This window comes from Elephas maximus, chromosome 12 (assembly GCF_024166365.1).
Source record: "Elephas maximus indicus isolate mEleMax1 chromosome 12, mEleMax1 primary haplotype, whole genome shotgun sequence".
NCBI lineage: Eukaryota > Metazoa > Chordata > Mammalia > Proboscidea > Elephantidae > Elephas > Elephas maximus.
The window spans coordinates 18,192,655-18,479,557 of record NC_064830.1 but is presented as its reverse complement, the minus strand read 5'-3'; the positions used below and the strand labels follow the sequence as shown (position 1 = coordinate 18,479,557).

Here is a 286,903-nt window from a genome sequence, read left to right as displayed (position 1 = left end):
TTTTTTTTTTTTTTGGGCATTGGAGCCAGGGAGTTGAACTTCAGAGCTCAGGCTCTTTCTGAAGGGCAGCAGAAGGGGTGCACACAAAGGTTCTCAAAACAGGAGGTTCAGGTTTTGCCACTTGGCTTTGTCTGCTTAGACATCATCTTTATTGTGACCCTGGCTTCTCTATCATTCTTAAGTCAGATGTCTAGACTCTCACTAATCCTTTGTGTCTGCCCTTTGCTCCTGAAACCTTATCCACAGTTTCAATGAAAGAAGTGGATTTTGGAACGGATACCTGAATTAATCCTCTATGTCTACAAAATAATCAGACTTTAAAGTAATACCTCATACTTTAAAGCAATATCTGGAAAGTAAAATGATAGGGTCACATTAGGGTTTAAGAAGCCTCATTTGAACTGCAGGGTGGAGAAAGGACTGGGGCAAGGAGCCTGGACTTCAGGAGACCCATTTGGTGGCTATTGCAGTGGTCTTGGCCAGAGACGATGGGGCCGGAAAAGAGGACAAACTGGACAGACTGGCGGACTCGGTAACAGGAGGGGTGCAGGGTGAGGGAGAAGAAGGAGCTGAGGATGACTCCTGGTTTCTGGCCTGCAGTTCCCAGGAGAACACTGAAACCCTGGAGGAGGAGCTGGCTGAGGGCTTGGTGAAGTGGCGGAGGGTGATGAGGTGTGTTTGGGCCATGCTAGTTGGAGGAACCCGGGGGAAATCTGAACTGGAGAAGGTAGTTGTGTATATGTAACTAGAGCTCAGGACAGAGGTGTGGAGGCTTTGATGGAGTTGCGTGAGTCATCTGTGGAGTTGGATGGTTTCCCAGGAGAGGGTGCAGAGGGGTGAAGGGAGGCCTGGGGTAGAATACAGACAGAAGGAGAGGGGTCTGGGAATGCCAGGCTTTGCTCTGGCCCTTGGCAGCCTTAGTGGAAGAGAAGGGTCTGTCAGAGGAGCAGGCGCCCGAAAAAAAAAATCACACCATGTTGTCTGGACCTGCCCTGCCTGAGTCTCTGGAGGCCGTTGAATCCGGCTTTCCAGACAGGCTGACTTCTAATACTCCCACTCATGGGCCCCCTAAGTCATCAGCCAGAGATGCCAATATATTAGTGCTTAAACTACACATCCCAGAGAGCAGTTTGCATCCGGAATGCTTTGTTAGGTCATGTGTACGAAATCTAGGTTTGGAAAATACGGTTTTTATACTGTATCAATAGTATTTAATACCTGTAATTAAGGGGCCCTGAAATTCCTGCTGTGAGGCTAGATACTAGGGTTTTACACCTCCCTGCACGCCTCCCCTCCCCACCCTCAGCACATGGCCTGGTACACAGGAGACTCCATTGTACTGCTCAGCTGTTTGTGGTTAAATTCTACTTTTTTCACATGATTTTTTTCCAACAAGAAACTACTGCCGTGCTATGTGTTCAGAGAACTTTACCAAAACCAAACCCACTGCTGTCAAGTCGACTCCAAGTCATAGCGACCCTATAGGACAGAGTAGAACTGCCCTATAGGGTTTATGAGGAGCAACCTTTTGGTTAGCAGCTGTAGCTCGTAACCACTACACTACCAGGGTTTCCCAGAGAAGTTTAGCAGGTTAATATTCCCGTAAACTAGGGGGAATATTTTTTGCCCAAGGATGAAGGGAGGTGTCCTATTTCCTTAGTAACAATCCCAAGCTCGATATATTTTTATTCAGTCATTTTCACATTCTTTCTTCCGCAAAGCCTGGAGTTTCAGGATTCTTAAAATCATAGCTTCCCATAGGCACCAGAAGGAAAATACCCCAGGCTTTGGTGGCGTAGTGGTTAAGTGTTACGGCTGCTAACCAAAGGGTCTGCAGTTCAAATCCGCCAGGCGCTCCTTGGAAACTCTGTGGGGCAGTTCTACTCTATCTAATAGGGTCGCTATGAGTCGGAATCGACTCGACGACACCGGGTTGGCTGGGTTTGTCATTGCTGCGGAGGCATTGCCTGAAGTGATGCATCAGCGCCATCTGGCGGTGTATACAAGCGCTGCCGCGTCCGGATTAATGCAGTCTTTATAAGACCATGCAGCCTATTTACAAGATATGCTTGGATACTCTATTTTCAGTCCAGGTCAACCTCCCAAAAGGCACGTAGCTTAACAAGCCTCAGATGCTTCTAGCTCTACCCTCTCACCCAGCCCAAAGAAAGCATGTGACAGGAGATAGGGAGCAATGTTTATGGATCCCTACTGCTTGTATAACTCAAATTATACAAATGATTTGTATTTTGAATCATGGAGTTAGGGAAGAATATTGACTGTACTATGGATTGCCAGAAGAACAAACACACCTGTCTTGGAAGAAGTAGAGCCAGAATGCTCCTTTGAATGGAGGATGGTGAGACTTTGCCTCATGTACCTTCGACATGTTATCAGGAGCGACCAGTCCCTGGAGAAGGGCATCATGCTCCGTAAAGCAGAGGGTCAGTGAAAAAGAGGAAGACTCTTCACAAGATGGATTGGCACAGTGGCTGCAACAATGGGCTCGACGTTTACGGCAATAATTGTCAGGATGGCACAAGACAGTGCAGCGTTTCGTTCTGTCGTACATAGGGTCACTACGGGTCAGAACTGACTTGACAGCACTTAAGAACAACACAACAACTGTTTGTATAAGGTGTCCTGGTGACACAATGATTAAGCTTTCAGCTGCTATCTGAAAGGTAGGCTGTTTTAATGCACCATCTGCTCCATACCTGGCAATCTGCTCCCCTAAAGATTACAGCCTAGGAAACCCTATGGGGCAGCTCTACTCTGTCCTATAGGGTTGCTGTGAGTTGGAATCGACTTGATGGGCACACAACAACAACAACTGATTGTGTTTTAGGTACTTTTCTGGGTGTTGAAGACCCAGAGATATATGGGTCATGGTCCCTGACATCCAAGATCTCATAACCTATTGAAGGAGACAGAATCTAGGTAACACATGAAAAGGGCTAGAGGCTCTAGGCTCTGGATCGGGCTGGCTGGGGATTGAGACCTGGCTCTTTCCCCTACCAGATGTGGGACCTTGAGCAAGCTAATTGAGCAATTAGAGGTTCAGCTTTTTCGTGGCAAAGCAGGAACACATGATGATAGTTAATCCTTGCACAGTTGTTGTTAAAAGACATAAGTTATGTGAAATATGAGGCACATAACAGATTTACTACATGGAAGGTAATACTTCTTACTGATGTAGTAACAAATAGACAAAGAAAGGAGTACTTCAAAGTGGTGCCAGGAAAGCCTTCATGATGAAGAGGCATGTTGGCTGGGTTGTGAAGGACGAGTAAAAGTTTTCCAACCCAAGACAAAGGACGGAAGCACAATATGTACAAAGGTATGGGAGTAAGAAGTAGTAAGGTGCATTTGGGAAACTGTCAATAGATTGGTTTGGTCTAAGCCTAAGGTGGGAGAGGCGAAGCATGTGGAACTGCAGCTGGACCGGTGAACTGCAATTGGACAGGTGTGGTGCCTTGCAGGAATCTGTGTTTGATAAAAGCTTCCCGGAGGATTCTGAGGCTGACTGTTCAAGAAATCTTTGGTGTAATAGGCATTCTGCATAATTCTGTCCAGTTCCCCCCACAACCTGGCAAGGTAGATATTGTTGTTTTTATTTTATATATCACAAAGTTGAGGCTCAGAGAGGCTAAGTGATTTATCCAAGTTCACACAGCTGATGTGAGCCAAGATTCAATCCCTGGTCTAATAGATTCCAAACCCCATATACAGTCCGTGAGCCAGATTCTTATTCTGGGTACACACAGTTGAGAAAGGTTTTCCTGGTTAGAATTCCTGGTTGAAATGAAGTGAGCCTGGTTCTTTTCTGAAAATTTCCAGAGACAGTTCTCTCTCTCTTATTTTTTGATTTGAAACAATCTCACATGTACAGAGAACCTTCAACTGCAGTATAAATAACATATTTCTTCCTGAAACACGTGAGGGTAAATTGCCGATATGACGCTCCATCACCCCTGAATACGTCAGGGTATTTAATACAATAAAGGACCTTCTCTATCTCCATCACAACACGGCCATCACTCGCAATCAGGAAGCTAACACTAAGGTGTCACTGTCATTCAAGTCCCACCAGTTGCCCCCACAATTCCCTCAGAGTAAACAGACCCAGCTCAGGGTCACATGCAGCATTTGGCTGCCATGTCTCTTCAGAACCCTTCAGTCTGAAGCACTTCCTCAATCTCACTTGACTGTCTTGACCTTGACACTTTCAAAGATTACGGGCCAGTTATTTTGTAGAACGGCCCTCAAGTTGGGCTTGTCTACCATTCCCTCATGATTAGGTGAAGGCTATTTATTTTGGCAGAAATATTCCAGAAGCGATGGTCACGCGCCAGCTGATTTCAACGTGTCCCATTAATGGTGATATTCATTTTGATCGTTTCATTGAAGTGGTGTCTACAGGCTTCTCTGCTGTAAAGTTACTATTTTCCCCTTTGCAATTAATAAGTATTTTGTAGGGTGGTGTGTTGAAACTGGAGCCCTGGTGGCGCAGTGGTTAACAGCTCTGCTGCTAACCAAATCCACCAGCCTCCTTGGAAACACTACAGGGCAGTTCTACTATGTCCTATAGGGTCGCTATGACTCGGACTCCACTTGATGGCAAAGGGTTTTTTTGTTTGTTTGTTTTTAATGTTGAAACTGAAAATACCCCATTCCTCATGGAACTTCCAATCTATCAGTATGGACTCATGGTTCCCTGTTATAGGTTGAATTGTGTCCTTCAAAAAGATGTGTTGAAGTCCTAACGCCTGTTCCTGTGAATGTAACCTTATTTGAAAATAGGGTCTTTGTAGATGCAATCAGCTAACATGAGCTCATACAGCAGTGGGATGGGCTCCAATGCAAAATGACTGGGGTCCTTATAAAAGAAAAGAGATACAGACACAGAAGGAAGATGGCCATGTGACCGAGGGAGGCAGAGACTAGAGTCACCCAGCTACAAGTCAAGCAATGCCCGGGGCTGCCAGAACCTGGAAGAGACAAGGAAGTGTCTTCCCCTTGAAGCTTTGGAGAGAACATGGATCTGCCAACACCCTGAATTCGAACTTCTATCCTCCAGAACTGCGAGACAATACATTTCTGTTTTAAACCTCGGAATTTGTGGTAATTTGTTACAGCAGCCGTAGGTAACTAACTAATACATTTCCTATGAATTTAGTGGAATCCAATTCATTCTTAACCTCATTTGTTTTGATGATCAATTTGTCTCATATTTGGCCCTTGAAGCTGGCTTTTCTGCCCTTTTGACATTTCCACCTTATTCTTGGAGCAGCTCTTTGCTTTCTGGCACCATGTGATATTCCAATTTTATCTTGTGCTTTCCCTCCTCCAGCCCTGGATCAGCCATTTCTCCAAGAAGTCCCAGATCCTTTTAGTGAGAGCAGTATGTAAAAGCCCATTTCTGGGTGGTGGTGTTGTTAGGTGTCATCAAGTCACCTCTGATTCATAGAGACCCTACATACAACAAAATGAAATACTGCCCAGTCCTGTGCCATCCTCACAATCATTGCTGTGTTTGAGCCCATTATTGCAGTCACTGTGTCAATCCATCTCGTTAAGGGTCTTCCTCTCTTTCGCTGACCCTCTACCTCATGAAGCATGATGACCTTCTCCAGGGACTGGTCCCTCCTGATAACATGTCCAAAGTATGTGAGACGAAGTCTCGCCATCCTTCTTCTTCTGACAGTCTATGGCATATTCAATATTCTTCACCAACACCATAATTCAAAGACATCAATTCTTCTTCGGTCTTCCTTATTCATTGTCCAGTTTTCGTATGCATATGAGGTGATTGAAAACTCCACGGCTTGGGTCAGGCGCACCTTAGTCCTCAAAGTGACATCTTTGTTTTCTTAACACTTCAAAGTCTTTTTTAGCAGATTTGCCCAATGCAATATCTGGGTGCTAGATGTATTCATTGCTATTGGGGAGTCGCTACTCCCAGGACCTCTCTATAATCCCTAGGGAATATAAGTATGTATACAAGCATATGCATCAACATCTATATTTATTTCTATGTATATATACATTTAGGAAACCCTGGTGGTGTAGTGGTTAAGTGCTACAGCTGCTCACTGAAAGGGTGGCAGTTCAAATACACCGGGTGCTCCTTGGAAACCCTACGGGGCAGTTCTATTCTGTCCTTTAGGGTCACTATGAGTCAGAACCGACTTGAAGGTAATGAGTTTTTTGAGAGAGTGAGATATATATATTTATATATTTAGATCAAATACTTATTTGATCATCCTCCTTTATGTTACCAATCTCGTAGCTAAATTGCTTTTGAGCTTCCAGAGAATTTCAAAACTTTTAAAAACCATCCAGTCTAACCTCTTCATTTGAAGAGGAGAAATTTGAGGCCCAGAGCAGGGGAGTGACTGAGACCCATGTCTCTGGACTCCCAGAGGCCTGGCTGGGAAGAGGCTGGGAGAACACACAGTTGCATTGGCCTTCAAGGAAATGTAGGCTGTGCTCATGTAGCCGTGGCTTTGTCTTCTGGGAGAGGAGTGGCCTTTCTCTGGAATGTTCCAAAGGAAGGACATTACAAGAAAGCACAAGGAAGGACTTGATGCATGGGGGGACATTCTCACAGAGCTGTACAAATTGGAAACCAGGTGCCTGGTGAGGTAGTGAGCCTCCTGTTCCTGGAAATGGTCAACAGAGCCTGACAGATCACCTGCCTGGGGCTCCTGCTATGGGAACCTGTTGGAACCAGAGGTGCTCTGACTCCCTCCCAGCTTTGGACCTCGTGATTCTCCCATGCCCAGCTCCACATTCCAAGGATCCTGTGGTTCCTTACACAGGTCTGGCCAGCTGGTTTGATTTTCTAAAACTCTGGTCCACTCCAGGTTGCTGCCATTCCTGGGGAGCAGGGCCAGCTATGCCCCTGAGCCCTGAGCACCCCATCCCTCAGCCTTTCAGAACTTCTATTCTCCCAAGGTGAACAGCTGCCACCTCTCTTTCTCTCTCCACCCTGCAAGTGAATCTCTCTCATGCTGGGTTATCACCCAGACAGCTAAGTCCAAGGATAGCCACCCAGCAGATTCTTATCCCATCATCTCTAGTGTAGGTTCTTCTGCCCCTGACTTGTACCCTTTCAGGCTCAGCCTTCCCCACTCACCTGGACTCAGTGACTTCTTATGGACTCCAGTCCCTGGAGTCCACCTCTAGCGTTATACATGGACTCCTGGGGCCATCTTAGCATCCTGTGACCCTGGGGCTTCATTCAGAGTACCCCACTCCCTTGGGCAACCCCTCGGATTTGTTCCCTCCCACCCCCCCAGCGCTGCTGGCCAATCAGTTTCTTCTAGAAACACTGAGCTGACCAGGAGGTAGTGCTGCTGGGTCAGAACCCTGTGACCTTACATGCAAATTAAATTCTGAGAAGGAATGAGTGCATGCATCTGGGAACTACAGATGTGTGATTCACCTAAAAGTGTGCTCTGTGTGTGTATGTATACCAGTAAGTACGTGCCTAGTATCACTGTCAATTCCTGCTCATGGAGACCCCATGTGCGTAGAGTAGAATTGCTCCATAGGGTTTTCACGGCTGTGACCTTTCAGAAGCAGATTGCCAGGCCTGTCTTCCAGGGCACTTCTGGGTGGATTCTAACCGCCAACCTTTCGGCCAGTGGTCAAGTGTTTAACCATCTGCACCACCCAGGGACTCCATACATATACAACAAAAACAAAAAAACAAACCAATTGAATGGAGTTGATAATGACTCATGGTGACCCCATGTATTTCAAAGTACAACTGTACTCCATGCAGTTTTCAATGGCTGATTTTTCTGAAGTAGATTGCCAACCTTTCTTCCAAGGTGCCTTTGGCTGGACTCGAACTGTCAACCTTTCAGTTAGTAGTGGAATGCTTAACCATTTGGACCACCCAGGGACTCCTCATATATACACACATGTATACCAGTAAATACCTACACACATATATATGTATAGACACACATACATACCAGTAGACACACACACCCATATAGACAGAGATACACTGGTATGTATGTAGGCGTGTGCGTGTGTGTGTGTGTGTGAATACATCCTGGCACAGTAATTCTCATTATTTGAAACTCCAAAATCAACACTCACAGGGGGTAAATACAGGTTAGGAGTAAGAAAGGAAAACAGAGAGAGAGAGAGAGAGAACCTTCATTCTTCCTGTTGAAAAAAAGAAGAGATCCTCCTCCCTTTTGTCAGAGGTTTACCTTTGAAAACTAGTCATCTTAAGCTCTTTCTCTGCCTCTTTGAAATGTATGCAACTTTCTTTAAAGGCTAAACAAGCTCTTGCTAATTTTACAACCCAGGAAGTTTCCTCAAGGACCTGGGAGCCATCTCTCTGAAATGTTATCAGTCAAGGAAGATAGTACCCTTATCTCCCAGGTTCCTGGAGCCTAACTTCAGCAGGTGCTGGGCTCCAGTTGCCAACCTACCTCCGGTCATAAAGATATGAGAAATTAATTTTTTTCTTTGGAAAAAGGCAATCAGCAAACACAGGTGGCTATCCCAATTACCAGGTGACTATAGGATGAATTACGTATGATAAATAGAGCTGGCAAGGCCTCTTATTTGAGGACGAGTTATCATTTATCTCGTGAACATGCATGAAATGGATTGCATCTGCATGGCTATATAAAAGATAAAATTCCTTTCTGTTTTTGCAATCCCTGTAGCAAATTATCTGTGATGTGCATCACATTCTGGTTTAATGCTTGCTCAATAATAAAACAGTTTTCTTTTTTACTTTTGTGGAGAGTTTGTCTGGGTTGGCAGGAGATACTGTTTTTAATTAAACTTTCTCAGCAATGCAGAGTGGTGAAAAATTTGAGTTGCCCAACACACACGTTCCCACCTGGGGTGGGACAAGGTGACCCTCTGCTTTCTTGTTTTAACTCTCACATGTAAACCGGTGTCCTTTTCTGGCCTATTTAGTGCCATGTTTTTCACATTTTTTGTGTGTTTTTTGTTGGTAATTTCACTGTTTAAAATGACCCCTAAGCATCGTGCTGAAGTGCTGTCTCGTATTCCTGAGCGCGAGAAGGCTGTGATGGGCTTTATGGAGAAAACACATCTGTTCAATAAGCTTCATTTGGTCATGAGTTATAGTGCTGTTGACCCTGAATTCACTGTTAACGAGCAATGTACATCAAATAAGGCATCTTTAAACAGAAACACACATAAAACTAAGTTATTGTATTGATCAGTTGACGAAAATGTTGTGAACAGAGGCTCACAGGAACCTAACCCTGTATTTCCTCAAGGAGTATAATGGTTCAGTATTCACTAATTCAACATTCACAGTGACTTTATAGAACATAAATACCATTGTAAAAACAGTTTGGGGGCAGTGTCTGGCCTCCTCTATCTTCTCAAGGGAGAAGGAGAATCAAGATCAACAGCTCAAGGCTGATTCCCATGAGGCAGGGGTCAGATAGCCCTCCTCTCTCCGCCGTCTTTGACAACTCTGACGCCAACTGTCCCTCCCATGGCACTCTCTACTTCTCTGCTGGGTTTGATAATTCATTGCAATGGCCACAGAGAACTCTCAGACAATACTCATGATTATGGGGTTTATCTGGGAAGTAACAACTCAGGCTCAGGAACACTCAAGGAAACAGCTCTTCCATCAGAACAACCTCTTCTCAGCTGTGCTTGAAAGCCCGGCTCTCCCTGGCCCGAGGCCTCTCCCTGGCCCGAGGCCTCTCCCTGGCCCGAGGCCTCTCCCTGGCCCGAGGCCTCTCCCAAAGGCACTCAGCTTTCTCTCCCCGTGGGCTGGGAAGCCCACCAGGCTGTCTCCTGCTGCCAGGTCTCTGCTGCCTTCAGTGTTACAGCTCTCTTTCTCTCTGTCTCTTGGGTCCAGGAGCTTCTCAGTACAGGGATTTCAGGTCCCAAGGACGTGCAGGCTCCTGGCTGTTCTTCCTTGGCGGTGGGGTCTTCTCTTCCCCACCTCTGGAGTGGCTCATTTCAAACCCACCAGGATGGCAAACCTGACCATTCCCACAATTACCCTATCACACAGTCCCGCCCAATCACTTGGGTGGGAGTTACAAGATCATGGCTAGAAAGGGCACATGAAAATGATCCATCAAACCACAACCGTGATGACGAGAATTGACTGTAGGTATGTGTCTTAGTGGAAACCCTGCTGGCATAGTGGTTAAGCACTACGGCTGCTAACCAAAAGCTCAGCAGTTCGAATCTGCCAGGCGCTCCTTGGAAACTCTATGGAGCAGTTCTACTCTGTCCTACAGGATCGCTATGAGTTGGAATCGACTCAACGGCAGTGGGTTTTTTTTGGTATGTGTCTTAGTTATCTAGTGCTGCTATAACAGAAATACCACAAGTGGATGGCTTTAACCAAGAGAAATTTATTCTCTTACAGTTTAGGAGGCTGGAAGTCCAAATTCAGGGTGCCAGCTCCAGGGCAAGCCTTTCTTTCTCTGTCGGCTCTGGGGAAAGGTCCTTGTCATCAATCTTTCCTGGTCTAGGAGCTTCTCAGTGCAGGGACCCTGGGTCCAAAGGACATGCTCTACTCCTGATACTTCTTTCTTGGTGGTATGAGGTCCCTCTCCTCTCTGGTCACTTTGCTCTTTTATATATATCTCAAAAGAGATTGACTCAAGATACAACCTAATCCTGTAGCTTGTGTCCTGCCTCATTAATGTAACTGCCTCTAACCCTGCCTCATTAACATCACGTAGGTTAGGATTTATAACATATGGGTAATTACATCGGATCACAACATGGAGGACTGGGAATCATGGCCTAGCCAAATAGAGACAAGAGACACACATTTTGGGGGAATACGATTCAATCCATAACAGTATATATGTGTGTGGGAGGGATGGATGGATGGATGGATGGATACCAGGAAATAGGCAGTACCAGTCTGTGACTCTATCTTCTGACCTCTGAGGCTCAGGGAAGAGAAGCAGCTTTTCCCCAGATCATTCAGCCAGACTCCAGATCTCCATCCTCCCAGAATTTTTTAATCATGTTTGGTCAAGATCTCAGTCCTTACTTGATGGGATGTCCCTGCTACGAGGTGTTAAGAGTCCAGCTGGGGTACAAGTTCTTAGAGCAATTACAAAGATTCATCATAAAATATGCTCTCAAACGTCACCAAATCTGTTGCTAACAAGGACAGAGTAGAACTACCCCATAGGGTTTCCAAGGAGCGGCTGGTAGATTCAAACGGCTGACCTTTTGGTTAGCAGCTGGGCTCTTAACCACTGTACCACCAGAGCTCCTCAAACTAAAAATCCCACAGGTCCTGTGGGTGCTTTGGGAAAGTGGCCAGCATGTAGCATTACGTAACCAAAGGCTTGACATTGAGAATCCAGGCCTGTGGTAGAGAGGAGCACAGAGAGCGGAGAAACCGGGGGGGGGGGGGGGGGGAGGTGCTCAGCACTACCAGGGTAAGAGTGGACTGGACACCACTTTTCTCAAAAGCAACATCCTGTGGCACTGGGACCACAACAGCAGATCGTCAGATGACTGGTCTCTGGTTTCTCTCCTTGAATGTATATAACCAGCACTTAAACCCTCAGACAGAGCCCCTGGTGGTGCAGTGGTTAAGAGCTCGACTGCTAACCAAGAGGTCAACAGTTCAAATCCACTGGCTGCTCCTTGGAAATCCTATGGGGAAGTTCTACATCCTATAGGTCACTATGTGTGGATAATGGTTTTTTTTTTTTTTTTTAAACCCCTTGGACTGAGAAAGTATCTGTGGTTGGGGGAAGGGGAAGTCCTGGAGTTATTTCGGGAGGCCCCTGAGATGGTCTCGACAGAGATTGTCTAATTTGAAAAGAGGAAAATATGTCCTTGTTTTATACCCCAAGTAAGTGAAGTCCGAATCTGGGCAACCAGTATAAATAACTCCAAAAACAGAGGCATAGGGTCTGATGGAGGCTGCAGGACCAGGCAGCCTTTCATTCTGTTGTGCACAGAGTTGCCATGAGTCAGGGACTACTCTGCTGCAGCTAACAACACATGTATTCAGGCCTTCCTGGAAAGAGCAGGCTTTGTTTCCCAGGTTCTGAGAAAGAGAGAGAGAATTGGGGTGGGGGGGGCAGGTATAAACTGCAAAATGTTACAGCCCACTGGCCCAGATACTTAAACCAAACAAAAATCAAACCCATTGCCTTCGGTTCGATTCCGACTCATAGTGACCCTTTAGGACAGAGTAGAACTGACCCACAGGGTTTCCAAGGCTGTCATCTTTATGGAAGCAGACTGCCACGTCTTCCTCCCACAGGGATGCTGGTGGGTTTGAATTGCTGACTTTTCGGTTTGCAGCTGAGTGCTTTAACCACTGCACCACCAGGGTTCCCCCAGATGCTTAAATGCCCTTAAATGCTCAGGTCTCTGAAGCTACCCTGTGAAATTCCAGAAGAGCCGACTTGTTTCCCAAAGGCCATGTGTGGTCATCTCTCGACTGACCAGCCCATCTAGCTTTTAAAGCCCTGCAGGACAAACAGCTGTGGATGATGGTATCTAACTGGCTTGCTTCAGGTAGAGCTTTGTTTGTATAAGGTTTGGGACGCTCTCAGGCAAAATTGAGCAGCTGTTATGCCTTTTAAATGTTAACAGTGAGGCGAATACATGGGGAAGGGCTGTTACTCCCCTTTGCAAACAGAGGTCCTGGGCATGGTCAGGCTGAGAAGTTTATGGCCTGAAAGTTGAAGGAGGCCATGAGTGTGGGGAGTCCAGGCATATTTTAATAGTACGAGTGACCGGCTGCCACAGAATCAATGTTAAACATTTAAAACAACTTGCACATGGGCTGCTTTCCACTTCACAGGCTTCTAACTTATGATCAAACTAAAGAAAGGCTGATAATATCCTGCTAAAAACAAGTTAATGTTTTGGCTGTGCTATGACATTTCCCGGAACTCTGGTGGCGTAGTGGTTAAGAGCCATGGCTGCTAACCAAAAGGTCAGCAATTCGAATCCACCAGGTGCTCTTTGGAAGCCCTATGGGGCAGGTCTACTCTGTCCTATAGGGTCACTATGAGTTGGAATCGATTCCACCGCAACGGGTTACAGGAGCACAGTCCTCAACCTTGTGGGTTGTAGTTTTTAAAGATTCATTGCCAAAGGAGGCTTGTCCTTTCTGTTTAAAGAAGAAACACGTGTCAGTACCAGAGGCCAGCTCACCTGAGGCAGGTGCTGTTTAGCTCACCTGGGTTTTCTGCACCTTTTCCTCTTGCAGCAGAGCAAGCCCGTGTAGCCTTTGCCCCTGGACACCTGGCCTTGTGTCTGACATCAGGGGTGTTTACCCAGTGCTTGGTGAAGGAGTTTGCACAAGACAGATGGAAGATGGGCCAAAGACAGACAGGAGCACTGGTTTCTACGCCCATCTCTTCTGTTCATGCGCTGTATGTCTTTGGGCAAGCACTGGACGTCTCTCAGCCTCATTTTCCAACTCTGTCAAATGGGATTTAATAATATCTGCCCTTTGTTCCCACAGGACTGCTGAGAGGTGCATTGTGTGTGGAAGGGCTCGGTCAACAGCAAACTAACACCTGGCGTGGGTCATTATGCTCAGGGCGCTGAGTACACGGTCTGAGGGGTGTGCATGGTGCTGGGGCCCGTGGGCTGGAGCTGTTACACACATGGCCTTGCTGTAGTCGCCACGCTGGCTGTGAAGCCTGGCTGTACCTGGCCCCTCCTGCCCGAGAGGCGAGGTTGACCACACCCACACTAATGTCCAATCAGGGGCTGCGGGCGCGGAGGAGGTGCCAAGTCCCTGCAGGCTGCCCCGCCCTCTGCAATGTTCCCCTTCCCCAGATAGGTCTGGGAACGCACGCTCCAGGGATGTATCCCATTCAGTTCTGCTGTAATGCTTATTTTGAAAATGTGAATTTGTTCCAACGCAATTGATAGATTGGGGAACAATGTGAGCATAACACGAATTTCGCTTTTGCTTATGCACAATTTTGCTCCGAGAAACACTAGGTGAATGCAGAAACCTGCACCTGGCTGAACCAAGCCGCGTAGAAGTACACAAACTGCACACACCTCAGACACCTACCAGCTACCTCAGATTGCTGTGTCACAGTGGCGAAGAGCTCAGCTGCTAACCAAAAGGTCCGCAGTTCGAATTCACCAGCCACTCGGAAACCCTATGGGTTAGTTCTACTCTGTCCTGTAGGGTCGCTATCAGTCGGAATTGTCTGCACTCAACGGCATTGGGTTTGGGTTTTCGATCATGAACCGCATCCATCCATATCTGGTGTCACAGCTTTCCCTCTGATTCCAGATCACCCTCCTTCCTCCCCTTCTCAGAAACGCACAAGCTGCAGTCCTCGGATGCCCAGTTCCACAAGCAAACTTCAGGTGTTTTCCAAGGTGGTGGTTGTAGTTAGGTGCCAAGGAGTGATTCACACTCACAGCGACCCCATATGAAGGAGTAGAATTGCCCAATAGGGTTTTCTTTGCTGTAGTCCTTAGAGGAACAGATCACCAGGTCCTTCTCCTAGGGAGCCGCTGAGTGGGTGTGAACTGCCAACCTTTCGGTTAGCAGCCAAGTGCGTAACCATTTGTGCCTCCAGGGCTCTTTTTTTCTAAGGTAAAGAGCCATCTTTATTGTACTATTTATGTTTTGTTTTTTCTTAACCACATAATGTGGAAAACTGTGCTATCATTTTTATCAGGTTCTTATCTTTTTTTATGTGTCACTGATGAAATTTAGAATGACTCTAATGCCATTTCGGAGTCTCTGGGTAGTACATGCAGTTAACACTTTTGGTGGCTAACAGGAAGGCTGGAGGTTCAAGTCCACCCAGAGGAACCTCAAAAGAAAGACCTGGTGATCTACTTCTGAAAAATCAGCCCCTGAAAATCCTATGTAGCACGGTTCCATCCGACACACATGCGGTGGCCCTGAATCAGAGTCAAGTTGACAGCACCTGGTTTTTTAACTCTATTTTCCTCATAAGTTCTGTGGCTTTCTCACATGATTTTGCATAGCATGGGGGTTGTTAAGAAGCATATGTGGTGGTATAGCAGAACTGATTGTCCATGAGCCCTGGATCAGTCCTGGGACCCCTGCTGTGGCCAGAGCTGTGGGTGGGAACAACCCACTGCCTCAGTTAGCACTAGTTGTGCTGGATTTTTGTGTGGTTTGTGCATATAACCATTTCTTTTATTGGGTGATGTCCATGCTCTTCCAGCTGATTTATACTTGTTCACTCACTGGATGTTCACAACTACCCTATGAAGCTGGTACTAACAGTGTCTTTATTTTACAGATGAGAAATAGTAACTGCCTAAGCATAGACTAGGGGTTGGCAAAATTTTTCTGTAAAGGACTAGACAGTAAATACTTTTGGCTTTGTGGGCCATATAGTCTCTGTCATAGCTATTCAGTTCTCATTAGAGCAAAAGCTGCCATAGACAATATGCAAACAAATGGGCAAGGCCGAGTTACATTGAAATTGTGTTTATGGCCAATGACATGTGAATAATTTTCACATGTCACAAATGTTATTCTTCTTTTGACTTTTTCCCCACACTTTAAAAACGTTAACACCATTCTTAGTCCAAGGACTGCAGGCAATAGGTTGAATTTGGCCCATGGGTTGCAGTTTGCCAACCCTCGCTCTAGAGTAAGAACATTGGGTGAAAAGATAGGAATATTTTAATGCCTCTTGAAATGTTTTGTAAATGAAACTATGAGGCTTGCAGGAATTTACATTGTTAGCAAGATTTTGAAAATGTACTTAAAAAAAATTTTCCACTGTCTTTTCTAGAACTTTCTCTGACTCTGCCCTTCTCCATTTGCTCTGTACCCTAGGAATCTGATCCCTTTGAATGCATTATCTGGGTAGTTTTGCATCCTGGCTTCTTGTTAGAGCAGCTAATGGAAAGCAATGGTAGGAGACTGGAGGGGAAAGAGTGAGACATTGGGGTGTTTATTTCCCTGTCTACCTCCCTGTCCTGCTGTGGTTTGGCAATGGGTGAGTTCTTAAGGCCATGCCTCCTATAGAGCAGTCTTGCCTATATCCTCAGGTCTTACTAGGTTTCAGTAACCACTCTCTCTCCGTCAGGCCTCAAGATGGGAATGGCTTCCTGCCGCTGGTGGTCCTGGGGTGATATTTCTCTTTTCTTTATTGATTTCCTTTAACTCTTCCCAAAGCTTTGTAAATAGATCCTTAATTAAACTCTCTGCAATCAACTCACTTGAGTCTGCCATCTGTTTCTTGCCTTGACCTTGAATAACACACACATGCTAGAATAACCCTCTAGTTTACTTCTCCTATTTTCCATCTACTTGTCTATTTTTCTTCTTTCTGAAAGGTTTCCTCCACTTCTTTTTTAAATGTTTTTGTTCCATACATGTAATATTTTTTCTTATTTCTCTGGATATACTGTTTTCTTTTTTTTTTCTTGAAGTTTTTTTTTTCCCCCAGATTTTCTCCATTTCCTCTATTATTTTCCTCCTTGCATTTTGAAGACAATGTCTGATGGTCCTTGACTATCCAGTCATATTCACAAGTGGGGCAATAAAAAACTGATTGAGCACTGACTAAGGAATCACATTTTTAGGTCAAATACATGTATTGTTATATCGAAAAATAATCCTCTTTTAGAAAAGTGGGTTATTTAGAATGAAATAATGTGATGACTTGGATCTACTTAAAATAGTAGAGGGGGACCAGGAAAATGAATAGGAGTAGAAAAGAAACAAGATTGGCCTGTAGTTGATAATTATTTAAGCTGGACGATGAGTTCACGACAATTTATTATACCATTCTCTTTATTTTCATATCTATCTGAAATTTTCCATGGTAAAATTTTTTTTAAACAAAGGAGTTCTGCTTCTAACAATAGCAGACCAGGTTGTTTTAGATCAAACTTCCCACTATGAACAAAAAAATGACTGAATACACACACACACAAGCAAGATCCAAGAAAAGAAGAAAATCCAGAGAAGTGAGCCCAGCATCTTTCCTCCATTTACTTTGAGGTGATTCCAATTTCAAAAGCAGCAACAAAGTGAGTAAGAAGCTGAGAGGGGCTTTTGACAGATATTTGGGGCTGGGAAGAAAAAAACAGTGGATTTTAAGGCCCATCAAAGAGGAGGGGCCTGGTAAACATCCCAGGCCTTCAGTTAGAATCTCTAAAGAACTCTAGCAGTAAGACTGAACAGAAATAAACCAGCCCTTACAAAGAATGATGCACACCTTCAAATCAACTCAATCCTTGATTGGGCTATGATCTCATTTCCTAGCTGTGCTCTGAAGCACCATGGAACATCACAGTGAGCTTACAGAGGCACTGTGGGGTATTTTAAAATTTTAAGGGAAGCACAGCAGTATCTGTCAGATACAGCATGAACTATTAGCTTCAGATAGTTTACAGTTTCAACATTAGATTGTGATACATTCCTTTTGATGATGTCATCTTTGTAGGGCTGAGTTTTCAGCAGTCGCTGTGATAAAGAGCACGTACTGTGTGAAAATGAACGTAGAACAAGAAATGAGGGTCACGGTGTTCAATCTAATTCCAAAGTTTAAATATTTGTGCAGTGCCTGGTAAGCACATATGATCTTTTAGCAAATATTGATGGTTATTTAAGAATGAAATAAAAATATTAGTTTTCTTTCACTTTATGTGATTATTTTTCAATTGTCTACTAAGTTGCTATGTATAAATACTTACTAAGTTTTTTGGACCTAATTACCTAATAAATGGAATTGCTGGGTATTTCTTTTGGCCTAGGAATGCCATGAAAAAATTAGTAAGACACTAAAGTTGCTGTGAACAGAGAAAGTTTGGGAAACCTTAAATTTTGGTAATCTGGAATTGCTTGCTGTTTCCCATAAGCAAAAGGAAATCCTTTCTGGATGAAGATAACATCATTTGGAGACTCAATATTTGGCACTCAGTCAAAGGAATCTGGCATAAGTAAAGTCAAGACATGAGTGAAACTTGGAAAAAAATCAGAAATTAAAACAGAACCACAAAAAACTTGATAATAGAGTTATTCATGATAAGTATATTAAAGAAATTAAAAGGCAAGATTAGGAAATTTTGGCAGAGAGCCAAAGTTTATTTTAAAAATAAAAACAAACAAAATAGAAACTCTAGAACTTAAAGGTACAATAACTGAAATTAAAACTCAGTGGATGGGTATAACAGCAGAAAATATGTAACTGGAAGATACATAAGAAGAAAATATCCAGACTCAGCATAGAGAGACAAAAAGATTGAAAATGCAGAAAAGATTTGAGAGAATTATCAAACATAATGAAAAAAGCTAACAGATATGTAACTGGGATCCCAAAAGGAGAAGAGAAAAATGAGGCAGAAGCAATATTTAAAGAGTTAATACCTGAGAATTGATCAAAACTGACAAGACATTCAGCCATAGATAATGACCATGAACTCCAACAGGATAAATACAAAGACACTGACACCCATGCACATGATAGTAAAACTGCTAAAAACTAAAATTAAAGAGATAAAGACAATTAACCTTCAAATAAATAACGTGGAAACTTAAGCTGACTTCTCAACAGAAACAGCGGAAGCTAGAAGACAATGGAATGGTATTTTCACATTGCTGAAAGTCATGGCCAACCTGGAATTTTACATCTAGATGAAATATTTTTCAAAGATGAAGGCAAAGACATTTCCAAACTTATTAAAACTGAGAGTATTCATTGCCAGCAGACCTGCCCTAAAAGAAATTCTAGAGATATTCTTCAGTTAGAAGAAAACAATTTCAAATGGAAGCTCAGAGACACAGGAAGGAATATAGGTAAATTCAATTTAATATTAATTTATAAAATGCTCATAATATTGTGAGGTTTAAAATACATTTAAAAATTTAAAAATATGATGGCAATAACACTTATTTGGGGGGACTGTATTAGTTTTCTAGGAATGCTGAAAAAATCACAAACTAGGTAGCTTATAAGAACAGATACTTATTTTCTTATAGTTCTGGAGGCTAGGAGTCCAAATTCAGGGTTTCTATAGTGCCATATTCTATCCAAAGGTTCTAGAGGAAGGACCTTTCCTATCCAGCTCAGTTTCTGGTAGCCCAAGGCATTCTTTGGATTTCTGCTGCAGCATAAATCCATTGTCCCATGGCCACCTTCCCTCTGTCTGTCTCTGTCTCTTTCCTCTTTTATAGGACACCACTCAGATTGGACTAGGACATATCCTACTCTGGTAAGAACTCACGTTAACTGATAACATCTTCAAAGATGCTATTTTCTAACAAGGTCACGTTTAAAGGTACCAGGGGTTAGAAGTTCAATATAAATTTTGGGGGGAGGCAATTCAATCCATAACAGGGAGTAAATGAATTTAAAGTGCTCTAAAGTCCTTGCATTGCTTGGAACGTGGTGAAGGTACTAAAAGCTCTAATTATATTAGACCTTTTAGAGCACTGTCCTTTTTAGGGTAACCACTAAAGAATAGTAAAATAATATACAAGTAAAAGGGTATATAACTAACAAGCTAATGGGGAAATGGAATATTAAAAAATATCAATACAAAACGAGTTAAGAAAAGAGAGAAAATAAATATAGAATAGGTAGAATAAACAAGAAGCAAATAGTAAAATGTTAGATTTAAATCCAAACAAATCAGCAATCGCATCATGTTGAGACGGACTAAATGCTCCGTTTGAAAAACAAAAGCTGTCAGACTGAATAAAAAAAATCCAATTACATGCTGCTTCCAAGAGAGTCACATTAAATATAAGAAAATGGAAAAGGTAAAAGTAAAAGGATGGAAAATTATATGTCATGCAAGCACTAATGAAAGAAAACTGCGTATCTATGTTAATGTCAAAGTTGATTCTAAAGCACGAAGCATAATTAGTGATAAAGAGAATCATTTTATAATGATAAAAAGGCTTAATCCACTGGAAAGATAAAATATGTGTAAATTTGTATGTATCTCAAAATACATAAAACAAAATTTGACAGAACAGGAAGAAGAAATAAAATATTCATTTTTGTACTGGGAGACTTTTACACACCTCTCTCAGTATTGGATAGAACAAGCAGGCAAAAAAAAAAAAAAAAAAATAGAAGATTATAGAGGGTTTAACCAATACAATGAAAAAACTTGCCCTAAAAAAAATATATATGAAAGCGCACCAAGTAACAACAGAATACACTCTTTTTTTTTCCAATTGACCATATGCTGGGCCAAAAAGCAAGCCACCCCAAATTTCAAAGAATAGAAATCTTACAGATTATGTTTTGTGACCTCAGTGGAATTAAGGTAGAAATTAATAATAAAAAGGTAAATAGAAAATTCCTGCATGTTTGGAAATTAAACTATTTCCAGTTCAGATAACTCTATGTGTCTGGACCCCCCAGGAATCTGTCAGTTTGTCCTGCTATGGGGACTTGTGTGTTGCTGTGATGCTGGAAGCTATGCCATTGGTATTCAAATACCAGCAGGGGCACGCATGGCAAATAGGTTTCAGCTGAGCTTCCAGACTAAAACAGACTAGAAAAAAGGACCTGGTGGTCTACTTCTGAAAAGAATTAGCCAGTGAAAACCTAATAAATAGCTGTGGAACATTGTCTGATATAGTGCCAGAAGATGAGTCCCCCCAGGTTGGAAGGCACTCAAAAGATGACTGGGGAAGAGCTGCCTCCTTAAAATAGAGTCGACCTTAATGACATGGACAGAGTCAAGCTTTCAGGACCTTTATTTGCTGATGTGGCAAGACTCAAATGAGCAGAAATAGCTGCAAACATCCATTAATAAATTGGAACCTGGAATGTACAAAGTATGAATCTAGGAAAATTGGAAATCATCAAAAATGAAATGGGATGCATAAACATCAATATCCTAGGCATTAGTGAGCTGAAATGGACTGGTACTGGCCATTTTGAATTAGAGAATCATATGGTCTGCTACACCAGAAATGAAAACTTGAAGAGGAATGGCTTTGCATTCAGTGTCAAAAAGAACATTTCGAGATCTATCCTGAAGTACAATGCTGTCAGTAATAGGATAATATCCATATATCTACAAGGAAGACCAGTTAATACAACTATTATTCTAATTTATACACCAACCGCTAAGGACAAGGATGAAGAAATTGAAGATTTTTATCAGCTTCAGAAGTCTGAATTTGATTGAACATGCAGTCAGGATGCGTTGATAATTACTGGTGATTGGAATGCAAAAGTTGGAAACAAAGAAGAAAGATTAGTAGTTAGAAAATATGCCTTGGTGATAGAAACGATACCAGAGGTTGCATGATAGAATTTTGCAAGGCCAACAACTTCTTCACAGCAAATACTTTTTCAACAACATAAATGGTGACTATACACGTGCACCTCGCCAGATGAAATACACAGGAATCAAATCGAATACATCTGTGGAAAGAGGCATTGAAAAAGCTCAATACCAACAGTCAGAACAAGGCCAGGAACTGACTGTGGAACAGACCATCAATTACTCATATCCAAGTTCAAGTTGAAACTGAAGAAAATTAGAATAAGTCCACAAGAGCCAAAGTATGACCCTGAGTATATCCCACCTGAATTTAGAGACCATCTCAAGAATAGATTTGACACATTGAACACTAATGACTGAAGACTAGACGAGTTGTAGAATGACACCAAAGACATCATACGTGAAAAAAGCAAAGAGTCATTAAAAAGGCAGGAAAGAAAGAAAAGACCAAAGTGGATGTCAGAAGACACTCTGAAACTTGCTCTTGAAAGTCGAGTAACTAAACCAAAAGGAAGAAATGATGAAGTAAAAGAGCTGAACAGAAGATTTCAAAGGGTGTCTCAAGAAGCCAAAATATTATAATGACATGTGCAAAGACGTGGAGATAGAAAACCAAGAGGGAAGAACATGCTCAGGATTTCTCGAGCTGAAAGAACTGAAGAAAAAATCAAGTCTCGAATAACAGTATTGAAGGATCCTATGGGGAAAACATTGAACAACATAGGAAAGCATCAAAAGATGGAAGGAATACACAGAATATACAAAAAAAGAATTGGTCGATGTTCAACCACTTCAGGAGGTAGCATATGATCAGGAACCCACTGTACTGAAGGAAGAAGTACAAGCTGCACTGAAAGCATTAGTGAAAAACAAGGCTTCAGGAACTGACAGAATACCAATTGAGATGTTTCAACAAACAGAGGCAGTGCTAGAAGTGCTCACTCTTCCATGCCAAGAAATTTGGAAAACAGCCACCTGGCCAACTGACTGGAAGAGATCCATATATATGCCTATTCCCAAGAAAGGTAATCCAACTGAACATGGAAATTATCCAACAATATTGTTAATATCACACACAAGTAAAATTTTGCTGAAGATCATTCAAAAGCGGCTGCAGCAGTATATCGACAGGAAACTGTCAGAAATTCAAGCTGAATTCAGAAGAGGATGTGGAACCAGGGACATCTTTGCTAATGTCAGATGGATCCTGGATACTAGCTGAAAGCAGAGAATACCAGAAAGATGTTTACCTGTGTTACTGACTATGCAAAGGCATTCCATGTGTGGATCATAACAAACTATGGATAACCTTACAAAGAATGGAAATTCCAGAACACTCAATTGTGCTTATGAGGAACTGTATATAGATCAAGAGACAGGTATTCAGACAGAGCAAGGGGACATTGCATGGTTTAAAGTCAGGAAAGGTTTGCATCAGGGTTGCATCATTTCACCATATTTATTCAATCTGTATGCTGAGAAATAATCCAACAAACTGGACTATATGAAGAAGAACAGGGCATCAGGATTGGAGGAAGAGTCATTAACAACCTTCATTATGCAGATGACACAACCTTGCTTGCTGAAAGTGAAGAGGACTTGAAGCACTTGCTGATGAAGATCAAAGATCACAGCCTTCAAAATGGATTATACCTCAACGTAAAGAAAACAAAAACATTCACAACTGGACCGATAAGCAACATCACCACAAAAGGAGAAAAGATTGAAGTTGTCAAGGATTTCATTTTACTTGGATCCACAATCAACACCCATGGAAACAGCAGTCGAGAAATCAGAAGATACATTGCATTGAGCAAATCTGCTGCAGAAGACCTCTTAAAAGTGATAAAAAGCAAAGATATCACCTTGAAGACTAAGGTGCGCCTGACCCAAGCCATGGTGTTTTCAATCACCTCGCATGCACGTAAAAGCTAGAGGATGAATAAGAAAGACCAAAGAAGAATTGATGCCTTTGAATTGTGGTGTTGGCAAAGAATACTGAACATACCATGGACAGTCAAAAGAACAAACAAATCTGTCTTGGAAGAGGTAAAACCAGAACGCTCCTTGGAAGCAAGGATGGCGAGACTTTGCCTCACATAATTTGGACATGTTATCAGGAGGGATCAGTCCCTGGAGAAGGACATCATGCTTGGTAAAGTAGAAGGTCAGCGATAAAGAGGAAGGCCCTTAATGAGATGGACTGACCCAGTGGCTGCACCAATGGGCTCAAGCATAAGAATGATTGTGAGCACGGCACAGGAGTGGACAGTGTTTTGTTCTGCTATACATAGGGTTGCTATGAGTCAGAACTGACTCGATGGTACCTAACAACAGCAACGACATGTGTTTGGAATATAAGGGTCAAAATAACTGTCAGGAAATGAATGTTTTATGTTTCTTCATAATTAGGGCTTTCTGGACAATTTTTATTTGAACCTGAGTTAAAGAACAAGCTTTGAAACTTAAAAGATAACTACATAGCCAGTAGGAATTTTATTGCCCCTCCAGGTATGTGTTGATATTTCAGAAGGAGGATGAAACTATGGACCACAGAGACATTCCAGAGGTTTTAAATCCTAAGAGGTTTGTCTGATCTCTCCCTGAAGGCATTTGTTCCAAAGGGCAAGTATCCAAGATCCTTCTCCTCTTCCCAAGGAGAATTTATTTATACAAGCAGACAAAGGTTTTTGCCCCTCTCTCAGGAGGTGAGGGGACAATGTGTATATAAGGTCCCAGGTTCATAATTTTGGGGTTCCTCTCCCATGGCATGTTCTCCTGTACTTGTAGGGTGACATCTGGCTCTCATCACATCACCCCAGGAGGAAGAATTGGGGCAAAGGAGACTTAATTAACGTCATAATTGCTGGAGTGATAATAATCTCCTCCGCCTCAGAAACCTGCCTACTTTAATAAGAATACAAAAAAAAATTAGATTTAAAACTTATCAATAATCCTTTGTACAATGAAGAAATTACACTATAAATTAGAACATTCTGAACTGGGTGATAATGAAAATATTATAAACCAAAACTTGTGAGATGCAGCTAAAGCCATGCTTAGAAGGAAGTTTGTAGCACTAATTCATGAATATAAGTGACCTAAGTATTCATCTCAAGATTAGAAAAGGAATGACAAAATACAACAAATTTTAAAGTAGAATGAAGGAAATAATAAAGATAGGAACAGAAATCAATGAAATAGAAAGCAAATGTACAATAAAAAAGGATTACAAAATCCAAGGTTGTTTATTTCAAAAGACTATTAAAATTGACAATTCCCTGCCAAGACTAATCATATAAAGAAGAGTAAAACACAAATAAGCAATATTAGAAATGTCAATATTAGACACTTAATATCACAGATATTAAAAAGTCAAGAAGACATTTTAAAAACTTTTGCTAATAAAATCTAAAATTTAAATGAAATAAACAAATTCCTAGAAAAATACAATTTGCCAAAAATTGAACCCAGAAGAAATATTCTTTAGGAAGTTTTTTAAACCATTGAAAAATGTAAAAACTAACAAAAAAATGTAAAAACCATCATTTGCCTGTGGACAGTACAAAAACAGGCAGCAGACTGGAGTCGCCCCTGCACTAGATTTGGTCCCCTTGTTCTAAGCCACGAGATATTTCCCCCAGAACTAAAGACCCTATAAGGCTGCCATTTCTATGGGACATGTTCTTCACCTCCCAGAAGTCATGCAGGAAATTTTTTGGCTCAAAAAAAAAAACTTGGCTTTACTTTCTCCCATTTCTGGGCCTTTTACTTGGGTTCCCTTTTCCCCACTCTTTGCCTGAACAGCACCTTCAAGTCCCAACTTAGATAGATGTCCTTTTCTAACACAGATTCTTCCTGGCCACCCCCTCCCCAATTTAAATTTAATTAACCCTTGAATTTTTTTTTTTTTTTGGTTCTTAATATTTTTTGTCCTCATATGTTCTTTGGTGAGTGTATTAGTTATCAAATGCTATGCAAAAAATCGAGGCCCTGCTGGCACAGTGTTTAAGAACTCAGCTGCTAACCATGAAGTCGGCAATGGGACTCCACCAGCTGCTCAGTTCTACTCTGTCCTGTAGGTTTGCTATGAGTCAGAATCAACTTTACGGCAACAGGTTTGGTCTGGTTTTTGTTTATGTGTAAAAAATCACCCCAAAAGTTAGTGGCTTAAAACCTGGATAACATTTATTAGCTCTCATGGTATCTGTGGGTCAGGAATTCAGGAGGAGCTTAGCTTGGCACTTCTATCTGGGAGTCATTCATGAAATGTCATTCAGATGTCAGCTTGGAATAGTCATCTGAAGCTTCACTGGGGCTGGTGTGTCTTCTTCAAGGTGACTCCCTCAAGGTGGCAGGTTGTTGCTAGCTATTGACAGAAGACTTTAGATTTTCTTCATGTGGGCCTCTCTATAGGACTGCTTAAGCACCCTCAAGATACAGCAGCTGGCTTCCCCCAGAGCAAGTGAGCCCAGAGACCAAGGGGAAGCTACAAAGCCTAGAAGTGAGAGTGTGTGGCCTGCTTGAAGGTCACACACTGAAACTTCTACTGTATTCCTTTGGTCACACGGGCTAGCTCTGCTTCCCCCACACCCCCCTTTTTTTTTCTAAATTTTATTTAGTTTGTTGTTGAGAATACACACAGCAAAACATACAATTCAACAGTTTTGACATGTACAAATTAGTGACATTGATTATATTCTTCAAGTTGTAGAACCATTTCACCCTTTTTTCTGAGTTTGAGTTGTTCCTCCCTTATTAACATAAACTCACTGGCCTCCAAGTCTCCTATCTAATCTTTTGAGTTGCTGTTGTTAATTTGATCCCATATAGATAGTTCTTAAAAGAGTATAATGCTCAAGGCAGACATTTTTTTAACCTGTTAAGCTAAATAAACTATGGCTCAATTTTACAATGACTTCAGGGGATATTTCTGGTTTAAGGGTTTAAAGATTAGTTTAAGGCAGTAGTTTCAGGGATTCATCAACTCTCCATGGCTCCAGAAAGTCTAGAGTCCATGAGAATTTGAAATTTTGTCTGCATTTTCCCCATTTTGATCAGGATTCTTCTATGGAATCTTTGATCGAAATGTTCAGTAATGGTAGCCAGGCACCATCCAGTTCTGGTCTCACGGCAAAGGAGGCAGTTGTTCATGGAGGCTATTAGCCACACATTCCATATCCTCCTCCTATTCCTCTCCTTCTTCCTCTGTTGCTCCAGGTGAGTACAGACCAGTTGTTGAGCCTTGGAAGGCCACATACACAGGCCAACCCAGTTTTAATGACGGAGGAAATTACACGAAGGAATGAATATCAAGATATAAGGATCCTTGGGGCCATCCTGGACAATGACTACTGCAGTGAAATTACTTATTTCAGAGTCAGTCTCCTACTAGAATTCAGTCTTCCCAAGGGTAGGAACCCTGTCTATATTTGCTCACCATTATAGCCCCATTTCCAAACACAGGGCCTGGAACAAAGGAGGTGCTCAGTAAAAGTTGGTTGAATGACTGAAAGGATATTTAAGATGACTCAGCTGCTGACTGAAGGGTTGGCACTTCAAATTCACCAGCTGCTCCTTGGAAACCCTGTGGGGCAATTCTACTCTGCCCTATAGGGTCGCTATGAGTCAGAATCGACTCGACGGCAATAGGTTTGGTTTTGGTTATTGAAAAACTGGAGACCTTTCAGAGACTGTTGTCCCAGACTGCTGGCCTCCAGAAATCTCTGAATAAAGGAACAATAGAAAAAAAAAAAAAAAGGTAAATTTGACCAAAGTGTAAGATTTGACTTCTGGGGTCAAGGTGAGAATGTGATCGAGGTCAGTAAAACGAAAATGTAGAGGTGGAAGGGCCCTCAGAGACCACCCGGTTCAACACCTATGTTATATTTCAAATAAAGTGGGGTGTGACCTTCTCAAGTCTCACAGCCAATTCACTGAGTTTTCAAAAGGCCTGAGTCTTCCAAAAACTCACTTCTGTCTGCTCTAATTACCGTAATACCAAGTTATCTTTTTGACTCTTGAAATGCTAGAAGCCTCTGGCTTGTCTGCCTTTCCTGTGTACGTATTGTTCAGAAAAAAGAAATAAGACTTGCACGATAGACGGAAGGACAGATTAACTAATAGTCAGCAGAATGTCTTATTTTCTGCAAGACAGTTACAGGCACTACAAACAAAGGGAGAAAACAGTTGCAGAAGAAAAATGAAGCTCTCTGACACTCCTGCCAAGGAGTCCTTCGGCTTTAAGCAGATATTTCCATTTCTCAGCGCTCTAGGGGAGTGTTAATTGATCTGCGTGTCACTGCAGTTGAACCTTGGCAAAGGAGTCTGGGTTTCTCATGCAAAGAAGGCAGCTGCAGTGTCAGCCAAGAGATTGCAAATCTGCAAAGTAGGAAGAGCTGGAGGATGCTGGGTCAGTCAGCCCGAGAGACACATGTTCACAGGGCAGACAGCTGGATGTTGGGGTCAGGGCAAGCACACAGCCTGGCCAGAATTCACATCTAGCTGGAGCCAGGGAGCTGAGTTGCTTGGGGATACACCTGCTCCATGTGAGAGGGACAAAGGGCAGGGCTGGCTTTACGGGTGTGAGGCTTGTGTAGTCACATGGGTTACTGCACTTAGAAGACCTCTCAGCTTGGTTTAATGCCCTGCTGTCGCCATCTTGATATACCTAATAAATTTGAACTAGGGGCCCCAATTCTTATTTTGTACTGGGCCCTGAAAATTACGTAGCCAGTTCTGACAATGAGCTTGTCTTAGTTTGCTGTGTCCTCATTGTTTGATTATTTGTGAGGCAAATGGTGCCACTGACAGTCTTAAACCCACGCTCTGATGTCTTAAAGAGAGAAACTATAGCCACTGGAAGAAAACATGAGGCTGGAGTTCAGGACCCCTTAGGTGTTAGTCTCAACATCATTAGCAACTATAATATCTATGAGACCTTAGCCAGGTCATTTAATTTCTCCTGGACTCAGTTTCTTCATCTGTAAAATGGACATGCTGATAACAGCCCTAACCACCTCACAGAATTGCTATAAGCTCCTTGAGGGTAGGGACTCAGTTTCTCCCTTTTGTACTCTGTGTGGAATCCAGCCCAACACCACGCATTTAGTAGACAGTCAGTGCATAGGTCTTGATGATTTTAAACATGAGGTAATGGGATGAAAGTCACTTCGAAAAGGCCACCTAAATGATAGATTGCCATTATGCTTCATCACAAAACACTGTCTGATCTCAGGACTTTTGTGCAAATCTGCCATCTGGAATCTGCTGCTCTGAGGTTTCATACCAGAGGGAGCTAAAGCCTGCTCACTTCGAGGACATACACTTAAAAACCTCCCTCTATGGATGCTTGGAACACTGAAAGGAATGTCTTAAAGTAATACAAGGGCACTGTCCTCTTGCCAGTCAGGTTTTGACTATCTGGGTTTTCCTTTTAGATGGTATAATAATAATCATAGTAACCCCAGTGCCGTCGAGTCGATTCCGACTCATAGCGACCCTATAGGACAGAGTAGAACTGCCCCATAGAGTTTCCAAGGAGCGCCTGGCAGATTCGAACTGCCGACCCTTTGGTTAGCAGCCGTAGCACTTAACCACTATGCCACCATAATCATAGTAGCAGCCACCTTTTTGAATGCATACTATGTGCAAGGCATTTGTGTGTGCATACTGTGTGCAAGGAGTTAATTTAATTCTCATCACAACCCAATTATTATTACCTTTATTTTACAGACAACATTTCAACTTAAGGAACTCGCCCATGCCTCATAGCTAGTAAGTGGTAGAGGCAGGGGTTGGAGCCAGATCTGTCTAATTGAACCACTTTGTATACTTTTTGTTTTGTGTGTACCCTGTTTTTTTTGATGTAAGCTTTCTGTGGATTGTCCCTGGGCAATGCAAGCGGTTTGCATTCAACTACTAAGGGAAATGTTGGCAGTTTGAACACACCCAGCGGTGCTGCGGGAGAAAGCTGGGCAATCTGCTTCTGTAAAGATAATGGCTAAGAAAATCCTATGGAGCAGTTCTACTCTGTAACACATGGGGTGGTCATGAGTCAGAACTGACCTGATGGCAGGGGGTTGGTTTTTTCATTCAGTAAGATTCTGTAAAGATAGCCAGTTTCAGGTATGCTAGCCTCACACGTTTCTTGAGGCTTCTTAAAGTGATATGTACTTGAGAGACTAAGGTAGTTGTGCATGCTTCTTAGAAAGTCTAGAAAACTTTTATTTATTTGTATAACAGCTTTATTGAGATATAATTCATCTACTATACAATTCACCCACTTAAAGTATACAATTCAATGGCTTTTACTATATTCACAGCGTTGTACAACTACCATAATTTTAGAATGTTTTCATCACCTCAAAAATAAACCGTGTAACTTTTAACAGTCATCCGCCCACTCACTAGGCAACCACTAATCTACTTTCTGTCTTTATGTATTTACCTATTCTAGGTATTTCATATAAATGGAAATACGCATGTCATGTAAACTGGACCAATAAGCAACATCATGATAAACAAAGAAAATACTGAAGTTGTCAAGGATTTCGTTTTACTTGGATCCATGATCAACAGCCATGGAAGCAGCGGTCAAGGAATCAAATGACATATTGCATTGGGCAAATCTGCTGCAAAAGACCTCTTTAAAGCGTTGAAAAGTAAAGATGTCACATTGAGGACTAAGGTGCACCTGACCCAATCCATGGTATATTCAATAATCTCATATGCATGTGAAAGCTGGACAATGAATAAGGAAGATGAAAGAAGAATTGATGCCTTTGAATTATGGTGTTGGTGAAGAATATTGAATACACCACAGACTGCCAGAAGAATGAAAAAAATCTGTCTGGGAAGAAGTACAACCAGAATGCTCCTTAAAAGCAAGAATGGTGAAACTTCGTCTCACATACTTTGGACATTTATCAGGAGGAACCAGCCCCTGAAGAAGGACATCATGCTTGATAAAGTAGAGGATCAATGAAAAAAAGGAAGACCCTCAATGAGTTGGATTGACACGGCGGCTGCAGCAATGGGCTCAAACATAGCAAAGATTATGAGGATGGTGTAATAAGACCAGGTAGTGTTTCGTTCTATTGTTCTTAGAACAACATACAATATATGGCCTTTTGTGACTGGCTTCTTTCACTCAGCATAATGTTTTTAAGGCTCATCCACGTCGTAGCATGTATCAGAACTTCATTCCTTTTTATGACCAAATAATATCTCATTGTATGAATATAACACATTTTGTAGTCTGTTCATCAGTTGATGGACTTTTGGGTTGTTTCGACTTTTTGACTATTATGGATAATGCCACTATGAATATTCATGTACAACTTTTAATTAAATTTACCATTTATTTTTTATGTGATTCTTTTCAAAGAGCCAAATACGGTCCCTGGAGGAGCTTCATGGACGACACTAAGTAAACAACCGAATTTTTACTCAAATAATGCATAGCTTCTATGTTTGTCTGCCAATCACATTCTCCCCCCATAAGGTATTTTTGTAAGCAGTGGTATGCCAATTTTTTTTTCACATGTCGCCGTAAAAAAAAAAAACAGTGTACTTGCAAAAATACCTCATTGGGGAGACAGTGGTTGGCAAACAAACATAGATGGTTATTTGAGTAAAAATGTGGTATTAATCTGCTTGGACTCAGTGTTCCCATCTGTAAACAGATTTGGTAAGAGTGGGAGCGTGTGTGTGTGTGTGTGTGTGTGTCTGTCTGGCTGGAATGAGGGTGGAAAGGGGTCCTAAGCACGAAACAGATCAGAAGGAGAGCTGGAGAGGCTCTTACAACAGTAAAACTTTTGGAGAAAAAAGTTAGAGATTGTGAATCTCTTCCTCCCTCCTCCTCTCTGAATTCCTCTTTGCTGAGCTGGCAAAAGATACAGGTGAGAAGAGTTTAAGGCAATTTGAGCTCAGGGCTCACACTGGCACACTTTGACTTTTTAACGGAACATGGGAACCTGCCAGTGAGTGAGTCAGCCAGCAGGCATTGCCTTCCTACTGCCCCCGTGGCCCTGTTCCAACCGGATCCTGGAGTGGCTCCTAAATCTGCCATGTGGAACTGACCGTAGGACCTTACCTGGACAGCCCAGAAGATGTACCATTCCAAGTTCCACTGTCCATTGTGCTGTTTCAGGATGGCCAACAGCTCTGGGCTCCTTTAGGAGTGATCCTAATTTGGTGCAAATGATTTGGATTCTTCAAATGCAGTTTGGCAGAGTGTAAAGAGCATAAGATTTAAAGCAAGACGAATCAAATCCTAGATCTGTCACTTACTAGGTACTTGACCCTAGGTAGGTCATGGAGCCCCTCTGAGTCTCATTCTCTTTATCTGTCAGACGAGGATAGTGATTCTTCATTTGTAGGATTGTAGAGAGCAGAAGATAATAAACACTAAGTGCTTGTATAGAGTAGACAGTGAATAAATGGGAACTGTTTATCAGAGAACAATGTTGAATAATCTACTTAAAACACAACTGTCTCTTCTCTGCCAGTCTCATCAGGGCCTGTAGGCAGAAGGTAAAAAGTCAGGAGGCTTATACTGCTTTCCAACTGGATGCATCTTTTCCAAAAATGATCCTTCTACTATATCTCCATAAATTTGTGGGTTTCCGGTGGGGGAGGGGAGGCGGGACTCTGAATTTTAATTTAATAAATTGTAGTATATTTAATTGCATGTCTGAGCCACACTCAATCATTTTACAAATATTTACCCACCTAACCAGACCATGGAGCCCTGGCGGGACAGTGGTTAAGAGCTACAGCTGCTAACCCAAAGGTTGGGAGTTTGAATCCATCAGCCGCTCCTTGAAAACCCTATGGGGCATTCTGCTCTGTGCTATAGGGTTGCTCTGAGTCAGAATCAACTCAACAGCAATGGGTTTGGTTAACCAGTGCTTATTGGTGCATCTTCTAGGCCCACTTCTCTGTTTGATGTAGAGGAGGGAAAGTACTTGAAAGATGTGTAAGACACACTCTACACAAACAGATCTTAAGACTTGGGGGTGGTGGGGGAGGAACTGGCTCAGGGTCCCTAGATGTGGGTTTTAGCTCAGGTGTTGCTGCTGCTATTTCACTGCGTAAACTAAGCCTTTGAGTCTTAGTTTTCTTTCATTGGTAAAATAAAGAGATCAAATCAAGTGGTTTTAAAGACCCCTTTCTAGCCCTAACACTCTAGACTTCCACAAAAATGAAATGTTTGGTAATAGTATTCTTGACCAACCCCTCCCCCCCAGTAAATATTTGTCTTCATTCCTTAAAGGATGGGGACACACACAGCCTGGTATCTGGGACAAGTTACTCCGACTGGTCTTCCTGGTTTCAGGTCTTAATCATTGAACACCTAAAACTTACTTACACTTACGGCTTTCTCTAAATGTGCTACAAGAGCCTTCATAGTCAGGACCTGGAATGGTGAGATGTATGACGTCGGGACCTGAGCTATAAGGGTGGGGTAATCTCAAAGGAAATGAGAAACATGTTCCTACTTACCCAGAGCTATATCACTTCCTTGGTTTTTTGTTTTTACTAAGGTAATTTTCCAACCCACACAAAGGTGGAATGGTATAATGAATATCTATGTATTCAGGCCAACATCAACAGTTACTGACATTTTTCTGTCTTGTTCCATCTGTCCTACTCCTCTAACACACATTGTTGTTAATATTATTATTTTGTTATAGTAGTTTAAAGTGAATCTCAGACATCTTATCATTTCACTTGTAAATAATTCAGGATGTCTCTTTCACAAAGATACATTAACTATAGATTACATCATCACAATGCTGCTATCACACCTAACACATTTAACAATCTTATCCACTATCCAGTCCATAGTCAAATTTCATTGTGCATTTTTTTTTTTTAGGATTTTTAATAGGCTTTATTTTTTAGAGCAGTTATAGGTTTATAGAAAAATTGTGCAGGAAATAGAGTTCTCGTATATCCTCCTCCCCCTACACACACGGTTTTCTCTATTATTAACATCTTCTGGTACATTGTTACAATTGAAGAACCAATATGAATACATTTTTATTAACTAAAGCCCATAAACCAAAAATCAAACCTGTTGCTGAGTCGTTTCTGACTCATAGTAACCCTATAGGACAGAGTAGGACTGCCCCATAGGGTTTCCAAGGAGCGCCTGGTGGATTTGAACTGCCGACCTGTTGGTTAGCAGCCATAGCATTTAACCACTACGCCACCAGCGTTACCATAGTTTACATTAGGGTTCACACTTTGTGTTCTATGGATTTTGACAAATGCATAATGTGATGTGCCCACCACTACAGCATCATACAGAGTAGTTTCACTGCCCTAAAAATGTCCTGTGCTCCATCTAGTCATCCCTCCCGACTCCAGACCCCTGGAGACTACTGATCTTTTTGCTATCTCTATAGTTGTGCCTTTTCCAGAATGCCATGTAGTTGGAATTATATAGCATGTAGCTTTTTCAGACTGGCTTCTTTCACTTAGCAATAAGCATTTAAGGTTCCTCCATGTCTTTTTGTGGCTTGATAGTTTATTGCTTTTTATCACTGAATAATATACTCACTCTATTGTATGGATTTTTTTTTTTTTACCACAGTTTACATATCCATTCGCCTATTGAAAGGACATCATAGTTGCTTGCAATTTTTGCCAATTATGAATAAAGCTGTTATAAACATTTGTGTGCAGGTTTTCATGCAGACATACGCTTTCATTTCATTTGGGTAAATATCTAAGAGCATGGTTGCTACATTGCGTGGTAAACCTACATGGAACTTGGTAAGAAACTGCCCGACTGTCTTCCCAAGTGGCTGTGTCGTTCTGCATTTCCACTAGCGATGAATGGGAGCTCCTGTTACTCCAAATCCTCACCAGCATTTGGGATTATCAGTGTTTTGGATTTCAGTTATTCTAATAGATGTATAGTGGTGTCTTATCATTGTCTTAGTTTTTAATTCCTTGATGACATATGACATTGAACATCTTGTCATATGCTGACTTGCGATCTATGTATCTTCTCTGGTAAGTCATTGGGAATTTTTTAGACTCTAAATTGTGAAGGACATCCAAGTATTCATTTATTCGTGCAAGTAACATTTATGAAGTCTTTAATAGGGCGCAGTCTTATAGGCGCTCATGATTCCATAGGAAAGACAAATTCACAATTGCAAAATAATGAGATAAATGTGTAGTAGATATTGGAACAAGATATGATTGTATCACAAAGAAGGGTATCATTAGTTTGCTGGGAGGGTTAGAGAGGACTTCATAAAGGGTGGGAATCATGGGCTGAGCTCTGAAGGTTGAATACGCTGCTGGCAGGCAGGCAGGGGGAAAGGATGCATCGGGCAAAGACAACGGGGTGAGAAAAGGCCGCTAGGCAGGAAACAGCAGAGTTTATTCCAGTAGAATGTTCCACGGTATGAAGGGGAGGAGAGCCAGAGAAGATGAAGAGACTTGTTTTTTGGGCAAAGCTTTTAGACTCTATCTGCTGGCCAGTGGGCTTCAAATGTTTGAAAATACAATTGAGCCTCTTAAAAAATTTTATACAGAATATATAGTGAACATTTTCATATTTGGAGCTACCATCTAACTCCCTTCTTAAAAAAAATTCTCTATCTTGTAAATTGTGGTGGAAGTCAAACCATAGCCTCTTCCCTCCACTAAAGAAGCTGAAGGCTGTGCTCCAGAGAGGCAGTGTGGCTGAGCCGCAGGAGGGGGGGCCCTGGACGCTGTGCTCCAGAGTGGCTGAGCCGCAGGAGGGGGGGCCCTGGACGCTGTGCTCCAGAGAGGCAGTGCGGCTGAGCCGCAGGAGGGGGGGGCCCTGGACGCTGTGCTCCAGAGAGGCAGTGCGGCTGAGCCGCAGGAGGGGGGGCCCTGGACGCTGTGCTCCAGAGTGGCTGAGCCGCAGGAGGGGGGGCCCTGGACGCTGTGCTCCAGAGAGGCAGTGTGGCTGAGCCGCAGGAGGGGGGGGCCCTGGACGCTGTGCTCCAGAGTGGCTGAGCCGCAGGAGGGGGGGCCCTGGACGCTGTGCTCCAGAGAGGCAGTGCGGCTAAGCCGCAGGAGGGGGGGGGCCCTGGACGCTGTGCTCCAGAGAGGCAGTGCGGCTGAGCCGCAGGAGGGGGGGCCCTGGACGCTGTGCTCCAGAGAGGCAGTGTGGCTGAGCCGCAGGACGGGGGGCCCTGGACGCTGTGCTCCAGAGTGGCTGAGCCGCAGGAGGGGGGGCCCTGGACGCTGTGCTCCAGAGAGGCAGTGTGGCTGAGCCGCAGGAGGGGGGGCCCTGGACGCTGTGCTCCAGAGTGGCTGAGCCGCAGGAGGGGGGGCCCTGGACGCTGTGCTCCAGAGAGGCAGTGTGGCTGAGCCGCAGGAGGGGGGGCCCTGGACGCTGTGCTCCAGAGTGGCTGAGCCGCAGGAGGGGGGGCCCTGGACGCTGTGCTCCAGAGTGGCTGAGCCGCAGGAGGGGGGGCCCTGGACACTGTGCTCCAGAGAGGCAGTGCGGCTGAGCCGCAGGAGGGGGGGCCCTGGACGCTGTGCTCCAGAGGGGCAGTGCGGCTGAGCCGCAGGAGGGGGGGCCCTGGACGCTGTGCTCCAGAGGGGCAGTGCGGCTGAGCCGCAGGAGGGGGGGCCCTGGACGCTGTGCTCCAGAGGGGCAGTGCGGCTGAGCCGCAGGAGGGGGGGCCCTGGACGCTGTGCTCCAGAGGGGCAGTGCGGCTGAGCCGCAGGAGGGGGGGCCCTGGACGCTGTGCTCCAGAGGGGCAGTGCGGCTGAGCCGCAGGAGGGGGGGCCCTGGACGCTGTGCTCCAGAGGGGCAGTGCGGCTGAGCCGCAGGAGGGGGGGCCCTGGACGCTGTGCTCCAGAGGGGCAGTGCGGCTGAGCCGCAGGAGGGGGGGCCCTGGACGCTGTGCTCCAGAGGGGCAGTGCGGCTGAGCCGCAGGAGGGGGGGCCCTGGACGCTGTGCTCCAGAGTGGCTGAGCCGCAGGAGGGGGGGGCCCTGGACGCTGTGCTCCAGAGGGGCAGTGCGGCTGAGCCGCAGGGGGGGGGCCCTGGACGCTGTGCTCCAGAGGGGCAGTGCGGCTGAGCCGCAGGGGGGTGCCCTGGACGCTGTGCTCCAGAGGGGCAGTGCGGCTGAGCCCCGGGGGGGGGGCCCTGGACGCTTTGCTCCAGAGGGGCAGTGCGGCTGAGCCGCGGGGGGGGGGGCCCTGGACGCTGTGCTCCAGAGGGGCAGTGCCGCTGAGCCGCGGAGGGGGGGCCCTGGACGCTGTGCTCCAGAGGGGCAGTGCCGCTGAGCCGCGGGGGGGGTCCCTGGACGCTGTGCTCCAGAGGGGCAGTGCGGCTGAGCCGCAGGGGGGGGGGCCCCTGGACGCTGTGCTCCAGAGGGGCAGTGCGGCTGAGCCGCAGGGGGGGGGGGGCCTGGACGCTGTGCTCCAGAGGGGCAGTGCGGCTGAGCCGCAGGGGGGGGGGGGCCCTGGACGCTGTGCTCCAGAGGGGCAGTGCGGCTGAGCCGCAGGAGGGGGGGGGCCCTGGACGCTGTGCTCCAGAGGGGCAGTGCGGCTGAGCCGCAGGAGGGCGGGGCCCTGGACGCTGTGCTCCAGAGGGGCAGTGCGGCTGAGCCGCAGGAGGGGGGGGCCCTGGACGCTGTGCTCCAGAGGGGCAGTGCGGCTGAGCCGCAGGAGGGGGGGGCCCTGGACGCTGTGCTCCAGAGGGGCAGTGCGGCTGAGCCGCAGGAGGGGGGGCCCTGGACGCTGTGCTCCAGAGAGGCAGTGCGGCTGAGCCGCAGGACGGGGGGCCCTGGACGCTGTGCTCCAGAGAGGCAGTGCGGCTGAGCCGCAGGAGGGGGGGCCCTGGAGTTCTCACTGCTTGGGATTAGATCCCGGCTCTGCCTGTTCCCAGCAAGTTCCCTTTCATCCTGTACTGCAGTTCCTCACCCGTCCTAGTTCACAGCGTTGTGAGAATTAAAGGAGGTACTGTTGGTAAAGCACTTGGAACAGAGCCTGGGGCTAAGTAAGCTCTCAGTAAATATCCATTCCCCAAATACACTGCCAGGTGCTCTTCTATGCTGTGGACAAAGCAGAGGAAAATCCCTAACCTTGTGCAGCTTACATTCTTCTGGGGGAGGACTGACAATAACATAACAAACACATAGAAAGGAAGGAAGTTAAAATATAAGCTCTATAGGGGAAAAACACAGAACAAGGTGGAAGGGATTAGAAACACTGGGGTTGGAAGGATTGCAACTTAAAATAGGATGTGTGTCAGGGTAGGGGTGGCAGCCAGCCGGATGTTCACAATTCCCCTTTCCCTTCCTTTGCATATGAGAAAACTATATTTTCCAGCCTTTTTCGCGGTTCGATTGGATCAATCTTCCTGGGTTCTGGTCAAGACTAAGAGAATATAGCTGGAAGTGATATGCCATTTCCAGGCCTGGCTATTAGACCCACTGAGTGACCTTCTGTGTTCTTTGCTTCACCCTCCCCTCCAAGTGACGTGAATCCAGTCCAGATTCACTGACTGGAAATGGCAGCATCAGTGGACTGAAAGAGCTGGATCCTTGAATCACCAGCTTGGAGCTATATTTAAAAGCCGTAATTGTGAAACTAATTTACACATTTATGTTGCTGTCTACTTTCCTAACAATATCCTGTCACTCAGTGACCCTCTTGCTGCCCTTGTCTCTAGGGTTTTTTGTGTCTTTTTCACAATGCCAGAAAAGCAGCTGCCGGGGGCAGTGAGGACAGGCCACAGACCCGCATGATGCCGGCTCTCCTATGCTAGTCAGAGCAACCCAGGACATCCACTTTTACTGGGAGTGATGGTCGGCTTCAGCCTGGTCTCGTCAGTCAACAAGTCATTTCTTATTTAACAAACCTGGCCCCAAGGATTTTGCACCAAACCTCAGTTCTTCAGGAAGCCACAAAAAATAAATCCAAGCCACTGCTAATGTTATTTACAAACTACGGGATTAGGACAGAACAAAAATCTAAGCATAACTCTATATCCAGACTTCAAGTGCCTTGCTTCCTCAGAATCTAGAACAACTAGGTGACTGATTCTTCTCTCATTGAATAAGTTGGCCATTTTTACTGTAATAAAAAGTTTTCTTTTAAAAAATGCGATTGGTTCGAAATAGTTTTAGGCTAAAAGATAAAACTTAGAAGAATGCAGTTTATTCTTTAAGAAAGCTTATCTCTTGTTAGTTATGTCACACTGGCCAAGCTGTTTAGCAATCTGGGTCTCAGTTTCCACATTTATAAAATGAGAAAAATAATACAGTATGTCCTTCACAGGTTTGTTGTGAAGATAAAATGAGATAATACATTAAAAAAAAAAAAGTGCTTAATGCAGTGCTTTGGGGCACTGTGAGTACTTAGCGAATATTCCTTTCCTTCCTTAGGGCAGGAGTCCCTGTGTGGTGCAGTTTAAAGTTCCCAGCTGCTAACTGAAAGGTTGGAAGTTCAAGTCCACTGGCAGTGCCTCAGAAGAAAGATCTGGCAACCTACTTCCAAAAAATCATCTCTGAAAACCCTCTGGAGCACAGTTCTACTCTGACACACATGGGGTCGCCATGAGTTGGAATTGGCTTGACAGCAACTGGTTTGTTTTTTGTGTTTTTCTTGATTATTTAGTGCTGCTAAAACAGAAATACCTCAAGTGGTTGGAAGTTTATTCCCTCACAGTCCATTAGTCTAGAAGTCCAATTCAGGGCACTGGCTCCAGGTAAAGGCTTTCTCTCTCTCTGTCAGCTGGGGAAAGGTCCTTGTCATCAGTCTTCCCTTGGTCTGGGAGCATCTCAGTGCAGGAACTTCAGGTCCAAAGGACGCACTCTGCTCCTGGTGCTGCTCTCTTGGTGGTATAAGGTCCCCTCTCTCTGCTCGCTTCCCTTTCCTTTTTATCTCTTGAGAGACAAAAGGTGGTGCAGGCGGCACCCCGGAGAAACTCTTTACATTGGATGAGGGATGTGACCTCATAAGGGTGTTACAATCCCACCCTCATCCTCTTTAACATAAAATTGCGATCAGACAATGGAGGACAACCACACAAGACTGGGAACCAGGGCCCAACCACGTTGGCACATATTTTGGGGGGACTCAATTTCAATCCAGGACAGTGGTCCTTTAGGTAAGGCAATAATATGAGGGTACAGAAAGAAGTGTTGAAGGTGGGAAGAAAAAAATTAAGATCTTGATGCAGACACAAAAACAGAGTTCCAAAGCAATAACTAAAAAGAATTAGGGTATGTTTTACAGAACTTTATAAAGAGGAATGTATGCAGAGTCTTATATAGCTATATTTGTGTACATATATGCTTATGTAGGAGCCCTGGTGGTACAGTGGTTAAGAGCTACGGCTGCTAACCAAAAGGTCGGCAGTTCGAATCCACCAAGTGCTCCTTGGAAACCCTATGCAGCAGTTCTACTCTGTTCTATAGGGTCGCTGTGAGTCAGAATCAACTCGATGGCAATGGGTTTGGCTTTCTGTTTTTTTTGTTGTTGTTGTTTCGTATGATTATGTAAGAGATACATACCTGAATTTGGAATCAGAATTCCTAGGCTCCAGGCCCTTGTTGTCCTTTACCATGATCCTTGTTTTTTTCAAATACAAAATGAAGTTAGTAAATATCTACTTCACCCAGCCACTGCTGGGGTGGAATGAGAAAACACATGTGAGAGCAGTTTGATGAGGGCAAATACACTTCCCAAATAACTAAAAAAAACCAAACCTGTTGCCACCAAGTTGATTCTGACTCATAGGGACCCCATGTGTTTCGGAGTAGAACTGCTCCATCCCTGTGTAGATGATGGTACATTTATATTCTTGGCTGTAGTCTTTATGAAAGCAGACCACCAAGTCTTTCTTCCGAGGCACCAATGGATGGGCTTGAACCTCCAACCTTTAGGTTAGTAGATGAGCCCGAATCCTTTACACCACCCAGCAACCTTTTCACAACAAACCCAAACCAAACGCATTGCCATCGAGTCGATTCTGACTCATAAGGACCCTATAGGACAGAGTAAAACTGCCCCATAGAGTTTCCAAGGAGAAGCTGGTAGATTCGAACTGCCAACCTTTTGGTTGGCAGCCGTAGCACTTACCCACTAAGCAGGTTTCTCTTTTCTCACAGGAGGTACTTAATATTCTGTAGGTGGTTTGAAAGTTGTCCAGAACAGAATGATTACATCCTATGAGATATGCATTAGAGGTTCTTAATAATTACAACATCGCACTAACCTGGGGAGGAATGCTAGCCAGGGTTCTCTTTCTAAGAATTATAGAAACTTATTGGGAGCTTTGCCCTTTTGTCCTTTTCCAGGCAGAAATAATACTGCCATGACTGCTACTTGATGCCAATGTTAAGTGCCCTATTCACCCAGAGGGAGCCAGGAATGACTCATATCATATTCCCATTTGTGAAACCTCACCAATCTTTCAAGGAAATAAAAAGGGGAACCTTCTTAAATCAATGAACTTGAGAGGCATGGAAAAGAAAGAAGCCTAAAGAAAACTGAACTCAATTCATATCACTTAAGTGTCTTCCGAAAATTAAATAACGAGTATGGATAACGCCCCCTTTCTGCCTTTATTACTGGGACTTCCTCACTATTTCTAATTGTCTATTTATAAGTCCATACCCCTCTCACAAGGCTGTGAGATCTCCAGGGGCCGCACTGAATCCTTCCCCATGGCCTGTGGCAGGGAAGAACTTCACATACGTTGGTTGAAAATGAATGAGAACCCACATGCAATGTTAATCAGTGTAGACACATCAATTTGGATTCTACTAGTTTTGCTTGCCATTTATCACAGAGTTCTTACATGGAAATAGTCCATTGGGTTGACAATTGTCTTTATTTTGTTCCAGCTAGATCTGCCATCATATACTTTGCCATTCTCCTACTATTGGGCATGTGTGATATTCCCAGCTTTTCACTATTCTAAGTAGTTGTAAAGAGAACTTCCCCTCTTCCCCCCATATTCCTTTTTCCAACTTTAGGGTCATTTCTTTGGAGTTATATTACTCAGAGTGGAATTATGTACCAATTGCTGTAGGGTTTTCAATGGCCGATTTTCTAGAAGTAGATTGCTAGGTCTTTCTTCCAGGTGCCTCTGGGTGAACTCAAGCCACCAACTTTTGGGTTAGCAGCCCAGTATGCTTACTGTTTGCATCACCCAGGGACAGAGTGGAATTACTGGGTCAAAATATGTATATATTGCTAGAACATTCCACAGAAAGATCAATACAATATTTTCAGGGCCGCCAGCATAGAATGAATTCAGCATTCCACCAATGTCCTACAAATGTTCATTCTTTTTTTTTGTCCCAATATTTTTTATGAAAAATTTCAAACATACAGCAAATTTGAAATAATTTTACAGTGAACACCCATACATCCACCACCTGGATTCTACCCTTCATATTTCACTATATTTGCTTTATCACATAGCCATCCATCTAGTCCATCTAGCCACCCATTTAGTTTGTCTTAATTTTATGTTTCATAGTTAATTGCAAACATCAATATTGTTGTTGTTGTTGTGTGTCATGGAGTCGATTCAGACTCATAGTGATCCTATGTGTCCGAATAGAACTGCCATGTAGAGTTTCTTAGGCTATAATCTTTATGGGAGCAGGTCAGCCAGGTCCATTCTCCCACTGAGCAGCTGCGGGGTTCAAACCACTGACCTTTCTGTTAGCAGCCACTTCCGTCCAAAAGTGGCCCTGGTGGTGCAGTGGTTAAGAGCTCAGCTGCTAGCCAAAAGGTTGGCAGTTTGAATTCACCAGCTGCTCCTTGGAAACCCTATGGGGCAGCACTACTTTGTCCTATAGGGTCACTGTGAGTCGGAATTCACTCGAGGGCAACGGGTTTGGTTTTGGTGGTTTCCGTCCAAATACTTCAGCATACACGTTGTTAACCAGAGTGTAACATTTATTCATAGTTTTTTTGTTTGTTTGTTTGAGGTAAAATTCATATACAACGAGATGAACGAATCTTAAGTGTACCTTCCCTGAATTTTGACAAATGCAAACTCTTGTGTATTCCAAATCCCTGTCGTGATATAGTATATTCCTATCATTCCAGAAAATTCCACCATGTCCTTTCCCAGTCAGTCCCTGCTTTCAATCCCCAGAGGCAAAAACTGTCTTAATTTTTTCTACGATGGATTAGTTTCTCTGCTCCAGAATTCCATATAAACGGAATTCTACCGTATGAAATCTCCCGTGCGAGGCTTCTTTCTCTCAGCATGACGCTTCTGCAAATCATCCATGTTGCTGCATTTATCAGGAAGCCATTCTTTTCATTGCTGAGAAGTATTCCAAGGTGTGACTACACCACGTTTTTATCCATTCTGCTGATGGACACCTGGACTGTTTCCAGCATTAGGAAATTACGGATAAAGCTGCTATGAATATTCTTGTTCACCTTTTGAGTGTGTGTGTGTGTGAATTTTTAATATTTCTTTGCTCCTTTATAAAAGAGATACACCCTGTTACCTTTAAATTGTCCTAACTTCCATATTTTTAATTGCCAGTGATGTCATGCAGTTTTCCCCACTGATAATAACTCCTATTTCTTGAGTGCTTGCTCTAGTGACAAGCCCTCTAATTTACCCCTGTAAGGATCCTGAAAGGGGATGTAATTATATCCATTCTACATATGAAGGGACAAGTGTAGACTCAGACTCTCTCTCCAGATCCCACTGTGACTAACCAGGGTAATAGAAATCACTCCTGAGTAAACCACCCGGACACAGGTTGATTCATCTTGTGCTCACTTCCTAAAGTGGCATCTCCATCTATATATTATACAGTTGTATCAATTTCAATCGTTTTGGTAGTAAAATCTTTGTAGTTACAGTGGTGCCATATTTTCCCCATTCTGTTGTTTCCTTTTACTATGGATTTTGCAGTATTTTATTGTACAAAGGTCTATTTATTTAAACCCGACTAGCTTGTCTGATGGAAACCCTGGTGGCGCAGTGGTTAAGAGCTACGGCTGCTAGCCAAAAGGTCAGCAGGCTGAATCCACCAGGCTTTCCTTGGAAACCCTATGGGGTAGTTCTGACAGACTCAGTTTTTCAAAAGCCAGAAATTTATCTTTTCTCCACTGCCAGTATAAATATAATGTTCTATTTCCTCCTTTCTTTTATATGTCTTTTGTCTTTTGCATTCTGACCTATTTGAAACATATTGTCATATGTGGTGTGAGATATGGAGTCACAAAAATATGGGAAATGCCTGGCTCACTAAATAAACCACTAAGTGGAAATGCTATTTCCATTTTATATGTGGGATATATAGGCCAAAAGAACTGAAACCTGCTTCCTAAAATTGTATGGGAGGGAGTAGCTGAACTTGATTCTTCCTGCGCTGTTTTTACCTCTGAATAAAGAACTAATTCACCCCGTTTCCCACCCTTGAAGGAAGAGCACCTTGTAAACCACCCACCCCTTAGAATGGAAGGGCCTTTCCAGCAGTGCTGTGAATTACAGAACCTGGATTCTTGTTTAGGCTTCCTCCCTCCACCTTTTTTTTTTTTTTACCTCCCTCCTGCTTCCTTTGAGGTTCAAAGTTTAGCAATTTATAAAGTCAACAAACAAACAAAAACCCTCAGAGCTGGAAGGGGTATCACAAGAGTTATTTACCCATTTATCCAGCAAACACTGACTGAGCCAGGTCTTGCACTATGGAAAGATGAATAAGGCCTCCAAAAAACCCCATTGCCATTGAGTCGATTTTGCCTCATAGCAACCCTATAGGACAGAGTGGAATTGATCCACAGGGTTCCTAAGGCTGTGAATCCTTAAGGAAGCAGACTGCCACATTTTTCTCCAGCAGAGTGGCTGGTAGGTTCGAACCACCAATCTTTCAGTTAGCAGCTGAACTAACCATTTGACTATCAGGGTTCCTTGAATAAAGCCTAGCCCTGACCAAATTTGTTGAGGGAAATAGACACATAGACAGGTGTCATAGATTGAATTGTGCTCCCTAAAAATATGTGTCCATTTGGTTAGGCCATGATTCCCAGTATTGTGCAGTTGTCCTCCATTTTGTGATTGTAATTTTATGTTAAAGAGGATTAGGGTGGAATTGTAACACCCTTAGTAAGGCCACATCCCTGATCCAATGTAAAAGGAGTTTCCCTGGAGTGTGGCCTATACCACCTTTTATCTTACAAGACATAAAAGGAAAGAGAGTTGAGGAGCTCATACCACTAAGAAAGCAATCCTGGGAGCAGAGCATGTCTTTTGGACCCAGGGTTCCTCCTGCATAGAGAAGCTTCTAGTTCAGGGGAAGATTAATGACAAGGACCTTCCTCCAGAGACGAAAGAGAGAAAGCCTTCCCCTGGAGCTGATGTCCTGAATTTGGATTTGTAGCCTACTAGACTGTGAGAAAATAATTTTCCCTTTGTTAAAGCCATCCACTTGTGATGTTTCTGTTATAGCAGCACTAGGTAACTAAGACAATGGGCAACTATAACATAATATGACAAGTGTGGTGATGGAGATCCATCCAGGGGTTAGAGTTGGGACCTACCCCATCTGGAGGGGCCGTGAACTGCTCCTGGAGGAGGTGAACCCCGAGTTGAGGCCTAGAGGATGAGTAGCAGCTATCTTGGTTGTGACGGGTGAGCAGGGAGAGGGAAGCGCTCCAGGTGGGAACACAGCCCCAGTAAATGTAAGGAAATGAGAAATGTTGTGAAGCTTATGAGGTAGTCATCCTTCCAACTGCCGTCGAGTCGATTCTGATTCATAACAACCCTACAAGATAGAGTAGAACTGCCCCATAGGGTTTCCAAGGAGTAGTTGGGGGATTCAAACAGCTGACCTTTTGGTTAGCAGCCTGAGTTCTTAACCACTGCAGCACCAGGGCTCCAAATTCTACTTTGGTGGAAGGTAGGATAGGAAGAAGGGAACAGTGGGAAAATGGGAAAACCACTGAGGACTTTATGTGTCCTGTGAAGATCTTGCACTTTCTCCTTGGGGCAAGTGGGGGCCAGGTATTCAAGAGATTTAGGCAGGAGAGTGGTACTGTCAGAGCCTGGGCTGCAGAAAGAGCACTCTGGCTACAGAGGAGAGGATGAATTTAAGTAGGATACAGGGATAAGGGGGCAGTGGTTGCTCAGTGGAAGAATTCTCGCCTTCCATGAGGGAGACCCAGATTCAACTGCAGGCCAATGCACCTTGTGTGCAGCCACTCCCTGTCTGTCAGTGGAGGCCTGTGTGACGTTATAATGCTGAACAGGTTTTAGTAGAGCTTCCAGACTAAGACATACTAGGAAGAAAGGCCTGGCAACCTACCTCCATAAATCAGCCAATGAAGACTGTATGGATCACAACAGTTCAATTCCATTGTGTGTGGGATTGTCATGAGTTGGGGGCTGACTTGATAGCAGCTAACAACGGAGATAAGGAAACTTTTTCAACAGAATAGCTAGAGATGTTAAGGCCCAAATTAGAGGAATGGAGAGAAGAAATATTTAGGAAGTCAGATCAGCAGGAGAGGTAAGAAGGTGGAAGAAATCAAGAGCGAATTCCAGATTGACCACTGGGAGGATGGTGGTGCCTACTTCTTGAGGAAATAGAGAAGGAAACCCATGTTTTGGGGGAAGATGATGAGTTGTATTTGCGATATTTGAGCTTAAGGTGCTTGTAGGTCATGCAGGGTGTCAGATGGTAGAAGGAGCATGTTATCCATAAATACAGATTTGGGAGTGATCAGCAAATATTTGGGAGTTGAATAAATTGCCAACTGATGAATTATCCTAAAACAGTGAGTAGACTGAAAGAAGTGGACAGATCCCTTCAACATTTAAAAGGGAAACAAAAGAAGAAACAGCCCAAGAGGTAAGAGAAAAGCCAAAAGAAACCACGGAAACCAACAGAATGGTGAGTTTCAAAGGATGGAATTGTCAAGAGAGCTGTACATAGTACAGACATCTGGAAAGAAAGCGGCTGGAAAAATTTTCTATTATATTTGGCAATTAAGAGGACCTCTGGAAAACTTAGTAAGAACTATTTTGGGGGAGTTGGGGGTGGGTGGATGGAGTAAAATTCAGATCACAAGTTGCTGAATGATGAATAAGAGAGAATTGGAGACAGTGAGTTTAGACTTTAAAGGCTTTGAATGAAAAGGGAAGGAAAGATTGAATGATAACTATGGAGGATTAAGGGAAGCTTTTTTTTTTTTCTTTCTTTTTAAGGTTGGTTGAATGGCTGAGGGAAAAGAGTCTGTAGAGAGAGAAGTTGAAGAGATTGAGGAGGTGGAAGAAAGAGGAAACGGCTGGTGGAGCAAGATCCTGAGAGAGGGTGTGGTTAAGGGCACACTCAAGGGCTAGGCCCAGGAGCTGAGAGGGACACCACCCCTGGTGAAAGTGCAGGTGAGGCTGGGTGGAGATGTTTATATGTTTGTAGGAAGAAGAGATAATGCTTAGTGACTCAAGTGTTCTCAGTTGAGCGGAAGACAGTGCCTTCAGGAGTGAGGGAGGTGGGGATTGAGTGTGTGTTGAGAGGAAGGCGGAGGATGAGATGTTTCCTGGCATGAATGGGAGAGGCAGCTGGCCTGGGAAGAAGACAAGCCAGCAGTGCTGAGAATGGCAACAATGAATTTCAAGGGGCAGCAGTCTTCACGGTGGTATGAATTTCTTTAGTAGTACTCAGCCTACTGGGCATAAAGGCAAAGAAGGTAGATGATAGTGTTAAAAAAAAAAAAAAAAAAAAAAAACACCTGATTTCAACTCATAGTGATCCTATAGGACAGAGTGGAACTGCTCTGTTGAGTTTTCAAGGAGCGCCTGGCAGATTCAAACTGCTGACCCTTTGGTTAGCAGCCATAGCACTCAGCCACAACACCACCAGGGTTTCTAGATGATAGGGTAGTTGATGCAAATCTCTGTGCTCAAACTCTGATAAGCACGAAATAATAATTACGCAGATAAAAATAATAGTACTAAATTTATTGAGTACTCACCATGTTCCAAGGTCCCTGGGTGACACAAACAATTTGTGTTTGACTAAACGTTGGACCCTGCTAACTCAGAACTGAAGCCACTTCCGAAGCCCACTTTTCAGCCAAGATTAGATGGGCCTATAAAACAAACGGGTAACACACATGAGGAACGTGCTTCTTAGTTCAACCAAGTACATGAGACCAAATGGGCAACTCCCACCCCAAGCCAAGACAAGAAGGCAGGAAGGGACAGGAAAACTAGACAATTAGACATGGGGAACCTGGAGTGGAAAGGGAAAGGGGGAGAACGCTGAGACATTGCAGGGATTGCAACCAATCTCACAAACCAATTTGTGTATACATTTTTGAATGAGAAATTAATTTGCACTGTAAGCTTTCACCTAAAGCACAATAAAATTAAAAATAAAAAATAAAGGTTGGGTGTTCAAACCCACCCAACAGTGGCATGGAAGAAAGGCCTGGCAGTTTGTTCATAACGATTACAGCCCAAAAAACCCAGAGTAGTTCTACTCTGTAACACATGGGGTTGCTGTGACTTGGAATCAATTTGATAGCAATGAGTTGGTTGTATGGTGCCATGTTCCAGGCAGTATTCTAAGTCTTTTGCATAAATTATCTCATTTGATCTATGATGTTGGTACTATTAGGGCCCTGGGTGGTGTAAACGGTTTGCACTCGACTACTAATCTAAAGGTTGGTGGTTCGAATCCACTCAATGGCACTGTGGAAGAAAGACCTGGTGAACTGCTTCCATAAGGATTATAGCCCAAAAAATCCTATGGAGCAATTCTACTCTGTAACACATGGGGTTGCCATGAGTCAGAATCAATCCAATGGCAACCAGTTTGGTTTTTGGTTTTGATACTACTGTTATATCCATTTTATAGGATGAAGAAATCGACACAGAAAATTAAGGAGCTTTACAAAGGTCACCCAGGTAGTAAGTGGAAGAGCCACATACAAGCTCAGGTTGTCTAGCCACCACTCTTAAACCTCATGCTAACTTTCTTCATTTTCCTTTAACTCATCTAAATATCTACTTTGATCCCCATTCCATCCGGTGGAAGAAACTTGATCTGAACAATTCAGAGTTTCCTTCCTGACCCCCACAACTACCTTTAGCCCTTCTTTCCTAAAGTTATGTCCAAGTTCCAGGAAACTTAACAAGTGCAAGGTCTGCTGGGGTAAGGGTGTGCATTTAGGGTGAGGGGAGATGTCTATGTGTGTGGGGTGGGGGGGTCCAGGGTATGCCGAGGTGTTCTCTGTCTCATGTGGTCCTCAGTCATGGGTCCATAGCTGCAGTCTTCTCACCCTTGACTGCAAGGTGTCTGTGTTCTAATGAAACATTGGAGCTCCTCTGCACCCATCTTGGAGCCCTGGTGGCGCAGTGGTTAAGAGCTACGGCTGTGAACCAAAAGGTCAGCAGTTTGAATCCACCAGCCAATCCTTGGAAACCCTATGTTCCAGTTCTACTCTGTCCTATAGGATCACTGTAAGTCGGAATCAGCTTGACAGGCAATGGGTTTGGTTTTTGGTTTACACCTGTCTTAAGATGCTCTGTAAACGTTTCCTCTGCTTCTGTTCTCCCTGAATGTCTGGGGGCTCTACAGTCATTTCTACTGTCCTGCCCAGTCGTCATGCTGGGCAAGGGGGACACTGTCTTTCTACCTCCCTGGGCTTTACCTGGGGACAGGCCTCAGTTCACCTCTGCTGTTGGATTCTTTAAACATATCTGGGATTTCTAGTGTGCCTCTCTCCCTGAATACTCTCAAATTCTAAGCAAAGAAAATGGAAGTTTGTGATCTCTCAGGCCTGCCATCTGCCTAAACAGACTGGAAGAAAACTGGTTCGGCAGAGCGGTCTGCTGGTTTTCTCAAGCTGGTGTCTTCCTTGGCTCCTTGGGGGGGTGGGGAGATGGGACTGTCTTAAAGTCCTGGAACACTCTGAGAAAGAGTGCTCTGAGGAAGGTAGCTCAGGTGACTGGCTGCAGAGCTAGCCAGAGGCTTGTGGAGCTGAAGGCCTGGGCTGGACCCTCACTGGAGTTATAGCCAGACCTCAGGAGACCCCCGGGAAAATGCACTGAGCAGGCCACTACCTCTGCAGGCACAGAGTCGAGCCCCAGAGGCCAGGAGAACAAGGACCAGAGGACAGAGCAACACCTAGTGATTTGTAAATCTGAGGCCCACTTGCTTCAATGCCACCAACCAAAAAAACCAAACCCATTGCTGCCGAGTGGATTCCAACTCACAGTGACCCTACAGGACCGAGTAGAACTATCCCATATGGTTTCCAAAGAGTGGCTGGTGGATTTGAACTGCCAGCCTTTTGGTTAGCAGCCAAGTGAGTCTCAGCCTTAAACTGTTCTAGTGAAATGTATGCCAATATGGAGATACCTATTAGGTTTTGGGGTAAATCACTACAATGGGAAGCAAACTCCTTTCTTCACATCCTGTATAGTGAGTGGAAGCTGGTTTATTGTCACTGATCCCAGCCCTTCCACTCACACCCAGCTGACACTGCATTTGTTCTCTTCTCAGGGATGAAGCTGTAGAAAGCTCTAATTCTGGAAGGCAAGGGCAAGGTTACCAAGACCACAGATCCGCGCCCTTGGTTCTCTGTGTGTGGTTCAAGTGGTTGCAAGCATTTACACCTGACCTGCTGACCACAAAGAGCAAGAACCTCCTTGGCTCTCAGATTAGTCCCAGGTGAACCCTCTGCATCAGGAAGGCTAGTTCCTTCATTTTCCCCTACACACAACAGGTTCACTCCCTCTGCTCGTGTTGTTCCCCTTTCTCAAATGCCCTGCCACTTAAAAAAAAAAAATTCTATTGGATCTCAGATGCACTTCACTGGCTAAATCGTAATCCTTAATTCATAATGTGTTCTCAATATTGGCCCATCTACCTCCCTCCCTCCCTAACTTTTGTATCAAATTTTAAAGTAATGTAAAAAACACCCATGAAGCCACCACCCAACCTGAAAGCTAGGACATTACCAATGGCTGACACCCAGCTGTGTGATCCTCCCCATTCCATCTCCCACCATGCCTCCTCCAAGATAGCTCCCATCCTGCATCCCATGTGTATTCTTACCTTACTCTCCTTACACGTCTTATCTCACCTATATGTCTTCATAAAATATATCTATTAAATTTTTATTCTTTTTACCTTCTTTAAGAGGGTGTCATGCTGTATGCAATCTTTAGTTTTTTGGCTTTAACAAACAGAAATTTATTCTCTCACAGTCTAGGAGGCTAGAAGTCTGAATTCAGGGCGCCAGCTCCAGGAGAAGGCTTTCCCTCTATGTTGGCTCTGGGGGAAGGTCCTTGTCATCAATATTCCCCAGGTCTGGGAGCTTCTCAGCGCAGGAACCCTGGGTCGGAAGGACACACTCCGTTCCTTGCTCTCGTTTCTTGGGGTAGGAGATCCCCCTGGCTCTCTGCTAGAGTCTCTCTTTTATATCTCAAAAGAGGTTGACTCAAAATACAACCTAATCCTATAGATTGAGTCCTGCCTCATTAACATAACTGCCTCTAATCCTGTCTCATTAACATCATAAAAGTTAAGATTTTTTTAAAATTATGCTTTAGGTGAAAATATGTAGATAATCTTTTAAGACTTTTTTTAAATCACTTAATATTGAGTTGCTAAGCACCATCTACGTTGTTATATGTCAGTTTTTCATTTATTTTGGCAGCTGAATGATACCCATTGTTTGAGTACAGGTGTTTATCTATTCTTCTGTCAATGGGCATTTGTACAGTGCTGCTATGAACATTTTTGTACATGTATAAAAGTTTTTCTGGGGTAAATACCTAGAAATGGAACTGCTAGATCGTGGGGTATGTGAATGTTTTTCTGGGGGCTGCTGAACTTCTTTCAGAGTACTGACAATTTATATTCCCACAACCAACCTGTGGATCCAAATCTTCTCCGGCACTTGGTATCATCAGACTTTCTAATATGTGGCACTTGAATGGGGGTAATATGGTACCTGCCAAAAGAACAAACAAATCTGTCCTGGAAGAAGTACAACCAGAATGCTCCTTAGAAACAAGGATGGCAAGACTGCATCTCACATACTTTGGACATGTTGTCAGGAGGGATCAGTCCCTGGAGAAGGACATCGTGCTTGGTAAAGTACAGGATCAGCAGAAAAGAGGAAGACCTCAAGGAGATGGATTGACACAGTGGCTGCAACAACCCACTCAATCATAACAACGATTGTGAGGATGGTGCAGGACCGAGCAGTGTTTTGTTCTGTGGTATGTAGGGTCGCTCTGAGTCAGAATAGACTTGACGGCACCTAACAACAATAAAAACAACGATATGGTATCTCACTGTGTCCTGTTCCCTGTTCACCTTCCCTCTAAAGCCCAGTTCATGAACAACTTCACCCAGGAGGCCCTCCTCGACCAGCACGCATGCCTGGATTGCTGACTTGATTGCTACTTACCTGTTTCATGTCTTAACGCCAAATCCCCACTAGATTCTTCACTCCTTAACACCAGGGCAGTCACCTTATCTTTTCTACCTCCACCATCATGAGGAAACACAGTGTACAGAGCATAGAAGATCCTTCAACGAATTACTGCTGTTTGAATAAAAGTGAATTCTTGTTTATGAAGGGCAGGGAAGTCAAATGTCATTGACTTTTGAGTCAGCAGAGTCCCAAAGGGGCTGGGAGTAGGCAGCTCGTGATCACAGGTTGAAGGTGGGCCAAGTGAGACCCTAATTAGCCACTCTCTGAAGGCCCTGCAGCAGCACTTGTTTGGAGGAGTGCGACTTCTCCCAGGAGGCTCAGGGCACCAAGGCCTGTGGGGGTTGAGCCGTGTCACAGGTCGGGGACCTGATGTTCTGCGCGGGAGGCACAGGCCTTGCCTTCTGCTGGAGGGGGGTGAAATCAATAGATGGTGATTAGGTTTGCCGTGAGTCAGAATCCACCAATGGCAGTAGGTTTTTGATCTGGGAACAAGGAGCATTAGGGTCAGCCTGCCTGCCTAGTGCAAGCTCTTGGCCTGGGGGGGTATGGGGGTGCTTCTGGTTGAATTCCAATCTAAATTACAGGTAGGCAGGTACTGCCCCATGTGCCAAGCCAGACAGGCTGGGCTGAGGTGGGTTTGGGAGCTTGGGTAAGGGTGGAGGGGGCACTCAAGCTGTTAAAGCCTGCTGGTGAAGGCTTTGTTGCTCAGAAGAACGATAGTGGCTCATGGGCAGCGTGGGCTAGGCTAGGCACCCCTGCCATACACACCCCTGTTTAACTAGAAGATTTTCTGTCAAGTGTCTGTGTTCCTCTGGGGGCTGCTTCTCTTGTCCTAGGAAGCTGAGACTCTGCATGGAAAGCAGCTGGTCGGGGGGTGGAGGAAGAGACAGTGTTTCAGTTTTTGTTCTTCTAAACCCACCCTCCTACATGCATATCATTAATAGGTACTCTATCTTGGGCTTTGTTTTTCCTATCTTTTCCTTACAAGCCAGGGAAGCCTAAACAAGAACCTCACAAACTATTGCCCCAGGATTCTGTGATTGATATCAGTAATGATATCTTTCCATTTTCATGGGCTTTATCAGTGTCAAAGCACTCTCCCGTCCATTACCCGATTTGATCTTCCTAATATTTTATTGTCACAAGTTTCCTTATAGGTCCCAGGTTGTTCCTATTTCTGTTTGAGTTACTTTCTGTTACCTTTGGCAGAATTCTCTTCCACAGGCCTCAACCCTTTTCCTATAATGAAGAAAAGCATCATGGCACGTCAGCCTTAAAGTGTTCAAACTGCTTCAACTGCCGAGTGAGGGAACCTCATGTCCCAGTGACGTGGAATATGTTCAACTTAACAGCCACGCCATGGATGCCTGCTATGCAATTACCTGACTCAACTCTATCGCACTATTCTAAGTTCTCCTTATTTCTTTCACTCATTTAATAAACATTTCTGAAACGCTTTGATATACAGTAACCAAAAGGTTGGAAGTTCGAATCCACCAGCCGCTCCTTGGAAATCCTATGGGGTAGTTCTACTCTGTCCTATAGGGTCGCCAAGAGTCGGAATCAATTCAACAGTAACAGGTTTTTGGTACGTGAGAAAATGCTGAGAATACAAAAATATAATGCCTGATCATACTCTCAAGGAGTTTACAAACGCTGGAGGTAAGATTTATATCAAGCAGTTGTGAATAGATGCCATGAAGGGGATGAATTAAATTGCCTAAGGGTGATTAGCTTGCCCTTTGGAGATGTACAGACCTAGCTCGGCTGTTAACCAGCAATGTGACATCAGCCAAGCTTCTTAATCTTCTTGCTTTTCAGCATCCTTATCTGAGGGAGATAATAGAGCTACCATTTATCAAATGCTTCTGTGTGTCAGGTGCTTCGCAATCATTACTACAGTGAATTCTCACAATACCCTTTAAGGCTGCCATTAGCCTCTCCATTTAACAAACGAGAAAATTAAAACTCAGACAAGCAAGTAGCTTTCCTCGTTCACACAATGCATGGCGGAGTTGGGAATCAAATCTATTCATGTTTGGCTTCAATGTCCATTCCTGGATGCTGCCTGTTAGGGGTGATTCCCATTCCCCCAAAAGGTATACTCAAGTTCTAAGCCTCAGTATTTAAGCCCCAGTTTTTTTTATTCCTTGGTGGTGCAGTGGCTAAGTGCTTGGCTGCTGACCAAAAGGTCGGCAGTTTGAATTCACTAGCCACTCCTTGGAAACTCTATGGGGCAGTTCTATTCTGTCCTATAGGGTCACTATGAGTCAGAATCAACTCCAGGGCAACAGGTCTGGTTTTGTTCTTGTTGTTGTTGGTATTCCCTTACATGGTAATAGCATCTTTGCTGATGTAGTTAGTTAACATGAGGTCATACTGGAGTAGGGTGAGCCCTAATCCAATATATTGTTGTCAGTTGCTGTTGAGCTGGCCCCCAACTCATGGCAACCCCATGCACAACAAGATCAGACTGTTACGATCCGTAGGGTTTTCACCGGCTGATTTTTGGAAGTGGATTGCCAGGTCGCCTTCTTCTTTGTCCACCTTAGTCTGGAAGCCCTGCCGAAACCTGTTCAGCATCACAGCAACACACAAGCCTCCACTGACGGACTGGTGGTGGCTGTGTTTAAGGTGCATTGGTTGGGAATCGAATCCAAGACTTCCGCACGGAAGTTGAGAATTCTACCATGGAAACACCACTGCCTTCAATCCAATATATATATAATCCAATACAACTGGTATCCTTATAAGAAGAGGAGAGATACAGAGACACAGAGAGACACAGAGGGAAGAATGCTGAGTGATGATAGAGGCAGAGGTTGGAGTTAAGGTTGCCATAAGCCAAGGAACGAACGAACGCCTGGGGCTAGCAGAAGCTGGAAGAGACAAGGAAGCATCTTCCCCAGAGGCTTCTGAGAGCTTGCCCCTGCAACACCCTGAATTCAGCCTCCAGAATTGTGAGAGAATAACTTCTGTTGTTTTAAGCCACCCGGTTTGTGGTACTTTGTTACGACAGCTCTAGAAAACTAATATACTGCCTCATGGGGCTGTTGGGAGGATTAAATGAGATTCTTCTTCAGAGCAAAATGCCTAGAACAGAGCCTGGCTCCCAGCAGGTTTCCAAGAAAAAGCAGCTCTTGCAGTCTCATCGCCCAGCCATCTTCTCTCCCTGCCCAAAGCCCTCTCCACTATGGGATGCTGCCTCCCAGATGAAACATATGGGTACATTTTTTTCCCTCATAATAATTCATACATGTGCCAACATGTTTATGGAAAATAGCTTAAATGGTGTCTTTTATCTCTAAGGACCCAATCACGTTTGGCAATCATGCTCCCAGAAGCGGAGGCCAGGTTCTTTCATCCACACAAAGGGGAGGAAATTATCCAGGAAATTCTGACAAAGAAAGCAATTACAGCAGCCTGACTCATATGGGCTGCTTGTGCCAAGACTGGGCCTTTTTGCCTGGATTACCTGAGTGATGACGTGCCTGCATGGACCCAGATACGTTAGGTTATTTTTCTTATTGGGTCTTTAACAGTATATCTTTTACCTTCACTCCTCACCCTGCACATCCTGGGCAAGAGAAAAGCAGTGTCCAGGCTGGACTAGGGGGTAGGACAGCACCAGACACCCCTACAGGTCTGCCAAATTGTGCGGGAAGTGGGGGAAAGTCCCATGTCCCTCCCACCCCAAAGCTTTAGTAGCCATGCCAGCGGTAGAGGTCTCTCCCTTTTCCTTTGCCGGTGTCTCTCTGTCTGCTGTGGTCTCCCCGGCTTCTCTGTTCTGCCCACCTCAGGTGCCTGCTTGGGCTTGGTGAGCCTTCAACTAATCACTACAGGGGATTATCCAGCCTGGACCGACTAGCATTTTGGTAATAATAATGCTTCTTACATTTCTGCAACACTTGGCTTTCACATCCATTATCTCCTTTGATCCTCACAGCCACGCTACAAGACAGCATCGACGTCGCCATTTTAGATGGAAAAAAAAAAAAGAAGAAAGAGCAGAGGTTTTTCCCAGGTCACCAGGCTAGTAAAGGGCAGAGCCAGCCCCCATAAAGGCGAGGAAGCCCAAGACCAAGGTTTTCTGACTCCTGGTATTGTTCTCACTCCATCACAACATATAGGGCTCTTGGAAAAACATCCAAAGCCCAGGGGAATGTTATTTTTTTAGTTTTCTTTTTTTAATTGTGGTGAAAATATACACACTAAACCATTTGCCAGCACTACTTGTAAATTTGCAATTCAATGGCATTGATTACGTTTTTAATGCTGCGCTACCGTCATGGCTCACTTTTTCCAAGATATTCTACCACCATTAACACAAACTCAATGCCCCCCAAACAAAATTCCCTCTCTTCCCCTCCCTCCCACCCTTAGTAACCATTAATAATCTTTGGTTGATTAATATTTGCTTATCTCACATAAGTGAGATCATACAGTATTTGTCCTTTTTTGGCTGACTTCTTTCACTCAGCATAACGTTTTCAAGATTCATCCAGCTGTGGCCCACATTCTGATGAACTTCATTTCTCTTGAAGGCAGCATAATATTCCATTGTCCGCATATACCACATTTTGTTTATCCATTCACCTGTCGATGGACATTTTGGTTGTTTCCACTTTTGACTATTGGGAAAAGTGCTGCAACGAACATTGATGTAGAGGTATCTGTTTGCATCCCTGCCTTCACTTCTTCTGGGTATAGACCTAGGATTGGAATTGCTAAGTCATGTGGTAGGGAGTGCATTTTTAATGGAAGAATTTCTGGCCCACACGAAAAGGGAGGGAGGGGTAGTTTTGGTGTGTGTAGGGCCTGTCAAGAGCTTGTCAAATCATCCCCACAGGGAGCTGCTTCCTTGTGGGTTGTGGATTAAAGTAGGAGAAGTGGAGTACAGGTCTAATGTTACAACCTCCTAAAAGAAGATACGACCTCCCTGCAGGGTTTTGGATCCTAGGCAGTCAATTGGAGATACAGATAGAAAACCACACAAACCGGATGCTCTGTGATGATGGCTAATCCCGATAACAGCCGAGCAAGCAATCTGGTCTGACGTCTCTTTGGCAGACATGCTATATGAGACAGAGGTGAGTAGCAGCTGACACCCTGGATAATTAGAGCTTGTGCAGCGCCTTTCATCAAGGAGCATAAAGCATTAATTAATTCTCCCCACCCTGTGAAGAAAGAGAAACTGTTTTCCAGATGGACAAACCGAAGGCCCAGACGATCAGGCCATTGCCTCTCAAGCCACTCCACCCATGCCACACCTCCCCACCCAGTCACCAGCCAAGATGGAACCCAATTACCAAATCGAGTATCTCGTCCTCGAGGGTGCACTTGTCTGGCTGCAGCCCTGATCAAATTCTTCTGTACTCAGGAGTTTTTAGTCCCACCTCTCCTCTTTTTGGAGCCCTGGTAACGCAGTGGTTGAGCATTTGTCTGTTAACCAGGAGGTCGGCAGTTCGAATCCACGAACTGCTCTTGGGAAACCCTGTGCAGCAGTTCAACTCTGTCCTATAGGGTTGCTATGAGTTGGAATCCACTTGATGGCAACAGGTTTTGGCTTTTGGCCTCCTTTTTTTAAAGAGCTGCTTTAAAAACACAAATGTTTAGGGGTTAGCTACTTCTTCCCCTACTCTTCTCCTTTTATTTTATTTTTTCTTCTGCAGTCCTTGCTGGAGAAGCTACATCATCCACTGACCTGGATTGGAAACCTCAGGATGCTGGAAAGGGCAAGGGGCGGGCAAAGTAAAAGACTTTGCCTCCAGCTTGTGTGGTCTTATGTCTAAATTAATTTCTCATGCTCATTTCTGGACTACCTTCTTTTCCGTGTCCCTCAGCTCAGTCTCTTCCAAAGCAGAAAGCACTGGAATTACAATAAAAGTGTTTAGGGCAATGGTGCTTCAACGGTAGAACTCTCATCTTCCCTATAGGAGACCCAGGTTTGATTCCTGGACAACGTACTTCACGTGCAGCCACCAACCGTCTCTCATTTGGAGGCTTGCATGTTGCTATGATGCTGAACAGGTTTCAACTGAGCTTCTAGACTAAGACAGATTAGGGAGAAAGGCCTGGTGATCGACTTCTGAAAATCAGCCAGTGAAAACCCTATAGGTCACAACAATCTGGAGAGTTTTGTTCTGTTGTGTATGGGGCCGTGAGTTGGGGGCTGACTCAGTGGCAGCTAGAAATAAAGTATAAAGTGTCATGCATGTGTTAGTTCTTATTAGTATCTTTCCGCATGTTATTAGAATTATTTTTTAATTCTTTGTGCAGCATATCCATAGAATTTTGCATATGGCTAAGACACTATAAAACAGTGAACTATAGTGAAAGAAAGAAGAAAAAACACTAAGGCACAATGCTAAAATTAAAATATTTTAGAAAATTGATAACTGTGTAGTACTGATGACTGACTGAGTACGGAGTTCTTGTGACATTCATGTCTTTAGGCTCTAGGGACTTGTCATAAATTCATTCATTGGGCAAGTAATTGTTGAGTGTTCTGAATGGGCCAGGCCTGGGTCAGCCCTCAGGGTACAGAGGTTAGAGCAGAGAAAAGGCTCGTTGTCCTGACGCTTCCAGTCCACCAAACCCAAAACCAAACCCACTGCCATCCAGTCGATTCCAACTCACAAAAACCCTATAGGACACAGTAGAACTGCTTTGTAGGGTTTCCAAGGAGTGGCTAGTGGATTTGACCTTTTGGCTAGCGGCCGAGTTCTTAACCACTTCTCCACCGGGGCTCCGCTTCCAGTCCAGTGGGGAAGAAAGACAGTCAAGGATTACCAGTCAAGGTTTATCAGTTATCACAACAGGGAAGGTCAAAGAGGAGGTCAAAGATACAATATTTCTCTAACAGAACTTTTCTTCGCTCTTGCTGTTTTCTAAATTAACTGATTTGCCTACAATGATTTCCTTAACATCGCTCCAGTGAGTTTTAAATTTGCTGAAATCTCAGTCTTGTTCTCTTGCCTTTATAGTCTTGATTATTTTCAACAAATAAGCCGAGATGCTCTTTCAGTTTCCAAGTTTTTAGGGGGAAGAAAGCCGAATCCAAACAAATCCTAACACCTACAACTAATCCTACTTAATCCCCAAAGGGGTCTACTCGCTTCAGTTCACTTTTCCTGCCAAACATCCAGTCCTGATCCTGATGTAGTCCTGAGCACCACCGCCTGGCTCCTTCAGTCCCTGTGCTCATCCTGATACCACACATAAAACCAGGTCTTCACCATTTATGCACAGGTCCCATTCATAGTTCAGAACCACTTGCCCAGCTCCCCTTTCTGCCCTGTTCCAAAGCTTCCTGCTGTCCGATAGCTTGGTTCCTTTTCTGTAGCATCCTCACTCCTCAGCCCCATGTTGAGGACTACCCTGGCTTTGACCTTCACATCCCTCCTTACCCACAATCCCTATCTCCATCTGGCCCCAATGCCCCTTTCGGCTGCACTGGATAAATACCCTGCCCAGACCCGCCCAGCTCTCCCTGCCTGGCAAGTGGTACCTGAACAAACTAACCTGTCAGGTGTTTCTCACAGATGGTGTCCTCCTCTCCATTACATACTACACTACTTCTAAGTGACAGTATCACTGTCCTTCATTAGCTCCAATTCTCTTTGATCTCTTCTCATTGGAAAATGGACTATTGTCTTCTGCCCAGGACCACTGAACGGTTCCTCATCCATTTCCATCTAGCCATGCTGGGTTACTCCTAGGGCGTTCCAAAATGAGCATCACATCAAAGAGGACTTACAAAACTGGGTTATTGTCTTGCTGAGGTGCTAACGACACACCGGTGAAGTATTAGTGTTTGCGTAGTTTACAACTTCCTTTCAATATTATTAACTAGCGTTTATTGAATGCTTGCTCTGCAGCAGGCACTGGGTTAAATATTTTACTTGCATTAACTCATTTAATCCTCACAATAAATCTTTTGAGGTGGAGTCTATTAAGTTCACTTAAAAAAAAAAAAAAAAAACCTGTTGCTGTTGAGTCGATTCTGACTCATAGTGACCCTATAGGGCAGAGAAGAACTGCCCCACAGAGTTTCCAAGAGCGCCTGGTGGATTCGAACTGCCAGCCTTTTGGTTAGCCGCTGTAGCACTTAACCACTAAGCCACCAGGATTCCCATGTTCACTTTACGTATGGGAAAAACCTAGGTGTAAAGAGGTTGGATAGATTGCCCAGAATCACACAGCTTGTAAGTGAGGAAGACTGGGTTTGGCCCAGAGAATAAGGCTCCAGATCCTGGGCTCTGGACCACTGGCTCACGTTGCCTCAGTTTCAGCATTCCCCTCCTCCTTGAAGTAAATTTGCCAACCTCTGTCTTCATGGCATCCCTGGTAGCATAGTGGCTAAGTGCTATGGCTGCTAAACAAAAGGTTGGCAGTTCAAATCCACCATGAGCTCCTCGGGAACTCTATGGGGTAGTTCTACTCTGTCCTATAGGGTCACTATGAGTCAGAATTGACTTGATGGCAATGGGTTTGGTTCTGGGTCTTCATCGCATACTCTGCAGGGGCAACCCTCCTAGGCCTTTAATGCCCGAACCCACAGGAATACCTAATGGAGGGTAAAAGGAGGACACCCAGTCTAGAGAACTTGAGAGGGGATTTGGGTAAGAGGAAGGGTCAGGTTTGGGAGCCCTTCAGATTCTTCTAAATCAGTGATTGCCTTTCTAGTCTCTACTCTGAGAGCTAGTGACAATTAGCCTCCCTGGAAACAGAATTGTAGTGGAATGAACCTGAGTCCTAGTCGCTTCTGCCACTTACCAGCTGTAAGGCATTAGGTAAGGATCACATCTTCACTCTGGAGCTCAGTTTTCTCTTCTGTAAAATGGGCGTAATTCCTGCCCTACCTGACTTATAAAGACATTGTAAAAGTAAATGAGACAAAGAGTGCGAAAGCACTTGGTAAACTATAATGTACTGCGTAAGTGTAATGAGGATAATTCTTTGTTATTGGATCATTAATGAGGATAATTCTTTGTTATTAGATGATTAATATAGCGTATAAAAAACCAAACCAAACCTGATTCTGACTCATAGCGATCCTATAGGACAGGGTAGAACTCCCATGGGGTTTTCAAGGAGTGGCTGGTGGAATCAAACTGCCAACCTTTTGGTTAGAAGCCATAGCCCTTAAATATGGAGTATAATATTTTGAAAATATTATCTTATGTGTTGTGTGTGTGTGTTTTTTTCTACCTGGTGTTTCTTCATATACCTTGGCCCTTTTAGGTAGCAGCAACTAGGCCAGAGTGTGCTTATTACCTCAGCAAAGGGAAGTAACAGCAGAATAAGAGAGAGAAAAGTAAAAGGGAGATCTTCTTGGTTTTTGTGTTACAAAATCTAGGCCCTTTCTTGGGGCAAACGTCTGGGGCTGATGAAAATGTTTTATCTTGTTCAAACTGAGTACTTAAGATCTGTGCATTGCATTGTTTATAAATGATACCTAAGAGCCAAACCAAAGCAAAACAAAACCTGGCTTCTTAGAGGAAGAGAAAAGACTTGGGGCATGGGCAATATATTTCGTAGAAAAAAAAATAACTTTTTTTCTTTTTTTTATGGTAAGAGAAAATAGGGGGGCATGGCTTCCTGTCCTCCTACCTCCCTCCCTGGCCCCTGTCCCAAGACTCAGAAAGCGTTCCCTTGGTTAAGAGTCAGAAAGCAAGTATGGGTACTTAGATTGACAGAAAAGAGGGTGACTGACCTGATCCCCAGCCTATGAGCCTCAAGGAGGCATTAAAATCCCAAGTAAGCTTGTAGGCTGTGAAACGTAGAGGTAACGGCTTCTAGGAGAAGCAATGGCATGATCTGCTCAGGTGGACAGGACCTTTGACCATCTCCCAGAGTTTTCTGCCCTAGCACAGGACAGAAGCTGCTGAAGAGTGTCCATGTGCCCGTGAGTAACATGAAAAAAAACTGAGAGAAGAGACAGACCAGGAGTCAGCCTTGTGTCCTAATTGTATGGATGTTTGACCAATGCTCAGATGGGGCAGTGGATATTTCCGTTGATGCCAGTGTAAGAAGATGACATTGAAGACCAGATGGCCCCTTTCCCAAAGCCTCAGCAGTATGCAATTCCCACCACCATCTCCCTGCCTCCAGAACACAGATGGAATCCCAGGGAAAACAGGGTAAGGGAACTCCAAAATGACTGAGATGAACTGTTATCACTGCAGAAGAATGGGGGCTAGAAATATAAAAATTCGGTTATATTTTTTGCGTGTCCAAGTTTGATTTTTGAGAGTCATGCTCACTTCACTGAGTTTTCTCAGCTGTAATTCCAAATCACGTAATATACAATGTACAATGGGCCAAAAGCTCTCTCAATGCACTTCATGGCTTAATTCATTTAAAGGAGTTGCCTAAGCTGCTACACAAAGCTTTCTCAGGCTTAAAAAGGAGGTGCTTCCATTAAGTATGGAAGCAACGACATTGACATTATTTGTATATTTCGTAAACCAGCCTAACACAATGGCTTTATAATCTAGGACTGTGGAGACTGGGACAATGTGTATTACCCCCTCAGTTTCTCTGGATGATGCAAATGGTTAAGCTCTCAGCTACTAGCCTAAAGGTTGGCAGTTCGAACCCACCCAGAGGCACCTCAGGAGACAGGCCTGGTGATCTGCTTCTGAAAGGTCACAGCCTTGAAAATCCTATGGAGCAGATCTATTCCACATACTGGGGGTGGAACAACAACAGCTTTTCTTAATTAATGGAGGCATCTTGGAACATTTGTTTCCTTTACAGAAACGTCCTTTATTTTCCTATCCCAAGTCTTTTCCAAGGATCATTGCTGAGCTTGCCTTCTCTGATGGGGGTCCGATGACAAAGGATGCCTGCTGGTTGCCCACTACAATGCCTGGGAAGGTTTCCAGCTGCAGAATCCCCTTCCTGAGAATATGATTTTGCTGATGTCAATGTCAGAAGAATTGGGCACATCACAGGAGACTAATAGGGGGCAGTCAGAGCCCTGGATATAGTTAGTGAATCCCACAAAGATCAAAACACACACACACACACACACAAAAGGAGCCAAGTTGTCTAATAGCCTTAGCCACGCAAACAAAATGAACCAACACCAAACTCCAGTGGCTAAAAGCATGGCTTGCTGTATAAAGCAGCTGCAAGTAGATTAATCTGAGTTCTGCCACTCACACAAGGGCTGTGTGCCCTTGAGTAAATCACTCAACTTCTCTGAATCTTGGTTTTCTTTCCCTGAAAATGGACACAAATGACACCTACCCTGTAGCATTATTATAAAGGTTAAATGAGGAAAGGACTTTGTGTCTAGAACTATCTAAGCATATAATATGAATATCAAGAGATAGACCAAATTTGTTTTCTGTGATTGTAGGTCTAAAACGCAAAACCCATTTAGATGTATGTGTGTGTGTGTGTGTGTGTGTTAAACATTTGGAAACCACTCTGGAAGAAGATATTTGAGGGGTAGCCATTACCATTTTCACTGGAAATTCTGGTCTTCTTCAAGTGTTTCATTTATATAGAAAAGAGCATCTTGGTTCCAAATATTTTCATCCCTCTGGGCTTTTTTTTTTTTTTTTATTCATTCATTTATTCAACACATATTTGCTGACCGCACTGGGACCACTGAACCTCCACCTTGAAGATTACCCCTCTCCCAGACTCGGAAACCCGCAGTCACTAACAAAAGGCTGATAAGGAGGCCCTAGGTCAGCAGCAGCTCACTGCTCAAGCTCCTTCTAGGAGGGCCAGAGAGGTGGCTGGTGCACTGATCCAGGAGGCCAGCACTGCAGTGGGAGCTGAGAACAGGGCCCAGAGCAGTTATAAGGTGACTCAGTATAAGTTATGACCTTGAACACCATGCAGGTTCAAAGTCAAGGAACCAAATGCAGTTTTGGAGTCCTCAGGTTGAGTTTGAGACCAGAGATAAGACACAGAATGGCATGATGAGGAAAGGGAAAGTGACAGTGGCTGAGCACCAGGCTTGCATGACCACAGCTTTTATTAGCCACCAGCTGCACTGTGTGGGAGGGTCTGCCTGGCTTAATCACTGAGGTTCAGGGCCATCACTTCCTGTCTCAGTCTTGCAGCTGGTCCTCCTTTGACCTTGGTACCCTAGTTCTCCAGGAACTGGATTTCTGATGGTCCTACTGCTCCCCCCAAAGACTACATGTCCTGCCTGTAAGCCTTGCTTTTTCCCTGTGCCTTTCCTGACACTGGTCTGTACACTCCAGAACCCATCTGGTAAACTCTGTCCCACCCTTGTTTGGGCAAATCCCCAGGCTCTTGGTCTTGATCTTGGCTAATAAGACTTAACCTCTTGTCTAGAATTATCTTAGGTGAAGGGAAGGACAACACTCAATACAGGGGAAGTCAGCACAATGGACTAAACCATAAAGCTAAGAAGTTTCCTGAGCACAATCGAACACTTTGAGGGACAGAGTAGCAGGTGCAGGAGTCTGGGCACCATGGTTTCAGGGGCCATCTAGGTCAATTGGCCTAACAAAGTTTATTAAGAAAATGTTCTTCATCCCACTTTGGTGAGCGGCATCTGAGGTCTTAAAAGCTTGAGAGCAGCCATCTAAGATCCATCATTTAGTTTCAACCCACCTGGAGCAAAGGAGAATGAAGAACACCAAAGACACAAGGAAAATATTAGCCCAAGAGACAAAAGGGCCACATAAACCAGAAACTCCATCAGCCTGAGACCAGAAGAACTAGATGGTGCCCAGCTACCACCAGTGACCGCCCTGACAGGGAATACAACACAGAGTCCCTGATGGAGCAGGAGAAAAGTGGGGTGCAGAACTCAAATTCCTGCAAAAAGACCAGACTTAATGGTCTGACTGAAACTAGAGGAATCCCAGAAGATCTGGTCCCCAGACTTTCTGTTAACCCAGAACTAAAACCATTCCTGAAGCCAACTCTTCAGGCAAAGATTAGACTGGACTATAAAACATAATACTTGTGAAGAGTATGCTACTTAGTTCAAGTTCAAGTAGAATACACGAGACTAAATAGGCAGCTCCTGTCTGAAGGTGGGACGAGAAGGCAGAAAGGGATAGGAGCTGGGTGAATGGATACGAGAAACCCAGGGTGGAAAGGGGGAGAGTGCTGTCACGTTATAGGGATTGCAACTAGGGTCACATAACAATATGTGTATAAATTTTTGTATGAGAAATTAACTTGAGCTGTAAACTTTCACTTAAAGCACAATTTAAAAAATGCCAAAAAAAGACTTGTGTCTTGTCCCCTGTGGACAGATTTCCGGGCTTCAGATCCCCCTAATGGGCCTGTGGCTCCCTTAGCCAGATGTGACTGGCTCTTACCCACCTCTGGGACTGTCCTGGGCTCATGCTTTTGGCCCATCCCACCGCCATTCGGGTGTTTGTGATTTATTCTTTATAAGTACACCTTTTTTTTTTTTTTAAGTCCTTCTCATAGAGCTCTAGTCTTGTTCCTTATGACACCAAACACAATTTTTTCTTTCGTGCTTATTCTTGATGTCTGCCTTTCCTACTAAATTGTAAACTTCCTGAGAACAAGGGCAACATCTATTCTCTTTTCTTCACTGCTGATTTCTTAGTACCTCACACAAGGAATGCTTATTGAATGAATGCATGAATAATAATAAATCAATATATATACCCTAATTCATTCCAAAATGTAATTTTTAGGCAATTATTATTTTCTTTGATTCTTAAATAACCTCTAAAGAGTCATTAAGAAAAAAAATGTTGCCCTTGAGTCGATTCAGACTCATGGTGACCCCATGTGTGCAGAATAGAACTGCTCCATAGGGTTTTCAATGGTGGTGACCTTTTGGAAGCAGATCGCCAGCCCTCTCTTCTGAGGCACCTCTGGATGAGTTCAAAACACCAACCTGTCGGTTAGCAGCGTAACCTGTTTGGGCCACCCAGGGACTCCCTGAAGAGTCATAATCCTTTTTAAAGAGGAGAAAAGACAGGGCCAGAGAGTGTTAATGACCTAACTCGCCTGAGGCCACACAGCAAGGTTGGGTACAGCTGGGACTAGAACCCGGGTCCTGAGACTGGTCATTCTAACCCCTACTGAAAAGTCTTGGGGATGAATGCACACACACACACACACACACACACACAATAACTAGAAGACAGTGAAAAGGGGCCCAAGCGTAAGTGCCAGATAAATCCATAAACCAAACCAAACCCGTTGCCATTAAGTCGATTCCAACTCATAGCGACCCTATAGGACAGAGTAGAACTGCCACATCGTCTCCAAGAAGCGCCTGGTGGACTTGAACTGCCGACCTTTGGGTTAGTCCCCCGTAGCATCACCAGCGTTTCCAAGTGCAGGATAACGTAGTACATACAATATAAACAGTGACATTCCTTTTAAACTACTCCCCCCCTCTCACTGGGGAAGATGCCTGCAGAGCAGGAAGCCTTGAGTTTGACATTCCTGACATTTCAGTGACATTTCCATGGCAACGTCATCACAGTCCCAGAACAGTCCCTCGGGGCTGCCGGGCAGGCTGAAGTCTTGGGGCAGGAAGTGCCTGAGCAGCTGCGGAGGAGTCCGTTACAACACTCAGATCCTTCCTGCCCCCTTAGAGCCGGCTCTCGTCATGTCTGGCAGGGCTTTTCACCTCCACACACCCCAATGGCCACGTTCTACATGTCTACATCTCAAACAGCTGCCTAAGTAATTGTGTTTCACGCCACTCTCACAGGCCCTTCCCTCCTGTTCTAAATGAAGAGGTTTCCGGGTGGCATTTACCTCCTGGCTTCATAGACCCTGCTGAGCCTCCCACACGCCACGCCCTGCCCGCACATGAAAGCCAGCCTCAAACAGCAGCACCTGTTCTGGGCAGCACCGACCCCTTCTGCGTCCACCCAGAACCTGCTTGCTCCAGCTTTCATCAACCTGCACCTCAGATCTCTGGGTCCACACCCGGCTTCAGAACCTGCACTGGCGCTTCCGGTTTAGTGACTTTCCTTCTGGCTTCTTGAACTTCAGGCGCCCATCCCAGCCAGCCCCTTGGGTTTTGCCCACGCCCTACTGCACTCCTGGAAGGAGCACCAACAGTGAGACGAGCTGCCGAGGGCCTCTATCCCAAAGGGGAGGGGTCCACACTCCAGGGAGGCACCTGCTCATTTACCTGCTCTAGCACTTTCTAGGCAGACCAGAGCCACATCAGCGCATTCAGCGCTCATATGGCCGAGTCACAGGTCTTTTTTAAGTTTCTAACTTTAGCTGAAGGGCTGGTGATGTTTCATGGCGCTTCTGAAAGCATCTGATTGCACTCCTTGTTGACCTAGAAGAAACTGTGAGAAGCCAGCTGCCCAGGTTGTGGTCCTGGCTGTCCTGCTGGGGCCACCCCCTTCTCTGAGGCCCAGGCTTCCCAGAACTGAGTCTGGTGGCCATGCAGGGAATGCCAGGCCCACTGGAGCAGGTTCACTGAGCAGACCTAGGAGAGAAGTAAACCCAGGAGGGGAGAACAGCTCTGATAAGACATCCTCAGTGGAGGAGACTGCCACAGGGCTGGGGTAAGTCCTGTGCTTGCCACTTAAATAAGCCATGTCTTTTTACCAGACCCCAGATTATTCATTTCTGTTGGGAGGCAATGAACAATACCTCTATCAGACCCATGTTTGCTTAATAGGATTTAAATGTTTCCTGTGATTCTAGACTCCCAGGAAATTTGTAAAATCGGCAGTTTTTCTCCCACACTCCCCACATCCATGTCTTTATTTCTCCATCTCTTTTCCACATTTCTTCTCTTCCCCTTCCCTCACTTCAGAATTCTCCTCAGGTTACTCTCTGGGAATCTGACACTGACTGGTGAGCAACCTCTTCTGCCATCATCACACAGACTTATTTGCACCTTAGATGAATTATGTGTGGGCAATGCTTAACCCAAAGAGTGAGTCACTGATGGTGGTATTTTGGGTACCTGGCAGGGAAGGAGTGGGGCTTGCTGAATTCTCCATATCCCTCTATATCGGCCTACTTAGAAGATGAATTCCAGAGCCCAGCAGCTGCTTCCTCCTCCTTCTTGCCCCCAGAGCTTCTCCACAGGGTGGGGGCAGCAAAGGGCCATCGCATTTCCCAGGCTCCCTTGCATTGTGGGCTTTTGGAGAATGTGTTTCTTATTTGACTTCCTGGTCATGCTGCCAAAGGGCCTCCAGTCAACAGAGCAGCCAGGCAAGTTCAGCTAAGGATTCTGACCACTGCTGCTTTCCTCCCCAGAATATCAAATAGGCTTGGGCTGCCATGATCAGTGCTTCCTGTTCTCTCAGCTGTCACCTCTGATGGGGCTGGTGATATGTGTGTGTGGGGGGGCGGTGGAGTGGGAAGGGCAGGAGATTGGCTTTTTCCAAACCCAGAGCATTTTAGGGTAGCATTAGGGATACTAGAGTGGATACTAGAACCACTTGTATGGTTTCAGCCTGTAGAGCTTAAGATTGCATGAAGGACAAGAATAACAATGCTGGAAGTACTCATTCTAGAAATGTGCAGTCACACCAGTGTGTTTACCTGTTTTTCATGGAGCTTTGATCACTCCATGGCACCTTATCACTATAAACGGTACCCCTCAAACCTTTTCACTTAAACTCTCCTAACTTCAAAGAAGAGCAAATATTTGTTCAAGAGGAGTCCAGGAATCCAAAGAAATCGCGTTTCTATGAAGTTTCCCATCTTAGTTTTATAATTTGTGCAAAGTTAACATCCTACTCCTTAATATGCCTGTGTTTGCTTTGATATAAAGATGTCTTAAATCACTGACCAGTTAATTTACTGCTTTTACCCCAAATCTCTGAGTAAAAGTGACATGTCAGGAAGATGCCCTGTGGTCTCTCTCTAGTCTAAATCCACAAACCCTCAGGGAGTGCCAGGACCCCAGTTTGAGAAGCAAGGAAGGGAAATATTACTATAAAATAATATTATTTTATTTGGGAATAGACTCAATAATCACTATATTCCATCGACTTCTGCAGGTATTATTAAGCATAACCACTTATTACACAATTTTATACACATAGCCAAAACTCAAATTTGCCCTGCTACCCCTCCCCATCTTGTCAGCAGCTGGACACGACCATTTGCTTTTACATCTAAAGGTTCAGAGCTCAACAAGGGTCCTGCTTTCAGCAAATATTAGCTATATATGCACTGGAGTGGGAATGAGAGATTTTAAGGAGATAGTTTAAAGGGCCTTGGCTAGATGCCCCTTAGGGTGTCCTTTGACTCAAACAAAGGAGAGTTTCACTAAGACCACAGAGTAACTAACAAAAGAACTGGCAGAACTGGAACGCTGGCCTGCTGTAAAAAAATGTACTCATTCTCGGGCTCCACATCTTGATAATCAGAGTGATATTAATATCAGACAATGTAGACTGTAAATCAAGAAGCATTACTAAAGATAAAAAGGGACATTTCATAATTGCAAAATATTCAATTCACCAGGAAGATGTAACCAAAAAAAAAAAAAAAACTGTACTAGAGCTCAGTAAAGCATTGGTTGCTTGACCTGTTCCATTTCTGAGAACTCTGCTATGTTACCGTGCAGGTTAGAATGTGACCAATCTACTCGTGTGTATGAAGGCTCCTAGCATGGGAACTAATGCTCAATAAATATTTGGTAAACTTGAATTTGAACCCAGTAGTCAAGTGAACCTCTTAGGCGTCTGTGTGCCTTGAAGGACTTGTTTTCTTTGAATGACTGTCCAGGTTGTGGCTGCACCAGTCACTGCTAGAAAGTGAGGCAGACAGAAATGGAATGACGGGAACATCATGGTATATGCAAACACAGAGGCATGAGGCACAGGCACATTGATTAACATGGCTGGGTGCAGATGGCAGAGCAGACTAATAGGAGAGGAGGCTGGGTAGGCAGGCAGGACAAGGTTGTTGGAGGCCTTGTGTTTATCATACCTGGAGTTTGGGTCTCATTCTGAAGGTTATGAGAAGCCAATGGAAATATTTAAGCAGAGAAGTTTCATGCCTAGGTTTTTAGTTCAGGAAGATCCTTCTGGCTCAGCTTAGAGAGACTAGAAAGAAACAGTAGGGGCAGAAGATCAACTATGAAGCTGTTGCAGCAACTCAGGGAAGAGATAGCGGGGGCTTTAATTAATACAAAAGAAGGCAAGAAAGGAGAGATAAAGGAATATAAAAGAGGTGGGACAAACAGTAAGATGGTAGATTTAAAGAGAAATGTAACAATAATTACACTAAATGTAAATGAACTAAATATTTTAATTAATATTAAAATTTTGATAGAATAGATTTTTAAAAATCCAACTATATGTTGCTTACAGGAGATAAATCTTAAATGTAAGAATATGGAAAGGTGAAAAACAAAAGTTTTAAAAAAGTAACTCCATGTAAATAAACAAACAAAAATAAAACAGCAAAAAGCTAGTTTAGCTATACTAATATCGGACAAAGTAGACCGTAAATCACAGAAGCATTACTAGAGATAAAAAGGGACATTTCATAATTCTGAAATGTTCAATTCACCAGCAGGATGTAACAATTCAAAATTTGAATACATCTGATAATATAACTTCAATTATATAAAGGAAAAGTGCTCAGACTATAAAGGGAAGTAAACAAATTCATAATCATAGTAGATGAATTTAACATACTTCTTTCAATAACTGATAGACTAGTCAAAAATCGGGACAAATACAGATGATTTGAACAACTTATGTAATAAACTTGACCTAAATGGCATAGAAGAACATTGCACCTCAATAACTGAAGAATACATATTCATTTCAAGAACACACAGAACTTTTTATAAAACTGACCATATGCTGGGGAAGTAAACAAGTCTTAAAAAGTGTCAAAGGACATATAGTGTATGTTCCTTTATTATTAACTTAGAAATCAACAATAAAAAGGTAATTAGAAAATCTGGATGTGTTCGAAAATAAGAAATAAATTCTAAATAAACTACAAGTTAAGGTTAAAATTATAACAGAAATTAGAGCATATTTTGAACTGAATTATAAATCAGAATTTGTGGGACGTAATTTTTTTTTTTTATTTAACTAGAGTTATGCTTAAGAGATTTATTGAAAAGAGACTGAAATTTTTACCGAAGAATTTAGAAAAAGAACTGCAAACTAAACTCAAAGGAAGTAAATAATAAAGATATAAGTAGAAATTAATGAAATGCAAAACAAGTTTACAATAGAGGATCAACAAAACCAAAGTTAGCTCTTTGAAAAGTCCAATAAAATTGACAAATCCCTGGTAGACTAATCAAGAAAAAAGAGAGGAGGCAAAAATAACAGAATCAACAGTGATAAAGGAGACTTGCTGTGAATTCTACAGACACTTAAAAAAAAAGAAGAGGACAATATTAACAAATTTATACGATAAATTAGAAAGTTTTGATAAAACGTATAAATTCTTAGGAAACCACAACTTATCAAAATAGACACAATAATAATTAGAAAACATAAATAACTGAATATGTTATTAAAAAATCTTCCCATAAAGAATACTTCAGGCCCAGATGGCTTCCTAAATGAATGCTATCAAGTATTTAAGGAAGAGATATCATCAATCTTACAGAACGCTTCCAGAAAATAGAAAAAGAAGAAATATTTCTTAAGACTTTTTTTGAGACCAGCAAACCTTGCTACCAAACTCTTGTAAGGACATTAAAACAAAGGAAAATTATAGACCTATCCCGTTAAAGAAGATAAATGTAAAAATCCTAAATATTAGCAAACTAAATCCAGCATTATGTAAAAGGATAATATATCACAACCAAATTGAATTTATTACGGGGAAGCAAAGCTGGTTAGTCATTCAAAAACTGATCAATGTTCTTTACCACATTGATTGATTAAGAGAGAAAAATTATATTATTCAATAAATGTAAAAACAGCATTTGCTAAAATTCAGCATGCATCCATAAAATTTTTTTTAACATACTAGGAATATAAGGGAGCCCTGGTGGCGCAGTGGTTGAGAGCTTGGCTGCTAACCAAAATGTCAACAGTTTAAATCCATCAGCTGCTCCTTGGAAACCCTATAGGGCAGTTCTACTCTGTCCTATAGGGTTACTATGAGACAAAATCGACTCAATGGCAACAGGTTTGTTTTTGGTTTTTTTGTAGGAATAGAAGGAATCTTCTTAATCTATTAGAAAGATGCTTATTTATTTTTAAATCTATAGCAAATACATAAAGATGAAATTTTGTAAATTTTCCTTCTGAAAATATCTTCCTGCTAGTCAACATTTTACTTCGGATCATAGCCAGAGCAAGAAGACAAGAAAAAGAAATAAAAGGTATAGGAATTAGAAAGGAAGAAATGAAGCTGCCATTACTTGCATATTACATAATTTTCTAGTTGGAAAATTCCAAAGAATCCACAGATAAACTATTAGATTTAATAAGTGAATTTAGCAAGGTTGTTGGAAGCAAGGTCAATTTGTAAATATCAGTTGTATACAAATACAATAGTAAATTGTATTTAAAGATAATATTTACAAATTTAATAACTAGAAATAAATCTAACAAAACACATGTTCAAGTCTTCTGTGCTGGAAACAACAAAATATTATTACAAAATTTTAAAGATGACCTAATAAATGGAGAAATGTTCATAGATTGAAAACCCAATAATGTAAAGATGTTAGTTTTCAAATTGACCTGTAGGTCTAATGCAATCCCAATAAAAATTCCAAAAGGCATTTTGGGAAAATTAATAAGCTTATTCTAAAAGTTGTATAATAATGCAAAAAAAAAAAAAAAAAACCTCATTGCCATTGAGTCAATTCTGACTCATAGTGACCCTACAGAACTGCCCCATAGGGTTTCCAAGGAGCGGATGGTGAATTTGAATTGCTGACCTCTTGGTTAGCAGTCAAACTTTTAACCACTGTGCCAATGAAAAGGGACTAGAATAACCAAGTAATTCTGAAGAACAACAGGAGAGGAATTTCTCAACTGGAAATGAAGACTTCAGATATTAGTACATTGTGGTATTGACACATGGATAGACAAATAGATGACAGAAACAGCAAGTCTAGAAGGAGACTCACGCATATAGAGATACTTGATTTTTGTCAAAAGAGTCACTGTAGAGCAGTGGGGGGAAGAAAACTGAACCCATCGCTGTTGAGTCAATTCTGACTCATAGTGATCTTATGACCCAGTGGGAGAAGGAAAGTCTTTTCAATAAATAGTGATGGATGGAAAACAACGAAACTTGGCCACTACCTACTACCACATGTAATCAATTTATATGGATCAAAGATCTCATATGAAAAGTGAAACAAAAGCTTCTAGGACTACATTGTCCAAACTAATAAACCAGTAGCCACATGTTCTATTTAGACTTAAACATTAATTAATGAACTAAATGAAATAAAAAATTCAGTCCCTCAGCCATGCCAACCACGTTTGAAGTGTTCAGTAGTCGCACGTGGTTAGTAGCTATCTATTGCACACACAGATGTGAAACATTGCCACAGGAAATGCTACAGAACAGTACTGTTCTAGAAGATAACATTGGAGAATACCTTCATGATCTTGAGATAGAAATTTCTTAAGCAGAGCATCAAAAGCACTAACTAAGAAGAAAGACTGCTAAATTGGGATACCTTAAAATTAAGACCTCAGTTCATCGAAAAAGTAGGAGAAAATGTCTGCAACACATATAACCAATAAAAGGTTTCCATTCAGAATACACAAAGAAAGCCTTTAAAACAGCAAGAAAAAGGCAAGATTTTTGTGATAATTCATCAAATTACACACTTAAAGTATGTGCACTTTTCTGTATACATGTTGTATTTCAATTTAAAGTTTAAACATTTTGGCTATACACTTTATAGTTTCTAATCTTGGACAAATTATATAATCTCTCTAAGCCTCCATTTAAAAAATTTGTAGAGTGGGGATAGTGATAGTTGCTGCCGTGTAGATTGTAGGGCTGGCAACCAATGTCACAAAACAATTTGTGCATTGTCTAGTGAGACACTAATTTGCTCTGTAAACTTTCACCTAAAGCACACACACACACACACACACAAAGTTCATGCTTTCTCCAATATGCTGCCTATTCAAGTAGATCACAAAACAAACCTACCCTGAATAGTTCCAGTGAACCGTTGATTAAAAATAACTTCAACACTCTTTGTAAATATGAAATCACGTATAGATTCTTGGTAACAGAGCTAATGTATTTTTCGATGATGACTTTTGTAGAAGATGAGGCCCTTACCATCTCCAACTCAGACACTGGATTCCAAAAAACTTGAGGCTATGAGATAGGGGCCCACATTCCTGGCAGGGTGGGGCCCTATCTTTACTGTCACTCAGGAACCAGCTGTAGTTAACTATGGCTGACAGGTTTAATTAAGTTTCTAGAACCACTGATTCACATCCAAAAATGCATCTACTATGATAAAATCTGCTGGACAGAAGTCTGTTGATGTGCTAATCAATAAAACATGGGGTTGTTTTTTGATTTGCCTCATATTTGAGTACTTTTCCAAACATTCCTTAGAGGAGCTATTGTGTCTTTTAATTTTCTTTTTCTTTATGCCACCTAATGAGGTCTTGGTTATCATATGATTCAAGGGAGCCATGCTAACCAATGTTGTTCTATTTAACACATGTAATTTGATAATTAGTGGCTGGGTTGCGTTGATTAAAAAAAAATTTATGTTCACTGCCATGTTTTCTAATAAAGCCAAAGCTCTATGTCACTAAAATACCCAGCCACAAGGAAATATCTAAAAAATTATGATTCATCAACATGCAGCCTTAAAAATTATAATTTTTGTGAATATCGAAATATTTTATGATAGAAATTTTTAAAGCAGAGTACCGAAGTATGTGTATAATATGATTGCAAAAACATGGAAATGGTCATACATGGCCAAAGAATGGGCAAAATATATAAAAGTGAAAATAGTTTTGGTATTAGAATGGTGAGATTATGATAATTTCCTCAAAATTTTACTTTAATGTTGTTTTTAAATGAAAACAGTCTTGGGAGCTATGATTCCCTGTTTGTCTACCTTTGATGTATATCCCACTGTCCTGTAATAATAATAGCAAAATTCACTGAAACAACGCTTAACTCAATATGATTAGTTGATTATATAATACAGCTAATACTTAGGCATTGTGGCTAAAGTATGAGGTCATAAGTTGAAAAGCAAATCTTTTGGATAAATTGTTCCTATTTTTCTTTTTATTGTAATTTAGATAAAGGTTTGTTCCTATTTTTTATGTGTATTTATTTACACTCCACCTTGATCCTAAGAACAGAGTCCTGGTGGTACAGTGGTTAAGCACTGGGCTGCTAACCGAAAGGTCAGCGGCTCGAATCCACCAGCTGCTCCTCGGGAGAAAGATATGGCAGTCTGCTTCCATAAAGATTTACAGCCTTGGAAACCCTATGGGGGCAGTTCTACTCTGCCCTGTAGGGTCACTATGAGTCAGAACCGATTCAACAGCAAACGGTTTGGTTTGGTTTTGGTTTGATCCTAAGAGGACTTAAACCAAAAAAACCAAACCGGAACCGGTTGCCCTTGAGCCGATTCTGGCTCATAATGACCCCACAGGATAGAGTAGAACTGCCCCATAGGGTTTCCAAGGAGTGGCTGGAAGAATTGAACTGCAGACCTTTTGGCTACCAGCCTGAGCTCTTAGCCACTGCACCACCAGGGCTCCAAGGAGGACTTAAAGGCTACAGAATTTACCAGTATGGATAGTTAACTCTGTCACTGCTAACACTAACTGTGTGCATCTGACTTTAAGTACATCCACAGTTGGAAGTCTACTCTATTTAACCTGGTATTGTTATTTTTACAGGACGTGAGGCCTTTAACATGGATATACTGCAACGTAGCCAAAAGTAGAACTAAAATTAGATTCCCTTGGTAGACAACCCAATTGTTTTAAAAAAAAAGGTGTATACATCCTTCCAAACACATCATTATCCAGAAGGAGCTTTGAAATTCCATCTGATTTATCCTAAGGTGCAAAACATTTGAACTTTTGTGACACCATGGTTAAAGTGTTCAGCTGCTAACTGAAAGGTTGGCCATTGGAACCCATCAGCTGCTCCAAAGATGTGGCAGTCTGCTTCCATAAAGATTTACAGTCTTGGAAACCCTACAGGGCAGTTCTGCTCTGTTCTATAGTGTCACTCTGAGTCGGTGTTGACTCACCAGCAGTGGGACTGGTTTTCAGCTTCGGTATTTCATAACAAAATGCTGAGTTTAATTTTGTTTTTCTTCTCATATCCTAGTGTGATTTAGTTCTGAGATTTTTCCCTCAACATATTTAAAGAAATATATTTATCATGTTACTGTTGTTCACCCTTAAATATAAATATGTGAAGTATATTCATTCCCTTAGCTGGCAAACAAATCCCAGGGACTTAATTATATAATGCCACGGCTATATTTTCATCATCATTACCCACTTATTATGCTGGAATCTCTTGCTGGTCAGGAAGAAGAAAAGGATATAGCTACAGCTTGGTCAGTAAATTTCAGTGTATTTTGTCTCAGCCATGGTGGTTCCTCAATCTTTGCTCTGGAGGAATCCCGCTCAGTTTCCATCACCAGCTATGCACTGTTGGCCTATATCTCTTTCTCTTCATACCCAAGTTTCATAGTACAAGCCACTTTTCTGCTGGACTTCTTCCAGAAGCCCCATGGCCAGTGACAACCTTATGAATAGCAGTGGAACATTGTCTGATATAGTGCCAGAAAATAAGCCCCTCAGGTTGGAAGGCACTTGAAAGACAATTGGGAAAGAGCTGCCTTCTCAAAGTAAAGTCAACCTTAATGACATGGATGGAGCAAAGCTTTTTGGACCTCCATTTGCTGATGTGCCATGACTCAAAATGAGAAGAAACAGCTGCAGATGTCCATTAATAATTGGAACATGGAATGTGCCAAGTATGAGTCTAGGAAAATTGGAAATCGTAAAAATAAAATGCAACATATAAACATGGATATCCTAGGCATTAGTGAGCTGAAATGGACTGGTATTGGCCATTTTGGATCAGACAATCATATGGTTTACTATGCCAGGAATGACAATTTGAAGAGGAATGGTGTCGCATTCATCATTAGAAAGAACAAGATTTATCCTGAAGAGTGACTCTATCAGTGATAGGATACTATCCATATACCTACCTACAAGGAAGAGCAGTTAATCCAAGTATTATTCAAATTTGCACATCAACCACTAATGCCAAAGATGAGGAAATTGAAGATTTTTACCATCTTTTCTATAGTCTGAAATTGATCAAACACGCAATCAAATGCACTGATAATTACTGGTACTTGGAGTGGGAGTTGTAAACAAAGGTGCACCTACATCAATTTATTGGAAGCCCCTAAGTCCAGCACCCTCATTCTGCAGATGAATGTGAGACCCAGAGAGAGGACATGGCTTAGCTATACTCAGCTGATGATAGAGCCATGAGAAGACTCTCTGAGATATTAAACATTAAGCATCGTTGAAAAAAAATTCTAGTACCTTCTCATTTGAAGAAAGTGTCTGAGGAATTCTCTAACATAACTGAATTTGATAAATTTTAAAAAAAGAAAGAAAAGAATTATCTCCTTGGAAGCCGGGGAAACTATGTGTGGTAGAAGGAACATGGGCTTCTGGAGTGAGTTCTGCTCAAACTTGGGTGGACGGCTTAACCTTTCTGAGACTCACGTTTAAATTGGGGTGGTGATCTCCCTAAACAGGTTTGTTTGTTAGGTTGAAATAAGACAACACATAAGGTCCGGAATAGAGTAGGTAACCAATAAATGGTTTTTTCTATCCTCTTTACCCATGAGACACACTTTCGTTAAGAATGAGACAAAAACAAAAACCCATGTGACTTAGAGTCCTAAGTAAGCAACTGGGGAGTTCAAACTATCTGTTTTGAAAGTCTACTAAATGGCTTATCAATTTTTTATTTCTGCCGTTTATTTTCCAATTATGTTATTTTAAAGAACCATAATTATGATTTTAGTCTTATATTAGTCTTCCATATAGACAGACATTAAAAATAATAGAAATCCATGAAAAAATTGGTCACAAATCTTTATACAGTGAACACAAAATTCATTGTCACGAAACTCAAGTGTGTAGAATTGAGCTTTCTTTTTTTACCTATGTAGGTATCTGAATTAAACTTAGCTTTTTTTTTTTTAATCAAAGCCCCATTTCCACTTGATAATGAAATATTAATTTTATCAATTCAGGGTGAACTCAAGTCACTTCCAAATTAAAATTCAAGTACATTATTTGGTCATTTATGATCCTCCCTCCTTATTCCCTGACTAGTTCCAGAGAGCCAAATGTATACTGTATCATCTGGTCCTTGTGGTTGGTGATGGGCAACCACTGCCAATGCCTATGGTCTTACGGTGTTGTCAGGTGCCAGGTCCATGCATTCTACATTATCCTCACCAGTCACAGTGTCCCGCTGGGTCTCTTGGCCCATTCACAACCCACTCATGGGAGTTGAGGATTTTGGTGGTTTTCCTCACATAATGCTGGGTTGCACAGGATTCTTTCTAGAAGGCTTCCATAGGCCCCCTTAGATTCTGTTTCTTCTCCTCTTTATCTTTTCCTATCTTAATTCTTAAACAGGTACATAGGTGATTGTTGCACTACCACAGACTTCCTTAGCAAACGCTCTACTCATCTTTATGCATATTTTCTTTATAATAAATGCTAGAAAGCTAAAAACTACATTTCTCAGTTTTTATGCAGCTAGAGATTTCTATTGCTACATAACAAATTACATATATAATAAACGAGTATTGAGACAATACTCATTTATTATCTCACAGTTTCAGAAGTCTGAGTGGGCTTGGCTGCAGAGGTGGCTGTACAAGGAGGAAATGATGTTGCAGAGTCACAACTTGCTTGAGGTGTAGCGTCCCAGGCCGCCCAGAATTCTCATGGACTGTACAGTGCTGAAGACACCACTCTTTCGGAGTTGCAGTCCACCAGGCATAAGACGCACACTTGCCATTCTCAGGTTTTTTAAATACCCTTCTGGCCCCTCCTGACTGTTCTGGAGGTCTGCCTATGCACTCTAAGGGCCAATGACAGGTACAGACAATACCAGCACATTCCTGAGTATTCACCGTGTGATTGTGTGAATCAAAAACCAAGTTTCCAGGCATTTATTCATTGAAGCCATCTCTGGTGAGGATTACTGCTCTCTGGAACACAGGAATTTTATGAGAATATGTTCAGATGTGTCTCTTTTCTTCCATCTTTCCTAATTTGGGAAAACTCTTTTAATTTGTAGATTTATCTTTCTTCAGATGAAATCTTTTTTTTTTTCTATCATTTCATTTATTACGCTTTTCATCTCTTATGTTTTTACTATCTGGAATCCCTATTTTTCCTTGATAAGTCTCTGATATCTCTCTTCCAGGAGTCTTATCTTTTCCATTATGATTTCCAAGTCTTCGTGTGTTTGCTCAGTACTTACAGAAGCCTTTCATTTGCCTTATCAACCAGACCGTGATTCCAGGCCATACTGAGCATTCTCTTTGGTCTGACTATTGAATTTTTTAATTTGAAAATTATTTCAGTTTTATTCTTTCAATCCCTTCTTATGATTTAACTTAATCTCTGTATGTGCTCTTTTGTTAAGTTGTTATCGACTGTTCAAGAATTCAGTTTCAATGGGAATTGCCTGCTTTAAGTGGGCTTGGGGATAATTCCCTTGGGAATGTTTCTGCCTTCACATTCCTCCATCTTTGACTTTGCTTGAGTTTCATCATTTCCTTTTCTCTAGCTCCCGTCTGAACTCCGTTTTCATTATATATGTTTAATAAACCCTGCCTTAATTCTTAGTCAGGTCAATCTTTTGCTTTTTTAAAGGGGGAAGGAGGTAAAGCCCCAGCAATATTCTACCAGCAATTCAATGACATATAAGACCCATCCAACTTCAGGTACTTCTTACACCCCCCACAGATCAACTGAATCACGTAAATAAGTCTCTCTCAGAGTGTGAGTCTTTATGAAGACTGGCTATTTCATTTTCAATCCTCTTTGTGTCCTAATTAATAGTGGCTGAGCTATCTGGATGCTTATATACCACTCCTAGCTGAATCATATCCGTATTTTCCCAAGATGGCCATTTATTTAGTGTTTGACAGTTTATAGATTCAGCTTCAATGTCTAGTACCTTTAGAGTCCAAGTAGTAGGCTGTTAGAGTCTGATGTGGTTTCAAGGGAAAGGGATAGCTTTTGAATTACTCTCGTGGATTTGAAGTCTCCATGCGTGTGGAAAACTGTTCCACAGAATCATTTCCTGAAATACTGTGGTAGAAATGAGTTGGATACTGTATGAATCAAGATAACTGGGGTCACATTGCCAGTAGTACAAGTTCCATACAACCCAGGTTGGGAGGAATTTATAAGTCCCCCCCCACACACAGATAAAATTCAGGCTTTTCAATGTTATAAGAGCAATTTTATCCAAGTCACAGGAGATTGCGTTGGCATAAGACCCAAAACTATCCGTGGAACAATTTTCAGTATTACCCATGATGATTTTTAACATGTCAAGGTGGAAAATTGGATTCACGGCCTTTGGAAAACCTTCAAGTTGAGAGATAATTTTTGAAAGCAGTGCTGGTATGAGGTAACTGTAATACTATATTTAATTTTAAACCCTTCCAACCATCTTCTGAACTTGCTGATCGCATGAACTAACTTATTCTGTGAATTTCATTTTGTGGTGCCACCGAGGTTAATAGATTTAGGGTTGGAGGAGCCAGCTGACTTGTTCAGTAAATATCTGCCTTTCTTAAAGGAAAAAAGCGAAAGGGTCTATTCCTTGTTTGTTTGTTGCAGCGTGTATCTCTAATGATATAAGCAATCATTTACAGCCAAGCCTAACAGAGTGGGAACGAAGGGAATTCTTTTGCAAGGATTTCTGGTCTAAGATCAAACAGACTGAAACAGTTGAGTCTTTCCTTAACTCTGGTCTCAATCTCATTACATGGATATCCCAAAGGGTCAGTGATGTGATGGGTGGGAAGATAGCATAGGTTATAAAGTTAATTTAATAAATAAAGGATAAAAAATTGTGTAGAGATTGTGATAGAAGGCAGTAGACCACCCAGGTGTAAGTGTGGGTTTTCTAGAACCCAACTCCCCACAGTGTTAACCAGCTGATAACATTACTGCCCAGGGTGAGACTTCCACCCGGGGAAAGTAGATTGGTTTACTTTCTCATCTACCCCACCCCTGCCCCGTACCTGATTTTTCAGACTCTGTCTACATGCCTACCTCCTCACCACATGCAAGTAATTGGTGCAAAACACCTCCAGACATTACAGAAGGTTTACTATGATTCTGGTTTAAATGCCAGAAAGTCAATGCCCTAGACATCATATCACTAAGCAGACCCAGGCTTCAGATGATACCAGGTCCATTCTTTCATGTAAGTAGACACCACGTTCCTTTAAAATCCCTTTTAGGCAGCAGAGCAGTTGTAGCCCAAAGAACCCCAATATTTCTGAACTGAGGGATGGGGGAAATGTATTTTTGCTTTGTCCCTTTAAAGTATAGTCGAAGGAAACTTAAGTGTTTGAGCCTCTAGTTTCTGTCCTTAAGATAGCACTTTCCTCATCACTTTTTCAGGCCACTGCTCAACCACATTTGATAATAGCACAGGACAAAGACAGCCATCCAGACATCAAACAGCTACACTGTTAAGTCTGCCAACCAGTAAATAAGCATGAATAAGAAGATGACATCCACAGAGTTTAAGTCCTTAAGGGCATCAAACTCTCCTTTTTGGCAGAGGTGTTACTAACATCGTCTTTCTGTCTCTAGAGCTGTGCTCATCACACTCAGTTTTCCAGGCAGCTAGAGCTGAATCTGGTCTGTATGGACAACTGCTGCACACCAGGTGAACTGAGAAATTACTCATCTAGAAAAGGAATTTTCACTTATGTAGGAGAGCTAATCCTGTTGCCAGCCTTAAAAGGTCCTGTGAATCAGAGGGGAAATCTAACAAGTGTCTGGTTGCCTTCATGAACAACTGCCTCCTTTGCCACGAGACCAGAAGAGCTAGATATTTTTACTGAATGTTTTGATACAAAATTCTATAGAAGAATCCTCCTTGAAATAGAGGAAAATGTGGAGCAGAATTTAAAATTTTTCATGGAACCCAAATTTTCTGGAGCCATTCAGGCTGGATGAACCACCAAAACTATAGTCCTGAGATAATTCTTAAACTTTAAACCTTAAACCAAAACTATCACCTGAAGTCTTCTTTGAACCAAAAAATATCTTATCATGACTAGTAAAGTACATCTGCTTTGAGCATTTTGCTCTTTTAAAGAATGATCTATGTGAGATCAAATTGACAATGGTAACTTGAAAGGTTGGATGGGAAGCCTAGGGTGCAGTGAGTTGAAGATAATGGTGATGCAATAATTTGGCAAAGGATAGTGAGAATAACAGCACAACTGGAAGAATGTAATCAATGTCACTGAATTGTACATGTAGAAATTGTTGAAATGGTATATCTTTGGCTGTGATACATTCACCAAAAAAAAAAAAAAAGTCATATGTATTCTCGATCTGGTGAATGTCCAAGTTCTAATAGTGGGCTCAGATATGGTGGGCCAGCGGCTTCTTTTCCAGGCTCGAGCTTATTCAGAAATGTAAGGTTTGCCAGTGATTGATGGTGGCAAGAAGGGCAACCAGTATCACAATTCCTTTGTCTACCAGGGGTCACCATAAAACACATGGAAAGTTATTAGGCACATGAAGAAAAATACCTATTTACAGTAGGAAGTTTGAATCTAGGATTGAAGACCTCAACATTTTACCATGTTGGTGGTGGTGAATTTCACTTGGTATGGTTATTTCCAATGCGGTTTAAGTGATGACTTTCTTTGATGAACCTGGATATGATTTGGAACTTGGGACTGTTAATCATGGTCCAGCTTATCAGGGTCTTAGCGCATTTCATTAGTATTTTGTAATTGTTTAACAGAGCATCATCTAATATATGAATGGCTTATTAGTGGGTGGCCAATGGGAATGTAGCAAGAATCCCATGGCTTTCCTATTAATATTTCATAGGAGAAAAGTCCCATTTTCCTGCTGGCCATTGATCTTATACTTGTAAAGCCCAATGACAAAGCATCTAGCTATTTGAGCTCAGTTTCTGTACAAATTTTGGCCAATTTAATTTTCAATTACCCATTTTGATATTTTATTGCCCTTCTGGTTCTGAATAATATGGGCAGTGAAAATATTAACGAATCTGCAAAGCTGATCGGACTTCCTTATTAATGGATAAAGGTGTCCCAAATCTGTTAGGATGAAATCTTTTAATCCTTTCTTGTGACAGAAGTTACATCAGGTTAGTGCATGCATATGACTCTACTTGTCCTGATTGCATACATAAAATTTCCAAAACATACTTACATGAAGCACACAACTCATCATTTGGATAAAATAACCTCAGTATCTACCAATAGTCCAAATGAGGAAGGATAAGCTGTCTCTTTTGTTTTTATAGACTGGTCTAGATTACAAACTTTTCAAGAAGACTAAATGTGACGGCAGTACCAGGCAACTATAACCAAAAAAAAAAACTATAAAGCAGGTGGGAAATACTAGTTGCTTCTAAACATTTCTATCATCTCCTGTTTGCTCACATGTGCGATTTTATGGGTCACATGAACAAGCTGTAGGAAAAGGTTAGCAGCCGTAGCTCTTAACCACTGTGCCACCAGGCTCGAGTTACCACGTGACTCAGTAATTCCATTTCTAGGTATATATCCAAGAGAAATGAAAAAATATGTCCACACAAAAACTGTACGAGAATCTTCATGACAGCTTTAATCATAATAGTCAGAAAGTAGAAACAACCCAAATGGCCATCAACTGATGAATGGGTGAATAAAATGTGGTATATCCATACAATGGAATATTATTCAGCCTTAAAAGGGAATGAAACAGATACATGTTACAGCGTGGATGAACTTTGATAATATTTTGCTAAGTGAAAGAAGCCAGTCACAGAAGACTACATATTATATCAATAAGAAATATCCAGAATAGGCAACCCCATAGAGGTATAAGGTTTAAAGATTATCTCAGGGCAATAGTTTCAAGGGTTCACCTAGTCTCCGTGGCTCCAGGAAATCTGGATTCCATGAGAACGTGGAATTTTGTTCTGCATTTTTCCAACATGGGGATTCTTTCCGGAGTGATGAAAATGTTCTAAAATTAGATAGTGGTAATAGCTGCATGATTCAGTAAATATGCTAAAAACCGTGTAGTTCTTTTGGTGTAGAGTGTACCTCCTCATGGGAAACACTTTGTACCTTACGCTTACTTTAAAAGGGTGTATTTTCTGGTATGTGAATAACATCTTTAAAAAGCTGTTATTCTTAAAAAGACTGGAAAATATTGAAGATGGGGCATACCAAAAAAATGTAGTTGGAGGACAGAAACCACCCCTTTAGGTGTGGAATGTGAATTTAGGCAGCTTTGGTGATCAGGAGGAAGAGTGTTTCTTTAAAACAGTGGTGAAAGACTCTTACTGGCTCAGCTTAGATTCTCTGCCCATTCCTGGATCACTCAGGAGAGCCAAAAGATGGGGTGCAATGATTCACCAAGCATGGTCACATGTCCAACCACTGTAATGGGGGTGAGGGGGTGGAATCTGTTAACACAGAAGGTAAGAGAGATATTACAGGCAGAGAGTAGCTACCACAGATGGAATGAAAAGCCTGTGTTTTCTGCCTGTAAAGACAGCAGGTATCCATTCCAAGTACGCCATGTTAATTCATGAAGGCAACCTACCAACTCATGTTGTATACCCTCATTACCTGAGCAATCATTATCCAAGTATCCATAGTTTAGTAAGGACTGTATGGGGAAGACTATTTTGCTATATGAGAAAATATTTATTAAAGAACAGATCACTTGGAAATCAGTCCCCATTTCAAATATCACTCTCACTTAATGTTAACATCTATCCCTGACAACTCGAGCGACATCTTAATCAATCTCTCACAAATTGTAATTATATGGAAATATAATGCAAATACATGCAAATTGCTTGTGAAGTGATATTGTAAAAATTTCAAAAGATGAAGGGTTTTCATGATGTTGATGAAGTAAGATTGGAGAACTGCTGGCACCAAATGAAAATCCCTTAACAAGCAAAGGAGAGGACAAGAATGCTGCTTGAAGAGAGAAAGATTTGTATAACAAAGGATTAATATAAGCCCTTGGCAAATTCATGAAACTCTGGAATGTTTTTGCAGATGCACTTCTCTTTAAGATAATTTCTTGAAAGTCAAATGAGAAGTGAAGGATGTGGCTGGTTGTTATGGGGAAAATATGGCCAATAAAACAATCAACAGTTTCCTCTTTGTTCATTCTAAGAGATAGTTCATAGCAACTATAACATAAGCTTTGTTAAATATAAGGTATATTTTCATTTTTCAAGATAAAGTCCCAGTCAGCCTCTTTCACTATTTTCTATACAATATTAGATCCTGTTTTATTCACTTGTAGTGACTCTACCCAGTATCAATTATCTTCAGATAATGACATTATAATAATACATGTTTGATATGATATATATACTACATGGCACTATAACGATAAACATTTAGAAACTTTTAAACACAAGCACTGAAATTTTTTTTCCCCCAATTACCTTATTCAACTTGCACATTCTTTAAGTCAGCACATTCAAATCCAGAGTGAACTGCGATGAACACTAGTCAAAGTTTCTTGTTTTCTAAAACCATAAGTGAACATGTGTGGCAACTGAGGTTACCAAGTAAGGTTAAGTAAGCCTCTTAAAACCTGCAATACATAACGCCAGTTTTATTTTTGGCTTTTTTCATGAATTATTTTTTGACCTTTCACAAGTTACTCTGGTCCTCAGTTTCCTCATCTATAAAGTGAGGAGATTGGAACAGATCAATGATTCTCAACCCTGGTTAGAGAGTAAACTAATCTGGGAGGATTTTTAAATATGTGCTTTGTTTGTATAGTTTTCTTTTTATTGTGATAAATATGTATGCAAGAAAATATTTGACATTTCAACAATCTTTACATGGACAGCTCAGTGACAAAAATTATGTTCGTCATGTGGCTCAATCGTCACCCTTATGCTTTCCCAAATTATGTCATCAACCTTCACAGAAGCTCAGAGTCCCCTAATGGAGTCTCTATTTCCCCTACGTGTAACCACTAGTAAACTTTGGTCTCTATACACTTGCCTATTCTAGGTATTTCATATAAGTGGGATCATACAATATTTATCCTTTTGCAACTGACTTATTTCACTCAGCATAATGTTTTCATGGTTCATCCATGTTGAAGCATGTTAAATATGTGGTTTTTTAAAAGCTCAGAGGGCCCCCCCATCTTCTACCCCTCCCCAGATCAACTGAATCAGAATCTTAGTTGGTGGGACCCTGGCATGGATTTGTCTTGGTCATCTAGTGCTGCTATAATAGAAATACCACAAGTGGATGGCTTTAACTAAGAGTTTATTCTCTCACAGTCCAGTAGGCTAGAAGTCAGAATTCAGGACACCAGCTCCAGGAGAAGGCTTTCTCTCTCTGTCGGCTCTGGAGGAAGGTCCTTGTCATCAGTCTTCCCTTGGTTTGGGAGCATATCAGCACAGGAACCTCAGGTCCAAAGGACACAATCTGCTCCTGGTGCTGCTTTCTTGGTGGTATGAGGTTCCCATGTCTCTCTGCTCACTTCTGTCTTTTATATCTCAAAAGAGATTGGCTTAAGACACTATCTAATCTTGTAGACCTCATCAGTATAACTGCCGCTAATCCATCTTATTACATCATAGTGATAGGATTTACAACACATAGGGAAATCACGTAAAATGGTAGGCAATCACACAATACTGGGACTCATGGCCCAGCTAAGTTGACAGGTAGTTTGGAGGGACACAATTCAATCCATGACAGATGTATTTTAAACAACCCCCAGATGATCCTAATCAATCTAGAATCAGGCACTGCTGAGACAGGTGGTTCTTAACAGTCATTAGATCTTTATAATTATTTAATTCTTTTATATTTTAGTTTTAGTCTTAAGGATATATACAGGTCCAAAGGAAGTATTTATATAATCCCATTCCATTCAGTCAGGGTTTTAAGCCATTGTTGAAAATAGCTCCCTGATAAACAGTGAAGTTTTTCTTTTTTTCTGGAAGAGAGGGCATACAACACGATTTTTGCCACATTTTACGTGAACACCACATTCTCACTCTCACACAAATCCACGTTCCAATTAAACAGGATGCTGCTGCTTTAACATGGAAATGTCCTACAGCTTCTGTGAGTAAAAATGAAGTGGCAGACAGAAAATGAAGCCGATGTGGTGACACTTGGGATTGAAATAGTCTTCAGAGTCTTCTTGGCCGCAGTCGGCCCCTGGGGCTTCCATCTCATCTAACTCCTCTGGATTTTCAGGAGCTGCCTGACCAGTTTCTGACCAGGGACGGAGCCTCCAGCACTGTCAGGCGTAGGACAAGTACTGCTCGGTCAGTACAATCAGGACTATCCTCTGCAATAACTAACTTTGACCATGTTTTTCACAGTAGGTCATATACTTGAATTAGATTGAAACCAACACAACTAAAATCCCATTGTTCAATTCCCATCTTTTGTCCCTTTCTGAAAATGAGAATATTTTGAGATTATTTATGAAGGAATTTGTAATGGGGGGGTGTCTTAGTTTCAAAGGGAAGAATGCTCCCGCCAGGAGACACAACACTGATTTCATTGAACTGGAATTTAAGAATGCCACCCAGCCACTGTGGGCTCCTCATGCCTTGGATCAACAGGCAAAGAAAGGGGTTATCGTACTGGCTAGTGTTGTGGATCCTGACTGTTGTTGTTGTTGTCCCTAGGTGCCGTTGAGTTGGCTTTGACTCATAGCAACCCTATGGGCAACAGAACGAAACACTGCCCGGTCCTGAGCCATCCTCACAATCGTTATGCTTGAGCTCATTGTTGCAGCCACTGTGTCAATCCACCTCGTTGAGGGTCTTCCTCTTTCCCACTGACCCTGTATTCTGCCAAGCATGATGTCCTTCTCCAGGGACTGATCCCTCCTGGCAACATGTCTAAAGTATGTAAGACTCAGTCTCGTCATCCTTGCTTCTAAGGAGCATACTGGTTGTACTTCTTCTAAGACAGATTTGTTCGTTCTTTTGGCAGTCCATGGTATATTCAATATTCTTCACCAACACCACAATTCAAAGGCTTCAATTCTTCTTCGGTCTTCCTTATTCATTGTCCAGCTTTCACATGCATATGATGTGATTGAAAATACCATGGCTTGGGTCAGGCACACCTTAGTCTTCAGGGTGACATCTTTGCTCTTCAACACTTTGAAGAGGACCTTTGCAGCAGATTTACCCAATGCAATGCGTCTTTTTATTTCTTGACTGCTGCTTCCATGGCTGTTGATTGTGGATCCAAGTAAAATGAAACCCTTGACAACTTCAATCTTTTCTCTGTTTATCATGATGTTGCTCATTGGTCCAGTTGTGAGGATTTCTGTTTTCTTTTTGTTGAGGTCCAATCCAAACTGAGGGCTGTGGTCTTTGATCTTCATTAGTAAGTGCTTCAAGTCCTCTTCACTTTCAGCAAGCAAGGTTGTGTCATCTGCATAATGCCTGTTGTTAATAAGTCTTCCTCCAATCCTGATGCCCCGTTCTTCTTCATATAGTCCAGCTTCTCGTATTATTTGTTCAGCATACAGATTAAATAGGCATGGTGAAAGAATACAACCCTGATGCACACCTTTCCTGACTTTAAACCAATCAGTATCCCCTTGTTCTGTCTGAACAACTGCCTCTTAATCTATGTAAAGGTTCCTCATGAGCACAATTAAGTGTTCTGGAATTCCTATTCGTCACAGTGTTATCCATAGTTTGTTATGATCCACACAGTCAAATGCCTTTGCATAGTCAATAAAACACAGGTAAACATCCTTCTGGTATTCTCTGCTTTCAGCCAGGATCCATCCATCTGACATCAGCAATGATATCCCCGGTTCCACGCCCACTTATGAAACCGGCCTGAATTTCTGGCAGTTCCCTGTCAATATACTGCAGCAGCCTTTTTTGAATGATCTTCAGCAAAATTTTGCTTGCGTGTGATATTAGTGATGTCGTTCTATGATTTCCACATTTGGTTGGATTGCCTTTCTTGGGAATATCGGATTGATATTACATAATAGAGGTAAAGACGAGTATGTCTGGAATACAGGAGATCCCTTAGGACATCTCTTAGTATTACCATGCCCTATGATTAAAGTCAATGGAAAACTACAGCAATCCAATTCCAACATGACTACTAATCGCCCAGACCCTTCAGGAATGAAGATTTGGGTCACCCCACCAGGCAAAGAACCACATCCAGCTGAGGTACTTGCTGAGACCAAAGGGAAGTTGGAATGAGTGGTGGAAGAAGGTAGTTCTAAACACCAGCTTCAACCACACGACCAGTTGCAGAAACGAGGACTGTGATTGTTTTTAGTATTTCTTCCTTATTTTGTTATACGTGTATGTGTATAAATGTTCTGGCAAAGCTCGCCCTCTCTTGATCCTACATCTGATTCATCACTCTGACTTCTGGTTGTTGGAACATGAGGCAGCAACCTTCTCTCTGACCTGCTGATTTTGGGTTTGCCAACCCATGCAACCACATGAGTCAGGAGAAGCCTCCACCCTGATGCCTGACCCACAGATTTGGGGATTGCCAGCCTCCACAACTGCGTGAGCCATTTCCTTGAAATAAATCCATCTCTATACATATTTATATATATATATGCTTTATGGGTTTTGCTCCTCTAGAGAACCCAGCCTAAGACAGAACTAAAAGAAGGTTGACTTATAAAGATTTCATGGTAGCTTCTTGTTAAGATTAATTATGAGAGACACCTAGAAAATGGCAGCACAGACCAGCATTGTCCAAACAAGTTCTATGGGATATTAACTCTTCAGGATATTTATAAATGTTATACTTGTTATACCTGTTGCCGATGAGTCGATTTCGACTCATAGCAATCCTATAGGGCAGAGTAGAACTGCCCCACAGGGTTTCCAAGGAGTCACTGGTGGATTCAAACTGCCAACCTTTTGGGTAGCAGCCTGAGCTCTTAACCACTTCACAACGACGGGTCAGGGAAAAGGATCCTGGGCTCCAGTAAGCTTAGGAAATGCTTGGTTAAACCAACTGTGTTCTTTCCTGTAGGACTTTTCAGATCTTTTAAAATGCCAGTGGGCCTTAAGTCTTTCCAAAGGTGGGATATAGAATATAGCTTCTCAAAATTATTTATTTGACTCCTTTTTGTGGGCACGCCCATTATCTTTAAGTTCCAGTGTTGTACAAACAGTTTGTAGAAGCTGGGTTACAGAGTTACTCAGTTGGGGGTTTCTAATAACCAAGTATGAAATCAGAAATCGAGAGCTCAAAGACCACCGACAAAACCTTTTGTTATGTAAATAAGGAACCCAGGGTCCAGAGAAATTACATGGAAAATACCAGGCCAGGTAGATAGTAAGCACTGGATCTGAATTAAAATTCAGGAGTCCAGACCCTTGGTCCCTACTCTTTGAGCTAAATCCCACTGTTACTAGACTATGATTATAAATCAGAAGTATTTGCAAAGTTCCTAATACAAGATTGCATTATGCTCAGAAATCATGTGTGGCACAGAGATTTATTTATAATTTAATCTAGGATGGAGATCTATTGATATTTGCCCAATTTGTTTTTCGTGCTGTAGACCCATCTGGCAGAAAGGATAGTAAAAAAAATTTCCCATCCTTCTGGAAGCCTGAGCTCTCCTTTCTCTCAAAGGGAGAGTAACTTGTTTGTTTGCTTTTAATGTTTGGAAGGACAGAAGAGATAATTCCAGGCCAGAGTAGGGCACCCTGGAGACAATCCATCCCAGACTTTCTTGTTTGGAAAGTGTAGGTAGGCCCTAAAAGGAATTAGTTCTATTGTCCAAGAAAGATAGGGACTCAAAGTTTTGGGATTTAAGGAGGAAGTGGTCTTATCCCTGCATGTGAAATTGGATTCTTTGAGACTAGGAACGGCAGGTAAGAAACAGGGACATGTGGAAGGTGAACTTGTATACAGACAGTTATACATATACCTGGAACAACTGAAAATGAAGAGTTTTCACCACAGGAGTCTCTGCTGTGGAGACTGATAATAGATCCCTTGCCAAACTCAGTATAGCTGAGGCTGCTCATTGATTCCCAGCACCCGTCCTCCCCTTCTGCCTTTAGTGACAGAACCTCCTGTGTTAGCAGGGCACATAGTCACCCAATTAGATCCTACAGTCGCAGTCTCTTTGCAGCTTGATATGGCCATGTGACTAAGTCCGAGCCAAAGATGTATGAGCAAGAGTGATCTGTACAACATCAGTAACCCCTTAAGAGATAAAACAGATGGACCTGGAGTTTCTTTCTTCCTTCTGTGGGCCAGAACATGGAATGGATGCAATGAGTCAGCTTTGACCACGCAATGAGCTTAGCACCCTTGCAGGTGGTAGAGACCCAAGAGGAATGGAACCTAAGTCACTGAATGGCCTCAATGACCTCACTGACCCTGGACTGCTCACCTCTGGACCGATACTAAAAAAGAAATAATCTTTTAATTTTTTTAAGTCTCCCTGTTTTAGAATCATTTTGTTACACCTGCTAGCTTAGACCTATATTTTATATCTAGCAAATGAGGGCTTGAGTCAAACTTTACATCATGGAGAAATTCAAACCAATTATATATGCTGATAAAGCATTCTAAAACTGCTTCCCCATTAAAAAAAATGTTATAGTTGATTTTTTTAAATACCTATGAGGATTTTAAGTGTTATATTTCAGTGAGGATGGCACTTTCCTTTGGACTACTGTATGAAAATCTTTTTGGCGGAGGGAGAAGAACACTTTTTGCTGATTATTAAAGAAAAAATTTTAATACATTATAGAAAACTTGAGCATTAAAACATGATTTAGAAGAAAAGTAAAAACAACACAGGGGAACCCAGTGTGTTATTTCTTCCTGGCTTTATTCAACGCATACATAGGATTTTATTTTTAAAATTGAGATTATCTGTATATACAGAATTGCATCCTGCTTTTTCCTTTTAACATCATAGCATGGGTATACAATATTCCAATATTACTAAAAATTCTTGGAGAGCATACTTTTTAATGGCCACATGATGTTTCATCTTGTGGTTGGTGTCTATTTTACTTAATCTCTGCTCTTTTATTGAACACTTATGAATTGAATTGCATCCCCCCAAAATGTGTGTCAACTTGGCTAGGTCATGATTCCCAGTATTGTGTGGTTGTTCACTATTTTGTGGTACTTATCCTATGTCATGTAAATCTTAATCTCTATGATGTTAATGAGGTAAGATTAGAGGCAGTTATATTAATAAGGCAGGACTCAATCTATGGGATTAGGTTGTATCTTGAGTCAATCTTTTTTGATATACAAGAGAGAAGCGAGCATAAGGGAGAGGACTGTCATGCCACCAAGAAGCACTAGGAGTGGAGCAAGTCCTTTGGACCAAGGGTCCCTGTGCTGAGAAGCTCCTATACCGGGGAAGGTAGATTACAAGGATCTTCCCCCAGAACTGACAGAGAGAGAAAGCTGGCACCCTGAATTTGGACTTCCAGTCTCCTAAACTGTGAAAGAATAAAGTTCTCTTTGTTCAAATCATCCACTTCTGGTATTTTTATTAGAGCAGCACTAGATAACTAAGACAGGTTGTTTCTCACTGTCTTTGTTATTATAAATTGCAGTGACAGTCTATACTGGGCATGTGTCATATTTAGCTGTGAAACATCTTTGAATACCCTCCCTACATTTTGATAATTCAGCAAATTCTCACTTTCTGAGCCCTGCCTTGACGAGGCAGAAGCCAGAAGGCTCTCATTTGCAGACTTCTTTGGGCTAGGGTTGCGGGCCTTTGACATAGATTGAGATACACCCAATGAACTTAGACTCAGAGATGAATGATGTGAGGAGGCCATCACACCTTGCGATACGGATTGTATGGCAAGGGTGGTGGGGACTACACATGGGTTTTTAGAGCTGCAGTGGAAGAGCATCTGGTATCCAGCCTTCGTGCTGAGCAGCAGCCGCCATAGTGTTTTACTGGAGCTGCTTGGGGAGCACAAGTGGGCCTTATTCCTGTCAGTGAGCTACAGAGTCCTGAACTTGGCCTTCCAGAAGTTAATTCCCTGAGCATTCTACTATCCTTTAATAAAATTATGCTTGACTTAAATAGACAGTGAACTTTGCTGTTTGCATCTAATAACCTCTATTAATACATAATCTTTGTTCTGGTTACATACTTGTAATAGCTTTCTAGAAGTGGAATTCCTGAGCTTTAAGGATTTAAACCCTTTTTTAAAAGCATTAACAAGCATTCCAAAATTGTTTTTCAGAAAAGTTTTGGGGAATATTTATTCAGGAAAACTTTCAAAATTATTTTCCATCAGGACAAGTCAGTGATAAAGAACCACATTTTCTCACTTCCATATTTTTTTACTTTCAACATTTTAAAAATTGAGTAAGCCTTATAATTGATACTGTCTTACAGTCACTCTTGGCCAGATGGCAGTCCTGACAGAGTTGTCTTTACCTGCACATGCACCTGCACCAGAAGCATCTGCATCAAAACTTGTTAAATGAGTGTCACGGCTTGGCAGAATACCATCGAGGCACTCTTTTAACTCCTAGGAACCAAAGAGATATGAGGATGGGATGGAAGAGGCAGTGAATCAGATGTATTTAGCAACATTCCTAAAAAAACCAAACCCGTTGCCGTCGAGTCGATTCCAACTCATAGAGGCCCTATAGCACAGGGTAGAACTGCCCCATAGGGTTTCCAAGGTGAGCCTGATGGATTTGAACTGCCGACCTTTTAGTTAGCAGTGGTAGCTCTTAAACACTATGCCACCAGGGTTTCCTAACATTCCCCCCCCCCAAAAAAAACAAAGCAGGAGTTAATAGTAGGATCGCTCTGCATAACTAAAAAACCAGTAAATGCAATAAATGGCTCAACAGCTTTTCCATCTGTTGGATATACATATCTTTAAATAATACTTAGTTGATCTGTACGAGAAAGAGCAGGAGCGGAATCTACAGACAAACTGAACTCTCAAGCTATACTTATTTCACTGAAAATAGTTGATCAAACTTTATCACTTACTAAGTTTATTAATTCTTCACACATTGTTTTAGACATATATGATGGCTTGCTCTTTCCTGTGTTACCATATTTTGAGATGTGACTTGCTAAAATGGATCAAACTGAACAACAAATTCAAGTAAACCCCTCTATAGGGTCGTTATGAGCCAGAACGGACCCAATGGCAATGAGTTTTGGGTTTTGCTTGTTGTTGTGTGCCATCAATTCCATTCCAACTCATAATGACCCTATATGACAGAGTAGAATTGCCCCATAGGGTTTTCTAGGCTGCAATCTTTACAGTAGCAGATCACCGGGTCTTTCTCCCTTGGAGCAGCTAGTGGGTTGAAACTGCTGACCTTTCCAATAAGCTTAACTATTGCACAACCAGGGCTCATTAAACCTGATATAGAGAAGCCATTAAAACAACTTGAGCACTGAGATATACACATTACATACTATTCAGCTAAGGTTCTGAGGTATTTTGAGGCACTAGATGGCAGGTGCTACACAAGTTGAATTTTGAAGATTAGAATTATTTCCATTACATAGTTGGCCCAGAGAAAAATGGTGTTTCAAAAAACATGTAATCAAAAAGAGCTTATCCCATTATTTTAATTGTACTCTGAAGACTGTATCAGATGCCTTTGGGTGATGTTTTTCTGTATTTCCACATATTCTATAATATCTGTGTATTTCTTTAATGGCTGCATCAAGAATAATAATTCTAGTTTGAATCATCTATAATCCAAAATATGTAAATTAGTTTATGAAAAATTATGACTAAATATTTCTAATACACTCACGGATGGTAAAACAAATTATTATCATGTAGTTTAATAAGATCAAATAATTTTTCTGACATTAGCCTGGATCATTCCACCTTTTTACGTAATGACCTCCTAAAGGTAAATATTAGAAATTGTATCTCTCCAGACACCTACTAGAGAGAAGATATGTATGCTCACTGAAAGATATAATGAGATTCTGCCCCAGTCTCAAAAGAAGTGGAATGTTCTCCTCTTAACCATATATTTTTTATAACCCAGATCTTATTTTGAGGGTCAAATTATGACCCGTATCTTGGAACTTCCCCCATCTATTTTCTTGATGCAATTCCAAATTGGCAGAAAGATTGTGCTTGTTAATTGACAAGTAACTATTTCATCATAAGGCTCGGGAGAGAAAAACTATTACTTCTGCTTTTGGAGGATGAATCTTCCACAAAGATTCATACCCGCCCCCAAAGCCTGGAAAAATCCAGGTATATATAACTTGAATTGGGCAGGAGCACAAATGCATTTGAGATATCAGATTTGCCAGTTGCATTGCCTAGCAGAGAGAGATTTACTAAATTTAGAGAGACCTGCATACTTCCAGTAAACATAAATAGTGTTCCATTCACAGGATTAACAAAGCGCAGGGAAGTCCTATGCTGTAGTCAGGAGAGTATCTTGTAAGAAACTTAGGTCTTGGACCAACCCAGCTGCAGATTATCTATATTGTCTTGGATACAGTCTCTAAATGTCTCTGTACTTCAGTTTTCTTTAACATGAGTATATCAAAGTCTGATACTCTGATATCTCTTATTAGATATCATAAGAAAGAACACTGAATTTAAAGTCAGACTCTTAGGCCTTGGTCCATCCTTTGTCCCTTATGATGTGAGTAAGATCCTCAACGAGATGGATTGACACAGTGGCTGCAACAATGGGCTCAAGTACAACAATGATCATAAGGATGGCGCAGGACAGAACAGTGTTTCCTTCTGTTGTACATAGGGTCACTATGAGTTGGAACTGACTCAACGGCACCCAACAACAACAACAACACGTGGCAAACATTTAAACTTCTTTGAAATTCAGTTTCTTCACCTATAAAATAGGGATAATAATCCTTGGCAACTAAATAAGTTAACTTTAATAATCATAAGGTGATATATGAAAAATTACCGTACAAATTATAAGATATTAAAAACATGTAAGGTATTATTTTTAATAAACATAATATATGTAAAGGACTTTTTCAGTTGTGTGAATAGGTTATACAAATACCATTATCATGCCCTTTACTAGTTATGCTATAAAATCTTAAGATTCCAGAGAGTTTTTTATACTGTTCTATCTACTAAACCCAAAGCAATGAACTCTGGAAAAAGTGTGGTCCTTGGGGACTTGTACCCATGCTGGTTATATCAACAGGGAGTGCCTCATGGTATAATGGAAAGAACACCTGGCTGGGGATCAGGAGACCTCAGGTTACATCTTAGTTTTGTTGCTGACAGTTTATAAAGCTTTCAGGTAGCCTCTGAGCCTCAAGTTCTTTGTAAAATGAGGGGTTGAACTAGATAACCTCTAAAGTTCTATCCAGTTATAAAATTTTATTATTGTCTTAAAGTCTCAATTGCATTTAAAGGATTCACTACAGTGATTTAAAGTCTCTGTGTCACATATTATACGAGGGATTGCAAGTGTAATTGTAAAGGAAGCACTGCACTTCTTAAACGTAGGATTGCCCATTGCCATCAAGTTGATTCCAACTCATAGCGATCCTATAGGACAGAGTAGAACTGCCCAACAGGGCTTCCAAGGAGTGGCTTGTGGATTCGAACTGCCAACCTTTTGGTTAGCAGCCAAGCTCTTAACCACTGCGTCACCAGGGCTCCAAATGTAGCACTGGGGAGAGAGATTTTTGTTTTACTGTCTGGAGTTGACACTGCACATCGAGGTGCCCACCAACTGTAATATTAAACAACCCAGGAGCCATCATGGGATTAATAATCACTAGTGATCCAGCCTGCAGGGCTAGTGCTATACTGCTTTGCTGTCTTGGCACTCCTGGGAGCAGCTATTGTATATAACTATACCAGGGCACCTGACTCAATTACTTTAAAATTATATTCTACTTTAGAGGGGAGTCCTGAGCCCTAAATCCCTAGGGACTTGATGAATAAATCAAGTATTTTTTTTTAATTAGATTTTATTTTGATCCTACTCATAAACCAAAGGCATTCAACATGAAAAAACACAGGCTATTGAACTAGACATTGATTTAAATCTCAGATTGACAGTTTACTAATGGGAGACTTTATGTAAATTCTTTAATGTCTCTTATTCTCAGTTTCTCCATCTCTAAAATGGAATGATAGCTACTTTGCAAACTTATTGTACATATAATGCATTAAAATATCTGGCACATATTAAGGATTCAACAAATGGTCATTGTTATTAATTGATGAAAACATATTTCTAAAATTTGTAATTGTTGGCTGCACAATTTAGATAAGAATAGGTCTTAAAGGTTTCAGGATGAAAACAAAGTATTCTAATGATGTTTTTGTTAGTTTTTAAAGTTTAAATATTTAATATAGTTTTTATAGCTTTCCCCTTTTCTGGTAGAACTTATTACCTGTTACTTGGATTTTATTATTCCTTTTTATATCATATAAAAAAGGAATTTTCTATTTGCCCATTACTTACGTATAATATTTTGTATAATTTTAATTTTGTAGGTTTTTTTAAAATCTTTTTCATTTTGTTTAAATCTAACTTGCTCCATTGAGCTTCTTTGTAAAATGAGTGTAATAGTAATTCCCCATAGTGTCGTCGTAAGGATTGAATAAGATAATTCCTATAAAGCGTTTAGCATAGTTCCTGGCACATAGTAAGCGCTCAGTAAAAGGGAACCATTCTTATCACAAGAGTTTCACTTGACCCACATTTAGCCCAGGGGATGCAATCCTGGAAGTGCAAAGTATAAGCAAATCAGCACCATAAAGGGTTGTCGTCAGTATGGCATATTCCTGTGTCTTGGGCTGGGTTCTCTAGAGAAGCAAAACCGGTAAAGCATATAGAGAGAGAGAGAAACTTATATCAAGGAAATGGCTCACGCGGTTGTAGAGGCTGGAATGTCCCAAGTCCAGGGGTCAGAATAGAGGCTTCTCCTGATGCACATAGCCACCGGCGCCAGTGAACCCAAGATCAGTAGGTTGGAGAGCAAGGCTCTTGTTCATAGGCTGTGATGATCAACGAATCCCAAATTGACAGACAAGACTGCCGGTAAGCTGCTAGCTCAAGTCCCAACAACCAGAGAGTGGATAACAGGAGCCAGCTGCAGAATCCAGAGCAAACAAAAGCCCACGAGTCTCGCCAGAATACCCACTTATATTTAATTCAGGCCACATGCCCAAGGAAACTCCCTTTCAACTGCTTGGCTACTCACAGCAGATCCCATCATGGAGGTGATCACATAATATCAAATCTCATCATGGAAGTGACCACACCATCACAGGGCTAACAAACCATTGAGAATCATGGCCCAGCCAAGTTAACACACTTAACCATCATACCCTGTGAAGATGAGTTCTGGCATTGTACATTGGCAACTGCTCTTTTGTTGACTCTTAGAAGTCACTGCATGCTCAGGTCATGGGTACTTCCAGTCACTGTTCACATACTTAGTCCTCCTAGGCTGCAGTGACCTTCCATGGGTCCCTAATTGCCTGCTGATCATCCCTTCACCATTTTTTTCCTTCTCAGTGTAAAACTTGCTTTTTGTCACCTGTCATGGATTGAATTGTGTTCCCTAAAAACATATGTCAACTTGGCTGAGCCATCATTTCCCGTATTGAGTGGTTGTCCTCCATTTTGTGATCTGAGGTAACTATCCTTCATTTTGTAATGTGTTGTCAATCTTGACCTCAGTATGTTAATGGGAGCCCTGGTGGTGCAGTGGTTAAGAGCTTGGCTGCTAACCAAAAGGTCGGCAGTTCAAATCCACCAGCTGCTCCTTGGAAACCCTGTGGGGCAGTTCTATTCTGTCCTATAGGGTTGCTAGGAGTTGGAATAAACTCAACAACGAAAGGTTTGGTTTGGTTTATATGTTAATGAGGCATGGTTAGTTTGGAATGTATCCTGAGTCACCATCCTTACTTGAGTCACACACCTTACTCAAGTCACCACCCTTTCTTGAGTCACACTTTTTATCTTTCAAGAGATAAGAGGAGACAGAAGTGAGCGGAGCGGAGGGAGACCTCACTACTATCAAAAAAGAAGAGCCAGGAGTACAGTGTGTCCTTTGGACCTGGGGTTCTTGGGCTGAGAACTTCATATGTCCAGAAGAAGATTGATGCCAAGACACATGGAGATCTGAGAGGAATGCCAGGCCCACAGATGTTGAAGGGAGATAAGGACTTTCCCCCCAGAGCTGACAGAGAAAGAAAGCCTTCCCTTAGAGCTGGCACCCTGAATCCAGACTTCTACCCTCCTAAACTGTGAGAAAATAAATTTCTGTTTGTTAAAGCCATCCACTTGTGGCATTTCTGTTACAGTAACACTAGATAACTAAGACAACATCCAGCTTGAAACACTTTCTTGATATTTTGGCAATATCTCCAAAGTCTCATATGTACTAGAGTCCCTGGGTACAAATGACTAACAGTGCTCACCTGTTTAACTGAATGGCTCCATGGAATAAAGGCCTGGTGATCTACTTTCAAAAAATCAGCGACTGACATCCGGGGTCTTAAATGCTAGCAAGCTGCCATCTAAGATGCATCAATTGGTCTCAACGCACCTGGATCAAAGGAGAATGAAGAACACCAAGGACACAAGGTAATTACAAGCCCAAGAGACAGAAAGGGCCACATAAACTAGAGACTACATCAGCCTGAGACCAGAAGAACTAGATGGTGCCTGGCTACAACTGATGACTGCCCTGACAGGGACCACAACAGAGAACCATTGAGGGAGCAGGAGAGCAGCGGGATGCAGGCCCCAAATTCTCGTAAAAAGACCAGTCTTAATGGTCAGACTGAGCCTAGAAGGACCCCAGTGGTCATGCCCCCCAGACCTTCTGTTGGCCCAGGATAGGAACCATTCCCAAAGCCAACTCTTCAGACAGGGATTGGACAGGACAAGGGGTTGGAGAGGAATGCTGGTGAGGAGTGAGCTTCTTGGATCAGGTGGATACTCGAGACTATGTTGGCATCTCCTGCCTGGAGGGGAGATGAGAGGGTAGAGGGGGTTAGAAGCTGGCGAAATGGACACAAAAAGAGAGAGTGGAGGGAAGGAGCGGGCTGTATCATTAGAGAGAGAGCAATTGGGAGTAGGTAGCAAGGTGCATATAAGTTTTTGTGTGAAAGACTGACTTGATTTGTAAACTTTTACTTAAAGCACAATAATAATAAAAAAAAAAATCAGCCACTGAAAACTCGATGGCTTACAGTTCTACTCTGACACACATACGCTCACCATGAGTCAACTCAATGTCAACTTTTTTTTTTTAAATAATTATTTGTATGGAGCACCAGTTATGGGCAAATATGTCACCAGAACATGAAATACTGTCAGAAAAAGAGACCTTTACTGGATAATAAACTGATGGTGAGCACCTTCCCAACCAAGGAAAGCTCATTGACTGAGAGAATGTCATGAAGTTTGTGCTAAGTATCTTTAGTTAGAAAAACATTTAGGAATAAGCAGGGCTATAACAAGACAGTGTAAGGCGAGGAAGATCTAAAAAGGAGCCTGTCCTCAGTGACACACTAAAGCTCAGGGTTTTCCCAGAACATGATTCACTTTCAAAAAAAGACACAAATAAGGCTGAGAAACCCTGGATATATTTTAGAGATATTATGATTTAAAGACTTAGAGGGGTCCTGAAAATAAAGAAACCTTTTTTACTTTGTTTAACGCCGTATTTTCTTGAAGGTATGAACTACAAAACACTTTTTTTGTGCAGTAAGTAGAAAGCGCCACCAAACACCCCCTTCCAGGCATTTCCTGTCACCACTCTTTTTTTTTCTTTTTGTCAGGCAGCTCTCCTTCTCCTGGACCTTGATCTACACATTATTTCCCGTCTAGCCCCAAATCAAACTATAGTTTTTAGCTAGTTTTTGTTTTCTTGAAAGATCAAAATCCATTTCTTTTTGGGTCTCAGGTACATTCCAATTGTCTCTAATCCCACTAATACCCATAGCTATGGTTTTACAGATGTTTTGCCTTGTACTGATACCCCATATACTTGTTTTCTTAGACAACACTGTCCAATAGAATTTTCTGTGATGATGGAAGTGATCTCAGTTTGTTCTGTCCAGTACTGCAGCCACTAATCACAAGTGGTTACTGAACACTTCAAATGTGGCTAGTGCAACTACATTTTTAGTATAAGTAAATTTTATATAATTTAAATTTAAATAGCCACATGTGGGTAATGGCTATCATATTGGACAACACAGCCTTAGTGGATGCTGAATGTATCCAAGAGAAAACTAAGATGATAGTTAGAAATCATGTGAAAAAGGTAAAACCACAACCCCCACTATGCACAAAACATTAACTACCAATTATTGCATTAAAAAATAGGTCATACTGAATATATTTCTGATGTACCATATGTATAATTTTTTAATAAGAATAGATAATTTTTGGTATATTATGGAGAAAAAGTACTACTAAATTATATAGTAAATGAAACCACTTAGTGGAAAGGCTAATAAAGAGATCAGAAAGATACACTTCAAATAATGATGGAAAAATTGGAAATAACCTCCAGGGATACCCAATCTGGATCATCTCTGATGCAAAATTCATTTTCAAACATTCCAGTGGAAAAATCCAAATCTGAAAAAGAAAAAAATGTATAAAACTAAAGTATCTGCTTATATCCTATGGCCCACCTCCAAAAGTTGGAAGAATGGCCTTCCATTCAGTGAGAATACAACACAGTCTCCTTGATGTTCACAATAGGGCACCTCTGTTACTTACATGCCTAGTATCTGGAACGTTTGGGTCTCACTTCAGTTTGTAATATTGACTCTGTCCTTCAGCTACTTATTAGAGACCCAGATTATGAATTGTCTGAGCACAGCTCATGTCAATAATACAGTTGAGACCACTGATATTTGCCAAAAGCCTTGTTCCTCAAGGTTCTCCAAGTTTTATTGCTATAACAAGTTAAATCTCCAGAACTTGTGTCACCTTGGCAACTTCATCATAGAAGAAAAGCTTGACATCATGCCTCAGCTTTTATTAAAAGGCCACATAAGAAACAGGCACGGCAGAATATCTGTGCTTTCTTTGCCAGACTGCTGGGAGGACATTCCCATTTCGCTATTCATTACATCTGCTCATTTGAAGACTTTCTCTCAGATACCAGAGCCAGGAAAAGGTTGTTTCATGATGAACCAGAATGTTTACTTTCTCAGACAATGAAAACACAACCAGTTGTGCTTCCTTATTCGTCTCCATCCCCAAGAAACTCAGGACTAGTTTTGTGCTTATTTGCAGTAGATTTTCTCAGGCCAAGATTTCTATTACACTTTTTTTTTCCTCTAGAATCCTGGTGGCGTAGTGGTTAAGAGCTACGGCTGCTAACCAAAAGTTTGGCAGTTTGAATCCAACAGGCACTCCTTGGAAACCATATGGGGCAGTTCTACTTTGTCCTATAGAGTCATTATGAGTTAGAATAGACTTGATGGCAATTTTTTTTCCCTCTTCTTCCTTCACTAATACTCGGTCATTTTATTTTTGTTGTCCTATTACTGGTCTTACTATAGTCATAGTTTTTTGGTCTTTTTTTAATAGTGCTTTGCGTCCAATCAATTTTGAAGAGGACAGACTGTAAGTATAAACTAATGTATACGAATTCATTTTCCTTCCCTTCTTTCCTGAAAAATTTGGGACACCCTCTTAGAGTTATTATTCTGACACATTGGGTTTGATACCAAGAGCCCAGTTTCAGTATTGAAGACTTGGTCCTTGCACTCTCTCTTCTAAGGTGCTCTTTCAAAGAGAAGGCAGGTTTGTGCCACATTGTAATGTCACCATGTGTTATAAATTACTGCAGAAGAAACCCCGTCAAGTGCCATTTCAAGAGACATTAGTTAAGCCCCTGTCGTTGAGTCCATAGCTCAGGTTTTCAAGATTTTTTTTTTTTGCATTTCTCCACAGTATCAGCTAAAATCCTTTTCACACCAAAAGCATCAATTAAGAGTGTTGTTTTCAATAAGTATTCTTCCTACTAAGCAAAGTTCAGAAGAGAAAACTTCCATATTGGCTAAAGGCATATTTTGCTAGGCTGAATGGAAGATAAACTTCAACTTAGTATTGCTTGACTTCCTTTAATACATGTTAACTATAAACATTTCAAAAGAATAATTCATATAATAAAACTATATAAAAAAAACTATATAGCATTCTCCAAAACATTTAAGTCTGAGGCAGTTCTCAAATGAGTCCAGATTTACCTTTCTTGAGTTTCATATCTTTTATTTTAACATTCTTCTAACTCTGCTTATAGTTATCAGAATTTAACATGAAGTATCATCTGCCTTCTAAATGATAAAGATAGAAAGTTCATAAGAGTTTTTTTTTTTTTTTAATTAAATCTTTTCAGGGCATCTAGATTTGCAAAATGAAAAACAGGGTGTGTTATGGACTCTCATTGGGACCCTTTTCCCTGATACTGAAGGGCAATCTGGCACATAAAAAGTAGATAGAATGTTAATTTGGTTTAATGCAGACAAATCTGATCAGAGAGAGATGGGTATTTGCATGCTCAGTTTCAAATTTAGGCATTCCCTAGATCCCTTAACAACCTTCCACATGCAGATGACACAACCTTGCTTGCTGAAAGTGAAGAGGACTTGAAGCATTTACTGATGAAGATCAAAGACTACAGCCTTCGGTATGGATCGCACCTCAACATAAAGAAAACAAAATTCCTTACGATAAATGGAGAAGAGATTGAAGTTGTCAAGGATTTCATTTTACTTGGATCCACAATCAATGCCCATGGAAACGGCAGTCAAAAAATCAAATGACATATTGCATTGGGCAAATCTGCTGCAAAAGACCTCTCTAAAGTGTTAAAAAGCAAAGATGTCACTTTGGGGACTAAGGTACGCCTAACCCAAGCCATGGCATTTTCAATCACCTCATATGCATGTATATGAAACCTGGATAATGAATAAGGAAGACCGAAGAAGAATCGATGCCTTTGAATTATAGTGCTGGTGAAGAATATTGAATATACCATGGACTGCCAGAAGAATGATCAAATCTGTCCTTGAAGAAGTACAGCCAGAATGCTCCTTTGAAGTAAGGATGGTGAGACTTCATCTCATGTATTTGGACATGTTATCAGGAGGGACCAGACCCTGGAGAAGGACATCATGCTTAGTAGAGGGTCAGCAAAAAAGAGAAAGACAACCAGATGGACTGACACAGTGGCTGCAACAATGCGCTCAAGCATAACAATGATTTTGAGGATGGTGCAGGACCAGCCAGTGCTTCATTCTGTTGTACACAGGGTATCTATGAGTTGGAACCAACTCGACAGCACCCAACAGCAACAGCATTTCTTAGATAGGATAAATCTGGCTATCTATTCCATGGCTATCTCTTCCATGGCTATCTCAACATTTGTTTGTTTTTTTCTTTTAACTGAAACTGATCTATGTTTTCTCTTGTCCATGTATATGTTAAATGACTGATTTGAGAGTGTTACTGGTTACTTGATGTATATTGTAAGTATATTTTTATTGTAGGTCATTTCCATTTAAAGTGAATAAAATGCATTATTCTTACATTCTGTATATTTCAAGAAATACAGGCAATATAGCAATATACTTTGAAGTAGGGTAATTGCCACCAGTGAGAAGTTGAGGCATCTAAATTTGATAATAATTGTCACACAGAAAAGAGAAATTGCTAATGGATTTCTCTCTGAACAAGTATACTCACAATTGCTTCCTTTAAAAAAATCTCTAAAAGAACAAATTTATTTAAATGTTGATTATCATTCAAAAAACAAGACAGAAAGCTTGATTAACTAATGGCATTGTTTACCAATCCCTCCCCTCCCACCTAAAGAGTAGTAATACTGGTTTTACTAGTCCCAACTTGCAAGACTACTATTGCAGCCTCCTGAGTTGGAGTACTAAAATTTTATTCATGGGTTAACCAAACCAAACCCATTGCTGTTGATTCTGACTCATGGGTCAACAGGAACAACAAAAATTTTCACAACAGGTTTCTTACACTTGAAGCTATTAAGACAGGGAAATGGGTAGAACTTGTATATTCAGGGTGTTTTAGTTATGCAGGGGTGCTATAACAGAAATAACCACAAGTGAATGGCTTCTTCAAACAGTTTATTCTCTCACAGTCTAGGAGGCTAGAAGTTCGAATTCAGGGTGCCAGCTCCAGGGGAAGTCTTTCTCTTTTTGTTGGCTCTGGAGGAAGGTCTTTGTCATCAATCTTCCCCTGATCTGGGAGCTTTTTGGAGCAGGAGCCCTGGATCCAAAGGGTGGGCTCTGCTCCCGGAGCTGCTTTCTCAAGAGATTGATTTAAGACACAACTTAATATTGTAGATTAAGTCCTGCATCATTAACATAACTGTCTCTAATCCTGCCTCATTGACATCGTAGAGGTAGGATTTACAACATATGGGAAAATCACATCAGATGACAAAACGGTGTACAATTTTATGATACTGGGAATCACGACCTAGACAAGTTGACACACATTTTTTGAGAGGAACACAATTCAATCCATAACACAGGGCAAAGGCCAAATGTTATTTCTGGAACTAGTACCATTCTTACTACAGTCTGGGGAAATTATAACTACAGAACAGAGTTAGACAATAACTTAGAATTTGTCTAGCAATTCCCTCACTTTACAGATGAGAAAAGCGAGACTCGAGGGTGATTTATTAAAAGTTATCAGCTAGATGTTGAATAAATTCAGATGAAGATCAAGTACAGATCAAGTAAACATTTAGTAGATTTCCTATCTATTTCACTCCTTAGGGACACCATGACTAAGTAGCCAATGCCACAAGTCCATACGAGTCAGACTATTCTGATTACTGCTTTGACTCTGCTGTTCATTATGGTAACCACACCTACCTTGTCTTTGTTGATTGAGTGCTGCCACTTGGTCCCTACCACCATGGGCTCCAATCAGCCCCGATGTAGTTGGGTGTCTTAATTCAGTTAGGGTGGTTCCCACTGTCAAATCTGATTTACATAAAATAGTAATCACAGCAGCCTTCAAGGGCTGGGCCTTCCTTCACAAATTTGTTCCTCACCTTTGTGGTAAAAGGTATGTCTTCTGAGTACTCCATATGTGGGTCTATAGGTCTAACCTGATAAATCCCTCTAGCATGCCAATTTCCCTAAGCCTTTAGATGCCTCCTACAGTATACCAATGCAGGTCTGGTACTTCAATTTGATTTAGTGTAGGCCACCACGTAATCCATGCTTCAGCAACTCAACCAAATAAACTATTAGATCCTTTCCTAACCTCTCGAACTGAAACATTGAATGAAGAATCTGTGGTTAGTGAGCCCATATCAATAAACTCAGGCTGATCCATCTTTATATTCCATGCACCATTATCCCATACCCTAATAGCCATTCCCACACATATTCCCCAGGTTTCTGTTTGTCCATATTAGAAAAGTCAAGTAGTTCTTTTGAAGTACAGTGTGCTTCCTCCTGGGTTACACTTTGTACTTCACCTTTTGGGGTTCACTGAGACTTAAGTCTAGTTATAGGGCTAGAAGCCAAAATTGTGGGGAAATATTTTGAGAACATTCAGCACTGTCCTGTAAAGCATCTGCCTCAGGCGATGTCCCAGGCAATTACTCAGACAAAGGCACTGTAGATGCAACTGAGTTAATTTCATTAAGTGGAAGTGGAGGGACTAATTGTTCTGTTGGCAGGAGTGAGTCAATGGAATTTAGAGGCTCAGTATCTCCAGCTTCCTGATTATCTGCCCATATGTCCCCATCCCCGGTTTCAGGATCCAAATTCTTCCCAATCAATGCCCTCACTTTAACTTCAGATGCCTCTCAAGATTGGCAGTTGAGTTGGCATTATAATTCAGTCACTCTTACAGTAAGACTCTGGGTTCGGTTTTCGGCAATATCAGCTCTATTACTACAAGAAACAAGGCTTTCTTTCATAGTCACAAGCAGAAACTTTGAGGCCGTTTATATGGCGCTTGAGCTTTGACTCTGAACCCCTGAGCTCATCTCTTTCTTTCACCAGTTTGTCTATTGACAATCGAACCAAACAACTAGCTTCCTTATACTTCTCATTATGACAAAACTGTAGAAAGTATCATCCATGCAATCACCCAGAGCCTCGTCTTTCGTCATTTGATGGTGATATTTTGCATATTTGAGTTGCCACCTCACCCATGGATTAGCAGTGCCCTCTTTACTACTGGAAGCAGAGTCATCAACATCTTTAAGACTAACTAGACTTGAGAACCAATTTAGAAAATTCATCCTTAAAACAATTTTGTTTCTCTAGAACCACTCTCAGTACCAAATGCCTTAGGCTGGGTTCTCTAGAGAAGCAAAACCAATAAAGCATATAAATATACATATATGGAGAGAGATTTATGTCAAGGAAATGGCTTATGAAATTTTGGAGGCTGTAACATCCCAAGTCCGAAGAGGATTCTCTGGATTCCTATAGCCACAGGGGCTGGTGGACCCAAGATCAGTAGGCCAGAAAGCAGAGCTATCTCAGGCTTCTGACTCACATAATAGAAAAAAGAGAATTGAGCAAATTATTAAATGTGTTGATGTTGTTGGGAGCTGGTGTTCTCATTGTGGAAGAAGGGACATGCAAATAAGGAACGAGGATTCTAGGGTATGAATAGGAATTGGTGATACAAGTGCAAATTCATGATTTCTAAAATATGAATATGTATAAAATATTCGTATATGTATATATAAATATAATATGTATATATATTTATAATATACATAAACCCATTGCCATCAAGTCTATTCTGACTCATAACGACCCTATAGGACAGAGTAGAACTGCTCCATAGGGTTTCCAAGGAGTGGTGGATTCGAACTGCTGACCTTTTGGATAGCAGCTGATTTGTTATCCACTGCATCACCAGGGCTCCATAATATACATATGCTATTTTTTTTATACAAAACCAGTACCCAGTGCCGTAGAGTTGATTCCGACTATAGGCACCCTATAAGACCGAGTAGAACTATATACATGCTATATAAACGTATATAATACTTAATATAATATAAAATAAACCATTGATGTCGGGTCAATGCTGACTCATAGTGACCCTACAGGACAGAGTAGAACTGCCTGATGGGATTTCCAAGGCTGTAAATGTTTATGGAAGCAGAGTGCCACATCTTTCTCTTGCAGAGCAACTGGAGGGTTTGAACTACTGACCTTCCAGTTAGCAGCCAAGTGCTTAAGCACTGTGCTACCAGGGCCCCTTAAAAAATATATACATGTGTATATATAACTATATACATATAAGTGCACAGATACATGTGTGAATATGTGTAAGTGTTTGTATATATTCTCTAGCTCTGTCAGGTGAAAGGTCCAAGGAGCAAAGATACTCTAGTAACAATGATCACACCTAGATCCAGATCCTGGCCTCTAATACCATTCCTTCAGTAAAAGGAACTGGGAGCAGGATATTTGCAAAGTATTAGAGTGCTTTTCCAAAGACTGCTTATTAGTTGCTAGGGAGAAAAACAAGCAGTAATTATAAAGTAGAGACATAGGAGAACATCTTGACCAGGTGACCAAAACGAACATCACTTATGAAGGACAGATGGACACCATGTGTCTCCAGATGTGATACCCTGAGAAAAACACATCACCCATGCAGTATTATTTGTTGCTGCTGTTAGTGCTGTTGAGTAGGCTCGACTCATCGTGACCTTAAGTACAACAAACAAAGCACTGCCCAGTCCTGTGCACCATCCTCACAATACTTGGTATGTTTGATCCCATTCTTGCAGCCACTGTGTCAATCCATGTAATAGCGGGTTTCCCCAAGAAGGCATAACCCCACCCTAATCACAAAGGAAATGTTAGACAAGCAGGAAATAAGGAACACTATATTTAAAAAGGAAACCCTGCTAGCATAGTGGTTAAGTGCTACAGCTGCTAACCAAAGGGTCAGCAGTTCGAATCTGCCAGGCGCTCCTTGGAAACTCTATGGGGCGGTTCTACCCTGTCTTATAGGGTCACTATGAGTCCAAATCGACTCGACGGCACTGGGTTTGTTTTTTTTTTTTGGTTTATATTTTCAAAAAAAGTGGTGGGAACTATTCTTTTCAAACATGTTGTTGTCATGAAAGAGAAAGAAAGGTTGTGGAAAAGTTCCAGGTTAAAGAAGGCTAACGAGACCTAATAACAGAACACAGTACCTGACCCTAGACTGTATCCTATACTTAGAAAAATGCTATAAGATTTTAAAATGCTATTACATCAACTGACAAAATTGGAGTACGGATGATAGATTGGTAGATTAGATAAGGGTATTATGTCCCAATGTAATTTATGAAGTTGATAACTGTACTGTCATTTTTTAAGAGAAAATCCCTAATGTTAAAAAATACACACAGAAGTATTTAGGGGTAAAGGGCCATAAGTGTACATAACTTACCCTTAAGTGGTTCAGAAACGATAATGTATGTGTAATAAAAACAAGTAAGGTAATAATAAATAGCATGTGCCAGAGCAAATGACAAAGCAAATGAGGTAACATGTTAATGGGTGAATCTGAATCTGGGTAAATGGTATACAAGTGTTCCTTATACTATTTTTATTTTTGTAATTATTTTAAGGCTGAAGTTCTTTCCAAATAAAAAGTTAAGAAAAAGTTCTGACATGCTAAGGTAAAGTCCGTGAAACTGTTTCTCAGTCCTCAAACCTAAATTATCTCCCTTCTCTGAGCACATGTGGCATTATACTGTTTTTGTTTGTTTGTTTTTAATCGGGCACAGTCTTGTGCTGTTGCTCAGTTGTTCCACATTGTTACAGGTGTGGAAGACTGTATCTGCTTGCCTTAATTGCACGTCCTCTGCAAGCTCTTTGTATCTGTCTAGCGTTCCTGGAGAAAGTTGACACATAGGTGCTGCTCATGGTCTGGTAAGAGCTTTGGATACAGAGATTTGTCTTGAAGCCTCTGCTCTGCCACTCAATTCTCTGTGAACGTGGTCAAATTAACATAGCAGTTCTACTCTGTCCTATGGGGGCTCTATGAGTCAGAATCAACTTGATGGCAACGAGTTTGGTTTGTTTTTTTCCTGAGCCTCAGTTTTCCCATTTGTTAAATTGGAGGGCCTGTAGGTGGTTTTCCTGTTCTAAAACCCGTGGTTCAATACTTGTTTGATTATGTTGAAGCATACAGAGATCCTTCTATTTGTTTTATTTTAGCGACATTTTTACTGTGCCATGAATACGGTAATAATGATTGTGGACCTTATGAGGCACCAAGAAAGTTGGCTACACTGAGCTCATACACTTGAGTCGTCTTTTTCACAGTTATGTTGGTTTTCATGACAGTGGGGTGGGTGGGTATGTTGGTTTTATATTAATTTATCAACACTTCACCCAGCTTCCCTTTGTGGCTAATGAAAGACATTTGCAGGATACGTGGTTAAGGTGATGAAGCCTGCCCAGGGTCACTGGGAGTACCATGCTCATTTAATAATTCTTTATCTCTTCACTTGTGCTGCTAACGATGTTAGCAAAGGTCCAGAGAGTTTCCGTTTTTTTTCTCCTTTTTCTCAGGGCTAAAAACTGCTGAAATAGTGAGAGAGAGGTCAAAATTATCGGTTTTCAGATTGAAGCAATAAGCAGTGAGGTTTAAATGTATAGTTTGTTACCAGAATATATTTTTTTTAAACAGACATAAAAGGAGTCCCACCTTTTACGAAATAAGTTTTCTCTTTTAACTTGTCTATTTCATATCTATCTAACCTATCATCCATATATAAAAATTTTTTTTAAAGTCTTAGTGGTTTTTGAAAATATTTGATCCACTGATGTAGTAATAAAACATACCTTAAGTTCCATTTGGAAACCCTGGTGGTGTAGTGGTTAAGTGCTATGGCTGCTAACCAATCTGCTAGGCACTCCTTGGAAACTCTATGGGCCAGTTCTATTCAGTCCTATAGGGTCACTATGAGTTGGAATCGACTTGACAGCAATGGGTTTTGAGTTTAAGTTCCATTTATAATATCTAGAAACAAAATATCAGCTAATAAAAATTTGTATTTAATTGAGCACCATGCTTTCCAATTGTTGAGGCTTCTATAATTTGTATTAGAATCAAGTGAAAATTCGTATGTGTATTGCAGGTAGATATATACAAAATAAAGGTGGGTTGGTGCTCACAAAAACGCTGAAAGATACGTTTCTGTTATTCAGTAAACATAAGGATATTTCACCCTTTTAAGAGCACAGGATCGGCGTCTTGTTTACGCCGATATTCCCAGTGATGAACACAGTACCTGGTACCTGAAAAAGCGCAAAAAATATTTTGTGAAAAAAACAAATCAATAAATAATAACAAATACTCAGAGAGATCTTAAAATCATGCACTTTATATGAATTTTTAAATATTCTCAAAGAATTCAGTGAGTTGTTCAATTTTATAGGTGAGTTGATTTTATCTTGATTTTGTCACCTATGGAAATTTTAAGGGCAAAACAGAAACTCAAGTTAATGGTGTTCCTAAAATTCCTAATATAAGAACCATTAAAGCTAACTCTAGAGTCCCTGGAGACTTGGTGGCACAGTGGTTAAGAGCTCAGATGCTAACCAAAAGGTTGGCAGTTCAAATCCACCAGTCACTCTTTGGAAGCCCTATGGGGCAGTTCTACTTTGTCCTATAGGGTCGCTATGAGTTGGAGTTGACTCAACAGCAACAGGTTTTGGTCTGGAGTCCCCAGGTGGTGCAAACACTTAAGTGCTCGACTACTAGCCGAAAGGTTTTCAGTTCCAATCCAACCAGAGGCATCTCGGAAGACAGGCCTGGCCATCTGTTTCCAAAAGGTCACAGCTTTGAAAACCCCATGGAGCAGTTCTACTCTGCACACATGGAGTCGCCAATTGACTCACACGCAGTGAACAACAGCAAAGTTAAGTCTGCTTATCCATTTGGATTGCATCATTTTTATTTAAATCTTCAGATAAGAACATGTGTAGTAAATTAGAATAGTCAGGACCTCAGAAAGAATATTCTTCTTCCGTACAATTCTGGGTCATCTGTAAGTTGTAGTCTTCCTCTGCTGCCTTCACTGCATTTGTGCTTTATATTAGTTAGTTAAACTTATAATGATGATAAAAACAAACCAAACCAGTTGCCATTGAGTTGATTCAGACTCACGGCAACCCCACATGTGTTAGAGTAGAACTGTGCTCCACAGAGTTTTCAATGGCTGTGATCTTTCGGAAATACATAGCTACTTTTTTCTAAGGCACTTCTGGGTGGATTCAAACCACCCACATTTTGGTTAGTAGGTGAGTGCTTAACTGTTTGCACCACCCAGGGAATTATATTGAAGGTTGTAGGAAATTTTCCATGATTGACTGCGTTAGTTTCCATAGCATTTTTTTTTTAAAAGGTTGAGGAGAATTTTAGCTCGTGCTAAACTCCTGCAGATATCAAAATAGTCATGATGAAAATATTCTTCAGAATTTCTACTTCATTACTACCAAGGGGAGAAGGGTCTCTTGGCTCTATCCCTATTATGCATTGCTGAAGGGTCGATTTCTACTCATAGCAACTCTATAAGGCAGAGTGGAACTGTTCCATAGGGTTTCCAAGGCTGTAAATCTTTACAGAAACAGACTGCCACATCTTTCTCCTAGAGCTGCTGGTGGATTTGAACCACCGACCCTGTGGTTACTAGCCAAGCACTTAACCATTGTGCCACCAGGGCTCATCAGCAAATGCATAGTAACAAATTTATCTGTTACCTGTTTAATTATAGTTGCATGTCAGTTGGCAATGGTTCTGCATGTCACTAAGGTTTCACCAAGCAAATTCACCCATATGAGATTGGAAGGGAGAGATGTATGGAGTGGCAACTGCACAATGGACATCAGATATAATACGGCATCTGTGACAAGGGCTCTACTATCTCAGTGTTTCTGATGCTTTTTTTTTTTTTATCATTCTTGTCCCCTGAGTAGCCTTTTTAGATATCGTTTCCCTAATTGCCACCCCCCACAAAACTTTAATACCACAGATATACTATACATCTGTTTATGTACTAGTGCACAGCACTGTATATCTGTACTTGAAACTCTAAAAGAATCAGATTTTTTCACCTCTCCCCCAAGAACCAATTTTCACCCTGGTGGGGGTAACATTGCTCCCACTGAGAAGACATGTACTATTTAGTCCTAAAGAAAAAAAAAATTTTTTTTTCTTTTCTTTTCCATAAGTACCAAACGACAGGAGCAGTGGCTATGAGATTACTATTAGAACAGTCCTACAGAAGAGCCCTAGTGAAGCAGTGGGTTAAGAGCTCAGATGCTAACCAAAAGGTCACAGTTCAAACCCACCAGTTACTCCTTGGAAACACTATGGGGCAGTTCTGCTCTGTCTTATAGGGTCTCTTATGAGCTGGAATCGACTCAACAGCAATAGGTTTGGTTTACTGTGTGACTGGGTGTTTAACAGGAAAGGAAAATCCTAGGCAGAAGCCTTGCTTTAGGGCTTAGAGGGCAACCGGTCCAGTTTGGAGCAGGAGAACAGAGTTCCAGGACAACAAGAAAAACACAGAACTGACAGATTACCCCATTGCGTATGACATGTTGAGAGGAGTTTTAGAGTTCTCCAGTAAGATTTGGAGATGAATTAGTGATAGTTACATAGAAAACTAAGTAAAGGGGGAAAAAAGGCAATTGTTAACTCCAGGAAAAACACAAAGTTGTATAGGAACAGAAAACATAATGATAGTATATTATTGACTCACTTTTGAACAATATTTATGAGGTCATAATAGTGTAAACAGTACATACTTATTTAATTCAAAGTAGTAATATAATTATATTGGGAGGATAGGGTTCAAGAGAGGATGTCAAAAGGGCTATATCCTCATCATCCATAGTAAGGTTGTCAATGCATAATGTTTAAGATGATAAATTCTTGAAATAGCAGTGTAAACTTTTTTTTGTTTGTTTTTAGAAAATGTGTGGAGGTCAATACCAGTAGAGACAGTTAAAAGGGGTGAAAGCGTTGACTGTGGGAACCAGAAATCAGGACTGGGGAGAGGTAGGACAAGGAACTTTTTTTGTTAAAGCCTTTTAGTACTATTTGATGCTTACAGCAGTACGTGTGTTACTTTAATAAAAATTAAATGAAAGCAAGAGAAAAGAAATGCCTGCATGATTCTGAGGTCTCAGAACTGCTTCCTTTTTAATTTTCTCCCTGGACTTTTTTTTTTTCTGTTAATAATTTTTATTGAGCTTTAAGTGAACGTTTACAAATCAAGTCAGTCTGTCACATATAAGCTTATATACACCTTACTCCATACTCCCACTTACTCTCCCCCTAATGAGTCAGCCCTTCCAGTCTCTCCTTTTGTGACAATTTTGCCAGTTTCTAACCCTCTCTACCCTCCTATCTCCCCTCCAGACAGGAGATGCCAACACAGTCTCAAGTGTCCACCGGATACGAGTAGCTCACTCTTCATCAGCATCTCTCTCCTACCCATTGTCCAGTCCTTTCCATGTCTGATGAGTTGTCTTTGGGAATGGTTCCTGTCCTGGGCCAAGAGAAGGTTTGGGGACCATGACCACAGGGATTCCTCTAGTCTCAGTGAGACCATTAAGTCTGGTCTTTTTATGAGAATTTGGGGTCTGCATCCCACTGATCTCCTGCTCCCTCAGGGGTTCTCTGTTGTGCTCCCTGTCAGGGCAGTCATCGGTTGTGGCCGGGCACCATCTAGTTCTTCTGGTCTCAGGATGATGTAAGTCTCTGGTTCATGTGGCCCTTTCTGTCTCTTGGGCTCATAGTTATCGTGTGACCTTGGTGTTCTTCATTCTCCTTTGATCCAGGTGGATTGAGACCAATTGATGCATCTTAGATGGCTGCTTGTTAGCATTTAAGACCCCAGACGCCACATTTCAAAGTGGGATGCAGAATGTTTTCATAATAGAATTATTTTGCCAATTGACTTAGAAGTCCCCTCAAACCATGGTCTCCAAACCCCCGCCCTTGCTCCACTGACCTTTGAAGCATTCATTTTATCCCAGAAACTTCTTTGCTATTGGTCCAGTCCAATTGAGCTGACCTTCCATGTATTGAGTGTTCTCCTTCCCTTCACCTAAAGCAGTTCTTATCTACTAATTAATCAATAAAAAACCCTCTCCCTCCCTCCCTCCCTCCCTCCCTCCCTCCCTCCCTCCCTCCTTCGTAACCACAAAAGTATGTGTTCCTCTCAGTTTTTACTATTTCTCAAGATCTTATAATAGTGGTCTTATACAATATTTGTCCTTTTGCCTCTGACTAATTTCGCTCAGCATAATGCCTTTCCCTGGACTATCTTGTGAATTCTTGTCTATGCTTACAGTTCTTCCTAGAAGACTTCAGTTATACCATTCCTTGGCATAGATTTTAGATATGTGTATTATTTATAGATCTTCACCTAGATGAGCCTCTTAAAAATGAACATTGTTAAACATGAATTCCTTTTACTCCCAAATTTTCTTCCAGGTCCAAATCAGCTCTAATGTTTGAATGGTATATCTAGCCAATGCTGATTCTAAAGACAGACTCTCAAAATTGACAGATTTTTTTTATATTTGTAAGAAACTATGGTTATAGATGAATATTTATATCTTTATTATCTGTACATAACTGATGAGAATTGGCTTTGAGTATTTGATTTGGTTCCATTTGAGTAATTTGGTGAAAACGGTTAAAATGCTTGGCTGCTAACCGAAAAGTTGGAGCTTCAAGTTCAGCCAGAGGCTTCTTGGAAGAAAGGCCTGGTGGTCTCCTTCTGAAAAATCAGCCATTGAAAACCCTATGGAAACTGAATAACACCTGCTTAAAAACAACTGGGTAATAGAAGAAATCTAAGAGGGGATAAAAAGATTCCTAGAAACAAATGAGAATGAAAACACATCACACCAAAACTTTTGGAACACAGCAAAGGCAGTACTCGGAGGTCAATTTATAACAATAAATGCATGCATTAAAAAAGAACAGGCCAAAATCAAAATGTTAACCCTACAATTTGAACAAATATAAAGAGAACAGCAAAAGAAGCCCACAGGTACAAGAAAAAGGAAATAAAGATTAGAGCATAAACGAATGAAAAGAGAACAGAAAAACAACAGACAGAATTAACAAGACCAAAATTTTGTTCTTTGAAAAGTCGACAAATCATTGGCCAAACTGACAAAAGAAAAACAGGAATGGAAGCAAATAACCCAAATAAGAAATGAGATGGGGGACATTACAATAGACCCAACTGAAATAAAAAGGATCATAACAGAATACTATGAAAAACTGTACTCCAACAAATTTGAGAACCTAGAGGAAATGGACAAATTTCTTGAAACACACTGCTTACCTAAACTAACACAAACTGAGGTAGAAAATCTGAACAGACCATAACAAGAGAAGAGATTGAAGAGGCAATTAAAAAAATTCCCAACAAAAAAAAGCCTTGGTCCACATGGCTTCACTGGAGAATTCTACCAGTCAGAGAAGAGCTCACACCAGTACTACTCAAACTATTTCAGAACACAGGAAAGAATACTCCTGAATTCATTCTATGAAGCCAGCATAACTCTGATACCAAAGCCAGGCAAAGACACCACAAAAAAAGAAAATTACAGACCAATATCTTTCATGAATATAGATGCAAAAATTCTCAACAAAATTCTGGCCAATAGTATTCAGCATCATATCAAAAATATAATACACCATGACCAAGTGGGATTCATACCAGGTATGCAAGGAACGCTCAACATTAGAAAATCAACCAACGTAATCTACCACATAAATAAAAGGAAAGAAAAGAATCACATGATCATCTCAATAGATGCAGAGAAGGCATTCAACAAAGTCCAACACCCACTCCTGATAAAAACTCTCAATAAAGTAGGAATAGAAGGAAAATTCCTCAACATAATAAAGAGAGTCCAGACAAAACATTCTCAACAGACAGAGGCTGAAAGAATTCCCCCTGAGAATGGGAACAAGAAATGAATGCCCTTTATCACCACGCCTATTTAACACTGTGCTGGAAATACTAGCTAGAGCAATAAGGGAAGAAAAAGAAATAAAAAGCTTCCAAACTGGAAAGGAAGAAATAAAACTACCCCTATTCGAAGATGATACCATCCTACACATAGAGAACCCCAAATATTCCACAAGAAAACTACTGGAAATAATAGATTCAGCAGGTAGCAGGATACAAGATCAATATACAAAAATCAGTTGGATTCCTATACACCAATAAAGAGAACTTTGAAAAGGAAATCAGGAAAAGAATACCATTTATAAAAGTCACCAAAAGATAAAATACTTAGGAATAAATCTAACCAGGGATATAAAAGACCTATAACAAAGAAAATTACAAAAGACTATTGCAGGAAACCAATAGAGACCTATGTAAATGGAAAAACATACCACGCTCATGAACAGGAAGACTCAACATTGTGAAAATGTCAATTGTACCCAAAGTGACCTACAGATATAATGCAATCCCTATCCAAATACCAACAGCATTCTTTAGTGAGATGGAAAAACTAATCATTAACTTTATATTGAAAGGAAAGAGGCCCTGGATAAGCAAAGCATTATTGAAGAAAAAGAACAAAGTAAGGGCCTCACACTACCGGATCTCAGAATGTACTTATACAGCCACGGTGGTCAAAATAGCCTGATACTTGTACAATGACAGACACATAGATCAATGGAACAGAATTGAGGGCTCAGGCGTAAATCCATTCATATTTGGTCAGCTGATTTATGACAAAGGACTAAAGTCCATTAAATGGAGAAAAGGCAGTATTTTTAACAAATAGAACAGCAAAACAGAATGTCCATTTGTAAAAAATGAAACAGGGACCCACATCTCACACCATATACAAAACCTAATTCAAAATAGATCGAAGATCTAAATATAAAACCTAAAATGATAAAGATTATGGAAGAAAAATAGGGACAATGCTAAGGGCCCTAACACATGGCACAAACAGTACACAAACCATAACTAACAATGCACAACTCCAGAAGATAAACTAGGTAGCTGGGAGCTCCTAAAAATTAAACATTTGTGCTTGTGAAAAGACTTCAGCAAAATAGTAAAAAGAGAACCTACAGATTGGGAAAAAATTTTGGGCTATGACATATCTAATCTCTAAAATCTCTAGAATACTTCAACACCTTAACAACAAAAAGACAAATAATTCAATTAAAAAATGGGCAAAGGATATGAACAGACACTTCACCAAAGAAGACAGTCAGGCGGCTAACAGACATGAGGAAATGCTCACGATCATTAGCCATTAGGGAAATGTAAATCAAAACTCCCATGAGATACCATCTCACCCAACATTGCCGGCACCAATCAAAAAAAAAAAAACAGAAAATAACATGAGTTGCAGGGAGATTGGAACTCTTATGCACTGTTGGTGGGAATGTAAAATGGTAAATAACCACTATGGAAAATGATATGGCACCTCCTTAAAAAGCTAGAAATAGAAATACCGTATGATCCTGCAATCTCAGTACTAAAGAAATAAGAGTCTTCACACGAATAGACTCAAGTTAGTTATTTCACTGTGGTATTATTCATAATAGCAAAAAGATGGAAACTTCAGTGCCTATCAACAGCTGAATAGATAAACAAGTTATGTAACATACACACAGTGGAGTACTATACAACGAAAAAGGACAATGATGAATCTGAGAAACATTTCACAACATAAATGAATCTGGGGAGCATTACGCTGAGTGAAATAAGTCAATAACGAAAGGACAAATATTGTATGAGACTAGATTATAAAAACCCAAGAAAAGGTTTACACACAGAAAAAAACAATCCTTGATGGTTATGAGAGATGGGAGGGGTGGGGAGAGGAAATCACTAACTAGATAGTGGACAAGGGTTAACTTTGTGAAGGGAAAGACAACACACAGTATGCAGGAAGTCAGTGTAACTTGACCATGGCAAAGTCACAGAAGGTTCCTAGACACATCCAAACAACTTGAGGGACTCAGTTATAGGGGCTGAGGGCTGGGGATCATGGTCAGGACACATCTAGGTCAACTGGCATAACATAATTCATAAGGAAAATGTTCCACATCCTATTTTGGTGAGTAGCATCTGGGATCTTAAAAGCTTGCAAGCAGTCATCTAAAATACATCTATTGATCCCATCATGTTCGGAGCAAAGGAGAATGAAGAAAACAAAAGACATAAGGAAAAGATCAGTCCAAAAGACTAATGGATCACACGAACCACGGCCTCTACTAGCCTGAGCCCAGAAAAACTAGATGGTGCCTAGCTACCACCACCGACTGCTCTGCCGGGGATCACAATAGAGGGTCTCAGACAGAGTGGGAGAAAAATGTGGAACAAAATTCAAATTCACAAAAAAAGACCAGACTTACTGGTCTGACAGAGACTGAAGGAACCCCCAGGACTATGGCCCCCAGACACCCTATTAACACAGAACTGAAGCCACACCTGAAGTACACCTTTCAGCCAAAGATTAGACAGGCCTATAAAAGAAACAATAACACACACGAGGAACTTGCTTCTTAGTTCAGTCAAGTATAGGAGATTGCCCAAAAGCAAAGACAGCAGGAAAACTGGAGGAATGGACAGGGGGAACCTGGAGTGGAAAGGGAAAGGGGAAGAGTGCTGACGCATTGCTGGGATTGCAACCAATGTCACAAAATAATTTGTGTACAAATTTTTGAATGAGAAACTAATTTGCTCTGTAAATTTTCTCCTAAAGCACACACACAAAAAAACAAAAACCCTATGAAGCACAGTTCTACTCTGACACACGGGGTTGCCATTAGTCAGAGTTGACTTGATGGCAACTGGTTAGGTTACTAGTTTAATAATAGTAGTTGTTATAGTTACAGTACTAATATTAATATAGTTAACATTTTAACATAGAGAAAGGTTACAAATTTTTAATTTGTAAATTGGAAATACACTTAATAAAACTTGGTTAAATTACTTGTTCTACAACCCCACTCTTTGGAATATATCCTAGAGAAATAAGAGCCATCACACAAATAGATCTATGCACACCCATGTTCACTGCAGCACTGTCCACAATAGCAAAAAGGTGGAAATAACCTAGGTGCCCATCAGTGGATGAATGGATAAACAAATTATGGTACATTCACACAATGAAATACTACACAATGATAAAGAACAACGATGAATCTGCGAAACATCTCATAACATGGAAGATTCTGGAAGGCACTATGCTGGGTGAAATGAGTCAGTCGCAAAAGGACAAATATTGTATGAGACCATTATCATAAGAACTCAAGAAAAGGTTTAAACACAGAAAAAAACATTCTTTGATGGTTAGGAGGGTGGGGAGGGAGGGAGAGGGAAATTCACAAACTAGATAGTGGGCAAGAATTATCTTAGGTGAAGGGAAGGACAACACACAATACGGGGAAGTCAGCATAATTGGACTAAACCAAAAGCTAAGAAATTTCCTGAACACAACCAAACACTTTAAGGGACAGTGTTGCTACAGGGGCAGGGGTTTGGGGACCATGATTTCAGGGGACATCTAACTCAATTGGCATAACAAAGTTTATTAAGAAAATGTTCTACATCTCACATTGATGAGCGGCATCTGGGGTCTTAAAAGCTAGCGAGCAGCCATCTCAGATGCATCAATTGGACCCAACCCACCTGGAGCAAAGGAGAATGAAGAACACCAAATACACAAGAAAATATTAGCCCAAGAGACAAAAAAAGCACAAAACCAGAGACCTCATTAGCCTGAGACCAGAAGAACTAGATGGTGCCTGGCTACCACCAACGACTGCCCTGACAGGGAACACAACCTGACGGAGCAGGAGAAAAGTGGAGTGCAGAACTCAAATTCCTGTAAAAGGACCAGACTTAATGGTCTGACTGAGACTGGAGGAACCCCCGAAGATGTGGCCCCTGGACTCTCTGTTAGCCCAGAATTAAAACCTTTCCCAAAGCCAATTCTTCAGACAAAGATCAGACTGGACTATAAGGTGGCGTAGTGGTTAAGTGCTACGGCTGCTAACCAAAGGGTTGGCAGTTCAAATCCGCCAGGTGCTCCTTGGAAACTCTATGGGACGGTTCTACTCTGTCCTATAGGGTTGCTATGAGTCAGAATCGACTTGACGGCACTGGGGTTTTTTTTTTTTTTATAAGACATAAAATGATACTCGTGAAGAGTGTTACTTCTTAGTTCAAGTAGATACACAAGGCTACATGGGCAGCTCCTGTCCGGAGGTGAGATGAGAAGGCAGAAAGGGACAGGAGCTGGTTGAATGGACACGGGAAACCTGGGGTGGAAAGGATGAATGTGCAGTCACGTTATAGGGATAGCAACTAGGGTCACATAGCAATGTGTGCATAAATTTTTGGATGAGAAACTAATTTGAGCTATAAACTTTCACCTAAAATACAATTTAAAAAAATAGAAAAAATATATGCATAAAAAATTACTTGTTCTAATATAAGAATCAGCACCTATGAATCATTTTTCTATTTGCTTAATTAAAATTGAGTTCTTAACAAAATAAGAGCTATTAAAGGCCTAGGTCAAAGGTCCTTAAACTTTAGTGTATGCTTAGGAATTACCTATGGATACAGATAAATGCAGATTACAGGACCCTGTCCTAGAAATTCTGATTCATCATGTGCTAGGTGTTGCCCAGGAATCTGGATTTTAAACAAGCATGTTGTGTAATTCTGATAAAGATGGTCTTATGAGCTATACTGAGACATACTGGCTTGTTGAGTTGTATCAGACATCCTTGAGCTGATTTTCCTTTATTTCTCAATGATACTCAAGCAACTCCAAAGGGAACAATTTTAAGTGCTCTCTCGGAGAAGTATCTAGGGACCAGTAGCTGGCTATATTTTATACAAAGAGAAATAAAGTATATTTATTCAAAAGACCAAGTTCCTGGCTCCTGTTCCAAAATAATATAGAATCATTCCATTGATTGCCAGCAGGGTGTTAACCAAAAAAAAAAAAAAAGAGAGAGAAATATTTACGGATTTAGAGGCAGTATTTAGAGAAATAGTGTACACAAGGATGAAGTCTAAGGTGTCTGGAATTTTCAAGATTATTTATCAGAGAAATCGTTTTAAATGCGTTGCTAAGTAATAGAGGTAGTCCCCAGGTTATGAATGTCTGACTTACATACAATCTGTAGTTAAGAACCAACCCCCATAAAGCCTATTATATTAAAAATTCCAGTTACATACCATGGTTAGTAATAACAAATGGTGCTACTTTGTAATGTGCATCAAAACACTTATTATTAATGTGTTATTATGTTAAAGATGTTTCAGTGTATCTGAAAGTGTTTCTTTAATGTTTTTTATGCATGGGAAGTTACCCTATAGATATACCACACACTAAGACAAACATTTGACCAAACAACCTTAGATACAAACTGTACTGGGGGCTGCCTATACTCCAAATTATAAATTATACATTTATTTGCTTAGTTCCTACCCATGAAATCCTTATATAAATTATTGTTTCTCTTCTTTTTTTTATTATTTTACTGTGTGGGTTGTAAAAGCTCAGAATAGATAACTGACAGCTAAAAACAAAATAATCTAACCTACTACCATATATTCCAGCATGTAAGGAGAAAAAGTTTAAAAACTAGCTGTTATTCTGTAAATAAAAAGCTCTGTCAATGCTTTCCAGATGAGGAAGTCCAGGACTATAATAAATCATTTAAATTAATGTCCTCTTTATACCCAGGGATCCCTGGTGGCACAGTGGTTTAAAGCTTGGCTGGTAACCAAAAGGTCGGCAGTTCAAATCCATTAGCTGCTCCTTGGAAACCCTATGGCGCAGTTCTACTTTGTCCTATGGGGCTGCTATGAGTCAGAATTGACTTGAGAGCAACGGGTTTGGTTTTGGTTTGGTTTTATACCCAAACCTTAGCTCTCAGTGGGTTTTTTTTTCTCTCATTTTGTAAGGATAAACTGATAAAAGCAACAATTTGTTGTTAATCTGCACCTCTACCTGGTACATGGTGCCTGTGGTAAATGTGACCATATACTGTGAGACCTCCAACTGGCAATAATAATGATGGTAGTGGTGGTGATAATGATAAAGATGATAGCGATAATGGCTAATATTTAGTGAGAGCCAACAATGTGACAAGCACTAAGTACTTTATGCATATTAAGTAATTTGAACTTCACAACAAACTTATTATTCCTCTTTTATAAACGAGCAGACTAAGGCCCAGAGAGGTTAAGTATCTTGACCAAGATCATCTAGGTAATAAGTAGGCTTCAAACGCAGATAATCTGGGTTCAGTGACTAACTTCTTTACTTGGGTGCTTTCTATAATCCTACCTTCCCAATATCTCAACAACGCAATATTGGAAATGAAGAATCCAAGAAAGGGGTCTCCTTTGGTGGTTATTTCTACCTGATCCACATTATCACTTTGGAATTGACCATCCATTATTTATGCATTTAATAATGCAATTGGTTTTAACTACCTTGGGAACATTTGATATCTTTTTCAGTATAGATCTCCCATTAATTTTAATGTTTTAATAACAACTATCCGCTAGGCACTCCTTGGAAACTCTACGGGGCAGTTCTACTCTGTCCTATAGGGTCACTATGAGTTGGAATCGACTTGACGGCACTGGGTTTGGTTTTTTATCTTGTGATACATTGTACTTTAAGCTGAGAGAAGAATTTATATATAAAAACCCAGATAAGAGGGAATAACGATCTTCTTTCAAGATGGAAAATAAATTAGTGCTTCACATTTCACATAATTTGATGAAATCAAAACCGGGCCTTTATCTGATTATAAGGACATTCCTTGGCAGGTACCTCATGTTTAGCAGGTAGTTCAGAAGAGCTACCTGTCCTGGAGAGCAAGTCCTTTGGCAAAGGAACTTGGTTAGAGGTGGTAACCACAGACTTTATAGGTAGGGATGATTCTCAATCATAGTCCTTCAATGGTTGGGACTCTAGCATTGGTATTGTAATTTGTGGACCAAAACTCAGCATCTAAAAAGGTGGAAAAGATGGAGAAAGGGTCCAAGCAGAAAATACCTGTAACAAAATATGCTATTTGACCCATTTACCTACAAAGCAGGAAATTTTCTGAAAGTGATAGACTTGCGGGACTGCACAAAACTCTTTGGTAAAAGGATTGATTAAAAAAAAAAAAAAAGTATCGCTTTCTCTTTGTTACAGCTGGTAATAGAAGAGGATGGGTATAATTCCTCCCACAGCAGCCAAACTAGACTATTTAGAAGTGCAGTGATATATTAACATATTTCAAGATGGGAGCTGTTTTTATAATTATAAACAAAAATAACCTGAAGTATTAGGCAGAACTAAGACTATGAGGCCTTCTTCCCCAGTGCAGTATCCTAAGTGAGTGAAATAAATGCTGCTAGTGATGATGGTGATCATGACGAAACCTGGGGGGTGGTTACAGTGCTTCACATTTCAGATGCTTCATAATCTTTACACAAATGTTACTTTGCAAACATGTGGAAGCATGAGTTTTTACTTTGTTTTTCTAAACTTGGGATCAGAGTGTTTCAGATTATATCTCGTAATAAATAAGCACCAAGGAGTGTTCTTTGAATTGAGAGTTGACCCATTCATGTAGAGATGAAAAAGCCAAATAAATCTACAAAGGAAAATGAAATATCTCCCCAAGATGCACAGATATAAAACAGAAATCCTCATAGGTCACCGAGACATTATAGAATTTTAAAAAACGTTTTATTAGAGATATAATAGATTAGAGGTAGTTCTGAAAGCAGTGGAACCACTAGAAAGAAATGCAATTTTCAAATCAGTGAGCAATAATTAGTTTTGTTTGCATCTTTTAGCCAAATAAACCTAGGCTAAATGTAGGCTCAGGGAGATTTGAGAAAGTTCCAGAAATTCTCAGAAATCATATAATTTTGGAGGAAAAAAAAGCATTGAAATCATTCCATTTTTTAATCTCCTAACCCAATAGCACTGTTTTTTTTTTAAACCTTCAGACGTGGAAACCCTGGTGGTGTAGTGGTTAAGTGCAATGGCTGCTAATCAAAAGGCTAGGAGTTCGAATCTACCAGGTGCTCCTTGGAAACTCTATGGGGCAGTTCTACTCTGTCCTATGGGGTTGCTATGAGTCAGAATTGACTCGATGGCAATGAGTTTAACCTTTAGACAATGAAACTGGAGATAAGTGATTTTTTCAGAGTTATAGACAATGTCAGTGGTAGAGCCAGAAAGCAGCAGAATCAGGACTCCAACACAGGTCTCCTACCTGTATGTTTACTGGGTTTGTTACCTCTTGTTCAGTCTCTCTTTGGTGACTTCTTAATTGAAGATGTTAGGCCTTAAAGGGTGACTTTCTGAATTTCATTTTTTGGTTTCAGGTTAGGGTGAGTTTGTAAATGCTGAAAGATGCCAGCCAGTTAACTGGGTTTGTCATTATGTGTATGGTTCAATGTTCTTCATAATCAAGTTACTCCAAAGTATAAGGGCATAATAACATAGGTAAAATAATTATCTGGGAATTCTAGTGTCATGACACATCCCATTTTTTTATTAACTTTTATTGAGCTTCAAGTGAACGTTTACAAATCAAGTCAGACTGTCACATATAAGTTTATATACACCTTACTCCGTACTCCCACTTGCTCTCCCCCTCTTGAGTCAGCCCTTTCAGTCTCTCCTTTCGTGACAATTTTGCCAGCTTCCCTCTCTCTCTATCCTCCCATCCCCGCTCCAGACAAGAGTTGCCAACACAATCTCAAGTGTCCACCTGATATAATTAGCTCACTCTTCATCAGCGTCTCTTTCCCACCCGCTGACCAGTCCCTTTCATGTCTGATGAGTTTCTTCGGGGATGGATCCTGTCCTGTGCCAACAAAAGGTCTGGGGACCATGGCCGCCGGGATTCCTCTAGTCTCAGTCAGACCATTAAGTTTGGTCTTTTTATGAGAATTTGGGGTCTGCATCCCACTGATCTCCTGCTCCCTCAGGGGTCCTCTGTTGTGCTCCCTGTCAGGGCAGTCATCGATTGTGGCCAGGCACCAACTAGTTCTTCTGGTCTCAGGATGATGTAGGTCTCTGGTTCATGTGGCCCTTTCTGTCTCTTGGGCTCTTAGTTATCGTGTGACCTTGGTGTTCTGCATTCTCCTTTGCTCCCTGCGGGTTGAGACCAATTGATGCATCTTAGTTGGCCGCTTGTTAGCATTTAAGACCCCAGACGCCACATTTCAAAGTGGGACACATCCCATTTTTATAAAACAAAACTATCTTGGCAGATTATTCATTTCTTCTAAGTGGCTTAATCAAAGTTAAAAATAAGTTGTTGTTGTTAGGTGGCTTCGAGTCAGCTCCAACTTATAGTGACCCTATATAGAACAGAATGAAACACTGCTTGGTCCCCAAAAAGAAGTTGGGGAAGGAAAAATCATTTTACCAATCATTAATTACCATAGCCATTTTAGGAGGAAAGGGGACTAAAGCCAGGGTAAGAACACTGGTAGACAGACATTTTATCATATGTGAACTCTGCTCAGTGTTGGTATTTGTCTAAGTTTCTTTTTAAAATGTGGTTGCTATATTTAAATCCCTTTACTACTGGTTATTTTTTCTAATGCTAATGTCTTTAAAATATTTTCATCTATTATTAATTTTATGCTTAATGTCACAACACTCCTATGAGGTTGGAAGAACAGCGAGAAAGTTAAGGTGCGGAAAAGTTAAGCAGATTTCTAAAGTTCACGGCTATTCCATGGCAGAGCCAGGATTAAAATCAGGTCTTTTGACTTCCAGCCCAGTTTCTTTCTCTTGGGCTCATTCTTTTTATTTCAACCTTTAAAAAGCTCCTTACTTGGTACTTTTCTTGTAACACTTTACTTCCTGTTTTGTGTATATGACTTTCTTTTTTACATTGTTTAAGTATCATTTATTCTTCATAGCACTCCACACAGTTCCTTAAACATAGCGAGTATTCAATAAACACTTGTTATAAAGAATTAAAAATGTCAGAACTGTTTTATAGGGTGGATGTTATTTTAGGTAAGACAGTCAGGCTTACATATAATTAGTTCAATTGTTTTCCTCTTAGTCACCATTTAAGAGCTTCTGGTCTAATTAGCAGATACTGGTCAGAAGTCCTGGATCCAATTTATTCTATCACAAGTTGTTGTTAGCTTAAAATATGGGCCTCAGTTTCTTCATCAAAAGGATGAAGATGTGGAATTTATAATACGAGAAAATTTTTTTCCATTTTCAGAATTATATTGTTTTTTTGATGATAATGAGAACTTACTAAGTCTCACTATACACCAAGCACAGTTCTAAGCTCTTTGTATAGGTAAGCTTATAGCTTTTATAACCTCACAACCCCCTGGAGCTGGTGCTATTATTATGCTCATTTTTACATATGAGAAAACCGAGGCTTATTTTTACATATGAGGAAACCGAGGCTTAGAAAGGTTAAATAACTTGCCCAAGGTCTTACAGTTAATGAATGGCAAGGACAGAAGAAAACTTAGGTCTGCCTGGCCACAAAATCTAAGCCATTATAAATAACTACACTATATCTTACCTCAACTTTACCAAGCGTAATGTGCTTCTCCAGGGGCCGATCCCTCCTGATAATATGCCCAAAGTTTGTGAGATGGAGTCTCGCCATTCTTTCTTCTAAGGAGCATTCTGGCTGTACTTCTTCCAAGACAGTAGAGGGTCAGAGAAAAAGAGGAAGACCCTCAATGAGATGGATTGACACAGGGGCTGCAACAATAGGCTCAGGCATAACGATAGTTGTGAGGATGGCTCAGGACGGGCAGTGTTTCCTTCTGTTGTACACAGGGTCACCATGAGTCAGAACTGACTTGACGGCACCTAACTGCAACAACAAGTATATTTTGTCTTACAACTTTATGACTCTGACACAGCTAAAATTTCCAGATGGCCCAAGTCCTTCCTATTGTAGATACCACAGGAAATAATTTCATGTAATCACCTCAAATGGAGACTGTCTTTTGCCATGTCCTACTGAAATTACTGAAATGCTGTCTTCCTTTTACTCCAAGGAAACTTCTTTTTGTAGACATTTGCCTAGATCTGAAATCCTATCTTTATGCTGCTTACTTTAGATTCAATATGTTCCCAACACTCACCTTTAAAATTTTTAAAGTTTTTCCTTCAGTTTGTATGCTCAGCCACCTATATGCTTCCTCTATACTTCCCCAAAGCGGAGAAAAGAAAAAATAAGTAAAGATTTTCTAAGATTATATTAAAAGAGAGGTCTGGATTATTGGGATAATATAGTTGAACAAGCAGCACGTTGAACTGGTTTGCTCTCTAATTTGATTACAATGCCCATTGGAACACTATTCCAGAGAGAATAAAGGTCCTTTTTTTTTTTTTTTTTTTTTAAATTTAACTCTTCCTCCTATCCTTTATTCAGTTTGGGCTGAGAATCTACTAAACTATGATTATGTTAACCAAACAATGGAAGAATGTCAGGCAGGAAGGGATTGTTCTGATTAGCTCATCTGCCTCCTTTTCAGAGACACGATGCAGGTCCAGAGAAGTGACTTACTGAAGCTCATGTATTAATATCTGTGCCGTCTTGTTACTTAAGACTCTAGAGTAATGATGAAGTAAATGGTATACCTAATGAGAATTTCTGGTTGGGGTTAGGTGTGAGCAAGGAGAGTGTCTAGTGTTTAAAAGGAGGGCTCTGAACATAGATTATGTGGATTTTAATCCATTTTCTGTTATTTGTTAGCTGTGTTCTGCTGAATAAGTTACTTAATCCCTCTGTGACTCAATTTCTTTGATACATTGAGGGTGATAATATTACAGGGTTGTCGTGGGACCAAATGAATTATTATACCTTTAAAGCACTTAAAGCAGCATTCTGCATGTGGCTAAATTCTCAACAAACATTAATTCTTTCTACCAAGGAGTCCCTGGGTGGTGCAAACAGTTAATATGCTTGGCTACTAACTGAATGGTTGGGGGTTCGTGTCCACCCAGAGGTGCCCCCTAAGAAAGACCTGACCATCTACTTCTGAAAAGTCAGCCACCGAAAATCCTGTGGAGCATAGTTCTACTCTGACTCACATGGGGTTGTAATGAGCTGCAATTGAACCCACAACCGGAACTGGAATTTCTACCAAAAATTTTAAATCGCTAATCCTTGAATTTTGAACTCTCTTAATAGTCTTCTCCGGTGTTTCTCCTCTTTAAAGTCTTCTAAACGAAAGCCAGTACTTTTATGTTCAAAAAGCTCAAATATTTAACTTTTATTAAGTTTTGGTGCAAATAGATGATATATACATACAATACACAAAACATCCACACACGTTGAAGGCATGTGGGAGCAGCACAGTTCAAAAATCTGGAGAGAACAAGGTCAAGGGGTGGAAATGCTAAGAAATAAAGTCTTTTTTTTTAAAATAATTAATTTTTCTTGTTGAGAATATACACAGCAAAACACACACAATTCAACAGTTTATACATGTACAAGTCAATGACATTGATTACATTCTTTGAGCTGTGCAACCATTCTTACTCTGGTTTTCTGAGTTGTTCCTTCACTAACATAAACTCGATCCCCTTGAAGTTCTTATCTAATCTTTCAAGTTGCTGTTATCAATTTGATCCCATATAGATGGATCTCAAGGCAGACATTCTTTACTAGTTAAGCTAAACTATTATTTGGTTTTAAGAAGACTCCAGAGGATATTTTCAACTTGAGGTTCAAAGATTATCTTAGGGCAGTAGTTTCAGGAGAGAACATGTACTGTATTTGTTCTAAATTTTATCTCGTTGTTGCTACAAACCCTGGTGGCGTAGTGGTTAAGTGCTACGGATGCTAACCAAAAGGTCGGCAGTTTCAATCTGCCAGGTGCTCCTTGGAAACTCTATGGGGCAGTTCTACTCTGTTCTATAGGGTCACTATGAGTGAGAATCGACTGGATGGCAGTGGGTTTTTTTTAATTGAAAATATACACAGCAAAACATACACCAATTCAGCACATACATACATAAATGTACGTGTACATTTAGGGACACCGATTACAATCTTTGAGTTGTGCAACCATTCTCACCCTCCTTTTTTTCAGTTGTTCCTCACCCAGTAACAAACTCACTGCTCCCCAAGTTTCCTCATCTTTCCAGTTGTTAATTTGATCCCATACAGATAGTTCTTAAAAAGAGCATAATGCTCAAGAGAGGCATTCTTTACTAATTAAGCTAAACTATTTTTTTTTTAATGGTCTGGTTTTAAGGAGACTTGAGGGGATATTTTTGGTTTAAGATTTAAAGATTATTTCAGGGCAATAGTTCCAGGGGTTCACCCACCCTGAAAGACATACAGTCTGGAGTCACGAGAATTTGAAATTCAAAACAGGATTTCTTTACGGGGAAGGTGGCACCTTTAACGCTGGGCAGCCGGCTACCAAACAATGAAAACTTCACCTCACTAAAGGTGAGCGCTCTTTCACTCCCTACCAGGTGTTGCCCCCATCCCCGTGTCTCACCTTTTGGAACGCCCAGGTAGGGCTGAAGAGGTGACAGAAATATACAGGCAACTGGAATTGTTTTCAAGTTTGGGCTTTCACGCATGAATCCTTAACAGAAATGGACTTCTTATCTAGGTCGCTTTTTGGGTTTGTGGCTCTCCTTCCCGCCCCCAGCTTTCCGCCCGACTTCTCTCAGGGCTGGCTCGGTGGCGTCCCTCACATCGCCCCTTTGTCTGGCGGCCACCCCGCTCCCCTTTGTTGTCCATGCGTCTCTCCGAAAGAGGGGGCGGCTAGCAACCCTCCGGGGAGGAGAAATAAAGGTGCGGGTGGCGAAGACCAACCCCTTCCCCCACCCCCCAAGGAGGCAGAAAGCCCACAGAGCCGCCAGCAGCTACCCTCAGGGAGCAACCCCGGCCGCTCGGCTGCCCCCTCAGCCGGGCCCTCGGAGCGTGGGAGGAGCGCGACTCGGCTGACGCCCCTGATTGGCTGCGGCCGTCGGGGCGCCGCGCCGCCATTGGGCCGCGGGGCTGTCTGACGCGAGGCTGTGCGAGGTGGGGAGGGGGTGGCTGGAAGCTGCTCGAAGTCAGGGGGCGGGGATGCGGCGGGGGCGACCGAGGGGCAGCAGCCGGCCTCGTCCGGCCGAGCAGGTCGGGTCCGGGAGCCGAGGGAGTGAGCTGCCGGCCGGCGCGGAGCGGCGGTGGGCGGGGCGCGAGCCGCAGGCGAGGGAGGAGTGGGCGGGGCGAGCCGGGTCACCGCCTCCTTCGGCCCCTCCCCGCGCCCCCTCTCGGAGCAGCTCTCCGACCGCGAGCCGCGAAGGGGCAGGAGCGCCGCTCACCTCCCCGTCCTGGTCGCTCTCGGCCGCCGCTGCCTCCGGCCGGGCAGAGCGCGAGCGGGCGAGCGCGGGAGCGGGCGGCTGAACGGAGGCTCCGGCCATGGCCACCACCAGCACCACGGGCTCCACCCTGCTGCAGCCCCTCAGCAACGCCATGCAGCTGCCCATAGACCAGGTATCCCCGAGCCGCCCCGCGCCTGCCCCAGCCCTGCTGCCTGCGCTCGGGCGGAGTCGGTGTGGGGGAGCCGCCCCCACGGCCGGCTGCTGCCTCGGCATCGGAAGAAAAGGCATCTGGTGGCATCTAGTCCTCTCCGCCCTCCGCTGGGTCGTTGTGCCCATCTGCTCGGGAGCCGGGGAGAAGGGGTGGGGGCGGGGGCTCGGGGCCAGGGAAGCCCGAGTGCCACGCTGCTCCGCCAGCGCCTGCAAGGGAGAGGGCAATCAACCTGTTATTGTCTAGTAACATCACTGTGTCTGCCTCCTGCCTGCCTCCCCCTGCCCTCCTTAGCGTGCCCACCCAGCCCCCATCTCCACCCCACCCAGCCCCCTGATGCAGGGCGGGGGTGGGCATGTGCAATGTTACATGCTATAGACACGTTGGAAGGGCTATTTATGTAGACTTGCGTATGTGCCTGCTTGGTCCCTGCTCTCTGCAACAGCCGCTGTCCTCGGATTCGGGGCTGTGCAAGCACCCAGTAGTTTCTGAATGTATCCCGAAGCCGCTCTCAAGTGCATATGGGCATGAGTATAGACGGTATGTACGAAAGGCTGTGTTTTGTAAAACCCTGAGCGTTTGTGCTCTCCGCTGCATATGTTGCTGATTGTAATTCTACGGAGAAGCTTGATGATTGTGTCTAGCTTTAAAGAGCGCACTAGAGCCTGGAGTTGAACTGTGGGCACACGGGTATGTGTGCTTGGGAAAGAGGGCAGTATTTTTATTAAGCGGTATTGTACTTTGGGGACAGTTTGCGTTGAAGTGTGGTTTATTTAAGAGAAAGAGGCAACAGTTTAGGGGCAGGCAGAGGATATGAAGAAAGTCAAAGTGAGTTAATAATGCCAAGATTTCTAGGTGAGAAAGTTGTAACCTTGTAGATAGAAGGCACCCTTCTTTTTCCTCTTTCCACCTTTCTCCCCGCCCCTAAAAGCCCATACGATGCTATATATGGAAGGATGGCATTAAAATGAGACCAATTAAGTTTGATTGTATAAAAGGCCCAGGTGTTACTGAGAAAGAAATAGTACGGTGATGGAAAAAGCAGCGCCATTTTTATTCAGAAAAGAAAGTTTGGAAGTTGTGATGGTTTTGTTATGAGAGTTAGATTTAGGGCAGTTATTGGTGGGAATAGGTAGATAAATTGCTCTAGCCACAGGCTAAAGGTAATTAACGTTGGAAACTTTGTTTAAAATAATTTCAAGTGTACTCGATCTGGAAAAGTGTTTGGACTTTACAAGGGATACTGGCGCACTGTCTTTATCTTGAATGTGTTGCTATTATTGATGTCATCAGGAATTTCATTTCCAAAACACGATTTATCTGTGTCCAGACTAATTTCCTAGCACCAAGATGGAAAGGATTCTCAACATTATAATACTTTTTGTTTTACGACTTTTAAAAAAATAGACTGAAGTGTGTCAAGTCATTATTAAATATTCTACATTCCATTCAAATCTGAATTCCTTACTTGTATTTCAGTCACCGCTTTTGGTTAATATTAAAGTACCTGTGCCCACATGGGTACTTGAATAGCAGTTATAATGTCTATCCTGCTAATAGGTGTGTATCATGCTAATAAAGTACCCGCAGTGAAATTCACTGCATGTTATATATTCTTCTTTTTGTTTATTAATAAATTGATCAGAATTTAGTGTTTTTTGTCTTCTCAGCCCTGTGGAGGCTTCTCACTGATTTCCAAGCTGGAGTGCAGTGTATGATCTTTGAGTGTATTACACCCCTGACTTAAATAGGTTGCTGCCTATCTAACGATACGCAGGGTAGGTGTCTGTTTAAGAATTTTATTGCTGACAAGGAGCAAGGGAGATAGGCCTATATCTTTTCATTTCTTATAGCAAGATAGGTATATTCTCTCTTTTTTCCTTTCCTTTCCTTGCTTTTTTCCTTCTTATTTACTTACTTGTTTTTTTGCCCTAGTCCTACCTCTCCCTACTGTGACGAAAAATTATTCTTTATTCTAATATCTTTCAATTTATGTAATACTTATAACTTTTAAACAAACAAGTTGGTCAAGTTGGTTCTGACTCATAGCAACCTATAGGACAGAGTAGAAGTGCCTCGTAGGGTTTCCTAGGCTGAAATCCTTATAGAAGCAGACCGCCACACCTTCCTTCTGGGGAGTGGCTGGTGGATTCCAACCGCCAACCTTTTGGTTAGTAACTGAGTGCTTAACCACTACACCACCAGGGCTGCCCTATAACTTTTAAAAGTCTTTCATTATTGGTTAACTCATTTAAACATCCCAACAATCAAGGAAGTTCTTTGTAGTAGTGAAATAAGTGAGAGAATCCAGGGAGGGTGACAGTTCTTAAAAATTTTGACTTTATTATCCAAAGGTTTTAGTTTGGTATCTTGGCAAACTTTCATTTCCCTGAAATTACTGTGAATTTGTTAAGCCATGAATCTGCATTTTGAGTTAATTTTTCTTCTCTAAGCAAGTCTTGAGAATATTGGATTAATACCACACAAGCCTTTTTTTTTTTTTTAAGCCTTAGCTTTTTACAGTGATAATGAATTGTTTCTTTGAAGCACCAGAGTATTGACTTTTTTGTTAAGGAAACTCTTGGAATAACTAGAATTCATATTGTAAAATTGGGCAAATAGTCATTTAGCTATTTTTAAATTGCGAAAAATAGAAAAAAAATTAAAATATAAATGAGCCTGAGTTGAAAGAAAGCCTAAAAATCAGTTGTAATCAAATAGTGTGATTCAACTGGAAAAAAACAAATCAGGATGTGAAGAGTATAAAAATATAACTTGCTAGTATGTTAATTTGGTATGTGCTAATTAACAATGCTTTGAAAATTTAGAAAGTTTCAGAGGCAGTTGTTAGATGTCATAGGAGGAAAAGGACTTTGAGTCAGAGAAATAGTTTAAGGTTTTTACTAGGGGTGAGTGTACTCAACCCACCCACTGCTGTCGAGTGGATTTCGACTCATAGCGACCCTATAGGACAGAGTAGAACTGCCGGGTAGAGTTTCCAGGGAGCGCCTGGTGGATTAGAACTGCTGACCTCTTGGTTAGCAGCTGTAGCACTTAACCACTACACCACCAGGGTAAATGTAGACTTTATGAAATGACACAGTTTATTGGTCTGTGTGGAATATAGGAATGCATGTTGCAGAGTAAGGTAGGAGAGGAAGGAGGAAGTGTTTTGCAATAAAGCTGAGGCCAGAAAAGGAAAAGGAGCAAAAGACCTTGCCTTAGACTACTGGATTGCTTAATCTTTACAGAGATTTCCCAAGTGACCTTCAGGTAGATAATTTGTTCAGTAGGCTTTAAATTTAAATAAAAATATAAAATTTAGCATTAAAAACAAACAAAAAACTACAACCCCAGTGCCATTGAGTCGATTTGACTCATAGTGACCCTATAGGAAGGTCATAGTAGAACCGACCTGTAGGGTTTCCAAGGAACGGTTGGTAAATTTGAACTGCTGACCTTTTTTTTAGCAGCCAAGCTCTTTAACTACTTTGCCACCAGGGCTCCAATATTCAGTATTAGGTGACATTAAGTAATGCTTTAAGATAGAAGGTATTGATATCTGATACTTCCTCTTTCTAGGTCCTACTCTCTAGCGGACTTTATTTCTAGGGCAGTGCTTAGTAGGTGTTTATCATTAAAGGGGTATATGGAGAGTGGGCTTTGAAGAAGGTTTTGGAATAAAGGAGAGCCGTGCCAAGGAAAAGGACCAAGCACGTTATCTAGAGGACAATCAGCTTGTGTTTTTTATTAGTTGCTGAAGTGGTGAATTTTTAAAAGACCCAAAAGTGAGTACCAAAATGAAACAAGAGAGTAAATGTTCCCAGATCAACATATTTTTTAGAGTGCTTTTTAAAAAATCTCAACCTATCATGTACTGTTACATTTGATTTACCTCACTCTCTTGCATTACCAGACTCTTTTAGGCTGCTAGACTTGTCCCTCCCTCCCTTCTTTCCATCCTTTCTTTTTAAACCATTTTCTTTCTGTCTTTCCCACAATATTCAATTACTACTGTGAAACTAGAGTAAATTTCCCTGGTGATGTGATACTCAGGATGGCATACTTGGCAGAAAGCCAATTAGAGGTGAGTCAGGCCTGTATAGTTTGTAATTGAACATTTGTGTTTTGGGACAGGGGTCACTATTTTAGAGATAACTTTTTAAACTTTTATGAGGGGGGTGTGGGACAAGAGAGAGGCAAAAGGTATTTTTTAAACATTTGGAGGAGGGAGCAAAAGATGATGGATAAGGAAAGGATGAAGAACTGTTATATGTTACCAAAACTGCAAAAAACCCGTTACCCATTGCCATCGAGTTGATTCCGACTCATAGCGACCCTGTAGGACAGAGTAGAACTGCCCCATAGAGTTTCCAAGGAGCGCCTGGTGGATTCAAACTGCTGACCCTTTGGTTAGCAGCCATAGCTCTTAATCACTAGGCCACCAGGGTTTCCAAATACAGCATAGTCAAATAATAATTATAATGAATAACATTTTACAGTTTACAGAGCTTTTGCATACATGGTATTATTAGACTGAATCTTCATAACACCTTGTGAAGTCAGATAAAATTGAAGGCCTGATGTGTTTAGCTGTATGATATATAAGGTATTAAGCATTTAGTAAAAGAAGATCCATTTTAATTTATAGTCTTATGTCATAAATACTTTTGGCAGATGGTTGTTTTAGATCTGGGTTGCCAACATGTTTTAGGGAAAGAGGAGAGAAAAGCTTCTCAAAACCCCCAAATACTGAAGTGCTAGTGGTTACCGTGTGGATAGGGAAAAAGATGTGTGTATATATAAAGGAAAAAGAAGTGTGGAGGCTTATAGAATCCTTGTTGCCTTTTTTATCAAGAGCTGGTCTGTTGATTGACTTTTTCTGTATGTTTTCTGCCTCCCTCCCCCATGTAGATAGTTAGTGAAGTGAGAAAACATGTTAGGGAAAGAGTAGTTTGAAGCATTAACTTTAATTCTCCTAAAGGTCTGTTGAGTTTTTTCTTTTTTTTTTTGAGACTCCGACTTAGAGGAGAAGGTAAATGCCAACAGAAGAAACTAAGATTTTTTTTCCTTTTAATTTGCATTTGATATGCCCTAGACTTGTCTCTTCTGTCTACCTTTACACTCTTATTGAGAAGTAGTCTTCAGCATCTTGAAATACTGAGATAGTCTTTTTTAGACTTGTCTCTTCTGTCTACCTTTACACTCTTATTGAGAAGTAGTCTTCAGCATCTTGAAATACTGAGATAGTCTCCTGTGGAAGATTCCTTTTAATAGGGAGGACATATGGGACTGGAGATCTTGAAATCTGTGTCTAGGCCTTGTCAGTTAACTAATTTTGGATGTGTCACTTTACATAAATGAGTTTCCTCTTGTGTAATATGAGTGTGTGTTGGGCTTAGTTTTGAAATGCCATGATTCTGCATTTGTTCTATTAACTGAAGAAGCTGCCCCAAATTCTGTTTTTGGACTAAGTTGGAGGGAATAGAAATTAAAAGCTTAGAGAAGGAAAATGGACTAATAAATTCTGGAGAAGTTTTCAACACCAAGAGTTGAAACTGCTTCTCTGCTTTATTAATCAGAAGCAGCTAAGCAAAATAACACCTGCACTGAAAATTGCAGCTAACCGACATTTCCCTGTATTCCATTTCCCTGTATTAATAGGAAATAGTAGCATAGTGTTGGAAATGGCATGACTAGGTTTGGAACCAGACCCTGCCAGCTTTGTGCTCTTTGGCACATTTTTATCTTCTTCGTTAAGTTCCAGTTTCCTCATCTGTAAAATGAGAATAGCAATAAACCGTGCCTCCCTGTATGTTAGGGGACACTGGTGGTTCAGTGGTAGAATTCTTGCCTTCTACACGGGAAACCTGGGTTCAGTTCCCGACTAATACACCTCACGTGCAGCCACCAGCCGATGGTCAGTGGAGGCTTGGGTGTTGCCATGATGTTGAACAGGTTTCAGCGGAGATTCGAGACTAGGATGGACTCTGAGGAAAGGCCTGGCATTGTGCTTCTGGAGTCAGCCAGCAAGTATGTTACGGACCCCAGCCGTCTGATCTGCAGCCAATGGCAGCTAACAGTAACAACAACTCGTAGGTTCTTGAGAAGATTAAAACAGCCTGTGCAAAGTGCTTGGCTCCTAGTGTGTTTGATGTACTTTCCTTTCCTCTGTAAAAATGATGAAATGTTTGGAATTTGTCTTATACTTTTATTCTGAGAAGTTAACATCTGTTCATATATATTCCATTGTTAATCTTTAGAACTTCCTTTTTAGGAAGGCATCTGTGAGGTTCCTGTTTGGTTATATGCCTATACAGAGATTAAACTAGGATTAAATCTAGTTTTGAATTTGAAGTCAAAAGTAGTTTTTCTGCTTCCTTACTGCTTTAAGAGTTCTTTATCCCCCAGCTTTAAAAATGCTTCGTATGTTGTTATAGCTTTTATAGGTTCAAATAACCCTAGTGTCTGTTTATTGCAGTCCATCAGAGCTGACTTTCTAGGGAAATAAAACAACTCCCAGCTTTTGCCAGTAGTCGTCATAACAGATGGAATTCTACAATGATAGAACATTGCAGGATTTCTCTAATATAAAACAACTTGTAAATATGGCCCTCAGGAGAGTGATCATGTAGTGATTTTATGAATGACATGGTGAAGACTGAAGTCGCACTTTAGTGAGTATGTAGGCAATGGAAAAGGAAGAGGGATAGCTACTGTGTAAAAGGTAGAGTCAGGACTCAGGAGATCTGGATAGGCGGTAATGATGTGCCCCCTTCTTCGTTGAAGAAGCCCATATCCAGTGTACCTTGCATATAAATTGTTTTTCTGAATCCCATCTGATGTGACTGCTTTCTTATTTTGAACCATGTAAGCATTCTGGATTTGGCACTCTTCTGGAATTTATATTCTGCTTAATGTTATATGTATCAGTCAGGGCCCTGGTAGGAGACAGATTGAACTAGGTAACCAAGGAAACTATAAGAATTAAGAACTATTTACAAGGATGTGGGTGGGATTAGGGCAATCAACCCAGTGCCTGCAACCCTAGGACTGGAGGGGCGAGAAGGAAGGAGAATCTGTAGAGAGTAGTTGCCTAGGAAGGAAAAGCTGTGACACTTAGTTGAGGGACTCAGCTAACCTGTGGCGATCCTGAGCAAGGTGGGAGACTGAGAACAGGGGAGGGGAGGGAGGTAGATAAATATCCCTACCTCTCTCTTTTCCCGTCTCTGGTCTCCTCCGGTGTCTCTGGTCTCCTGCGGTGTCTCCCGTTGGGGGAACCAGATGTCAGAGGGCCAGTGGCTGCTTTGGGGGCACAGAGTTAGGTGAAGAGTGGGTCTGAAGGGGCGTTTACATCTTTTCCAGCACATTGTGATTACTAATAATTATTTTACAATGTTACTTATTTCTCTACCTGATAAATACAAATGAAAAAGCCTTCGCCATTCTCCTTTACTGATATCCTCATTGTCTTTTTCTTCTTAGTCATATGTTTTGAAAGAATCATTGATTCTTGCTGTTTCCATTTCCCTAATTCCAGTTCCAGGGAAGGAAGATGTGGCAGGCAGCTTCTCTAAAGGTTATTACAGCCTTGGAAAACCCTATGGGGCAGTTCTCCTCTGTCCTGCAGGGTCACTATGAGTCAAAATCGACTCGACGGCACACAACAACAACAGCAACAACTAAATGAGAGCTTGGGAATCTGCATTTTGATGAGGCTCCTCCTGAGATAGAGGGAAACCTGGGCCACTTTTTTCTTTTTTGGACTCTTTGTATTATATTATTAAATGGAGCCCTGGTGGCATAGCGGTTAAGAGTTTTGCTGCTAAACGAAAGATTGGCAGTTCGACTCCACCAGCTGCTCCTTGGAAACCCTATGGGGCAGGTCTGCTGTGTCCTATAGGATCGCTATGAGTTGGAATTGACTCAGTGGCAACAAGTTTGGTTTTTATGTTATTAAAAAAAAGGTAATTCACATGTGGTTTAAAAAAAAAGTTTGCATTTAACAAATTAACATGTAACTCCAAAAATGTAGTGCAATGTAATCGTGCTATTGATAATACAATCACAAGATTTCAGAAAAATAAAATTCATAGTGTACTCTAGGTAGTATCTTCCTGTAATGGGACAAGTTTTAAGTTGAGTGATATACATGTCTCCTTTCAGTCCTGTCACTGTCTCTCTAGTGACTGTCTGTGTAACCTCATGTGTAGAAGGTATGAAAAGTTTCAAATTTGCGATCCTTTCTGAATGGGAGGCCTGGGCCAAGAGGCCCTCTTGGCCTGCCCTGTTCTATTTGATTCTTGCTGCATGCTTGCCTTGAAGAACTACATAAAGGATAGGCTTACCCGAGACTCATTGACGTCAAGTTAATTCTGACTTACAGCAACCCTACAGGACAGAGGAAACCCTGGTAGTGTAGTGGTTAAGTGCTACAGCTGCTAACCAAAAGGTCAGCAGTTTGAATCCTCCAGGCGCTCCTTGGAAACTCAATGGGGCAGTTCTCCTCTGCCCTATAGGGTCGCTATGTGTCGGAATCGACTCGATGGCAGTGGATTTTTTTATAGGACAGGGTAGAGCTGCCCCATAGAGTTTCCAAGGAGTACCTGGTGGATTTGAACTGCTGACCTTTTGGTTAGCAGCTGTAGCACTTAACCACTACACCACCAGGGTTTCCAAAGGATAGTCTTAGAACCTCTGAAATATGACTGTCTCTCCCAGCTCCTTTCTTATATTCAACCCCCACTTTCTCCACACCTCACACACACTTACTCTCTAGAGATATGATAAATAAGTTGTCCAAACCATGTATATAGAAACGGAAGAGCTGGAATTTTAATTGAAGTCTGCTGCTTCTTGAAGTACTTGCATATTCAATTATTTAACCCACAGTTCCCCTCAATTTTGTCTTCCTGTTGTGTGATTCCATGCCTTTGATTAAGCTATTTCCTCTGCCTAAACCACGCCCCCTTTTTTTGGCCTGGCACTTACTTTTTTCCACGTTGAGCTAACGCCTGTACCTCTTTGATGAAGCTTTTTAAGTTCTGTCTCATCCTTTCCAGACACTTGATCATTCCCTTTTTGGGCCTTTTTTTGTATGTTCAGTAATACTTCTGTCTCAGGCATGTGGGTATCCCAGGTAGGCTAATGGTTTGGAGCCCCTTCAAGGACACGTCTCTTAAATCTGTGTTAATTCTTGTAATAAGACAACGCTTTGGAGGAGGGAGCATTCCAGAGAAGGAAGACTGCCAGCAACCCTCCTTAACCTCTCTTCTTTAGCCTCTAGCAGTTCAGCTCTGGACTCAAACTTTGTTGTTGTAAGCTGCAGTCGGGTTGGCCCAACTCATGGCAGTCCCATGCACGGTGGAACAAGAAGAAATGCCACTCGGTCCTACACCGTCCCCATGATTGGTGGAGAATCGGACGTTGTGATCTGTAGGGTTTTCATTGACTGATTTTCAGAAGTGGATCTCTAGGTCTTTCTTCCTGGTCCACCTTAGTCTAGAAGCTCTGCTGAAGCCTGTTTAACATCATAGCAACATGCTGGCTTAAATTATGATGGTCACTTACTAGCTGTGTAACCTTAGCAAGTTCGTGATCTTTTGTAAATTTCAGTTTCTTCATCTATAAAATGGGTCAGAGAGAAGGTCTCACCACATAGAGTTGTGATCAGCATCATGGAGAGCTTGCAAGTAGAGGGCAGAGCATGGTGTTTTGCACACATAAAAACTCAGTAAATGTTAGATATTATTATCTATTAGGGAAACCCTGGTGGCGTAGTGGTTAAGAGTTCGGCTACTAACCAAAAGGTCAGCAGTTCAAATCCGCCAGGCACTGCTTGGAAACCGCATGGGACAGTTCTACTCTGTCCTATAGGGTTGCTATGAGTTGGAATCGACTTGACAGCAATGGGTTATTATCTATTAAGGCACTTTTCCAGGGGTTGTGGAGGATTCATTATCGCATAAGGCCCAAGCGTATCCCTCAGGTTCTTTAGAATCTATTCGAGTGTTTTCGGTGACCTATTTTACGAGTATTTGAGTTCCTAGTGTATGCCAGACAATGTGCTAGTCGCTAGGGATACAGAGAACAGTGTGACCTCCGTAGGTGCAGGCTAAGGCAGTGATGTTGAAACTTTTAAAAAACAGCAGATAAGGAGGAAGAGTTAGCTATGCTGAGAAGGGGAGGTTCCTGGCTGAGAGAGTTACAAATGGCTAAGTTAGGAGGGGAGTAGGGGCCCCGTGGAGGTGCGCTTAAGGCTTTCAGGGATCTTTTTACTGTTAACACCTTGCTTTCTCACTATCTTTTATTGACATTCACACCCTCCTGGGCTAGAAGGCCGATTGTGGTGAAGGGAATTCTGTGGTGACCCACTTCACTGGTTGAGATGCTTCTCTTTGCAGCTCAGTCATGTCCTCAGCTGACTCAGCTTCCCAAATCTAGTTCATGGACTCAGTCTCTTCCAGCTGATCGGTACTGTGCCTCTTACTAGCTGTGTCCTCTTAGGAGTTGAGACACCTTTGCTGGTTAGGCTTACTAAAAGACAACACAGCTGAACTCTGTTAGTTAGAAGTAAGCTATAGAAACCTTTGTGGCTGACTTTTTATTTACACTTCAGAGGGTTATTTAAAAGGAGACTAAAGACAAGCAAAACATTGAAGAATTTTGGAGAATGTGACTGATTGTTCAAAAGAAAATGAAGATAACTGTGAGAGGTAGCCGTATTCTCAGCCAGATGATTATAGGGTCAAGAGTGTGTTTAAGGGGTGATTTGAAAAAGAAGCTTTATCAGCATTTTTATCCAGTGATTCAGAAAGAGTGGAATAAAAAAGAAGCCTTCAGATTGCATAATTGACTGTATTCACAGAGAACAAAGGATGCCACTTTTGCCACCCCTCCTCCGCGGGCAGTTTAGTGGGGCCCTCGAAAAGGACTCCTTTGGGATATCCCCAACATGTCTGCCAACCATCTAGTCCAGGGGAACCCTGGCTTTTGGCCAACATCAGGTGAGTCATCCGTGGCTCCTGCATAGGACAGCTCAAACGAGCAGTTAAACCAGTGCCCTCGAAGAGCGAGGTCAGCGCAGCCGAGCCCGGGGAACAGCCCAGCTGCCAACCAGATGGCCACCTCACTCTTCTGTAAAGCCCCAGACCTCTGACTGGCTTGCATTGCTCTCTGTAGGCACTAGACAAAAATGTAACATACTTCGGTGTCAGACCATAATCCCATAGAAACTTTTTTTTTTTCTGTTTTTAGTTTCGGAGGTTTTCTATGCTAAGCTAGGTATTTGCAGAACGTCAGAATTGTCATCATTTTAGGTATATTTAAGTTGCTCTGTTGCATATATATTAAAATAAAATAAACAACTCCCTGCTTATACAAACAAGTAAAAATTCTAAATTGTCGTATTTTGGAACTAAATTATAGGTAGAACTACAGTGTCTGAAAGAAATCCAAATGATACCTTGTTAAAACTGAATGGAGAGAGGGCTCTGCCTTTTGCAAAACAACGGTTTCAGAACCACTTGTCCACTGAGTGCTCAATAAATAGTAGTTGAATTGAATGCATCTAATTTACCAGTATTACATTTCGGAGATTAATATAAAGACTTACATTGAAGTTCTAGAAATTAGTTTTATTGATAGAGAATAGTAGATGCCTGAGACCACTAATAAGTTTTGTGAATTAAACCGTGGTGGTTTTTGGTTATTGTAAGGTGTTGGTTAGCTGAACAAGTCATGAGGTTAGATGAAGTAGCTAAAACAAACAAAAAACCAAACCTGTTGCCGTTGAGTCATTTCTGACTCATAGTAACCCTGTAGGACAGAGTAGAACTGCTCCATAGGGCTTCCAAGGAGCAACTGGTGGATTTGAACTGCAGACCTTTTAGTTAGCAGCCAAGCTCTTAACCACTGTGCCACAAGTTGCAGTGCCTACAGGACCTCTGCACTGTGAGCAGAGATGCACCTGTTTTCTGAGGCGTGGACAGCATGACCATCTGCAAAGCCCATGCCCAGTCTAAAGGGCAGCCCCTATTTACTTTTGCCAATTGTTGTCACACATAAATGTTGGCCAGAGTTGATTTTTCAAGAAAAGATGGGAATCTGGATTTTTTGTGAAATACAATTTAAAAAAAAATTTTTTTTTTTCTTTTTTGAGTCTGAATAACACATTTAGCTTATTGGTTGCCAGGAGGGAGGTAGCAGTTTCCATTACAGTTTGTAGTGGTCAGTCCAGTCTGGAGTACACTGTTCTGCTCTTAGACTTAAAAGGTACATTGACAAACCAGACAATAACCATAGCAGGGCAATCTGGACTACAGGGGCTTAGAGACTATGTCATGCAGTAGTTGAAAATGCAGTTCTTTTATCACTTAGTAATTTCCTCCTTAAATTGGACAGAAGAGGTCAAATGAAATTTTACCTGACTAGTTCATTTCAGGAAACCCTGGTGGTGTAGTGCTTAAGTGCTACAGCTGCTAACCAAAGGGTCGGCAGTTCAAATCCGCCAGGCGCTCCTTGGAAACTCTATAGGGCGGTTCTGCTCTGTCCTATAGGGTCGCTATGAGTCAGAATCGACTCGATGGCACTGGGTTTGGTTTTTTGGTTTTAGCTCATTTCATGTGAAGGGGATCACATCTTGGAAATAATCTTGCAAGTTAACACCCCACTAAAGTAGAAGGTTGGAATTTCACTCAACTGTCATTTTGTTCTTTTTGCAGATCCAGTATTATAATTATTGATTGGTTTGCATTGTCAAGGCTGATTTATGTGGTGTGGTACTTAAAAAAGGAGTAAGTCTAGCTTGTGGAGAGTAGAGTAACACTTAGAAAGGTCTTGATTGTCTTACAGGCCCTATCAATTTTTCAGTTTTTCTAGAGTGAGTCTTGGCCAGAACGTTTTATCTCGTGATAACTGTTCAGGCTTTGGCGTTTAAGTTTAATCTACAGTATGCTTCACTGTGAGTGTTTGCATGCCTTTTCTAATACTAGAACTGACACAGCTGTTCATGTTAGCTATATACCAAGAATAGAAGTGACTAAGATTTTAGTTGCATGAGTAGAACCAAGGGAATGCAAGTAGGGAAGAGAGTGGAGGTACCTTTACTTAGTATTTAGCATCTTCGTAGATAGTTAAGGGATACTTCATCTAAGATTATAATTCTAGTTGCTGTAATTGTAGTCCCTATACATTTCATGTACTATGAGACTAGTTAGGTCTTCTACTTTTGTTCTTGGAAAATATTTTTAAAGCTGTGTAGTAAAGGAAAATCTTGGTAAACTTGGCATCAAAACATTGAATTTAAGCTTGCCTTTAGACATGAGTGGAAATTATCATATACTAATCAAACAGTGAAGAGTGGGATTTTGGGTATTGCATATTTGTTTCAATTTTTTATATGGATTGGGGGAATCATTTTTAAAGAGTTAGGTTTCTTTTTTAGGGTATAGGAAATAAAAATCAGTGGAGAACTATGATTTTCCAGGTAAATGTTTGGCATAGACCCAAGAGTTTTTATCACACAAGACTATGAAGTAATCTATAGAGTAACTTTGTCAGGACGCTTGCGTATATTAAAAAAAAAAAAACCCTATTTGGGATATAAAAGACAAAGAGATATTGGGGCCATTTCAGCGAAGACAAAATAGACTGAAGCAGTGCCAGAAGCCTGGTCTTCTTGGATTGTTTTCCTTTTTGTATTGATTTCACTGAAAGCAGAAGCCACTAGAAAATAATAAAAATATTAAGCTACTTTTTCCTAGTTTGTCTCTAAAACCAGATTTCATAAATGTATGGTAGTGAGTTTTAGATGTTGTAGAATGAAGGAGAAAGGCAATAGAAATCAGTGCGCTTTGCCTAGGTTGGAAACATAGGCTGGCAAGTAGATTAGCCAAACTTACGTTAAACAATACTCTATTAACAGAGTTAGGTATAGAAAAAGAAAACCACATGCTTTATGTATTGTTGTTAGTTCCTGTTGAGTCGATTCTGAGTCATGATGACCCCGTGTGTGCAGCAAAGAACTGCTGCATAGAGTTTTCAAGATGATGACCTTTAGGAAACACATTGCCAGGCCTGTCTTCTGAGGGTGGATTTGAACTGCCAACCATTCAGCTAATAGTTGAGTGCTTGACCATTCGTGCCACCTAGGGACTCCATTTTATGTATTGCTATAAGCTAATATATCAGGATAGATGGAATATGATAAAAATCAAGATTTTCTTTGAAGCTTGGAATCAAGTAGACTAGGTAGTAGTAATACATAGGAGAAACCTTTGACAAATTGACATTATTCTGAGAATTATTGTGGAATTGAAAGACCATAGTCTGTAGTGAATGTTGGTAATTTAGAATACTTTCATAAAAAGAAGGTTGATTGGTTATTGATACCACTTTACACTTTGAGAATTACCATCTTGGTAGTAAAGATCAAAAGGGGTAAGCAGATATCATTGTTTAACAGATTTGTTAAGTATATATTATAGGCCAAGCATTTTATTAGGTCCTACAGAGACAAAAGGATGAGTATAAGCTGGTTCTGGCTCTTGAGCTCTAGCCTAGTGGGAAGAGAAAAACTGACAAAAACAGTGTGTAAATGAGTGTCAGAAGACACATATGTTAAAATTAGTTTGGGTAAAGTTAGGCCGCAACAACGGAGAGACCCAACAATAATTCAGTGACTTAAAGATAGAGTTTTCTTTTTCTCACATAACAGTTTTGATAGAAATGATCTGGGTTGAGGGGTAGTTCTGCTTCACCTGGTCAGGTAAGGACCTACCATTCCTTCTAACACATTGCCCTGCCACCTGGGGCTTTATCGTTGTTAGCACGGTGGAGGCTGGTTGGCTTTGGGCAGTAGTTCTTAAATTTGAATGTGCAGGATCTTACCCCCAGGGTTTCACTCAGTAGGTCTGGGTTGGGGCTTGATAGTTTACATGTTTAATAAATTCACAGATTATGCTAATCCTGTTGGTCTGGGACCATAGTTTGAGAGCTGTGGATTTAGAGTTCCAGCCATTCAGTAGGGAAGGAAGGAAAAGAACCCCTGTTCTCTTAGGCTGTTGGCCAGAAGTGGTGCATACATAACATTTCTACTCACAGTCCTTTTGCTAGAGCTTTTTCACATGACCACAGGTAACTGCAAGGAGATGGGTAGGAGTACGGGCAGGAGTGAGGGTGGCCAGGAAATGTAGCAGATCTGGGTGGACAGCCATGTGTCCAGCTACTGTTCTGTTACAGTGGAAGAAGGGAAGGGGGGATATAGTCAGAGAGCTGGCAGGCCCCACCATACTGCGGATTCATCAAAGGGGAAAAACTTGCGTTTGGATTGGGGGGGGCGGGGGTTTCGAAAGGGCAAGGTAAGGTTTGAGCTGAAATCTTGAAGGATAAATTTTCCTTACATCCCAGAGCAAAACTACAACTTCTAGTCAAGGAAACTTCGCAAAAGACTGAAGATGCAGAGCGTGGTGCATAAAACGCACTATTCAGTGTAAGTGGCTGCTGGTAAATGTCACCGTAAGTGCTGTTACTGCAGCTTTTTTGTAATCTTCTCGTGTGAAATAAAATTTTCTCTAGGACGTTTCTAGTATGTGGTCACCTGGCTTGTACCTAAACACTTCTGCTGATGGAGAGCTTGCTTCCTTTGCTAGAATAGCCAGCTTCACTTTTAGATAGCTGTAGTTGTTAGAGAGTTTGTCATTTTGGTGCTCACAAATTTTCTGGAAATAATCCAAAACTGGTTTGAGTAAGCCTACTTCTTACTGGTCACCTTTTAGATATTTGGAAACATTTCTTTTTTTTCCTTTCCCACATGGTTGGCTTATGAACAACCTGCACTTGAATATAAAACCAAAAAAACCAAACCCACTGCCGTGGAGTTGATTCTGACTCATAGCGACCCTACTGAATATATTAGGTGTCAATACCCCTAAATGCTCTGTTGTGGAATTCATGGGCTCCTGAGTGAATGCTGATAGCTTCATGCGGTGGTGTATATCCCAGCGTCTGGAAGTTCACTTTCAGATTGTTGTCTTCTTTAGAGTATTGCAGTGCTGGCAAACTTGCTTTTTGCCTCTATTGTTTACTAAAATGTACTAAAAATAAAAATAAAATTGCTGATTTAGTAATGAGTATGGTCTCATAAATAATACAATTGAGGCAATGATAGAAAATACTAGGCATGCCAAAAACAGCAATTCTTTAGATACAGCAGACTCATTATGCATAAACTGGCTGATTGTGTGTTCAGTTGTAAAAGAACAGCAGTAGATTTGAAGACTATGTATAAAATGCTGGAAACTTGTTATTTAAGATTGAGTTTAAAGTAGAGGTATAGTGACATTTTGGTCAACTGTCTAATGGCCAAGTGTTCCAGTCAGCATGAGTCGAAGCTGAATGTCATCCAGGCAAATCTGAAAAATTTCTTTGTCCTCAACTCCTGAAAGTGGTTCCATTTGTTTATGTTTTTAGCCTCCATAGATTCAAAACAATAAGGAATTATCTTCTTAAAACATTCTTATGAAGGCTGTTGTTTTCTGGTTTAATTACTGAGAACAAATTTCTCACTACACTTGGATACCCCAGTTTTCTTTAACACTGTCCTTTTTTCTTCGCATCCCTTATATATTTTTATTATGTATAATTAATCAGGGTTATTATTATATTTGACTTAGGGTTTTATCTCCTTTTGAAGCTGAGATGGCAAAACCAACATTTGCTTATAATTCATTGTCACAAGGTGTGCAGAATTTCCACACAGAGCTTTTTCATTAAAGACTCAGGACTTAGACTGAACTAAAAATAAAATGCAGTTCTTAAAGGTTCTTTTGTTTAATGGTAATACACTAAGCAGTTTTACAGATAGTAGAATTACGAAATAACCTGTTACTTACTTTAAAAAGTTACAAACATTTGGCTCAAAGGGTATAATGTTCTTGCTAAAGTTGTCTTACAAATGAACCTTTTCTTAGAATTCGCGTTAACTCTTCATCTATTTCCCTATTAATAATTTTCATACTCATCAAGTATTGCAGTGTTTTGTTCTTCAACAATAAAGTCATTTATGTTTTAACTGATAGAACATTAATATGTAAATCATATAAGTTACATGTAGAATGGTTATATCTGTATATTTGAAAGTTAATATGTATACATTAACAGTAAATATGAATGACATGCCTTGTCTGTGTTATTTATGTTATTTTGCCCATCAGAAATGATGGTAGACTAGGCTATAAGTGATAACTGAATTCCACAAATTCAGGGATGCTAGAAATGACCAGGAATTAGGCATTAGGCCTTTTGGCTTTTCAAAGGCCAAGTCCCAAAACAGAGCAAAGTAGTGGATTTGAGTTGAATACTGAGGCCAAAACCAAAGTTCAGTTCATCCATACTTTAAAAATAAGAGATGTAATTGGGTATTTCACAGTGTTTTTGCTCTGAGAGCAGATTCTTTGTCATTTGTAACATGCTTGACGTTTGCGCCTTTCAGATTTAAGTTGTGTTTTCACTAATATATTCCGCACCCTAGTAGGGAACTGAATTTAGTTTGGATATTTTTGATCTCATTAAAAAAAGTAATGTGTCTTCATTGTATAAAATATGTAAAATACAACACGGTATAAAGATGAAAACAAAATATCACCCATTATTTTTTAACTCAGAGAAAATTTTAACTTTTTTTCTCTGTGTATATATGTGTGTGTGTGTATTTAATAAACAAAATTGCATTCATGCTGAGTATAAATTTTTTGTAACCTATTGTTTTTACTTAACATCTTGATGGTCATTTCTGATTTTATTAAATTGCTTTCTAAGATCTATATAAACCAAACCCGGTGCCGTCGAGTCGATTCTGGCTCGTAGCGACCCTATAGGACAGAGTACATCTGCCCCATAGAGTTTCCAGGGAGCGCCTGGTGGATTCGAACTGCTGACCCTTTGGTTAGAAGCCATAGCACTTAACCACTACAGCACCAGGGTTTCCAAAATCTATATAGTGTTCCATCATTTGGCCATATCGTAGTTTATTTAATTATTATTCCTCTTTTTTTTGGTAATTTTTTTTTTGTTAGTCCTGCAGTAAATTTTCTTATAGTTACATTTTGCATATATACTTGTTTTTTCACTTAAGGAGAAGAGGGTTCTTGAGCCCGAAACAATATGGGAAATCACTGATTTAAAAAAAAAATTAGAACTTTTCTTTTTTCTCTTAAATTATTAGTTTATTTTCTCATTTAATATTATTATGTTCTCGCTTCTTTTTCTTTATACTTTATACCCTTTAGAGGGTCGCTATCAGTCAGAATTGACTTGATGGCAAAGGGTAGAGGTTAGATATCGGTGCCCACGAACTACCTTGTTCTTCCGTTCTTGAATGTTTCATGCATAGGAAAGGTACTAGCACTCCCCAGTTGGGGGGTTGCCAGATGTGCTTCTCCCACTCCCCCTATTTTTTATGATTTTGGTTTAAAGAATTGAGAATATTCCTTACTAAGGGATGTAGCAGCTTTCCATTTCTCCCCACTGGCCTTGGCTGAGTTAAGTGATCTGCTTTTTAATTGTTGGTTTACTATATATAGTATTTTCCACACTATACTGAGCTCTTTGGATGCAGGGACGAGATTTTACTCATCTCTCCATCTCTGGTGCCTACCTCTGTAGGCATTCGGCAAGTGTTTGCATGGAATGTATGTTTTTGATGACAATATTTTATTTTTTTAAAACAAAGATATTAAATCAGTTTTGAAGTTTCCAAACTGTTTGAAATTCTACCAGTGGGTTTTTTTTTTTTTAATCAAGCTGTTACTTAAAAGCACTTCTAGAATTTCACTATTACGCTTAAGATATTCATGGTGTTTACTTACAAGTTCTCATTACAGGCTTAATGTTAGTTTGTTTTGTGTGCTGACAGTTAGCCGCCACGTGAAAAGGAGCCACACCAGTGGTGGGTTTCATGGTACTCTTAAGGGATACTAGAGGCTGGGTCTCTGCTGCTTGTACACCCTTTTGGTGTTATCTGCCTAACATATTCAGAGTCCTCTAGCTAGGTGCCCTAGTTAGTTGAGTAGCAGAACCAAAACACCAGACCCATTGCAGTCAAGCTGATTCTGACTCATGGTGACCCCAAGTGCTGCTCCATAGGGTTTTCTTTGTTGTAATCTTTAGGGAAGCATTTTCCACCTTGCCCTTTCTTCTGTGGAGCCACTGAGTAGGTTCGAACGGCCAACCTTTATGTTAGTAGCCAATCTCAAGTTAATTGAACAGGCACTGTCGTTTTCCCCATGTCCTTCTTGTAGGCAAGCTCCACCTCATGTCTCTGAGAATGATGGGGAAAACTCCACTGTCCCTTGATTTCTCTACCTTTGGGTGGACAGAAAGCAAGAGATTGTCCTATTTGTGAACTAAATTGAAAGGAAAGCAAAGGTGGGCATTTAGTGTAAATCATGTCATGTCGTTTCCTTGCTCAAAACCCTCCAGGAAATTCCCTCCTCGCTTAGAACAGAATCCCAAGTTCCTACTAGAGTTGGCCCTGGATACCTCTGCAACCTCATCGCCTACGTTTCTTCTTCTTCCTCTATTTCAAGACTTGATATATGCTAAGTTCTTGAATACGCTTAGCACATGCCTACTTCAAGGCCTTTGTACTTTATATTTCTACTACCAGAAGATTCTTCCGCCAGTTATTTGCATGTTTCATTCCTTCACTTAGTATAGCTTTTGCTGAAGTGTTATAGCTAAAGGAAGGCCTTTTCTGACCTCCCCATCCAAAACTAGAACTCCTGTTATTTTACTCTCTTAAACCATGCCTTTTTAAAAAAAATATTGACATGACATTGCATATTTTCATATTATGTATTAATTTATTTTCTGTATCTCCCACAAAAAAATAATCTCCATGAGAGTAGGAAACTTTTTATTTATTGACTTAATGCTTACTGCCTGGCACATGGCAGGTATTCGGCAAATATTTATATATTGAATTAATGAATGGTGTTCCTGATTAATTATCTTTTGGATTTCATTTCTTAAAGCTAACTGAATATAGTTGATCAGCAGCAAATGATAGAATAAATGACCTGTTTTAGCAATGACTTCTGTTTCCTTTTTGAAATTTCTATTTAAGATTAATACATTTCCCGTTTGAGAACATATTTTTTGTCTTTTGGGAGGCAGTGGTTTCAAATGGGGATAGTGCTGCTCTTTAGATAGGAAGCCTGGAGCAAGACACTTAACCTCTCTAAACCTTAGTTTCCTCATGTGTAAAATATAGATAATGGTGGTGTTAGAGTTTTAGGGTTCTATTAATAACCCTCTATGAGTCAGAATCAACTGGACAGCAACAGGTTTGGTTTCTTGCCAAGTTTAGGCTGAGCTGATAGATAAAAGAGTCAGATAGATGTGGATCAAAATGTCAGCCTTACTGATAAGAGCTGGATTGGGATACATAATACACTGGTATACTGGCTATCTTCAAGGTCCTAAAAATACACACACACAGTTCTTCAGGGGAAAAATTTAAATTTATAATTTCTCCTCCACATAGCTGTAAGACCTTCCAATCAAATGCTCCATTTTCTCTTGCTCGACTGGCTGTGTTAGCTGGGACCAGAAGTCAGACACACAGAGGCCGCTGATGCTTACTGAAGATCGTCAGTGTTTTAATTTTTTGGATTTTTATTCACAGTGCTCTCAGAAAAACTATGTTTATTTCTTTTTAATTTTTCTCATCATTCTGATCAAATTACCATAGGCCTTTTATTCTGTCAAACCAAATTCTTAGTCTGAAAGCACGAGGGAAATTTTAAAAGATACAATGTACAACCTCCAAATTGAAGCCTGAGCCCTGCCCTATACCTTGAGGTCCAGACTCACATATTCAACATTTCTGTAAGGCAAGTCTGAGACACCGTCATAGCTGAGTGGAACCCAAGGAGACATGATAACTAAATGTAATGTGGTATCCTGGATGGGATTCCACAGCAAATAGAGGACATTAAGTAAAAACTAAGAAAGTCTACATAAAATATAGAGTTGATAATAGTTAATAATAATATATCTGTATTGGTTCATTAATTGTGACAATTAATTAAAAAATGATTGCAGAATACATCAACAGTTAACTGCCAGAAATTGAAGCCGGATTCAGAAAAGGACATGGAACAAGGAATATCACTACTGATGTCAGATAGGTCTTGGCTGAAAGCAGAGAACACCAGAAAGATGTTTACCTGTGTTTTATTGACTATGCAGAGGCATTTGACTGGATCATAATGAATTATGGATAACGTTGTGGAGAATGAAAATTCTAGGACACTTAATTGTGCTCATGAGGAACCTGTACATAAACCAAGAGGCAGTCATTCAAACAGAACAAGGGGATACTGCGTGGTTTAAAATCAGGAAAGGTGTGTGTTAGGGTTTTATCCTTTCACTATATTTATTCAACCTGTATGCTGAGCGAATAATCTGAGCAGCTGGATTATATGAAGAAGAATGTGGCATCAGGATTAGTGGAAGACTCATTAACAACCTTGCTTCCTGGAAGTGAAGAGGACTTGAAGCACCTACTGAAGAAGGTCAAAGACCACAGCCTTCAGTATAGATTACACCTCAACATAAAGAAAACAAAAATCCTCACAACTGGACTGATAAGCAATATCATGATAAATGGAGAAAATACTGAAGTTGTCAAGGATTTCATTTTAGCCACAAATGTGTTATCTTACAAAACCGTATTGTTTAGTTTTGCTCCATTTTGATCTTTGACCTTTATGTAAGTGATTCATACTGTATGTTTTCTTCTGAGTCTTGTTTTCAAAATCAATATTACGTTTGTGAGAGGTACTTATATTAATAGATGTAGCTGAAGTTTTAAAAAATTTTCACCCTTGTCCAGTATTCCATTGTGTGAATATACAACTTATTTGTGTTTTGTCCAAGGTCATTTGAGTGGTTTCCAGTTTTTTGCTGTAAGAACAGTGCCGTGTTGAATATTCTTGTTCACATCTCCTTTTACGTATGCAACAGTTTCTCTAGGGTTTATCTACCTGAGTGGAATTAATAGTTGTGTATCTTCCACTTTTCTAGATAATATCAAATCTGTTTTTCAAAGTGGTTATACCAATATGCACACACTACCACCAACAGTGTATTAGAATTATCTTGTTCTGCATCCTTGTCTACACTTACTATTATCAGGTGATACAATTTGGCCAGTCAATTGGATCTAGAATATATCTTGTGTTTTAAATTTTTATTTTCCTCAACACTAGGAGATTATTGTGTTTTTCCTGTGGTTACTGGCCATTTATATTTCCTCTCCGTGAAATGCTTTTTCCTGTCTTCTGCGCATTTTTGAATTGGATAGTTTGTCTCTTTTGTATTGATTTTCAGAAGTTTCTTCTGTATTCTGGGTTTACTTTTTTTTTTAATCTGTTATTGTGTGTTATAAATATCTTCTCCTAATTTGTGGTTTGACAGCATTTTCTTTATGGTGTTTTTCCATGAAGAATTTCGTGATTTTAATAAGATTGAATTTAAAACATTTTCTTTATGGTTTGCAGTTATTTTGTGCCTAGTTTAAGAAATTTTTCTTATGCTGAGGTTATAAAATATCCTATGTTGTGTTCAAAAAATAATTATTAATTTTAAAACAAGTAAGTTCTTGCCCCCACCCCTCAGTCTGGCTGGCCAGGTAGGCAGACCATGTAGGTGAAAGGATGAGAAGTGTATGTGATGTTTGTTCGTTTTTCTTTTTCTCTGTAAAGTTGACAGTCCACAAATGTTGCAAGGGTTTATGCTTATTTTTATATTAAGAAACTATGGCATAAAGAGGTTGTAAATGCCAGAGGTGACTTGGTTGGGGCCAGAGCAAGGTCTGTATTTGCAGCTTACTTTAGATCAGCAGTTGTCAGCTGGCTGTGGTATGATAGATGACATTTATATGAGACACGTTCCCATTTGTGTGCACAGTGTTATGTGTAGTTCCTAGCAAACTAGTTGTGTCGTTACTGTTTTTGTTTCTTACACAGAAATGTGAGTGAGTGAGTAAAGTTTTGGGGATAATCTTTATTAAAGTAAATTGTTCACAAATTTAGTAACTAATTTTCAGTACTAACAAATTACCTGTGACACGCTTCAAAATGGAATGTCTTTTCTATGGTTCATAATTTGAGTTTCTTAATCAGCTGTGCAGGGCTATTTAGTATTCACCTCAGAGTTGGTGTAAATATTTGATAATCTGGCAGTCTGTAGCCTGGGACATCCAGATGGTCTTCCATCTGTGGCTTTCTCCCTAGCCCTAGAGCAGAAATTATTGTTCCAGGTTTTGGTAGTGGAGGCAATGCATCACAACCCCGTGTTGAGTTTCCTGATACTGTCCTGCGTCCTCAGCCAACTTTAGATGAGAGAATCTACCTTAATCAGACTGTATGGTAGATAATTTATAGCTATCTCTTGTGACTGATTTGTCACATGGCACTGTATAGTTTGGAAGCCAAATACTTGTGACTTATATCAAAGAATAACTTTTTAGCCCATACCGGACATTATAATGATATCGAGCAGTAGCAAGAAGATAGTACAATATTATTGGCAGTACTCATCAAATTTGGGTTAATATGGTGATCTGAATAAGGTAAAACAAAATGTGATCTTGCAAGTATTTGGCAGCATGTAGTTGTTCGGTGCTGATCATGTGCCAGGAATAGGTCCTGGGGATAGTAAACAGACAGAAATCCTTGCCCTGATGAAATGTGCATTCTAGTGATTGATTTATTATAGAGTCATTTATAATGTGTGTTATCAAAAGGAAAAATGATCTGTTGTAATTTTTTTGTAGCAGTGTCTGAAATCTCTAAAAGAAAAACCTAAGAAATTAAAAATGCTTAAATTAGCTCATCTGGATAGAGTATTAATCCGGAATAATGGCTAAGTACTCAAAAGGCAAGGTGTCAGAGATCCCAAGCTAATCATTAAAAGTTAATACCTTTCTTCATGACATGGACTTTTTTGAAAAGTGTGCCATTTTTGGTGTGAGGCAGAATAATTTCAGAATCATCGTATTTGTAAAGCTGAGAGAGTAATGTGCTGAAATCTGAGGATACTGAGGCAGCACAGGAGTACAATGAGCTTTTCAGTTCTTTGGAAACATAATTTGAAGCCTTGTAAAGTTAGTAGGGAAAGCAGTGGTGGTTCAGTGGTAAAGTTCTTGCCTTCCGTGTGGGAGACCTGGTTCAATTCTTCACCCTTGAACCTCATGCGCAGACACCACCCGTCTGTCGTTAGAGACTTGCGTGTTGCTGTGGTGCTGGACAGGTTTCAGTGGAGCTTCCAGACTCAGACAGACTAGGAAGAAAGGTCTGGCGGTCTATTTCTGAAAATCAGCTGATGAAACATCTATTTATTACAAGAGACTGATCCACCACCAATCATGGGGATGGCACAGGACTTGGCAGCATTTTGTTCAGTGTGTATCTGGTCGCCATGAGTCCAGGCCAACTAGAGGGCAGCTAAAAGCAACAACAGCAACAAAATTAATAGGATAGTTGAAATTTACCTTTTTTTTTTTTTGAGGGTGGGCACTTTTTTACCCATTGACACTAGGCCACTGGAGATGAGCGCTTTCAAGTTAAAGTAGGAAGGGATCACCATTGTTATTTGTGCTAGTGCTTCTGATGGTCATAAGCATAAGTCAACGAATGAGAGAGTGAATGAATGAACACAATTTTAATAAATTAAGTAAATTTATAGTATAATTTTAGGTTGCGATAATTACTGTAAAGTCAATAAAATTTTGTATATGATGAAAAATGGGGATGCTACCATAGATTGCTAGGTTTGGGAAGAACCTTCTAAAGATGTGACATTTAAGAAGCGACTGGTGAGATAACTGAATATTATGCAATTCCAGGTACTTGTGGAGAAGGGGAGGTATTATCCTGGATGTGGAAATGTCTGGTGTATAAGATCAGTGTGGCTGAAATGTGGTCAGCAAGAGAAGCAGTGGTAGAAGATGAAGTGGGAGAGGGGCCTGGTTCTTTTGGGGCAGAGTAAGGACTCAACAGCAGCTAACAATAATTTAAGATTTTATTTTAATTATTTTAATGATGGGCAGTCTGTTATTTTAAAGCTGAGGAATTGATATGTTCAGATGACTCTGGCTAGTGTGTGGTAACTAAATTGTAGAGGCAAGAGAGGAAATAAGGAGACCTTTTAGGAGTGGTTGTCTAGGCAAGGAGCCGTGGTGGCACAGTGATTAAGAGTTTGGCTGCTAACCAAAAGGTTGGCGGTTCAAACCCACCAGCTGCTCTGTGGGGGAACGATGTGGCATACTGCTTTCATAAGGATTTACAGCCTCAAAAACCTTATGGGGCAGTTCTACTCTGTCTTATAGAGTTGTTATGAGTCAGAATTGACTCAACAGCAATGGATTTGGTTTTTTCTTTGGTTAGTCTAGACAGGAATGATGGCAGCAGTGGAGATGGAGAATAGGGGATGAATTTGAGATGTAATTTGGAGATGGATCTAAAAGGACTTAAATATGGATTCAACCAAAACTAAAACCAAACCCAGCGCCGTTGAGTCGATTCCGACTTATAGCGACCCTATAGGACAGAGTAGAACTGCCCCATAGAGTTTCCAAGGAGCGCCTGGCGCATTCGAACGGCCAACCCTTTGGTTAGCAGCCATAGCACTTAACCACTACGCCACCAGGGTTTCCAGATACAGATTAGATGTGGAAAATAAGGAAGAGGATAGTCAAGGGTTGATTGCTAGGTATATGGTGGGGCCGTATAAATTTAGGGAAGAAGCTGGTAGGGGGAAGGTCAAGAGTTCCTTTTTGACTACAGTAAGTTTTAGATACTTTTAGATATTCAAGTGAGGAGGTTAACTGACAGTTGAATATATGAGTCTGAAGCTCAGAGGTGTCAGAAACATATAGAGGATTTTCAGAGTCATATGACTGGATGAAAGGATGGGATCGTCAATTTATTGTTTTCAGTTGAGGAATTTGGATTAGATGGTCTTTAAGGTCCCTTCTCTTCCAAAACTCAGACATTTGTTGAGTCTCCGTGAGAAACTTAAGTGATGGATTTTCACTAAAATGCTTTTTGGCTTCTGAAACCTTGGAAGTGATGGATGGGGATGAAATACAGGCATGTAAGTATCCCATGTTGGTATTCATTCCAGAATTGCTTGTTCACAAAGCCTGGCATGTAAACAAAACAAAATACCCACCCAAAAGTGAAAATAATCAGGTTGTAAAGTGTTCAGCTAGGTCAATGTGAATTTAGTTTTCATTTAAAAGTTTTTTTTTTCCAACAGCTTTATTGAAATGTAATTGATCCACAATAAACTGTACCTGTTTAAAGTATAAAATTTGGTGAGTTTCAACATACGTATCCACTGGTAAAACTATTACCACAATAAAAATAGCGAACACACCCATCACTCCAAAAAATTTCCTCCTGCCTCTCCCTGGTTCCCATAGCCCCCATCCCTGGGCAACCACTGATCTGCTTTTTGCTGCTATAGATTTGTTTGCATTTTCTAGAAATTTATATAAATAGAATCATACAGTAGGTAGTCTTTTTTCTGGCTTCTTTCACTCAGAATATTTATTTTGAGATCCATCCATGTTGTGCGTATCAATAGTTAATTCCTTTTTATTGCTAGGTAGTATCCCATTGTATGGATATACTAGGATTTGCTTATCCAGTAATGTGAGTTTGCTGTTGTTAGGTGCTGTTGAGATTTTCAGCACCTAGCAATCCCACGTGACAGAGTAGAACTGCTCCATAGGGTTTTCTAGGCTGTAATCTTTATGGGAGCAGATACCCAGTTCTTTCTCCTGCAGAGTGGCTGAGTGGGTTTGAACTGCCAGCTTTTCGGTTAGCAGCTGAGTGTTTAACTGTTATGCCACCAGGGCGCCTTAGACTACTCTTAATTTTTTCCTTTCAGCAGATCTTCTGATCTGCTAATACTATTTGTAATCATTTAAGAGACAAACACTGATGTGTATATAATCCAAACCCTCTTAATACAAAGGTCAGTAGTTCCTTGTTCTTGTATTCATCCCCCCTTTATTCTATTCAGGGTCCCTGCGTGGCACTAGAGGCTTGCTAACCTAAAGCAGTTTTAATCTATAACAGACGGGGTTGCCATGAGCTGGAACCAACTGATGGCAAAGGGTTGGTTTTTGGTTTTATTCTGCTCAGGGATGAGTTCTTTGGTTATTCGTGTGTCAGAGCAAGTTGACAGGTATTCTGTGAATAGGAAGCAGACCTGTATTTTCTGTGTATCTGTGTTCCATGTGATTTTTTGGAGGGTGGGGAGGGGGATCGTGTTGAGTTTTGTTTTGTTTTGATCTGGATTATACTTACTGAGTAGATCGGCTTTACTCGAGCTTCATAGTTTAGTAGTTGGGGATAGAATTAATCTAGCACCTTTTGATTTCACAGGAAAATATGATAATTCCTTCTAAGTTAGTTCATAAGAATTTTAAGTAGTTTTTAAAAACTGTGATCAAAATTAGACAAACTAACTTGGTATGTAGAAGAAACTTACTTTTAAGCTCTGTGTTTTCTTGATTAAATCATTTGCTTTCTGCTTTAGTTTCTGTGTGTGTTGGAAATACATATGGCTTTTTGGTTTCTATGGATGATCTGAGAGTATATTTAGGAATTTGTCAATTAATATTTTTTTTTTTGGGAGTCTAGCTTTAGCATGGAGTAGGAGGCTGTGGGGCATCTGGTCTCTAGTCTTGCAGTTGTTTGTGCTATTGTCTGGGAAGGAAGAGGAGGGAATATCACAGCCTGTCTTGGTAGAGCAGGGTTCTTTGCTGGCTAAACCCGGAGTGTTCTGGCCTTAGCAGACTAAACCCAGGTGTATTTTATTTATATAGGATTACAGTCTGTATTTGCCATATAAATCAGGAGGTAGGAAATAGTCCTGAGAGGCATGTCAGATAAGTCCCTCTACTTTGTGACCTCATGATGCCAGTCCTTTGTGTGTCACTCTACTTAGCTGTCTTCATTATTATTATTATTCATTTAATTGTCTGTCTTACTGGCCTGTAAGTTTTCTGAGTTCAGGAATCATGTCTTTGTTGTTCACCCATTGTAAATACAATAAGTATTTCCTGGGTGTTCAATAGAATGCATCTTCATGATTCTTATATTAATTTCTTTACTTATGGTTATGAAATTTTAAATTGTAGCACTTAATATTAAGAGCTTTAAACCCTTAAGAAAGGTGAAAGATCAGTATGAACTGTTACACTCTTAGTAGTCTACTCCCTGATTTTAAGCAAACTCTTGAGGCATGAAATTTTTTTTTTCACTTTTTCTGTCAGTGATTTCAAAACACAGAAAAAGCCAGGCACTCCATACAGGAATGGGTAGAATCACAGATGACTAAATTGTGGGCCCAAGCTTTGAGAAGCTCACAGCCTAACGGGAAATTTAGACTAGCAAGTTAATCAGTGACAATTCAATGAATAAGCACCATATAGAAATTATTTAAAAGTATGGAAGCCCAAAGTATAGGTAAAGGCTACTCAGGGTTTCTAGCTTGAGGAATGAGTTGAAGTGATGCCATTAATTAAGAAAAGGGACACCGGAGGAAAGGTCTGTTTGATGGGATGGGTGAGGCTGCAGGAAAGAAGACAGTTTTGGCTGCATTCAGTTTGCATTTGCGTAGAATTTTATTTTTACTTGGCAAACTTTAAATTTTTATGGTGGTTTATCAAAAGCTCTTTTCTAAATTTGTAGATTTAAATACATTTTCACTCTTTACGGGGAGGTGGTCGTCGTTAGCTGCTGTTGAGATGGCTTCAGCTCATGGTGACCCCATGTACAGCAGAAGGAAACATTGCCAGGTTCTGCACCATCTGCACCATCTTTGATGTGCTGTAGTCCATTATTGTGGCCCCTGTGTGTTTTCAGTGCCTTCTAACCCAGGGGGCTCATCTTTCAGCACTATTTCGGACAATATTCTTATGGAGGTACTAGTTCTTAAATTAAATGTGTTTTATATAACCTTATCAAAGTTGACGGTACCAGTAAAACCAATAGTGGAGTTTAATTTACCTCATGCTTGAAAAAGTTGTTTTTTCTATAGCAGTGACCTAATAATGTTTGAAAATGCTATATCCTTGAAGACCTGGTTACTGTTACATAAAATTTAGTGGAATGAAACTAGCGATGCAGATTCAATATAGGAAGATGAGAGAAATAGTATGTTAAATTTTGACTCTTAATTTTTGTTTGAAAATTTGAAAACAAGCATGTATCACTTTTAAAAAGAATATTTATTTTGGGATAGATAATAAATGCTTTTGGGGCAAAATAAAAAGGACCAACGGGGCTATACAGTGAAAAATGAGTCTCCCTTCTACTCTTATTATCTGTCCTGACGGACAGTCATTGCTAACCACTTACGTGGGTATCCTTCCAGAGATATTCCAAAGGGGATGCTTATTAACCTCTTAGCAGTCCAGAGGAGTCCCTGGGTAGTACACACAGTTAATGCACTGGGCAGCTAACCAAAAGGTAGGAGGTTTGAGTCCATTCAGGGGTGCTTCAGAAGAAAGACCTGATGATCTATTTCCAAAAAATCAGCCATTGAGAAAACCTTATGGAGCGGAGTTCTGTGCTAACACTCATGTGGTCACCATGAGTCAGAATCAACTTGAGGGCAACTGGTAGAAGTCCGGAGAGAGTACGCTTCCAGGATTAGTTAATTTAGTGACTCAGCAGTGTCATCAAGGCCTGTGTTCTTCAGTCTTTCTGTTCTGCTTTCCTTATTATTCCTTTTAGGCTGCTCCTCATGTGATTCCTAGGTGACTTTTCTATGTAGTATGTCATGTAAACTGTACAACCCATTGGTAAAAACAATATCCGTCTTGTGTCTGTTTTTACAAATAAGGAAGACTTTCCCAGTAGTCCTTAGCCTTATTTCTCATTGGTCAGAATTGTGTCACAGGTACATTTCCTGAATTAGTTGTTGGCAGTGATTGGCTGAAGGAGCCCTGGTGGCACAATGGTTAAGTGCTCGGCTGCTAACTGAAAGGTTGGTGGCTCAAGTTCACCAGCTGCTTCGTGGGAGAAAAGGCCGGGCTACTTGCTCCTGTAACGATCCAAGCCTACGAAACTATGGGGCAGTTCTGTGTCCTGTATAAGGTCACTATGAATTGAAATTGACTCAAGGGCACATAAACAAGAACAACAACGATTGGCTGAGACCAATCACTGTTCACCTTATGAGACGCAGGAAGGATCTGGCTTTTCTTGAGCAAATAGGTGCCTGGTGGCAACAAAATTAGGATTCACTTAGCAAGGAAAAAAGCTCTGTTGCTATAGGGTATCTAGAAGATCAATTATTATTAGTACTTAAAAGTTTGCCTCATTCTTTTTGATGGCTGTTTAGCATTCCATTGACTTAATGTATCATACTTTAACTAATACCCTGGGTTTTCCCTGTTATAGCAATGCTGTAATACATATATGTAAAAGCAATACGTTATTGCCCACATTTCCGTATTGCTTTCCGTTAGCGTTGTATCAGTATAGATTTCCTCCAGCAGTGTTTTAAGAATTTCTGCTTCCCTATACACTTAACAACAATACAGTGCTATTGAAGTTTATTTTATCAATCTGATAGGTGAAAAATGTTATTTTATTCTAGTTTTAATTTCCGTTTCTCTTATTAGAAAGGTTGAACATCTTTTTATATGAATGAGTCATTTGTATTTGTTTCTGAGAACTGACTATACCTATACTTTGTCCATTTTTTATTCGGTAGTCTTTCTTTTATTGACTGTAGAGTTTTGTATGTATATTAAGGAAATTAGCTCTTGGTGATATGACTTATAAATACTCCTTTTAAGTTTGTTGTTTGTCTTTTGACTTTGCTTATGATGTTTTGCAACAAGAGAATTTTTATATTATCTAATGGAATTGTATTTAATTTTTTTATTGCTTCTCAATTTTATACTTAAAAACATTTTATGGAGTCATATTATAAAAATATTCTATTTTTTTTCTGTGACTGAGCAGGCACTGTGATGATTTTATTATTTTTATGTTTAAATCTTAGATACACTTTGGTCTAAGGTTTGAGGTAGTGATCCAGCTTAATTTTTTGTTTTTCCCAATGTGGCATCGCTGGTATCCCAACAGTATTTATTGAATAATTTATCGGTGCTTCACCGTTTTCAGATATTGTCGCTGTTTTTGTTAGGTGCCATTGAGTCGCTTCCAACTCATTATGACCCTGTGTACAAAAGAATGAAATACTACCTGATCCTGTACCATCCTCATAATCGTTGCTGTGTTTGAGCCCGTTGTTGTAGTTACTATGTCAATCCATTTCATTGAGGGCCTTCCTTTTTTTTGTTGATCCTCTACCAAGCATGATGTCTTTCTCCATGGACTGGTCCCTCCTGATAACATGTCCAAAGTCTGTGAGAAGAGGTTTTGCCATCCTTGCTTTTAAGGAGCGTTCTGGCTGTACTGCTTCCAACGCAGATTTGTTCATTCTTTTGGCAGTCCATGGTATATTAGTAACATACTCTAAATTCCAATTATGTGTTTAAATCTATCCCTGGACTTCTCATTCTTTTCATTGATCTGTCTGTTCATCATGGTAGCTTTTTTAAAAATGTGCTTTTCTCTGAAAGGGGAAGTTCACCCTCATAAATTTCTTGGGTATCTCACTGGTCTATATTTCTGTATTAATTTTAAAATTAACTTTTCCTTTTTTAAAAAGCCTCTTGACTTCTTATTGGTTTGGAGTTAAATTTAATGATTAATACAGGGATTAACATCTTTATGATACTGAGTTGTCCTATTCAAGAATGGTGTGCCTTTCCATTTGTTCAGATGTGTTTTGATCTTTTCCCATAGCATTTTATGGGAATTTCCTTCACAGAGTGATTATATATTTTTTTCTTAAATTTGGGAGAGAGTCTGGAAACCATGTTTTCCAAGTAGCATTTGATGAATTAGAGTGGCTTTCTCTGGAAAAAGTGGCCTCAGGGAGGATTGTGCAACTTCAGATTTTTGAGGGGTTGTCCTTGTGGAAACATGATTAGGCTTATTTTATGTCTTTCCAGAAGACACAAATAGGACCAGTTTCTGTTTAAAAAAAAAAATGAAGCAAAAACTTTGAGTAATATATACCAAATTCTCTGTTCTGCATGAAACATATAGACAGGAGTAAGTACAGTGATTATCCTCAAGGAGCTCACAGTCAAAACCAGTATTCTGATTTTTAAAATAGCATACTACATGCCGTGAAGGAAATACGTGTAGGTGCTGTCGAACCACAGAAGAATGCTTGACTCGGTCTGGGTGAGTGTAGCCACCAGATGAATGGCAAGGAGGACTTCTCAGAGGAAGTGACACTGAAGCATTATGTCTAGAAACAAGGAAGAGAATATTTGTAGTGGATAACAGTGTCAGTCGCTTAGAGAGGGTCAGAAACAAGGAAGAGAATATTTGTAGTGGATAACAGTGTCAGTCGCTTAGAGAGGGTCAGAAACAAGGAAGAGAATATTTGTAGTGGATAACAGTGTCAGTCGCTTAGAGAGGGTCAGAAACAAGGAAGAGAATATTTGTAGTGGATAACAGTGTCAGTCGCTTAGAGAGGGTCAGAAACAAGGAAGAGAATATTTGTAGTGGATAACAGTGTCAGTCGCTTAGAGAGGGTCAGAAACAAGGAAGAGAATATTTGTAGTGGATAACAGTGTCAGTCGCTTAGAGAGGGTCAGGGAAGTGAAGACTGAAAATCTCCCTTGACTACGATACCATTGCCTTTGGCAAGAGCGGTTTCAGTGGAACAGTCAGGATGAAAACCGGTGTTCGGTGACCTGGAGTGTATATAACCCAAAACCACACCTGTGGCCGTAAAGTTGATAGGGCAGGCTTTAAATGTTTCCAAGGCTGTAGATCTTTACTGAAGCAGACTTTTACATCTTTCTCCTGCAGGGGGGCTGATGGGTTTGAACTGTTGACCTTTTGTTTAGCAGCCAAGTGCTTAACCACTGTGCCACCTGGGCTCCCATGGAATGTGTATAGGAGGTGACAGAGCATCTGGTCCTTAACCCAAAACCCATTCTCATCGAGTTGATTCTGACTCATAGCGACCTTACGGGACAGAATAGAACTGTTCTATAGGGTTTCCAAGGAGTGGTTGGTGGATTTGAACTGTCAGCCTTTTGGTTAGCAGCCAAGCTCTTAACCACTGTGCCACTAAGGCTCCGTCTGGTCTTTAGTAGGTACTTAGTTCATATTTGTGGGATCAGTGAGAAAGTGAAGGTAACAATCATGACCAAAAAAAAAAAAACCCAGTGCCGTCCAGTCATAGCGACCCTATAGGACAGAGTAGAACTGGCCCACAGAGTTTCCAAGGAGCAATCATAGAGTCCTTATTTTTTTAGAAGCTTGCCTGCAAGGAGAAGGAAGCATAGCTAGGTGATAGGAGAAGTAGAATTGTACCAGAGTATTTTTAAAGATTTTTTTTTTAAAGAAAGATTATAGAGATACAGCCTGTTGATATGTCAAAGGGATGGAGCTGATGGAGAGAAGATGAAGATTCAGAAAAGAGAATAAATAGGTCATTGCTAGAGCCATGGTCCCTGAGGAGGTAGGAGAGGATGGGATTCAGAGCCCAGGTGGTGGGATACAATTGATGGAAGCTGCAAGCAGGCAGAGTTTACCTCCCTGTCAGGAAGAACTTTTTTTAAAAATTGGTGGTTTCCAACAATGGAACAGATTGGTTTATGAAGTAGTAAGCTTCCTGTCTCTGGAAATCAGAAAATGGGTGGCCATCTATAGGCAGTTTCTGAGGGAAATGCTGTGTTGACTGGGGCCTGGACTAGATGATTTTTTAGGGCACTTTAATATTAGGATTTTACAGGTTTAAACATTTGTAATAAACTTAAGGTATAAACACATATGCATAACATCATTTAATACCGACTCATTATCAATTTCATGCCTTGTGTCTTTGTAATTGAATTACATACGTGAAAGAACATTTTGAACTTATTTACTAGGGTTGACTCATGATGGCTTAAATGTATAGCTAGAGTTTTTATGTTTTACTTTTTTAAATGTGAAATATAACACATTTAAGTGTGTGATATGTATGTAAAGTATAGGAGAGACTGCTAGCTAGTCACCAGTTTATTTCTTCTTTATCCTGGGCACACAACTTGACCCCATTTCCCAGCTTGCATTGCAGTTTGATGGTGCTATATTACTAGCTCTGCCTGTGGAATATAAGTGAAAGTGATATGTGTCCCATTTTCAGACTAAGTCTCTTTAGAAACAAGTATGCCTTTTCCATGTTCTCATGATTCCCTTCTGATGGCTGGATGTAGCAACGATGAGGTTCTGGATGACAGAGCCACAAAATGGAGGGAGGCCCCTAAGTCACCTCACAAAGGTAGGCTACCCAGTGACCAGGACTATCTGCTTTGGACTAATGAACCTCAGTTTTGTTTAAGCCATTAAATTTTTTTTTCTCTTTATTTTGTCACCTGGTGTTACTCTAATTAATATATAAAATTTAACAAAGATTTATAAAGTGAACACCTGAGTAATCACCTGGGACGAGAAATAGAACATTACCAGCCCCCAAAACACCCTGAATGTTTCTCTCTGATGGTAATGTGTCCCCTCCTTCCACAGATAATCACTAATGACTCCAGTGATAATCATTTCAGCTCTCCTTTATAGTTTTATCACTCACATGTGCACCCTCAGACAGTGTGCTTTATTGCTTGTTATTTGAACTTTGTATGCATGGATTCATGCTGTATATAATGTATGTATTATGAATGGATTCGAGAGATGTATGACTTCCTCTGCACAATATTAATGTCTTGAGTTCAATCCATATTGCAAGAAACTAATTTTTTCACATTCATTGTTGTGTAGTTCCCAATGTGTGAATATATCACAATGTGTACATATATATATATAGGCATTTTTACACTTAGTGGACGTGCAAGCTACCATAGTATGACATAGTGACAGATGGGTGGTGAACCATGCCTTTGGGTTCCATAATGTCTACCTTACTTTAAGGTTTGTTTGTGGTAGATCAGCTTGGTCGAAGAGGACACTTGATAACTGCCCATGAGTTTTGCCTGGGAAATTAAAAAAAAAAAAAAAGATTCAAAGCACTATTTCAGACTTGGGAATAAAAAATTCTAGGACATGTATCCAAGAATTTGTTTTTACCTAGCTGTCCAAGTGGTTATTACACAGCTAGGTTTTATACAGGTACGTTAGAGCGTAGTGCTCAAGAAGCTAAAGGTTGTCATACCTGTGGGGCCTTGAGAGCCCCTTTGATCCTTGGCCTTATGCTGTATGAGCCCCTCCCCACACCTTCCCACCAATGAAGGGGCTCACAAATACTTGTTGTTCTCCGGAGGAGGGACTGGCTAATAACGTAAATATCTTATCCACAGTTTATTTTTACTATTAGAAAAGTGGAAACCCTGGTGGCGTAGTGGTTAAGAGCTACAGCTGCTAATCAAAAGGTCGGCAGCTCAAATCCACCAGGCACTCCTTGGAAACTGTGTGGGGCAGTTCTACTCTGTCCTGTAGGTCACTATGAGTGAGAATTGACTGGAAGGCAATGGGTTATGAGAAAAATGACATTAGAACATTTTTTTGTATTCCATTAGTAGAGAAAAAGAGGTAGCGATTGATTTTTTTTTAACTGCTTTTGTTGATTTATCGAGATTTGTAATCACCTTAGCTGTCTTAGAATTTAAGTTTTTTTTACTTTAAATTTATTAGAAGTCAGTTTTTGGCTTATTATAAAATGCTTCAATATGATGTAGAGAGTAAGAAACCATTGTATGGCATGTGTGGCAGTTTAAGTTACCCATTTTATAAGACGGAGGAAAAAAATTAAACTTTTAGAGTAAAATGTATCAGATGTACTAGCATAGTCAATAGCAATATATTGTGAGCCACAAATGCTGACCACATACATAGGTTTGAATTTTCTAGTAGCCACATTAAAAAGGTAAAAAGAAACAGATGAAATTAATGTTTATTTTATATTTTTTCTGGTATATTCAAAATATTCTTGTTTCAGTGTATATAATCAATATAAAATTATTGAGATATTTTACATTCTTTTTTTATACTATCTCTTTAAAATCTGGTGTGTATTTTATAGTTACATTTTCTCAGTTTGTAGTAGCTACATTTAAGTGCTCATAACCACATGCGACTAGTGACTGTCCCATTGGACAGTGCAGATATATATAGAAAATGGCTCACCTGATAAGTTTATGACTTGATACACTTTTTGAACACCCCAGAAATCCACTCCCTTGTGTTCCAATAAGAGGGAGAAAATTTAAAGCATGAAACGGTAGAGGAAATACAGTTTGTTGTAGAGACAGGATGTGAATTTGTGAATAACATTTTTACATTTTCTTAGCCATGTTTTCAGTCTAGGCATCTAGACTAGTTAAAGTCTAGTTAAAATGAGAAAACGGTAAGATCAGTTTTAATTTTGGAACTAAAAGAAAAAACATGAGACAGAGCTAAGAGGTTTAGCCCCAACTATGCCATGCTAGCCGTTTCCTTTAAAATGGAGATAACATTTATCTCATATGAGTATTGTGAGGATAACTTAGGTTTTATGACATGTAATAAAATTTATTACACAGAATTGGGAAATGTTAGCACTGGGAGTTCTAAGATACTTGGTTTATGTTGGCAATAAAAAGCCAAAAAACCCACTGCCATCGAGTCAATTCTGACTCATAGTGACCCTATAGGACAGAGTACAACTGCCCCCATCGGGTTTCCAAGGCTGTAAATCTTTTTAGAAGCAGACTGCCACATCTTTCTGGTGAATTTTAACTGCCACCCTTTTGGTTAGCAGCCTGAGCTCTTAACCTATGCACCACCAGGGCTTCTCATGTAGGCAGTAGATAGCCATAAATGTTTTAATGCTGTAAATGGAAAAATCAGAATTCCGGGTTTCTCCCAATGATGTGATCACACTTGAACTATTTTCTCCTTTTTTTTAAAATTAAATAACCCATGAAATACGTAAATATGTGTCTGTGTGGTTAAATAATACAGTTGTACATATAGAATAAAAAGCACACAAACCATAAAGGAAACCTCAGTTGGCAAAGACACTATACACAAAGATAAAAGGCAAGCTGTAGACAGAGAAGCTATTTGCCAAAGTTTAGTTTCCAATATATAAAGGACTCTTTAAATATTAAATATGAAAAAGACGACACAGTGAAAAATGGGCAAAAATATAAAGAGGAAACGCAGTTTCCAATAAACATACAAAAAATGTACAGCCTCACTAGTAATCAGGGGACATACAGATTAAAAAACAGTGAGATGCTGTCTGACATCCATCAGCTTGGCAGAAATTGGGAATCTGACAGAACCAACTGTTGTGAAGAACATGGAGCAGTGAGAGCTCACACTGCCAGTGGGAGTGTAAATTGGCCAGGCTGCTTAGGAGAGCAGCTTAACAGTATATCTAGTCAAGTGAAGGTATACCTAGTCTAGTCCAGGTATTGCAGGTATGGAATACTCTACAGCAGGTATCTACATGGTTAAATGTCAATAACATAATGTTAAGTGAAAAAAAAATGCAGGAGCTTGTATTCAGTCTTGTGCCATTTTATAAAGTTTAACATATTCAGAGCAATACAATATGCAAATTATACAGTTGGTAAAAATACAAAAATACGCACGAGAAAACTTCAAACCAACTTAAGGCTAGTGATTACTCTTGGGAGAATGAATGGAATAGAATCAGAGGTTTCAGTTGTACGTGTAATATTGGAAATGTTGGGATATTTCAAGCCTCACTTCCTTTTCTCTTACCTCCTTCCTGGAGGCGACCGCGTCTAACAGCTTAGTGTCTAGTATTTTGTGCGTGAGCCTATGGAAGCAGACTAGTAAGTGGTTAACAGCATGGGCTCTGGAGTAAGGATGTCTGGGTTTTGAATCTTGCCTGGTTGCACAGATGGTTTTGAGGATTAAATGAAATCATCCTTACACATAGCACTGTGCCTAGCGCACACCTAGGGTTTGTTGAGCACAACTATTAGTGAAATATATATAAATAGAATATATTGATACTGTATTAATGTCTAGCATGTAGTAGGCTCACAGTAAGTACAGAATAAACATGTAGAATGAATGAGTGTATACATAAATAGCTTGGATTTTTCTTCTCCTGCGGTTTTCCCTTGTTATTTAAAACTATATCGTGGTGACCTTCCATGTCAAAATATATCAATCTACCCAATTATTTTACCAGTTCTTTTTAATTAATTTTTAGTTTCTGTGAATTGTTCCTTTATCTTCTCATTTGAATTGGTGTGTTTTCCTATTGATTTTTAGGAGCTCTTTTCTACATTTTGAATACTAATCATATATACATACATACTTTTCAGACTGTTGCTTATCTTTTAAGTTTGCTTACAGTGTTCTTTCGTTTCGTAGAAGTTTTTAATTTTATATAGTAAATCTGTTCATTACATAAAATCAGTGTTATTATTTGTTACCTAAAATAAGATTACATACCCTTTTATATTCCTGTTTCGGACATATAAAGTTTTAGTTAAATCAGCTCAGGATAGGCTAGGTTTTGCTGCGGTAACAAACCATCCTCAAATCATCTGCCCGGAAGAAGAGAACCTGACGTAGGTGTATAGCACTAATGACCACCACAGTTGTGTATAGATTGTTAGTCATTTGGAATTTATTTTTAAATGTAAGAGGTAGTATGTGTAATGGTCAGGAATTCGGGCTGTAGATCCAGGCTGATCTGTAACTTAGTTATCGTCGTTAAACTGTTTCTGTCAGGTTTCTTCATCTGTAAGATGGCAATAATAGTATTTCCCTCATAGAGTTGTTGTGAGGATTAAATGAGATTATAATTGTGAAGTGCCTGTAACAGTTGTGTCAGTTTGTATTCTCTGAGGAGCTGAGGAACAATTAGATGAGCAAGAGATTTGTTGGGGAAAAACCTGTGAGGGTAGAACGAGAGGGAGCTGTGAGAGGGAGCTGTCAGACGGAGCCTAACCCTCGTGGAGGAGAGGGAAGGAAGAGTCTTAGACTGTGGTGCAGGCGTTAAGAAAGTTCGCGGTAAAGGCGATGGAGAGTCCTCAAGCCAGAGTCACCTGTCAGAGGAGTTTGCGTCTCCTAGAAATGGGCCTGTTTAGTTTCCCTGCCACGCTTCTTTGCTGGGAGCAGCCTGTGGGAAGTGTGGCCTTGGCATGTACCTGGTGATGGGTTTCAAGAGTGCAGCAACCTAGGTTATGAACCTGGGGTATAACTTTTTTTCCAAAATGAAAGCCAGTTGCCCCAGTTAATTTGATTATACCGCTTTTTTCTACTGATAGGAAATGCTTCCTTGCTGTGAGATGTACACCGTTTGCTTAATGGTCCCCTGCTGATGCACACTGTTCATGTCCGTTTCACACAGTGCTGCAGTGAGCCCTCTTGAATGCATAACTCTCTTGTGCATTTGTGTACTTGTATCTGGGATAGACTTCCAGATGTTGGATTTCTTGGTAATGGATATTGCACTCTTAAGTTTTGAAGACTGTTGTCAGATTTCCTTTAGAGAGCTTCACCAAGTTAAAAACGTCACCAACAGCATGGAAAGTGTCAGCCCCCTCATTCCCTCCACAACGTGGTGCTTAAATGTGCACTTCTTTAATTATGGTCGAGAGAGAATAGTTTTTCAAAATTTTATTGGACATTTACATTTCTTTGTCAGTTGTTCATTCATGCTTTTACCCCGATTTTCTGTTGGATTGTTCATACTTTTTCTTGCGGATGTGTAGTTCTTTGTATATTAAATAAGCAATTCCGTTTCCTGTCATATGTTTTGCAATTACTTTTCCCCACTTCTTTTTTGTAATTTGACTTTTTTTCTTACGCATTTTTTTCCATATGCAGCTTTTAAATCTTTGTATGGTAAAACCTATCAATCTTTTCTTTTATGACATCTGCTTTTAAAACCTTTTTTTTTTTTTTTAATGACTTCAGCTTTTTTTTTTTTCACTTCCTAAATGCTTTTACAAATTTATTTGGGGAGTTTTTAAGAATTTCTTTGTCGTTGAAAGTTAAGAATTCTTGTTGCTATCAGCATAAAGTGGCATAAATTACTGTGGGCCTTCAAGCTGCCCCTAGACTCGAACTTAATTGTTGAATTGAGTCAAGTCACTTGGTGTTGAAGAAACCACTTTTCTTACCACTTCCTGTGGCGTAGTGGTTAAGTGCTACAGCTGCTTAACCAAAAGGTCAGCAGTTCAAATCCATCAGGCACTTCTTGGAAACCCTGTGGAGCAGTTCTCCTTGCTGGGGTAGCTCTACTTGCTATGGGTCAGAATCAACTCGACAGCAACGGGTTTGGTTTTTTGGTTTCTGGTATATCTAAAATGATTGCTTTTTTGTGTAAAATTATGGGTTATAAGTAAGTCTTAAATTAGGAAGAATTTTCATTCTTGCTCCTCTCTTCCCTCCTGTGCCCTGTCTTCCTCCCCACCCTTCATTTTCTAATTTAAAAAACCAGACCAAAACCCTTTGCCTTTGAGTCGATTCTGCCTCATAGTCATCTCCCAGGACAGAGTAGAACTGCCTCATGGGGTTTCCAAGGAGTGGCTGGTGGATTTGAACTGCCAGCCTTTTGGTAAGCAACTGAGCTCTTAACCACTGTGCCACCACAGCTCCACTCCCTGATTACTGGGGGCAATTTTAAAATGTTTGTTGTTGGTTTTTTTTTTTTTTTTAAGACACACCATTTCATATGGTAGGTCTTTTGAGTAGGTATATTTCCAACAAAACAGTTTTGAAAAAGGAACATGAAATCTTTTTAGTCTGAATTTCTTTGTATTTAGAAAAAAACTTGTATAGAAAAGTTGATCTATAACAAACCAGAATAAATGTATACTAACTCTACATGGGGTATTTTTGGTCATGTTTACTAGATCCAGGAAGGAGCCTTTTGTTGATGTTTTGTTGAATAGAATGGCAGTATTTGACAGAACATCTTTTTAAAAGTCTTGCCTGTAGCAATCAAGTTTGACCTTTAGATATTCTCTGGAAGCAGCAGCTGGCCTAGCAGAGGCAGCTGTGAAACCCCACAGGCTCATAAGTCAGTCAGGCTTGGGTTTGAGTCTGGTACAACCTCTTATTCTACGTGACCTTAAACTATTTACCTAAATTTGTTGAGTAAAATGGAGGAAATAGCACCTGTTTGTTCTAAGAACTAAAGGAAATCATCAGTTAAATAGCCGGCACACGATGAATGGTGATTAACCCCATAAATTGTAGCAGTTAGTCTTCAGGGCAGAGATGACTGTTTAGACTTTTGAGAGGGACACGCTTCTGTGTTCTGTCTTGGTATCTCTCCCGCCCCCTAGCCCAGCCCTACCCTACCCGTGAAAGGATGACTAAGATATGGCTTTGGTTTGGGAAAATTTTACATTTAAGATCTTTGTTGTTGTTAGGTGCTGCTGAGTTGGTTCTGACTTATAGCGAGCCTGTGCCCAACAAAATGAAACACTGCCCGTTCCTGCGCCATCCTTAAAATCGTTATGGTTGAGCTCATTGTTGCAGCTACTGTGTCATTCCACCGCATTGAGGGTCTGCCTCTTTTCTGCTTACCCTGTACATTGCCAAGCATGATGTCCTTCTCCAGGGACTGATCGCTTCTAACAAAGTGTCCAAAGTATGTAAGACGCAATCTTGCCATCCTTGCTTCTAAGGACCGTGCTGGTTGTACTTCTTCCCAGACAGATTTGTTCCTTCTTCTGGCAGTCCTTGGTATATTCAGTACCCCTCGCCAACACCACAATTCAAAGGCGTCTTTAAGAACAGTTATTTGAATGGCTCTGTGTGTGTGTGTGTGTGTGTGTGTGCTAGTCTTTTCCGTGCAAAGAAATAGATGGTCTGAAATTCTTTTCCTTGATGGTGTATAGACTTTTTTCTTGATAAGAATTATGCTGCTGCTTCCTCCTGAAATTCCTACCATTGTCTGCCCATCCAAATCCTTCTTATCCTTCAAGGCCAAATACAAGGCTCAAAAACAGGTGCTGCCTTTTGGAGGCTTTTCCTAGGTCGGGGAATCAAGTGCTCCTTCCCCTGGATTTCTCTGGTGCTGTGCCTTAAAAACCAAAAACCAAACCCACTGCTTTTGGGTCGATTCGGACACATAGTGACCCTATAGGACAGAGTAGAACTGCCCCGTAGAGTTTCCAAAGAGCGCCTGGTGGATTCCAACTGCCGACCTCTTGGTTAGCAGCCGTAGCACTTAACCACTACACCACCAGGGCTCTGTCTTAGTGCTTACAAATGTGCATTCTAGTGCTGTGTCTGTAACTCGCTTCTTTTGTTCTTAAGGAACTGGACCACATTTCATGCTTCTTTGTATCTCCTGCACAATTACACTGGCAATTAGTGGCTAGATATGTGAATTATTCTTAAGCTGTGTGATTTGAGACAAGTCACCTAAACACTGAGACTGTTTTCCTCATTAGTAAAATGTGACTTTCCACTGTGGACATTCTACTTGAACTACTCTCACCAAGGTCACCAATAAAGTTGTTATTGCCCAGTTATGTGGCTTGGTTTTGACTTTATGCTCTATGGCATTTGACAACGACCACAGCTTCTTGAAATCCTCTCTTGAGTGCTTCCCTCCCCACAAAGTTAGCTAGTTCTTACACTTCTCAGGAGAGCGCTCCTTCTGCCTGCTGCTATTACTGAGTCTTGGACTTAACCATTGGGGGCCTTTAGGGTTCTGCCCTATGCTTCGCCCCATAAATACTTGCTGATTAAGAGATACCTGGAAGTTTTTAAACAGTAAGAAGTGATGTAGATGTGAGTAGTTATTAATATCAAGAATATTGGTTTTTTCTGATTTATTTGCTTTTGCTTGATTTTTTCTTCTTTCTCCTATTTTTGAATACTGTTAGAACACTTTAGGAGGGAAAAAGTGCTTATAATCTTTTGGAAAGACATTTTACTTGTATTGAGTTTAACCGTTTTAAAGCACAATGGTCTCTTAGACAATGCACAACAATGTTCAGCTTGTCTTTCTGAAACTTTGTAATGCAAGAAAAAGAACGTAGTTGTCTGTGTCTTTAGGCAGAGATATCTCTATGAATCTATGGAAACATCTACATGTAGATAGTGTGATTTGTTCATAATTTGGGTGCCTGAAAAAGTGATTTGTTTTTGTTGTGATAATTTTTTTTTTTTTTTTACAACTTCATTATGTCAAAAAGGATTTTTTTTCCTTATAGGTTTTAAAATGTATTTTTCTTTACATTCTGTGAGGGATATATTCCATAAAAGAGAAATGGAGATTTTCCCCCCATCTTTAAATATTCTCAGGGGTTCTTATACTTTTTAGCCTTTTACATTGTCATTTTGCCAGGGCAAAAGAAATCTAGGAAAAAAAGAGCAGCACCTATATCACAATTATATATTTCATTTCTGCAAGTTAAGGGCAATGTAACTCTTAGCAGGTAATGAGGAAATTTAAAAATTAACATTTTCCCTCTTGCCTTTCTGAAAGTTACTTTGTCTATTAACTTTCTACTGTTTGCCTCACAAACCAATCCTTGATATACCTCAGAGCTAGGATATTTGTTTTCCACTTTTTGACAAGTGGTAATTTTTGAAGCAGCAGACTCCCTTTCACTTCCACCCTACCCCTACAAATGGCTACAGAATTCTAAGTGGATGAGAATGAATTTGACCAAGACTCTCAGTCCCTGAACTCTCATACCCCTGAGATCTTGACCCTATGCCAGAGCATTTTGGAGAAACTCTGAGCAGTTTTTCCTACCACTTTCAGAATTAAAAAAAAAAAAATTTTTTTTTTTTCCAGAATTGCCTAACTAGTTAAACCAATTTTCTTTTTCCCTTAAACCAGTAGGGCTACCCTGTGCTTTCTCTTTCTATGTTCTGCAGCCCGAGTATCCCCGATTCTTCCAGGTGCCCTTCCGTGCCTTTCCCCACACTGGTGGGTGCCACATGCCCCCTGCCACGTGTAGCACAAACAGTATGCATTTGACTGTCACTTTGAACTTGAGGCTGTCATTCATGGAAAGGCCCCTGATGTTTGGTGTTTGTTTTTGGAAACTGGAAGAGCTTCATTTTGTGTAACCTTGGGATTTTTGTCCTGAGAATTTAAATGTATTATCATGTGAAACATTTAAGTCTGTTGCTAATATGAAATTTTAATTTTTCTTTACAGGTCAACTTTGTAGTGTGCCAACTCTTTGCCTTGCTAGCAGCCATTTGGTTTCGAATTTATCTACGTTCAAGCAAAACTAGCTCTTTTATAAGACATGTAGTTGCTACTCTTTTGGGCCTTTATCTTGCACTTTTTTGCTTCGGATGGTAAGTAATTATTTTGATCCTATCTAAATGGATGTATTTGAGATTTGAGTATGTAGGAAGATATGCTATTTAGGTTGTTCTTATATTTACTTTTAAGGCTTTTTCTCATAGGCTATCTTTTATTTTTATTTTTAATACAAAAAAATAAAAAGTAGGGCTTTCAATTTTTACAGACTATGCTTTCTCCAAAGTCTGGTTTTCAGAGGGAACTATTTAATATTTATAATTTATGAAAAAAGACAGATAAAGAAAAAGCATATAAAGATGTTTTATTCTCTCATGACTAGTATTTTTCACCTCTTTTGCATTTCTTTTATGCCAAGACAAACCATTAAAATACATAAACACACACAGACATATGTACATATATATATACCTCCCCTCCCCCCTGCAAGTGACTTTTAAGAGTCTGGTAAAGCTCATTAGTAGAACTCTAACCATTTCCTAGACTCCACCATTAATGAAAATGGTTTGTTCGTTTGTTTTTGGTGTGGAAGAATTATTTATGATGGAAAGGTTTTATATATGACCCTTCAGATGAGGGGTGGATGTGTGTGTGTGTATGCACGTGCCCAAGGTTATGTACGTGTGCTTCTTTAGTCACCCCCCTTTTTCAGTTGACAGGGCTACCCCAAAAGCTGAAAGTACAGAAACATCACACTTCCTGTTTAGCACAGGTCACTGCAATGTGTTGAAGTCAGGAGACTAGCACACCGTCTTGGCAAAGCAGCAAGAGACTCTCAGTGGAAGGCCTTCTTTGTAATTTCTTTAGGAGTTTCCTTTCTTAAGTGAGAGCTTATGCTCCTTGCTCATTTGCCATATTGTTTGCATACTTGTAGATGAGGATTTCTAGGTTTCTTTTCTGTAGACTGGAAACCCTGGTGGTGTAGTGGTTAAGTGCTACGGCTGCTAACCAAAAGGTTGGCAGTTCGAATCCTCCAGGCGCTCCTTGGAAGCTCTACAGGGCAGTTCTACTCTATCCTATAGGGTCGCTGTGAGTCGGGATCGATTTGACAGCAGTGAGTTTGGTTTGGTTTGGTTTGGTTTCTGTAGACTGTTGTTAGAGATGAGAATTCCCTGAAAGGATGAAAATGCACTCCCATGATCTGTAGTTTAGTAGTTGCAGTTGTGGTGTGTAAAATCTGGGGGACTTTGAAAACGCCTCTGTGTCTGTGCGAGCACGTGTTTGTTGAGTCTTCTGAGGGCTGGAATATATTGGTATTTCTTAATGTACCTTGTGCTTCTGGCAGTTCAAATGTTTCCTAGAAACTCATGAAAAACTAGTCAGAGATAATTATTCAGCCTCCACATCTGTGCTATGTGATTGACCAGTCCTGAAAGGGGCACTGCCCATCATGGATACATGTGTAGTCCAAGCATTTAAATATAATCTCTTCAAAATATTTTATGTGATCTTTTTTACTTCCTTGACAGCATCACATTTACATCATCAGAGTTTTCTTCAGTTTCTCAGTGATATTATTTAAAAGTCTTGTAAACCATGCCATGGGGTAGTATGTTTTTTAAACTTTTTTTATTATGGAACTTTTCAAGCACTAAAGTACAGAGAACAGTAACTCTTTGTTACTATGACTGAGGAAGTAGAGTATGCCTTAAAAAAATTTTTTTTTAATTGAGGGAAATTCACATAGCATCCAATTAATCATTTTAAAGTGTCAAATTCAGTCACAGTTAGTACATTCACAGTATTGTACAGCACCGCCTCTATCTAATTCCAAAACATTTTCATCACCCCAAAAGAAAGCATCGTATCCATTAAACAGTTGCTCTTCATTCTCCCCTGGCCTTAGCTGCTGGCAACTACCAATCTGCATTCTGCAACTGTGGATTTATTTATTCTGGACATGTCATACACATGGAATCATACAATACGTGGCTTTTGTGTCTGGCTTCTTTCAGTTAGCGTGATGCTTTCAAGGTTCATCCACAGTATAGCATGTATCAGTATTTCATTCCTTTTTATGATTGAATAATTTTTTATTTTATATACATATATACACCAATTTGTTTATCCATTTATCCACTGATGAACACTTGGGTTGTTTCCACCTTTTGGCTGTTGAGAATAGTACTGCAACAAACATGTTGTTGTTAGGTGCCGTTGAGTTGGTTCCAACTCATAGCGACGCTATGCACAACAGAACTAAACACTGCCCGGTCCTGCGCCATCCTCACAATTGTTGTTAGGCTTGAGCTCATTGTTGGAGCCACTGTGTCAGTCCACCTCCTCGAGGGTCTTCCTCTTTTCCGCTGACCCTGTATTCTGCCAAGCATGATGTCCTTCTCCAGGGACTGTTCCTTCCTGACATGTCCAAAGTATATAAGACGCAGTCTTGGCATCCTTGTTTCTAAGGAGCATTCTGGTTGTACTTCTTCTAAGACAGATTTGTTCGTTCTTTTGGCAGTCCATGGTGTAATCAATATTCTTCCCCAACACCACATTTCAAAGGCGTCAATTCTTCTTCGGCCTTCCTGATTCGTTGTCCAGCTTTCACATGCATAGGATGTGATTGAAAATATCATGGCTTGGGTCAGGCGCACCTTAGTCTTCAAGGTGACATCTTTGCCCTTCACCACTTTAAAGAGGTCCTTTGCAGCAGATTTACCCAATGCAGTGCATCTTTTGATTTCTTGACTGGCAATCAACAGCTATAAACAGGTGTATACATATATTTGTTTGAGTACCTGTTTTCAGTTCTTTTGCATATATACCTGGGAGTGGAATTGCTGTGTCATATGGTAATCCTTTCTTTAACTTTTTGAGAAACTGCCAAACTTTTCCACAGTGACTGAATTATTTTACATTCCCATCAGCCACATACGAGAATTCCAATTTTCCCACATCCGCACCAACACTTGTTATTTTTTTTTTTTCCTTTTTAAAGTTATTATAGCCATTTTACTGGGTGTGAACTGCTGCCTCATTGTGCTTTTGATTTGCATTTCCCTAATGACTAATGGGAAACACTGGTGGGGTAGTGGTAAGAGCTACGGCAGCTAACCAGAAGGTTGGCAGTTCAAACCACCAGGTACTCCTTGGAAACTGTATGGGGCAGTTCTGCTGTGTCCTATAGGGTCGCTATGAGTCGGAATCGACTTGACAGCAATGGGTTTTTTGGTTTTAATGACTAATGATGTTGAGTATCTTTTCATGTATTGTTGGCTATTTGTATATTTTTTGGAGAAATGTCTAAGTTCTTGGCTCATTTTTTAATTTGATTGTATTTTTGTTGTTGAGTTGTAAGAGTTGTTTATATATTCTGGATGCTAGACCCTCGTCAGATAGATGATTTGCAAATAACTTCTCCCATTCGGTAGATTCTTTTCACTTTCTTGATAGTGTCCTTTGAGGTACAAAAGTTTGTAATTTTGATGAAGTCCAATTTATTTATTTTTTTGCTGCTTCTGTTTCTTGTGTCATATCTAAGAATTCATTGCCAAATCTAAGGCCATGAAGATTTACCCCTATATTTTCTTCTAAGAATTTTATGGTTTTAGCTCTTATAGTTAATTCCATTTTGAGGTAACTTCTGCAGGTGGTATGAGGTGGGGATCCAGCTTCATCCTTTTGCGTGTGGAGATCCAGTTGTCTCAGCATCATTTGTTGAAAAGACGATTCTTTCTCCATTGAATGTTCTTGATGCTCTTGTTGAAAACCAACTGGCCATAGATATATATTTCTGTACTCTGAAGTCTGTTCCATTGGTCTATATGTCTGTCTTTGTGCCAGTACCAGATTGTTTTGATTACTACAGCTTTGTAGTTTGTTTTGAAATCCGGAAGTTTGAGTCTTCCAATTTTATTCTTCTTTTTCAAGATTATTTTGGCTCTTTGGAGCCCCTTGCAATTCCATGTGAATTTGAGGATCAGCTTTTCCATTTCTATAAAAAAGGCCATCGGAATTGTGATATGAATTACACTGAATCTGTGGATTGCTTTGTGTAATATTGCCATCTTAAATATTAAGTCTCCCAGTTCAGGAACATTAGAGTATCCTTTTGATTTCCATTTAGCAGTCTTTTGTTGTTGTTCAAAGGCAGCTCTGTCTGCTATTGATTTTGAAAATTTTGCTTTTGGAAGACACGTGTTAGCGTCTTGTAAATATAGTCGATCATTTTATCTGCTTCTATTGGGCTTCAGCATTTTTTTTTTTAACTATCATCTGTAAATCTTTAACTGAGAATCAGATTACACTCTTAATTATTTATTTAAATATCTTTGAGAACAGTGTAAGGTAATGGGAAACAGCTTAGACTTCTGAAGTCAGACAGAAATGGAATCCAGCCTGAGTGCCTTGCCCTGCTAGCTGTGTGACTTTGAATATGTCAGTTAACTGCTCTTAGCATCACATTTCTCTTCTGTAAAATGGCACCAAGTGTAGTTTCATAGGATATCGTGAGGACTAAAAGAGGTAATAATATAGAAAGAGCTTAACACAATAGCTAGCTCATTGTGAGCACTGAAAGTTATTCAAGATCAAGACCATTGCAATTATTATCATTTGTCATCAGCATCATCCAGTTAGTTGTCCAGATTGGAAATTTTTGTGTTTATCCAATCCCTGGTATTGACAACACAGTATCAAAATAACCTGTTTATTTGTGTGTCTTTCTGTTTAGACTGGAAGCTCTCTGAGGACAGAGACTATGTTTCATTGACTCTTGTTTTCCCAGTGCCCAGTATAGAGCTTTTCAGAAAGTAGAAATTCAGTAAGGATCAGTTGAACCATCAGTTCAACAAGATCCCAGCCTTTTAAAACACGTTCTCTTTTTTGCTAAAAAGAAATTTTATACCTATCTTTAGGGTGGTTTGAAATTCAAAATAAGTAAAATGTTATATCTAAAAACAAACTAAACTTTTGGGACAAAGAGTTGTTTTGTTTTCAAAGTGCTTAAGCAGCTCGAAAGATTATGATATAGGTTTTGGGGTTCTACCTTATCCCCCTTCCAGTGAGTAAACTGTCCAGAAACAACTTGAGTTTTAATGTCCATTGGAGTACTAAGTAGGTATTTAATCTTAGAATTTAGCTCTGAGATGATGAGGGTTGGATTATAATAAGTAAGGTGTTTTCTATTTCAACCTTTTATTTTACTTAATAGTTGAATGCTTACTATGCAGGTAAGCCGTTCAACACTTTTCATGTGTTATTTCTTAATCCTGAAAAATCATAAGTGGCTAATAGTATGTATTAGTCTCATTTTACTAATGAGCACACACCTTACAGAGATTAAGTTTTTGCTTCTGGCTTTATAACTAATTAGAGTAGCTGAGTATGGGAGATTGTGAAGAGTATCACCAACAATATAATTGAGAGAAAAGTAATTTGATGCCTGTCATGGAGGTCAGTTACAGATAGAGATGGATGTAGATAATCTCCATGTGGATAAACTTACATTGTTAGAAAAGTCGAGTCTTATACAACAGGAGGCTGCCAAAACGTTATACTGCTCCCAGAGAGATTGCCAAGCACATCATCCCAACAATGATGTTAGGCGAGTGGATACCTTAAGGTGATAACACCCATTGCTGTTGAGTCTATTCTGACTCAAAGCAACCCTATAGGACAGATTAGAACAGCCCCATGGGGTTTCCAAGAAGCAGCTGCTGGACTCAAACTGCCAACCTTTTGGTTAACAGCCAAACTCTTAACCACTGTACACCAGGGCTCCTATAAACCAACCCAGAAGTGAAACTCTTACCTTGTAAAGATGTCATCAGTCCCTCAAGTTACAAGGAAATTTACTTAAAAGGAAAAAAATTTCCCCTAGGAGTTCTCAGAAATGTTTTTTTAAGATAAGTATCTTCAATGAGTTCTACTCTCAATTAGTAAATTCCTTAAAGTATCTTGCAGTCCTCTTAAGCATTTTCACATTAAAAGTTTTTTTTTTTTTATCTTGCAGTCCTCTTAAGCATTTTCACATTAAGAAGTTTGTTAGTGAATTGTTAATGTTGACAATAAATAGGAGGTAGACAATTAATTTGAAAAGTATGTATTTTAATATTTTTTTTGCTTCCTTCTGTTCCAGTTTATACCCATAAATGTTTTTCTGCTTCCTCATAGTCCTCTGATAATAGTACACTCAGGGCCAGTGTTGTTTTCTGGAGTGTGTGTGTGTATGTATGAGAGAGACAGACAGAATGATACACTCTATACAATGGATAAAATAAGTTTCTTCTATGAGTCTGTTTTGGAGACTACTCTGTAATATTTTTATGGAAAAATGTGTGCAAAATTTTAAGTAGCTTTTCCACATCAGAGGTGCCTGTTATTCTATAATGTTAAGCTAAAAAATAATTTTAATCATCGTTAATTTCTTTATTACCATATTTTTACACAAATAACGCACACCTTCTATGTTTGTGTGCCAACCGCTCCCTTCCACTGCAAGGTATTAAGAATTTTTTCACGGCAACATGTAAAAAAAAATTAGCCTAGCAGTGCTTCTGAAAATACCTCAGAGGGGAGAGGGAGCAATTGGCACACAAACTATTTGCATAAAAAATACGGCAGTACTTTAAGTTGTACACGATGATTTGAAAAAATGCTCATGAATCGTTTATGACACAAAGGGAAAGAAAAATTGAAAGTATGTGTGTATCTCAATTGAGGGAATAGTTTAGATTGATTTCAAACCCAGCAATCCTGATCAGTTTTTGCCTGAATTTTGTGAAATGAGTGGATAAATATTTTCTCACTTCATGATGGGTTTCTACATTAAAGCGTTAGAAAATATTGTGCCGTCTCTGAAAATGTTCTGCAGATATAGTACAGCCAATTAAAAATTGAGTAGATCTACATAAGGAAGTTTATTTGACTTGATCCATCGTGTTTTGAGAATAAATAGATTTATAGATTTGAGCGTTCCAATTTTTAGTAAATTCTAATATTCAGGGCTTTTTGTTTTATGAATGATACTGTTAAAAAGATAAAGGCAGAGTACAACACTGGTACTGGAGAGATTCATTTGAGTAAACAAATAACTGGCATTCTGTCAGGAGTGTTTTGAAATCCAGATTTATTACTTCTTTTTCATAATTGTGCCTTGAGTTATGAGCAAGCTCTAATCCTTGAGCCACGTAATCCCAGAGTGCTTTCCATGTAGCTAGGAGACTTGGAATGTTTCTGCAGCTTAGGACATTGATATGGATTTATGGGGCTTGGTTTTCACCCAGTTCTTCTGGGGCCTGTGATGTGGGACTCTCTCTTTAGTGTGTTTGCAGAATTTTAGACTTTGGGGGTTCGATTCCTTATTTTTCATCTGGGAATTTTCTCTGTTACATATAAGCAATTTTTAGCCTAACTTTTTTCAATTTAATGTTTGTGAACAGATGCTACCCTTCTAACAATGTTCTTAATTTTTATAGGTATGCCTTACATTTTCTTGTACAAAGTGGAATTTCCTACTGTATCATGATCATAATAGGAGTGGAAAACATGCACAAGTAAGTATTCACCTTGTTCACACATTAATATGTAGCTCACGACAGCAGAATCAGATTTTATTTATTATATTTAAAAAATTCTGAATAGTGATAATTTTTTCAAATTATCATCAATATAAAAATATAATCATGGGTATGCATCACTCTCCTATTGTTCTAATTTCTTTAAAGCAGGGTTTCTCAGCTCAGCACTGTTGACATCATGGGCCGGGTAGTTGTTTGTTGTGGGGGCTGGCCTGTGTGTTGTAGGATATCTAGCAGCATTCATGGCCTCTACCCGCTAGCGCCAGTAGCACCCTTTACCAATTGTGACAGCCTTGAATGTTTTCAGACATTTTCAAATGCCCCTTAGGGCAGTCTCTCTTCTGGTTGAGAACCACTGGCTTAGTCTAGGGGTGATAACACTATCAGTGAATAGATTGGAGAGAGGTTTAGAAGGTGAATTTGAAAGGACTTAGTGATTGATGCCAAACGCAGGTAGGAAGAAAGGAGCCTGGACTGACTCTCAGATTTTTGGCTTGAACAGTAGGGTAGATGGAAGTACAGTTTTTTGAGGTTGGGAACCTTGGAGGAGGAGAGCATGTTTAGAAATTTAAACATTTTAAGTGAGTATGTGTTCAGCACCAAAAACAGTGCCTGGGACATAATTAACACTCAGCGAATATTTGCTGAATAAATGAATGTTGAGACCTATGAGATGTATAATAGGAGCTGGGGAGCTGGGCATAAAAGTCTGGGCCAGAGATGTAAATTTGGGAGTAGCGATATGTAAAAACTACTTGGTTGAACACCCAGGGACAGAGTGCACCAGTGGATTCTGCTGGGGTGTTTCATGATACCTGTTATGTGATATATGGCATTTGCACTATATTTTGGAATTCTGAAATACGTAGGTCTCCAAGTGTTTCAAACAAAGAGTTGTGGACCTAGAGCATTTCGAAGGCTCACTCTGTTGTGGGTCTTCAGTGTTTGACCTATTGGTCTTCTCTGTTTTAATGAGCTGTCTTCTATCAGTTGCCATTGACGCTGGCTGCACTGGCTTGCTTTTTCCTTCTGTAAACCAACATGTACAAGTTCTTGATGTTTTGGTTTAAATTTTAATTTTGGTGTATCTGTGAAACAGAGAATTTAGGCTCTATTGTATAAGAGGAGAAAAATATTTTTGTAGTGTTTCAGGTGAAGCAATTTTGCACCATTTTGACCTTATTTTTAAAAAATCTTATACAGATGACAGTTTCAAAGTGACACTGCATTTAATATCTGATAAAAACATTGGTATGTTTTTAATCTGAATAATGGACTGCATAGAGGAAAGATTAATGTTGTGAATTAAATTGGAAGGTTAGTAAATTCATATCTAGTAAAAGGAAATTGTTTCTTTTTCTGAAAGGCAATGGCTGTCTGTGAAGTTAACTTTATAATACTTTAGACCTGTACTGTCCAGTATGGTAGCCACTAGCCACATGTGGCTTTTTAAATTTAGTTACAATTTAAAATTTAGTTCCTCAGTCACACCAGCTAGTGAATTGAACAGCACAGAGAGAACATTTCTGTCATTATGCTGGTGATATTTAGAATAGGATTTCATTGTTGAAATTTGGCACTATCATTGGAGCAGATTAGGGTATTTGGTCATATGAACTGTTAAGTGTTTGCAGTAAATACCAAAACCAAATTCATTGCCATTCAGTTGGCTCCAATTCATACCAACCCTACAGGACAGAGTAGAGCTGCCCCATAGTATTTCCTAGGCTGTAATATTTCCAGAAGCAGACTGCCATATCTTTCTCTCGCAAAGTGGCTGGTGGGTTTGAATTGCCAACCTTTTGGTTAGCAGCCAGGTGCTTAACTGCTGCATGACCAGAGCTCCTCATAGTAAATAGGAAATCGATAATTAATTTTAAAAATGTATAGTTAAATTTTTTTTAGCTTCTTTCCATTTCACTTTATACTCATCTATGTTTTTCTGCTTGACTTGACTTGTTCTTTTCATATTTTTGTATATATATATACTCATTACTTTTCCTACTTAGGCCTTTACATTAGTTTAAAATATTAAATAGATCTAACTCTTTAAGAATTTTACTCAAATACACTGGATGGGACTAACAGCATGCAAGTTATTGTTTCTGTGCAATACAGTTCTGTTTCTTTCAGTCTAGTTTTACATGGTATGTGCAGTACATTTTTTTTTAACAGTCAAGGTTTATCTGTAAAATAAAGAATTTGGGCTTCGCTGAGGTACTTGGTTGGAACCGTAGTGGTGCAGTGGTTAAGAGCTCAGGCTGCTAACAAAAGGTCGGCAGTTGGAATCCACCAGCTGCTCCTTCGAAACCCAATGGGGCAGTTCTGCTCTGTTCTATAGGGTTGCTGTGAGTCAGAATTGACTTAATGGGAACAGGTTTTTTTTTTTTTTTTCGGTTCTGAGGTACTTAATGGTTTTAAAATTCTTGAATCTCTCTAATTTATGATCCTAATGAGATAGTCATAATATAGTTGTTACACTCTCTATAGCAGATTTATGTGTAAATTAAAATATTGTAATAGCCAATTTTTGCAGCTCCCTTTGGCACTTATGTATACTGTATTATTCTGGTACATATGTAGATAATTTCCCTTTAAAATTTAAGCCACTCTAGAATTCATTGTTTTACATAGTCTGTGTTTTCATATCATCTTTGACTTTTTTGAGGAAATGTAAGATTTCTTTTACAAATATAAAATTAAAAATTTAGGTGATAGAGACAAAGAAAAGAGTGACAGTCATTCATAGAGGGAGAATTCAACTTTCACTGGATTCTCTAACAGCCCAGCATCTCCTAGGGCATGGTTTGGCAAACTAGAAAGAGTGAAGTAGTATGTTCTAGATTTTGTAGGATATACAGCCTCTGTTGTAACTACTCAATTCTGCTTTCGTAGTCTAAAAGCAGCCATAGACCCTATGTAAATAGACAAACGAGCATGGTTCTATACCAGTAAAACTTTATTTACAAAAACAGGCTGGATTTGGCTCATGGGCCATAGTTTGTCAACCCCATACTAAGCAAACTCCTGCCACAGGGATTTTGAAAAAGGAAAACAGATAGTCTTTTTGCTAGCCTCAAAAATAAAAGTTTAAGTTTGCTAAGTGGTAATTTTTAACATGCTACAGCACAAGTAGTGGAATATATGAAGTTTATATTTATGAATTATTGTGGATTATTGTTCTGAAGCAGGAAGATTTCTAAAAAGTTAATTGAAATGCTTACCTTCTTTTTAGTATAGCTTTTGTGTAAAAGGGAAGTGAAATAATGCAAGACCTGATGTTTTACACTTAAGATGATAATGAAAAAGTATTTTATTCCAAAAATTAAGAAGGGAATAATAAGATCACAGGATATAAGAATATACAAAAATCTACTTTTTCCCGTATGTTAGAATGAACAATTCAAAAGTAAAATAAAAAATATATTCACAGTAGAATCAAACAGAATAATATGCTTAGGAATAAACTTAACAAAAGAAGTTCAAGACCACTACACTGAAAATAAAAAGTATTGCGGAGAGAAATTAAAGAGGACCTAAATAAATGGAGAAGTATACCATGTTCATGGATTTGAAGCCCCAGTGTTGTTAAGATGCCAGGTTTCCCATAATTAATAGATTTAGTGCAATCCCCATCAAAATTCCAGCAGGCTTTTTTGTAGAAATCGACAAAGTGATCCTAAAATTTAAATAGAAATGCAAACGACATAGGATAGCCGAAAAAGAACAGAGTCAGAGGACTTATGCTGCCTCATTTCAAGACGTAATCATAAAGCTACATTAATCAAGGCAGCGTGGTATTAGTGTAGGGGTAGACTAGAGATCAAAGGAACAAAATAGAGAGTCTAGAAGGATACTCTAACATATATATATATATGGTCAGATGATTTTTGACAAAAAAGCAAAGGCAATTCACTGGGGGAAAGGATTATCTTCTTAAAAAATGGTGCTATAACAATTGGATATCCACATGCAAACAAACAAATAACCTTGACTCATACTTCAAAATATACACAAAAATTAACTCAAAATGGATCATAGGTCTACATCTTGGGACAAAAAATACAAAACTTGTAGAAGACAATCCTTGTGACACTGGATTAGGCAAAGATATGATATTAAAAGCACAAACAATAAAGGAAACTTGATAAATTAGACTTTATTAAAATTAAAAATGTTCACTCTTCAGAAAAGGACACCATTAAGAAAGTAAAAGACAAGGCATAGACTAGGATAAAGTGTTTATAAAACATGTCTGATAAAAGAATGTATCCTGAATATCTAAACAGCTCTTAAAACTACATAATAAGAAAACAAACAACTCTACTAAGAAATGGGCAAAAGATTTGAACAGACATTCCATCAAAGAAGGTATACAAATGCCAAAAAAAAAGAGAAAAGATATTCTATGTCATTACTTGTTGTTGTTGGCTGCTGTCTTTTTGGCCCTCGATTCGTGATGACCACATGTAAAACAGAATCGGACTGTTGTGATCTGTAGGGGTTTCATTGGTTGACTTTTCAGAAGTAGATTACCAGGCGTTTCTTGCTAGTCTGTCTTAGTCTGAAAGCTTTGCTGAAACCTGTTCATCATCATCATAGCAACATGCAAGCCTCCACTGATAGATGATGGCTATATTGAGGTGTGTTGGATGGGAATTAAACCTTGTTCTCCCACATAAAAACGTGTTATCAAACCCATTGCTGTCGAGTCGATTCTGACTCATAGCTACCCTACAGGACAGAGTAGAACTGCCCCATAGGGTTTCCAAGGAGCAGCTGGTAGATTCGAACTGCTGACCTTTTGATTAGCAGCCATAGGTCTCACCTGCTGCTGCACCAGGGCTCTGGGTCTCCCACATGGAAGTTGAGAATCCTACCACTGAACCACCGTCTACCATTCGTTGTTAACCCGCTGCCGTCGAGTCGATTCTGACTCATAGCAACCCTGTAGGGCAGAGGAGAACTGCGCCATAGAGTTTCCAAGGGGCACCTGGTGGATTCGAACTGCTGACCTTTTGGTTAGCAGCCATAGCACTTAACCACTACACCACCAGGGTTTCCCCCATTTGTCATTAGGGAAATGCAAATTAAAACAGCAATGAGATACCACTACATACCCACAAAAACTGGCAATATCAAGTGTTAGTGAGGATGTGAAAATTGGAACTTCACACGTTGTTAGTGGGAATGTAAAATGGCACAACCACTTTAGGAAGCAGTTTGACAGTTTCTTAAAAAGTTAAACAGACACGCAGCAGGTAACCCAGCAATTCTACTCCAGTAGAAATAAAAACATACATTCATACGAGCACTTGTGTGTGAATGCTTATAGAAATGTAATGCATAGTAGCCCAAATTGAAACAACCCAAATGTCCATCGGCTGGTTCATAGAGAAATAAAAATGTGTTAAATCTGTAAAATGGACTACTACTGAGCAATGAAAAGGAACATGCTACACGCCACAACGTAAATGTCAAACCCAGCATGCTGAGTAAAAGAAACCAGACACAAAAGAATGTAATTTGTGTGATCTCTTTGAAATGAAATTTCTAGAAAAGGCAAAGCTGTCACTACAGGAAGCAAATCCGTGGTTGCCGGGGGCTGGGAATGGGAGCTAGCGTCGACTGCTGATGAGAATGAAGGAATTTTTTGGAGTGATGGAAGTATCCTAAAACTGCATTGTGATGTTGGTTGCAAAATTGACTGTAAATTCACTAAGATTCATCGAATTGTACACTCAAATTAGGTGAATTTTTGGGCATAGAAACTTTACCTCCATAAAACTGTTTAAAAAAGATAAAAGCATAAATGGAAGTATAAGAAGTAGGATCGATATTGAAATAAAGGCTCACTTTTGGAAGTTGGTTTAAGGATTTTATACATGTTTTGTAGATTTTATTTTTGTTGTTCATTTCTGGCTCAGGAGACCCCATGTGTTAGAGGGTAGAACTGCTCCACAGGGTTTTTCTGGCTGTAATCTTTACAGAAGCAATTTGCCAGGCCTGTTTCTTCTGTGGCGCCGCTGGGTGGGTTCACACCGCAGACCTTTAGGTTACCAGCCAAGCGCAAACTGTTAGTGCCACTTAGAGACCTTGATTTTGTACGTTTTTTTTCGTTTAGGCAAATTTATAGATGCTTATGTGTAACCACATATTTCTGGGTTTAGTTATAAGAATGAAGTATTGAAAGGAATGTTGACAGAGTACCCTCAAAGGAAATGTTGAAGGGGAAATATACCTCCTTTAGCTATTGAGAAGGAATATATATATATATATATATATATGCCTTTTTTGAAGTGTTAACATTGAATTGGAACCTCTAGATGAAATACAAAGAGGCACATATTTGGCTCAAGGAATGATGACCTCATTTACAGTGAGAATATTTAGCTGAGTGATTTGTGAAGTATTGAGTTTGCGATTGATGGTGTGTAAAGAGATGCTTAGGGGACATTTTGATTTGAGTGCTGCAGTGGATAGCATTAGATACCTTCTAAATTCTCTTCTAATGGTAATTCCTCACAAGCCAAGGTTAAAGCTGCTGCAGCTCCAGAATGTGAGATATCGATCAGGTATATATGTGAGTTCTGGATTTTTTTTTAATCTCCAAATCTATAAAGGACCCTAAAGTAAAATTGAGAAGTTCTATGATTTCAGTATTGGCCTTCCTCATTTTATTCTCCTTTTTATGCCTCCTGTCACTCATCCATTCTTTCTCTTTGGATACCCAATACCTTATTGTTTTTTATCCCTCGCCAAAACACATGGGATGGGGAAGGAGCTGACTATGTGCCGCGTTGAGTGTTGAGTTCTGAGTGATTTACCACTCTGAGCTAGGTGGTGGCACCCTCATTTTATGGGTTAAACAGATGGAGCCTCCCAGTATTTGTGTAACTGTTTAAGGTCGCATAGCTTGAGAGTGCTGGATTTGAACCCACATCTATTCTGCTTCAACACCTATTGTTCATTCGCCCATGACAATCATGCTATTTTAAGTAATCTCATTTCCTTTGACTGAAATTCATTCACACTGCCTGTTACAGGCCATTTGCCCTTTATTTCTGTTTCTAAAATGAAACACTCTTCCTGTTAAAGGAACCACAGATATCAGCCAACAGAGGAGAGAGAAAATGAGAAGTATAAGTGAGCTTCTGTCCCATGGTTTTGACCTCATACTATGCTTTAGAATTATCTTCAATATTTATTCTGATATGTGTGTATGTTCTAAGATAATTTTGGGAGAAAAGGTTAGCAGTTTATCTTTCCCTACCTCATATGACTTCCCTATTCCCCCAGGGATTGTGAGGTCTGGAAAGCAGCTGTTGGAAGCCTGTTTCCTGGGACCTGTTCAGCATAGAGGATAGGAGAGCTTTTTGGACACAGCTGTTTCTCGTAGCTGCAGCCCAGAGACCTGGAGCTTGCTTGCTTCAGCATAAATCCTGAAGATAAGCCCCCAGTCTCCTTGTCCTGGGAACCCTCCCTTCCCATCCATCTGTCACAGATACCTAAACACCTTTCCCTTATGCTAGCCGCCCGTCCCGTGTTGACCTCCCACTCTGTACTGTCCATTTCTTTTGGTCTCAGTCATGGATTGTTTAGATCGCAGGACATCTGACTTCATGTGGGGAGCAGTGAGCAGCTGGACTTGCTGGAGCGCCGCTTAGCCAGGGCTTCAGGCCTCAGACGGGTTCAGCTGTGGAGTATGGTCCTCAGGCCAGAGACGTGGGTGGAAGAGCAAGTGAACTACATCGAGGTGTGAAGGGAAAAAATTGAGGTTAATGTCCTGAGATGCATGTGAGTACCAGTCTTAATTTAGCAGAAAGATCACTTCATGATTTCGTGGTAGAGAAAGTTCCAGTCAGGGCTATTAATTGTGAAATTAGGCTATTTATTGGTTCATTCATTTATTTTATTTATTGGACCAAGTTAGCAACCCCCTGCTGTGTATTAGACACTGTACCTGCGGCTTCTTCCCTGAAGGAGTTCAGTCTGGTAGGAGGTGTATACATACACATTTTCATATAGTGTGTTAAGTGCTCTGATGGAGGAGTGTTCACAGGAGTAGCTAACCCACTATCAGCAAGAACCTCGGGGAAGGTCTTCCTGGAGGATGTGATGTATGAATTTGATACAAGAACATTAACTGAAGAGGTAGTAGTATGGGAGGACTTTACTGACACAGTAAGCAGCACAGACAAAGGCATATAGGCGTGAAAGAGCATCTTGTGGAAGTACGAGCAATAGCTTAACATGTAGCACAAATATAGGGAGTGATTGTGTGTATGCGTGTGTGCGTGTGTTTCCAGGGAAGTCTGGGTGGGAGTAGAAACAGAAGGGGTGAGAATGGGGGCTTGGGTGTATATAGCAAACCTGTTGCCCTGAGGTTCTAGAAGAGGAAGGGGACTAGAAATGTGTTACAGACATACCTGCTTGGAATGAGGAAGGCGTTTTCCCTAGAGAAGGTAACAACATGGCTGGGTTCCGTGGCTGAATGTGCTGCGTCCTCAATAAGCTTTTGTGGAGTAGCGTGGGAACCTAAGCACTGTTCATGTATTCCATTTGTTTTTAGTTTTTCTATGAAAAAGTTTTGTTTAGAGTTCCAGGAAACATTCTTAGACTTTTGGAACACAGCATAAGGGAACTACTATTATTTAAATATGAACAGCAGAAATGTGGGTTCAAATGGGAAGGATGGAAAAGCCTGTTAACCTTGAGAAGTTAAGCTGAAATGTTTTCTTTATAACTTGGCATGTAATTTTCAGCAAAATGAGTGACTAAAGAAAAAATGTAAAAGATGTAATTGTATACAGTAAAATTGTATGTGTAATGGGTTGCCAAATATGTATGGGATTATATTTGAAGAGCTGTAGAGAAATGTTTTTGAACCTATCATCATATGGTTCGGCTGCCCACCAATTTCAACAAATATTTGTTGTGTGCTACAGTATTTCCAAGGCACCCTGGTCTAGCAGTGGTTAAAGTGCTCGGCTGCTAACTGAAAAGTCGGTGGTTCCAACCCACCAAGAACTCTGTGGGAGAAAAGACCTGGCAATTTGCTCCCTTAAAGATTTACAGCCTAGGCAACCCTATGGGCCCACTGTCCTACAGGGTTGCTATGAGTTGGAATCAGCTTGACCAGCTCTACCACCACCAACAAAAAATAGCAACAGTATGTCCAGAACTCAAAGACAGTGGAGATGTGGTCCTTACTCTCTAAAATGCACAGCTGACTTGGAACATTAAGATAGTCATTCATGCAACGTGTATTTAAGAATCCTGAGAGCTGGGATCCAGGGAAGAATGAAGAAGACATAATCTGTCTTCTCATGAAGCTTACAGTCAAACTGCTGATCACCACGTGGTTACTGTTATAAAAGAAGGGTGTATTAAGGGCTGAAGAAGCATAAAGGAGGGAGCTACCAACTCGGAAGGTAGTAAAACTCAGACTATATATATCTGCCACTTACAGTATATTCAGTTTAATGAAATAGTCAACAGCAGAATACAGATATTTGTTGGTATTAAGGAGAATTATGCTAAGGTATATTTTAAATTTTGAGGAAATATTAAAAAATATTTTCCTTCGAGGCCTTCTTTATTGATGGTAGAATTATACAGCAGGCTACGACACTAGAAAAGTTTGAATTCACACTCAGCTTCCATGGGGTGGCCTCAGTGATTGATTGGATGGCACTATTTGGGGTCAGATATATGTGTCTGAATTCTCCCTCTGCTAATTTTTCGTTAGCTCTGGGGCCTTGGCCAAGTAATGTTACTTATCTGAGCCTAAACTGGATTATATCAACAGCTCAGCAGAGGAGCATGGCACCTACCTGCTCCGTATTGTGGGTGGGCAAGGTGAGCTTTTGTTTGATAAAAGGTTCTGCTCCAAAAAGAGGTGTGTTCAGACTTCTGGCTGAAATGCTTTTTAGGGTCATTCTTAGTTAACAAAGTACTGTGCTGCGTTTGTTGTTTTCCTCCTGATGACGTCATGTCAAAGTTTGTTAGAAGTACTCATACCAGTCGCCATCCAGTTGATCCTGACTCACGTAGACCTTGTGTGTGTCAGAGCAAAACCGCACCCCGCAGAGTTTTCAGTGGCTGATTTTTCTGAGGTAGACCACCGGGCCTTTCTTCCAAGGCGCCTCTGAATACCTCGAACCTCCAACCTTTTGGTTAGCACTCGAGCGCATTAACTCATTCTGTAGTATTAATTATGTGTGCTGTAATTCATTTTTTCTTCTCCCCAAAATATAACTCAGCAGGGATATCTCTTGTTTTTTCTTATCCCACTATTGATTATATAGATGATAGAAGCTTAATAAGTGAAGTAATCTGTTCTCTTGAATGAGTATTTATGGGTGCTTGGTTTTGATTTTTTTTTCTACTTGTTTTTGGTTGGATGTTGGTTTCTAGTTTTTATATAAGAGATTTTTGAACGGATTATATTCATTCATGTTATTGGCCTTTAAATTTAAAGAGCAGCTGCTTTTGTTGAGTACCTAGCTAACTCGATGACTGGAATGTTGAGTGCAATGCCTGATGGGTTGATTTGCAGGGCTCTGTTAGTGTTCCTGGAAACCCTGGTAGCGTAATGGTTAAGAGCTTGGCTGCTAACCCAAAGGCCAGCAGTTCGAATCCACCAGGTGCTCCTTGGAAACCCTATGGGGCAGTTCTACTCTGTCCTGTAGGGTTGTTCTGAGTCAGAATCAACTAGTTGGCAGTGGGTTTAGTTTTTCGGTTTGTGTTTCCAAGCTCCTCCTCCTTGTTTTCCCCCACCTGAAGCTCTCTATAGAGCACCAGATGTGGTGATTGGTGAAGGGGGTTCGGGTTAGGAAAGAAAGAGGCAGTTTTAGTTTACATGAATTTTATTTTAACCCGCCATGACCCTGAAGATCAGATAGTACAGGTTTGCATTTTCATCTGTCATCTGCTAAAACTAATGAGGCTCCTGCAATGTGCTCTGTAGATTAAGATGTTATGAACTGCTTTAACTCTACTAGGAATGAATAAGGCTCTTACAAATGCTCTCTGGCAGGCAGAAGCCTCAAGTCACTTGAAAATTTGTCCTCATTAAGTTAATTGCAATGGTTAGTGAGTCGGCATCGACTTGACGGCAGTGGGCAGTGGCTCAGCAGTAACTCTGTGGGGAAGTGGTAACTTCCCTGAGGATAATCCCATAATCCCATGAGAGAGAAGAAAATGTGGCAGGAAGGAAGCTGGACTCTCAGATTTTTTTTCTTTTGCACTGTCTGTGGACGCATAGTTGAAAGCCTTTCAGTGCTTTGGAATAAAGATATAAGACGCTTTTGGTATTGTGCTATCCAAAGCAAAAAGTTGGATTTTATTGGAAAACCATGAGCAATTCTATAATTCATTTTTTGTATTATCCTTGTAACAGTGTTCCAGTAATCACTGTGTATCATCATATTAAGTACTTCAGACACATTATCACTTAATACTAGCATTAACCCTTCTTGAGGTAGGTATGGCATACCCACTTTACAGATAGAAAGAGGTTAGTAAGCAGTAGATCTGGAATTTGAACTAGGTGTGTCTCATTTCACGCAGGGCCCAAACTTTTTACCATCACACTGTATTACTTATAAGTATTACTTTTAAGCATTATGATTATGAGAATATGTCATTAAAAAAAAAACTTAAATAGATTGAGCGGAGGTAATAATTCGAGAAGCTTGGCTACATGAGGAACACAGCATCAGGATTGGAGGAAGACTATTAACTCGAAATATGCAGATAATATAACCTTGCTTGTCGAAGGTGAAGATGACTTTATGTACTTACTGATGAAAGTAAAAGACTTCAGTTTTCAGTATGGATTGCACCTGAACATAAAGAAAATGAAAATCTTTACAACTGAACTGATAAACAACATTGTGATAAATGGCAAAATTAAAGTTATCAAGGATTTCATTCTTCTTGAATCAACAGTCAGTGCCTGTGGAAACAGCAGTCAGGAAATCACATGATGGTGTTACATCGGGCAAGTCTGCTGTAAAAGACCTCTTTAAAGTGTTTAAAAGCAAAGATGTCACTTTGATGACTACAGTGTGCTTGAACCAAGCTGCGATATTTTTAATCACTTCATATGCATATGAAAGCTAGACAGTGAAAAAGGAAGACGGAGGAAGAATTGACACATTCAAACTGTGGTGTTGGTGAAGAATATGGACTGCCGGAAGAATGAACAGATCTGTCTTGGAGCAAGTACAGCCAGAATGCTCCTTAAAAGCAAGGATGGTGAGACTGTGTCTCACTTACTTCGGACTCATCAGGAGGGACCAACCTCTGGAGAAGGACATCATGTTTGGTAAAGTAGAGGGTCAGTGAAAAGAGGGAGACCCACAAGGAGATGAATTGACACAGTGCCTGCAGCAATGGGCTCAAGCATAGCAATGATTGTGAGGATGGTGTAGGACGGGTCAGTGTTTCGTTCTGTTACACATGGGGTTTCTATGGGTTGGAGCTGACCCAGTGGCACCTAACAACAACCGTGGGAGCCAGCAGGGTCCCTGAACAAAGGCAGGAGTTTGTTGGTTTTTCTTCCTTAGAGCAAATATACAGATGTCTTTACCCAGAAGTGGGATGTTGCCATATCATGCTTTGGCTCTAAGGTTTTTAAATACTCTCAGTTCCCATAGGAAGGAAAACCTGCCCCTTGGTAGATAATAGGAGGTCGAGGTTCCACTGGATTTTGGAAAAATCTTTAGAACATAGCATTATTCCCTCAGATCATGTGCTCAGGAAGAGGTGTGATTGCAGCAGATTACCTCTTTTGGAAGTATATGAATTCTAAATCTTATTTCAAGATGTAACCTGAATCTCAGAGAGATTTTAGTCCTTCAGCAAATAAGTGAAGCAGTTCTTTTTCTTGGATCAAGGACTTTATATGAAGTAAGGGGATTACATCAATATCCCAGAACGAAACCCATGGCTGTTGAGTGGATTCTGGCTCATAGCAACCTTACAGGGTAGAGTAGAACTGCCTCCTAGGGTTTCCAGGGCTATAATCTTTACGGCAGCAGACTGCCACATCTTTCTGCCATGGAGCGGCTGATGGGTTCGAACGAGAGACCTTTCGATTAGCAGCCGGATGCTTAACTACTGTGCCACAGGGCTCCTCTTGCATTAATATAGGAATGCTAATAAGACTAGCTCACATCCCTTGGTAAATAAAGGCGTTACTTCTGGTGTTGCTGTTATATCTGATTGTTAGAGTAAAAAAAATTTGTGCAGATTACTCATTTAATGGGGCTCTCCCAGGTCCAAAACCAAACCCAACCCATTGCTGTCAAATCAATTCTGACTCATAGTGACCCTATAGTACAGAGTAGAACTACCCCACAGGGTTTCCAAGGAGCTCCTGGTGTATTTGAACTGCCAACCTTTTAGTTAGCAGCCGAACTCTCAACCACTACGTCACCAGGGTTTCCTCTGCTAGGTCAAGACTGTGTAAAATGTTAGTTTGATAGCTAGTACTACAGATAAATAAGTTAAAAAACAAAAGGGAGTTTTGAAGATATCTAATTAAATGATATGTTTTTCTGGCCTTGAAAGTAGTAATTCATACATTATTTTAAAATACCAGGTAGTTGTGGTAATTAAAAATAAGAATACTGAAGGAAGAAAGCGACAGAAGCTGGTTGAACGGACATGGGAAATACAGGGTGGAAAGGAGGAGTGTGCTGTGACCTTATAGGGAGAGCAACTAGGGTCACATAACAATGTGTGTATAAATTTTTGTATGAGGAACTAACTTGAACTGTAAACTTTCACTTCAAGCACAATAAAATAAATAAAAATAAGAATACTACTCATTGGTAAAATACGAGGACTTATCTTTTGGCTTAGGTGCTTCTAGAAACTAATCTTACTTTTACAAGATCTTAGTCCTTTCCAGATACTGAAAGAAAAATTCAGAGTCTGAATAACCAACTGTTAGAATGATGAAAAAAATAATTTAAGTTTTTTGTTATAACACATTGCTGTTTGCATAAAAGAAAAAGTCCTTGTTGAAAGTATGTGCAATGAAAAGCACGAGTGACTGGACTAATTCTTTGACTTTTGGGTAAAAAAATGAGAAGATTGTTTTGGAAAATTACCAGTTGGCCAAGAGTTGACTCCAACTCGTGGCAACCCCACGTGTGTCAGAGTAGCGTGGTGCTGCATAGAGTTTCCAGTGGCTGACTTTTCAGGTACAGATCGCCAGGCCTTTCTTTTGAGGCACCTCTGGACAGCGTTGAACCTTCAGCCTTGCAGTTAGCAGCTGTGATGGCTAAGAGTGTATATCAACATGGCTGGGCCATGATTCTCCGTGTTTATATGTGATCACTCCCATGATGGGGTCTTCTGTGAGTACCCAGTCAGTTGAAAGGGAGTTTCTTTGGGCGTGTGGCCTGCGTCTGAATATAAGCAGACGTTCTGGCTTTTTGCTTGCTCTGGATCCTGCAGCTGGCACCTGTTTGCCTGACCTCCGGTTCTTGGAGCTTGAGCTAGCAGCTTACCTTCTGAACTTGGAATTCGTCCATCTTCACAGCCTGTTAACAAGAGCCCTGCTCTCCAATCTGCTGATCTTGAGGTTTACCAGCCCCTGCAACTATGGGAATCAGAAGAAGCCTTTATCCTGAGCCACAGACTTGGGACTTTCCCTCCTCTACAACCGCAGGAGCCATTTCCTTGATATAAATCTCTGTCTCCATATATATTTATATGCTTTATCAGTTTAGCTTCTCTAGAGAACCCAGCCTAAGACAGCAGCTGAACTAGTTAACCCTGGCACCACCCGGGAACTCCTTTGGAAAATTCGGGACCGCTGATCGATGAGCTCTACCTGTGGTGTGTTATTATAGTAAGCATATAGGCCTCACATGTGCAAGTTTTGTCTTCATTGTGTTAGAAACAGTATGATTTAATATAAACAGTCTTTGAACTTTGTAATTTGAATGATGGAGTGACTTCTTTATTCCAGTCACTTTGTTGAGTGCTTTTTACAAATATCCCATTTAACTGTCACACAGTCTTGGGTGGGAGGTATCACATACTTGTGCAGGTGAAGAAACTGAGGTTCCAAAGATTAAGTTCTTGAACAAGGTCACAAAACCAGTAACTGGCAGCTCTAGAAGTCTGAAATTCACCCATGTTGCTGGGGGGTATTTGGTCATTCATTTACTGAGATTCTTTTAAAGATTTTTTTTTTTTAATTGGAGAAACAGAGAGACTATCACTTGCTTACCAGATAGCATCAAAATCATCGTTTAGTTTTTGAAAGAACAAATCACTACTGAGATGTTTTATTGTGATTGACTTTTTCTTAATCGTCTTCATTAAAAATGCAGTCTTGGGTGTCTTTAAAAAGGTTTTAACCTATAAATAAATATCTGTATAATAGTGTTTTTAATCTCTAAACCTTTCCCTTTATTCAGAGTTCATACTCTTAAGTGCTATCTTGAAGGTAATGTCTTGTAGAGTACATAATAGACTTTAAAACATGTCAGTTGACTACAAATATAATTTTGGTGGAATACTTTTAGATAAATTAACTTTGTGTAGGGAAAAAATAGTGACTTCCTTCTACTTGCTTTCCTGTTGCAAGCTTATTAAAACTTATTTAGAACAGTTACGGAAAGAGACAAAAGATAATAGAAGAAATCTCTAAAGACCTGAAAAGTTGTCAGGCGTTTTGATGAAAGTTCCCTGGTGGTACAGTGGTTAAGAGCTACGGTTGCTAACCGAAAGGTCAGCAGTTCAAAACCACCAGCCACTCCTTAGAAACCCTTTGGGGCAGTTGTACTCTGTCCTGTAGGGTTGCTATGAGTTGCAACCGACTCAGTGGCAGTGAGTTTGGTTTTTGGTTATATTGGAGTAAATGAGCCTGGACATCTGTTTCTCAAAGTGGAAATTAAGCTTTTGCTTAGATTTAAGGAAGCCACAGAAAGGAATTGAGATTGCTAGCTTTTCCTGGCCTACAAATTAACCCTGGGGGATTATAGAGTAATATACCTTAGTGTGGAAACCCTGGTGGTGTAGTGGTTAAGAGCTACGGCTGCTAACCAAAGTGTTGGCAGTTCAAATCCGCCAGGCGCTCCTTGGAAACTCTGTGGGGCAGTTCTACTCTGTCCTATAGGGTCGCTATGAGTCGGAATCAACTTGACAGCACTGGGTTTGGTTATACCTTAGTGTAAATGAGCCCTGGTTGCACAATGGTTAGGTGCTCGGCCACTAACTGAAAGGTCTGTGGTTTGAACTCACCAGACACTCCTTGGGAGAAAAGATCTGGTGATCTTCTCCCTTAAAGATGACAGCCTAGGAAACCCTATGGAACTAGAAGTTCTACTTTGTCCTAGAAGTTTGTTCTGAATTGGAATCCACTAGACTGCACACACCACCACCACCAACATACCTTAGTGTGACTTGGCTTAGGAAGAAGATAACAGTATCAGGATAGGTTGGGCACTATTTACCTTTAGAAATTGGTTTTTATTCTTAAATAGGACTCACATATTGTTTAAACATAGTTTCATTTCAAAAAGCAAGAGTGGTTAGAAAGCTATTATTTAATTAGTATGCAAAGCCTAAATCTTGTGTCAGCATCTTTCTTAGTAGAGCTTTAAAATGTTTAGAAAAAAAACAGGCTTAAAGCACTTTTTATAGCTACTTAAATTTTAAAGCATGAAATGCTAAAATATTGATCCTTAGAATTAATATTATTAAATATTCAGTTATAGGCATATTTAGTCGGGTAATTAATTTTTTCTCTAGTAAATTGGAGGGTGAGGGAGAGAATTGATTGGAAGTATTAAGCAAAGACAAAAAAGTCATTTTATGTTTCCTGGTTATTTAAAACGTCAAATGATCTTTTCAAAACCAGTTCTGATTTCTCTGATTTTTGGCTCCCATGTCAATTGATTGAATTTATATTTGCATTTCATAAAAACCCATTCCGCTGCAGTGGAGTCGATTCCGACTCATAGTGACGCTATAGGTCAGAGCAGAACTGCCCCCAGAGAATTTCCCAGGAGTGGCTGGTGGGTTTAAACTGCCAACTTTTTGGTTAGCAGCCAAGCTCTTAAGCATTTCATCACCAGGGCATTTCATATAAGCGTCCTCATTTGTTTTATATTTGAGGTATTCCATGTGTTTTATATTTGAGGTATTCTTTTGTGCATCATCTCATATCCCTGTTTAGTCTCATTTCTCTTTTTTTTTTTTTCATTTGTCTCTTTACATACTTTAAAAAACCAGGCAGAAATTCACTGATAAAGTTACTGTTAGAGGCTGTTAGGTCAGTTCTGACTCATGGTGACATCACATACCACAGAATGCCTGGTCTTGTGCTGTGTCATCCTGATAATCACCAGTGTGTTCCGAGTCCGTCGTTGCAGCTGTTGTGCCAGTCCATTTAAAGCATGAAATGCTGAAATGTTGGGCCTTGGAATTAATATTGTTAAACTATTCAGTCGTAGGCATATGTAGTCTGGAAGTTAATTTTTTGTCTAGTAAATTGGAGAGGGGAGGGAGACTGTCTCATTAACCCTCTACTTCACCAAACTTGATGTCCTCCCCTAGTGATTGATCCCTTCTGGTGTTATATCCAGAGTAAGTGACTTGGACAGTATTCTGTTGTGATCCATTGGGTTTTCATCGGCTAAATTTTCAGAAGTAGCTCCCCAGGCCTTTCTTACTAGTCCATCTTAGTCTGGAAGCTCTGCCTGTCATCCATGGGCGAACCTGCTCGTATTTGAAATACGGGTGGCATAACTTCTAGCATCTTACCGATACACAAGCCACCACAGTACAACAAACCGACAGATGGGCACTGGCATTGATACAGAAGGTTCAGAAATCCCAGGAACACACTGATACCTACCCCACTGAGATTAAGGGAAGAAGCCTAGCTAGGATGGATAGTCTTCAAAATGTGCTCCAAATTTTGCTCTGTTTTATTTTATACCCTCCTGAAAGTGTCATTGGTGTTCACTGTTGACCCTAATTAGGGTTTATTTGGCCTTTTGGCAAACAATTGTAACTTCAGACACTTGGTGATTTTCCTAGTCTCTGGTTCCCTGTAGCAAAATCATGCCCTGTAATATCTTCTCCCTGTAGAACCCGTCTGACAGAAATTATGCACTGTTGTCTAGCCATCCTTCATTTTTTGGGAGCTCATGATTGTGTCTGTGTGTAAGTGATGCTGTGGGCAGGAGGCAGTTAGAAGCCAGCCACAGAGGAAGCACAGAGGGAGAATATCCAGTACCTCCATGGGCCTGGCCCATGTTGGGCACTCAGTAAAATCTGTTGATGAATGACTGAAAGCATTTGTGTATGTGGGCCACGAAGAAATCAATTGTATGTGACAAACCTGGCTCGATCGGCTTTGGTGGATGACGTCTTAATTAGAAATAATAAAACATGATTTTTATTTCCTTCTCCCTCAGAAAAACAATGATTACAATTCTAAACACTTTGGATGGTGTGATATCATCAGTCTAATAGAGTCTTTTTCTTAAATTCTTATTTCACATGTGGTCTTCTGTCATCTCTTCTCACTTTCAATTTTCCCTAAAGAGGTTGAATTGAGGAATTGAAAGTAAAATCCAGCAAAAGGGAATGATAACAAAAGTTAAGAAATGAATAAGTGAAATCTCTAAAGGACAAGAGAAAGCTTTAATTGTTAATAAAGTTCTGTTAATAGCTAACACTTGTGAAGCATTAATTCTGTGTCAGATGGCGTTAAATGCTAAGTGCTCTCCCATTTGATCCTTAAACCTGCCCTGTGCTGTGGTACTGTTACCGCAGTTCTACAGTGGAGAAAGCTGAGGCTCAGAGAGCTCACGACCTTCTCAGGCTTACACACCTGATCCTCAGTAGGCTCAGAGTTTGTTGAAACCAGGCTTGTTCAATGCCAGAGCCCCAGGTATCCAGCCACTCAACTCAGCTCTTCCTCACCCTTACCAATATGTGGCTTTTCTATGGGAACTTTTCAGTGTTCCTCCCACCCAGTTTATTTCAGGGTTATTTTCCTTCACTGTTAATTAGTATGTATGCAAATAATATAAATTAATTTTAGTTTCAACACTGAGCTGGGAAGCTTCAAGCTTTTAATTCTAATTCTTGAGTTAGCTTCCTAATTTATCTAGGCTTCATTTGAAGCCTACTCTCAGATATAAGAGCCATAAATAAATCAGTGATGCTTAACAGTTTTTCTTACCCCCAATACACCTAACATAACATATTTTTATTAGTGATAGTACTTTGTGTAGCAGTAATGCTCAGCTCTTTGGAGTAAAGGGCTATAGCAGAGTTTGGGGGGGATGTAGTCCCCAATTTACCATGGCATTCCATTCCGATGACTCCGTCCTAAGTCGGTTCTGAGATAAGTTGAATACCTCATTTTTTTTTAGTTTTCATTGTTTTTGCCTTTTATTATCAGTATCTTTATAAATATGATCTTTATTTGCTTTGGGGGTTGGAAACGTTACATATAAACTTACGGATATGATACATCAGCAAATTACAAATGGAACATTTTATGTAGTAAAATATATTACTAATGATAAAATGTTCAAAAAAAGAAAGGACTGTTGTAAGTGCAGTTGGTTGCAACTCAAATACGTCATAAGTTGGGGACTGCGTGTCTATTCCAACCTTTTACCTCTCCAGACAGACTGAAAGAAAAATTTTAAAAGGCACTGGACCTTTAAGGAGCCCGGGTGGCACAGTGGCTTAAGAGTTTGGCTGCTAATCAAAAGGTTGGCAGTTCGAATCCACCAGTCGCTCCTTGGAAACTCTATGGGCAGTTCTGCCCTGTCCTGCAGGGTTGCTATGAGTCAGAATCGACTTGATGGCAACAGGTAGACCTTAAAGTCCCCCTCTTGCTCCAAAATGTAAATAAATCGTCAGTGATTTCCTAAACCAAATATAAATTTATGAAATCTGTGTTCATTGCTCTTCACTTCTAGTACTTATTGGTAGCAAATAGTATTTTCAGTCCAATTTGGTATCTGATTTAATTTTTGGGTTTGCAAATATATCGTGTGAAAATTCTCCTACCTCTTAACTACTTCTTTTACATCACTACTCTTCCAATCTTGGGGCTTATCTAGATGTTCTATTCTTTGTCTTTCCAAATTGCTGTCAACTATCATCCTCTAGATTAGTAGGTTGTAGAGTATGGTTCAAGGACCACTGAGAATCCCTGAGGTCCACTTTGGGAGTGGTAAGGTCTTCATAGTAACACTGAGACATTGTTTGCCTCTTTCACTTTCATTCTTTCACAGGTACAGAGTGGAGCTTTTCAGGGCTGCACGATTATGGTATTGCGGTAAAAGCACGTTCCAGAATCCAGCTGTCTTCTGTTAAGTCAGACATTAAAGAGATTTACAGAAATGTAAAGCAGTGCCATTCTACTCACTAATTTTTTGGGGGGGAAATATATTTTTCATAAAAATATTTGTTAACATGTAATGAGTTTATTATCGAGATTTTTTTGTTTTAGGGAGATTTAGTGGGAGAATGATTATGTTAAAAGGCTTTATACACTTTTTTAAAAAAATTGGGGTGGATATATATGTAACAAAGCATTTGCCTTTGGAACATTTTTTACATGTACAATTCAGTGACACATTATTTTTAAATGCATTAATAAAAAATGTCTGAAAGTTCTTAGCTTAAATTTGTTTATCTGGGTTATGTTTGCTCAATAATTTTCAAGAGTATGAAAAGCCCTAAGGCCCCCAAAAATTGAAAATAGCTGCTCTAGAGTTCTTTCATGCCTTTTGGTACCTGACTTTGTGAGCTTGCCATCATTATTTTGGATAATTTTAAAGTTCGTATGGATGATGCATCCAACCCCTATCATGTAAGTAATTTGAGCTCCTCTTTACTGTCCTTTGTAATTGTACACTCTCAGCGTCTCCTCCTTTGTCTGGTGCCACTTCTGAAATTCTTACCTCCTGTATCCATCCTAGACCACAACCTTCTATATTTGAGCTTTCTTACTCTCTTACACTGGATCCATCCAAGATTGGAAATTTGCCTGGTGGTGCAGTAGAATGACAAAAACACACGAGGATTAAGAATCTAGCAAGAATGCTAGAGGTGATGTTTCCATTTTTAACCTTTCCCAGTTAGTGTCTTTATAGTTAGTGTCTTCCTGAATTCACCTTCCTGTTGATGCATCTTCTTAACAACTCTTGCTTGTACTCTCAACTCCCTTGTCCGTTTGTCATTTCACGCACCACCAGGCAAGTTTCCAATCTTGGATAGATACAGATCTCTGTTGAACTTCGGTAGCCGAGCGCAGGTATGGTATGCAAATGTGTGGTTTCTTATTTCACTTAGGTGTTCAGTTCTCTTGAAAATTACTTTAATTGGTGTTTTCTAGTTCCCTTTCCCATTCATTTCAAAGATAGTCTAAATCTTAACCACCTTCTTAAATCCATTCATATTATCTCCATCTTCTCATTGTAGCAGACACTATAAATTTATAATTAAAAGTTTTAAGATAAAGGTAAAGATAATTCTTGGAAAACAACCCTAAACACTTAAAGTAAGGAGTTAGTAACAGAAAGGGAGAAAAAGGAGGAGGGAAAATGACTATGGAAAGGAGAAGACATGAAGGGTATGCTTATGCCCTCTTCTGGTATCGTTGTCCATCTCAGCCAGATAATTGGAATAAATTCTTAGTTATTTATTCCTTTTCACCTTCCACATCTAGTCATCACTAAAAACTGCCTGCGTTTGTTTCCTCTTGGGTTGTTTTGCAAAAATTTAACATTTGTGAAACACTTAAAAAAGTGCCTGGCATATAATAAGCCCACCGTAAATAGTAATGATTATTATTGTTCCTATCAAGTCAGCCCCAAATCATGGTAACCCCATGCACAAAAGGATGGGTCCGTTGTGATCCATAAGGTTTCCATTGATTGGTTTTTTGGAAGTAGAGCACCAGTCCCTTCTTGCTAGGCTATCTTAGTCTGGAAGCTTCGCTGAAACCTGTTCGGCTTCATAGCGGTATGCAAGCATCCACTGACAGATGGGTGTTGGCTGTGCTTGAGGTGCGTTGGTTGGGAGTTGAATCTGGGTCCCCCACATAGAAGGCAAGAATTCTACTGTGAAACCACCGCTGGTAATTATTTTAAGTTGCCAACAACTCGATTTTGACTCATGGCGACCCCATGTGTGTTAGAGTAGAATTGTGCTCCATAGGGTTTTCAGTGGCTGATTTTTTGGAAGTAGATCACCAGACCTTTCTTCTGAGGTGCCTCTGGGTGGACTTGAACCTCTAACCTTTCAGTTAGCATTAGCTATTATTATTTCCCTCCTGATACCACAAGTTCAGCTCTTCAGCTCCAGCACTTTTTCTTTCGTTCAGTGTCTTGTACCTACCTCTCTCTTACATTTGTTTACCAGCTGGACTCTCTGTCCCTTGGTCTGTCCTGTGCTCTGCTGCCCAAATGATCTTTTTAAATATCTGACCATCGCTCTTCTGCTTAAAACTCTGTTTTTAGCTTACGAGCTAGTGAAGCCCTTTGTGATTTTGCCACATCCTCCCTTTCCACTCTCAATTTACAGCACTGACTCCTCAACTGAACCAGTCCCAACCGTAATGAACCGTTTGTAGTTCACACAGACACACACTCTTCTGTTTATAACTTGGTTCCTTTGTATTCACATGGAACTCTCCTCCCCACAACGTGAATTCCTGCTGGTCTTTCAGAACCCTGTTTATATGTGACCTCTGATAGAAGGCCTTTTCCCTGTTCCTAGTAGAATTCATTACCTCCATCTTGTACAACTTTGTACTTAGTAATTCTGTTTTCCCATACTTTGAGAGCGTATTTGTTCAAAGTCAGTGTGGCACTATGGTTAAGATTGGACTTGAGAACCACACTGCCTCGCTCACCTGCTTAGTAGCTTTGTCACATAGCCTCTTAATCCTCAGTTTCCTCATTTGTAAAATGAGAACAATAATATTACCTACCTCTTAGGGTTGTAATGAAGATTAAATGAGATAACATACTGTATTTCATTAAATATAAGATGCTATTAATGGTAAGATGCACCATTTTATGTTCCACTTAAAAGGACTGTATGCCACCAATTCTTGACTTTAAAATCTTTAAAATGTGAAAATATATGTATATTAGATCCAGTGAAACAGAGTGTGTAAAGCCTGTGGAATGGTGCCTGGTAAGCACTGTGTATGTGGTCACCGTTACATGTTTGCCTCCCATACTAGACTGTAAGCTTTAGAAGACAGGGACTCAGTCTCGTTCAGTTTTATATCCTGAGAACTTAGCCAGACAGTGTTAGATTATTAAGATATATATTGGAACACAGCTGAAATTGACTCTGCTCACGTGCTATCCATTTTCTCCTGCTACAGCCGGAGGGAAGATTGAAGTGCATGCATCCCTTTTCTTTCAGGTCCCAGTTTCTAACAGGCCATTCCGTGCTTAACTTTTCCTCTAGCGGTGTTAGTGTCTTCTTCCTAGTCCCACTTCTTGGATCTTTGTCATTGTGAGTCAAAATTTGGAATGTGAAAAACTACACTCCAGTCTTTCTTGCTGCCCTTGCTCATAAGAGTTTTACAGAATTAATTGGATCAGTGTTTTTTCTTTTTCTCCTTTGCGTGTACATTTTTTTTGCCCGGAAGTATAATGGAGGAAAGATGGGTGTTTTTTTTTTTGTGTGTGTGTGGGCTGGGGGAGGGAGACAAGGCACTGAGTGCAGCCACTGAGGAATAAAGAGTGACGGGTTGCTAATTTTCTGGTTGGTCAAGGCTCTTGATCTTCAAATTGGGGAATGGTAAGCATGATATGAAGGAGCCATGGTGGTGCATTGTTTAAGTGCCTACCTGTTAACTGAAAGATCTGCAATTTGAACCCACCAGTGGCTCCATAGGAAAAAAAGACCTGGCAATCTGCTCCTGTAAAGATTTCAACCTAGGAAGCGCTATGGGGCAGCTCTACTGGGTCCCTATAGGGTCACTATGAGTCGGAATCTACTCAGTGGTACACAGAGCAACAGTATCATGGCTCTAGTGGCAACTAGAATAGGCTGGAGTCTAGATGTGTTTTTATGGATAATTGTCTTTCTAAGCTGCTCCAAAACTCTGTCATTACATTGGTTGCCAGATATAGTTTTTAATGTTATTAAAAGCTTTAAATTTTTGTTGCTGTATATTTATTGAGATACTAGGAGAGGCTGAATTGGAGGCTGTTAAGCGAGTGAGTGATAAGGTTTTCACTGGCTAATGCTTTTCAGAAGTAGACTGCCGGGTCCTTCTTCCTAGTCTCTCTTAGCTTGGAAGCTCAGCTGAAACCTGTCCTCCATGGGTGACCCTGCTGGTATCTGAATACCGGTGGCATAGCTTCCAGCATCAGAGCAACACGCAAGCCCCCACAGTACGACAAACTAACAGAGAAAAGATTGAAGTTGTCAAGGATTTCATTTTAATTGGATCCACAATCAACAGCCACAGAAGCAGCAGTTAAGAAATCAAAAGACGCATTGCATTGGGTAAATCTGCTGCAAAGGACCTCTTCAAAGTGTTGAAGAGCAAAGATGTCACCCTGAAGACTAAGGTGCACCTGACCCAAGCCATGGTATTTTCAATCACATATATGCATGTGAAAGCTGGACAATGACTAAGGAAGACCAGAGAAGAAGTGACGCCTTTGAATTGTGGTGTTGGTGAGGAATAAAAGAACGAACAAATCTGTCTTAGAAGAAGTACAGCCGGTATGCTCCTTAGAGGCAAGGATGGCGAGACTGTGTTTTACATATTTTGGACATGTTGTCAGGAGGGATCAGTCCCTGGAGAAGGACATCATGCTTGGCAGAGTACAGGGTCAGCAGAAAAGAGGAAGACCCTCAACGAGGTGGATTGACACAGTGGCTGCAACAATGAGCTCAAGCACAACAACGATTGTAAGGATGGCTCAGGACCGGGCAGTGTTTTATTCTGTTGTCCATAGGGTCGCTCTGAGTCAGAACTGACTCGACGGCACCTAACGACAACAACAAGCAAGTGATGTTTTGAACTAGAATTCAGAAATTTTAAATCTTGATGTAAACTATGATAGGCTTTGGCATTTTGAAAGATAAAATAATCTTAATTCTGACAGCCAAAACTAATTTTATTTGAGTATTTGAGTCAACCTTGGAAATTTTTTTGTAAAGAACAGTTAATTGAATGATTTCATCTATGTTACTGAGCTAGGTGTGGGAGCAGATATTGTATTTTTAAAGTAGTTGAATAATAGCTGAGTGGTTTAGTTCACTTCTGTCATCTGTAAGAAAAACAGCGATAAGAGAATTGTGTGACTTCATGTATCAGGGTCGCCATCTGTGTCTGGTATGGTGGATGTAGCCAGGTGTCTTTACGTGTTGACATGATGGGACTTCGGGTCCTAGAACTTGCTGAGAGCGTGTCACCAGTTACCGGTTGCTTTATAGTCTCCTGGGCACTTGCTGCTTACCAGTCCTCTAAATTCTGGTCATTGGGGTGGGTGTGCATTGCCACCTCACTGGAATGTGGGGCTTCTCTGAGGACTAATGATAGCAAGCATCTTTTCATGTGCTTATTGGCTAATCGTGTATCTTCTTCTGGGATGTGTCTACTCAAATTTTCTATTTTTAATTGAAATTTTATTATTTTTATTGTTTTATTTATATTCTTTCTATATTCTAGATGTAACTTTCGTCATATTTCTGAATTATGAATATTTTCTCCTAGTCTGTGACTTGCCTTTTAATTTTCATAGCGGTGTCTTTTTAAGAGTAGAACTTCTAAATTTCAATTTAATCAGTTTGTCAGGTTTTTGATTTTATACTTTAGAGCTTTTTTTGTATCCTTTCTAAGAAACCTTTGCCTACCTCAGTGTTACTAATATTTTTTCTCTTTTATTCTAGAAGAAGAAAACATCTGGAAAACTAAAAACTAGTTTTAGTTTTTGTGTTTAGGTCAATGATCCATTTTAGATTAATTTTTGTGTGTGTTATGAGGTAGGGGTTCAGTTCATTTTTTTTTTTTTCCCTGAATGCGTAGCCATTCGTCCCAGCACTGTTTATTCTATAGACTGCCTTTTTCCCAATTGAGTTGCCTCATCTTTTTTGTCAAAAATAAATCGACCATATTTATGTGTGACTTTATTTCTGGACCCCTTTTTTTTTTTTTTTTTTTTTAATTCATTGATCTGTGTGTCTCAGGGCCACATTAAGGCATGTGAGGGCCCTAAGCGCTGGTAATCTGTGGTGCCCCCTCCTCTGCTTACTCATGCATTTGAATGGGATGTGTGAATTATATGTGTGTGTGTATATACACATATGTGTGTGTGTGTGTGTGTGTCCTACCTATCCATGATGTAAATTCTTTTTAAATGTGGCTACAATATCAGTGGTTGAACACAAAAGTTAGCATATCCCATTTTAGCAGACTGAGATGAACTGGATTATAAAATTTTTAGTAGATGTGGAGTACTAAGATTTTTACTATATATTACATTTTCACAGAAAGAACGTTCCACATATCTACAGCTAAGAAAACGAGCTCGCGAACTTAGTTGTTTCAACAGTCAGTGTAAAATTCTGTTGATCTCCCACAGTGAAAAGGTGACTTTCACCAATTTTTACTTAAGCGGCTCGTACTTCAGTTTCAGTGCTTGTTTCATAATAAATGTTACAACTATAAATGAACAAATGAAAAGATGTCATAAAAGAAAATTTATCAAGTAAAATTTACATTCAAATCTAGACATTAACATAAAAATTTATTTATATCTGAAAATTAGTAAAAAAGATTTGATTTGGAGCGTGTAATTTTGTTCATCAAGTTGAGATAGTCAAAAGAAATAGTACTTATAAGGTAGTTGGAAATAATTTCATTCATTTGTCGTAGGATGTTTGTTGGTGGGTCCTTTGTAAATCCCCGGAAGTGTTTTTCTTCTTGAGATAATACTTAAAAACTTGCGCACTCACTTTTCGCCCTTTGACTCTGCGTCTTCACTGTTCAGTGGACCACTGCTGATACCCGACAGGGCGAGAGAGATCTCAGAGAGCATAGTACAAACACAAGGGTGTGCTCAGTTTGAAGATGTGTTTTGGTTTGCTTTATGCAAGACAGGACCAGACAGTCACGGGTCATGTGATTGTAGTGCCACTGGGGTGTTCTTATGTAGTCAACAAAAAAGAACTAAATGTGAGGTTATACCCAATCGGTCTGAACGAAAAAGAAAATATAGTTGTTATCGTATACAAAATTTACAAAATGTAAATTGTGCAATTGTTCAACTCGCATATTTAGAGATATGTACCTAATTAACGTAATAATAGCACCGCTCGATGAGCAAGATTGTTCAACTCCCATATTTAGAGATACGTACCTAATTAACGTAATAATAGCACCGCTTCTCGATGAGCAAGTTTGTTTTGCAAGTCGTAACAGTATCACTCGGTTTCTTAAAAGAAAGTCAGTGTGAATGGAAATGGAAAATAAAATACATTTGTATAATTTTTATTATCTGAATATTAATTTATTTCTTCGAGGAATTACTCAGTTTCCTTACATGTAAATATTCGGATAAAATATAAATGTAGTGTTCTGATAAACTCCCTTTGTTGCTTTTATGGAAGACAAATTTAGAAACACTTGTTGCAAAACAGGAACTTACTTTGCACAATAAATAATGAATTTTGTGTTCTCTTAATATGCCTATTACCTCATTTATTAGCATATAAAGAGTAATACCAAGGACGGTGTCCCGCACAACAGCTGATAAAAATGAAACTGACTTGATACATAAGTTAAAGCTTTTTGTGTTAGATAAATGTTCATATTTCTAGTATATTTTTTGGATGTTTGCTGTGTTGGTGTTATAGTAAATTATTACCCTTGTTCGTATTTTATTAAATGTGTGCTAGATTGTGTCTGTGTGTATGCCAAACATATTTTAAAGTTAAATTTATAAATATTATTGTTTATAGAACTTAGGACATAACTCTGTAAATGGTATACAGTTAAAAAGTACTTGATTGAATTCATTGCAGTGGTCAACTTGTTCAAGTTCCCTTGCATTTGCGTGTCATCTGGGACTGGGATTCCCATTTGTTGTTTACCAGGATGTATGCAAGAACATACCCTTGTGTTTGTATCATGCCAAGAGCATCGCTGGCTCTCCTGGCGGGAGTTGTTGGATCAACTGACGTGGATATACAAGACGGTTCTCTCAAAACGGATCACATACCTGCTGTCTATTAATATAATCCATCCTTTCCCAGTAACTGCTCACATTGGATCCAGTTGCATATTGGGTGAATGTAGCAAGAGTTAGACTCTACTAGCCCACCCCCACCTCTTGTTTATTAGAAAGAAATAGTATACTCCCAAGAGACCTACCAAGATAAGGAGTTTCAGTTACACCGAAGGGGACCATAGGAGACAAAAGTCAACGAAGGTGTTGAAGTGGTAGGGGCCTCATATCTTAAACAACCTTGCATGTGGACGCCTTCATGACCCTGCTTGAACTTTATTTCCAGCCGAGACATTCTCATGCGCTGAAGCTGGTATCAGTTTCATTTAGTGCCCTGCCAGTTCCATTCTACTGCGGCATTCGACTTTGTGTCCCGTCTGCTTGGCATCTATGATCTTTGTGTAGACAACTGGTACCCCTGTTGTGTTGATGTCCTTAGCACATGCTTACCTTGCTTATTGGCTAATATGTGCCTAATGTGTCTAACCATATGCTAGTACCACGGTCTTGATCAGTGAAGCATTATACTTCAGTATAACGCATTATACTTCGTCTTGAAATCAGGTGGTGTAAGTCCTCTGTCTTTATTCTTTTCTTTCACGGTTTTTTGACTAATCTGTAGTCTTTGAATTTCTGTAATTTTTGAAACAACTTAAGACTATAAAATACTATAAAACGAAGTATATTAATAAACAGTGTCATGGAAAATACAGTCAGAAGGGGAAGGCAAAATAAGGATATAAAGCTAAGTTAGTATTCAGACATGCAGGCCTATCTTCAAGTTGGGCTACAACCAAAGCTATCTAATCTGGAGAAGCTTGGAGAGTGAACAATTTAATTTGATTTCAGCACATTAAAACAAATACCCATTTATCTTTATTCCCATCAGGATTTTGATCCTTTTGGTGATGTTACCTGTTTTCCTTCTTGTCTAGGAAGAATACTTTTTTAGTTCTCCTTTATAGTTCATTAATTCCTATAGTCCCTGGGCACTTCATTTTTCACTGAACAATTTCTAATCTGTATCTAATACCTAAATGAATAGGTATTTTAGATGTGATTTTACTTTTTGAAATGAGGCAGTGATTCAACTTTTATATTTTAATGAGTAAAAAAATGTTCTATTCTGGAACTCTTCAGATGCTCTTGATTTAATTTTTATATTTAATAACAATTCTATCAGGATGCTTAAGGCTGCAAACAGCAGAAACTCCAACTCATAGTGATTTAATGGTGTAGACAGCATAGAAATTGTTACTGCTCAAACCAAGAAGTCATGAGGCAAGGCAACTAATGTTGGTTAATTCAGCAGCTCAGTCCTGATGAGGGCATCAAAAACCCAAGTTCTCATTAACTTTCCACTTCCTGCGTGGTCACTTTGTTTTCAGGCCAGCTCTTCTTATAAATCAAGATGGCTGCTGCCCTGACTGACGCAAGAATAGCATTTGTGACACTGTATGAATGAGAAAAGCCTTTCCAGAAGCTCTCTGTCATGTTTCATTGACATAAACCAGTGAGTTGCAAGGAGGATGAGATCACAGTGATTGATTTAGAATAATCATTATATATCCCTTAGCTGGGAATAGAATCACCTTCCGGAATAGCTGGACAACTAAACAAGATTGAGGTTTTTTAACAAGGAAGAAGGCAGTAGATACAGAGGAGACAATCATCTGTGTCTGCCACAATATTTCATCATAACGGCTACTGCACATCCACTGTGTTTCAAGCAATATACAGGGCATCTGACATACATTATCTCTGTTAATCCTGATGAACATCTTATGAGGATAGGTGATGTCTACAGTTTGTAAGTTAGAGAACTGGGATCAGAAGTTAAGTAATTCTTAAAGATCACACAGGTAAAAATAATAAAAAGTGATAGGGCCATTACCTAAATCTAGATTAGGTCTGTGTAGATTTTACTTGCATGTATATTATTCCATTTGACAACATTCAATGAAACTCATTGACCATAGCACTTACGATGATATAGGGCACATACTGGCTTGTCTGTCTGTTTTCCTCTCCTGATGTATGAACTCAAAAAATTGAAGGTTGCCATTACATAATGGGGGCATCTCCCTTCCTTGTAGTCTAACTCAAAATAGAAAATAACAACAAAAATTTGATGGGCATTTGTGTTAGTTAGGTATGCATTCAGTTGCAGATTACAGAAAAAGAAAAACAAAGACAAATCACCACCCAGGATTCTTTATGGAGTTAGGTAGTCCACAGCCAGTGTAGCAGCTTAGCAATGTCATTGAAGAACCGTGTTTCTTCCCTTGTTCTGCTTTCCCGTCCTTAACCTGATGGCTCGTTACCTCTTAGTTCTAAGACTTTTCCTGCAACAGCCATCAGATTCATATTCTAGGCAGAAAGAATAGCAAAAGGGTGAAAAGCCATACCAGCTGTTTCTATTTCCCCTTTTTCAGGAAAACTGTTTAGTGTTGTGCGACTGAGATATAGTGAATAAAGGCAGTAATTAAATGCGTTTAGCATTGAAGGTGGCATAAAATTCAGCTCAACTGAAGCAGATGCTAGTAAAGAGTTTTTATAATTTATTAAAGAAAGTTAATTGTGGAGTAGATCTAGTAATATTTAATTTCCGAACTATATTATATAGATAATAAGTTACTTTAACATGTACTCTTCAACTAAATGAATTGTGTATTAATTTCCACTAATCTCGCTGATTATTGTTTTCCAGATATTGTTTTGTGTTTGCTTTGGGATACCTCACAGTTTGCCAAATTACTAGAGTCTATATCTTTGATTATGGACAATATTCTGCTGATTTTTCGGGGTAAGTTAAAACTTTGATTCAGTAACCTGTTTTATTTATGCCAACATGGTGATTAAAGGATGAAATATGGTTGCATTTAATTGTTAAAATGAAAACTGTTACTAAACATTTTCGTTGACTATTCATTTATAAATTTAGAATTTTTCTTCTTATAAAGTGGTCTTTTGTAGTGCTATACAAGTCACAAAAAATAGCCCATCCTTTTAAATGTACTTATATAAAATTTCTAAATATCTAGCAATTAAATTTTTCTATCACATGCTGATATTAAAAGCATTTTCTAATTCTGACAGGAATTTCTGCAATCATTTATAACTATTAAAAATCAGCCCCTCCCTCCCTCCCTTGAGTCTGCATTCTTGCTGCCCATTATTTGTTCTCCTGACCCCTTTAGGCGCAGTCATTCACCAGTTTCTACATAAGCTCTGATAACTTGTTTTTGCTTCTTAGCACCCCGTAGGGCCTTCTGTGCATCGAAGGTCCTGGACTGGCTTTGTCAGTCTCAGTGTGCTAGAGAAAACATTTCAGCATGTATTTTACTTTTGTGCATTTCACTTCTGTGAAATGTTTTACATTCTTACATCAATATTGATATGAGTAGTATAAATAACTTCTGGCTTTAGTTCCTTTGGAAAAGATTTATTTCCTCCCTGGTGCTGGATGGGTCTCTTTGTCCTAAAACAGAACTGATTAAATGCCTTGTATAAGATATAAGCAACACAAGCCCTTATGAACTAATTGCTCACCATCTTTCTAAAGGGACACCTGGTAGCCTCAGTACCAGCTAGGGAAGTTGAAGGTAAACCTCTATTCTTTGTGTCGCGCCTGGATAGCTTTCCCTATTAAGAACTGCTTTTAAGCCAGCCTTGAGTAATCTGGACAGAATAAATAATGGCTAGTGAATCCAATCTGAGGATAAGTAAATTTAAAAAAAAGTTCAACCACAGAAATGGACCAAAGTTTTATGAGCTCAGAGAAGAATCACTCCTATGAAACAGGGACTTTAGAAGATGAAATTTTTTTTATCCCTAATGAGATTAGAGTAGATTTTATTTTACCTAACAGATTTAGAAGAGAAAAAGGCTTGCATGAAAGGAGATTGCATTGCAAAACAAAAACAAAAAAATCACAGATTAAATCACAAAAACTAGTTAATTAAATTGGTAACATATAGGGTAGACTTGAGAAATACCCCTAGAATACAGAAAGGAAGAGTGGATGCTGGTGATCAGGTTCATGAGTAATAGGTATTCTTGAAGAAAATAAGCTAATAAGCAGAATCAGTAGATACATTGGGCTGCCATGAACATATTAGTAAGTTTGAAGTAGTCCAGGCCACATAGTGCGATCATGGTGTATGAAATCAGAGGTCAGTTGTGTAAGTTTAAAAGAACCACAATCATTTAGAAAATTTAATCTTAGAATAACGACCATATTAGTCTAATTCATCACCGTATCTTTAATGCTTAGCACATATTAAAAAAAAAATTTTTTTTTAAATAAATGTACGTATTAAATCAATAATAATAACTTTAGTAAAGATGAAAGTCATCGTTTATCATGATATTGCAATGAGCAACATCATGATAAACGGAGAAAAGATTGAAGTTGTCAAGGATTTCATTTTACTTGGATCCACAATCAACAGCCGTGGAAGCAGCAGTCAAGAAATCAAAAGACGCATTGCATTGGGTAAATCTGCTGCAAAGGACCTCTTTAAAGTGTTGAAGAACAAAGATGTCACCTTGAAGACTAAGGTGCGCCTGACCCAAGCCATGGTATTTTCAATCGCATCATATGCACGTGAAAGCTGGACAATGAATAAGGAAGACTGAAGAAGAATTGACGCCTTTGAATTGTGGTGTTGGTGAAGAATATTGAATATACCATGGACTGCCAAAAGAACGAACAAATCTGTCCTAGAAGAAGTACAACTAGTACGCTCCTTAGAAGCAAGGATGGTGAGACCGCATCTTACCTGCTTTGGACATGTTGTCAGGAGGGATCAGTCCCTGGAGAAGGACATCATGCTTGGCAGAGTATAGGGTCAGTGGAAAAGAGGAAGACCATCAATGAGGTGGATTGACACAGTGGCTGCAACAATGAGCTCAAGCATAACAACGATTGTAAGGATGGCTCAGGACCAGGCAGTGTTTTATTCTGTTGTCCATAGGGTCGCTATGAGTCAGAGCTGACTCGATGGCACCTAACAACAACAAAGATGAAAGTGAAAAATACAGTGAGAAAAATAGCAGCAGCACTATGTAGAAAAACCTGAGGAATGTGGGCAAAGCTGTACTGAGAGATAATTCGTGTTCGAATAATTACAATGTAATAAATTAAGCATTTAATATGAAATACATAGAAACAAAAAGGTCACTCTTGACTAATTTATGAATGTTGATAACAAAAATGTTAATGTTAGCAACTAAACATTAATAATACTGTAAAATCATAATTTTCAAACTGACTTTTGGAGTCCTAGAATTCTTCAGGCAGGTGCCAGAGGAACTAAGCAGGTGAGACTTGGGGTTCTTCAATCTTGCTTCAACTGTGTCTGCTCTGTGTTTCTCTGATTTACATTTTGACTTTCCACATAATGTTTCATTAAAAAATTATCGTGCTGGTTTTTTTTAAACCACCAGATTTAAGAAAGTAGTTTGATGATAAAACCCATAACGCATTGCCATTCAGTCGATTTCGACTCATCCAAGTAGAATTTATTATACCACCTTAATGGATTGGTGCTGGTACACATTTGTGTAACCCAGTGTTTGCTGGACCTCACAACCCCTCCTTCTGTTTTATCTTAGTCATTTCCTTTTTTCATTTTCCTCATCTGCTATCCCAAACTCTTGTGACTCTTAAGCCCTTTACCTAACATCTCTCTCTCTGTTAGTTAGGAACAGGCTAACTGCAATTAAACCAACAACAATCACCGCAACATAATTTCAGTAGCTTAACATAACGCAGATTTATTTCTCATTCCAGTCCACTTGCGGGGGGATCCTCTGCTGCACACAGTCACTTGGGGAACCAGGCTCCTCCTTTCTTGTGGCTCCACCCCCATCACAGCCTTTGGACTCTTCTTCATTAAGTTGATTGGGCACTTAGTGAGCAGAGAGAGACCATGCCTGTGCATCAATTGTGTTCTCGTTCTGTGAGAAAAGACTAGTTTCACAGCTCCACAAACTAAAGGCCAGTTTACATTAAAAGCAAAATGCATGTTCAGAAACAGCTTTATGTGACGTTATTTTAAGTATTTTCTTAATTTTAATTTAAATATTTAAATTTAATTTTAAATGTTTAAGTATGTAAAGGAAAAATAACAGCACTGTCAAGAACCTGACAACCTAGTTATAAAGCTCCCAAATTTAAAGTATAATTTTTGTCAGTTATGAGAAAACATTTGACCATTTCTCAGTATGGATCAGCATGAATCCAGCCTCTGAAATGTGGATGGAAGTGATCCATTCCTGATATTCCCATTTCTCCATCCTCCTCGTCATCTAGTTGCCCCTGTGACACTCTCTGACTGTAGACACCTGGAGCTACGTCAAAGCTGATAGGTTAAAAGGACACTCACTGTCCTTCAGACTACCAAATAGGCAGATGCCAGCTATAAGCTTGGGGATTCCATAGGATACCCCAGCCTTCCGATCTGCTGAATACAAATTCAGGGCTGGTTTCCCACTGCCCCTTCAGGATGCCGGCTGCAAGCTTGGGGGTCCACATGTTACCCTTTCTGACCTGCTGGCTGCTACTGACCCTTTTGGGTTCAGTAATTCACAGGATTCATGGTAATTCACAGGATTCATGGAGAGTACACCATACTTACGACTACAGATTTAATTATAGCCAGAAAGGATACAAACGAAGAGACACATAGGGTGAGGTCTAGGAGGGTTCCCAACACAAAGATTCCATGTCCCAAGGGACCTACCCTCCTGAGAGCAGATGTTCTTGTTAACCAGGAAACTCTCTGAGCCTTAGTGTTCAGTGATTTGAGAGGCCAGTCCTACGTGATGAGCTAAATCATGCCTCCTGAGGCAGGTTAACATTGGCGTCCCAGGAGAGTCTTTTCTGATCTGGCCAGCCCGCATTCACAGCACAGATTCTCAGGTGTGGCGTGGAAGTCCCAGATCGAGGCACTGCAGATACTCCAAGGGTTATTTTTCCCAAGCTTAAGGACAAAGGCCGTCTTATGTAGGGTAAAACTAGGTCCTTAACCCCACAACCATAATCCATAAACTGATAAAGATTGGACATAGAGTTGGCTTAGCTAAAGAAGACCAACATGGCAGACTTAAGCTAAAGAATTCCTTTTGTTTTGTTTTGTAATGGGCGCAGGAGAGCCAACAGCCATGTAAAGGTAGGCTTTTCTCTTAATGAAGTGTTCAGGCATTTGAAACTCTTGGGGGTGTTGTAATACGTAAGTGGAAAAGATTCTAACTTGACTAATTAGGGTAAATGTAGTAGCTATTCAAAATGTTGGGTGGCTGAAGAAAGTAGAGTTGAATAAAGTGACTGTCCTTTGTGCTGAGCTGCCCCATTGCTCTAAAGATAGAAAACATAACACGTGGAACCCAGCCTCTTAGAAGCGATCAGTGTGAGATCTTCTTTGATACGGGGTCATTTTACTTGCATAAAGTGCGGGAAAACTGGTATTCCATATATATAAAAATTGTTCAGTTAGGTTCAAGATACATTTAAAATGTTGGTTAGGTAAGAAGGACTCGACTTTTAACAGAAGCTCCTATTTGCAGAAAAGTTGAACTGAAAGTGTTGGCTTTCATGGCCCCCCAAGAAATATAAAAGAAAAAAAAAAAACTTAGTGTTCCTACATGCCAGTTTAACTAATTAGAAAGTAAAATAGAAAAAAAAAACCCTAATCTCAAAAAGTAATAAAAACTAGGAATTGCGTTTGGGAGTGCATGTAAAAAGAAATGTACTGGACGTCTGTGTAGAAAACTACAAAAACTTCACTATAGAACGTAATGGAAAACTAACTGGAGAAACATACTGTTTATTCAAATAGTAAAATTCAATATTATAATAAGGTTAATTTCCTTCAAGGTAATCTGTAAGTATAATGCAATTCAAGTTGAGAGTTTGGGGGGAAATAGATAAAATTGATTGAAAAGTTTATCTAGAAGAATAAATGCTTGAGAGTAGTGAATTCGATATGAAAACATACTGTCTGTAAAGTAGCAGCCAATAAATATCATGGGACTGACATAGGAATAAACCAATCAAGGAAATTAGGATAGAGGACCTAGATATAGACCCATAGGTCTCTGAGAAATAAATACACAGAAAAACAATATTGTTATTAGTTGCTGTTGAGTCAGCTCCAACTCATGGCACTCTCACATACAACGGAATGAAATGTTGCCCTATCCTGCGCTATCTTCGAGATCATTGGTAGCGACACACAAGCCACCACAGTACAACAAGCTGACAGACAGGTGGTGGCAGAATAAAAATAGTGAGATAATAAGTCACTGGGGAGAGGCTGACTCAGTTATTTAGTAAATGGTATTGGGACAATTGGGACATTTGGAAATAAAAACGAAAGTTAAGTTCTGGCCTCATAGAAAAAAAAAAACAAACTCAGTGCTGTCGAGTTGATTCCGACTCATAGCGACCCTATAGAGAGAAATAAATTTTAGTTGGAAGCAGCCAAAAAAAAAAAAAAAAAAACAACAACAAAAAACCAAACCTCTTGGTGTTGAGTCAGTTCCTAACAAAGTAGAATTGTCCCACAGGGCAAATCTTTACAGAAGCAGAGTGCTGCATCTTTCTCCGGTGGAGCTGTTGATGGGTTCGAACCAATGACCTTTCGGTTAGCAGCTGAGTGTTTTAATTACTGCACCACCAGGGCTCCTTAGATGGAACAAGAACACTTTTTTGGGGCAGGCAGGTAACGAATTCTGATTGAAATATATTGACGTTTATAGTGCCTAAAGGATAGCTTCATTTATCCACCAAAAAAAGGTATCAGTGAAAGAATTTTCCATCAAACCGTAGATAAATACAAGAATATGTTTTTAGAACTAGTATAGTATCAGATTCTTAGTAAATATTTTATTACTAGTTACTCTTGTGTGTCCATTCAGCTAACGCACAACACGTATGCACGTGCTATGCATTTTGCCAGGTGCATAGAGGCTGAGCTGGGTTCTTTTGAAGGTGACTGACCTTTTGTGTATAAGAAATGATAGACCAGTTGGTCTGAAAGCTACAGATGTGATTGTCATTTTCATCACTCTTCTTTAGAATGTCTCCTTGAAGTCTAGTCTAATTTTAGACATCTTTTTGTACTCTATGAAATGAGTCATAGAAGGCCCCTTACTGCTCTTCATAATCCTTCTCTCACATTGTGCCCACTCTGTTGTAAATAGGGTTGGTGTAAATTACTCAACTGCTGTCTACACACTGGTGTTCTGTTTATCCTATTTCATTCTGTGGGAATGCCTCCAACACCCTGACCTACTTTTGGTTAGGTGAACCATTCTCTCTAGGCAACTACTAATGTAATTCAAGGTAAACAAACATGGATCTGTTATAGTGTAGTTTGTCTGCTCTTTAGCCTACCCAAGCCTTTTCCCCTGGCTTTATGTATGTTCACAAAGCAGTGTGGTATAATGATATTAAAAATGTGCAGTGCTTTCTTAATACTCTAAAAAATTGGTCCTCTCTCCTGGTCTTCGAAGTGCTCTGTGGTATGTCCACTCTCTAGCTTTTCAGCCATATCTCCCCTATTCTTTCTCTTCAGTCATCAAGTGCTGCCATCCTATGTAACTGCGTTCGTATCTTTGTACTTTTGCTCCTGTGATTCTCTCTGCTTGTCCTTCCCAACCATACTTGCATTTCCAAACCTCCCCAATCATAAACAACCCTTTCATTTGAGATGTTTTTCCTTACTTCTCTCAGTTTGAAGTAATCATTCGTCTTTCTACACATTTCTTTGACTATCCATTTGGCACTTAACACTTTTTAAATATAATTATTCACATACCTGTTTACTACTCTTGAGAGAAAGCTCCTTTAGAAACAGCAATTCTCAGTTATTGTATCTCTTCAATATCTTATGTTTAGTAGCAATTCCAGTATTTATTAAATGAAGACATGAATGTGAGGAAAAGAGAACCAGCTTTTATCAAACATCCACTGTGTCTCAGATACTGGTTAAGGTATTTTTCACATTGACATTTTATTTAATCCACATAGTACCGTTATTATCCCCACTGTGTAAATAAGTAAACTGAGTTTGAGATTGAGACTGATTAAATACCTTCCCTATTCTTACAGAGTTGATAAGTAGTATACCTGGGATTTAAGCTGAATTTTCTGAATCCTATAGTCAACTGCCTACTCAGTACATCTCAACTTGGATGTCTAATAGGCATTTCACACTGAATACTGCCTAAAATTGAACTCCTGATTTCCCTTCCCTGCCCCCAAACCTTTTCCTCCTTCATTTTTCTCTTTCAATCATCTCCATCCTTCTAGTTATCTGCTCTAGTCAAAAACCTTGGTGGTATGAGGCCTCAAGCCCTGCATCTAATCCGTTATCAAAGCCTGTTGTCTTTACCTTCAAAACACAACTAGAATCTACTTCTAACCATCTGTATTACTATTGCCTTGGTCAAGTCACCATCCCTCTTGTCTATAGCTAGCTTTCTTATTCCCACCCCTGGTACCCCACAGTCTTTTTCCAACCCAACAGCTAGAATATATCCATTTAAAAACAAGTCACTTCTCTGCCTAAAACCTTCCAGTAGTTTCCCACCTCACTCAGATTAAAGTCAGTGTCTTCATAGAGCCCAACAAAACCTACTAGACCTGACCTCCTGCTACCCGTCTGTCTTCACCTTATGTTCCTGTCCTCCTTGTTCTTTCGTTTCAGTCACATTAGCCTCCTAGCCTATCTTAGACTTGCCAACCACACTTCTACCTAACGACTGTTGAACTTGCTTTCTCTCTGCCTGGAACATTCTTTCCCTAGACATCCACATGGTTCACTCCCTAGCTTAAGTTCTCTGTTTAAATGTCATTTTGCAAATGAGGCCAGTTCTTACCAGTATCCTGGCACTCCCTGTCTCCCTTACCCTGCTTCATTTTTCTGCACAGCACTTAGCAACATCTAAAATACAATATTTGTTTGTATATTGTCATCTCCAATACAATAAAAAAGTTTCTTGACAGCAAGGACTTTGTTCCTTGTTCATGGCTGTATCTTCAGCACCTGTAACAAAAAAAGAAAACCATAACCCGTTGCCATGGAGTTGATTCCTACTCATAGCTACCCTATAGAACAGAGTAGAACTGCCCCATATGGTTTCCAAGGAGCCGCTGGTAGATTGGTTTCCAAGGAGCAGCTGGTGGATTCAAACTGCCGACCTTTTGGTTAGCAGCCGTAGCTCGTAACCACTGTGCCACCAGGGCTCCAGCACTGTAACAACACCTGGTTAGTTGGAGGTGTGTGAGATGATTGTAACTGTCCCTCACTGTGCATTCATTTGGTGTTAGGTACTAGTATCAGTCGCCATAGAGTCAGTTTTGACTCACGGAGACCCCATGTGTGTCAGAGTAGAATTGGGCTCCAGAGGGTTTTCAGTGGCAGATTTTTCAGAAGTAGATTGCCAAGCCTTTCTTCCAAAGTGCCTCTGGGTGGACTTGAACCTCCAGCCTTTTGGTTAGTAGCCAAGCGTGTTAACCGTTTGTACCGCCCAGAGACTCCTTGGTATTAGGTAAGTGGGGTTTGTTTGGTTTCAGTGGGTCCTGCTGTTTGTGGATGGAAGCGTACCAATGATACTCTGCTAAGGATGTGAATGAAAGAGTGGTGTATGGTACAAGATGACTGAGTGGAGAATTAACAGTTTCTCTCTGTTGTTTGGTAACTTGTATCTAGGTAGCAAATTGACCTTTTACTAGTAGGTGCTTGTAGTTGCTTTGTAGCATTAACATACAGACATCATTTGGGTTTAACAGTTTCTTAGAGACCAGTGTCTCCCAGAGATAGTGGAACAATCAAGAAAGTGATTTGTTGTATTGTATTCCATTGTGTGTATGTACCATAGTTTGTTTACCAATTCATCTGTTGATGGACACTTAGGTTGCTTCCATATTTTTTTGCTACTGTGAATAATGCTGCAGTAAACATGGGTATGCATAACAATAAAGAACAATGATGAATCTGTGAAACATCTCACAGCATGGATGAATCTGGAGGGCATTATGCTGAGTGAAATAAGTCAATCACAAAAGTACAAATACTGTATGAGACCACTATTATAAAAAGTCATGAAAAGGTTTACACATAGAAAGAAACAATTTTTGATGGCTACTAGGGAGGGGTGGGGTAGAGAGGGAAAAACACTAGACAATAGATAAGTGGTAATTTTGGTGAAGGGTAAGGCACTTCACAATACTAAGACAGTGAACACAACTTGACCAAGGCAAGGTCATGGAATCTTTATAGATACATCCAAACTCCGTGAGGGACCAAATTACTGGGCTTAAGGGCTAAGGACCATGGTCTAGCTCAGTTGGCACAACATAGTTTATAAAGAAAATGTTCTACATCCTACTTTGGAGAGTAGCATCTGGGGTCTTAAAAGCTTGTGAGCCTTTTAGGTGAAGGGAAAGACAACACACAATACAGGAGAGGTCAGCACAACTGGACTAAACCAAAAGCAAAGAAGTTTCCTGAATAAACCGAATGCTTTGAAGGTCAGGGTAGCAGGGGCGGGGGTTTAGGGACCATGGTTTCAGGGGACATCTAGGTCAATGGGTATAATAAAATCTATTAAGAAAACATTCTGCATCCCACTTTGGAGAGTGGTGCCTGGGGTCTTAAACACTAGCAAGCGGCCATCTAAGATGCATCAATGGGTCTCAACCCACCTGGATCAAAGGAGAATGAAGAACACCAAAGACACAAGGTAATCAGGAGGCCAAGAGACAGAAAGGGCCACATAAAGCAGAGACTATATCAGCCTGAGACCAGAACAACTAGATGGTGCCTGGCTACAACCAATGACTGCCCTGACAGGGAACACAACAGAGAACCCCTGAGGGAGCAGGAGAGCAGTAGGATAAAAAAAAAAAACCTCAACTTCCCAGAGAAAGACCAGACTTAATGGTCTGACTGAGGCTAGAAAGACCCCAGAGGTCATGGTCCCCAGACCTTCTGTTAGCCCAAGACAGGAACCATTCCCAAAGCCAACTCTTGAGACAGGGCTTGGACTGAACTATGGGATATAAAATGATACTGGTGAGGAGTGAGCTTCTTGGATCAAGTAGACACATGAGACTATGTGGGCAGCTCCTGTCTGGAGAACAGATCAGAGGGCAGAGAAGGTCAGAAGCTGGCCAAATGGATGTGAAAATAGAGAGTAGAGGGGAAGGAGTGTGCTGTCTCAATTGGGAGGAGAACAACTAGGAGTGTATAGCAAGGTGTTTATAAATTTTTGAATGAGAGACTTGATTTGTAAACTTAAAGCACAATAAAAATTAAACAAAAAACCAAAAAAAGCTTGTGAGCGGCCATCTAAGATACTCCACTGGCCTCACCCCATCTGAAGTAAGGGAGAATGAAGAAAACCAAAGACACAAGGAAAAGATTACTCCAAAGAACTAATGGATCACAACTACCACAGCCTCCACCAGATTGAATCCAGCACAACTAGATAGTGTCCAGCTACCACCACTGACTGCTGTAACAAAGTGTCTTAGAGCTAGAGAAAAATATAGAACAAAATTCTAACTCACAAAAAAAGACTAGACTTTCTAGTCTGACAGAGACTGGAGAAACCCTGAGAGTATGGCACCCGGACTCCCTTTTAACTCAGTACCGAAGTTACTCCTGAGGTTCACCCTTCACCAGAGATTAGAAAGGCCCATAAACAAAACAAGGCTAAAGAGGCACACCAGCTCAGGGCAAAGATGAGAAGGCAGGAGGGGACAGGAAAGCTGGTAATCGGGAACTCAAGGTCGAGAAGGGAGAGTGTTGACACATCGTGGGTTTGGCAACCAGTGTCACAGAACAATATGTGTATTAATTGTTTAATGAGAAACTGATTTGCTCTGTAAACCTTCATCTAAAGTGTGGTAAAAAAGAAAACGATTTTTCTTTTTAGCACTCATACTTTAATAATGTTTAACCACAGTTGAGTTTTGGGATAGAACCAAATCCGACTACTCTCACTCTTAGTAGAGAAAAAAAATGGGTATATGTTTTAGCCTTTTCATCCCTTACTTTTGTTTCACAAAGCCTAGAGTGTTTCACTTCTTTACTTCAGTAAGTGTTTTTTCGTATTATCTGTTGATGAATTTATTTTGAACAGTTTTATTCTGTATCTTTATACATTCTTAGCAGGGTGCCGCTGGTAGTATATATCTGCTGTCTCACTTTAGATATAGCCATGTATTCATACATATGGTGGATTTTACTGACAACCTTTCTGTTAGCAGCCTGAGCTTTTAACCAGTATATCACCAGGGCTCCACTTGTATATGAGGAAATACCTTATGGCTACAAACTGAACAAAACCAAATTGTCCATTCAGTGGGAAGAGTTGGTAGCAGAATTGTAGGTTGGTTTGTACTTCTGCCTACAGAATTAAGTGCATAAAAATATTTTTTATCTATATCATATCCACTACTGAAATTCTTTATATTTTAAAATATGAAGACTTCATACTGGAGGGGGCTTATGGATAGTGGAGCTCGAAGGAGCCTGGTTCCTTGAGAATCCTTACTAGCCCTGGACTGACTACCTCCAAACTACTCCTAGGTCACAACACCAAAGCTGGGTAGAGAAGAATTACATGCGTATATGCACTCCCTGGTGGCCCAGCGATTAAGAGCTTGGCTGCTAACCAAAAGGTTGGCGGTTTGAATCCACCAGCTGCTCTTTGGAAACCCTGTGGAGCAGTTCTACTCTATCTTACAGGGTCACTCACTATGAGTCGGAATTGACTTAACAGCAACAGGAATGGGACAGGAATGTTGGATAGATTAAGGTTTTTTCCCCCACGTTCTTCCTCTCTCCTTTCCAGTTCAGTCTTGTGCAAGATAAGGAAGTTGAAACCAGTGGTCTTCTAAATCTGTCCTGGTATTTTAGCTCAAATATATATTAATATATGAAAATAATTTTCTGAGACCTACAGCTGCCACCAAGGTCTTAGGCAAAACTGTAAGGTAGATGACGTTTGACTTATCACTTCTCCCTGTTCTGTTCTAAACCCTCCTCCAGCCATCCCTGCTCCTGTGGCCCCACCCCTGGGTATTTATTCTCATTTCTTCTGAAAAGAGATCCAGTTCCTGTTTTTAGATAGTTATTGATCTAGTCTCCTGATTAAATTTATGTTAAATGAGGCCTAACCCTTCAGGAAGTGTTTGTATTTTAAAAGAACCTCAATGTACTGAAATGTGATAAGAGATTTTTTTGAATGAGATCTATTCCTTTTTTTCTTCTGGAACATTCAAATCGGCCCTCTGCCTTCTTTCTGTACCTGTTAAGCCAAAAACCAAACACGTTGCCGTCAAGTCTGTTCCTATTTATAGTGACCCGAGTAGAACTGGCCCATAGGGTTTCCAAGGAGCAGCTGGTGGACTCAAACTGCCGACCTTTTGGTTCACAGCTGAGCTTTTAACCACTGCACCACCAGGGCTCCTTCCATAGCTGCCAGGGAGCGTAATTCTTGGACTCAGCCGTGCAAGCTGCACACCTCCCATTCTCCTAGTCCAGCTCACTTTTAACAGAGAGCCTACATCCTTGGCATATGATAGGACAGAAATTGCATGGGGGTGGAGGGGCACCAGTGGACAAAATAAGGGCATACTTCACAGAGCACATATTTGACTTGAAACCAGTGATGCAGACACATGTACGCCAGTGTTCGTTGCAGCACTATTCACAATAGCCAAAAGGTTGCAAAAACCTAAATGTCCATCAACGAATGGATAAGCAGCATGTACATGCATACAATGAAATACTGCTCAGCCGTAAAAAGAAATGAAGTCCTGATACATGCTACAACATGGGTGGAGCTTGAAAACATGCTGAGTGAAATCAGTCAATCACAAAAGGACAGAAGGATGATTTCACTTACAGCCGTATGTGCAGAGACCCAAGTTTATTAGTGGTTACCAGGGTGAGGAGGGACGAGGGAGCCATTGTTTGGGAAGCAGTGAGTTTATATTTATGATGATGGGAAATTCGGCATCAGTTATGGGTAATGGTTGCACAGTATGACTAATGTAATTGATACCTCTAAGTAGTATACCTGAACAATGTTGAAATGGCAAATGTGTTGATCTATTTTTACAATAAAAAAATTAAAACACATATTTGCATTTTTTAGCCCCTTCTACGTATGAACATAACAGGTTAATCTGTCATTGGGTTTATAAAATAAATTTAATAATTATTTTATTAGTGACTTCTGTTACATCTTAAGGTGACATGGGAATTGGAATTTAGAACTGAACGGGATTTTATAATTCATTGGAGAGCTAAACCAGGAAGAGAATTAGAATTTGTGAGGCAAGGTCAGAAAAACTATGATTCTTTTTCCCAGGGAAATGGAAATTATAGGGCATGTTTATAATCCTCAAAGGCATGAAGGATATCTTGCTAAACAGAAATGGCAACTGAGTATTCTTCAAAGCAACCTGGGGGATTAGGTTGGCTGAGGAATAATTTCCTGAGAGTGAGTGGTATAATGTAATCATTGGCTTTTAAGGGAACTTAAGAAAAATTTGAGTTTAAGAACAGTCATCATCTGACAGTTTTGAGAGATCGTGTCTGTTAGGTGAGGAGAATGAGCTATAAATTGTCAAAGGCCCAGGTCTGTGAGTCTAATTTCCATTGGTGAGAATGTTTATAACAAACCCTTGATGTCATATCCTGACAGTGGGAGAAATCTTCTTTACATCTTTAAAGATGCTGAAGTTTTGCAAAAAGTGGCAGTTGAAACTAATAAATCTCATCCTCTGAGCGCTGTATATTGGTGGAAAAGTACAAGATTAGAACTAGACAGATTGGGATTTGAAACCTCTGACCTGCCGATCTCTGACCGTGTGATGGGTGTTTCTGTAACCATTTCCTTATCTGTACAGCAGGAATGATTCTGCGTGTTTCACACTATAAACCTGTTGCCGATTCTGAGTTGATTGCGGTTCATAGCGACCCTGTAGGACAAAGTAGTACTGCCCCATAGGGTTTCCAAGGCCGTAAATCTTCACGGAAGCAGACTGCCACATCATTTTCCCACGGAGCGTATGGTCGGTTAGAACCACTGACCTTTTGGTTAGCAGCCAAGTGCTTTAACCACTGTGCCACCAGGGCTATGTTGCATGCTATAACCAAAACCAAACCACACCCATTTCTGTTGAGTCAATTCTGCCTCATAGCAACCCCATAGGACACATTAAAACTGCCCCATAGGGTTTCTAAGGAGCCGCTGGTGGGTTTGAACTGCCAGCCTTTTGGTTAGCAGCTGACCTCTTAACCACTGCACCACCAGGGCCCCTGTTCCATGCTGTAGTGAGGATTAAATGAGATGTCTAGTGCTTCTAGGTATAGAGCTCACATTCTATCTTTAGGTAAAACACGATTTTCCTGGTTTTATTGTAATTTTAAACAAATAACTTATGGTTAAGTGTTCTTTAATATTAATGTCTCTAAACTAATAGTTAAAGGATAAAAATATATCCTGATGGTTTTCTCACGTAGATGCGTTCTTTTGTCTTTCTAAGTTATCCATTCCGTCAGAGATTTAAAAATACGGGAAAATATTGCCATTTTCTTACTTGTAACATGATTTTAAAGTTTTCTTTAAAATGTGCCTTGATTTATAAGTGTTACATCATCTCATCAAGTGGAGCCCTCCAGTGGTCCGTCATCCAGCTCTAACCTCTGGGTGTCTGGCTCTCAGCCTAGAGAGATGGAAGTCTGTCTTTTTTTTTTTTTTTAAACTTCTTCCCTCTTTCCCTAATTCTGTTTGTTCTCCACTTCTCACATTTCTCACCCAAATGCCTTTAATTTTCAACCTTTTCCCAGGAAGTTTACATTTCACTGTTAAGCCCAGCCTTGAGGAAAAAGGCAGCATGGTATGTTGAAGTAAAAAAAAAAAATTCGTGAAAATTAGGAGATCAGGGTCCTTTTCCAACGCCCTGTGTGGTCTTCTAACCTCAGGGCCTCGCTTTTGCACATGATGATGAGCTTGGACTGTGCCGCCGGCTAATGTGGCTTACTTTATGGATAGAGCCTTTTTCTTTTTTTCTTAAAGCAAAGAGAAGGCCCAGACTCCCTATCTGCTGAACCTTCCCCAAACAGTAGCTCAAGAGTTATTTCTTTGAAATCCCTCAGAGGTCCTTTTTTTAAAAAAAAATTTCAGGATTTTGTAGTCATGTAAGCAAAATAAACTCTTTTTCATATTTCGTAACTATTGTTTTAAATTTCTTCTTTTAAAACATGTGTTTTTTATTTTGTCACAGCCCAATGATGATAATTACACAGAAGATCACTAGTTTGGCTTACGAAATTCATGATGGTAAGAATTTTGAAATTAATTTTTCATCACTGGAAAAAAGTCCTGTTCAAATAACCTTTTGGTTGAGATACTGCCGTAACTTTCTCTTCTCCTAGAAAAGAGAAAGGAATTGTAAGTAAGATAGAGAAACATATTTAACTCTGCTTATGGCTATTAAAAAGTGTGCTTGTTTTCCTTTAGTGTTGTATCTTAATTTTATAGTCAGTTCATTGACCAAAGTAAAATAAAATAGTGTGATTCGGTTATATGTTCTACATTAGTGGCAATTAAAAAATATAAAGGAAATAAATATTTGTTCTAAATCAAATTTTAGTAATTCCTGCTTCATCTCTGCGTTGAATTTTTATTAAAATTTGAATGTGTTCCCCTCACAACCGTGCCCCATACACATGCCTATGTACATACTTACATATGCTTTTTTAGTATAGATATTTATATATTCATATTTATACATCTTCAGCGAATGGACTTGTAGCCATAGGAGACGCTAGAAGTCAGGATGCAGAATCAAAGATTTAAGCTCTGGTTTCTTCAAAGACTGAAGGAGCACCCCTGTTAGAACAAAGGCCTATAGCCTGGGGAGCGTCTTAGATGGGGTTTAGCCCCACTGTATATATACACCATCCATCCTGTGCCATCTTCTTGGGAAGACCTGTACCCTGTTCTCCAGCCAGATTTTTGCTGTTATTGTCAGAGGACCAAGCTTGAAAATACTGTGGACAAAGGGGATGTATTCTTTCTTTCTTCCCTTTGCTACTAACAAGCAAATTTAAAAGAGGAAGGAAGGTGGGAATAACGTCTTTTTAAAAATCTCTGATACTTGTTTAGTCAAATCCGCATGTTCAACACCAACCCTATTTCTGCGCTTCAGAAAGCAGAGGAACACTTCTGAGGGCAAAGTCTTCAAATGGGAGGCAACATGCTGAAGTGGAAGGAGCATCAGCCTTGAGGGTGGGCAAACTTAGGCTCAGATTTCAGTTCTCCTTCTTACTTAGTAGGTCACTTTCTCATTCATAAACTCTTAACATGATCCACTTTGGCGGATTTGTGTGTAGATTAGAATTTACATAAAATACTTCAGAGCTCTTGCATCCTGTGTGATGAAATGGGTGGAACTAATGAGACCCTGATATTAGAGGTATAGTCTTAAAATTCCTGCTGTTAAATGCTCCAGGTAAAAGGATACGGTTCAGTTCATGTACTGACTGACACTCCTGTATTGTACTGATAAGAGATTAGCTCTGTAACTCTGAGAAGAGAACATAGGAAGATCATGGACCAGGGATATAATTTTCTCCATCTGTCTAGAAGAATTCTTCTTGCTTTCCTTTTTCTGAATTAGGTAGGAAATTTTTCCTAATTTGGAGGCACAGTCTTTGACTTTCTTGGACCTCATGTCTTCTCTCCTTTACCACATCCTCTTCAGAAGCAACCATGGAGAGATGACAATGACTGTATATTTAACTCAGAATTAGAAGTGGAACAAAATTCCATTCTGTGACCTCGGTAGTTGCCTCTTTAGAACCATTCACATTTTGATTAGCCTTGGCAGCTCTTGACAAAAGTTCCTACACCTTAATTTTTCAAGAAGGTTTCTCATTCAGTACCTCCTACTAGACAGACTACTACAGACTTGCCACACAATTGTCTGTTTTTTGCCTAAGGGATGGATTGAGCCTGGTCTAATTGGATACCTATGTTTCCTCAGCTAATCTTAAAGACAGTGGCCTCTGTGTGTTGGGATCCCCAAGACCACCTCCAAATAAGATGATTCATCAGAAGGACACTCACAGGACTTAGCATATAGTTGTATTCACAGCTAAGATTTACTGCAACAAAAAGGGAAAAAGTGCATGGGGTAAAGTCTGGAGGAGACCAGGCACACGCTTCTAAGAGTGCTCTCCCAGGGAGGTCGCACAGGACACATTTAATTCCCCCGGCAGTGAGTTGTGACAATACGTGTGAAATGTTGTCTACCAGGGACGCTTATAAGAGACTCAGCACCCCAAGTTTTTATTGAGGGGTGGTCACATAGGCACTGTCTGCTTAGTACACACCAAAATGGTGGGCTTCCAGAAGGAAAGCAGCTGTTAAGAATGAACCGTATTGTTGGCACAAACATTCTAGACATACTGAGCCACCTTTACCATTTAGAGAAGGTTTTATATCATTATCCCCCTTTTTACAAATGAAGGAACTGAGGCACAGAGAGTTTAAGTGACGTACCCAAGCTCCACAGCTAGTTAGTGCAGGAATAGTCAGATTCCAGAACCGATGTTCTTAACCATTATGCTAGACTTACTTTAGAAACTCAGTGAACCAAAAGTTGGTTCTTAGAAAGTAAAATACAATATCTAGCAAGGTAGATAAAGTAAAAAAGGAACAAAAGCAAAAATAATATAGGAGTGAAAAGAGGGAGAGAGGCTACAGAGATTTAGAAATTCACTAGAGAATACAGCAAACAATTTCAGACCTGTGAATTTGAAAACTTGGATGAAATGGAAAGTTTTTATAAAAAAATAAAATTTCAAAACAGGCAGTACAAGGAGGAGAGGTGGACAGCAGGTTTAGGCAGCAAATATTCCAGATCAGAATAGACGGAGGGATGACGGTAGGGAAAAAGGGGAAGCAACGAACTGATTGATACTATTTGGTCATGCCAAAATAATACTGAGGAAAGTTCTACAGTTCTGTTGGTAGGTTTAAATAGAAAATTAGGCATACGAATAAATGATACAATGATATCCAAGAAAAACGAAAGTTGTGGATATAATTATAGCACATTACTACATTTCTGTAGTCATAATAATGCTAATACTAAATACTAATTTAAACAGATACGATATATATGGTCCAGTTGCTCTTGAATGGATTCCAACTCATGCAGCCCCGTGAGTGTCAGAGTAGAACTGTGCTCCATAGGGTTTGTGATGGCTGATTTTTCAGAAGTAGATGATCAGACTTTTCTTCTGAGGCTCCTTTGGGTGGACTCCAACCTCCACCCTTTTGGTTAGCAGCAGAGCACACTACCTGTGTGCTCCACCCAGGGACTCCAAACAGATGGGAGAGTTGTCTTAGTCACCTAATGCTGCTGTAACAGAAATACCACGAGTGGATGGCTTTAACAAGTAGAAATTTATTCTCTCACAGTTAGGAGGCTAGAAGTCCAAAGTCAGGGTGCCAGCTCTAGGGCGAGGCTTTCTCTGTTGGCTCTGGGGGAAGGTCCTTTTCTCCTTTCCGCATCTGTGGGCCCAGCATTCCTTGGAAATCTCCATGTGTCTTAGCATCAATCTTTCCCTGGGTCTAGGAAGTTCTCAACACAGGGACCCCCCACATCCAAAGGACGTGCTCCGCTCCTGGCTCTTCTTTCTTGGTGATAATGAGGTCCCTCTCCTCTCTGTTTCTTTCTTTTATATCTCAAAAGAGATTGACTCAAGATACAACCTAATCCTGTAGATTGTGTCCTGCCTCATTAACATAACTGCCTCTAATCCTGCCTCATTAATATCAGAGAGATTAGGATTGATAACATGTAGGATAATTTTATCACACCGCACAATGGAGAACAACCACACAATACTGGGAATCATGGCCTAGCCAAGTTGACATGCATTTTGGGGGGCACAATTCAATCCATAGCAATAGTACAATTATATTAAAAGATGATGGGAGGGGATTTGAGGTGTGGTGTAAGAGAGTTAGAGCCTCATTCTCAATAAGAGAAAGGAAATATCTAAAATTTATAATCAAGTCATACCTGCTTGAGCATAGTATTTAGAAATATGGAGGTAAATACAGAAAAATACAGGTAAAAGAATTGAAAGTGCTTGTCTTTGAAGAGCAGAACTGGGTGTTTGGACGTTTGGGAGAGTCTGCTGATTTTCATTATTTCATTAGATGCCTTATAATACTACCATATTTGACTTTTATGTTGACTTTAGAATGTTGACCGTGTTTACCTTGATAAAGTAAAAATTGAAAAGAAAGAAAGGCTTACTAAATATGTACCCTTTTTGCCAGGATGTAAATGTCAATGGTCGTTTTGAATTTTTGACATAAAAAAAAAAATGTGAACAGCATTTTATTTTTTACTTTAATGAATTTTTGGACTCAATTTTGGTAATATGGTCGGTTTTTAAAATTTATAAATTATTTCATTTGGTATTCATAACCAATTCTATGAGAATTATCCCCTAAGGAGGGAAATTGAAGTACAGAAAGTTTAAATGTGTTCTGCTCAAGGCTATTGGGTGACTTTGAATGACTCCTAGTCTCAAGCTATTTTCAATATACTGTGCTGCCATTTTACTTTTGTTGTTGTTGATGTGTGCCACTGAGTCAATTTCAACTTGAAGCGACCATATAGAAGACGTAAAGCTGCCCCATAGGGCTTCCTAGGCTGTAATCTTTATGGGAGCAGATCGCCAGGTCTTTTCTTCTGTGGAGTTCCTGGTAGGTGTGGACCACCAACTTTTTGGTTAGCAGCCAAGCACTTAACCATTGTACCACCATTTAGATGTAATTTTTTTTTCTTAGTTTTCCAGTTTGGTTTAAAAGAACAACCCATAAGAACAAAAAATAATGCAACCAAAAAATGAGCATGTTTTTATGTGTATTTGTCACATTGGTTTAATATCTGCCAGCCCCATTATTTTTCATTCTTTTCATTGTTTATATCTTGTTCTGTTCTAGCTTTCAAAATATAGAACTTTAACATTAAAGTTTTTCCCCAACATTTTATTCTGAAAAAATTCAAACTTAGAGAAAATTTAAAAGCATTGTCCATTGAATACCCACGAAGAACCACCAAAATTCTGTAGTAGTTATCATTATTGTTATATTTGCCTTTTTATGTATTTACCTGCCACGTATCCATCCAATCTATTTTTAATACATTTCAAATTTAGTTGAAGACACGAGTATATTTCACCCCTCACATTTTAGCATAGGAGCCCTGGTTGTGCAGTGGTTAAGCACTTGCCTGCTAACCTAAAGGTCAATGGTTCAAACCCACCAACCGCTCCATGAGAGAAATATGTGGCAGTCTGCTTCAGTAAAGATTACAGCCTTGGAAACCCAAAGGGACAGCTCTCCTTTGTCCTGCAGGGTTGCAATGAGTTGGAATCAACTCCATGGAAGTGGGGTTTTTTTTTTTTTTTTTAACATTTTAGCATGCATATCAATGAGTTCAACATTTGTTTATAGTTTTTTTTTTTTTTTGTAAAACATACGGGGAAATACATAAATCATAAATGTACTTAAGCCTTTTTTTAAGTTCACGTTTTGGTAAAGATGGTTGATAAAGTCACTGGATACAGTGCACTGCTATAGTTCTATAATTATGGTTGGCTTCTGAATGACTCCTGGGGGAGTTGCTACTTAGGGAATAAATACCCTCTGCACAGTCAGCTGTTTGCAGAGGAACTCTATGGAGGAAGAAGCAGGGCACTGATAGGATCAGCTAAAGGCAGGAGCCTGGGAGCAGAACTTTTCCATGCTGAGTCGCCGTAAGGACAGAGTAGGGGACAATGCAGGTAGGAGAAATGGAAGGAGAACTAAAAGCAAGGAAAGCAAAAGTAGAAATAAGGCCTTATCTTAACAGTCACAAATTATTTGGGTTTTGCTAATTAAAAAACAAAAAATCAGTAGTGTTTTGTTTTACAAACACATAAACTTAGCTTTACAGTTCTTTTCAGAGTATGGCAGAGCCCGTGGCAGAGTTCTGACTCCTCTCGTCAGCCCAGTGTTGTATTTTGAATTCTTAAACTCTGTAATGTTCATGAGAATGGCTCCCTGTTTTCTGTGAACATATTTAATAGGTTGTACTTACTTTGAGTAAGTTTAGATATATGTGAATTCAGTTTTTTGCTTCTTAATTCATGCTTAATATTGACACAGAATACTTATAGCTCTTTAATTTCATCTATTCTTAGAACATTATTAAAGATAAAATTTTCTGTTTTATAATTTATATTTGTTTTTCAGTATGCAGTTGTCCAAAATAAAGTGTCCCAGAAATGAGGTGTGTTATGTCTGTTGTTGGTACTGCCCCCTTTCACACCCAGGAACGTCCCCATTTGGACAATAAATTATATGGCCATCCTGACTAGATTCCTTTTGGTATAAAATATACTCTGTTTCCACAGTATTTTTATTGGTACAGTAAGCCATTTATGCAAGCCATTGACTTTAGTGACTAAATGACCCACAAATTTCTCCTTTCAGATGACCCACAAATTTCTCCTTTCAAGCCTGGCTCAACCTCCAATTTCCAACTGTCTTTTAAACATTTCCAGAAACGCTGGTGTCTTAGTGGTTAGATACTATGGCTGCTAACCAAAAGGTCGGCAGTTTGAATCCACCAGGCGCTCCTTGGAAACCCTATGGGGCAGTTCTCCTCTGTCCTATAGGGTTGCTATGAGTGTACAGCAACGGGTTTTGGGTTTTTTTTGCTTTGTTTTTTTAAACATTTCCACCCGAGTGTCCTGACAGCACCTTAAGCCAGTTTCTCCAAAAAAGAATTGTTGCTTGGTCTGTACTTCTCCTTCCTTTTTCCTTAGTTCAGTCAATTGGTCAACACTTTTCCTGGTTACCTAGACTGTGAATTCTAATTTGACTCCTTTTGATTTCTATATCCAGTCAGTTGTCAAATTTATTAAATTTGACCTCTTTAGTTGTTCTAAGGAGCCCTCGTGGCACAGTGGTTAAGAGTTTGTCTGCTAACCAGAAGGTCAGCAGTTTGTCAGAAGTACAACTTGTTTTAAATACATTATTTAATAATTTTATCTCCAAGTTACTATCTACTAAACTTATAGTAAACAATAATTAAGAATTAAAGTATTTATAAGGTTCCAAATTTACACCTTCAGTTTGTCAATATGCCTATCTAATAATATGCTCCAGTTATCATCAGCATTACACATATTTGGTATTCTTTACATTAGCTGCTATTCCATTCAGTATACACATTTTCCCATCTAATGGTTTCCATCACACTGTGTATAGCAGCCTGTTTACCTATTGCTCTACTGAGGTTATTTCCAACCTCACTACAATAAATGGTTACAAAGAATTCAAATGCAGAAAATAGTCCCTGGATGGGTAGTTTAAATGTTTCAGGGAAAAGAATATGTGAAAGTAGCCTTTAAGAATGGATAACCCTTTCTCAAATGGACAAGAGAGAAAAGGAAAGGAAATAAAATTTTGGTGATAAGGAAATGCATAAGCAAAACCATAAAATAATAAAAGCACCTGTTAAGAGTGAGAATTCCAGTTTGACTAGCATTTATGTGTCAGCAAGTTCAAGGATGAAAGTTTTGAAAAAATAGATTGGGTTTATGTTATAGTAACCTTAAATGCCAGGACCTGGCAATCTATCTTCATAACTTTGTAGGCCACAGGGAGTTACAGAAGACATTTAGACAGATAAAATAGTTTCCTTTCTGGACACTGAACATATCAACAAAGTAATGGAGGTGAGTTTCTAAAACAATACAGTTGCTTAGATGAGAAGTGAAAGGACCTTAACTAGGGTGACAGTATTGGGAATAGAAAAGAAAAGGCACATTTAGAGTCACTAAAACAAAAACCAAGCCCATTGCTGTCAATTCCAACTCATAGCAACCCTATAGGACAGAGTAGAACTGCCCCATAGGATATCCAAGGAGCAGCTGGTGGATTTGCACTGCCAACCTTCTGGTTAGCAGCCGAGCTCTTAACCGCTGCACCACCAGGGCTCCAAGAAGCTTCAGAGAACTAGGAGAATAGATGGGGCAGATGATTGAACAAAACAGTTCTCATGTTCCTCTTCATCACACAGTAAACTTAGTTGCTATTATTTATCAGGTAGCCCTAAGAGAGCAACTATGATAAATAGAAAAGGCTCATTTTATTTATTTCTAAGGTTAGGCCTCATGCTTGATTAGAGTTCTCAGCATTTGTGAAGATTAAATGAGATACTATGTGCCTGGCATATATTAAGCAACAAGTTTTACTTATTTCTATGGTGTTGGCTAAGCTTGGTCTTTGGTACACATTTCAGAAATTGTTAAATTCAAACATTGTAATGCAAAGCTGTTTTCACATACCAATGGCCTTCATCAAACACAGCCTCTTAATTAAACAGTCAATATGCCTGAATATCAGCAGTGTTGTTTTAAGGTGCCGTCGAGTTGCCTCCGACCCATAGCGACCCTATGCACAACAGAACGGAAAGCTGCCCGGTCCTGAGCCATCCTTACAATCGTTGTTATGCTTGAGCTCATTGTTGCAGCCACTGTGTCAGTCCACCTCGTTGAGGGTCTTCCTCTTTTCCACTGACCCTGTACTTTGCCAAGCATGATGTTCTTCTCCAGGGACTGATCCCTCCTGACAACATATACAAAGTATGTAAGTTGCAGTCTCGCCATCCTTGCTTCTAAGGAGCATTCTGGTTGTACTTCTAAGACAGATTTGTTCGTTCTTTTGGCAGTCCATGGTATATTCAATATTCCTCACCAACACCACAATTCAAAGGCCTCAATTCTTCTTCGGTCTTCCTTATTCACTGTCCAACTTTCACATGCATGTGATATGATTGAAACTACCATGACTTGGTTCAGGTGCACCTTCGTCTTCAAGGTGACATCTTTATTCTTCAACACTTTAAAGAGGTCCTTTGCAGCAGATTTACCCAATGCAATGCGTCTTTTGATTTCTTGACTGCAGCTTCCATGGTTGTTGATGGTGTATCCAAGTAAAATGAAATCCTTAGCAACTTTGATCTTTTCTCTGTTTATCATGATGTTGCTCATTGGTCCAGTCATGAGGATTTTTGTTTTCTTTATGTTGAGGTGCAATCATGCTGAAGGCTGTGGTCTTTGATCTTCATTAGTAAGTGCTTCAAGTCCTTTTCTTTTTCAGCAAGCAAGGTTGTGTCATCTGTATAACGCAGGTTGTTAATGAGTCTTCCTCCAATCCTGATGCCCCGTTCTTCTTCATATAGTCCAGCTTCTCGGATTATTTGCTCAGCATACAGATTGAATAGGTATGGTGAAAGAATACAACCCTGATGCATACCTTTCCTGACTTTAAACCAATCAGTATCCCCTTGTTTTGTCCGAACAACTGCCTCTTGATCTATGTAAAGGTTCCTCATGAGCACAATTAAGTGTTCTGGAATTCCCATTCTTCACAATGTTATCTATAATTTGTTATGCTCCACACAGTCAAATGCCTTTGCATAGTCAATAAAACACAGGTAAACATCTTTCTAGTATTCTCTGCTTTCAGCTGGCAGTCTACTTCTGAAAAGCGTTAGCCAGTGAAAACCTTATAAATATTAGCAGAACCTCTGTATAAATAGAGTAATTCATGAATTACTACGGAAAGGAACCCCCCGAAAAATTGTACTAGATAAGATTTGAGCGCCGAGGAGGAACAGTGCATTATTGTTAACTAGCATTCTGGGGGAATTCAGCTTAATTTTCAAACTCTATTCTAAGGATTTCTAAAGCATCTACAAAAAAAAAAAAAAAAAGTATTTATCATTGTAATTATATCTTTAAACTTAAACTGTAAAAATGCACAGTCAAAATAAAGTAATACAGTATGTATTGTACCAGTTTTTTGCCTGTTGGATACCATCAGTGCTTAGCTGGGTGATTCCAACATACTCAGAGGCACCTTGGATGACAGGCATGGTGGTCTGCTTCCAAAATGTCATAGCGTTGAAAACCCTGTAGAGCAGCTCTACTCTGCATGCAGGGGGTCACCTTGAGTCAGAATCAACTGATGGCAACTGAGAACAACAGTCATCTTTAATGAAAGAGCATTTTAAGATTTCAAAGTGAATTTCGCAATAGGAATGAAACCATTTACCACCATATGATACTGTGTACCTGAAGCAAAATGCAGAAATAATGAAATGTGTACTGAAATGTGTACTTGGACCTACAATCAATGCCCATGGAAGCAGCAGTCAGGAATTCAAGTGCATTGAGCAAATCTGCTGCAAAACACGTCTTTAAAAAAAAAAAAATAGTATTCAAAAGCAAAGATATCACCTTGAGGACTAAGGTGCACCTGACCTGAGCCGTGATATTTTCAATCGCCTCATTTGCATGTGAAAGCTGGACAATAAGTAAGGAAGACCAGAGAAGAATTGATGCCTTTGAATTACGGTTGGTGAAGAGTATTCAATATACCATCGATTTCCAGAAGAATGAACAAGTCTGTCTTGGAAGGACAGCCAGAGTGCTCCTTGGAAGAGAGGACTGGGAGACTTAGTCTCACATGATTTGGACATGTTATCAGGAGGAACCAGTCCCTGGAGAAGGCCACCATGCTTGTAACATATGTAACCGCACATGTTAATGAGTACCACTCAGCGAAGAGTAAATGAGGTGTGATTTTACAGATGTGGAAAGCCTCAGATACATTGTAAAACCTGCTAATATCAGTCAGCACCACTCTGATTGACTAACCATGATAACCTAATGAAGAATGATTGGACAAATAATGTTGGCAAGCTTTTAAAAAAAAAAAAAAAGGCAATTACTTACCTCTTTTTTTTTTTTTAATAAATACATAGCAGTGAGGGTGTTGGGAGAAGGGATAATTCAGTTTTGAATTAAGAATTCTGAGAATGCTTTTTGAAAATAGAGATGGTAGTCATCTATGTTGAAAATTCAGATTAGCTGTATTAGAAACTAGAAGATACTAGAGCCCTGGTGGCACAGTGGTTAAGAACTATGGCTGCTACCCAAGAGGTCAGCATTTCAAATCCACCAGCTGCTCCTTGGAAACCCTGTGGGGCAATTTTACTGTGTCCTATAAGGTCGCTATGAGTTCGAGTCGACTCAATGGCAATGGGTTTTTTTTTGTGCTTGTGTGTGTGCGTGCGTGTGTTTTTGTTTGTTTATAGGGTTGCTATGAGTTGGAAAAAAAAATTTTTTTTTTTTTATATGAGTTGGAATCAACTCAAAAGCACACAACAACAATAATATGTAGGTAAAAATAGAGGATCTGGAGGTGCTTATCCTTAATTTAAAGGATTTCATTTTAGCTTAAATTTGAAAGGACCTTGAGGAACTCTTCTGAATAAGAACTAGAAGTCATTTGAATAAGAATTCCTAGACCCTCTTACTCCAAAGAGTCCTTTATATCTCTAAATACTGTTGTGCATTTATAAATAATGAAAGGGATGTGGCAATTGAGTTTCTGGGAAAACCCAAGAATATATGGGCCACAGTTGTTTTTCCTTTGTTATGTATAGGAAATGATAGTAAAGATAGTGTAATAAGAGCTAACATTTATTCTGTGTTTTCTATATGTCAGGTACTGTTCTAAACATTTTTCATATGCTTAATCCTCACAACAACTCTGTTACTACTACTACTATTATTATTATTACTGCAATTAACATTATCACCCCCATTTTCCAGATGGGGAAAGTGACGCACAGAGAGGTGATTTATTCTGAGTCACACAGTCAGTAAGCGTAGAGCTGAAATTCAAATCCTGGCAATCTTGACCCTGGGGAATAGTGGTACCTACCACAGTGAGTTGTTTGAGGGTTAAAGGAATCAGTAGTACATTTAAAGCACTTAGAACAATTACTGGCACATAAAGAGGGTTCAGTGTATGTTAGCTGCTATTATTAACATTGTTCTTTACTATTCATGTTATTTATTTTCCTTTTATTGGATATTTAGGTTTGTTTATGATGTTTTTCCTATTGTAAAATACCATGATGAAATCCTTGACTGTCTTTCTCATCATTTTCTCAGGGTAAATTCTCAGAAGTGAAATTTGTTGGTTAAAGGATTTGAACTTTTTTTCAGGATCTTGGACATGATCAGAGCTTTCCGAGAAAATTGAATCAGTTACTGTTTCTCTATCAAGTTTCTCTCACCGTAACGTAACATTAAATTTATTGAAAATCTTATTAATATAATAGGTGAAAATTGTATAACTATTGGAGATTTATTAAGCTATTTTGTTTCTTCCAAGAATTGTCGATTTTTGGTCTTTGCTCTTTTTTAATTAAATTGAGATTTTGGTGATTTTATATTGATTATACTAAAGATATTAACCCTTTAAAATCTTTTAATCATAAAAATTTTGAACATACACAATAGAATGGTATCATGAAATGCCATGTACCTTCATTCAGTTTGAAAAATTAACTTGTAGCCAGTCTTTTCATTTATGCCCCATCCACTTTTATCATTCCTGTTTATTTTGAAGAAATCCTAGATACCGTATCTTTTTATCCGTAAGTGTTTCAGTGTGGGGATATTAACCTTTTGTCATGTTTACATTTGCTTTCCCCAGTTTGTTGGTATTGAATTTATTATTTATTCACATTATATTGTTGCCTTTATTTGCTGCTGTCAAGTTCGCCCCCTACTCATAGTGACCTCATATGCTACAGAGTAGGCCTGCTCTGTAGGGGTTTTCTTGCCTGCAATCCTTACAGGAGCAGATCGTCAGGCCTTTCTTCCGTGGAGCCTCTGGATGGGTTTGTTTTGAACCTCCAACCTTTTGATTAGCAGCTGATTACAAAAGCCTTGTGCCACCCAGGCTCCTCTAGGCACATTATAGAAATTTTTAAATAGTATGTAATATTGTTATAAGATGGTAGCCTTAGATCTTTCATTATTGCTACTTTTAAAGCTAGTCATTTTAGGCAACTCTTGTTTATCCCTGAGGAGCTCAAATTCATGTTTATTAATGGAAGAGATGAGCTGAATTCTGCTTTATTTCACTTGTAAGCAGCCCAGCTTTCTAAACATACTACTAGTATGAACTAATTGTTTTATATTCACTTCTCTATTTTTGTTATTTATTAATGGAACCAGGAAAGTAAGTGATTTGTTTTCTCACCAAAAAAATTATCATAGAGTGTTTTTGTTAATGATCTCCTGTTTTGGTCAGTGATCTCACTCTGCTTTGTGTCTGTAGAATGTTAAAATTTTTCAGTGTGACTTCATACAGATTCTATCATCATACCTGGCCCTATAGGAACTATTGCGTCTACAGGTATCTTTGAAGCATGTTCGTACTTTGGAAAAAATGTTTTATTATTCTTTCTTGTAAAATAATAAAATGTGTCAAGTAGAGGTGAGCCCAGAAGCCTGACGTAATAGATGCAGAAGGATCATTTTTGTTCTGAGGAGCCTTGCCACCTGGCCACTTCTGCCTGCTGCTCACCTGTCCTAGACCAGAAGCAGTGCTACATGGCTGGGCCTGGCACAGAGGCTGGACTCCGGGCCTGGTCCAACACAGTAAAGGAGCACAAATAGGAAAAAAACCTCTACGAGATACGTAGAGAAGCCCTCGAAGCTGGCCTTCAAAGTGGGAAGGAACAAAGTCATTGAACCCCCATGGGCAGCTTAGGGTATGACTTAAGCCTCATCAGAGACAAAGACAATCATGACAAACACAAGGACAGAAAGCGGAAAAAGAGAAAGGAGAGAAACAGGTTCCAGGGGAAGAAAATGGATAAAGGTGGATAAAAGGAGACCGTGTGGAGAATGAGGAAGAAAAACACCTCCAGCATCAGGGCTCTGTAAGACTAGGCTAGCTTCCTGAGAAGCCTCTCACAAGCTCTTTAGCCAAACAAGAAAGATAATTTCAAACTAATGTGTACTAATGCCATGATTTACAACAAGCCGGAGACCATTTATTACAAAGCTGCAAGGAAGCTTTTACACTCAGGGATGAGAATTCTTAGCCAGGAAAGAATTCAGAGCCTGAAATAGAGCATAGAATTCATGGCAGACTTGCAGAAAACTCAAAAGCAGAAAGATCAAACAGATGCCTTGCAGAGTGGGGAGGCTGCTGGCCAAGGGAGAAGGAAGACTCTGGAGATGCTGAAATCCAGGTCTTCAAAAGCTCCAACAAAGAAAACAAAAAGAAAAACAAAGATACCATTGAAGACAGATTTAAAAGCGATGATTTAGAAGGATAGTAGGAGCAGATTGACCACATCATTCAGGGATCTGGAGGAAAGTTGACCAGACGGCTTATTAATAGTCAGCGTGAATTTAGAAGAAGAAAGCCAGATGGGACAACAGCATTAGGACTTGGGCATCCTGTGGATCCTGTTGGAGGACCAGGCTGCTGCCGGTAAGACTGGAAATGACCACTGGAAGACTTCAGTCTGGAGTGAATACTTTGCAGGGGTTCAAAGAGGATAAAAGGAACAAAGTAACTCCTTGTTATACTTGAATTATTGACCCTACAGTTCTTAAACACTATATCATGACTCCACATTTCCAAATATCAGCAAGGACGATTCTGATTTAATCTGCTCAACCTGTAGGGAAGATTGATCTTCGGGTCAATATTGGTGTCCATGAGCTTTTGACCACATGCTAAGATTATCCATATGTTATGGCCTATAGTTCATTGGATGCTTTAACAAAAGGAGAGCATTCTAGAACCCTACAAGAGTTGGAGACGTCATCACCTGAAGTTGAAGGCCAGACTAGGACATTCAACACAAGACATGGAGGTTACAGAAATAGAGCCGGCAGGGCGTATGGACTGCAGTCACCAGGACAGGTTCATAGCACTGAAAGTGGTCACAAACGTTGGCATGCCAGTTGAAGTCTTTGACTCTGAAGAAGCTGCAGTGTTCCAGAGGAAACTTGAATGAGACCACCAAATTGCTCACGGCGCTCCAGGAAACCCAGAACGAATGTCTGAGCACCAGACACCCTCCCAGCATGGTCTGTCTCTTGGGTCCCTTGTACAGCAAAATGGTTCTTGCTGAACAGGTGACCGATAATCTTAAAGAACTTGCACAGCAAGTTACTCCTGGTGATATTGACAGCATGTATGGAATTCAAAAAGTAATGGGGATTTCCATTCCTTCCTCCATCATAGAAAACAACCTTGTAGATTTAACAGAAGATTTTGAAGAATGTAACAAGACTGATGTTGCTGAATGTGGACCTGATGAGATTTGAAGCCAGTTGATATTTGAGTATATATAAAACCTGTTCCTTTCCAGTCAGTTCTGATTTATAGTGTCCCTATAGGACAGAGTAGAACTGCCCCATGAAGTTTCCAAGGAGCGCCTGGTGGATTTGAACTGCCTACCTTTTGGTTAGCAGCCATAGCTCTTAACCACTGTACCACCAGGGTTTCCTTGAGTATATATATTGTACTTTTTTTTTTCATTCTTAACTTGGAGATGCTTTTCAGAGGGTATTAAATATTTGTAAATTATGTTTTTAATTAAACTTCGGAACAGTTAATTTTAATGTTCCAGAGATTCGACTTCTGGTAAGTCATAAAGCTGAACCTGGGGGAGGGAAAAAAAGAATATTGATAAATGTATTAACAATAACTAACATTCCATATCCATTAAATACCAGGTCATGCAAATTATGTTACTGAATCCTCATAACAACCCTGGGAGGTTCATAGATATGGATATTGAGGCTCTGTGAGGTTAAGTAGTTCACCCAAGATTAAACAGCTAGAAAACAGTGGATTCAAATTCACAAACTCAAAACTGCTTTATTTAAAATTCAGTATTCTTTACACCATGCCACTTTTGCAGAACATATCATTATGAGATTCAATTTTCTGAGTGGTTACTGGGAGTAGATTGGAACAAGATGGGCAATGGTTTATTCCCTCATGGAGCTCAGTAGGTGGTATGGGATAAAAAAGAACAAACAGAAACACAACCCACTGCCATCAAGTCAATTCTGACCCATAACAATCCTGCAGGACAGAGTAGAACTGCCCCATAGGATTTCCAAGGCTATAAATCTTTACAGAAGCAGACTGCTACATATTTCTCCCACGGAGTGGCTGATGGGTTGAACCACCAACTTTTTGGTTAGTAGTCGAGTGCTTTAACTACTGCACCAGCAGGGCTCCTTATGATATGGCATACAGAGATGGAAATAGCACTAATCACACTGTAGTGTGATTGCCTGTGTAAGGGAAGGCCGTAAAAGATTTACATCTATCCTTTATAGTTTTATCTGTTTGTTCAAGGTGGTAGCATTGTTAGGTGCTGTCAAGTTGGTTCCAACTCACAGCAACCCTGTCTGTGTACAGCAGAATGAAACACTGCCTAGTCCTGCACCATCCTTAAAATCATTGCTATGTTTGAGCCCATTGTTGCAGCAACTGTGTCAATCCATTCTTGTCTTTTTTGCTGACCCTCTACTTTACCAAGCATGATGTTCTTCTCCAGGTACTGGTCCTCCACATGTTAAAAGTATGTGAGATGAGGTCTCACCATCCTCGCTTCTAAGGAGCATTTTGGCTGTACTTCTTTCAAGACAGATTTGTTCATTCTTTTGGCAGCCCATCGCATATTCGATATTCTTCACCAGCACAATAATTCAGAGGCATCAATTCTTCTTCAGCCTTCTTGTCCAGCTTTCACATGCATATGAGGCGATTGAAAATATCATGGCTTGGGTGAGCGCCAATTAGTCCTCAAAGTGACGTCTTTGCTTTTTAACACTTTAAAGAGGTCTTTTGCAGCAGATTTGCCCAGTACAATACATCACTTGATTTCTTGACTGCTGCTTCCATGGACGTTGATTGTGAATCCAAGTAAAATGAAATCCTTGACAACTTTAGTATTTTCTCCATTTATCATGATGTTGTGAGGATTTTTGTTTTCTTCATAGACATATAAGTATATATCTTATATAGCTATATTGTGTCCTGTCAAATTGATTCTGACAGTGACCCTACAGGACAGAGTGGAACTGTCCCATAGGGTTTCCAAGAAGTAGCTTGTGGATTTGAACTGCTGACCATTTGGTTAGTAGCCAAATGCTTAACCACTGCACCACCAGGGGCCCATGCTCCCATAGTAGACTGACATTTTCTCAAGGTCAGGAACCATACCGTCTACTGAGCGCCAAACACAAAAAAAGCAAACCCAGTGCCGTCGAGTCGATTCCGACTCATAGCGACCCTAGAGAACAGAGTGGAACTGCCCTATAGGGTTTCCAAGGGGCACCTGGCGGATTCGAACTGCCGACCCTTTGGTTAGCAGCCATAGCACTTAACCACTATGCCACCAGGGTTTCCTACTGAGCTCCATGAGGGAATAAATCATCGTCCATCTTGTTCCAGTCTATCCCTAGTGACCACTCAAAATTGAATCTCATAATGATTTGTTCAGAAAATGTTTTGAGAATTCACATAATTCAGGGTAGCCTGACATGGTGTTTTTAGTCATCTCTCAGGTTCCTGATGCATTGCACATGGTAAATCAAAAAAAAAAAAAAAAAAAAAACCCACAGCCGTCGAGTCGATTCCGACTCATAGCCACGCTATTGGACAGGGTAGAACTGCCCCATAGAGTTTCCAAGGAGCTCCTGGTGGATTCGAACTGCCGACATCTTGGTTAGCAGCTGTAGTACTTAACCACTATGCCACCAGGGTTTCCTTGCACATGGTAGATACCTAATAATCTAGCAATGCTAGTTTAATTAAACATAGGGCTGTATATGTATGTTTGTATGTGTTACACATGCACATATACTTTGTTCACTAATTGATTCATTCACATTTGTCTTGAATACAGAACTAGATTGAAAACTCCTTTATAGCCAAGTGTAATATCTTAAGCTGACTTTTGTAAACTATACATCTAACACAGTAATATACCACACTCCTTGCAGCATCAAGGAATTAAAACCATAGGTCTTAGGGGCTAGAAGAACATTTTTGGTTAATCCTTGTGTTTTGTGGGTCAATGTTAAGTGCCTTCATTTCCTCTCATAGACCATTAGAGACATGGTAGCAACATTCAGTGGAGAAGAATATTTCCTGTTTCAAGTTTCTGGAGCCCAGACTTGGCTAACCAAATTTGTTGTATGGGTCCAGGGGTGGGGGTGGGTGGTAAAATGAGGCCATTAACATGCCACTTCCCTGGTAAAAGGATGAGAAACAAAAAAAGGATAAGGAGTGTTAAGAAATGAATACTGACTCTCATTTCCAAAGATAGCCCTTGTGTTCTTAGGAAAGCGTGGATAACAATGTGAGTATCTGATACAGGGGAAGAAAGTAAAATTGTCAAAAGTAGCAACGATTCTTTTGGGACTTTACTACTGATAATGTTTTACCATTTCTCATCTTCAGCCTTTTTTAAGTGTCTTTTTCCTTCTCATTACAAAATATGGGTATATGCTCGTTGAATAAAATTGGAAAATACAGATGAGTACAAAATAAAAAAAATAAAGAATTCTCTGTGTTCCTCCCGCAATACCCCTCAGAGCCAGAATTTCTCTCTGTTAATATGTTGGTCTATTTCCTTTATCCTCTTACCAGGCGTGGTTTTCTTTTTATATAATTAGTGCCTGTCTATACATCCATCCATCGTCTGTACTTAGTAATATATCAATAAACATTTCCTTCCCCGTGGTGTTAAAAACTTTGTGATCTGAGCTGCAGAGGCTGCTCATGTACAACCAAACACCTCATGGGATTTGGTTCCTTGGTTTGGTGGTTTATGGTTGTGGCTTCATGGGACATCCCAGTTATTTGGCTTAATAATGTGTTTAGATGCTTCCATTCTACCTCCTAGTTCGTTGTGTAGTACCTGGGGTCTTAAAAACTTAAATAAGGTTTACACACAGAAAGAAGCAACCTTTGATGGTTACAGGGGAGGGGTGGGGAGAGGAAGTCACTAACTAGATAGTAGACAAGTGTTGACTTTGGGGAAGGGAAAGACAATACACAATATAGGGGAAGTCAGCATAACTTGATCAAGGTAAAGGAATACACTTAGAGGAAGACAAGAAAAATAGAAGAGGCAGCCACAATAAGTACTATAGCATATACAATCCTTCAACAACAGTAGAAACAAATAACTAATAGGCAGATATATATGGTGAAGGAGGGTGTATAGGAGTATACCCACCTACACATATAGATTAGGCTGTGGATATTTTTACGTATTTGTATGTACAGCATGTCTATTCATGTATACAATAGGGCACAAAGTGGGCACAGTGATAGAAGCTTCCTAGACATATCCAAACACCTTTAGGGACCAAATTACGGGACCTGAGCGCTGGGGACCATGGTCTCAGGGGACATCTAGGTCAGCTGGCATAACAGTTCATAAACAAAATTTTCTACATCCTATGGCAAATAACATCTGGGGTCTTAAAAGCTTGCAAGCAGCCATGTAAGATACATCTATTGGTCCCAGAATGTTCAGGACAAAGGAGAATGAAGACAACCGAAGATACAAGGAAAATATTAGTCTGAAGGACTAACGGACAACATGAACCACGTCTACCAGCCTGAGCCCAGAAGAACTAGATAGTGCCCGGCTACCACAACCAACTGCTCTGACTGGAATCACAATAGAGGGTCCTGGACAGAGCTGGAGAAAAATGTAGAGCAAAGTTCAAATTCATTAAAAAAAAAAAAAAAAACCAGACTTACTGGCCTGACAGAGACTGGAGGAACCCCTGAGACTGTGGCCCCTGGTAACCCTGCTAACTCAGAACTGAAGCCACTCCTGATGTCCACCTCTCAGCGAAAGATTAAACAGGCCTATAAAACAAACAATAATATGTGAGGAATGTGCCCCTTAGTTCAATCAAGTGTAGGAGACCAAATGGGCAACACCTGCTCAAAAGCAAAAATGAGAAGGCAGGAGGGACAGGAAAACTAGATGAATGGACGTGGGGAACCTGGGGAGAAAAGGAAAAGGGGGGGGCATCTGACACACAGTGGGGATTGCAACCAATATCACAAAAATTTGTGTATAAAATTTTTGAATAAGAAACTGATTTGCTCTGTAAACTTTCACCTAAAACACAATAAAAAGAAAAAAAGAGGGCTTTCAAGGTATAGTAAAACCTGCGAAAGCCAGAACCTGTGTAAGATGGAAAACTGTCAGAGAAGGAAAACTCAAATATTATACACTAAAAGAAGGAGTAGAAGAGTGGTAAGATGGCACGCTGTCAAAGGTGGAAAACTTTCGAGACCTGGGAAAAGAGACAGTCCCATCGAGTTTGGCTCGTATGGGTTTCACTGTACAACAATTGGCCTCTATTTGCCTAGAGCAACAGAGGAAGAGAGTCAGGAATAGGAGGAGGAAATGGAATGTGTGGCTAATTGCCCTTATGAACAACTGTCTCCTTGGCCATGAGACCAGAAGAACTAGATGGTGCTTGGCTAACATTACTGAACGTTTTGACCAAAGATTCCATAGAAGAATCTGATCAAAACGGGGAAAACGTAGAACAGAATTTTCAACTCATGGAATCCAGTCTTTATGGAGGCTTGATGAACCCCTGAGAAACTATTGCCCTGAGATCATCTTTAAACCTTAAACTGAAAATACCCCCTGAAGTTACCTTAAAACCAAACAATAGTTTAGCTTACCTTGTGAAGAATGTCTGCCTAGAGTGTTATGCTCTTTTAAGGTCTGTTTGTATGGGATCGGATTGACAACAGCAACTCGAAAGATTAGATAGAAGCCTTACGGGGCAGTGAGTATATGGTAATGCGAGGAACAACTCAGAAAAGGAGGGTGAGAATGGTTGTACAACTCAAAGAATGTAATCTGTGTAACTGAATTATACATGTAGAAATTGTTGAATTGGTGTATGTCGTGTATATTCTCAACAACAACAAAACTAAGTTATTAAAAAAAAAACCTCATGACTTTTTTTTTTTTAATGTGTTTTAGGTAAAAGCTTTCACCACAATTTGGGTTCCCATTTTAGCAATTTTTATACAAATTGCTCTGTGACGTTGGTTACAATTTTCCCAACGTGTCAGCATTCCCCTTACAGTCACACATCGCTTAACCTCCACAATACGTTCTGTGAAAATAGGACATTACGTGACTTCGCTGTGGTGCGAACACCATATTATATACAGGCGGTCCCTGGATTACGAACTAGTTCCGTACCTAAGTCTGTCTTTAAGTCTAATTTGTACTTAAGTTGGAATAGTTAGGTACGGCTCATATCTAATGTCGGTCAAGTGTTTGTCTCGGTGTATATCTGTGATCTGGATTTTAATGGATGCAAATTACTTTTAAAAATAGACGTACAATTATTTCTTTTCGTATGCCGTAATTGTTGTGTGTATAGATTTCCTTTTTTTCCCCCTATGCCGTTATGCCTAACGTTGTGGTGAACATTCTTATTGTAATCTTGAATCACACTTCTAAGTATTTCTTATGCAAGAGTCCTAGGTCCAGAGGATATGAAGACTTCTGAAGTTCTTGATATACCGGTTTACAGAAAGATAGTATCACTTTGTCTCAGTAGTTTATTTATATTCCGTCTCCTTACTAGAATGTAAATGCCATGAAAGCAGAGAATTTGACTACTTTTTCGTCTGCCATTTCCCCAGTACCTAGAGCAGTCCCTGAGACATTTTAAGTTCTCAGTAATTACTTTCTTCTCATCTTTGTTTTGTGTACATACATAATACATAAAAGATGGGTGTGCCTTACACAACTGAGATCATGCTATGTGTAAGAGCCCTTTAAATTTTTTGTTTAGTTGTAATAGGTGAAATGGCATTTCATTCTTTTAATATACATTTCTTAATGATGAATAATGGTAAACATACTTCATGTTAATTGGCCACTTGTATTTCTTTTATGATTTGTCTTTTTGTATCTTTTGTCATTATCTAAGTTATTTTTCTCATTGTTTAAGTTTTAGTTCTTTTGGGGTTGGATACAAAGAAGTACAACGCTTTATTATGTTTGCTGCAAATATTTTCCAAGTGTGTTGTTTGCTTTTTAATTTAGTCCTCCTTTGGTCTTTAAATTGGGTTCGGGTATTTTTTTTAAAGCATATGGCTCTAGTCAGTTGATAAATAGCCACAAGTTTTTATTCGTTAGAGTTATATAAGTAAGGAAATTATTTATTGCTCTATGTTGAGCTTCTAGTTTATAGTCCTGATGTTTAGTCATTTAAAATATTCAACAATAGAAAAAATTTAATACCCCTTTTTGAAATGTCACAGCGTCTAATGATAAGGATAATAAATTTGTAACTTAAGTAGTGCTAGCATTTGACAGAGGAGCCCTGGGGGTGCAGCGGTAGAGTGCTCAGCTGTTAACCGAAAGGTTGTCGGTTCAAGCCACCAGCCACTCTGAGGGAGAAAGATGTGTCAGTCTGCTTCTGTAAAGATTTACAGACTTAGAAAACTTATGCGGCAGTTCTGCTCTGTCCTATAGGGTCGCTGCGAGTTGGAATTCAACTCGATGGCAATGGATTGGTGGTTTGGGAGCACTTGGCAATTTTTTAACTTAATCTCCTTTAGAGAGGAGTCACGTTAGGGACTTAACTTCCCAGACATGTGTGTTTTATATAAACCTAGACATGTTGGATTACATGATGGTCCTTTCACATGATTAAGTCACTGTTGAGAAAGGAAGAAACAATCATTATACCAAAATGGAGATTATAGCATGAATTTCAAATGAGGAAAGTGATGAAAGTAAGCATAAGAGAAAATGCCGTTTTTTTTCTTGGGGGGAAATCTGATAAAAGTACCTATTTTTGTTTCTTAGGGATGTTTCGCAAGGATGAAGAACTAACTCCATCGCAGAGAGACTTAGCTGTAAGGTACGTGCCTTTTAATTGTATCCTGCCACATGCGGTTGATGTGCTGTGTGTGCATAGGGACCCTCATTACTCACATGTTCACATGGCTAAGGCTCACTTGTCCTTTTAGAGGTATCTACTTCATGAAAACCAAAGTCCCTCCCTCTGTACACCTCCCTGCTCCCCAAATCTTCCTAGTTTAGACTGGGTGTCCCTTGGGAGGGTCCCATACTCCAGTTGCCATCAAGTCAATTTTGACTCGTAACAGCCGCGTGTGTTTCATAGTAGAACTGTACTCCACAGGGCTTTCAATGGCTGCGGTCTTTTGGAAGTAGTTTCCCAGGCCTTTCTTACAAAGCACCTCTGGGTGGATTCCAACTGCCAACTTTCTGGTTAGTGGTCAAATGCTTAACTGTTTGCACCGCCCAGGGACTCCTGAAAGACCAGTTGCCATCAAGCTAACACTGATTCATGGTGACCCCATGTGTGTCAGAGCAGAACTGTGTCCATAGGGTTTTCAGTGGCTGATTTCTCAGAAGTAGATTGCCAGGACTTTGTTTTGAGGTGTCTCTGGGTTAACTTGAACCTCCAACCTTTTGGTTAGCAACAAAGACTCCCACTGAGCCTTGAATATACCATCATACCGTGTGTACCTCCTGTACAGCATGAGGCAATCTGCTGAATTTTCTCTCACATCAGGCTCTGAGCTCCATGAAGATAGGAAGATGGTATCGTCTTCATGTCTAACCACAGCACCTGGGTCTTTGTTGACCACATATGCAGTGGTGGTAGTAATTCAGAGTAATAATAGCAGCTGCCATTTATAGGCCAGTAACTTCATGACTTGATGACTCGATGGCAATGGGTTGATGGGAGCTTGATGACAGTGACTGGGCAAAGATAGAATATGTTGATATAGCATGTAAATGCTGTATTTTGAAACATTGAAGAGCCAGTGAAGTATTTCTCATTGTTACTTGAGGAATTCATTCTGGAATAGACTTGTACTTCATTTATAAGGAATAGCCTAATTTCTTGGTAGGGTCTTAATCTAATATACTGAATTGAAGAGAGGTTCATTTGATCTGGATTCTATGATCTTAAGAGTCCTTGATCCATCACAATAGCCCCTCAGTTTATAGACACTCAGCTCTCATTTCCACTTTCCCTTTTACATAGCCACCTGGCAAAACCTCAAACTTAGTTAAATTCAGCTGCCTGCCTACCTGGAAAGTGGAAGAAAGCTCAGTGGAAAAACATCTTGCTGATGGAACTCTTTTTGAGTTTTACCCCAAATTTCAACCAGTGCCCCTTAGTATTGCCAACAGTTCTACTACATTTCTTTAGTCACTTCCTTTTCTAGCTTTCTTAGACGACTACATATTCTCCTTTCTTTTCAGACTTCCAACACTCCCTCCCCACATTCAATTATGATGGTCACAAGTTTTATTTATTTTTTTAAAAGCAATTCTGCTTCGTCCTGCAACCGCCAAACCTACAAAAGTGCCTACATCTGTAACAAAATACCTGCCTTCTTTCCTGTGGATCAACTGTCCATAATCCAAACTAAGGCCAACTTTTCACTTTTACACTGAACCTGATTCCTTCTTTTTCACTTCAGTTATCTCCTGTCTTGGCACCATCACTGCCATCAGTTTCTCCCTCTGTTGGATTGTTCCCATCAGCTTAAAGGGAAAACCTCCGCTAACCCCACATTCCCTCTGGCTGCCATCCCATCACTCTTCTTTGTAGTAAAACTCCTTGAGAGATTTGTCTGTAATGACTGTCTTCACTTTCTCATGCCCCATTCTCTCCTCCACCCACTTCATCAAGCTTTTTTCCTACTTCTGATCTGAAATCATTCTTTCAAGTCGCCCTCAGTCTTGGCACATTTAATTGTCAGCCTAGGTTGGCATGATCTCAGCCACTTAGCAGCATTCGACCCAGTTGATCACTCAGTCCTTGAAATACCTTCTTCACTTGCCTTCCAGGATGCTACATTCTTCTGATTTTCTTCCAAGCTCACTGTTTCTCCTGTCTTTACTGAATCTTCTTCGTCTCAGTTATGACTAAATATTGGTGTGCTCTAGGACTCAGCCCTTGATTTCTCAGTCTTCTCCAGGTGATCACATGCATTCCACTGGCCTTAAATACCATCTATATGCTTGAAGTCTCTTAAATCTATATTCCCACCTCAGCCTCTCTCCTGACTTCCGTGTTTATATATCCATCCGACTGCCATTTCAGTATGTCTGCATGGATAGTGAATAGGGATCTGAAAGAGAAGTGTTTAAAATATAACTCTTAATATTTGCGCCCCTCCCCTTTCCATCTGTGCCTCCACCATTATCCCACTTAGTTAACTGCAGTGCCATTCATCGCTAGTTGCTTAGGGGAAAAACTTAGGTAAACTTCCTTTTGCTACTTCAAATGCAATTCACCAGGAAATCAGGTCAGCTCTTACCTTAGAGCATGTCTCTAATCTGACCACGTCTCATCATTTCTGTTCTTTCACCCTAACCCAGACCATCAACATTTTTCACTTAGTGTGACTGTAATAACTTCCCTAGGCACTCTCCCTGTTTTCTCTCATGCCCTCTGCAGTCTACTCTTTACCTATCAGCCAGACCAAACCAACCCGCTGTCGAGTCACTTCTGACTCATAGTGACTCCACAGGGTTTCCAGCGCTGTAAATCTCTATGGAAGCAGACTGCTACATAGATCTCCCATGGAGCCGCTGGTGTCAAACCACTGACCTTTTGGTTAGTAGTCAGTCGCTTTAACCACTGTGCCACCAGGGCTCCTAAACAGCCAGATGATCCTTGTAATGTATATTAGACTATATTATTCCCTTCCCGGATGAAAACCCCATAATGGCTTTCCATGTATTTAGCATACAGTACAAACTTCTGACCACAATATACAAGGCCTACATAATGTGGCCAGTAGCACCTCCACTCTCCTCCCTCGTTTCACTCTTTACAGACCGCCCTGTCAAAATGCTACCCTCCCTTCTCTGCCAGCACTTTCTTTTTTTTTTTTCCTGCTTTATTTTTCCTCCTAATATGTATTATTGCCTGAGGTTATACATTTATTTTAATTGTCCCTTTCCTTACCCCACAAATTATAAGCTAAGTGAGGACAGGGACTTTGTCTTATGTATCATTATATCCCCATCACCTATACAGTGACTCACAACTCGGAGTGATTTTGCCTACAAGGGGACATTGGCAAAGTTTGGAGACATTTCAGTTGTCACAACTTTGGTGGGGTGGTGCTCGCTGCTGACATCTAGTGGTTAGAGGCCAAAGATGCTGTTAAATATCCTATATTGCACAGGATAACCCCTCCCTGCAAAAAAGAATGACTGGCCCAAAATGTCAGTAATGCTGAAATCGAGAAACCTTGACATAAAAGAACACACAGTTGATATCAAATAAATATTCATGGAATGAGTAAGTGAACCTTTCATTTAACATCTTACATGAAATATTACAATTGCATTTTGAATTTATAATTTAGTAGCAAATATTATAGTTACATACTTCAGTATCTAATATGACTTGTGGTACCTAATATGAAAGTTAAGCCAGAATTACATCAGCAGATTTCATGCTTAAGGTTTGTTATCTCCTGTCCTTGCATGCTGGATACATAGTTTGGCTTGGTGAGATTGAGCAGTGCTTTGATAACTTAACATTGTCTGCTCTCGAAATAATTGGTGCTGAAAACGGAGCTCTGTTGCTTGAGTACACGAAGTTCTTTTGTACCTTTGTGATTGCAGAGCACTTACCATGGTGTTTGATTTGGTGAAAAAGTATTCTGTTTCAGAACAGATTGGCCAGAAACATTTTGCTCTCATCAATTTTGAGCCCCAGTAAGAAAATACTTTAGGTCTGAGACATTTTTAAAGATAGAAAAATAATTCTGAAAAGAAAAAGGAGTTTTGGCTTAGTGATAACCTAGAAGAGTGTCATGTGGCCAGAAAACACTGTTTTTCTCTCTTTTTCTTAGTGAAAATAATATGTAGTACATATGAGGGTGTTTGTTTTTTAACAATGTAACCATATTTAGAGAGGAAGAAGGAATTCTAGAATGTTAGAGAAGCATGCTTACTGTCCCTAGGTGTTCTTTTGTTTGTGATAGTTTATCATTGGCATGGGCAGTAGATTTTATTAATGGATCTGGTTGTAAAAAATAAATAAAAACCCAAAGCCCTATTGCTGTTGAGTAGATTCCCACTCATAGTGACCCTATAGGACAGTGTACAACTGCCGCATAGGGATTCCAAGGCTGTAAATCTTTAGGGAAACAGACTGCCACATCTTTGTCTCGCAGAGCAGCTGGTAGGTTCGAACCACTGACCTTTAGATTAGCAGCTGAGTGCTTAATCAGTGTGCCAGCAGGGCTCCTCCCTAAATAAAAACACACATTCTTAATTCATTTATATGTGCTTAGACTACATATAGTCTAAATAGTTTAGTGTCCTTTGTTACTAACCTTTTTTCACCCTGTTACCTGCATTGAGAGCTAGAATAGTTGGTAAGCTCTAGCTGCTATGTGCCACTTAGACAGATATCAAGGCAATGGAATTAAAAATGTCTTGGGACATCCTTGACTCCTTTTTCCCTCACGCCCCACATCCAGTCCGTCAGCAGACCCCATCAGCTGTACTGCCAGGATATACCCAGAATACTACTTCACCACTGCTCTGAGCTGCCGTTTCCTACCGGGATCATTGCAGTAGCCTTCTGATTGGTCTTCCTACTTCCACCCTTTCCCCTGTTCACACCCAGGGGCAAGAGTAATTCTGCTAAAACATAGGTCTTTTAAAACCCTGCTGTAGTTTTTCATCTTAATCAGAATAAAACCCAGAGTTCTTTCCATGGTTTATATGGCCTTATATGATCTTGCCTTGGCTCTCTCTTCTGACGTTTTCTCCTGCCTCTGTCTACTCTAGCCACATCAGGTTCCATGCTGCCAGGAGCGCCCACATCTCAGGGGTTTTGTACTAGAATGCTAATCTCATGTATTCACAGGACTCCCTCTCTCACCTGTTTCTGGTCTCTGCTCAGATGTCGCCTTATCAGAGAGGCCTTTTCTGACTTTTTAATATAATAAAATACCCACTTCTCCCCTACACAGTGCCTTTCCATGTTTTGCTTTGCTTCATAGGACTTAGTATTTCTGAAAATATTTTATATATATATATTTTTTTTCATTATCTGTTTCCTGCAACTGTAATATAAACTCCATGAATGCAGAATTTTTCTGTTTCATATACTGCTATATCTTCAGACCCTGAAACATGCCAGACATACAGTCAGCACTCTATTTATATTTGTTACATGAGTAAATGAGTGGCTAGTAAGGGATGGCTCTCCATGCCATGTCACCTCCGTCTTAAGTTTGTTTCATCATGAAAAATCTAGGTAAAAAGGCTTTTAGTTGCTCATAAAGATACGTATAGAAAGTCTCATATCCAGAGACACTGTTGAGCATGACTACATCCTGATAGCTTAAATTCTTTTTGATGGATGCAAATGAAAATTAAAGCTTCTTTTTTTTTTTTTTTTGAAATGGTCAAAGTGGTGAGGTAAAAGATGAACATTCCCATGATACATTTTCCAAAAGCTTATGTTACATCTCACAAGTTGCGTGTTTTTTAATTGCAGGCGCATGCCAAGCCTATTGGAGTATTTAAGTTACAACTGTAACTTCATGGGTATCCTGGCAGGCCCTCTCTGTTCTTACAAAGACTACATTACTTTCATTGAAGGCAGATCATACCATATGGCACAACCAGGCGAAGATGGAGAAGAAGAGATACGGTATGAAAGAACAGAGCCGTCTCCAAACGTAAGTCATGAGCTATATCTGGATCTTTGATAACATATATTGATTAGTCTTATTTACTTAAAGATACTCATGTTTTAAGTTTTTAATTGACCCACCTATTGCTTTAAAAATATCTTTCAAAATAAATACACAGGCTCTGGAGCCGGATTAACCCTTAACCAGCTGCCGTCGAGTCAGTTCTTTGCATATTCATATAAATTTTAGGATGATTATATCTTCCCACTGAATTTATTCTTTTATTATTACACTTTTTTTTCTCTTTCTGGTAACCCCTTGTCTTGAAGTCTACTTTGTCTGATACCCTCTGGTGTCATAGCCACTCCTGCTTTCTTTTCATTAGTAGTTGCATGGTGTATCTTTTTCCATCCTTTCATTTTCAACTTATTTGTGTCTTTTAAAGTGTAGGCAGCCTATAGTTGGGTCTTGCTTTTATATCCATTATGATAATCTCTGCCCTTTAATTGGGGTGCTTTAAATTTAAAGTCATTATTGATATGGTTGGATTTAAGTCTACCATCTTGCTTTTTGTTTTTCTCTTTTTCCCATCTGGTTTTGTTTCTTTTTTCTTTCTTCTTTGTCTTCTTTAGACTTAATCAAATATTTTTAGTATTCAATCTTATTTCTTAAATTGACTTTTTTTTAGCTATACCTCTTTGTACTAGTTTTGTAGCGGTGGTGCTATACTATACATCCTTGATTTATGACAATCTGATTATAATTAATAATTGCACCACTTTGCATAAAAAGTAAGAAACTTACAGCAGTATAATTCCATGTGCCCAGGTGATTGTTGTTATGTATTTTACTTTTATATATGTTATAACACAATGTTATATTATTTAACATTGCTTTAAGCAATCGGCGGTTTTTTTAAGAAATACAAGGAAGTTTTTTCTCATTTCCGTTGCCATTGCTCTTCATCCGTTCCTGTACATTTGCATTTCCATCTGGTACCATTTCCCTTCAGCTGAAGAACTTCTTTGAGCATTTCTTATAGTGCAGGTCTGCTGGCAAAAAAATTCACTTGGCCCCCGTTAACCTAAAAATGTCTTTATTTTACCCTTATTAAAAAAAAAAAATGTTGGATTTTGTATGTGGAACATTTTAGGAAATGACTTTTGTTCAAAACCCTTTAAAAAAAATTATTGTCTGCCAATAATTTAACCATTTAAATTATTGGCAGATTGTCTTGATCCTTGCAAATTTGGTTTTATTATTTGTTAGGGCAGGGCTGTTTTAGGTTTTTGCATAGTGAAGAAGCAACAGTCTTTCAAACATATGTTTCTTCCAGTTGTTTCTCTCTTTAAATTTGAGGCCTTTGTTTCAGTAATTTTTGGTATATGCAGAAGTCCAAACCCACAATTGAAGTAACCAAAGTCTGACTCATCAGTCATCTACAGCTTCTGAAATGAAACATGGTTTCCTCGCAGCTTCAACGAGTTCCTCTGTTGGCTCATTTACTCTCAAATGGCTCATTTATTTTACACTCTTGGTCCCTTCTTTGGCTTAGGGAGACAGCAACAGTAAAGGTGTCAAATGACACTCCATATCCTAGAAAACTCAGTTGTATAGTCACTAGTTGATCCTAGGGGTGAAATTCTTAGATTTGAAATTCATGATTTTAGGTCATTCATAGAGAAAGCAGGAAACCCTGGTGGCATAGTGGTAAGTGCTACGGCTGCTAACCAAGAGGTCGGTAGTTTGAATCTGCCAGGCGCTCCTTGGAAGTTATATCGGGCAGTTCTGCTCTGTCCTGTAGGGTCACTATGAGTCGGAATCGACTCGACGGCAGTGGGTATGGAGAAAGCACAATATTCCATAAGGAGAAATGTGGGTTACTATTAGAAAGAATAATTATAAACTATCCCTCAGTACTTGGGTGTGGTGAAAAGTCTTTACCCTTGAACACTAGAAATTTTCTTAGAGGAAATCAAATCTAACTTTGGTACAGTAATGGTAGCATTAAGATGTCTAGGCTTTTATGCACACCCATGTTCATTGCAGCATTGTTCACAATAGCAAAGAGATGGAAACAACCTAGAGGTCCATCAACAGATGAATGGATAAACAAGCTATGGTACATACACACAATGGAGTACTACGAAACGATAAAGAACAATAATGAATTTGCAAAGTATCTCACAAAATAGATGAATCTGGAGGGTATTATACTGAGTGAAATAAGTCAGTCACAAAAGGACAAATATTGTATGAGACCATTACTATAAAACTCATAAAAAGGTTTACACACAAAAAGAAATAATCTTTGATGGTTACAAGGGAGGGGAAGGGCGGAAATGAAAAAACAGTAAATAGACAATAGGTAAGTGGTAACTTTGGTGAAGGGTAAGATAGTATACAATACAGGGGAGGCCTGCACAACTTGTCCAAGGCAAGGTCATGACAAGTTCCATGGATACATCCAGACTCCCTGAGGGACCGTATTGCTGGGCTGAGGGCTGTTGGGACCATGGTCTTGGGGAACATATAGCTCAATTGGCATAAGAGTTTTAAAAGAAAATGTTCTACATTCTACTTTGGTGAGTAGCATCTGAAGTCTTAAAAGCTTCTGAGTAGCCATCTAAAATACTCCACTGGTCCCATCCTGTCTGGAGCAAGGGAGAATGAAGAAAACCAAAGACACAAGGGAAAGATTAGTCCAAAGGACTAATGGACCATAACCACCACAGCCTCCACGAGACTGAGTTCAGCACAACTAGATGGTGCCTGGCTACCACCGCTGACTGCTCTGACAAGAATCACAATAGAGGGTCCCAGACAGAGCTGGAGAAAAATGTAGAACAAAATTCTAACTCACAAAAGAAGACCAGATTTATTGGCATGACAGAGACTGGAGAAACCCTGAGAGTATGGCCCCTGGACACTCTTTTAGCTCAGTGAGGAAATCACTCCTGAGGTTCACCCTACATCCAAAGATTAGACAGGCACATAAAACAAAATTAGATTAAAGGGGCACACCAGCCCATGGGCAAGGACTTGAAGGCTGTGGGGACAAGAAAACTTGTAATAGGGAACTCAAGGTCGAGAAGGGAGAGTGCTGACATATCGTGGGGTTGGTAACCAACGTCACAAAACAATATATGTACTAATTGTTTAATGAGAAGCTAGTTTGTTCTGTAACCTTCATATAAAGTACAATTAAAAAAAAAAAAAGATGTCAAGGTTTGTGTATGTTAAGTTCAATACCTACAGACAGTTAATGCTCTTTAGATGGTCTACTTTGAAATTCTTTTAGCATTTGCTTTTAGCATCATTCTGTTACCATCTGATGTAATGTAATTTGTGGGCTCTTTTTTTAAGTGCTTAAAGCAATTTTATATGTAAATGACTTTAGCACGCATAGTTCCAGAAGAATTTGTGAATTCATCAATTAGTTGGAACTGTCAAACAAAACAAGATAAAAAAATAGAGGACTGGTCATTTGGCACTCAGGATCTGATGAGCCTACATTTGAGAAGACTGGAGTAGCAGAAGCAAATTTTATACTCTCTCCTCAAACTGAAAAAATGCAACAGCATTTAATTCTGATGTTTTTTTTTTTTCCTTAAGTGGGGAGTGAGTATAGAGGTAGTCATTATATTTTCTTTTTACTTTTTTTGTACGATAAATTTTAAAGAAGAAAAAAATGCCACATTATAGTAGGGCATTTTTATGTTAAAAAAAAAAAAAAAGCCTGTATTACATATGGGACAAAAAAAATAAGAATCCTGTTATTTAAAAAAAAGAAAGGAAATACTTTTTAAATTTGTACTCTATTTAAATGTTGGGCTCAGCATAAAGTTTAAGTTGAAATGTTTGATTTAACAAATAAGTATTTTTTAATTTACTTAGTTTGCACATAACAGGAAAAGCAAATAGTTGAGAGGTTTGTGTGTTTGCATGTAAAAACGAGGTGCTACTTTATAGAGAAAGGCCATGGAGCTTTGGGTAGGCTAAGTTTCTATCCTAAGATCTATCCCGAAGTACAAAGCTTTCAGTGATAGGATAATACCCATATGCCTACAAGGAAGAACAGTTAATACAACTGTTATTCAAATTTACGCACCAACCACTAAGGCCTAAGATGAAGAAATTGAAGATTTTTAACACCTTCTGCAGTCTGAAATTGGCTGAACAGGCAATCTGGTTGCATTGATAATTACTGGTGATTGCAATACAAAAGTTAGAAACAAAGAAAGATTGGTAGTTGGAAAATACGGCCTTGGTGATAGAAACAATGATGGAATCTTGCAAGGCCAGGGACTTATTCACCATCATAAACGGCGGCTATATACATGGACCTCGCCAGGTGGAATAAACAGGAATCAAATCAGCTACATCTGTGGAAAGAGGTGATGGAAAAGCTCAATATCATCAGTCAGAACAAGGCCAGGGGCTGACTGTGGAACAGACAGACCATCAGTTGCTTGTATGCAAGTTCAACTTGAAGCTGAAGAAAATTAGAACAAGTCCGTGAGAGCCAAAGTATGACCTTAAGTATATCCCATCTGAATTCAGAGAGCATCTCAAGAATAGATTTGACGCATTAAACACTAATGACCAAAGACCAGACGAGTTGTAGAAGGACATCATACATGAAGAAAGCAAGAGGTCATTAAAAAGACAGGAAAGAAAGAAAAGACCAAAATGGATGTCAGAAGAGTCTCTGAAACTTGCTCTTGAATGTCGAGTAGCTAAAGTGAATGGAGGAATTGATCAAATAAAAGAGCTGAACAGAAGATTTCAACGGGTGGCTCGAGAAGACAAAGTTAAAGTGTTATAATGACATTTACAAAGACCTGGAATTAGAAAACCAAAAGGGAAGAACACACTCTGCATTTCTCAAGCTGAAAGAACTGAAGAAAAAATTCAGGTCTCAAGTTGCAATAGTGAAGTATTCTATGGGCAAAATACTGAATGACACAGGAGGCATCAAAAGAAGATGGAAGGAATACACAGTCACTGTACCAAGAAGAATTGGTCGATGTTCAGTCTTTTCAGGAGGTAGCATATGATCAAGCAACCGATCGTACTGAAGGAAGAAGTCCAAGCTGCACTGAAGGCACTGGTGAAAAACAAGGCTCTAGGAATTGATGGAATACCAACTGAGATGTTTCAACAAATGGATGCAGCACTGGAAGCACTCACTTGTCTATGCCAGGAAATTTGGAAGACAACTACCTGAACAACTAACTGGAAGAGGTCCATATGTATGCCTATTCCAAAGAAAGGTGATATAACCAAATGCAGAACTTATCAAAAAATATCATTAATATCACACACAAGTAAAATTTTGCTGAAGATCATTCAAAAGTGGTTGTAGCAGTATATACATATACATACACATACACACCCCTGTGAAAGCCAGATCCTGTATAAAGCAGAAACCTGTCAGGGAAGGAAAACCCAAATGTTTTCCACTAAAAGGAGCAATAGAAAAGTGGTTAAGACTGTACCCTCTCAAAGGTAGAAAACTTGCAAGACCTGGAAAAAAGGCAGTCCCAGTGAATTTCAGCTCTTATGGGTTTGACACACACACACACACACACACATTGTGGTTGGTTTTAGATTTTTTGTTATTTCTTGCAAGTTCTGAAAACACAGACTGAAGTTGTTAATATGATTTGAGCTACAACCCATAGGTAGGAGTGGTAATGTTCATACTGTGACACCATGGAGAACTTTAAATGCTGAACACAAGGTAGCTTTCGATTTTAGACCAGGAGCATTATAGGGTTAATGCTATGTTTAGGAAGACCAATCTGGCAGTAATTTGTAAACTGAATTGAAAGGAGTATGGATTAAATTTATGAAGTCTTGTCTTAACTTTTCAGATCGCAGTTATTCAGAAGCTCTTAGTATGTGGACTTTCCTTATTATTTCATCTGACTATCTCTAAAACATTACCCGTGGAGTATAACATTGATGAGCATTTTCAAGCTACAGCTTCGTGGCCAACAAAGGTTATCTATCTGTATGTCTCTCTTTTGGCTGCCAGACCCAAATACTATTTTGCATGGACATTAGGTAAGTAACATGTAAATAGACTTCTCTTGTTTTATATGTTGAATTAAATCTTACAGGGAGCTATGAGAGTGCCCTCTTGAGGATGTATAGTTAAAGATCAGTCAGAAAAATTAGGGTCATCTAACAACTGGTTTTGTTTTTTTATGTAGGAGAAACAACCTTTACAGCTCATATGTAAGGTTAGCCTAAAAACTGGATCAAGACTCATTTTATTGTAATATAAAAACCAATGGATTGCTTAGAAGACAGCAGACATTTATTGAATGCCTACCGTATGCTAGACCTTGTACTAGCCAAAGTAGACACAAATATGCATAAGACGTAGTCCCTAACTTCCATTTAGTATGATTGTATTAGATATACCATTATAATGATATATATTAAATAGACCTTAACCACAGTATTACATGATCAGTACTTTATCACTAATGTGGATAAAATGTTATCGGTGCATTGAAAGAGGATTATCAGTTATGCCTGGGAGTTAGAGCAAGTATTAGAGAAAAGATAGTATTCATTTGTGCCTTTAAGATTGAATGTGATTTTAGCCGATGGGAAGCGGGTTGGTGGAATTTTAGTTTTAGTTAGTTTTGCAGTCATGAACAAAGAGATGTGAATGTACATGGCCCTCTGTGACTGGCAAAGCAGGGACCATAATGGGAAGAGGGAACTGGGAAGGAGAAACAGGGCTCTCCCAAGATCCTGACGGCTGTACTGAAGAAGTTTGAATTTACCTTTAGTCATTGGGAAGCCATTACAGCTTTCAAGCCAGGTCCTAGTAATGGTTAAGGAAATTTCGAGCTGAAGTCTAAGTTTAAGTTTTATGTCAATAGAGAAACCAAGTGAAAAGCCCACTTCCATATCCCAGTGCACAAATTCACCCCCTCCTCTCTCGGCTATGTATTTTTTTTGTAACTGGTATCCCTTGGTTCTCAAATTGGCGTTTAAGCATCCCTTGAGGTCCCAGATATTCTTTAATTTGTTTTTGCATTTTGATGACAATTTAAAAAAATATATATATATATATTCCGGTTCATGTGGATAATTACCTTACTGATTTCAGTGTTGATATATGCATTTTTGAATTTACAATTTCATTAATTTTAAGTGGTAACCTAGGATATACCAAAAAAAAACAAACAAATCAAACCCATTGCTGTTGAGTCAATTTCGACCCTATAGCACGGAGTAGAACTGCCCCATAGGGTTTCCAGGGAGCAGCTGGTGGATCCAACTGCCGACGTTTTGGTTAGCAGCTGTAGCACTTAACCACTGGGCAACCAGGGCTCCAACCTAGAGTATAGTGTTTAAAATTTTAATTCAAGGTTTGTCAAAATAAATATTAGGCTTCCAGGTCTCCACACCCCTATGGCTCTGCCCTCTTCTTTTCAACCCTTCAGAACAATTATTTCTTGGAACTTAGTGGATTTTTTTCCTTTAAGTTTGAAGTTTCAGTATGAAGAACACTGACTTAACCCATGTAGAGGTTTAAATCAGGAAAGGTGTGTGTCAGGGTTATATCCTTTCACTGTACCTATTTATTCTGTATGCTGAGCAAATAATCTGAGAAGCTGGGCTATATGAAGAAGAACAGGGCATCAGGATTGGAGGAAGACTCATTAACAACCTGCATTATGTAGGTGACACAGCCTTGCTTGCTGAAAGTAGAGAAGACTTGAAGCACTCACTGATGAAGATCAAAGACCACAGCCTTCAGTATGGATTACACCTCAACATAAAGAAAACAAAAATCCTCACAACTGGATCAATAAGCAACACCATGATAAATGGAGAAAAGATTGAAGTTCTAAGGATTTCATTTGACTTGGATCCACAATCAACACCCATGGAAGCAGCAGTAAAGAAATCAAAAGACGCATTGCATTGGGCAAATCTGCTGTAAAAGACCTCTTTAAAGTGTTGAAAAACAAAGATGTCACCTTGAAGACTAAGGTGCACCTGACCCAAGCCATGGTATTTTCAGTCGCCGCATATACTATATGCAAACTGAATAATGAATAAGGAAGACTGAAGAAGAATTGAAGCCTTTGAATTATGGTGTTGGCAAAGGATATCGAGTATACCATGGACTGCCAAAAGAAGGAACATGTCTGTTTGGAAGAAGTACAACCAGAATGCTCCTTGGAAGCAAGGGTGGCAAGACTATGTCTCCCATACTTTGGACATGTTATCAGGGGGGATCAGTCCCTGGAGAAGGACATCATGCTTGGTAAAGTAGAGGGCCAGCAAAAAAGAGGAGGACCCTCAACGAGATGAATTGACACGGGCTCAAGCATAGTAACGCTTGTGAGGATGGCGCAGAAACGGCCAGTGTTTGGTTTTGTTGTACATAGAGTCTCTGTGAGTCAGAATCAACTTGATGGCACCTAACAACAACAGAGAAAGATCGAAGTTTAAATGGTCAGTGTTTTGGAATTAGAAATTGCTAAAGTCATCCCTACATTAATGAAAACTTGCCAGCTTTCTCAGGAGTTTGGACACCTAGCTCGCACAGGGTCTGTGTTGGATTTAGGGTCTGGGAACGTTGACATCTGTGGTTTTATTTCGCTGACTCCCTTCTCCTCATTGCTGTTGACCACACCCTGGACCGATCCTGTTGTGAGATGAGATGTTGGTAAGGAGTTGAGTTCTCAGATCCCAGTAAGACAGAAAAGGTGAAGAGAATGAATAAGTGAAGACATTACAAGTGGTAGCACATGTGAGGGGGGAGGGAGCTGTTCCTTAGCAGCCATTTGTATGGGTTTGCTGACCATATTATTAAAAATTTTTTTTAATTCTATTGAGTATGAATGCGACTATATTCATAGACTAACTTTAAAGGCAAATATTTATTTGACCGAAGACTGCAGACCTCTTGTTTGTTTATTCCTTTTCCCTAAGACTGTTTTTTTTTAAAATCCTGTTTGTGACTGAGACTGGAGGAACCCCAGAAGACATGACCCCCAGACTCTCTGTTAAACCAGACCTAAAACCATTCCCGAAGCCAACTCTTCAGACAAAGATTAGACTGGACTATAAGATATAAAATGATACTCATGAAGAGTGTACTTCTTACACAAGACTAAATGGGCAGCTCCTGTCCGGAGGCGAGATGAGAAGGCAGAAAGGGACAGGAGCTGGTTGAATGGACACAGGAAATCCAGGGTGGAAAGGGGGAGTGTGCTGTCATCACATTATAGGGATAGCAACTAGGGTCACGTAACAATGTGTATATAAATTTTTGTGTGAGAAACTAACTTGAGCTGTGAACTTTCACCTAAAGTACAATAAAAAAAAAAGTTATTTGTATCTAAAAAGAAACAAGTCCTGTTTGATGTACTAAAAAGCACTAATAAGGAATCCAACAATTTAAGGATACATGTCCACGTAGGCATATTATTTTGCTGGTTTGTTTACTCTCTGGTCATGACAGAGATAGCAGCAATTATAAACAATTTTCCATTGTTTAGTTGACTGGAAGGGTAGTTGCTTGAGGCAGAAACTTCCTTTATGGCTTAATCAAACAGGTTTATAAAGCAAAAATAACTAATTGAGCATTATGGTGAAAAGGATTAGAAAACAAATTCTGAATACATAAATAGAATGGATTTGAATGGACCAAGGAAAAAAAAAAGAATGAAAATATGATGCCTCACTTACATATTCTTATTTATAATACAGGTCAAATATAGGAGAAGAACTTTGTGGTCCCAGGGCAAAACATCCCCGCCAGCAATTCTTGGATGGATGGTTGAGCATAATTCTTACACTGGAAAATTATTTCCTATATTGGGTCTGCACCTTGAGCCCATTGGTCCTCAGTAACTTTCAAACTTCACGTGCCTTCAGCTTGTGTTTTGTCTGATGCTTCATTGACTAGCCAAGTTGTCCTTAATGGCGTAGTTATTTTCATCGCATAGAATAATGTTTCTGACCTCTTCCTAAAAATTAGAATAAATTTACTTTTACTGTTTAAGAATAAAGGATCATAGTATATGATAACACACGTTTTCTGGGAGAATATATCCTTAACGCTTTTTTCTTGTTGTGTTTAATGTAGCCGATGCCATTAATAATGCTGCAGGCTTTGGTTTCAGAGGATATGACAAAAATGGAATGGCTCGTTGGGACTTAATTTCCAATTTGAGAATTCAGCAAATAGAGGTCAGTAAATCATTAAGAAGTTCATCACCGTAGGATACTTTGTTGTTGTTGTTGTTGTGTGTCATGAGTCAATTCTGACTTACAGCGTCCCTGTATGACAGAGAGAACTGCCCCATAGGATTTTCTAGGCTACGGTCTTTATCGAAGCAGATCCCCAGGTTTTTTCTTCTGAGGAGCCATTGGGTGGGTTCAAACTGCGAACCTTTCTGGTAGCAGGCAAGCACTTAACCCCATTGCACCACCAGGGCTCCTTATGATACTTTAGGTATCATAATTTGCTTTCATACATTATACTGTTATATCCCAAGATTGGTGTTGAAGTATTTGTAATGATATTATTCATTCTTTCCTTTAACCGACATTACTGGTCATCTACCACATGTCCCAGGTACTGGGGATTCAGTGCATAAGATAGATGCAGTCTAGGCTGTTACGAAGCTTTAGTTTAGTAGGGGGTTATTACAGAGCACAGAAGAATAGGTTATACACAAAGAGGTACAAGTGCTGTGGGTGTTACAATAAAGAATCCAACTTAGACTTAGTGGCTCAGGGAAGAGGTCCTAAAGGAAATAATATTTTAAACTGAGCCTAAAAGGATAAATAGTAAGAGATATCTAGGCCCTCCAAATAGAGGAACTAGCCTGAGGGGTTGAGAATGGGTGTGTGGCTTATGTTGGCTCATAGTATAGGGAGTGGTGAAAGATGAGGCTGGAGAAGTAGAGGCCAGGTCATGGATATTAAGAGTTTTGAGCTTCTTTTAAGAGTAATGGAGCACTATGAATGGGTTATATGCAGGGAAGTGAGGTAATTAGTCTGTGTTTTAGAAGGATCTGGATATGTCATGTAGAATGTGTTGTCCCTTGAAAGCCAGAGAGATCTGTTGGGAGGGTGTTGTGTCAATCCAGGATGCTGGTGACCGAAACAGGGTAGTAACTATGGGGCTAGAAAGACATAAAGATATTAGAGAACTGATTAAGAGACTTAACGGAACTTGGTGATGAGTTGGAATCAAGGAGAAGAATGGGTTAGGAATCATGCACAGATTTCTTGTTTAAACAGCTAGGTTTATGGTGGTGCCTTTCACTGAGATAAGCAGCAAAGAATCGGCTCAGGCTTGAAGTATTGCATCAAACCATATGAAGCTGCTGATATTTACCTATTTTTGACTTACAGAAGAAAGACAGTTTCAAATAGTTCAATCTGATAGCTGCTTTCAAGAAGAGGAGAAAGAACAATCTAGGGAAACAGAAGGATTACTTAGTAGGTTGAGGGCCCAGTTGAAGTCGAGAACCTTAATTATGAAAAAGGTCTTTAATGTTATATAATATGCTACACTCAGCATTCATACGTTAGGGGTATGGAAGACAGACAGTAGGGTTGATTCTGACAGGTAGGTGAGTTAAAAGGAGAAAGAAACAAAGGCATTGAAGATTTTTACAAGAGAGTAGTAATTAAGTGGACCAAGGAATCTAAAATTTTGAGGAGGAGAAAGTAAAGAGGTCAGGAGACCAAAGACTAGCTTTCCCTCTGAGATTAAAGAGGAGCTTTAATGGCAGTAACTGAGTGATAGAGCTGGAAAGATAGGAAGCCATTATCTGAGAGAGGAGTGCAACTGTACTGTTTTAGCAGTCAAGCAGTTCTAGGCGTGCCAAGATCCAGAGTAGCCATGAAAGTGGGTGACTGAAGAGAAGTGGAAGTGAATGAATTGAGAGACTAAGGTTTGATGTGTCATCTCTGTGGACGTCAAGTTTACCTGCAATGATGGCAGATCTTGGCACGTGTTATGGATTGAATTGTGTCTCCCAAAAATATGACAGAGTTGACAGGAAGATAGTGAGGGAGATGCTCAAGTTTTCAGTGAATAAGGGCAGTCATTGGTACACTCTGACAGGGGTTCCTTTGGGATAATTACTTGACAAGACCTTTAAATGTTGTCATATAGGAGAAAATGATGATAATTCATTTACCTTGTAAATGGTCCCTATAATAAATAAACTCCTTTTATGGAATGACGTTACTATGTCAGAAAAACAGTACTAAGGAAAGACAAATCAGTACATGGCCATCATTTTTAAGTAATCTATTTTTAGCACAATAAAACATTATTACTTACATTTAAAGCTTCGTTATTTTGTTGACCAAAGAAAAAAGTCCCTTTGTTTTTCAGATGTCAACAAGTTTCAAGATGTTTCTTGATAATTGGAATATTCAGACAGCTCTTTGGCTCAAAAGGTATGTTCCTTCAAGAACTATCTTTAGATGTACTTTGGCACCTACTACTTGAGGCTGAGCTTCACTGAGTTCAGATTCTTGATTAAATGAGCGCTATGTTGAGTGACATTGTGACTTCGATGTTAACAAGGGGATACTAACATCTTCCAAAGCAGGGTACTGACAAATCAGAGAACTGTTTCAGCTTGAGTCATTTCACTGTGATGAACATCGATGTCACTGATCTTTTAGCCAGGCTTTAAAGGCCTCTACCTGCATCTGGGAAGCCCTCGTGGTGTAGTGGTTAAGTGCTACGGCTGCTAACCAAAATGTCAGCAGTTCAAATCCACTAGGCGCTCCTTGGAAACTTATTGGAGCAGTTCTACTCTGTCCTATAGGGTCGCTATGAGTCGGAATCGACTCGACGGCAACGGGTTTGTTTGGTTTAGCCATGTCTGAGGTGACCAGTAACCTCATCTTTAGTTCCTGCTCTCACTCACTGGAGATTTGTTTTTAGAAAGGACTTAAAAACCACTATGCATATGCCCTAGATTTTCCAGAACAGTTCCAGTTTTAAATATTTTAGTTCAAAAGACCTTTGTATGTTAGGCACAGGATACAAAGATGGAGTAAGACAAAAAGATGCAGTACCTGCAGTCAGAGAGTTCACAATCTTGTTAAAAACACAGATGTGTAACCAGTCCGTGCTGTTCTCTGTGGTGAGGGTTATAACAGAGAGAAGGAGCAATAGAGCGGGAACAGTGAGGGCTCAAAGGGAAAAGAGGAAGAACCTCTTCTCAGAAGTAGTTGACAGCTGAGCTGAGACTGATGATTAGGAGTTTATCAGAAGGACAAGGAAGAAGGCAAGGCAGCTCAGGCAGAGGCAGCAACATCTACAGGGGAGGGAGTTAGGGAAACTCCCAGTGATTCTGTCTCGTTGTTCTGGTGACATATTGCCCTGTCCTGAACTTAGTTCGTAAAATATCATCCCCGTAACTGCAAGGCTTTCAGGACTTCTGTGTAAAGCAACTTTCTTTTGTAGTGTTCAAGGGTAAAGTTGGATATCTTTACCTTTGAGATATCCAAAATATATTATTTCCACTTGATGTTCTCTTACAACCTACCAAAGGCTACAGATCCTGTGAGCTGATCTGTGTTATTTTTTTTTCGTTGTATTTTCAATTTGATATTTGAGGAAAATCTTGTCTTCATCTGAGTTCTCTACCCTATTATGGGAAAATATTAGACTGAGCACAGGCTATTTACCAGAAAGGGTAGTGTTAATTAGATCAGTTGAACGTTCTTGATGTTTATAAAGAAAGTAATAAAATATTTTGTTACATATGTTTTACCACTATTTTAAAAACTTAGCATTGTGGGGCTTTATAAACTCTAATCACTCACTCCTCTCGGCTCTTCATGTTTTTCATGGTTTCTAGGGTGTGTTACGAACGAGCCTCCTTCAGTCCAACTATCCAGACGTTCATTCTCTCTGCCATTTGGCATGGGGTATACCCAGGATACTATCTAACATTTCTAACAGGGGTGTTAATGACGTTAGCAGCACGAGCTGTAAGTATCAAGAATATTATTTTATAACTCAATGGTAGTTCACTTGAACTGTTATAAAGAGCGGACTAGATCTGTTTTACAAGGTAGACCTTATTTCTTTGGTCACAATTAACATTATACTGTGCAGTAGAAGAGAGATTTATAACCATTTACATGTTTGTTGAGTACTTAGGGGAAACCCTGGCGGCAGCTAACCAGAAGGCGCTTCTTGGAAACTCTATGGGGCAGCTCTGCTCTGTCCTATAGCGTTGCTATGGGTCGGAATTGACTCAACAGCATTGGGTTTGGTTGTTTTTTTTCAGTTTGAGTACTTATAACCATTTACGTGTTTATAGTGTTCACCATGTGCTAAGCTCCGCACTTAGTTGATATGAGGAGAAAAGATGTTTTTATGTTCCCTGCACATAGGAGGCCCTCAAAAATTGTTATTTGTCTTTATTAAATTACTTGGAGGATAGCTAAACACGTAGTTAAATTAAAATGACCAGAGGGTTATTTTAGAAATGTTTCCTGACAGCCGTAACCTTTGAGTCGTGTTTTAGATGATGAATGGACTATCGATAGGCCAAGATGAGTAGATGGGCCATTCCTGGTGGTAGAGCACTACATTAGAAGGAAGGTGCAGTTATATTTAGTATTTGCTTGGTAGGAACCTGGAATGATATTTTGGGAATTACTTGATAAATTAGATTGGTGACCTGATGGGGGAAGAGGAAGTACATTTTAGTATAAGTCCTTGACAGTCTATGAGAGGAAAGTGACATGACAAAAACAATGAATAAGTTTATTACAGCACTTACAAGTAAGAAGGATTAATTTAAAAAACTAGGAAATATTTTACTATATTTAGTTTTAAAGTATCTTGGAGGAATATCAAGAAGTATTAAATAAGGGCTCTACCTTCTGGTAGCTTATAGTCTAATTCGGGGAAGAAGACATAGACGGACAGACAGATGGACTGATAGAAATATATGTAGATAGATATAGATATATATCACAAGGCATATGATAAATTCCATGGATTTTATCAATATTAAGTATCATAGATGTTTAGACATAAAAGAAAATCCTTTTGGTTGGGTTGACCAGAGATGACCTCATTGAAAAAGCGTGGTTGGATCTGGGCTTTGAAAAATGAAAGTTGTTTCAACAGTGAACGCAGTTTAATATGGGGGAGAAAGTGACATTGTAGGCATGGAATTGACATTAGCAAAACCAGGTTGGAAAGTACATGGTGTATTTGGGAAATGACGAGTAAATTTGACTGAAGCGGAGATTTCATGTATGCATGAATAGTAAATAATACTGGAAAGGCAAATGGAGGGTGGGGCCACAAGGATAGAAGAACTTAAATGTCAAACTAGAAACAGCCTAATCCTTATCCTGGCAGCAATATCAGGGAGTAAAGCATCTCATTGAGGGTGTTCCTCTTTTTTACTGACCCTCTACCTTACCAAGCATGATGTCTTTTTCCAGGGACTGGTCACTCCTGATAACATGTCCAAAGTACATGAGACGAAGTCTCTCCATCCTCCCTTCTAAGGAGCATTCTGGCTGTACTTCATTTGTTCGTTCCTCTGGCAGTCCATGGTATATTCAATATTCTTCACCAACACCGCAATCCAAAGGCATCAATTCTTCTTCGGACTTTCTTGTTCGTTGTCCAACTTTTGCATACATATGAAGTGATTGAAAATACCGTGGCTTGAGTCAGGCTCATCTTAGTCTTCAAAGTGACATCTTTGCTTTTTAACACTTCCAAGAGAAATGACAGAGAGTTACCTATGCTCTTTACCCAGATTTACCAGTTGTTTATATTTTGCCCACTTGCTTTATCACTCCCTATATATTTTTTCTAAAACTAGACGGCAGTGGTGGGTTATATATTTTTTATATATATATGCATTAGTTTATCTGAACCAACTTTTCCCAACTAATTAGTACCCTTTTAGACTCGCATCAACAATGGATGATACTTGCAGTTATTCTACATCCTTGAAAAGAGCTGACATGACCGGTCTAATTTTATAAGGAATGTTAAAGATAAAGCAAATATATTTGTGTTTTCTTTGTTTCAGATGAGAAATAACGTTAGACATTATTTCATTGAACCTCCCCAACTTAAATTATTTTATGATGTTATAACATGGATAGTAACACAAATAGCAATAAGTTACACAGTTGTGCCATTTGTACTTCTCTCTATAAAACCATCATTAATGTTTTACAGGTAAGTGTTTACTTCTTAAAATATGTCAGTGGAATAATTTTAGTTATAAAAGAAAGCTCCTTGCTGTTGGGTAGAACAGAAAAACGGTACCGTAGCCTCATTTCTGCAGCTAAATGCATTATCGGTTGCTGTTTAATCTTAAACTAAGCAGTCTCAAGCTTCTTTATGGAATGACTCATACTACCCAACCCTCAGATTAGAGTCTGATTTAGACAGAGAAATGTCAGTGAAGTAACCACTGCCTGAAATCTCCCATAAAGGTTTTACTAGACACTGTAGCTTAATTGTCCAAAACCTGTTCATTTGTTTTTTAAAGACAGTTCTTTACTTAATTTAATCAAGGGGCGGGGGGTAAATTACTTATATTTTCTTTTATCTGTTTACTTATAGTCTGTCTTTCGTGTTTCATTGGTACTTGGGTCACCTGTATATTATAAAAGTTATTTTGAATTCAGTATTTTTTGTTTATCTGTTTATCTCTTCTTCCTGCCCCACCAAACTGCACTCTCCCATATTAGATAGTAATATATTTGAAATGAAAAACTTTATTCTCATATACATTGTTTATTACCTTAGCATTTAGAATGACTTTAGCAGAGAGTATGTGCTCAAAAATTGTTGCTTTGAGTATGACCTTAACCATATAGGAAGACACTAAGTAGCTCCTGCCACAGTGTCCATTTTAACCAAATGATTACATATTGTTTAAATGTGATGAAGCTGTTGGGTGGGATTTTCTATTCCAGGTACTTGATTCACAGTTACTTGAATTTAGAGCTATGGCAACGTTTGGTGTATATTTACCTTGAGGGATGATGTTTCTAACAATGTTTTTAATAATATAACCTTTCTTTATTTGGTTAAAGCAACCATCAAGAAGCAATATGACTTAGATCTGTCACTCATCCAATAGAATATTTGTTACTGAATGAGGGAGAGTTTCTACAGGGGAACTCAGCCTGGTCACAGGCTTTCCTTGCCCTGTGCATTCTCTTTGTTTGCTCAGTATTTGATTCTGTGGTTTGAGAGACGATTTTCAAATGACTGCAGATACTAATAAGTACCTTTTTGTTTTTATTCTATTTCATCATGGCATTGTGACCCTTACAGAGAAATGCAATGGGATATCTAGTAGCATGATTATAAGCAGTCTGGGTTTCTACAGGGAGTCCCTGGGTGACACAGATGGTTAAGCAGTGGGCTACTGACCAAAACCAGAAGGTTGGCGGTTCGAACCCACCCAGAGGTGCCTCAGAGGAAAGGCCTGGTGGTCTGCAGCCATGAAAACCCTATGGAGCACAGTTCTACTCTATGACACATAGGGTCACCATGAGTCAGAGTCAACTTGCCGACAGCGGGTTTGGTGTGGTTTTTGGGTGTACACAGTGCTTCATAAATACTCATGGCATACACTGTTCTGTAGAGTTTCATCGCATGAGGGAAAAACTAACAGTATACTGTGGTAGGTAAGCACATCTTACAGGGGACATATGGGAGATGGGCAAGTATGCAGTTATTAAAGGTTATTAATTATCACAACTTTAATAAAGTAAACTTTTTTTTTTTTCCTTTCTTTCAGCTCCTGGTATTATTGCCTTCACATTGCTGGTATCTCAGTATTATTGTTGTTGCCGGTGAAGAAAACTCAAAGTGGAAAGAATATACATGAAAATACTCAGTTCTCACGATCCAAAAAGTTTGATGCACAAGAAAATTCTTTGGGACATAATAGTTTTTCCACAACAAACAATGTTTGCAATCAGAATCAAGAAATAGCCTCTAGACATTCATCACTCAAGCAATGATGGAGAAAATGCCTTGACGGCCATGTTTTCTATGTTAACAGAAACCAATCTTAGCATCTTTTCAAAGAGTTTTTGTTTGTTTGAAAAGAGATTATGTGGGGGGGAAATTGGACATTGATGGATAGGGAATTTCCTATATATCAGATTGGAAATGGAGTGAAATAACCCCACCCATGCCATGTCCCTGAGGGCTACGCCTTATATAAAAATATCTCCATTATTTCCACGGGCACTCAGGACCTCAGCAGATGTTCATAGGGTCATATGTGTGCCCTGTTGCTGAATGTACATTGCGTACCCCAAGGCACTGAAGAGGTGGAAGAATAATTGCGTCAATCTGGATGACTGAGAGAAATTAACTTTTGCAAATGAATGTCTTGCCTTAAACCCTCTATTTCCTAAAATGTTGTTCCTAAATGGTATTTTCTTGTGTAATAGTGTGAGAATTCATATTTCACATATTTGATGTTGTGTGCTGTAAAGGAATCTAGGAAGAATTTAAAACAGGATATTTAAGATTGTGGATACTTAAAAATGCAATAAACATCTCAGTATTTTGAAGGATTTTTCTTAAAGTATCTCAAATGACAATAATGTATAGGGAAACTGTAACATTAACAGATGCCAAATTATAGGTAGCCTATTTTGGTGCAGTTTAATTATCTTGTGTGTCAGTCGGAGAGCCCTTCAAGGAGGAATTTCTTAAACATAATTAAAGGTTAGGAGTGAGATATTTTAAGCTTATTTAAAAGAGAGAGAGAGAAGATGAAGAAAGGAAGGGAGGCATGAATGAAGAAATCACTGAATGGACTCTGGGGTTAGAAGCTAGTGGGCAGCTGTAATTTAAAAAACCAAACCAAACCAAACCTATTGCTGTCAGGTAAGCTCAGCTCATAGTGACCCCACAGGACAGAGTAAAACTGCCCCGTAGCGTTCCCTAGGCTGCAATCCTTACAGAACCAGACTGCCACATCTTTCCTCAGCTGGTGGGTTCGAACCACAGTCCTTTTGACTAGCAGCCGAGCACTTAACCACTGCACCACCAGGGCTTCTGCAGCCGTAATAGGAAATAAATAAGACTGCATGTTCCAGGTGCTCAGCAGAAGTGCTTTTACAAAACCTTATCTGTCTGAATTCTTTGTGATTAGGTAAGACATAAAAGTTTAGTAACTTTTTAATACTTTGGACTTTTAAATGAAATTTATCAAGCATAAATTACATAGAATTAGAAAGGGATTATGAAAGTAATAACACTAGATTGCTTGAAGGTTTTGAAAGAGAAATTGCTAGGTAAGGGTACTACCTGGCTAAGCCTCTTCTTATCCCTGACAGCTTAATTCATATTTGGGAAGGTTCTAGGGAAATGAAAAATGAAGGTCAATGGCTAGAACCACGTTTTTAGAGAAGAATATAAATTAGTTTCTAAACTATTAGCCTCTCACATTAAAATGTTGCTGTTAACTCTTGTTAACATGAGTTTTAGGTTCTGTAAGTAGAAAAACTATGCTCTTACTGGCGATTTTTACTATAATCAATCTTGCCTGGATTTCCTGGGGTATCTCACTTAATTCTCCAGATGCCTGTGATGACTGCAGTGGCTGGAAGCAGAAGGGTAGGATTGCATGCCAGGCGGAGGCACTGGTCTGACAGCAGGGCTTCAGCGCTGAACTGTGAATCACAGCCGTGAGAGGAAAAAGTAGGCAGGGCCTTCTGACTTCACCCTTATTTTGACAAGTCTTTCGTGGAATTTATTTTCTTTTGCCTTAAATGTTTTTTAATGAAATGCAAACTGTCTATCTCTGGTGATTCTTTCTGTTTGGATTTTGTTACTAATAAATTTTCAAATGAAGTGAAAGACAGACCAACAATCTAGCTTAAACTGTAGCATTTCATTTAAAGAAGGAAGGAAAAAGAAAACAAACTTGGAGCTTCTAAGGTCCTAGTTAGCAAAAAAGTCAGTTTATCCTTTTAAAACCTTACAGATATCCTAGTCATTGTTGATAAAAATGTTTTTAATTTTTCTAAAGGTAAACATTTTCCATCTGATGTGGTTAGTGTGTCCTGTTACCTTCCAGTAAAGTTAGTTCAATAAATTTTCTCTATTTTCCCACGCACTGAAGTGAAGCCAGCTGCCTAAAGCGAGGGAATAGAAAAGAACATTCTCGGACAGAATCTGCCTCCAGAAAAGATCTCTTCAGTTTAACCAATGCTGCAGAGAATCTGATCACTGTTAAGAGAAAGTAAAGCAACTTAAAGTTAAAAAGAGGGGCCTAGGCATGTCATAAATGAAAACTAGAAAGTTTGATAGAAAGTTTTGTTTTTCTTGTGCAGCCTATTTAGCTCCTTACAAATAATCACCTTTTATTTCTATTATCTGTATATATTTTATTTCTCAGCCTGTAAAACTAAACTGGTTACCCATCTCTTGCTCAATTAATATAGTGATACCACTACCATCCAGAAGGATGTTTGGTCAGCTTTCCAGGTACTTTAGATATAAAAAATCCCAAACCCATTGCCATCGAGTCAATTCCGACTCATAGCAACCTTATAGGACAGAGTAGAACTGTCCCATAGGGTTTCCAAGGAGTAGCTGGCGGATTCGAACTGCCGACCTTTTGGTTAGCAGCCGAGTTCTTTATAACCACTACGCCAGCAGGGCTCCACTTTAAATATAATACATTACATATCCAGTTTGACTGATTTTTCATCCCCCGAATCAGCTATTTATTTTTAAGAAATGGTTTTGGATAGCTTTCCTCTAATTTGGAAGTAATCACAAGTATGCAATCTAGAAGAAAAATCGTTCTAATTCTCAGCTTGATTTTTCTCCTCAAGAAGAATTTTTTTTGTGCTCTGTGAAGTGAATATATCTCCTTGGAGTGTTGTAAAGATTACTTTTTTGCTTCTGTTTATAGTAAAAGATGCTAAAACTGGTATATCTAGCTGCTATTAAGTGTAGAGGGATTCACTGTCATATGTGCTTACTTGTTTTTAATCAACAGAATAGGATTCAGTGCATATTTATATTGTTTTCCCCTCTTCAGTTATCATGAAACCAGAGATGTCCAATCAACATCATATTTATACTTTCGGTAAATTATATATTACTCAGGGAAAAATGAATAAAAATATTCTTCCCTCAATTTCATTTTCTCAAAACAGCAATGGTTAATTTGATATATTTCAGTTGTCACCATTTTACAAGTGGCTTATTCTCAGTATTTAAAGTAAGCATTTTTATTGGAACTCAGGGTATTTGAGGAAATTTATATAGCTTCTAAAACATCTGTTATAATACAAAAGGTTTATTTGGCTACAAAAAAATGTCCAGCTACCACTTATGTTACCACCATCTGGCTAAAAAGTATGTTACTGATTCCCTCACCATGTGTGACACTCACAGGATTTCCACAGACACCAGTTTTGAGAAGAATTTACAGTAAAGATAATGTTTCTAAAAAGTGAAGGTAACTCACATTTAAGCATTAATTGAACTGGGAGGAGACCTAGATCTTCAGTCCAGCTCTGTTATTCATGAGCCATACGGTTTGGACAAGTTACTTATCCTTTAGACCTCAGGTTCCTTAACCGTCAGCTGAAAGGGTTAGTTCTAACAGTTCAAGACCAGTTGTGTTTGAGTATCATGAGTGGAACCATCTAGCAGATTCTGTAAGATTCATGGATGTAGGCAGAATCAAACAGTTGTCATGGTCATTCAGTTTTATTACTTGAGCTCAAAGCCGTGAGGTCAAAAGATTGTCATGACAACAGACCATCCATTATGTCAGAAACCATTTCTACTGAATATTGTCCTTAATATGAATCTTTCATAATGAAATAGTCTCTACTAAAGATAACGTTTTTCTGTTGCTTTCTCTGCTTTCTTGGCTTCTGTTTGTGCTATGTAAAATTGGAGAAGATAATATGCTATTAAATATTTTATATAAATTACTGACTTTACTAGACAGTTTATCACCAGATAACTTCTCAGAAAGTATTTCATTCAAAGATATTTAAAGTATATTTAATTTAGTTACACCTTATTTTAAACTACAAAAAACAATTATTTTAAAAATGTTGCCATTCGTATAATTAGAAGATTTATACTTGTATTCAAAGACTACATCACACTTTCAGGACAAATATCTTTTCTATTTAATATTCATACCTTGCAAATGTTTGATTTGTGTATTCATGAACAGATCTGAACATTTATACTTACTCTTTTGTTTCTTACTATCAGTTGTTCATAATTATTAATTGCTTTTAAGAGTTCTACATTATAATTGAAAGAAAAAATAACTTGAGAGAATGATTGTTTCAGAATGTTGCCTATTAGTGCTATGTCAGCTAAGGATTTCTCCAGAGCTTTAGATATAAATCAGTATTTTGTGCGGTTTTAGTCAGCCATTAATAGTCCATCCTGGCTGAAATTTAATACATCAGATATAACATGGGTGCAGAATTCTGAAGAACACTGTGAACTGTGATGTTAACTGCCCTCAAGTACCTTATAAAACTGTTAACACTTAACCCACTGTACGCTTATTGAAGAGCTGATCATTTAGACGCTCACCTTAGACCCTGACATTTCTGCTTTTTACAGCTTTTGCAGAAGTAGGTTTGTATTGATGTGTGCTCCTGATGCTGAAGGAAAAGATATGCATTTTTTTAAAAAAAAATTCACTCTGAAATCTGGATTTGAGAGATTAGTATATAGAAGGTCTCTACAGTGTTTTTCTGCAACACCACGTAGTAAAATCTGTAGTAACTCATTACAGATGAAAATTGACAATGAACTTTTCCATGTTGGTATTTTGTAGGAACGCTCTTATAACCATTGATTACGCTGCTTTTTGAAGCTCTTGTTGTACAGAGGAAGCAGCCAATTACATTTTAACTGGTGGGCTGCTTAATAATGTTTTTATGTGTTTTAAATAATATTTATTTTAATGGGTTTTTAACATTATGCAAGTAATGTTGCCAGTAGAAGACTGACAAGCTATATAGCTCATTGATTGGGAAGACTTTCTGAAACATAGCCTAAAGACATTTTTACACCAACTAATTTGTCTTGCCTTTAAATCTGATTATAACTGTCTTCTTTTAGTACAACTTTTATAGAGCAAAAAAAAAAAAAGAACAAACCCAAGACTCTACGTTCTTAAATAATAAAGATATAAAGATCATGTAAAACTACTATCTAAAGCTTACTCGATGATGCAAAGCCATCCTTCCAGTCATATCTCATCAAATTTTGCTACTGTAAAAAGAAATGGAAATATAATGAAAAACCTAAAGTTACAGAGCAACGTATATTAAAAAAAAAACCCGTTGCCGTCAAGTCGATTCCAGCTTAGGGCAAAATGATTTACCAATTTCTTAATGACGTGTTTGAAACAGAAAATGTGACTGGCCGCCTTTCACTAGAGTCTTAAATGACTGTTACCTGTCTAGCCTCTGTTTTGGGTTAACCTCTTTGAGAAATTTGATTTGTTAATATTCTTTCCTGTCATTTCCCATTAAAGGGCAAACAGATATGTAGAGAGTTTGACAAGAAGTCCTAAAATAGGCTTCTTTCCCAATTGTATGTATTTTTGGTTCTATACACACTGATTTGTCCGTGAAGTACCTTTGCTTCTGACTTTTCATCACAAGGAAAAAGGAATCAAACTTTGATTAATTACCAATGCATTGCAAACCAGTCTTCATCTTCGATCACCTATATGACGCTTCATCAAACTAGAGGGGCACAGAATAAAGCAATAGGAATGGAAGTCAAAATACTTCAGATGAAACGAGAAATTCTTCCACGTTTGGAGTGAAAATGTGTGATTTCATTCCTGCCTTTCCTTTAAAAGTTGCTTCTTTATCCCTATCTAGAAGTGGTTGAACATTCTGTCACCCCAACAGGACAGACAACTCCCGCAGCCGGTATTTTCACTTGCCTTCCCTTGTCGAGATATAATGTGGTGTTCTGTGCTTTTTGTTCTTCTTATTCCAAAATATTTTTTTAAAGAAGTGTTATTTTTCAACAGGTCCATAAATTAGTTCTTGTTGTATGGTAAATTAAAAATACCACTGTGTCAGTTACACTGTGCTGTGATGTTTTCATAACCACTCATTCCTAGTCTGTGTCCTCAGAGCTGCAGTGGTGGCTTATTGTTAGGTTTTAAAGGTGTTTTTAACTTACATATAAATGTTTTTTTTTTCTAATTTGTGTGTCTTTAAAACTGATTAAACAGTAGTTTAAAAATACTTGTCTGTGTTTGTTCATTTCAGAGTCATTTAATTCCATCTATAGAATTGAATTCCGGGCCTATTGTGAGAACTCTTTTTTATTAAAGGATTCTTCAATATGAAAATAATATTCTAAGGAGTCCTTGAATCTTTAACTGTTTAAAAACGGTTTAAAAGAAATTGCTAAGTCACATTGTAAACACTGGAAAATAATTAAAACAACCTTAAATTAGTATATAATATATACTCTACCGAAGCAGATTTAGTAGGAGATACTGACTTTTCCTCAGTTAAAAAGAGTTTACCTTTCAAGGCTTATAGTTGACAGGTTCACAGCAGTCATGTCTGTATCTGGTTTTTACTTTTGAGAAGCAGAGCACTGGGGCTCCCAGTATGGTTTTATTTTGTTTTCATCAGGATTGCAGGTTTTGGGAGAAAGCTGGAGTATGCTTGCCGGCTCTTCTGACTTCGTTATAAACAATTGTGGGGACCAACCATCCAACCCACTGCCGTTGAGTCGATTCCGACTCGTAGTGACCCTACAGGACCGAGTAGAACTGCCCCATAGAGTTTCCAAGGAGTACCTGGTGGATTCGAAATGCAGACCTTTTGGTCAGCAGCTGTAGCTCTTAACCACTATGCCACCAGGGTTTCCAATTGTGGGGAAAACATTTTATACTCTTAATTTTTACTGTCGCACAAAGATGCTAGGTTGAACATACAAGTCAGTCCAGTCTTGGTGCTTTCTCTCTCGGAAGACTTAAGAATATCATGCCAAATTTAAGTTACCCCATTTTGAGATTCAGAGCCATGCCGCGAACCAGGCCCCAACTAAGAGCAGTACAGATTCAGCATCCAGAGTTGCCTGCTAGCTCAGCCCTTACATATATCTTCTCCTGACAAGCATGGCATCGAAGGTGATTGATTGGCTTTGCACAAGGGAAGGCCCTAGACATCCAGATGGTAACAAGCTCTTCTTTTATGTAAATGAACAGTGTAATTTGTATTTTTTTCTTTGAATAATTGATTCTACAATAATTTAATGAGTTCCTACCCAGAAAGAATAAATCACTGCCTTTGCTTACAAGGAGCTGAAAAATAATTACCTTATAATACATGAAGCAATTTTTATTTTTTTATGTTTTTTTTAGAAGCATGCCCAAAGTGCCTCTGGAGGCAGGAGGCAGGAGCGGTGAACTCCAGAAGACTTCAGGATAGTTTCACAGAGGAATGGGCGCTTTGAATCATGAAGGAGTCTTTCATTAGACAGAGAGTGAGGTGTAAGGGGAGATAATCATAGAAGAAAGAAAAGCATATATCAAGAACTTTATAAGGTATTATACACAAATAGAAAAATAACAAGTTACTCAAGGTTGGGTCTATCATGCCAACAATGTGTATCTGTTTTAATGATAACTTTTATGAATAGTCTTTTCCCAATTAGAAAAATGAATAATAGGGGGGAAAAATTGAGATTAGCGCAATTTTTTAAAAAACAAGACTTTACGAAATATCTCAAATGTATAGCTCAGGACAGAACAACGTAACAGTCACTCATGTTCACCATTCAGCAGACTGAACAGGTGTTTAATGCTTGCTACATTAGATTTAATTTTTTTCTCTTTTCATGTTAAAAAAAAAAAAAGTTACACATAAGGCTAATATAACTGCCCCAGCCTTCTCCTTCCTCAGAAGTAATAACTATGCCCATATAAGCTGCTTTTGATATGCTTTGTACTTGGTTGTCTGTCTTGTAAGCTTAGCTATGTGGTTTTTTTGTTTTGTTTTTAGAATTTTGTGTTACGTTCCCTATAGATTTTCTGTTAGCTCAATATGCTTGTTCCTGGAGTCAAATGTCAGCTTAGGTTTTTAAAAGTCAGTAGAATACTGCATTTCAAAGTCTAAACCACAAAGAGACAGCATTTCACTCTCACTAGGATGGCTAAGATAAAAAAAAAAACAGGTGTTGGCGAGGATGTGGGGAAATTGGAACCCTTACCCATTGCCGGTGGGAAAGCAAAATGGTACAGCCGTTCTGGAAAAGTGTGGCGCTTCCTCAAGAAACTAAAAATAGAACTCCACACGATGCAGCAGCTCCCTCCACACCCAGGTATATACTCCAAAGACTTGAAAGCAGAAACTCAAAAAGAGACTCGTACACCAGTGTTCATTGCAGCATTCTTCACCGTGGGCAAAAGATGGAAACAACCTAAATGTCCGTCAACAAACGAATGGATGAACAAAACGTGGGACATACGTACAATGGACTACTAGGAGAAATGAAGTCTTGATACATGCTGCCATATGGATGGAGCTTGAAGACATGCTGAGTGAAATAAATCGATCACAAAAGGACAAATATTATATGACCTTACACAAAAAAGACAAGGAAAAGCAGATGCATAGAGATCAAAGTTTATTAGTGGTTACCAGGAGTGGGAGGGAGGGGAAAAAGGAGACTTAACAGATGGAAAATTTGCATGAAGGGTACTGCACAGTTAATTACTGTGATCATTGTCAATAAGTTGTATAACTCTAAGAAGTTGCACTGGCAAAGGTAGTGTGATAGATGTATTTACAATGACCAAAAAAATGAGTAGCTGCTGTGGCTGCTTATATACAATCAAACACCGCATGGGATTTGGTTCCTTGGTTTGGAGGTTTAGGGTTATGGTTTCATGGGATTTCCAGTTAATTGTCCTAATAACATGTTTAGTGCTTCTATTCTACCTCCTAGTTCATTGTGCAGTGCCTGGGTCTTACAAGTGGCCATTCAAGGCACAACAATTGGCCTCTATTCACCTGGAGCAAGAGAGGAAGGAGAGTCAGGAATAGGAGGAAGACACGGAATGTGTGGCTAATTGCCTCCATGAGCAACTGCCTCCTTTTCCATGGGACCAGAAGAACTGGATGGTGCCCAGCTACCATTACTGAACAATTTCATCAAAGATTCTGTAGAAGAATCCTGATCAAAAGGGGCAAAATACAGAACAGAATTTCACATTTTCATGGACTGTAGACTTTCTGGAGCCATGGAGGGTGGATGATACTATTGCCCTGAGATAATCTGTAAACCTTAAACCAAATATCTCCTGAAGTCATCTTAAAGCTGAACAAAGTTTAACTAGTAAAAAAAAAAAAAAAAAAAAAAAGGCCTGCTTTGAGCGTTATGCTCTTTTAAGAACTATCTATGTGAGATCGAATTGACAGCAGCAACTGGAAAGGTTATATAGGAACCTTAGGGGGCAGTGAGTTTATGTCAAACAAACAAAAAAAAACCTGCATTTTTCTTTACTGGTAAAATCTCTTACTATGTATTTTTTACTTTTCAAAAACTGTGTTTTGTGCTTAATTCTTTTTTGTCATGTCTTCCCAAGCAATACCACTGACGTCCCTTAGAACAGGCTGGGACTCACCACCAACAGAAGGACAGGGTCGTGCTCAGGTCGTGATCATTAGGCCAGGGTGGAGCTGGACTCATTGTCCCCCAGTAGAGGGATTCCATTCATCCATTCACTTGTTGCCATCCCTTTTTTGTATGGTGAATATGAGGGTGGCTTTTAAAAAACAGGCTTTTAGTAACTAGGCAATCCAAGCTTAGGCGCCGACTGTTTACAGCCATTACTGGGCAAGTCAGCTGCCCAGCACCCAGAGACCTTGAGGGCCTGTAAGAAGATGAAGCCCCTCCAGCTGACAGAGGAAGCCACCAATCCCTCAGAAAGATGAATTCCTCTTTTTGTCACTGCACACTTTTTTAGCACATGAGTTATTAGCCTTTGGAAGAATATTATATTTGCGGTGCCTTAGGATTTGGCTCAAGCCCATTCCTCCCCACCTGTCTTAGGCTGGGTTCTCTAGAGAGGCAAAACCAGTAAAACATATAAATATGTATATAGAGAGATTTATATCAAGGAAATGGCTCACGATGTTGTAGAGGCTGGAAAGTCCCAATTTCCTGGGTCAGGCTGGAGGCTTCTCCTGACTCAGATAGCTGCAGGGGCTGGTGAACCCAAGATCAGCAGGTCAGAGAGCAGGGTTTTGGCTCATAAGCTGCAGAGACCGATGAATTCCAAGATCAGC

At 40.0% G+C, this 286,903-nt stretch overlaps 1 protein-coding gene, 1 long non-coding RNA gene and 1 pseudogene across 3 annotated transcripts; 2 read left to right on the top strand and 1 right to left on the bottom strand.

Moving 5' to 3' along the window:
- Positions 1 to 66,481: 66,481 nt before the first annotated feature.
- MBOAT2 (membrane bound O-acyltransferase domain containing 2) lies at positions 66,482 to 282,825 on the top strand. 2 transcript variants are annotated; one of them, XM_049904678.1, is made up of 13 exons: positions 66,482 to 67,231; positions 175,864 to 176,009; positions 183,396 to 183,473; positions 214,482 to 214,577; positions 230,091 to 230,146; positions 252,678 to 252,732; positions 258,388 to 258,571; positions 264,406 to 264,598; positions 268,659 to 268,762; positions 270,930 to 270,994; positions 272,413 to 272,545; positions 274,624 to 274,775; positions 276,355 to 282,825. In XM_049904678.1, the coding sequence occupies exons 3-13, from the start codon at positions 183,442 to 183,444 to the stop codon at positions 276,578 to 276,580; spliced, it is 1,296 nt and encodes a 431-aa protein (XP_049760635.1). In that variant the 5' UTR covers positions 66,482 to 67,231; positions 175,864 to 176,009; positions 183,396 to 183,441; the 3' UTR covers positions 276,581 to 282,825. The 2 variants fall into 2 exon arrangements, with proteins under 2 accessions (XP_049760635.1, XP_049760634.1); XM_049904677.1 differs by lacking the exon at positions 66,482 to 67,231 and adding an exon at positions 131,198 to 131,532.
- LOC126087321 (uncharacterized) lies at positions 125,600 to 130,965 on the bottom strand. The gene is made up of 3 exons (XR_007519725.1): positions 130,544 to 130,965; positions 127,597 to 127,896; positions 125,600 to 126,185 (listed from the first exon to the last, which is right to left on the bottom strand). It is a non-coding gene; the product is annotated as an uncharacterized LOC126087321 (long non-coding RNA).
- Positions 232,752 to 249,824, top strand: LOC126086487 (bromodomain-containing protein 7-like; annotated as a pseudogene).
- Positions 282,826 to 286,903: the final 4,078 nt, after the last annotated feature.

Bases quoted from the DNA above. Each gene is read 5' to 3' on its own strand.
- MBOAT2 (XM_049904677.1), top strand. From the start codon at position 131,458: ATGGCCACCACCAGCACCACGGGCTCCACCCTGCTGCAGCCCCTCAGC. The intron at 183,474-214,481 runs GTAAGTATTCAC...ATTGTTTTCCAG, and splicing joins GGAGTGGAAAACATGCACAA to ATATTGTTTTGTGTTTGCTT. The intron at 252,733-258,387 runs GTACGTGCCTTT...TTTTAATTGCAG, and splicing joins CAGAGAGACTTAGCTGTAAG to GCGCATGCCAAGCCTATTGG.